At 43.9% G+C, this 282649-nt stretch overlaps 7 protein-coding genes and 1 pseudogene across 12 annotated transcripts; 1 reads left to right on the top strand and 7 right to left on the bottom strand.

Moving 5' to 3' along the window:
* Positions 1 to 41418: 41418 nt before the first annotated feature.
* Positions 41419 to 43613, bottom strand: LOC121532711. 2 transcript variants are annotated; one of them, XM_041838496.2, is made up of 7 exons: positions 43373 to 43613; positions 42849 to 42929; positions 42384 to 42612; positions 42147 to 42292; positions 41861 to 41962; positions 41713 to 41751; positions 41419 to 41557 (listed from the first exon to the last, which is right to left on the bottom strand). In XM_041838496.2, exons 1-6 carry the CDS (start codon positions 43421 to 43423, stop codon positions 41731 to 41733), a joined length of 630 nt encoding a protein of 209 aa, XP_041694430.1. In that variant the 5' UTR covers positions 43424 to 43613; the 3' UTR covers positions 41419 to 41557; positions 41713 to 41730. The 2 variants fall into 2 exon arrangements, with proteins under 2 accessions (XP_041694430.1, XP_041694428.1); XM_041838494.2 differs by having other exon boundaries at positions 41419 to 41535; positions 43373 to 43612.
* Positions 43614 to 52366: 8753 nt separating this feature from the next.
* peak3 (PEAK family member 3) lies at positions 52367 to 56641 on the top strand. Its single transcript, XM_041838493.1, has 4 exons — positions 52367 to 52659; positions 52976 to 53145; positions 53650 to 54194; positions 55195 to 56641. The coding sequence occupies exons 1-4, from the start codon at positions 52580 to 52582 to the stop codon at positions 56317 to 56319; spliced, it is 1920 nt and encodes a 639-aa protein (XP_041694427.1). The 5' UTR covers positions 52367 to 52579; the 3' UTR covers positions 56320 to 56641.
* A 2852-nt stretch (positions 56642 to 59493) lies between these two features.
* Positions 59494 to 65917, bottom strand: LOC121533522 (annotated as a pseudogene).
* A 10222-nt stretch (positions 65918 to 76139) lies between these two features.
* amh (anti-Mullerian hormone) lies at positions 76140 to 79837 on the bottom strand. Its single transcript, XM_041839538.2, has 7 exons — positions 79407 to 79837; positions 78702 to 79031; positions 78430 to 78599; positions 77967 to 78078; positions 77772 to 77880; positions 77232 to 77665; positions 76140 to 77139 (listed from the first exon to the last, which is right to left on the bottom strand). Exons 1-7 carry the CDS (start codon positions 79546 to 79548, stop codon positions 76718 to 76720), a joined length of 1719 nt encoding a protein of 572 aa, XP_041695472.1. The 5' UTR covers positions 79549 to 79837; the 3' UTR covers positions 76140 to 76717.
* A 5656-nt stretch (positions 79838 to 85493) lies between these two features.
* LOC121533519 (histone-lysine N-methyltransferase, H3 lysine-79 specific) lies at positions 85494 to 111706 on the bottom strand. 4 transcript variants are annotated; one of them, XM_041839536.2, is made up of 28 exons: positions 111082 to 111704; positions 103828 to 103871; positions 103632 to 103706; positions 103141 to 103204; positions 102721 to 102949; positions 102495 to 102589; positions 102326 to 102388; positions 102183 to 102238; positions 101941 to 102023; positions 101472 to 101540; positions 97121 to 97227; positions 96207 to 96248; positions 95958 to 96050; positions 95591 to 95813; positions 95341 to 95454; positions 95132 to 95223; positions 94742 to 94843; positions 94488 to 94625; positions 94228 to 94353; positions 93620 to 94047; positions 92264 to 92369; positions 91815 to 91964; positions 91454 to 91496; positions 90778 to 91334; positions 89843 to 90045; positions 89682 to 89755; positions 88861 to 89556; positions 85494 to 87037 (listed from the first exon to the last, which is right to left on the bottom strand). In XM_041839536.2, exons 1-28 carry the CDS (start codon positions 111160 to 111162, stop codon positions 87030 to 87032), a joined length of 4161 nt encoding a protein of 1386 aa, XP_041695470.1. In that variant the 5' UTR covers positions 111163 to 111704; the 3' UTR covers positions 85494 to 87029. The 4 variants fall into 4 exon arrangements, with proteins under 4 accessions (XP_041695470.1, XP_041695467.1, XP_041695469.1 ...); XM_041839533.2 differs by lacking the exon at positions 85494 to 87037 and adding an exon at positions 87491 to 88108 and having other exon boundaries at positions 111082 to 111706; XM_041839535.2 differs by lacking the exon at positions 85494 to 87037 and adding an exon at positions 87491 to 88108 and having other exon boundaries at positions 101941 to 102020; positions 111082 to 111706.
* A 14364-nt stretch (positions 111707 to 126070) lies between these two features.
* Positions 126071 to 167294, bottom strand: LOC121533518 (RNA polymerase II elongation factor ELL). Its single transcript, XM_041839532.2, has 12 exons — positions 167128 to 167294; positions 149880 to 149924; positions 140314 to 140435; positions 139204 to 139367; positions 137704 to 137954; positions 137253 to 137377; positions 135723 to 135840; positions 133761 to 134361; positions 129613 to 129679; positions 129125 to 129296; positions 128915 to 128959; positions 126071 to 128825 (listed from the first exon to the last, which is right to left on the bottom strand). Exons 1-12 carry the CDS (start codon positions 167260 to 167262, stop codon positions 128706 to 128708), a joined length of 1965 nt encoding a protein of 654 aa, XP_041695466.2. The 5' UTR covers positions 167263 to 167294; the 3' UTR covers positions 126071 to 128705.
* Positions 167295 to 168359: 1065 nt separating this feature from the next.
* Positions 168360 to 173951, bottom strand: LOC121533517 (peptidyl-prolyl cis-trans isomerase FKBP8). The gene is made up of 9 exons (XM_041839531.2): positions 173816 to 173951; positions 173010 to 173259; positions 172475 to 172644; positions 172189 to 172277; positions 171612 to 171832; positions 171329 to 171501; positions 171164 to 171241; positions 169576 to 169713; positions 168360 to 169422 (listed from the first exon to the last, which is right to left on the bottom strand). Exons 2-9 carry the CDS (start codon positions 173257 to 173259, stop codon positions 169336 to 169338), a joined length of 1206 nt encoding a protein of 401 aa, XP_041695465.1. The 5' UTR covers positions 173816 to 173951; the 3' UTR covers positions 168360 to 169335.
* Positions 173952 to 174465: 514 nt separating this feature from the next.
* Positions 174466 to 276089, bottom strand: ssbp4 (single stranded DNA binding protein 4). 2 transcript variants are annotated; one of them, XM_041839529.2, is made up of 18 exons: positions 275934 to 276089; positions 268547 to 268619; positions 257131 to 257192; positions 251712 to 251796; positions 196596 to 196685; positions 190491 to 190574; positions 188235 to 188294; positions 188023 to 188089; positions 187836 to 187903; positions 185560 to 185624; positions 185299 to 185341; positions 185113 to 185148; positions 182763 to 182817; positions 180956 to 181026; positions 180753 to 180831; positions 180183 to 180211; positions 179849 to 179950; positions 174466 to 177694 (listed from the first exon to the last, which is right to left on the bottom strand). In XM_041839529.2, the coding sequence occupies exons 1-18, from the start codon at positions 275987 to 275989 to the stop codon at positions 177533 to 177535; spliced, it is 1287 nt and encodes a 428-aa protein (XP_041695463.1). In that variant the 5' UTR covers positions 275990 to 276089; the 3' UTR covers positions 174466 to 177532. The 2 variants fall into 2 exon arrangements, with proteins under 2 accessions (XP_041695463.1, XP_041695464.1); XM_041839530.2 differs by lacking the exon at positions 174466 to 177694 and adding an exon at positions 177732 to 177865 and having other exon boundaries at positions 275934 to 276088.
* Between the last annotated feature and the right edge of the window lie 6560 nt (positions 276090 to 282649).

Here is a 282649-nt window from a genome sequence, read left to right as displayed (position 1 = left end):
AAAGCATTAGTTCTATCACTTAATGCTTCAGTCGTACAAAAGTTATACTTAAATCCGAACTGGTTCTCTAGCAAATTAGTAAGATTGTCTCACCCCATGTTCAAGAATGGCCTTTTTTTCCCTTTATTCAGATTACAACCTCTCACTTTCAGTTATTTGAAAAGGAAATAATCTCCCAAATATCACTATTTCTAAAACAAGCCATAGAAAGTTGGTTGCAACTTCAATTTAATCCTCCAGAAACGAAATAACAAATAATGCAACAAATGTTGTGGTTAAACTCAAATACACTACGTGAGAATGCTATTCATTGACTACAGCTCAGCGTTCAACACCATAGTGCCCTCAAAGCTCATCACTAAGCTAAGGATCCTGGGACTAAACACCTCCCTCTGCAACTGGATCCTGGACTTCCTGACGGGCCGCCCACAGGTGGTAAGGGTAGGTAACAACGTGTCTGCCACGCTGATCCTCAACATGGGGGACCCTCAGGGGTGCGTGCTCAGTCCCCTCCTGTACTCCCTGTTCACCTATGACTGCATGGCCAGGCACGACTCCAACACCATCATTAAGTTTGCCGACGACACAACAGTGGTAGGCCTGATCACCGACAACGATGAGACAGCCTATAGGGAGGAGGTCAGAGACCTGGCCGTGTGGTGCCAGGATAACAACCTCTCCCTCAACGTGATCAAGACAAAGGAGATGATTGTGGACCACAGGAAAAAAAAGAGGCCTGAGCACGCCCCCATTCTCATTGACGGGGCTGTAGTGGAACAGGTTCAGAGCTTCAAGTTCTTTGGTGTCCACATCACCAACGATCTATCATGGTCCAAACACACCAAGACAGTCGTGAAGAGGACACGACAATTCCCCCTCAGGAGACTGAAAATATTTGGCATGGGTCCTCAGATCCTCAAAAAGTTATACAGCTGCACCATCGAGAGCATCCTGACTGGTTGCATCACTGCCTGGTATGGCAACTGCTCGGCCTCCGACCGCAAGGCACCACAGAGGGTAGTGCGTACGGCCCAGTACATCACTGGGGCCAAGCTTCCTGCCATCCAGGACTTCTATACCAGGCTGTGTCAGAGACTATAAATTGTCAAAGACTCAAGCCACCCTAGTCATAGACTGTTCTCTCTGCTACCGCACGGCAAGCGGTACCGGAGCGCCAAGTCTAGGTCCAAATGCTTCTCAACAGCTTCTACCCCCAAGCCATAAGACTCTTGAACAGCTAATCATGGCTACCCGGACTATTTGCACTGCCCCCCCACCCCACCCCATCCCCCTCTTTTACGCTGCTGCTACTCTGTTTATTATTTATGCATAGTCACTTTAACTCTACCCACATGTACATATGACCTCAATTACTTCGACTAGCTGGTGCCCCCACACATTGACTTTGTACCGGTACCCCCCTGTATATACAGTGGGGGAAAAAAGTATTTAGTCAGCCACCAATTGTGCAAGTTCTCCCACTTAAAAAGATGAGAGAGACCTGTAATTTTCATCATAGGTACATGTCAACTATGACAGACAAATTGAGGAAAAAAAATCCAGAAAATCACATTGTAGGATTTTTTATGAATTTATTTGCAAATTATGGTGGAAAATAAGTATTTGGTCACCTATAAACAAGCAAGATTTCTGGCTCTCACAGACCTGTAACTTCTTCTTTAAGAGGCTCCTCTGTCCTCCACTCGTTACCTGTATTAATGGCACCTGTATGAACTTGTTATCAGTATAAAAGACACCTGTCCACAACCTCAAACAGTCACACTCCAAACTCCACTATGGCCAAGACCAAAGAGCTGTCAAAGGACACCAGAAACAAAATTGTAGACCTGCACCAGGCTGGGAAGACTGAATCTGCAATAGGTAAGCAGCTTGGTTTGAAGAAATCAACTGTGGGAGCAATTATTAGGAAATGAAAGACATACAAGACCACTGATAATCTCCCTCGATCTGGGGCTCCACGCAAGATCTCACCCCGTGGGGTCAAAATGATCACAAGAACGGTGAGCAAAAATCCCAGAACCACACGGGGGGACCTAGTGAATGACCTGCAGAGAGCTGGGACCAAAGTAACAAAGCCTACCATCAGTAACACACTACGCCGCCAGGGACTCAAATCCTGCAGTGCCAGACGTGTCCCCCTGCTTAAGCCAGTACATGTCCAGGCCCGTCTGAAGTTTGCTAGAGTGCATTTGGATGATCCAGAAGAGGATTGGGAGAATGTCATATGGTCAGATGAAACCAAAATATAACTTTTTGGTAAAAACTCAACTCGTCGTGTTTGGAGGACATAGAATGCTGAGTTGCATCCAAAGAACACCATACCTACTGTGAAGCATGGGGGTGGAAACATCACGCTTTGGGGCTGTTTTTCTTCAAAGGGACCAGGACGACTGATCCGTGTAAAGGAAAGAATGAATGGGGCCATGTATCGTGAGATTTTGAGTGAAATCCTCCTTCCATCAGCAAGGGCATTGAAGATGAAACGTGGCTGGGTCTTTCAGCATGACAATGATCCCAAACACACCGCCCGGGCAACGAAGTAGTGGCTTCGTAAGAAGCATTTCAAGGTCCTGGAGTGGCCTAGCCAGTCTCCAGATCTCAACCCCATTGAAAATCTTTGGAGGGAGTTGAAAGTCTGTGTTGCCCAGCGACAGCCCCAAAACACCACTGCTCTAGAGGAGATCTGCATGGAGGAATGGGCCAAAATACCAGCAACAGTGTGTGAAAACCTTGTGAAGACTTACAGAAAACGTTTGACCCGTGTCATTGCCAACAAAGGGTATATAACAAAGTATTGAGAAACTTTTGTTATTGACCAAATACTTATTTTCCAACATAATTTGCAAATAAATTCATTAAAAATCCTACAATGTGATTTTCTGGATTTCTTTTTCTCATTTTGTCTGTCATAGTTGACGTGTACCTATGATGAAAATTACAGGCCTCTCTCATCTTTTTAAGTGGGAGAACTTGCACAATTGGTGGCTGACTAAATACTTTTTTTCCCCACTGTAGTTGTAAGTCGCTCTGGATAAGAGCGTCTGCTAAATGACGTAAATGTAAAATATAGCCTCCCTACTGTTCTTTTATTTTACTGCTGCTCTTTAGTTATTTGCTTTTATTTTTATTTAATTAACACTTTTTTTCTTTTACATTTTTCTTTAAAAAACGGCATTGTTGGTTAAGGGCTTGTAAGTAAGCATTTCACTGTAATGTCTACACCTGTTGTATTCGGCGCATGTGGCAAATACAATTTGATTAGATTTTATTGATAAAAAAAATAAAAATAAAAAAATTAATTAAAAAGGTACAATCTTCGTAAATGATATCATAGGTAGGACTGGTGGAGTTATGTCGCACATGCAGCTAACAAAAACATATGGAAATGTCTGCTCTAACCAAAATTACAACCAAATAATTGCAGCATTACCGCAAAAATGGAAGAGGAAAGTGGAAGGGGGGAAAAGTGGGGAACTTGTCTGTCGGCCCTGCATTAAAGACCATCATTGGTTAATGAAAATTGTGATAAATTAAAAGGTATACCAGTTTCATTTAAGGACCGAAGGATTGACAGCCGTCCAATATAGATTGGACAATAGTTGGGAAGAGATTTTTGACGTACCGATTCCATGGCAAATGGTTTATGAACTGATACGATTCAAAATAATTTTTCAATTTCAATTATTATACAAAATTCTTGCTCCCAATAGAATGTTATTTAAATGGGGGATACAATCTTCCCAGCTCTGCAGATTTTGCTGCGAAGAGACAGAAACATTAGATCATTTGTTTTGGTACAGTCCATCTGTAGCTTGTTTTCAGTCACAGGTCCAGGAATGGCTGAAGGATTGCAATATTTACCTGGAGCTAACCCTGCAGATAGCACTACTGGGTGATCTGAAAAGTCATAGTCACTCAATCAATAATATAATAAAACTTTTAGCAAAAAAAATATATTTTCAATTTAAAATCTGTAGAAACAATGAGAAGAGTAGGGTTCAGAACTTTTGTGAAACATCACAGTACAGTTGAAAAATATATGGCAAATAGAAATCCAATATGGATGGTGTTAAGAGATAGATGGGAGGGGTTGAATGGAGCTGAAGGTTGGGACTAATAACAACAAGATAACTAATGTAAAACATACTGTGTCCATAATAAGTATATACTTTTGAAGTCGGAAGTTTACATACACCTTAGCCAAATACATTTAAACTCAGTTTTTCACAATTCCTGACATTTAATCCTAGTAAAAATTCCCTGTCTTAGGTCAGTTAGGATCACCACTTTATTTTAAGAATGTGAAATGTCAGAATAATAGTAGAGAGAATGATTTATTTCAGCTTTTATTTCTTTCATCACATTCTCAGTGGGTCAGAAGTTTACATACATTCAATTAGTATTTGGTAGCATTGCCTTTAAATTGTTTAACTTGGGTCAAACGTTTCGGGTAGCCTTCCACAAGCTTCCCACAATAAGTTGGGTGAATTTTGGCCCATTCCTCCTGACAGAGCTGGTGTAACTAAGTCAGGTTTGTAGGCCTCCTTGCTCGCACACGCTTTTTCAGTTCTGCCCACAAATGTTCTATAGGATTGAGGTCAGGGCTTTGTGATGGCCACTCCAATACCTTGACTTTGTTGTCCTTAAGCCATTTTGCCACAACTTTGGAAGCATGCTTGGGGTCATTGTCCATTTGGAAGACCCATTTGCGACCAAGCTTTAACTTCCTGACTGATGTCTTGAGATGTTGCTTCAATATATCCACATAAGTTTCCTTCCGCATGATGCCATCTATTTTGTGAAGTGCAGCAGTCCCTCCTGCAGCAAAGCACCCCCACAGCATGATGCTGCCACCCCCCGTGCTTCACGGTTGGGATGGTGCTCTTCGGCTTGCATGCCACCCCCTTTTTCCTCCAAACATAACGATGGTCATTATGGCCAAACAGTTATATTTTTGTTTCATCAGACCAGAGGACATTTCTCAAAAAAGTACAATCTTTATCCCCATGTGCAGTTGCAAACCGTAGTCTGGCTTTTTTATGGCGGTTTTGGAGCAGCTTTCTTGCTGAGCGGCCTTTCAGGTTATGTTGATACATTATCTTCACAAGGTCCTTTGCTGTTGTTCTGGGATTGATTTGCACTTTTCGCACCAAAGTACATTCATCTCTAGGAGACAGAATGCATCTCCTTCCTGAGCGGTATGACGGCTGCGTGGTCCCATGGTGTTTATACTTGCGTACTATTGTTTGTACAGATGAACGTGGTACCTTCAGGTGTTTGGAAATTGCTCCCAAGGATGAACCAGACTTGTGGAGGTCTACCAAGGTCTTGGCTGATTTCTTTTGATTTTCCCATGATGTCAAGAAAAGAGGCACTGCGTTTGAAGGTAGGCCTTGAAATACATCCACAGGTACACCTCCAATTGACTCAAATGATGTCAATTAGCCTATCAGAAGCTTCTAAAGCCATGACATCATTTTCTGGAATTTTCCAAGCTGTTTAAAGGCACAGTCAACTTAGTTTATGTGAACTTCTGACCCACTGGAATTGTGATACAGTGAATTACAAGTGAAATAATCTGTCTGTAAACAATTGTTGGAAAAATTACTTGTGTCATGCACAAAGTAGATGTCCTAACCGAGTGGGGAAAACCTGCTCCAGAGCGCTCAGGACCTCAGACTGGGACGAAGGTTCACCTTCCAACAGGACAACGACCCTAAGCACACAGCTAAGACAACACAGGAGTGGATTCGGGACAAGTCTCTGAATGTCCTTGAGTGGCCCAGCCAGAGCCTGGACTTGAACCCAATCAAACATCTCTGGAGAGACCTGAAAATAGCTGTACAGCGAAGCTCCCCATCCAACCTGACAGAGCTTGAGAGGATCTGCAGAGAAGAATGTAAAAAACTCCCCAAATACAGGTGTGCCAAACTTGTAGCGTCATACCAAAGAAGACTCAAGGTTGTAATCGCTGCCAAAGGTGCTTCAACAAAGTACTGAGTAAAGGTTCTGAATACTTATGTAAATGTGATATTTCAATTTGATATTTTTCATAAATTTGCAAACATTTCGAAAAACCTGTTTTTGCTTTGTCATTATGGGGTATTGTGTGTAGATTGATGAGGGAAAAAACAATTTAATCAATTTTAGAATAAGGCTGTAACGTAACAAAATGTGGAAAAAGTCAAAGGGTCTGAATACTTTCTGAATGCACTGTAGGTAATGATTTTGCCAACACATCCAGATATGTAGTCTTGTACCCTTAACGTTTTTTCTACTGACTATCGTATTTGTTGATTAAATCTGACTTTATTAATATGATGAGTAATCCAGGAATGTCACGAGTTAATTGACACGAGAAAACTCGAGAAAATAGCAACTTTACAGATCACAATGACTACAATGAATTGGGTGCTGAGAGAATATTTTCTCCCCACGCTGCTGACGACTATTTTTGTCCACTCATACAGGACTAATAAAGGCCCAGTGCACTAATTTTGTGAAAAATAATGATTAAAATTCTGATTGATCAGGGAGTGCTGCAGCACCCTCAGCACCCCGACTTCCCGCAGTTATGTTGTAGATACATTTATCAACAAAAAAATCCATGGGTGTGTTTGTGTTACAAAGACAACATTTTCTACTGTAAATAGGCTATTATATTGATTTGCTTATAAAGACAGTATGCCTACACTTCACCTAGCAAATTAAAATAACCACAGATAGAACAAGGAACACAAAAATCTTTGGTACAATTTCAGCTGTCCCAGAACTAGCATGGCATTCAATTATATTTCTATGGTCTATTTTAAGGATTTGGCTGTCTAACTACACACGGACATGCACAGCTCTCTGGGTGAGGTTTTGTCTTCCAGTCTCCAGTGTGTGATGAAGTCCCATCTATGTAATGTATTACATGTTATGGACAGGTGCAGTCAGGTGGCAGGAGGGGTGGAGTGCATGACACTCCATCCTGGATATGGCCGAATTTGCCTCAACCCATGGGTCCAGCAGGCAGAGTTCAATAAATACAGGCAGATGTGAGATGCAGGAAGATGGCACTCTTCTCATACCACTCTGAAGCTACTGACCAAGCTTCCTCCAGGAGGAAGCTTTGAATTGGTCAGTAGCCTTCAGAGTAATATGAGAAGAGGGCAATTGCTGAACATGTGCTGATATTCTAAACTATGTGTTTTGTTAACGTTCAAGTGTAACAGTTCCATGTAGAAGAAACTATCCTTCACATAATACTGTAGAAGCAGTGTTCTGCTAATATAACAATGTGCAAAAATGACACTTGTCTTTCATCTTCTATTGTCATTCACAGCCCATACAGATACTGTAGCTATCAGCATTTTGTCTGGTGGTACATGTTAGTCATCATCCCTTCATATGGTGTTCCATACAAGACAGTCTCCCCCTACCATTCAATAATAACAAAAGACGATAAAAAGTAATAGATGTGTCTTGTATAATTGTGCAAGGTCTCTCCCAGTTCAGACATCTGTATCAACCTGTCTTTTAGTCAGGGGACTCCTTGACAAACCATCTCTCCTGTCCTCCATTTGTAGAAAAACAAGGTAGAGTTGATACACACAGCACTGATTACATTATCAATGGTTGTTAGGTGAATTCCAGGACAGACAAGTGATAGTATTTTGACCTATAGGTGAATTTCAACCCAAGATGGCGAAGTAGTGCAGTTGTGTTTTTATCGTCTGTCTGTAAATAGCCTGTAAATACCCTATTTTCGTACATTTTTCGTACATATTTCCCTATCAGACTTTTCATCCTTCTACAAGATATACTTTCCTGCAACCCGCCTCACTCAATGTGGAACGGATTCTATTATTGACTTACCTTTATCTAGAATCTAGAATCTCCAGTTGAAACTAGCTAGCCAGCTAACTAGCTACTTGCTTTTTGCTATTAGCCACAGCTAGCGGTGTTTTCACCCAGAACATTGGATTTTTTTCCGCGGGATTAATTTTAATCACTGGACATTGATCACCGGATATTCGGCCAGTCTGCACAGCGCGTTATCGACCCAGAACATATCAGTTTTTCCCGCGGAATCACTGATTCACTGGAACTTTAACTCCGGATTCATCGCTTCCAGCTGGCTACAACAAAACGGACGCTGTGGTCTGGCTAATCAACCTGAGCTAGGCCCATCTCCCGGCTATCTACCTCTCTATCAACCGGACGGGACCACATAGTATTGACACGGAGCCCCGCCGATCCTACACGACTGGTCTGCCGACGAAATCGTCTGATGTGGTTACGACGTAACCACGAAGATTCCATCCATCTGCTAGCCCTGGCCCGTTAGCACACGCTACTCACTAAACTGAACTAGCTACTGGACTAGCTACTTGCTATTAGCCACAGCTAGCAGTGTTTCACCCAGATCATTTGATTTTTTTCCCGCGGGATTAATTTTAATCACTGGACTTTGATCACCGGATATTCGGCCAGTCAGCACTGCGCGTTATCGACCCAGAACATATCAGTTTTTCCGCCGGAATCACTGGACCTTTAACTCCGGATTCTTCGCTACCAGCTGGCTACAACAAAACGGACGTAGCACACGCTAGCCGTGGCCTCTTACTCACTAGCACTTCACCACCGGACCTTATGATAACCCAGCTATACAGCTGATATCTGCTGGACTGTTCCTTTTTACGGTACTACATCCTGTTTATGTTTAGCCTCAGCCCAAACATGGTTAGTTTATTGTTGTTTCGGTTATTTCTAATTGTACTATATCACTGTAGACCCCCAGCCTAGCTAAACCTGCCTTAGTTAGCTCCTTTGTCCCTCCACCCATACACTCAGAGACCGAATCAATTGATGCCTCTAGAGATACTATCTCTTTCAGTGTTACCCAACGCTTAGGTTTACCTCCACTTTACTCATATCCTTCCATATCCTTGTCTGTACATAATGCCCTGAATCTTTTCTATAACACCCGGAAATCTGCACCCTTTATTCTATGTACCCAACGCACTAGAAGACCAGTTCTTAAAGCCTTTAGCCGTATCCTTATTCTAGTCCTCCTCTGTTCCTCTGGTGATGTAGAGGCTAACCCAGGCCCTGTAGCCCCCAGTATCACTCCTACTCCCCAGGAGCTATCATTTGTTGACTTCTGTAATCGCAAAAGTCTTGGTTTCTTGCACATAAATATCAGAAGTCTACTTCCTAAGTTTGAGTTATTCACTGCGTTAGCACACTCTGCCAACCCTGATGTTCTAGCAGTGTCTGAATCCTGGCTCAGGAAGGCCACCAAAAATTCTGAAATTTCCATCCCCAACTATAACATTTTCCGTCTAGATAGAACTGCCAAAGGGGGTGGAGTTGCAATCTACTGTAGAGATAGCCTGCAGAGCTCTATCATACTATCCAGGTCTGTACCCAAACAGTTTGAGCTTCTACTTCTAAAAATCCACCTTTCCAGAAATAAGTCTCTCACTGTTGCCGCTTGCTACAGACCCCCTCAGCCCCCAGCTGTGCCCTGGACACCATATGTGAATTGATTGCCCCCCATTTATCCTCAGAGTTCGTACTGCTTGGTGACCTAAATTGGGATATGCTTAATACCCCAGCCATCCTACAATCCAAGCTAGATGCCCTCAACCTCACGCAAATTATCAACGAACCTACCAGGTACAACCCTAAATCCTTAAACATGGGTACCCTCATAGATATCATCCTGACTAACATACCCTCTAAATACACCTCAGCTGTCTTCAACCAGGATCTCAGCGATCACTGCCTTATTGCCTGCGTCCGTAACGGGTCCGCGGTCAAACAACCACCCCTCATCACTGTCAAACGCTCCCTAAAACACTTTAGCGAGGAGGCCTTCCTAATTGACCTGGCCCAGGTATCCTGGATGGATATAGATCTCATTCCGTCAGTAGAGGATGCCTGGTTGTTCCTTAAAAGTAATTTCCTCTCAATCTTAAATAAACATGCCCCATTCAAAAAATACAGAACTAAGAACCGATATAGCCCCTGGTTCTCCTCAGACTTGACTGCCCTTGACCAGCACAAAAACATCCTGTGGCGTACAGCATTAGCATCAAATAGCCCCCGCGATATGCAACTTTTCAGGGAAGTTAGGAACCAATATACACAAGCAGTCAGGAAAGCAAAGGCTAACTTTTTCAAACAGAAATTTGCATCCTGTAGCACTAACTCCAAAAAGTTTTGGGACACTGTAAAGTCCATGGAGAATAAGAGCACTTCCTCCCAGCTGCCCACTGCACTGAGGCTAGGAAACACTATCACCACCGATAAATCTACAATAATCGAGAATTTCAACAAGCATTTTGCTACAGCTGGCCATGCTTTCCATCTGGCTACCACTAACCCGGCCACCAACTCTGCACCCTCTGCTGCAACTTGCCCATGCCCCCGCTTCTCCTTCACACAAATTCAGACAGCTGATGTTTTGAAAGCGCTGCAAAATCTGGACCCCCTACAAATCAGCTGGGCTAGACAATCTGGACCCTTTCTTCCTAAAACTAGCCGCCGAAATTGTCGCAACCCCTATTACTAGTCTGTTCAACCTCTCTTTCATAACGTCTGAGATCCCCAGAGATTGGAAAGCTGCCGCGGTCATCCCCCTCTTCAAAGGGGGTGACACTCTAGATCCAAACTGCTACAGACCTATATCCATCCTGCCCTGCCTTTCGAAAGTATTCGAAAGCCAAGTTAATAAACAGATCATCGACCATTTCGAATACCACCGTACCTTCTCCGCTATGCAATCCGGTTTCCGAGCTGGTCACGGGTGCACTTCAGCCACGCTCAAGGTCCTAAACGATATTATAACCGCGATTGATAATAGACAGTACTGTGCAGCCGTCTTCATCGACCTGGCCAAGGCTTTCGACTCTGTCAACCACCGCATTCTTATTGGCAGACTAAATAGCCTTGGTTTCTCAAATGACTGCCTCGCCTGGTTCACCAACTACTTCTCAGATAGAGTTCAGTGTGTCAAATCGGAGGGCCTGTTGTCTGGACCTATGGCAGTCTCTATGGGGGTGCCACAGGGTTCAATTCTTGGGCCGACACTTTTTCTCCGTGTATATCAATGATGTCGCTCTTGCTGCTGGTGACTCTCAGATCCACCTCTACGCAGACGACACCATTTTGTATACATCTGGCCCTTCATTGGACACTGTGTTAACAAACCTCCAAACGAGCTTCAATGCCATACAACAATCCTTCAGTAGCCTTCAACTGCTCTTAAACACTAGTAAAACTAAATGCATGCTTTTCAATCGAACGCTGCTAGCACCCGCCCACCCGACTAGAATCACCACTCTCGACGGGTCTGACCTAGAGTATGTGGACAACTACAAATATCTAGGTGTCTGGTTAGACTGTAAACTCAACTTCCAGACTCACATAAAGAATCTCCAATCCAAAGTTAAATCTAGAATCGGCTTCCTATTTCGCAACAAAGCCTCCTTCACTCATGCTGCCAAACATGCCCTCGTAAAACTGACTATCCTACCGATCCTTGACTTCGGCGATGTCATTTATAAAATAGCCTCCAACACTCTACTCAGCAAATTGGATGTAGTCTATCACAGTGCCATCCGTTTTGTCTCCAAAGCCCCATACACTACCCACCACTGTGACCTGTACGCTCTTGTTGGCTGGTCCTCACTACATGTTCAGTCGTCAAACCCACTGGCTCCAGGCCATCTATAAATCACTGCTAGGCAAATCCCCGCCTTATCTTAGCTCATTGGTCACCATAGCAGCACCCACCCGTAGTCTGCGCTCCAGCAGGTATATCTCACTGGTCATTCCCAAAGCCAACACCTCCTTTGGCCGCCATTCCTTCCAGTTCTCTGCTGCCAATGACTGGAACGAATTGCAAAAATCTCTGAAGCTGGAGACTCTTATCTCCCTCAATAACTTTAAGCATCAGTTGTCAGAGCACCTAACCGATCACTGCACCTGTACACAGCCCATCTGAAATTAGCCCACCCAACTACCTCATCCCTATATTGTTATTTAATTTGCTCTTTTGCACCCCAGTATCTCTATTTGCACATAATCTCTTGCACATCTAGCATTCCAGTGTTAATACTATTGTAATTATTCTGCACTATAGCCTATTTATTGCCTTACCTCCATAACTTGCTACATTTGCACACACTGTATATATATTTTCTGTTGTATTTCTGACTTTATGTTTTTTTTTTTACCCTATATGTAACTCTGTGTTGTTTTTGTTGCACTACTTTGCTTTGTCTTGGCCAGGTCGCAGTTGTAAATGAGAACCTGTTCTCAACTGGCTTACCTGGTTAAATAAAGGTGAAATAAAAAAAATAAAAAAATAAAAATAAAAATTCCAGGACAGACAAGTGATAGTATTTTGACCTATGACCAGATCAAATCCGACCAACCTGAGGTGGGACTGGAGCCTGGCCATGTACTGCCTCAGCCTTCCGCTCCTGATGTGGCAGGGGGGTTGCAACGACACTGCTGAAGAACAAATCCACCAGGGATCGTTAGTAGCCTGTGAATTAAATAAAACATCATCACTCAATAAACATATAGCGAGAAAAATTACTTTTCTCTAGTTCGGAAGTAATTATGCTAATAGAGTTACTGTAAGTACAGAATATATTCAGGCCGGTGAGGCTGATGCCGTTACTATTGCCACGTTCAAAACAACTGGGAACTCAGAACTCTCCGACTTCGGACTTCAGTGCGTTCAAGACAACTGGGAACTCTTAAAATAACATGCTCCGACTGGGGTATTATTTTTTTTGTCATCCAACTCGAAATTCCAAGTCGGAAACTGCCATCTTTTTAGAGCTCCGACTTTACGACCTGAAAATCACGATTTGATTATCACGTCATGATTTGACCTGGTTTTTTTACAAGTTCCCACTTGTCTTGAAAGCACCATATGCAACCAGCTGTGTAATGTTATGTTGCTGAATGCTTGCTGACATTTGTTTTACATTTTAGTCATTTAGCAGACGCTCTTATCCAGAGCGACTTACGGTTAGTGAGTGCATACATTTTCATAATGTTAGCCAAAAAGACTAGTATTCAGGATAGACAAGTGCCACCCTTCATTTATTTTTGCCCTAGAAAATACACAATAGACTTTTATGAGAACAGGCATGATATTTTAGCGCTGGTAGCAGACGAAGCCCCCGAATGCTAGCTAGCGCTAACTAACCTAGCCCTTGATCATGACTCCCAGTTCCATTACAGTAAAGGCAGAATGCCGCCAGGGCCTGAGTTATCGAGAGCAAGTGCTAACCCAAACAACATGCCTGTTCTCATAAAAGTAGCTAGCTACCTAACTTGCAAATCCGGTTTAGTTAACAATATCTTTGAGTTTAAATAATTGGCTAGCTATCATTAGCCAGTTCGACTTGAAACATTATCTATAGCCAGCTGGCTAAAGTGACATACTATCAAACCTTATTGTCAGGTGCAACGTTAGCTATGCAAATCTTCCTCTCAATGACATTACACATTAGGGAGAGGCTATGTATTTAGCTAGTTACATCACAGTATCATAGCTAGCTAGCACCCATACACCAGTCACAGCCATTATGTTGTATGCATTAGAACTTTGCACCAACTTTATGGAAGCCCATTTTCACTCCTATACCGAGCAAGTGTGCGCAGTAGCAGTGCGTAGGTAAAATCACCGGGGAAGCCACTCCAGAAAAACAAACATATTACAACCTATGTGTTGTGATAATTGCGTTGTTTGCTCTATAACCTGTTAGTTCATATGCCTTGACACCGTGATATATAGACCTAAGACCGAGACAATAAGAAGACACAGTGGCAGAATAAATTAAACCACACAATTGTTTCATTACAAAACCGGAGAGCAACATCTGTCCGGTGAAGGCCACAAAACATATTGCCATTGGCAATATTCTATTATTGCATGTAACAAACAGTTACATGATCTACAGCATGGTCAGGGAAGGTAATGTTTCCAACATTTTTGGACCACTAAACAACTATTGATTTAGAACCACGGAGAGTTACCGCAAGTCGCAAAGAAAACAGGCGCTGCCTCCACTATTCCAGCACCATTTCAACATCATCTGATCACCTATGCTTAGTCTAATACAGTGACAACTAAAAGATACCAACAACTATTTTGTCCAATCAATGTAAACTAAATATGATGTTGCTGTTCATGGTACTGATTTTGTGTGTGGTGTGTGTGCGCGTGCATTCAAAATGGGAAAAAACATGTTGACTCACCCTACTTGTAGAGAAACGCTAATGCCATCCTCCTCTTTCATGTTGCCTAAACAGTCTATGACTCTGTCATACAGTACACGCTTTTAGTTTTTGTTGTCCTAGGCTACCTGGCTAAAATACTTGCACGCTAGCCTAACTTCCTTTCATGGGAAACGATGCGCCAGGCCAGCTAGTTAACATCAGCATACCAGATCTAGCTACAGTGCATTCGGAAAGTATTCAGACCCCTTGAAATTTTTCCACATTTTCTTATGTTACAGCCTTATTCTAAAATTGATTAAATTGTTTTTTTCCCCTCATCAATCTACACACAATAACCCATAATGACAAAGCAAAAACACGTTTTTTGAAATGTTTGCAAATGTATTAATTACATTTACATAAGTATTCAGACCCTTTACTCAGTACTTTGTTGAAGCACCTTTGGCAGCGATTACAGCCTCAATTCTTCTTGGGTATGACACTACATGTTTGGCACACCTGTATTTGGGGAGTTTCTTACATTCTTCTCTGCAGATCCTCTCAAGCTCTGTCAGGATGGATGGGGAGCGTCGCTGCACGGCTATTTTCAGGTCTCTCCAGAGATGTTAGATCGGGTTCAAGTCCGGGCTCTGGCTGGGCCACTCAAGGACATTCAGAGACTTGTCCCGAAGCCACTCCTGCGTTGTCTTGGCTGTGTGCTTAGGGTCGTTGTCCTGTAAGAAGGTGAACCTTTGCCCCAGTCTGAGGTCCTGAGCGCTCTGGAGCAGGTTTTCATCAAGGATCTCTCTGTACTTTGCTCTATTCATCTTTCCCTCGATCCTGACTAGTCTCGCAGTCCCTGCCGCTGAAAAACATCCCCACAGCATGATGCTGCCACCACCATGCTTCACCGTAGGGATGGTGCCAGGTTTCCTCCAGACGTGACGCCTGGCATTCAGGCCAAAGAGTTCAATCTTGGTTTCATCAGACCAGAGAATCTTGTTTCTCATGGTCTGAAAGTCCTTTAGGTGCCTTTTGGCAAACTCTAAGCGGGGTGTCATGTGCCTTTTACTGAGGAGTGGCTTCCGTCTTGCCACTCTATCATAAAGGCCTGATTGGTGGAGTGCTGCAGAGATGGTTGTCCTTCTGGAAGGTTCTCCCATCTCCACAGAGGAACTCTGGAGCCCTGTCAGAGTGACCTTTGGGTTCTTGGTCACCTCCCTGACCAAGGCCCTTCTCCCCCATTGCTGAGTTTGGCCGGGCTGCCAGCTCTAGGTAGAGTCTTGGTGGTTCCAAACTTCTTCCATTTAAGAATGATGGAGGCCACTGTGTTCTTGGGGACCTTCAATGCTGCAGACATTTTTTGCCAGCCTTCCCCAGATCTGTGCCTCGACACAATCCTGTCTCGGAGCTCTACTGACAATTCCTTCGACCTCATGGCTTGGTTTTTGCTCTGACATGCACTGTCAACTGTGGGACCTTATATAGACAGGTGTGTGCCTTTCCAAATCATGTCCAATCAATTGAATAGTTAGACAGCCAATTGAATCGACAAACGGAAGCATATGCAGGACAGTACCTCATACCTACGGTAAAATATGGTGGTGCATCTTTGATGTTATGGGGCTATTTTGCTTCCACTGGTCATGTGACCCTTGTTAAGGTCAGTGGTATCATAAACTTTACCAAGTACCATGACATTTTAGCCAAAAACCTGGTTGCCTCTGCCAGGAGGCTGACACTTGGCCACAAGTGGATCTTCCAGCAAGACAATAACCCCAAGCACACATCAAAATCCACAAAGAAATTGTTCATTTACCACAAAATCAACATTTTGCAATGGCCATATCAGTCTACGGACTTGAACCCCATTGAAAACCTGTGGTTTGAATTGAAGAGGGCAGTCCATAAGCGCAGACGAAGGATTTCAAGGAACTGGAAAGATTCTGTATGGAGGAATGGTCTATGATCACTCCCAATGTGTTCTCCAATTTCATAAAACATTTAAGAAAAAAGGCTGTGTGGTTATCCTCGCAATCTTTTTTGCTCATCTTTATCAAGGGTGCCAATAATTATGGACTCCACTGTATGTTGGTACAACATACAAGCACATTTCATCTTGAGTGAAGGTTTCTAATCAATTCAGTCAACAAGCACATACAGATTATTGTGGTATATTCATGCCCACCCACTCATTATTTTGTAATAGTCTATCTATTGGCCTTGAGCAACTTTAAGTACACTCACTCACAAACATCCTCCCACACCAAATACAAAAGACTGAGAGAAAAAGATGAGAGAGAGAGAGACTGGTGTGAGAGGAGTGTTTAATAAACTGAGAAAACTCATGGGACTGCATAAGACAGATAGACATAGTGCACACAAAACATCAGAAATAGCCTAAATGGAAATTCTGCTAACCATACATAGAAAATGGTGGGTATGAACACGGGTGGATTGCACCCAGATGCCCCTGTAATCACAGATGAGTGCACTGGAATTGTTATGTGCCCGTGTGTGCAAGCGTGTGCACATTAGCCAAAGCAGTGTGACTGCTGTGATCATCTGTATGTCTACCCTAGGGAGGGAGCTGCTGTGCTGGGGGGGGAAACAGCTTTTGCGGCCTCAGTGCTCCCTCACTGCAGCTGTGAAAGGGGCTGAGAAATCCTGCTGCTTTCTCACGCCCTGCAGACGACGCCGATCTGCAGTGGCACACAGCAACACACTCACAGGACTGGGGAGCTGGGTGTATGCTGATATCCACTAGTGTTTATGTGATAGTCCAAACACTGCCACATCAGGCAGTGTTGGAGGAGGTGATTCTCACCATGAGAAAGAAGGTCATTATCAGGTCAGAGAAACATATGTCTGATCAAATGTATGCCAAGACAAGCATTCAAATGTTTGGAGCAGAGAGGTGCAGTATCCCACGCCTGTGAATTGCCATTGTCCCCTGCCTCAAGCATAAACTCATATTATACTGAACACATTTGTGTCTGCTCAACCATAAACCTCCCCTGTAGGTCCTCTGGACCTGGTGATGAATGATGATGACTTATGATTAAATGCATTTCTATAGCTCCTTGACTCCGTCTCAATTTCTCCCAGTTCCCACACATCTGTGAGTTCCTCTGCTGCACCTCTGCTGCAGAATACTGCATGATATCACCATGGAGAGTGGTGTGCAGGGTCATGGTGACAAACGTGCCAGTGGAGGGTGAGTGTGTGTGCGTGAGACGGTGGTGGTGTGTGACAGAGAGGGCTCCAGAGCCTCCTGTGCCCCTGGGCCCGGATATGGAGGTGGTGACTCACACTGGCCTGAGCTGACGCTGGAGACCCTGTGGTCTGTGAGGGGGGAGGGGAGAGAGGGGGAGTCAGGAGTGGGTGTACCCTGTAGCCTCCATAGAGACTAGGAGAGAGAGATGATATACGAGGGAAAGCGGGAAAGATGGAAGACGAGGGAAAGAGGAAAATATATGGAGTGTGGGAAGTGGATCGAGAGCTGGATGAAGTGAGGGCTGGAAGAGAGAGAAGATAGAGAGGGTAGTCTGTGGGGAGATAGTGGGGTCTATGCACCCTGCAGCATCCACAGAGACTGGCAGCCTGCAGAGAGAACGGAAGTCTGTGGGTCCTGGAGCCTCCGGAGGGACTGGCAGAGCAGGCAGCGCCGTGGAGGGAGACAGACACGCTAGCTAGATGTACCCGCAGGCCTACACGCTGAAGGAGGGCACTACGTGGGCGGGGGCCATGTTTACTGGTGTAAATACAGATCCCTACTGGGAGACCGTCTCTCTGTGTGTGGATGTGATTACACACACCGTTTACCAACAGCAAAGCCCTATCATTACTGAATAATTACTACTGCAACCGGAGCACAGGGAGGATGAATGGCTGCAGGTTATACTGACTATGCTCATATTCATAATGAGTGTTTGCATGCAATTAGATGCTATTTTGTTGTAACTCGATACGTTTGGAGTTACTATTTTAATTGGAGTTTCAACTTTGTGAAGTCAGTGAGAGCAAAATATACTGTTCAACCCCTCTATACCTTCATAGGCTATTCCTACACAGGCATATAACAAAATCTCTCTGTCAGCAGTCCATATGTAGCAGGTGCAGATCAATACTCCTTCAGTCCTCTAGTCTACGTGTATGACACTGGGATAACGTCTTGCTCTTGTGAGACAGTCCCTAGCCTGGAATTGAGGGTCAAAGGCATGCACAAATGGCCCAACCTTATGACACATGGCACACACATTTTGAATGATGTAAAGTGAGTGTGGAAGAGATGAACAAATTATTGCTGTCTATCAATAATGACAAACCACCTGGTACTGACAACTTGGATGGAAAATTACTGAGGATTGTAGCAGACTATATTGCCACTCCTATTTTCCATCTCTTCAATCTAAGCCTAGAGGAAAGGTGTGTGCCCTCAGGCCTGGAGGGAAGCAAAAGTAATTCCGCTACCCAAGTATAGCAAAGCACCCTTTACTGGTTCAAACAGCCGACCAATCAGCCTGATACTGATCCTTAGTACACTTAGAGATTTTTTGGGGGACCAGACACAATGCTATTTCACAATAAACAAATTAACAACTGACTTCACTGAAGCACGTTTGGTACGCGTTGTACCTACTCCCAAATTAATAGGGAGGTGTAGCAGGTGATTTCGGACGGAGTCAGGCGCAGGAGGGTAAATCACAGAATATATGGTTTATTCAAGAACACAGCGGTACGCAGCACTGCGTAGAACACTCCAGTGCGGTACATACCGCGCACTGGAGAAAACAAGGCACACGGGTGAATATCCTGGCGATACAAAATACAAGGTAGCTCAACCGCGCTAGAGTCACCTCCACAATAACTAAACACACACAAAGACAGGGGGACAGAGGGACCACTTATACAGATACTAATGAGGGGATATGAACCAGGTATGTGTAATGAACAAGACAAAACAAATGGAATGATGAGATGAGGAGCTGCAGTTTCTAGAACGTCCCGGTCAGGCAGCGCACTGTACGGCCGATACCTGGGTGACCAGAGGAGGGGGACGTGTGTGCCCAATAGATAAGACGATCACGGACAAGAGACGGCGCATACCGCAGCCCAGCTGGGCACTGAGGTGGAGATGGCTCTGTGCGTAACGCCTGCTCTATGTCCACGTCCACCTCCCACACTACCGGCGCCACAAAGCAGGAGGCTGGGAGTATGGGGGTGTTATCTATGGGCCTCTCCTCTGTGTCGTACAGCTGTGACAGTGCGTCTGCCTTCACGTTCTTAGTGCCTGGTATGTATGACAGCGTGAAATCAAACCGGGTGAAGAACAAGGCTCACCTGGCCTGGAGAGGGTTCAGTCTCCTCGCTGCCCGGATGTACTCCAGGTTTCGGTGGTCAGTCCAGATGAGGAAAGGGTGTTTCGCCCCCTCAAGCCAGTGCCTCCACACGGTCAGGGCTCTGACAACAGCCAACAGCTCCCGATCACCAACGTCATAGTTCTGCTCCGCCGGGCTGAGCTTCTTCGAGAAGAAGGCACAGGGGCAGAGCTTGGGTGGCGTGCCCGAGAGTTGGGAAAGGACAGCGCCTATCCCTACCTCGGACGCATCCGCCTCCAATACGAATGGTAATAATGGATCGGGATGGGCCAGTACCGGGGCTGAGGTGAACAGAGCCCTCAGGTTACTGAAAGCCCTGTCAGCCTCAGCAGACCAGCGGAGCCAGGATGGCCCACCCTTCAACAGGGAGGTGATGGGAGCTGCGACCTTGCCAAAGCCCCGGATAAACCTCAGATAGTAGTTGGCAAAGCCAATAAAGCGCTGCACCTCTTCTACTGTGGTTGGAGTCGGCCAATTACACACGGCTGAAATGCGCTCTCCCTCCATCTCCACACCTGAGGTGGTGATGTGGTATCTGAGGAAGGAGACGGACTGTTGGAAGAACAGACACTTTTCTGCCTTGGCATATAGGTCATGTTCCAACAGTCGGGCCAGCACTTTGCGAACCAGGGACACATGCTCGGCGCGCGTAGTGGAATACACCAGAATGTCATCGATGTAGACCACTACACCGTGACCAAGCATGTCCCGAAACACCTCGTTCACAAAGGACTGGAAGACGGATGGAGCATTCATCAAACCGTTCGGCATCACCAGGTATTCGTAATGCCTCTTGGTTGTGCTGAATGCTGTCTTCCACTTGTCCCCCTCTCGGACACGCACCAGGCTGTACGCACTCCGGAGATCTAATTTCGTGAAGAAGCGCTCCCCATGCATTGATTCGATAACGGAGGAGATGAGGGGTAGAGCGTCGCTATAGCGAATGGTGGTTTGATTAAGTTCTTGGTAATCAATGCAAGGGCGCAGACCTCCGTCTTTCTTCTTCACAAAAAGAAACTCGAGGAAGTGTGCGAAGTGGAGGGACATATGAACCCCTGGCGCAGGGACTCTGGGATGTATGTCTCCATAGCCTCCGTTTCAGCCTGCAACAGGGGATATACATGACTCCTGGGAGGCACAGCGTCTAACTGGAGGTTTATCGCGCAATCCCCCGCCCGATGGGGTGGTAATTTGGTCGCCTGCGTTTTGGAGAACGTGTGCGCCAAATCGAGGTATTCGGGGGGAATGCGCACGGTGGAGGTAGTGTCTGGACTTCCCACCGTGGTTGCACCAACGGAAACAGCTAGACACCTACCCTGACACTCTCGCGACCACCCCGTGAGAACCCTCTGTGGCTATGAAAAGGTGGGGTCGTGTAGTGCGAGCCAGGGAAGACCCAACACAACGGGGAAATCAGGGGACTCAATAATATAGAAGGTGACTTGCTCCCTATGGGTCTCCTGCATGATCATCGTGACTGGTGCTGTAACTTCCCTAACAAAACCTGACCCTAATGGTAGACTGTCAAGTGCTTTGATGGGCAATGGAATGGGTAGGGGAACCAATGTAAGACTATTAGCTAAAGCTCTGTCCATTAAGTTCCCAGCTGCACCTGAATCGACCAGTGCCTTACACTGGGGAACTACCAGGTAATCAGGGAAGTTGACGTGTATGGTGCAGTGCGCAGCAGAGGGCTCTGAACGAGTGTGGGTTCGCGCTACCTGAGGTGACGCGAGAGTAACCTGCCAGCCGCCTCCAGACCCGGAAGAACCCTGACGACAGCGTGCAGCAAAATGTCCTCTCCTGCCACAAGTGTGACACTGGAGCTGTCGTCCTCCGTTCTCCCGGATCGCTGCACCACCCAGCTCCATCGGAACGTCATCGGGGTTGAAGGGGAGTATAACGGGCAGGCCCCTCCCAGGACGGCCTCTTGAAGCTAGCAGGTTGTCCAACCAGATGGCCATGTCCACCAGCTGGTCGAAAGTCAACGTGGTATCCCGGCAGGCTAGCTCCCTTCAGACGTCCTCTCGCAGGCTGCAATGGAAGCGGTCGACGAGGGCCCGCTTGTTCCACCCGGACCCAACCGCTAGAGTTCGAAACTCCATGGCAAAGTCCTGCGCGGTCCTCGTCCCCTGCCTCAGGTGGGCCAGCCGCTCGCCCACCTCTCTTCCTTCGGGGGGTGATCGAAAACTGCCCGGAAGAGGCAAGCGAACGCCCCGTAGTTGTCCAACGTGTCTCCTCCTTCACTCCAGACCGCGTTGGCCCACTCCAGGGCTTTCCCCGAGAGGCAGGAGACGAGGGCAGATACCTTCTCCCGCTCCGATGGAGCCGGACTGTCGAAAAATAGAGGTCCAGCTGCAGGAGGATTCCCTGGCAACGGACCGCTGTCCTGTCGTACTCCCGTCATACGCCTGGATCCGGTTGCTCGGCTGGTCCCGAAGGGTCGGGTCCTCTCCTCTCCAGGCATTGGACGACCTGAAGAACCCAATCCATAACTTTTCCCAAGCTGGCTAACATGTTGGAGTGCTCCCGGACCCGCTCCACAACTCCATGATATTGGCGTGTGATTCTGTAGCAGGTGATTTCGGACGGAGTCAGGCGCAGGAGGGTAAATCACAGAATATATGGTTTATTTAAGAACACAGCGGTACGCAGCACTGCGTAGAACACTCCAGTGCGGTACATACGGCGCACTGGAGAAAACAAGGCACACGGGTGAATATCCCGCCGATGCAAAATACATGGTAGCTCCACCGAGCTAGAGTCACCTCCACAATAACTAATCACACACAAAGACAGGGGGGCAGAGGGAACACTTATACAGGTACTAATGAGGAGATATGAACCAGGTGTGTGTAATGAACAAGACAAAACAAATGGAATGATGAGATGAGAAGATGAGGAGCGGCAGTGTCTAGAAGGCCGGTGACGATGAACGCCGAAGCCTGCCCGAACAAGGAGAGGAGGCAGCTTCGGAGGAAGACGTGACAGGAGGGTTGTGATTCCCCATTCATGTGTAGATGTAGGCTACCGTATGCCAGTGTTTTCCATTGAGTAAGTGTATTAAAGTCTGATTGGTTGGAAACAGCACAGAGGCACCATGTGGACTCATCAATCATCTCAAAGCTTGATAAGTAAATTATTCCCTCTAATTTGTATTTCTCATTTAGAGATCACATGATTTCCCTGCAAGGGATAATTAAGTAATACCAATTAATTAGGAACTACCCTAACGTCAGTATGATTTGGTAACGAGGGTATGTGTAGACATGCACATACAGTACATACATATATCTGTGATTTATTGTGGAGTAAACAGGGAGAAAGAGCGAGAGAGAGGGAGCGAAAGAGAGAGAAAACAGGGATTTTCCCCGCTTTTCAATTTTGACATGGATATTCTCACTGCAGACAGATACATAATTGAAACAAAATAATATACATAAACCATGACTGCAGCTATACATTCACACGACAGCATGAAACATCCATCACCTACAATTTTAGCGGGAAACGGCTGACCCAGCAAATAAAGGTGGCGGTGAGTATCAGTCAGGAACGCGTGCCCCGATAATGCTGAAGTTTACAGAAAAGGAAGAGGGAGGCGAGGGGCTGGAAGATGAATTGCAGCAAATAATACAAACACACTGAGACCACCATGGGAAATAGCCTTGATACCTGGCTATACCTGTATTCAACAAGGCTGTATCTGTATTCAACAAGGCTACATAGTAACTACCATGCAAGATAACCACTGGCACACAGACCACATGGGAAATAGGTTGCACTGTTTTGGTCTGTGGTTCTCCAGTCCCTGTGGGTGTCAGTAAGAGGGTGGATAGTGGCTGGAGCTTACTGGGTCAGTAACATCATCATCACACACCTGCCCCAGTCAGAAACTGCCTGTCCTTTATCCCTGGCTTAAACACAGCTAAACTTGGCTCTGGTCACTAGGCCAGCAAAGCCCTGTATTAGTAGTGGCTAACCCACAGGATCTCCTGCCCTCCTGCTCTGCTCAACACAGTAGGGACAGATTCAACCGGACAGCCGTGGCATTTAGATGCACTAACGTGGATTCTGTATAATGCCCATGGAGGATACGTAGCCCGTGGAGGATACACAGTTTCTCAACAAAGCCCCAGCTAAGTGAATTATACAAGTGGACAGTGCCTTCAGAAAGTATTCACACCCCTTGACCTTTTCCACATTTTGTTGTGTTACAGCCTGAATTTAAAATTAAGATTTTGTGTCACTGCCCTACACACAATACCCCATAATGTCAAAGTGGAATTTTGTTTTTCGAAATTTTTGCAAATTAATAAAAAATTAAAAGCTGAAATGTCCTGACTCAATAACCCCTTTGTTATGGCAAGCTTAAATAAGTTCAGGAGTAAAAAGTTGCTTAACGAGTCACATAATAAGTTGCATGGACTCACTCTGTGTGCAATAATAGTGTTTAACATGATTTTTGAATGACTACCTCATCTCTGTACGCCACACATACAATTGTCTGTAAGGTCATTCAGTCGAGCAGTGAATTTCAAACACAGATTCAACCACAAAGACAGGGAGATTTCCTTTCGACACCTTGTAGAGTCCATGCCCTGACGAATTTGAGGCCGTTCTGAGGGCAAAAGGTGGGGTGTTAGGAATGTGTTCCTAATGCCTTGTACACTCAGTGTATATAGACTAGAAACACAATAAAGCCATCTTGTCTTGCCCAAGGTTTTAATATGTACAGTGGGGAAAATAAGTATTTAGTCAGCCACCAATTGTGCAAGTTCTCCCACTTAAAAAGATGAGAGAGGCCTGTAATTTTCATCATAGGTACACGTCAACTATGACAGACAAAATGATGAAAAACAATCCAGAAAATCACATTGTAGTATTTTTAATGAATTTATTTGCAAATTATGGTGGAAAATAAGTATTTGGTCAATAACAAAAGTTTCTCAATACTTTGTTATATACCCTTTGTTGGGAATGACACCAGGTCAAACGTTTTCTGTAAGTCTTCACAAGGTTTTCACACACTGTTGCTGGTATTTTGGCCCATTCCTCCATGCAGATCTCCTCTAGAGCAGTGATGTTTTGGGGCTGTCGCTGGGCAACATGGACTTTCAACTCCCTCCAAAGATTTTCTATGGGGTTGAGATCTGGAGACTGGCTAGGCCACTCCAGGACCTTGAAATGCTTCTTACGAAGCCACTCCTTCGTTGCTCGGGCGGTGTGTTTGGGATCATTGTCATGCTGAAAGACCCAGCCACATTTCATCTTCAATGCCCTTGCTGATGGAAGGAGGTTTTCACTCAAAATCTCACGATACATGGCCCCATTCATTCTTTCCTTTACACGGATCAGTCGTCCTGGTCCCTTTGCAGAAAAACAGCCCCAAAGCATGATGTTTCCACCCCCATGCTTCACAGTACGTATGGTGTTCTTTGGATGCAACTCAGCATTCTTTGTCCTCCAAACACGACGAGTTGAGTTTTTACCAAAAAGTTCTATTTTGGTTTCATCTGACCATATGACATTCTCCCAATCCTCTTCTGGATCATGCACTCTAGCAAACTTCAGACGGGCCTGGACATGTACTGGCTTAAGCAGGGGGACACGTCTGGCACTGCAGGATTTGAGTCCCTGGCGGCGTAGTGTGTTACTGATGGTAGGCTTTGTTACTTTGGTCCCAGCTCTCTGCAGGTCATTCACTAAGTCCCCCCGTGTGGTTCTGGGATTTTTGCTCACCGTTCTTGTGATCATTTTGTCCCCACGGGGTGAGATCTTGCGTGGAGCCCCAGATCGAGGGAGATTATCAGTGGTCTTGTATGTCTTCCATTTCCTAATAATTGCTCCCACAGTTGATTTCTTCAAACCAAGCTGCTTACCTATTGCAGATTCAGTCTTCCCAGCCTGGTGCAGGTCTACAATTTTGTTTCTGGTGTCTTTTGACAGCTCTTTGGTCTTGGCCATAGTGGAGTTTGGAGTGTGACTGTTTGAGGTTGTGGACAGGTGTCTTTTATACTGATAACAAGTTCAAACAGGTGCCATTAATACAGGTAACGAGTGGAGGACAGAGGAGCCTCTTAAAGAAGAAGTTACAGGTCTGTGAGAGCCAGAAATCTTGCTTGTTTGTAGGTGACCAAATACTTATTTTCCACCATAATTTGCAAATAAATTCATTAAAAATCCTACAATGTGATTTTCTGGAAAAAAAAATCTCAATTTGTCTGTCATAGTTGATGTGTACCTATGATGAAAATTACAGGCCTCTCTCATCTTTTTAAGTGTGAGAACTTGCACAATTGGTGGCTGACTAAATACTTTTTTCCCCCACTGTATAGCAATGCCCACACTTATACCAAAACAGCCATTGAAAAGTGATTTAGTTGTGCTGTTGAGTGATGTGAGAACAGTTTGGACCTGAGCCAGCAACCCTCTGCTTAACGCTACACCATCTAATCTGTTCTCATGGCTTGGCTGGAACACTAACAGGCTTTAATGACATTGCAAATTAATAAAAAATTAAAAGCTGAAATGTCCTGACTCAATAACCCCTTTGTTATGGCAAGCTTAAATAAGTTCAGGAGTAAAAAGTTCCTTAACGAATCACATAATAAGTTGCATGGACTCACTCTGTGTGCAATAATAGTGTTTAACATGATTTTTGAATGACTACCTCATCTCTGTACGCCACACATACAATTATCTGTAAGGTCATTCAGTCGAGCAGTGAATTTCAAACACAGATTCAACCACAAAGACAGGGAGATTTCCAATGCCTTGCAAAGAAGGGAACCTATTGGTAGATGGGTAAAAATGAAAAAGCAGACATTTAATATCCCTTTGAGCATGGTGCAGTTATAAATAACACTTTGGATGGTGTATCAATACACCCAGTCACTACAAAGATACAGGCGTCCATCCTAACTCAGTTTCCGGAGAGGAAGGAAACCGCTCAGGGATTTCACCATGAGGCCAATGGTGACTTTAAAACAGTTACAGAGTTTAATGGCTGTGATAGGAGATAACTGAGGATGAATCAACAACATTGTAGTTACTCCACAATATTAACCTAAGAGTGAAAAGAAGGAAGCCTGTACAGAATAAAAATATTCAAAACATGCATCCTGTTTGCAACAAGGCACCAAATTAAAACTGCAAAAAAATTGGCAAAGAAAGAAACTTTATGTCCTGAATACAAAGCGTTATGTTTGTGGCAAATCCAACCCAACACATCCATGAGTACCACTCTTCATATTTTCAAGTATGGTGGTGTCTGCATCATGTTATGGGTATACTTGTCATAAAAAGAAATGGAATAGAGCTAAGTACAGGCAAAGTCCTAGAGGAAACCCTAGTTCAGTCTGCTTTCCAACAGACACAGACACAAGGCCAAATATAAGCTGAGTATACAAAACATTAAGAACACATGCTCTTTCCATGACAGACTGACCAGGTGAATCAAGGTGAAAGCTATGATCCCTTATTGATTTCACTTGTTAAATCCACTTCAATCAGTGTAGATGAAGGGTAGGAGACAGGTTAAATAAATATTTATAAGCCTTGAGACATTGATTGTGTATGTGTGCCATTCAGAGGGTGATGGGCAAGACAAAAAATGTAAGTGCCTTTTAACAGGGTATGGTAGTAGGTGCCAGGCATACCAGTTTGTGTCAAGAACTGCAACACTGTTGGGTTTTCATGCTCAACAGTTTCTTGTGTGTATCAAGAAATTTAGCCAACTTCACACAACTGTGGAAAGCATTGGAGTCAACATGGGCCAGCATCCCTGTGGAATGCTTTCGACACCTTGTAGAGTCCATGCCCTGACGAATTTGAGGCCGTTCTGAGGGCAAAAGGGGGGGGTGCAACTCAATATTAGGAATGTGTTCTTAATGTCTTGTACACTCAGTCACATAGCAATAAAACTGTCCTTTTTGAGACTAGTTGAGTATCTGGAGCATCAGCAATTGTGGGTTTGATTACAGGCTCAAAATGGCCAGAAACACAATAAAGCCATCTTGTCTTGCCCAAGGTTTTAATATGTATAGCAATGCCCACACTTATACCAAAACAGCCATTGAAAAGTGATTTAGTTGTGCTGTTGAGTGATGTGAGAACAGTTTGGACCTGAGCCAGCAACCCTCTGCTTAACGCTACACCAGCTAATCTGTTCTCATGGCTTGGCTGGAACACTAACAGGCTTAAATGACATTTTGCAGTGTGAAAGAAAGACTCACAGCTGTAATCCCAGAAAGACTCACAGCTGTAATCACTGCCAAAGGTCATTCTAACATGTATTGACTCAGGGGTGTGGATACCTATGTAAATTTGATATTTCTGTATTTCATTTTCAATACATTTACAAACCTATGTTTTCACTTCGACATTATGGGGTATTTTGTGTAGATGGGTGAGAGAAAAACTCTATTGTATTTAATCAATTTTGAATTCAGGCTGTAACACAACAGAATGTGGAATAAGTCAAGGGGTATGAATACTTTCTGAAGGCACTGTATTTGCCAACTATACACAAAATGTGCAATTGTTGGCAATTCACATTCACACACAGCAATTCTCTATTGAAAAGGACAATAAAAGCTCTGTAGTAAAGACTAGGTGTTGTGGGTAGTGTGCTGGATTTGTAGCAGCGACAAGGAACAATGGCATACAGAAATTGATTATAATTAAATGAGGGAAAAACATTCACCTTTAATTGGTTGTTTGTTTGATATGCAAATGTGCAGCATGTGTATGACAGAATGATTATTGGGCCCCTGGCAGCACAAAACCGCAGCATTATAAAAAATTAAAAAGTTTGACATTCAGTTCTATGGGAACGTTTCACCCCTTTCTCATTCCCCGCAGTTCTGCAACAGCAGTTCATTAAAACCTAATGGGAACAGCAATATCTGGGCAGGCTGGGGAGCACAGGCATGGCGCAGTCAACATGAATTAAACTCCACTTACAATAACATAGGAGAACAGGATGAGGACCTCGCCATAGTTGCCAGGGCCAGGCTTCAACTCCCGCCGCCAACGCATGTTGTGATTGATTTGAGAAAAATCTGTTGGCTGTTTTGTCCTCTTGAACTATACAGCTGCGTTGATTTCTTCGCTGGAATTGTTTTTAAAAATACACTACCGTTCAAAAGTTTGTGGTCACTTAGAAATGTCCTTGTTTTCGAAAGATAAGCAATTTTGTTGTCCATTAAAATAACATCAAATTGATCAGAAATACAGTGTAGACATTGTAAATGGCTATTGTAGCTGGAAACAGCTGATTTTTAATGGAATATCTACATAGGCGTACAGAGGCCCGTTGTGTTTGCTAATCCAAGTTTATCATTTTAAAAGGCTAATTGATCATTAGAAAACCCTTTTGCAATTATGTTAGCACAGCTGAAAACTGTTGTGCTGATTAAAGAAGCAATAAAACTGTCCTTCTTGAGACTAGTTGAGTATCTGGAGCATCAGCAATTGTGGGTTTGATTACAGGCTCAAAATGGCCAGAAACAAAACTTTCTTCTGAAACTCGTCAGTCTATTCTTGTTCGGAGAAATGAAGGCTATTCCATGCGAGAAATTGCCAAGAAACTGAAGATCTCGTACAACGCTGTGTACTACTCCCTTCACAGAACAGCGAAAACACCCCCTGGGTGCACGTAATTTTTTTTGCCCTAGCAATACACAGCTGATTCAAATAATCAAAGCTTGATGATTAGTTGATTATTTGAATCAGCTGTGTAGTGCTAAGGCAAAAACCAAAATGTGCACCCAGGGGGGTCCCAGAGCTGAGTTTGGGAAACCTGTACTATGAGATAGGTGTTAAACCCGCTCATTGTCTCCTCCATGAAATAGGATGCTGTGCTGAATGACCATGCAAATGAATTGTGTAGTATTCCTCTAGCTAGTTATTAGTCCTCATCAGAGGCAGGTGAATCAGGCAGGTTCAGGTAGACTATATATTTTTTACATTTTAGTCATTTGGTTAAGGGCTGTAAGTAAGCATTTCACAGTAATGTCTACACTTGTTGTATTTGGCGCATGTGGCAAATAACATTTGATTTTATTTGATTTAGCAGACGCTCTTATCCAGAGCGACTTACAGTTTAGTGAATGCATACTTTTTTTGTATTTATTTTTTATACTGGCCCCCCGTGGGAATCGAACCCACAACCCTGGCGTTGCAAATGCCATGCTCTACCAACTGAGCTACACGTGAGTGAGGAAGCTCTGATGCAGTCCTGCAGTGTAGAGAGAGAGGGAGGAGAGGATTTCCTCTTGACAGCTGTGCTGCCTGTCTCTGTTTGCAGCCTGTCTCTGTTTGCAGCCTGTCTCTGTTTGCAGCCTGTCTCTGTTTGCAGCCTGTCTCTGTTTGCAGCCTGCCTTAGAGCTGGCCTTGGTGCCACTGGTGCATCTAATGAGCAAAGCCTAGACATTCACGCTGCCCACAACCACATGCCAGAGCAGGCCTCAGGGCCAGCGCTCACACAAACCGTCTGTCACGGCCACCCAGTTGACGCTCCACCAACAGGCCACGGCTGTGTATACATTGTGTCATCCCATTAAGCGAGAGTGAGTGTGTGTGTGTGTGAGTTTAAGCTGTATACACTGGGCTATAGTATAGTATTTGTTCCCATAGACACTTCCTAACTCATGCATTTAACCCAGCGGTTGATGGGGTGAGCCTGGCATAAACGTTTTCTAGACGTTTTCTTCGGAAAACGTCTGAAACCTCTCTTTAACGAGTATCCCCCGAAAAGGCACTGGTCTTCTCATACTAGCACTGACTTCGATGGAAAATGAACTTGATATGATTGTGACGTGTTGTCTCACCTAGCCATCTTAAGATGAATGCACGAATTGTGGGTCACTCTGGATAAGAGCGTCTGCTAAATTACTAAAATGTAAATGTGGTCCGCTGTAGCTCAATTTTACATTTGGCGTTTTTGTCATTTAGCAGACGCTCTTATCCAGAGCGACTTACAAATTATGGTAGAGCATGGCGCTTGTAACGCCAGGGTAGTGGGTTCAATCCCCCGGACCACCCATACGTAAAAATGTATGCACACATGACTGTAAGTCGCTTTGGATAAAAGCGTCTGCTAAATGGCTTATTATTATTATTATAAATCTGCCAACACGACCAGAGATAGAGAGAGATAGAGGACTGGCAGGACAAATGGCCCAGTCAATTCCCAGACACTGGTTCTCTTCCTCTTTACCTGCTGTTAATGACAAGACTGGCTGTAGCCTTCAGAAAGAAAAGTAAACCAGCACAGTGGAGGCGTGTTTCATTCCATTCCATCAACTCCATTCCAGCCATTACTATAAGCCGTCTTACCCTCACCAGCCCCCACCGCACCAGCGGTGACTAATCCACCCCCACTGCTCCACCAACACCGCTGTCCTCCATCTTAACAGATGAAGTGTTCTCCAAAGACAGCGAGAGGGAGAACAGAGAGGCATTGGGGTCAGATATTGATAGAGCCCTCAAGGCACACAGGCAAACAGCCAGGAAGAGAGAATGTGAAAATGTGACTTGGTGTGTTCGGGAAGAGAGCTTAAAGATTGAAGGGGGAATGAGGGATGGTGTGGAAAATGTGATCACAGTTTCAATTTGGAGCTATCAGGAGTAAATAAGGAGTGCATGGGTGGAAGGAGATAGAGAGCGGGATTAGTGAACCCCGCCTTGCCTTCTGAGGCAGCGCATTCCTCCCATTACTATCAAAAGAAGAGAGCCTTAAAACTGCTTGGAACTGGAAAAATAGAGATAAACACAATACAGATTTTAAAGGCAAATATCAAAATGATGGAAACTTATGAGCCAAGTGTGGATTTATAGAAGAAATATATTTAATTCATATATATATATATTTAATTTAATATATTTGCCTTGGCAGCAGCTAATGGGGATCCATAATAAATACAAATAGCATCATGCCTGCAATCACCTTCTCAATTATACCATTCCTCCTCATTCCCAAGAACGTCTGTAGTCTGTAAAGGATCCATAAAATTCTGGTCTAAAATATTCCAGTGTCATATGTGTCATTGAGGATTATACTCAGCAGGAAGGTAAAGTCATACAGGAGCTTAGAGAAGAAGGGAGATAGGCTATTCCCAGCAACAGTTTTCTACAGAGCCTTAAATATATGGCTCTGGTTTTTCCGTAATACAAACTTCCTCTCAGCAACATGTGTATCCTCTATTTGAAAGTGTTAGGTCAATCGTCATACAAACACTGCAGCTACAGTACGAGATGCTACTGGAAGGTAACAACTGCTCATGCTGCCCACTCCTCCGGGGTTTATTTCACTTGTTAATAGGCTTATTGATATTAGCATTCTATGTCAAAAACGAGCAGAAATATGCCCTAAACAGCAACGGCGTCATACTAGCCTCAGCCCATGGCGGTGTGAGTGCCTCACAACATGTAAACAGGAACAACATAAAGCATTGTGCTCAATGTGTTTGGGAAATTAATCATTTGAAATTCCAATGTGCTCTTAGAACAATAGACCACAGGCTATCTATATGTACTGCATCAGATAGGCTAAGGCTATGACATTTGAGGCTAAATATGCATGCATGTTTTCTATTTTGTAAAAGCTGTAATAGAAATGCATACCTGTTTACAGAGTTCTGATGTAGATTTTTTGTTCTCTTCACCTTGATTATGGCTCCGTGTGTGTGTGTGTGTGTGTGAGTGTGTGTGTGAAAATCTACCTGAGAGTAATGTAACGATTCACACGGATCAGCGAGGCCACACAATTGCCACCCACACAGTATGCAGATTGAGGCAGACCCGAGACAAGAGGATGGTGGGTGGATTAGAAAGCATCAGTGAGGTTCTAATTTCTCTGTTTTACAGGAGGATTTCACACGAGGACAGGAATTCTCATGATTTCACAATAGTACTACCAAATGAATGAGGCCGATACAATACAAACCAATCAGATGGACACGAAGAAGACACGCTCTACAATCTGCATTTCCTAGAGAAATGGTATCACCGGGTGTACAGCACTGAAATTGGTTTTTCGATAACATTAAGTAGGCTTCATGAGAATAATAAACCATCTCACTTGCAGAATGATTACTTTCTCTCTATGGATATACGCTGATACACACACCCATGCATATACCGTGCACTTGTCCTCACACACATGCACACGCGCCCATGCACTCATGCACACACACGTGCACTCACACACACACACGTGCACACACACACACAGCTGAAGATCAAGTGCAAGGCATGAATATCCGACTGGCTTTTTTGCTTGTTTGTGAGAGAATGTATACTGTAGAGTGCTGACCACTGCTACATTTCATTTAAGCCTGTTAGTGTTCCAGCCAAGCCATGAGAACAGATTAGCTGGTGTGGCGTTAAGCAGAGGGTTGCTGGCTCAGGTCCACACTGTTCTCACATCACTCAACAGCACAACTAAATCACTTTTCAATGGCTGATTTGGTATTAGTGTGGGCATTGCTATACATATTAAAACCTTGGGCAAGACAAGATGGCTTTATACTTCGGAAAGTATTCAGACCCCTTGACTTTTAAATTTTTTTGTTACGTTACAGCCTTATTCGAAAATTCATTAAATAAATGAAAATCCTCAGCAATCTATACACAATATCCCATTATGAGAATGGGAAAACAGAAATTTTACCAAATGTGTTAAAAATAGAAAACAGAAATACCTTATTTACATAAGTATTCAGACCCTTTGCTATGAGACTCGAAATTGAGCGCAGGTGCATCCTGTTTCCATTGATCATCCTTGAGATGTTTCAACAACTTGACTGGAGTATAAAAAGGTCCCACAGTTGACAGTGCATGTCACAGCAAAAACCAAGCCATGAGGTTGAAGGAATTGTCCGTAGAGCTCCGAGACAGGATTGTGTCGAGGCACAGATCTGGGGAAGGGTACCAAAAATGTCTGCAGCATTGAAAGTCCGCAAGAATACAGTGCCCTCCATCATTCTTAAATTACTCTTCCTAGAGCTGGCCGCACGGCCAAACTGAGCAATCGTGGGAGAAGGTCCTTGATCAGGGAGGTGACTAAGAACCCGATGATCACTCTGATAGAGCTCTAGAGTTCCTCTGTGGAGATGGGAGAACCTTCCAGAAGGACAACCATCTCCGCAGCACTCCACCAATCAGGCCATTATGGTAGAGTGGCCAGATGGAAACCACTCCTCAGTAAAAGGCACATGACAGCCCGCTTGGAGTTTGCCAAAAGGCACCTAAAGTCTCTCAGACCATGAGAAACAAGATTCTCTGGAATGATGAATCCAAGCTTGAACTTTTTGGCCTGAATGCCAAGCGTCACGTCTGGAGGAAACCTGGCACCATTCCTACAGTGAAGCATAGTGGCGGCAGCATCATGCTGTGGGGATGTTTTTCAGCGGCAGGGACTGGGAGACTAGTCAGGATCGAGACAAAGATGTACGGAGCGAAGTACAGAGAGATCCTTGTTGAAAACCTGCTCCAGAGCACTCGGGACCTCAGACAACGACCCTAAATACACAGCTAAGACAACACAGGAGTGGCTTCGGGACAAGTCTCTGAATGTCTTTGAGTGGCCCAGCCAGAGCCTGGACTTGAACCCGATCAAACATCTCTGGGGAGACCTGAAAATAGCTGTGCAACAACGCTCCCCATCCAACCTGACAGAGCTTGAGAGGATCTGCAGAGAAGAATGGGAGAAACTCCCCAAATACAGGTGTGCCAAGCTTGTAGCGTCATACCCAAGAAGACTCAAGGCTGTAGTCGCTGCCAAAAGTGCTTCAACAAAGTACTGAGTAAAGGGTCTGAATACTTATGTAAATGTGATATTTCAAGGTTTTTTAAATTATAAATTAGCAAAAGTTTATGTCTTGTAACGTAACAAAACGTGGAAAAAGTCAAGGGGTCTGAATACTTTCCGAAGGCACTGAGTGTACAAGACATTAAGAACACATTCCTAATATTGAGTTGCACCCCCCCTTTTGCCCTCAGAACAGCCTGAAATTAGTCGGGGCATGGACTCTACAAGATGTCGAAAGCGTTCCACAGGGAGGCTGGCCCATGTTGACGCTAATGCTTACCACGGTTGTGTCAAGTTGGCTGGATGTCCTTTGGGTGGTGGACCATTGTTGATACACACGGGAACCTGATGAGCGTGAAAAACCCAGCAGACTTGCAGTTCTTGACACAAACCGGTGCGCCTGGCACCTACTACCATACCCCTGTTCAAAGGCACTTAAAACTTTTGTCTTGACCATTCACCCTCTGAATGGCACACATACACAATCCATGTCTCAATTGTCTCAAGGCTTAAAAATCCTTCTTTAACCTGTCTCCTCCCCATCATCTACACTGATTGAAGTGGATTTAACAAGTGACATCAATAAGGGATCATAGCTTTCACCTGGATTCACCTGGTCAGTCTGTCATGGAAAGAGCATTACACTGTGTATAGTCTATATCAGCTATTGTATTGTCAGAGCACTGTGCTCTTAATGACACCAACCTCAAAAAACTGTACATTTCATAGAAGAAAAAGAAAACAAACATGAAAATAGCTGCCATTATGAAACCTCTCACTTCCACATTGTTTCCCTTATTTGCAGCTTATGGTTTGTTTTGTTGTGAGGGAAGGTAGTTGGACTCCTTTTCATGACAATAATTTTTTTTTTTTTGTAGTTCAACAGTCCTGCTAAGAGCCCCCTGCCCACGGCTTCTTACGTAAGGACCCTGGCTGCAGTTGCCAAGTTCTGTTAGACTCCGAGCACTATAAAGCCAGTCTGATGCCTCACAAACTCCTCCTCCTGTCTCTCTATGGGCCATTGTGCTTCAAAAACACACTGCTACACTCACCCTGATAGGTCCCTGGCTCTGCAGTCTGTAGTTTTAGTCTTAGTATCCGTCTTAATTTTCCCATTCCAAAACAAATAGCATGACTGGCAGAGCATTAATTATATTCAAGATGACAAATACCAATATTGGGAGCACACAAGCATAGAGGAAACAGATTGTCTTGGCCTTTCAGAGTTTATATCCATCACACGCTTTTAGGGAGCCATAAATTCTCTCTTGGCTGCACAATGAAATAAATAGCTGTTATTATGTCCAATTATCAACTGCTAGCCAAGGCAGGGCAGGATGAAAACCTAATAAACACAAAAGGGCCTTTTTGTGAACAAATTATCAAAGGAGATGTATAAGCTACAAAGCAATAAGGCTGTGGGATATTTTATTTTCCGATGGTATAGGCCTACATCCTTTGAAATGATTGTCAGAAACAGAAGTTGTTTCTGCTCGCTTCACAGAGACACATCCTCACAGAAATCTCACACCATCCAAGTTTAATTTCCTGTTGGCAGACCAATCAGAAATCTCATCTCCAGACCCTAGGGCAGTGAAAATTAGCTCTCGAGGAGGTTATTGAAACATTAATATAACACATCCACTCCTCCACATGCTCTCCCCCAGCTCCATCAGATAAAACTAAGGCGGTGCTCTGATCTCAAACACAAAACTTTGGGCTGTCACTGTGTGTACTGTGTGTACAGGGCCACAGGGGAAATCCATATTTGTAATGAGTTGAATCATTTATCGATTGTCTCTCAGCATCGCTCAGGCAACAGGGAAATGGCCAGTTCTACCTCCTGTGCACAGACAGAACAGGAGTTTGAAGTTTCATTAGTCGTATGTACGGGATACACATGGTATACACCATCTAACGAAATGCTTATTTGCAGGTTCCTTCTCGACAATGCAACAACAATAAGAAATAATAAAAGATAAGAATACGAACATAAAGTAAACGGCTCACTAGAATAGAATAAAGATTTTTGCATAAGCCTAATACAGGAAGGCACAATTTATAGTCCAATATTTATACGTGTTTTGGGGAAGGAGGGACTGGGGGGGCAAGTTTTTAAATTATGCAGTATTTAGCAATCATAATGGGAGTCTGGTAGCAGCAGTTGTGATGTGTGTGTAGCATGAATGTGTGTGTGTGTGTGTGTGTGTGCCTATTGAGAGGGGGTAAGTGAACTGGCATTGTGGTGCCAGGACAACAACCTCGCTCTCAACATCAGCAATACAAAGGAGTTGATTGTTGACTTCAGGAAGACTAAAGGGGGAGGTAAAACACTCACTCTGCATATTACCATCCACGTCACCCAACACTGCATGCCTAGTGTACAGTCCCAGGCTGTGTCAGCCAGAGATCATCTATGAAGGGCTGTAGGGGATGATGAACACAAACACAACCCTCCAACAGAGCCCTATACTGTGGAGGTGCCAAAGCACACCAAAGAAGGCATTAACGATTGTTGTGGTAATTATTCTAATCAAAGGAGAGACTTTTAGATTTCCTCAAAACAATTAAACTTTATTATCGATTAATTACTGCAGAAATTGAGTTAGTCGGTAACCGCCTTGGAGGTGATCACTGAGAACTCAGAAGAGCAGAACTGAGGTTACAGCTCTTTATAGCAAAGATACATCCTTCTGAATGCATGACAAACAGCAGATGTGTGGAATGGGTCAAAAGGTACATTGTGCTCTCATGCAACAGACATCAAGATTTACATGGAGCCAAATATCTGTCTCTAGTTCATTTACTGCTTGTTTATACAGAAATACTAATGTAACCTAGAACACTAGGTCATTCCCTCAAATGATTAAGTCGAGTGTTCATCTTCCATATAGGATAAATAAACTGGAGATTTGGTCTCCCTGGCACCCACACACAGGCACACAGACACTAATCATTGAATGGAATGTTGTCTTATCACCAAGTCATCGCAAATAAACTGTCAGCGGTTAAATCTCAGAGGCTCATCTCAGTTCCACACAGACACAGGAGAGTTCTAAAAACCCTATTATGTTTCCTCGCAGAAGAACAGACAGTGTTAATGTACTAATATATCTAATACATTCTAATATAAAAGTAATGTGATTAACATAATGTTGTAATTCTACGACATGATAAGCAACAAAATAAAGACAGCACTTCTAAAAGCCTATTTCTCACCATAGCCTGCTGAATTTGCAAGATAACTTCTCTTTCATTTTGATTTCGGCACCAATGAAAATGTGGCACAAACTCGCCACTCTGGATTGATGTTTCAGCATTGTCTCAATGAAGAGTTCGGCATTAGACTAGCCACGTGCGACATGCACCGCAGTTATAAGCTTGCTAGTTAGCAGCAGGCAGACGAGCAATGAGCAATATCAACGGTCGTAGTATGGCTGAAGCCTGAGCTGGAATGTGAAGCTAACTGAAGCTGACTAGCTTTAGAAAAACCCTGAGTAGATCGAGCTTCAATCGTAGTATAGCCCTCATTACCTTTGTTTATATTGCATAGACCCCGTAGACTCTGGAATAGGGCACCTCATGACAAATGGTCATAAACTGACACTATACATAAGGCTATCAACATCAGTATCCACCCCATTAATAATGCATTACTAGCGTCCTACACCGGGCTGTCACATTGCACAGCAATTGATCATATTCTACAAAACTTTAAATAGAATAAATACAAATTGCTATTTTCGTGAACTAGGGAAAAAAAGCCTTAGAAGTTAAGGAATGAGATCTTCTGGATGGTGTATCTCTACCCAGCGCTGGCCTCCTTGCCATCCCAGCTCTCCCTTCATCTTTCTGCACTACATTCTGGAGCTACGAGCACCTTCAAAAAACACTAATCCGCAAGCAAGGGGCATATACAGTTTGACATTCTAATCTATTAACTAATTGGACTGCATTGCACTCTCTGTGGTGCTGTGTATGTTAATGACAATCAGTGTAATCACAGGAAAGCCTGTCTAAATGCAGTTGTAAAATTGCTGTAATTGGCGTCAGATTAACAGGAGCTATTTTGGTGTTTGGATCCAGAGGCCAGAAGTTGTAAACTACAAGTAAATGAGGTCTGTACAAGAAGCATCATCATTATTCATGGTGAAAGTTCCAAAAGCATGAAACAGAAAGTGTTGTTTTTAAAGAGGTACTTTTTTACACCAGTTTGAATGTAGGATGGATAGAAATCTGCAAAAACGGCAACTTGTCATAAATTGTCCTCTCAATTATCTTGTAATGAAATCAGCATGATGTAATCAAAGTGACACGTAACTGCAGGTGTTATGGGCATACTGAATCAAAGAGTGTCCTCTAATCAAGCAAATGACAAGAACAGGCCATCTGGCCCTAATTGGGAAATATAGGGACTTAATATGCTGTCTCCTCTCTCAAACTGTGAGCCTCTGAGTGTGTGCTACTGCTCAGCTCTTTCATACACAGACAATTTAGACTTTATCCATGCATTCATACTTCACTCATTAAAACTTGAAAGAATCTCAGTCTGGAATGTATGCAGCAGGTGCACAGTGTCCTCTTATGATCAGTGAGTCAGGCTGAGGGAGAAAGGAGTTACTGACTACATTGGACCAGCTACCTTCAGGACTGAATGTACAGCTAGACCTTTTATTCCTGTACGAAGGTATGATAGACTGAAACACTAGGAGCACGTCGCTAAGCCAAACCCAGACAGTCTAATGGCCTTCAGGGCATTCAGATTCCTTCGTTTTGATTACAACCCAGTTTCTCTAGCTGGAAAAAGGGGAGACTGGGATTAAATCAAGGACAACGCCATCTTTGGTGGCCCGATGATTGTGAGTGACAGGGCCCTTAGGTAACCGTGCTAGTCATCTCTGGAGGGTCCTATCACTCAAGTCAACATTGATGGCCAAAAATGTGAATTCTCTGCATTTGTCTCAGTCCTTTTTACCCAGCCAGTGCCATTCCTAGCCTCTGTTTGCTTTGGGAGGGCTGTCTCTCACAGGTCTGTCCATCTTTACCCGCTCCCATTCACACACATGATGGATGGCTGTTTAAATCCAAGGGGACTACTGGTCATTAGGGGGGAGGTGAAGCACTGTGTTTGTGGTGTGTGAGAGAGGCGTAGGTAGAGAGAAGACCGAAATAGTGAGACGGGGAGAGTGAGTACCAGGGCCTTTTTGTGGCTTGACATTAGAGTTACATTGTAATCCAGCAGATAATAGCCTGCAGGTCAGAGTGCATTGGGAGCAGGCAGCACCTGCTGTCATTCAGTCAAGGTGACAATGAGCCCGTCGGGTGCAGTGTGCCGTGCCGAGTCACAGGGGGCCTGAACAGTGCCTCTACAGTAAGCATCCTATATGGAGGTTAGTGTGGGAATCTGGATTACCTTGACACGTCACACTGTCATTCATTAGGGGACCAAAAAAGCACACTGGAATAATTGCCCACATGCCGTGGTAACCTTGCACAGCTGAAACTATGCATGTATATTTTATTTTCACACATGACCCTTCCCAGTACTGTTTCAGAGCACATTGCAGTTGAAAGGCAGAGTGAGAACGTGCTGGTGGTGTAAAGCCAGGCAGACTCCAGAGCTGAATATAAACAGAGGTGGAGCCTCTCGACTGAGCAGGCTCTCCTTCAAACACCCAGAGAGCCAAGGGAATCCCCAGGGACAATCAACGTCTGCTTTTCGTCCAGCTTGCACTGCTCCCCTCACAGTATCACCACCCGCTATCATCTCTCCCTACCCACATCCAAAAGCAACCAGCTTTTAATTCATTCCAAGTTGCTTTAAAGGTCTTCTCTAGCTCTATTCTGAAGATTACTGGAGAGAAAATGTCTAGGGAAAAGCCTAAGATATAGTAAGGCAATTGAAAAGGTTTCCTGCCAAACCTGTTTAAACTACAGTATACGTTTTTGCTAGTAACTAAGCTTAATACAGATTTGGTTCTCGGTTCCATATGGCATATCAAAAATGTGTCTACTGCAACTATCCTAAGTGTGCACTCACAGCTCATGTTTGATTAGACAGAACATGTAGCGCGAAGACTCGCCCACTATTCAGAGAGCGGTTGGAAATGGGTGAGTATCGGGAATACATTGAAGGGGCTTCAAGGGCTCTCTACCACCTCCCACATTGCGGGCACAGAGTCCTCTTCAGCCTAGAACCTGGCACCCTGGATGGGATGGTGCCCTTTGCTGACCCCCTCTGTATCGCGTCAGACAAGTACCACAGGGCTATGTGGCTTAAATCGGAGCCACACATGAGCCTGTGGGATACTTTGACTCAATTAAACAAGCTTGTATTTTAGCAGGACCACAAAGCAGTTTTGATCCTTCTGTTTTGCATAATGTATATTCATAAGCATATCAGGTGACGGGAGCAGGAATGCAAAGAGTTATGCAGGATGGTAGATTGTCAAAGTAGAGGACAGCATAATGAGTAGATTGTTTAGCAGCCTGTGGGTGTTAGTGGCATCATTACATGCACTGAACCGCTCTGATGACAGCCAACCTAGAAACTACCCACAGGAGTTTACCTTTGAAATTAGATTTCCATTGGCAATCTGAACTGGTTGAGAACAGGCTACAGAAATTCTCCAAGTACAGTAATTAGTTATATGCACGTGCAGTCAAGTGAATGCATCCATAAAAGGACAAAGACTGGATCAAACTGGCCTTACTCTGTGTACGAGTCATTCCTGCAGCGCAACTGGAATGTTACATAACTGAGACATAAGGGTCAAGAAGCAACTCACTCTTTGTACTGGTGTTATGCTTGGAACTCATGTTCCCATACATATGGTGGCAACCAGCAACTGCCCGTTTATCCACTGCTAGATGTTTCAGGCTAAACAAGAATCCGGTACTGCCATCTCCTGGTCAGTTATTACACTGCATGTTTGAAGCTATTAAGTACAATAGACCTGCATGTAAAGATGAATATATTTTATTTAGTGAACAGTTGTACATATCACATTGAACAAAAAAAAAGTGCATACTTGCACTGCAGGAGGCTTACACGTGGCGATAAAACTGGAGGCAGAGCACCTATGAAGAAGGACCAATAAATCTGGACTGATGTCAATTTACAGGATTGGGCCACAGAAGTCATAAATACATCCATATAAACAAAGCAGTCCAAGCATCATACCAGGATTACAAAGAATAGGTTGACCATGTCTCAGTAAAACATTTTTACAGGTTTTATTATCACACCAGATGTACCTGAAATGCCACCTTCCACTATGCCTCTTGTGGAATATCCTGCAACAAGAGAAGGCAAAAAAGACAACTTTACATTCAAAGCCAGTCTCCTAGTCAGAGTACTTGCAGAATGATGAAAGACCATCCCAGCGAGATGCTCACTCTGTACCGTTTTAAGGTCCTCGATCACGCCCTTCTCTGAAACGTCAAGGTCACTTTCTGTGTTATTGTGAGAGTTAAATTCCTCACTGTCAGTATCCACTGCGCTCAGCTGTCAAAAAGTAAAGACATGGATTATTCATGTACAGAAGTGTCAAATCGATTCAAAGTGCCATGGGAAATTAGCGTGACGAAATCGGTTTAATGATGGCATGCATTTTAGAGAAAATATACTACCCATGTGAGAAGAACCAGGGTTAGGCCCAGTCAGAGCAACCCATAACATGAGAACCCACCTCATAGTCAGGATCAACAGAAGGCTCCTCATCCTCTAGTTCCTGAGAGAGGGCCTCAACCCAGGTCTGCTGCTCCTCGTCATCAACGTCATCCTGCTTCCTCTTGTTGCCTTTCCCACAGGGCTTAGTGGGGGAGACACGCACCTCTGAAAAACAACCCAAATTAATAATAGAATTCCCCCCATACCATTTCAAGCACGTCTCAATGCTGTAGATAGAAACCATGGCTATACATGCCTGGGGATACGGCGCAGCCGATGCTGGTGCACACAGGGTATCCCAGGGCGCTCTGCATGCGGCGGGGCAGGATAGCCAACAGTATGCGTGTGGCCCGCCGCAGACGCTTGCGGCCTGTTAGACAATGGCGGGCTGGACTAGAGCGGTCATCCTCTTCTGGAGCAGCGAAAGCCTTCTCATCTGAAGGGGACCAACCAAACAGCCACCAAAACCCACGGAGAGCACGCATCTGCAGACACATAACATAGGTTTAATTACTTTGGCAATTAAAAAAGAGCCATAAATCACATATCCAAGACAGATGCACAGTGATGACAGGTGCTCATGGGATTATTGAAATGGCACATTTATGAGGCCAATTATGGGCACTGAAACTATTGAACCTTAACCATCCCATGTCTAAACATGGAGTCAAATTCAAACCATCCAGTGAAGACAGAAGTGAAGCTAGAAGTGAATGCTTACCGCAAGTCTGACCGGCCAAAACTGTGACAGGCGACAGAGTACAGTGGTTATCGCACTGTCTCTCTTCACCACAACTTTTTCCTGTTAAGGTAAAATGAGTCAGTGCAGTGTTAGTTAATCAAATCTTAAATTCAACTTCTAAACCACCAAGTAGGCATAAAATATCGAGGTGTGCAGCCAGTAGGCTAACTAGCAAGCGCATTGATGAGAAACACTTCACATCAATGCCCTATGAAATTCACTTTCATAGCAAACTAGGAAAATTAAGCTAGGTTAGGAGACGGGTTAAGGTCAGGAAATAGGTTAGCGAAAATGCTGGCCTAAGCTGCTACGAAAGCCACTTCGTGTCGTGAAGTGTCCCAGCGCATTTAGTTAGCGAGCAGTCACTTCTGATGACACATGCAGCAGAAGCTAGCAAGCGTTCAAAGTTTCCCGCCGCAGAGAGTTCATGATGTTGGCAAGTTAACGACAACAAGTTCCACAATAAATACAAGTTGCTGTCAAACATAATTCGCCCACATTACCTCAACACCGTCGTTGTCCTGCTCGATGGTGACGCTACATTCAGAGGTCATACTGATCAGCTTGGCGCTCGATTGGAAGGAAGTTGATGACAGCGGTGTGTGATCGTTGATCTTATGAACCCCGTAATAGCCGTAGATGAGCCAATCACCTCACACAAACAATTAGGCTAACTGTGACCAATTATCGAATCACAAATTATTGAAATAATGACGTAGGGCAGCATCTGTAGAAACGTATGGGCCAACATCAGATGTATGGGCCAACAATAGCCTGTCACATACAGTAGGCAAAATAGGCTGCGTTTATGCCGCGATCACGTGCCAGTCGGAACTAAACTCAGAAATGTACGACTTGCTAACTGGTTGAATGCGGCATGTGTATAACTAGGCAACCAGTTAGCGGCATCTTTCTAGAGTTCAGAGTTTCCGACCTGAAGATCATTGACGTCATGATTTGACGTCGTTTTTCCCCGAATTCCCAGTTGTCTTGAACGCACCAACAGTACTCCAGAGTGGGAGATGAAGAGGGGGTGAGGGGGGAGTCACAGGTATAAAGGCCCACTGTTTTCTCTCCAGACCAATCTAGCCTACCCAAGACACGCACTAATAGCACTGCTGAAAGGGAGAGAGAGACACATAGGCTAGCCTACACACACACACACACACACACACACAATGAACAGAAACATGACAGTGACATGCACCATCAGCATTGGAACTATTAGCAGTAGCGCAAAACCCTTTAATGCCGCAGAAATGTGGTATTTCCCCACCTCGCGCTGAAATGTGGTATTTCCCCACCTAGCGCAGGCACAGTTGCGTGGGGATGCATTCACTTTTGTGGGCCACCTCTAGTGCGTGCTCTCTTGGGAGTTCCGTCGGATCAGACTGCCACACAAGTAAGGACAAAATCTACAGCAATTTACAAACGCCTGGCAGCGTCCCACAGTTTACCATTCCCAGTCTTCACCATTCCCAAAGGGATGATGGAGAGGAGGCAGAGGAAGGCTATGGGGGCCCTGAAGTGGACACCTGCTGTTTATCACTTTCACCATCCTCTTCACTCTCTTCATCAGCGTCATCCTCTAGCTTTGGGTCTTCACCTGAGCTAAAAGCCCACTGGACCATCTCAGACCCCTTCACCCACAAGCGGTCTACCCTCCACAGGCAGAGTTTCTACCATTGCCTCTGCAACTGGATCCTGGACTTCCTGACAGGCCGCCCCCCAGGTGGTAAGGGTAGGTAACAACACATCCGCCACGCTGATCCTCAACACGGGTGCCCCTCAGGGGTGCGTGCTCAGTCCCCTCCTGTACTCCCTGTTCACTCATGACTGCATGGCCAGGCACGACTCCAACACCATCATTAAGTTTGCAGATGACACAACAGTGGTAGGCCTGATCACCGACAACGACGAGACAGCCTATAGGGAGGAGGTCAGAGACCTGGCCGTGTGGTGCCAGGACAACAACCTCTCCCTCAACGTGATCAAGACAAAGGAGATGACTGTGGACTATAGGAAAAAGAAGAGGACCGAGCACGCCCCCATTCTCATCGACGGGGCTGTAGTGGAGCAGGTTGAAAGCTTCAAGTTCCTTGGTGTCCACATCACCAACAAACTAACATGGTCCAAGCACACCAAGACAGTCGTGAAGAGGGCACGACAAAACCTATTCCCCCTAAAGAGACTGAAAATATTTGGCATGGGTCCTCAGATCCTCAAAAGGTTCTACAGCTGCACCATCGAGAGCATCCTGACCGGTTGCATCACTGCCTGGTATGGCAACTGCTCGGCCTCCGACCGCAAGGCACTACAGAGGGTAGTGCGTACGGCCCAGTACATCACTGGGGCCAAGCTTCCAGCCATCCAGGACCTCTATACCCATCTCCTCACTGAAACATTTGTATGAATATGAAAGCTGATCCTGAATTCATCATTTTGTAGAAATGCCTTTCATAAACATTCTCCTCTCAAGACAGGTCAATATCTCATGAAGTCCACAATACTAGCTAGTAAACTATGGCTACGTGCATCTATCTACAATATATCCAATATATTTTCAGAGATTTCCAATTTCCAAGACACATTTGTTGGATCTACATTAACAGTTTTATGAATACACTTCATAAAACTCAAAAATGACTCAAACTGGTGTAGGGCAGGCCATCTCGTGGATTATATAATGATGGTTGTGGGTGTGCATTCCATTGCACTGTCCAGTCTTTACATAACTAATTTATTCCAATCCCACATCACCTTAAGTAAGCACCAGAGTCAGCCCCTTCAGACCTCTATACTGTAGATCCCCACTATGGCTAGCCTTACATCTGTATGTTTTATTTAAGGGGCATATTCTAAGCCTTAATCTTCCCAACTGAATTTAACAGAAATCCTAATCCACCATACACTATCGTTAACAACACATAACAGCTGTATATTTTCAATGGTTTATTACACTCTTCAGATGACAATTTAAAGTTACATATCATAAAAGGGTGATGTATTTCAGCAACTCAATCTGTTCCAGATGAGAGATTGCGTGGGTCACATGTCCAACAGTCTGTAAAGCTGAAGTGCATGTTGTTCAATGTGTGCTGATGCAACATCTGCTGTATGTGAGGTAGGGAGACCCTGTTCTCTGTGGCTCTTAGCATATGAAGGGGCTCTTAAGAGAAAGGACACTAGGGCCTAATGATGTTTACTCTGCAGCCTTCTACTGATACTCATTATGTCTCCTCGCTCATAGAACATTAAGAGGAAGAGTGCCTCAATGTGGAATAAAGACAAAATATGAAACCTTCTAATTCTAAAAACAGATCACAAAACCCCCTTGTCTGAAGAGCACTTGACCTAATATATTTCAATAATATAATGGAGCAAGATATTCATTTTCAGAATAATGCCTACTGCAAAGTAAGAAAGTATGGTAGCAGACAGTCTAGCGGTTAAGAGCATTGGGCCAGTAACTGAAAGGTTGCTGGTTTGAATCCCTGAGCCGACTAGTGACAAATCTGTCGATGTGCCCTTGAGCAAGGCACTTAACCCTAATTGCTCCTGTAAGTCGCTCTGGATAACAGCGTCTACGTAAATGTATGAACTTATAAGCTTAATTGTTTAAATCTATTAATGCTAACCAATAGGCCCACAGTGTGCTATTATTATAGCTGTATGAATTCTAATCCCTCTCTGCAAATACACACACACCGTACACTTTGGACTGATCAGAATTGTATGTAGGCTAATTAACTTGTGAAGCTTATTATGTGAGCTTACTCAGAAACGCTTTAATTTACTACTATAGGTCTTCTATTTATTTATTTTATCTCAGACTTTTATAGCTACTGGACTCATAAAGAGCTACTCTCTCAAGTTATCTTGTTGGGGCGAGTGACTCTTTGAACTTACAATGGCTAGCCCCAAGCCGTTTAATTTTTTTATTGTGCTTTATGCTATTTGCCCCATGACTCATGCATGCTTTGTTGACTATGAACTTGATCATTTACCCAACCATGGGACAGAAAATGTTTTTTCCCACACTCACGACTCTGACTCTCTATTGGTTACATGAACTCTTGGCCTCCCATCCTATTTTAACAATCTCTCGCCGGCTTTGTATTCATGTTACCTGATGAAATTGTTGTACAATATGATCTTGTTGCCATCTGATGCACATTGAAATGTCATAACAAATCAACACTGCAGAGCTCTCCCTGTCCTCTGCCGTGCCCTGATTGTTTGACTTCTGATGATATCTGGAAATGTGCATGTACACCCTGGCCCGTCTACTGTTGCTAGCCTCAATTCTGACTTGTGCTCTGATTTCTTCTTCACTGATTTCTGCTCTCGTAAAAGCCTGGGTTTTCTGCACATTAACACTAGAAGCTTATTACCTAAAATTGATCAATTAAACGTGTGGGTTCACAGCTCCAATCCAGATGTGTTGGTCATTACTGAGACTTGGTTAAGAAAGAGTGTTTTGAACACTGATGTTAACCTTTCTGGTGAGAACTTTTTTTGGCAAGACATCTTCCAAAGGTGGTGGAGTGGCAATCTTTACCAAGGAACACCTTCAGTGCTCTGTGTTTCCACCAAGTCTGTCCCCAAACAATTTGATTTGCTAGTTTTAAGCAATAAGCTTTCAAATAGCTCTTTGTTGACTGTTGCTGGGTGTTATCGTCCACCACCAGCACTGACCTGCACCCTACCTGCCCTAAGCTCTCTCCTGGCCCCTTACACGAAGTCTGAATTTGTCCTGCTAGGTGACCTAAACTGGGACATGCTTAAACCACCTGACCAAGTACTAAAACAATGGGACTCCTTAAATCTCTCTCAGATTATTACCAATCCCACAAGGTATGACTCCAAACACCCAGAAAAGGCTACTCTCCTTAATGTTATCCTCACAAATAATCCTGATAGGTATCAGTCTGGTGTTTTCTGTATAAACTTAGTGATCACTGTTTTACAGCCTGTGTTCGTAATGGCTGCTTAGTTAAACGACCTGTCCTGATTTGTCATAGACACTTGCTAAAAAACTTTAATGAGCAAGCCTTCCTTCATGACCTGGCCTCTGTAAATTGGTTTAGAATCAGCTTGATCCCCTCTGTCGAAGACGCTTGGACCTTCTTTTTTTATATTTTCAGTGGTATTGTTAACAAACACACCCCCATAAAGAAAATGAGAATTAAAAACAGGTTCAGCCCCTGGTTCAACCGTGATCTGACAGAGTTACTCCACCTCAAGAACACCATTTGGCGAAAGGCTTGGCACACAAATACTCAGGCTGACTGGCTGTCATTCAGGCAAATGAGAAATAAGTGCACTCAGGCTATCCGGAAGGCCAAAAACAGGTTTCCCTCAAGAATTTCCCTGTATTTAGCGCCATCCATCATTCCTTCAATTCTGATCAGGTTCCCAGTCCCTGCCGATGAAAAACATCCCCACAGCATGATGCTGCCACCACCATGCTTCACTGTGGGGATGGTGTTCTCGGGGCGATGAGAGGTGTTGGGCTTGCGCCATATATAGCATTTTCCTTGATGGCCAAAAAGCTAAATTTTAGTCTCATCTGACCAGAGTACTTTCCTCTATATGTTTGAAGAGTCTCCCACATGCCTTTTGGCGAACACCAAATGTGTTTGCTTATTTTTTTCTTTAAGCAATGGCTTTTTTCTGGCCACTCTTCCATAATGCCAGCTCTGTGGAGTGTATGGCTTAAAGTGGTCTTATGGACAGATACTCCAATCTCCGCTGTGGAGCTTTGCAGCTCCTTCAGGGTTATCTTTGGTCTCTTTGTTGCCTCTCTGATTAATGCCCTCCTTGCCTGGGCCATGAGTTTTGGTGGGAGGCCCTCTCTTGGCAGGTTTGTTGTGGTGCCATATTATTTTATATTTTTTAATAATGGATCTAATGGTGCTCCGTACAAATTTGTCCCTGACCTGTTTGGAGAGCTCCTTGGTCTTCATGGTGCCGCTTGCTTGGTGGTGCCCCTTGCTTAGTGGTGTTACAGACTTATAATATAATAATAATATGCCATTTAGCAGACGCTTTTTTCCAAAGCGACTTACAGTCATGCGTGCATACATTTTTGTGTATGGGTGGTCCCGGGGATCGAACCCACTACCTTGGCGTTACAAGCGCCGTGCTCTACCAGCTGAGCTACAGAGGACAGAGGGCCTTTCAGAACAGGTGTATATATACTGAGATCATGTGACAGATCATGTGACACTTAGAGTGTACACAGGTGGACTTTAACTAATTATGTGACTTCTGAAGGTAATTGTTTGCACCGGATCTTATTTAGGGGCTTCGTAGCAAAAGGGGTGAATACATATGCACGCACCACTTTTCCGTTATTAATTTTTTAGAATTATTTTGAAACAAGTTATTTTTTTCATTTCCCTTCACCAATTTGGACTATTTTGTGTATGTCCATTACATGAAATCCAAATAAAAATCCATTTAAATTACAGGTTGTAATGCAACAAAATAGGAAAAACGTCAAGGGGGATGAATACTTTTGCAAGGCACTGTATACACTGGGAGTCAAGAAGCAGGTGCAGAAGGTGAGTTTAATGATAAGAATAAGGCAGATTAACAGAACAGGAAAAGCGTACTGAACGTGACCAAAACCAATACTGCCTGATGACTGAGGCTACTAAGGGCTAAATAAAGAGAGAGTAATCAAGGTGATGATGAGGTCCAGGTGTACGTAACAATGGGGAACAGGTGTGCGTAATGATGGTTGCCAGGACCGGCGGTTAGTAGAACGGCGACGTCGAGCGCTGGAGCGGGGTAGAGGGAGTACTGTGACAATCGCTGAGCCTATCTCTCACCTTTTTAACCTGTCTCTCATCTCTGGGGAGGTTCCCAGTGCTTGGAAGGCAGCCACGGTGTGTCCATTATTTAAAGTGGGAACTCAAGCTGATCCTAACTGTTATAGGCCAATTTATTTCTATCTTGCCCTGTTTATCAAAAGAGTTGTCAATAATCAACTGACTGGCTTTCTTGATGTCTACAGTATTCTCTCTGGTATGCAATCTGGTTTCCGCACAGGTTATGGATGTGTCACTGCAACCTTAAAGGTCCTAAATGATGTCACCATTGCCCTTGATTCTAAGCAATGTTGTGCTACTATTTTTATTGACTTGGCTAAAGCTTTTGATACGGTAGACCATTCCATTCTTGTGGGTTCGGCTAAGGAGTATTGGTGTCTCTGAGGGGTCTTTGGCCTGGTTTGCTAACTACCTCTCTTAAAGAGTGCAGTGTATAAAGTCAGAACATCTGCTGTCTCAGCCACTGCCTGTCACCAAGGGAGTACCCCAAGGCTCAATCCTAGGCCCCACACTCTTCTCAATTTACAACATAGCTCAGGCAGTAGGACGCTCTTTCATCCTTTTATATGCAGATGATACAGTCGATACAGTCTTATACTCAGCTAGCCCCTCCCCAGATTTTGTGTTAAACCCTCTACAACAAAACTTTCTTGGTGTTCAACAAGCTTTCTCTGCCCTTAACCTTGTTCTGAACACCTCCAATACAAAGGTAATGTGGTTCGGTAAGAAGAATGCCCCTCTCACCACCGGTGTGATTACTACCTCTGAGGGTTTAGAGCATGAGGTAGTCAACTCATACAAGTACTTGGAAGTATGGCTAGACGGTACACCGTCCTTCTCTCAGCACATATCCAGGCTGCAGGCTAAGGTTAAATCTAGACTTGGTTTCCTCTATCATAATCGCTCCTCTTTCACTCCAGCTGCCAAACGAACCCTGATTCAGATGACCATCCTACCAATGCTAGATTACAGAGACTTAATTTATAGATCGGCAGGTAAGGGTGCTCTCAAGCGGCTAGATGTTCTTTACCATTCCGGCATCAGATATGCCACCAATGCTCCTTATAGGACACATCACTATGCTCTATACTCCTCTGTAAACTGGTCATCTCTGTATACCTGATGCAAGACCCACTGGTTGATGCTTATTTATAAAACCCTCTTAGGCCTCACTCCCCCCTATCTGAGATACCTACTGTTGTATGTGCATCCTCCACATACAACAACCGTTCTGCCAGTCACATTCTGTTAAAGGTCCCCAAAGCACACATCCCTGGGTCGCTCCTCTTTTCAGTTCGCTGCAGCTAGCGACTGGAACGAGCTGCAAAAAACACTCAAACTGGACAGTTTTATCTCCATGTCTACATTCAAAGACTCAATCATGGAAACTTTTACTGACCCTTGTGGCTGCTTCGCGTGATGTATTGTTGTCTCTAACTTTTTCCCTTTGTGCTGTTGTCTGTGCCCAATAATGTTTGTACCGTTTTTGTGCAGCTACCATGTTGTGCTGCTGCCATGTTGTGTCGCTACTGTGTTGTTGTCATGTTGTATTGCTACCATGCTGTGTTGTCATTTGTTGCTGCCATGCTGTGTTGTTGTCTTAGGTCTCTCTTTTGTAGTGTTGTGGTGTCTCTCTTGTCATGATGTGTGTTTTGTCCTACTTTTTTTTATTTTTATCCCAGCCCCCGTCCCCGCAGGAGGCCTTTTGCCTCTTGGTAGGCCGTCATTGTAAATAATAATTTGTTCTTAACTGACTTGCCTAGTTAAATAAAGGTTACATCATTTTTTTATAAAAGTAAAGCCAGATTGCTTCAGTTATGCTCTCCATGATAAATCAAAGAATCTCTGCAACCCTAGATGGACTGTACTGATGTTTGTCAAATTGAATTATGAATAGACCTAAAAGCACCCACAAAATTAGAGTGATCACGATGACAAAGCTGATAAATGGAAAATAATTATATGAAACAATGGGTCTCTGCCATGAGCCTGTGTCTCACTCATTGTATTCATCAGAGAGCGCTACTTCAGGGCTGCTCACTCAGCCTCAAGCATACACTCTGGGCTGCACAACCACGCATAGTGGCCTTGTGCGTATGAGCCTCTACCACAGACCTACGCAGAGGATCACTCACTCATAAACATTATGCATTAAGTGTCTCATGATAATGAACACACACGTTGAATATCAGTGTAATTACAATAAGACAGTTGTAGGGTTGACAAAACATAAACTTCATTATGCAAAGACAATAATAACCTTTACATTTTATGGAAGCACAGTATATACTTGTTTTTTGTTTTTGTGTGTATTTACTGTCCCGTGTCCATTGTTTTTACTATGAGCTGCCTCCCGGGGGTTAAAAAAACTACTCTACAACATGCATTCACACGTGTTTGACCAAGAAGATGCATCACAAAGCAATTGGGGGCTAGCACATTAAATCATAAAAATGTGATTTGAGATCCATAACAGACAAAGTACCAGGGAGGCAGAGACCAAGTGTGTGATGGATCTAACTTAAAAGGAAAGTGAGAGAAAAAAAAGAGTGCGTGAAGTTGGGTGTCTTTTTGGTGTTCTTCCTCATTTTGTAGTTGAGGTTACTGCATAAGTACTGATATACCCTCACACAGACACTACTTTTCCGGTACCTACCTCAGACTGTAAAGATCAGAACAGCAGATAATTACATTCTCATAAGAAAGAGAGAAGGAGAGAGAGAGAGAGAGAGACAGACAGTAAGAGAGAGAGCGAGTGAGGGAGAGGGAGAGAGATTATAAATGTGAACCTGAGCAATAATATTGGAGACCTAGAGTTCCATTAGAGTTTGACAGACTGCTATTCTGAGTGAGAGACACTGTAACCAGGCAATGGATTGTGCAGCAATGGATCTAACTCATGGAGCAGAGAGACAGAGTGGACCCCCAGTGTTGCCTATCAAACAGCGCAGGTGAGGCAAAAACATACAGTACAGAAGTTGCATAGCACTTACATAGACTCTATGCAGTGTCTTGACAGTTTCTCTGAACCTTTAAATGTGAGCTTTATCACAAAACTATCAAGACTGCATAGAGTCTATCTGAGTGCTATGCAGCTTCTGTACTGTATGCACTTATTTTAGGTAATTAGGTCAAAGGACAGCAGATCAATTAATGAATATGATTGTGTGTGTGTGTGTGTGTGTGTGTGGGGGTGTGTGTGTGTGTGTGTGTGTGTGTGTGTGTGTATGTCTGTGTGTGTGCGTGCGTGTGTGCGCGTGTGCTCAGAAGTCTCTACTCGCGAGGCTCTAGTGTGGGTTCCAGTGTGGACCTGGAGTTGGATGGGAGTGTCTCTAGCCCATTGGGACCCCATCAGCACCAGGGCTCTACCTGCACAGATGTGTTCTCTGCAGCCACTGATTGCCATGCACTAAAGTGTCCCATACACCAGCGCTATGGTGAGTACAACACACATCTAACTTTATCAGACACTGTAGTATTATATTATCCAGTTGATTTCAAAGATTAAATATAAGTTCTTTAGACATTTGCTTTTTCCCACCTGAAGTAAAAAATAAAATAAAAATAGAAGGCACTTGTATTTTAGTCTCTCATTTTCCTTCCTTGCCTTGCTTCCTTTTTCTCATGTGAAATGAATGCGAGGAAGTGACACCTGAAACCAGGTCTGTGCTGATAGAAACCGCCATAGCCACAACATTTACGTGTCCACGTCTGTCACAAGCTCAACTAAATACAGTAGCTCCTGTCTACACATCCAACAACAGTTTGAGACAAACATCGGCTGAAATGTTCTTTTTTGTGGAGTTCAGTATTACTCTTCTGTAATTTCTCTTCCTTATTCGGAAGAAGTTCTCGATAATCATAGAGTCAAAGCGTGGAACTAGGCAACGACTTCTCTGGAAAGTTTATTACATGTTTTTTTATTTCCCTTTATTTTTTAGACCCCTCTTACTGTCATCAAGAGAGGTTTTTCTCAGATAGCACCACCCCACCACCAGTGCCCAAGAAGAGGCTGGCTCGGACCCTGTCCCTACCAGGGGCCTATCTGTGTCCCCTTTCCCCACTACCCTGCAGTCACCAAAACTATGACAACCCTCTCTACATGTTGGTCCCCATCACAGGCACTCAGCCCCATGTAGAGAGAAACGAAGAAAGACAAGTCCAGAAAAGCCCTCTCCACTTGCAGCCCCTATCTCAACTGGACTTCGATACACCTGACGAACAGCTTACCTACTTCTTCAGCAGTTTCTACAACCAGGGGGACATTTCTCAAGGCATTCAGCATCGCCACCTACTATTCCTGAGGAGTGTGGCACAGCGCATGGAGGCTGGGGTTCTCCTGATGAGAGAGTCCAGTGAAGGCATTGGTGCATTTCAGCCCCAAGATTTTCTGCTGTGTGAAAACTACCAGTCCAAGCAGATAGCAGGTTCACTGTACTACCGCCTGCATAGCCCAAAGTTTCCAGGGAGGATGCTCGCAGCTAAGGTAAGGTTATGCTCATAATATATGGCCTATTCTCAGGGTATTAGCGACATAGGGGGCCCTCGACCCAAATTATTTTAAATGTTTTTAGGAACTCTGTTGAGAGTTAGAATAGTAGAATACACAACGTGCAATTTCGCAATTTGGTTGTTCAATAGATTGTAAGCTAGTCTAGCCAGCTATCTAAACTTGTAGCTAGTAATCATGGTTGAATTACCGACAGGACATGTGCCCAGGGACCCTGACCTCCAGGGGGCCCCGATTAATTTTGTTAGTCACTCTCACTCAGATATCATAAGCCATGGCAAAATGTGCAGGAATTTCATTTTTAAACTGCTCACATATCTCTACACCCTATGGTAAAATTTGTAGAATTGCAGGAAGTTAGCTGTAAAACTGCTAATTTTGCTCTCCGCCCCATGGCAAAATTGTTAGAATTGCATGAAATGAGTTAGAAAATTGTAAAATCTTCTCTCCACCCCATGGCAAAATGTATAGAATTGCAGGAAATTAACAATAAAAAAATCTCTGCCATCAAGAGGGGGGGCCACTTAAATGTTTTACCCCTACCCCCAAAAGGCAAGGGCCAGCCCTGCCTAATCTATGTGTAAACCAGTTTGTGCATCATGCTCAAGCAGTATTCATACTTGAGTTATGTGCACAATGCAAAAGTCAAGCAGAATACAAACACAGCTGCACCAAATGCGAAAAGCCACGATAAGGCCAAAAGTAAAAGATAAGAGGGCACATTTCTATGCTCTACCTCAAGCAACAGTCGTGTTCTGCACCCTTATATGGCAAGTTTGGCAACCCCCGACTCCAGTGACACACATTTCCTCTGAACTGCCAAAAGGTGTTGAGCAACCCAACAGACTGCAAAGATAACAGCAAACATCCATGGCTTAGAAAGGCTTTATAGCCTTAACTTTAAATGTGACTAAGCCTTGTTTAGGAAAGGAAAGGTTTTTGGATGTTCTAATTTCCTCCCTGGTTTTATTCCCAGGTAAACATTGAACTTGGCCCCTTGTCTCAACCTACCTCAGTGCCGCCCAATGTCAACATCCAGCAGGTCATTGCATCTTTCCCATCATGCCCAGCACAAGAGAAAGAACTTGGAACCAAAAACACAATCACTTCAGACTCCTCACAGTCTGATCAAACAATGACAGAATCACCAGATGGGAGCAGAATTGAGGCAGATAAAAGTCAAGCGGAGTCTGGGGAGAGCAGTGGGCCTACAGTTGTTTCACTATTGCTCAAGGGATATGCAGTGACTATTGAGAGAGACTTACCACAGGCTACTTTGGAAGACTTTGTACAAGAGGGAAGGTTCATGCAGAGCTTTAAACCACTAGTGTATGAGAGGCGACTGAGTATTCTGCTGCTACAGTTAGCCTTTGGGTTACAACACCTGTGCAGTAATGCAGCCACCTGTCCTGTGCTGAAGGCTCAAGGCATCTTACTGGTATGGCCGATGGAGAGGGGGGGGGGGACAGAGGCAGACAAAGCAGAAGAAAGTGGAAGAAGTGAAGAAATTGAGTTATTGGAGAATGAAAAGGAAAAGATAAAGGGAGAGATTCAGGAGCTATGGAGAAAGTGTGGAACCCCTCGTGTGGCATTGACCAATCACCCCAGTCACAGTGACCCCAGTCTCTTTCAACCTGCTCATGCTGCTCCATCCATACAGTCTCAGTTCGGAGCGTTGCTAAAGTACTGCCTGTACCTCCCTGACAATGCTTCCTCTCAACATACAAAGAGTTCAGATGGCGTTATCCAGAGCTCCCCATATCTACCAGGGCTTCTCCAGCTAGCCTCCTGGCTTCAGGATGGGGGTAGTGGGCTACAGATAGCAGACGTAGTGGGGGTCCTGCAGGCTCTGCTCTGGGGTCCACGTGCTGAGCTCTTCAGGGTAAATCCCACTGTGCCTTCCACTCTGCACAACTGGCTGTCAGTCAAGCAGGCCCTCATGTTGCTGAAGCTGGCAGAGAGAGGGCTGATCCAGGACCTGCCCAGTCTGGACTGGGAGCACTGCCTGTGTCTACAGTACCTGTCCTTCACTGACTCTGAGACAGTGATGAGGACCACGGCACTACTAGGCCTCCACAACACAGTGGACTGGAAGTTGTGATTACTCGTGTCTGTTTCATATCTGTTCATTGAAGTCCACTCCCCCCCCCGGTTGCACGTTTTGTTTTTTGCCCTAGCACCACACAGCTGATAAAAATAACTCATCAAGCTTTGATTATTTGAATCAGACGTGGTGCTAGGGCAAAAAACTAAACGTGCACCCAGGTGGGGCCCCAGGACAGAGTTCGGGAAACCCTGCTCTAATCGAATGTACAATGTGGAAGATTTTAAACTTTGTTGACAGAATCTATCTAGAACAGGGGTGTCAAACTCATTTTAGCTCAGGGACCACATGGAGGAAAATCTATTCCCAAGTGGGCCGGACCGGAAAAATCATGGTATATATAACTTAAAAACAACAACTTCAGATTGTTTTCTTTGTTTTAATACGATCAACATACAACATAAAGCTGGAGCCTGAGGACAGTGTGTCCAAAATAGTACAAGCACAACATCACTATTAATCATAAAACACGTCAAGTTTATTTGAAAATTCTAAAGAAAAAGAACACACAAACACACAATGCCTCAGTGATTAACAGAACTGTTTCACAGATCACAGAACTATATCAGGGTGTCATTTCTCAGGCAGAAATGTAGATAAAAATAATGAAATCCTGTTCCCCAAACAAGTGCAAGAACCACAGAGTCAAGAATAGGTTAAATATACAAATAAAATAAAAACATTTAAAAACAATAGCACATCAACATAAAAACATATAAACATAAAGCTGGAGCCTGAGGACAGTGTCCAAAAGCACAACATCACTATTAATCATAAAACACCTCAAGTTATTTGAAAGTTCTGAGGACAAAGAACACACAAACACACAATGCCTCAGTGATTCACAGAAGTATATCATAGAACTATATCAGGGTGTCATTTCTCAGGCAGAAATGTAGATAAAAATAATGAAATCCTGTTCCCCAAACAAGTGCAAGAACCACAGAGTCAAGAATAGGTTAAATATACAAATAAAATAAAATCAATTAAAAACAATAGCACATCAACATAAAAACATTAAAATAAAGCTGGAGCCTGAGGACAGTGTCCAAAAGCACAACATCACTATTAATCATAAAACACCTCAAGTTATTTGAAAGTTCTGAGGACAAAGAACACACAAACACACAATGCCTCAGTGATTCACAGAACTATATCACAGAACTATATCAGGGTGTCATTTCTCAGGCAGAAATGTAGATAAAAATAATGAAATCCTGTTCCCCAAACAAGTGCAAGAACCACAGAGTCAAGAATAGGTTAAATATACAAATAAAATAAAATCAATGAAAAACAATAGCACATCAACATAAAAACATATAAACATAAATCTGAAAGCGTTGCTCAAACTTCCGTAACAGTCCCGTTATTTTATCTTTGAACCGCTTCATGTCTGCCACATGTTGGGTCGCGCACACATTTTTCAGACAGGGGAAGTGAGCTGCATCACCACCGGCAAGTTGCGTCTCCCACAATGACAGCTTCAACTTGAAAGAACGTATGCTGTCATAATACTGCGTGACAACTTTGTTGCGCCCTTGCAGCTGTTTGTTCAAGTTATTCAGGTGCTCTGTAACATCCACCATAAATGCAAGGTCCTGCATCCATTCTGCGGAATGAAATTCTAACACTGGTTTGCCCTTTTCTTCCATGAACTGTTCAATTTCTTCTCGTAAATCAAAGAAACGCCTCAGCACAGCACCTCGGCTTAACCATCTTACCTCAGTGTGGTATGGCAGGCCATAGATGTGGTCTTTCTCTCTGAGAAGGCTGTCAAACTGACGGTGATTCAGGCTTCTGGATCGGATGAAATTAACAGTTTGGATGACCACCTTCATGACGTTATCCATCTTTAATGACTTGCAACACAAAGCCTCCTGGTGCAAAATACAGTGAAAAGTCAAAAAATCACATCCTCCATTTGCAGATTGCACTTTCTCTCTGAACTTTGTCACAACGCCTGCTTTTTTCCCGATCATTGAGGGCGCACCATCTGTAGCCAGGCTGACAGCGCGGGACCAGTCCACTCCGACCCTGTCCAGCGCGCAGACGAGTGCAGTAAAAATATCAGCTGCTGTCGTTGTATCTGTCATCGGCACCAACTCCACGAACTCCTCGGTGACGGTCAATGTGTCATCAACACAAATTCACCCTCACTAAATGGTTTTGAAGCCACTGCGATTTCATTAGCAATGAGGTAGCTAGCTTTCACTGCAGCGTCACTGATGTCTCGGCTATGAGTAAACACAGACTGCTGTTTCTTCAGACCCGCCAACAGTTCATTCACCTTCTCTCATCTCCGCTGTCCTTGAAAGTTGTCATATTTGTCGGCATGAAGACTCACATAGTGGCGACGAAGGTTATATTCTTTCAGCACTGCAACATGCTCTGAACACACCAAACATACAGCTTTCCCATTCAATTCCGTGAATAAATAGGATTACCATTTTTCTTGGAACACTGCACTCTGCGTCCACTTTTCTCTTTTTTGACAGAGACATATTGGGGCAATGAGGGTGCCAAAGCACATAATGTTAAAAGTAGAAGCCGTAATAAATATCGCGGGCAAAACAAAGTAGCTCATTGGCTGCACGTGCTTGACCTACTTGCTCTGCCCCGGTATAAACAGTTTGCTTGCTTAACACAATTGCTATTGCGCCATCCAGTGGACGCAATTGGAACAGCAGTTTATTTTATTGAAAAATTGCAGCGCATTTTTATACTTTACAAAATTATTATTATTAATTTTTTTTCAAAATCATCTCACGGGCCGGATTAAACCCGTTTGCGGGCCTGATCCGGCCCGCACGTTTGACACCCCTGATCTAGAACATCTGGAATTCATAAAAGGTTTGCTTTTTTTGATTAAATGTTTTTCCACAGCATCGCTTTCCAACAAGGATATTGATCAAATGTATACGCACTATGCTCTATCATTAACCTTTCATGGATGCAAAGAGCCACATTAGATCACAGTAATGATTATAAAATATCAACTTACAGTACATTAGGTATAATTCAACATCGGCTGATCAATTTTAAACAGATGCTTCTACAACTCTGGTATATCCCGCTGGTCTGCGTTCCCACAAAAATGCAACTTCTTATAAATCTTTACACATATTTCAAGGCCCTTTCCCCAATCCCGACACGCAAAACCATAAGGCAAAATCCACTTGTTAAGGTGAGCACTTTTATTTGCGCACTTGTTACAACATGCAGATTTCAGTTAAGTGAATCAAAACTAGAAATCAAAGTTCATGCACACATTAAAAGAAAGTCAATATAAAACATGAAAATCAACTTGAAATAGTCAAGAAACATAACTAATTACATGAATATGCAGCATGGACATTTTCACCATAAATATTACATCCTAGTGATGATCATTGTGGTGAATGGGGAAAGAGGAAATCAGCACTAAACATGGAAATTAATACAGCGGTGAGGAAACATTTCCCAGATTTTATAAGGGTACATTCTTGGTTTAACATTACACACTAGTTAAAATGTTGTTGTAATACATCACATCAAAGGAAATAAACAAACTATTTCACAGGAAACCTCAACCTTATTGAGTTTTGATATTTATTTTCCCTAAGTGATTAAGTGGATGGGGAAGGGTAGGTAAATGCTAACATGTGTGTTTGTGGCATGTGTGTGATCCATTATTCATCGTCGAAGGAGCCTCGTTCGATGCTGTAAGCCATGAAGAAAGCATCGGGGCGGGTAGGGACGAGTGGATGACCTGGTCTCACAATCTCAAAGCCCAGGAAGCTGAAGGTACGCAGCAGAGATGCTGGAGAGAGAAAGAGAGAAAAGGACAGTGAGAGAACTGCCTCATAACAAAGCATTAACAGAGGGGTTGACTGGAAGCAGACACACACATAGGGACTTACCTCTGTCGTCTCGGTTCTTGTGGAAGCAGATGAAGACATGGTCAACCTGCAGCTTCTCTTCCGCAAACTCCAGCAGGAGAGCAAAACTGGAGAGATGAAGTCAATGAGTTATGAAGGTAGTGCACTGCAGTCAGCAAGCAATAGAAACAACAATGTCAAACTAGTAGAAAGCGCAATATGTATCTTTGTGCGCGACCTGACCAAATTCACATAGAAATGTGAGTTATAGATCTGTCATTATCATTGTAAGAAAGTCTGATAAGCGATAGATCCATTCTATGTGTGCTATTTCTATGCTTCCCCATCCCAAATTTTCATTTCTTTGCATCTTCTTACTTTTGGTTTTGTACTCCAGCTTCAAACAGCTGGATATACTATATTTTTGGTTATTGAAAATATATTTCACAGCGGTTTAGATGGTACAATGAATCTCCACACTAGTTGTCACCTGAAATTTGACAAACATTTCGAATTTTAGCAACCAGGCAATGGTGGAGTGATTTCTGCATATTGCGCCTTTAAAACAGTCTAAAGTGGAACTAAAGGACAACGAGAGGTTGTACTTGCATTGGATCACTGACCTGTCTTTGCTGCCCTCGGGCAGAACTCCAGGGGGGATCTCGATGTAGATGTTCCCCCCTTTCAGTGCCCCCCTCCAGACACAGTGCTTGCCCTCTGAGCGACGGGGCTCAAAGAGCAGGAAACGTACTCTGCCATTGGCAGGGGGCGGCTCCTCAAGAACCAGCAACCGAGCATCCTGCAGGAGAACGGATAAATTAGCAGGTTTGAAAAGAGGTTTGATACAGGTAGCTTAACACCAGAGGATGTGAAGGACAAAGATAAGAGAGTGGACTCACAGAGTAGAATAGCTTAGCTGAAAGATTGCGATCCCGCTGGTCATCCCCTCGCCCACCTGGGATCTTTAGGGGTGGGTGAGGGGCATCAGGAACACCACAGAGGCCCCGGACACGGGTTACTGCAACAGTGGGAACACCGCCTCGGACTGGAGGTGCTGGAGGACACAGAAGTACGGAGCCATTATTACTCAAGGATTCACTGACTATGAGCTGGCCTAACTGGAGACCAGGGAAAATGTCCCTTTGGATGTTAATGTATCGTCATTCCAGTCCATGTAACTCACATTACTAATATGGTAAAACATTGTCCTGGTTAGGGTATATATTCAAATAACAAAGGGTTGAAGTTCAAACTATTCCGCTGACTAAATCTTTACACGTCTGAATGGAACACTTTGCTCGAGGCAAAATAAGTAACAGGCAGGAGACATTTTATTTCCTTTGTTGGCAACAAAGCGCATTGGGTAACAGGATGTCCCAATGAGTGATGACAAACAAAATGACTGCTTTCACACAGGTTGATTGCTCCCTTTGTGATTGATTCACAGTTGACGTCACACTGATTAGTCAGAGAGAACTGTCACAGTAGGAGTAGCCTATGGGGGAGAGATGACTGCTGCTTGTGGGCAAAAATTTGGCAACAATGTCAATGGAAAAATACTGAGAACATTTTCAGCTACCAGGCAAAAAATTAGGGTGGTAAAAATAGTGTCTCGTTTTTGGCCTAATACAAGTCTGCACTAAGGACAAAAACGCCAACCTCTTACATCACTGAGACGTGCCGGATTACCCACTCTACCGATCAGCCATTTTGCTTAAGCCACAACGTGAGTGTGTGTTCTAGTTTAGATTCAGAATAAGCTTTTGTGTGGGGGTTGCGCTAGCAGAGCAGAGTATGCCTATTCTCAAAGCTCAAAAAGTGAATAACCCCCATTAGGGGTGACGTTACTGCTCACGGACGCTCTCTTACGCAAACACCACTCCAGCTTTATATGTGGAGCAGACATGTGAAAGCAAAGTAAGAAGCATTGTGTCAACCTTGGAGCTCAACCTCAGAGTAACAGTGATATACCTCCTAGCCTCATCACTTATAATTTGTGCGGCATATTGACTGGAATCCCTAATAAGTGGTTCTAGTGAATAAGGTTCCTTTGGAAACTGCATGATCAGATTGCAAATAATATCCAACTAGCATCCTTATGTCAAATCCCTGTCCATTTGCATTCCACCTGCATGTTGTTCCTGCAGATTCAACGGCACTGCTATTCTACGCCATTCACAATACTCCTTAAAATCCCCATACACTCTGCTACACAGTAGGCAATATTCATGAAGAGGCTTAACTTGTGACAGCTGGCTTAGTCAGGTGGGAGATGAGTCTCCACCACTTGCGTAACAGCCTTTAACAGTTGAATGAATCTGATGTGGAAAAATACTGTCTCGCAGAACAATACACTAGATATTAGGCCAAAGGGGAATCATTTTGAGGCATTTATGGACACCTAACCTCTCCTCAAAGCACTTAAATGGTGGGGCCTCTTCCTCTAGTAAACAGACTGCTCCTCAATGCCCCACCAACATAACAGACCATAAATAACACAGCATTGGGCACAGACTTGACCAATACAAAATGTGCAAATAGTGCTGCGTCTGTGTCCCTTCTGATAGAATACTATAACCTTACTACACAAGAATAGTTGTATTCAAGATGATTTGCAACCATTGAGAATAATCAATGAAAGAGACTCCATGGTGAGTCTACTTGTGTTAGGGGAAGTTTTTTAGTGTCGTCTAGGCTTTATTGGTCTACACTTCATTTTACACTGCTCAAAAAAATAAAGGGAACACTTAAACAACACATCCTAGATCTGAATGAAATAATCTTATTAAATACTTTTTTCTTTACATAGTTGAATGTGCTGACAACACAATCACACAAAAATTATCAATGGAAATCAAATGTATCAACCCATGGAGGTCTGGATTTGGAGTCACCCTCAAAATTAAAGTGGAAAACCACACTACAGGCTGATCCAACTTTGATGTAATGTCCTTAAAACAAGTCAAAATGATGCTCAGTAGTGTGTGTGGCCTCCACGTGCCTGTATGACCTCCCTACAACGCCTGGGCATGCTCCTGATGAGGTGGCGGATGGTCTCCTTAGGGATCTCCTCCCAGACCTGGACTAAAGCATCCGCCAACTCCTGGACAGTCTGTGGTGCAACGTGGCGTTGGTGGATGGAGCGAGACATGATGTCCCAGATGTGCTCAATTGGATTCAGGTCTGGGGAATGGGCGAGCCAGTCCATAGCATCAATGCCTTCCTCTTGCAGGAACTGCTGACACCTCCAGCCACATGAGGTCTAGAATTGTCTTGCATTAGGAGGAACCCAGGGCCAACCGCACCAGCATATGGTCTCACAAGGGGTCTGAGGATCTCATCTCGGTACCTAATGGCAGTCAGGCTACCTCTGGCGAGCACATGGAGGGCTGTGTGGCCCCCCCAAAGAAATGCCACCCCACACCATGACTGACCCACCACCAAACCGGTCATGCTGGAGGATGTTGCAGGCAGCAGAACGTTCTCCACGGCGTCTCCAGACTCTGTCACGTCTGTCACGTGCTCAGTGTGAACCTGCTTTCATCTGTGAAGAACACAGGGCGCCAGTGGCGAATTTGCCAATCTTGGTGTTCTCTGGCAAATGCCAAACGTCCTGCACGGTGTTGGGCTGTAAGCACAACCCCCACCTGTGGACGTCGGGCCCTCATACCACCCTCATGGAGTCTGTTTCTGACCGTTTGAGCAGACACATGCACATTTGTGGCCTGCTGGAGGTCATTTTGCAGGGCTCTGGCAGTGCTCCTCCTGCTCCTCCTTGCACAAAGGTGGAGGTAGCGGTCATGCTGCTGGGTTGTTGCCCTCCTACGGCCTCCTCCACGTCTCCTAATGTACTGGCCTGTCTCCTGGTAGCGCCTCCATGCTCTGGACACAGCATACCTTCTTGCCACAGCTCGCATTGATGTGCCATCCTGGATGAGCTGCACTACCTGAGCCACTTGTGTGGGTTGTAGACTCTGTCTCATGCTACCACTAGAGTGAAAGCACCACCAGCATTCAAACGTGACCAAAACATCAACCAGGAAGCATAGGAACTGAGAAGTGGTCTGTAGTCACCACCTGAAGAACCACTTCTTTATTGGGGGTGTCTTGCTAATTGCCTATAAGTTCCACCTGTTGTCTATTCCATTTGCACAACAGCATGTGACATTTATTGTCAATCAGTGTTGCTTCCTAAGTGGACAGTTTGATTTCACAGAAGTGTGATTGACTTGGAGTTACATTGTGTTGTTTAAGTGTTCCCTTTATTTTTTTGAGCAGTGTAATTCCCACAGAGGAGAAGGGATGGGAATTATGATAAGGTTATGTCAAAATATAAGTAAGCCTCAACATGTACACTTCTGTCCCTCTAGCTAGGTTGTTTTTAACTAAATTACCTACTTTTAGAGACTGTACATATCCTGTAGTTTGGTTTTTAGGCACACTAGCTGTCACTCATGTTCTTCTTAAACTAGGATAACAGTCAGTCAAGCCATCAAGGCTTTTAATTGGCAAAACAAATATTGGTTAATAAATCACATTGAGTGAACAGATATGATCTCGATACCTGCAGGTGAGCAGCTAACAAGTGTTTAAGTGTTGAAAGTAAAATATTTGCTGCAATGGCTAGTACCTAGTATCCTTTTCATATACAGACAAAAATCTGTCATTAGTGAGTCCGCCAGATCAGAGGCAATAGGGATGACCTCTTGATAAGTGGGTGAATTGGACAATTTTCCTGTCCTGCTTTCAAAATGTAACTAGTACTTTGGGGTGTCAGAGAAATGTAGTTTAGTAAGTGGTCAAAAATAGAATCAGTCAAGTAAGGTACAGATAACCCAAAAAAGTACTATACACCACTGGTATTTTCAGACCCTGTGACCAAAATACATGTATCTTGTCTGTGTGAATGGTTCTCTGCTTTTTTCCCCAGGTAAATTAATTAACAATTCCATTTTTTAACACCTCCCTCATTTGAAATGTAAACAGCTGACTAAGTAGTTAATAACTAACGTCTCCTAGAACATTCGACGAAATAAAATGTGTCAGTCCATTTATTCCATCATTATTGAGAAACATATTGCAGTAGTTAATTGGTTTCTTAATCTGTCACACATGAAGCAAGTAAACAGTACTTTGACAAAGCTAGTTAACTAGGCAGAGATCTGGCTAGCTAGCATTAGCTAGTAAATTGGCGAGCTAGTGTAAACAGGCTAGCTAGTTAGTTACCTTAGCCAAAAACATCCGCAGAATGCGATATAAACCGCAGCCAACTGTAATAACCAAAATTATACAGACTTCGATTAAAACTAAATATACTTAGTCAACTTTGAGAAAAATAACGAAAAACAGTTTAGCACAATGTTGTTCCACGGACTTGTTAGATACATAGCTAATAACCCCTGTAAAAATAGTAAACAAGTTAGCAAGCTATGCTAACGTTAGCTGCGTAGGCCTCTGTGGCTAACTAATTAGCATAGCCCTTCTGGGGTTAGCTAGCTATAAATTAACTCACCTTTCACTTTCTGTGTTATTACTGGGCAGCAGTTCGATAACTGGCATTGTAGAAATGGTTTTCTCTTTTTCTCTTACAAAACAGTGGCTATTTAATATCGTCTTGCGTTTGGATTTAACCATAAGGCCAACGTCCAAGCCAGCAGATCCCTCTTGCTTCTTTCCTCACCAAATGATTTTAAGTAGGCTCAGGCTGCCAGAGCACAAGCGGAGGGCTGCTCGAGACAGCAGTCCCAAAGGAGAGGGAGTGTCCCAAATCCATGACGTTTGATGAATTAAAGGTCCAATGCAGCCGTTTTTATCTCAATTTCAAATCATTTCTTGGTAACAATTAAGTACCTTACTGTGATTGTTTTCAATTAAAATGGTCAAAAAGAAACAAAACTAGCTTCTTAGCAAAGAGCAATTTCTCAAGCATTAATTTTGCTAGGACTATCTGGGAGTGGACTGAGTGGGGAGGGGAAAACTGAAAACTAGCTGTTATTGGCAGAGAGGTTTGGAACTCTATTTCTTATTTGTCTGTTAAAGGTAGCCTAGGCAGCCGATAGTGCATGGGCGCTAGATCTGCACTATTGTCTAGGCTTGATGTGCATTCCCAGTAATACACCTGTGTCCCCGTGGACCGGCTCGTACATAAAGCATCCTCATTATTTCCCTCCTTAACTAGCTTTAATGGCAAGAAGGAGAAAAGAACGGGGAAAATATGCGTACTTTCTTTATGAGACACCATTTACCATCAGCATATTCACATTTTTTGACAACTAAGGTTCAGAAAGGAAACACCAAGTGTACCTTTAACCATTTATTATAAATGTTACAATGCATTGTTTTGGCGTTAGGGCTCTGCTATTTTAGGGTAGCTCACTGCCAGAGCGAAGCGTCATATAAAGATGATAAAATAACTACAGGCAGTGAGCACGATATTCTATACCAAATCCCCTGAAGGAAGAAACACAGAACCCAGACAGGTGGAAGCTGGGGTGGTGGGATATCAGAAAACAGCAAGCATAGTGAGTAACACCTAGTTAGAGCAGCAACGCAATGGCAGCAAGAGACACCAGCACATGCGTGCACATGATATCAGGCATTGAGGAAGCATGTGTAGAACTGGTCAACTTAAATAGACTACATCAGCATTTCCCAAACTCGGTCCTCAGGACCCCAAGGAGTGCACGTTTTGGTTTTTGCTCTAACACAACACAGCTGATAAAAATGATCAAACCTTGATGATTAGTGTAATATTTCAATATGCTGTGTAGTGCTAGGGCAAAAACCAAAACATGCACTCCTTGGGGTCCTGAGGACTGAGTTTGGGAAACCCTGGACTACATGTAAATAGAGTGAATCGAATTCCTGTTGAACGCAAAATCAGGGAGAGCTCGGTTTGTTGTTTTGGAAAGTTTGTTGTTTTGAAAGTGTATTGAAAAGTTTCTTATTAGCTTGCTAACTTTTACATTTGGATCCCGCAATGCAGTTGGCATCAGTTGCTGGGACTGCTACTCTCTGTTCAGTGATCCTGCCGACCAAGGCCGGGTCTGAGAAGTTATTTGGCGTAGCAGCTAGCCTAGCTGTTAGCTAGCTGCCTATCAAGCTAGCAGGGTTTTCTTGAGGGCTTGAACGCAGCCCGCGACACGGTTAGCCATTGTGGCTGGGACCGCGGATTGTCCCAGGTTTGTGGCTGTCTAGATCTCTTCTGTTTGTTGTTGTTTTCAATCTTCCCTGTGACCTGCCCTGTCTGGAACTGCGAGAAGTAACAGCGTAACCTACGTTGCTAGCTACCATGACAAAGACCAAAGCCGGCGGGTGTAGTTCTACAAGCAGTTGTTACAACAACAAGAAAATAGCTTCAAGTGTCTTTGTCCAAATATTGGTGGCGTCAACTAATAAAAGAATGGACGACCTGATCAGAGAGGTCCAGGACCTGAAGAACAGTTTGCAGTTCTCCCAGGGTCAGCTCGATGAGTTGAAACAGGAGAACGGCAAGATGACAGCAATCTGTAAGTCATTGAGAGAGGACATCAGTTCTGTGTGTGAATCCATGATAACAATGACGGAGAAATCAGATTATCTCGAGCAATCAAGGCGGAACCACATGGTTGTGGATGGAATTGCAGAATCTCCACGAGACCTGGATGGAGTCTGAGGACAAAGTGTGGGGAATGGTATTGGCGAAATTGAAGATGGACCACAGGAAGATTGAGGTGGAGCGTGCCCACAGAACTGTAAAACCCATCACCGGCCCAGGTGACAGGCTCAGGCCGATAGTGGTCAAGTTCTTGAGGTTCAAGGACAAGGTAGCTGCTCTGGAAAGAGCCAAGAACTTGAGAGGAACGTACAGTTGAAGTCAGAAGTTTACATACACTTTGGTTGGAGTCATTCAAACTTGTTTTTCAACCACTCCACACATTTCTTGTTAACAAACTATAGTTTTGGCAAGTTGGTGAGGACATCTACTTTGTGCATGACACAAGTAATTTTTCCAACAATTGTTTACAGACAGATTATTTCACTTATAATTCACTGTATCACAATTCCAGAAGTTTACATACACTAAGTTGACTGTGCCTTTAAACAGCTTGGAAAATTCCAGAAAATGATGTCATGGCTTTAGAAGCTTCTGATAGGCTAATTGACATCATTTGAGTCAATTGAAGGTGTACCTGTGGATGTATTTCAAGGCCTACCTTCAAACGCAGTACCTCTTTGCTTGACATCATGGGAAAATCAAAAGAAATCAGCCAAGACCTCAGAAAAACAATATAGACCTCCACTAGTCTGGTTCATCCTTGGGAGCAATTTCAAACGCTTGAAGGTACCAAGTTCATCTGTACAAACAATAGTACGCAAGTATAAACACCATGGGACCACGCAGCCGTCATACCGCTCAGGAAGGAGACACGTTCTGTCTCCTAGAGATGAATGTACTTTGGTGCGAAAAGAGCAAATCAATCCCAGAACAACAGCAAAGGACCTTGTGAAGATGCTGGAGGAAACAGGTACAAAAGTATCTATATCCATAGTAAAACGAGTCCTATATCGACATAACCTGAAAGGCCGCTCAGCAAGGAAGAAGCTACTGCTCCAAAACCGCCATAAAAAAGCAAGACTACGGTTTGCAACTGCACATGGGGACACAGATCGTACTTTTTGGAGAAATGTCCTCTGGTCTGATGAAATATAACTGTTTGGCCATAATGACCATCGTTATGTTTGGAGGAAAAGGGGGGTCCCTTGCAAGCCGAAGAACACCATCCTAACCGTGAAGCACGGCAGCATCATGCTGTGGGGGTGCTTTGCTGCAGGAGGGACTGCTGCACTTCACAAAATGGATGGCATCATGAGGAAGAAAAATTATGTGGATATATTGAAGCAACATCTCAAGACATCAGTCAGGAAGTTAAAGCTTGGTCGCAAATGGGTCTTCTAAATGGACAATGACCCCAAGCATACTTCCAAAGTTGTGGCAAAATGGCTTAAGGACAACAAAGTCAAGGTATTGGAGTGGCCATCACAAAGCCCTGACCTCAATCCTATAGAAAATGTGTGGGCAGAACTGAAAAGGCGTGTGCGAGCAAGGAGGACTATAAACCTGACTCAGTTACACCAGATCTGTCAGGAGGAATGGGCCAAAAATCACCCAACTTATTGTGGGAAGCTTGTGGAAGGCTACCCGAAACGTTTGACCCAATTTAAAGGCAATGCTACCAAATACTAATTGAGTATATGTACACTTCTGACCCACTGAGAATGTGATGAAATAAATAAAAGCTGAAATAAATCATTCTCTCTACTATTATTCTGACATTTCACATTCTTAAAATAAAGTGGTGATCCTAACTGACCTAAGACAGAGCATTTTTACTAGGATTAAATGTCAGGAATTGTGAAAAATGTATGTATGTAAACTTCTGACTTCAACTGTATATCTTCCTCAACGAGGACTATCCTGAAGCTATGCGCCAGAAGAGGAAAGAACTTATCCCAGCCATGAAAGCTGCCAGAGCATGTGAGGACATTGCTTACATCCGCTATGACAGGCTCATTGTCCACCCTCCCTCCCAGAAGCCTGGATGGGATGAGAGAGCCAAGTCTATGGGTTCGTAGCTTCAACCCTGCAGCACACACACAAACACACACCAATTGATTAATGGACTGCCGAATGTATATATTTTTATCTTGCTTTGTTTGCTCTTTTCCATATTATGCCTATCTCTAATAAGCTACCCAGGAAAGGGCTGAAAATAGATCATATTAACATACAGTGCCTTCGGAAAGTATTCAGACCCCTTGACTTTTTCAAAATGTTGTTACGTTACAGCCTTATTCTAAAATGGATTAAAAATATATATATCCTCAGCAATCTACACACGATACCCCATAATGACAATACATAAGTATTCAGACCCTTTGCTATGAGACTCAAAATTGAGCTCAGGTGCCTTCAGTTTTCATTGATCGTCCTTGAGAAGTTTCTACAACTTGATTGGAGTCCACCTGTGGTAAATTCAATTGATTGGACATGATTTGGAAAGGCACACAACTGTCTATAAAAGGTCCCACAGTTGACAGTGCATGTCACAGCAAAAATCAAGCCATGAGGTCGAAGGAATTGTCCGTAGAGCTCAGAGTCAGGATTGTGTCGAGGCACAGATCTAGGGAAGGGTACCAAAACATTTCTGCAGCATTGAAGGGCCCCAAGAACACAGTGCCCTCCATCATTCTTAAATGGAAGAAGTTTGGAACTACCAAGACTCTTCCTAGAGCTGGCCGTCCAGCCAAACTGAGCAATCGGGGGAGAAGGGTCTTGGTCGGGGAGGTGACCAAGAACCCAATGGTCACTTTGAAGGAGTTCCTCTGTGGAGATAGGAGAACCTTCCAGAAGGACAACTATCTCTGCAGTACTCCATCAATCAGGCCTTTATGGTAGAGTGGCCAGACGAAAGCCACTCCTCAGTAAAAGGCACATGACAGCCCGCTTGGAGTTTGCCAAAAGGCACCTAAAGACTCTCAGATCATGAGAAACAAGATTCTCTGGTCTGATGAAACCAAGATAGAACTCTTTGGCCTGAATGCCAAGTGTCACATCTGGAGGAAACCTGGCACCATCCCTACGGTGAAGCATGGTGGTGGCAGCATCATGCTGTGGGAATTTTCTTCGGTAGCAGGGACTGGGAGACTAGTCAGGATAGAGGCAAAGATGAACGGAGCAAAGTACAGAGAGATCCTTGATGAAAACCTGCTCCAGAGCGCTCAGGACCTCAGACTGGGGCGAAGGTTCACCTTCCAACAGGACAACGACCCTAAGTACACAGCCAAGACAACGCAGGAGTGGCTTCGGGACAAGTCTCTGAATGTCATTGACTGGCCCAGCCAGAGCCCGGACTTGAACCCGATCGAACATCTCTGGAGAGACCTGAAAATAGCTGTGCAGCAACGCTACCCATCCAACCTGACAGAGCTTGAGAGGATCTGCAGAGAAGAATGGGAGAAACTCCCCAAATACAGATGTGCCAAGCTTGTAGCGTCATACCCAAGAAGACTCGAGGCTGTAGTCGATGCCAAAGGTGCTTCAACAAAGTACTGAGTAAAGGGTCTGAATACTTATGTAAATGTGATATAAATTAGCAAAAACCTGTTTTTGCTTTGTCATTATGGGGTATTGTGTGTAGATTGATGAGGGGGAAAAACCAATTTAACAAATTTTAGAATAAGGCTGTAACGTGAGGCAAGTATGAAAATGTATGCACTCACTAACTGTAAGTCGCTCTGGATAAGAGCGTCTGCTAAATGACTAAAATGTAAATGTAAAATGTAACGTAACAAAATGTTGAAAAAGTCAAGGGGTCTGAATACTTTCCGAAGGCACTGTATGTAGCCTTGGAAATAACATCAGATAACATTAATATATTAGCCATTTCTGAGACTCACTTTGATAATTCATTTGATGATACAGCAGTAGCAATACAAGGACATAACATCTATAGAAGAGACATAAATGCTTATGGGGGAGGTGTTGCTGTATATATTCAGAGCCATAACCTGTAATGCTTCGATTAAATCTTATGTCAAGTGTTATTGAAATGTTGTGATTGCAGGTTCACTTGGCACATCTAAAGACTTTACATTTGGGGTGTTGCTGTAGGCCACCAAGTGCTAACAGTCAGTATCTAAATAATATGTGTGAAATGCTTGATAGTGTATGTGATGTAAACAGAGAGGTCTACTTTTTTGGGGACCTGAATATTGACTGCTTTTCATCAAGCTGTCTGCTCAAGAGCTAGCTTCTCACTGTAACCAGTGCCTGTAATCTGGTTCAGGTGAGAAATTATGTGGCTAAACTCAACAAGAAGAAGAGGATGAAGCCAAGATCAATGCTATAAAGAATGATGGAAAAAAACTTGAGTACTTTAAATGAAATTATGGGCAGAAAGACTAATTCAACTCCATCTTTCATCAAATCAGATGTCTTATTCATCACAAAACCTTTTTTCATAGTCATTTAGCAGACGAGCGACTTACAGGAGCAATTAGGGTTAAGTGCCTTGCTTAAGGGCACAGACAGATTTTTCACCTAGTCGGCTCGGGGATTAGAACCAGCGACCTTTCGGTTACTGGCACAACGATCTTACCCACTAAGCTACCTGCCGCCCCATTTGATGTTGCCAATTATTTTAATGATTACTTCATTGACAAAGTGGGCAAACGTAGGCAGGAAATGCCAACAACGTACAGTGAGCCATCGTATTCATGCATAAAAAAAAGAAAGAATGAAAGAAAAGCATTGAAAGTTAGAATTTTGTAAAGTTAGTGTTGGAGAGGTGGAAAAGTTATTGTTATCGATCAATAATGACAAACCTCCTGGCATTGACAACTTAGATGGAAAGCTACTGAGGATGGTAGCTGACTCTATAGCTACTCCTATCTGTCATATCTTTAATCTGAGCTTAGAGGAAAGTCTTTGTCCTCAGGCCTGGAGGGAAGCCAAAGTAATTCCGTTACCCAAGAGTGGTAAAGCGGCCTTTACTGGTTCTAACAGCAGACCTATCAGCTTGCTGCCAGCTCTTAGCAAACTGTTGGAAAAAATTGTGTTTGACCAAATACAATGCTATTTCTCTGTAAACAAATGTGTTATGGCTTTTCAACCTCTGCCATATCGTGGATTCAGAGCTATATATCTAATAGAACTCTAAGGGTTTTCTTGAATGGAAACTTCTCTAATGTCAAACATGTAAAGTGTAGTGTAGCTCTCTACTCTTTTCTATTTTTTACCAATGACCTGCCACTGGCATTAAACAAAGCATGTGTGTCCATGTATGCTGATGATTCAACCATATACGCATCAGCAACCACAGCTAATTAAGTCACCGAAACCCTTAACAAAGAGTTGCAGTCTGTTTTGTAATGTGTGGCCAGTAATACATCTCTAAAACTAAGAGCATTGTATTTGGTACAAATCATTCCCTAAGTTATAGACCTCAGCTGAATCTGGTAATAAATGGTGTGGCTGTTGAACAAGTTGAGGAGACTAAATTACTTGGTGTTACCTTAGATTGTAAACTGTCATGGTCAAAACATAGTCATGGTCAAAACATATAGATTAAATGGTTGTAAAGATGGGGAGAGGTCTGTCCGTACTAAAGAGACGCTCTGATTTTTTGACACCACACTCCAAAAAGCAAGTCCTGCAGGCTCTAGTTTTGTCTTCTTGATTATTGTCCAGTCGTGTGGTCGAGTGCTGCAAGGAAAGACCTAGTTAAGCTGCAGCTGGCCCAGAACAGTGCGCCACGTCTTGCTCTTCATTGTAAATCAGAGGGCTGATATAAATACTATGCATGCTAGTCTCTCTTGGCTAAGAGTTGAGGAGAGACTGACTGCATCACTTCTTCTTTTTATAACAAACATTGTGTTGAAAATACCAAATTGTTTGCATAGTAAACTTACACACAGCTCTGACACACACACTTACCCCACCAGACATGCCACCAGGGGTCTTTTCACAGTCCCCAAATCCAGAACAAATTCAAGAAAGCGTACAGTATTATGTAGAGCCATTATTGCATGGAATTCCGTTCCATCTCATATTGCTCAAATGAACAGCAAATCTGGTTAAAAAAAACAGATAAAGCAACACCTCACGGCACAACGACTCTCCCCTATTTGACCTAGATAGTTTGTGTGTATGTATTGATATGTAGGCTGCATGTGCCTTTAAAAAATGTTTGATGTAGTTCTGTCCTTGAGCTGTTCTTGTCTATTAATGTTCTGTATTATGTCATGTTTTGCCTTTTCAGCCTGAATGGAGGATGCTTTATGTACAAGCCAGTCCACGGTAATGCACATCAAGCCTAGACAGATCTAGCACCCATGCACTACCGGTTGCCTAGGCTATATTAAAGGTAGACTCAGCGATATGACATAGATGCAGAAAGTAAACAGCATGGTGGGTCAATTTCCGCAACTACTAAGAGAGTGTTGAAGCGCGAGGCTCAACTTCTCCGCTGTTTTGGTCCCGTAGCTACCATGCTCTAATAGCGTGAAGTGAACCCATGCGCATAAGCAGATACTGTGTGTGACTGTGTTTGAGCGAAGTCTTGCATCTAGCTCATCTCAATATCTGCGGTACTCATGGCATCGTCATTTCGCTGAGTCTACCTTTAACTAATTTACCGCCTGGTGATGTCACACGGCAGGCCAAAATTCCATCCCACCAAAACAGGCTGACATTTCAGGCACGGTTATTTCCATGCTAACAGACAAATCACAAATCTACAGCCATCAACATATTGTTGTTCTGCACATATAATGTGCTTCCCTGTGTCTATCGTCAGATACTTACATTTATTGTATTTTGTACTATTTTTGTCATTGTAATGATGGTTTGATTACAAAATACCCAGTCTGATAATTCATGCAAGCGACATGTAATGCCCAGTAATGAAAACATAGTTATCACATCTCTGGCATACAAACTGTAGCTATACTGCCTATTTCACCTCACCATAGCCTACAATGACACACTTCAAAGATAGGCAACATATCAAAATGGTATGGGGTTTATGAGGGTGGCCAGGCCATAGCATACAGGGTGTATAGCTGCTATAGTCTGTAGCAGCAATCAACAGTATAAACATCCCTCCAGTGATGTATTTTTATTTTTGTCAAAAGCGCTCAGCTGTGCCTGCCTGTCAGGGACCATGGCAGGCTATAAGACACTCTCCAACACCAGCGAACAGAAATCAATTGCCTTCGAAGGTCAACCCAGGTAAGACTCATTCTGTCATGTATGGGTTTTTAAAGGTTTGCATTATAATCTAGTTTGGGAATAATTTATTTGACAATCTGTATATTACTCTTCCTCTGTTGATACAGCCAGATGTCTATTTCTAGCAATGTTATATTGGTCTATGCCTCATGTGCTTTAAACCGGACTGAACATGTCCACTGCCTCAGCATAAACATGCAATGTAAGCCAATGCATGTGTGTACTCTGCTCTATCCTTGTAGCCTATGTGGTTTTAGAGTTAATTTTCTGTTAAAAACGAGAGATTTAGTCATAAACTTCACTGGGATGTTGAATACACAATGTGTTAGTTTCCTCTTTAAATACCGCACAGTAGCAAAACCTCAATATTACCTAACTTTACAGGACGCAACAGATCCAGAGCATTATCATCTGAGCGCCTCAGCAGTAATACAATCATTTTCCAATATATTTCCATTTCTACATTCAGTAATAGTATTTCTTGTCCCATGTTGACTTACTACTCTCTCTGTTTACTTCTAGTGTCATATGAACGCATTTTGTCCATCCAAAGTTTGAGTGAGGTTGAGAACCCATGGAAAAGCATTACTCTGAACCGTTGCATTGTGTTGGCCATCATCATTGTGCTTGTGAGCTCAGGTGTGAATGAAATACATGGTGAGTGTTGAAACATTGTGAAACATTTGTCAATTTCTCATAACCTCAATGCACACAGACTAGCTCATGCACTATCTGTTATGGTTTAGGTGCTCTTGATGTATTTCTAGAGAATGATCTTACTCAGATGGTACTTGGAGGCACCGGTCTACAACCAGACAGCATAGCTCAGGTACTGGGGCTTATAGCTTATTTTCTTCACATGTCCCTCTTATAACTAACACAGTGAATAACAAATAATTAAGTGCTCGGCTTTGGAAGCTTATGTTGTGACCCTGGGTGTTTCCTGTTCTCTCCCTGCAGCCTGCAGCCTCTCTGTGGGACAGCTTGCTGAGTTGGGGATCAGACGATGGAAGAAAAGGAAATCCAAAGAGAAGAGGGGGAATCTTGAGGATCAGAAATAGAGATGTGTCTGACAAAGGGCTGTTAAAGGAATGATAGAGATAACATTATGGAGAATGGTAAATGAGGGGAAAGAGGTTGAAGGAGGATAGTAAAACAAAATAGGCAGACATTTTCTGAAGGAATAATCAAAGATGTCAGTATGTGTTTATTATATCAAAATATAAGGATATATTGTAGTTGTACAAATTTTACTACAGTAAAAAAAAAGATTGACTAAACATACAGTACATCACAATGATCTTAAATGCACCATACAGTCTTATCTTCAGTCTTATCTGATCATGCATAATCTGTTTGCATAAATGTTTTTCATATTTAAAGGGCATACAGAAATCAATACAAATTAATAAGATTAGCTGGTTCCTATCTCGTATTTGATGATCAATATATTATTTTAGCCTTCAATATGATCATGTGGTGCAAATTGATAATGAACAAATTGTATTTGAAAGATCCAATATGTGCACCATGCCAATGAGTTTTCTATTTATATAGATGAGTGACAAAAAGTGTATTAAATCAGCTAATATTAGGCAGAACATAATTGAGCATATGTGGAGAACTATATGTGATGATGTATTTACAATAAACAAAATAAATGCACTCCATGAGCTAAAACATGCAATTCTACTTGACTTTTTCTGAGTAATAGTGCATCAATGCAGGTGCCCTTTAATACCAATCACTGAACCACATGGAGGAGTCAGCGGCATCCACACTCCTTGGCCACCATGTCTGGTTTGAAGGAGATCTTGGTTCCATGCTCATCCAACTCCACCACCTTGAGGTCCTCATAGTCCACAGGCACACAGCAGGGTGTGCGCTCCAGGGCCAGGCCACTCTGGACCTGGCTGTTAAGCAGGAAGGCATGGTTATTACCGTTGGTCAGGGGAAAGCTGCAGACTCCCTGGCAGTTGTAGATGGTGGCCTCAGGAGGAGACAGCAGGTATTTCTCCAGGGACACAGTGAGTGTGTGCAGCCGACAAAGGTGCCCGTTCCCTGGGCCCTCCTGGCCTGCTCTGGTGGCCCGCTGCCCCCTCTCCACATCCCAGGCTCCCACCACGGTCTGCAGGGCCTTCAGCAGAAGCAGGGCTCGGTACTGCATCTCACTGGGACTCCCAACACCTACATGAGTGAAAGAAAAAAAGGTTTAAATGACTTAACAATTAACTTAATGCACAGACATTTATCATGAATTTACATTGAGGCCTGCTCACCTGCTGGTGGTTCCTCGCCCTCTTTGGGAAGGACACTGAGTTCCTGGAGTCTCCTCAGTCTGTCCATCCCTGCTCTGCCCACCTCCTCTGCCCTCATCTGGACCACAACCTCCTCCAGTCTCTGCCTGAGCACCTCCAGTAGGGCAGGCTGCAGGGACAGCTCCCCTTGATGCCCCTGGAGCACAGAGCCCTGTGTGGGGAAGGAGAACAGGGTGGGAGCTGAGGAGTTGAGCAGCCTGGCAAGGAGGGTCTCACTGGACGACACCCCAAGGGACAGGGGGGGAAGAGAGTGCAGAGAGTACAGCGGGACCGAAGCAGCCCATAGTTGTGACTGCGTCGGTGGTGGCAGGATGTCACTGAGGAACTTCTGCAGCTCACACAGAAAAGTGTAGGTCCCAGAGGGCGCAGGGGAGGGACTCTGATTTTCTGTCACTCTGAGGAAGACAATTACACTCATTTAAGAATCTCTATGGCTTCAATCATTTAAAGAAAAAGAACAGTAATAGATGCCGCATTTGAAGAAAGACAAAGCTAACTGACCTTTCATCAGTTCCTCTATCCATTGAGAAAAGCACCAGGGGAATGACACTGACATCACTTCTTGTTCCTTCACCAATCAGGATACCTCGTAGCTCAGACAGCTTTTGTCCTGCGAAAGGTGGATAAGCTTGATACATGCTGATGGAAGGAAAGCATATTAACTTGAACACGATAAGCTGTACAAGATGTTCTTACCTGTATCTGGTGTTTTTGTGTCAACATTGAATCTCCATTTCAGGTGACTTTCGCCCTCTGATTGCTTTCCTGTTAGGATGAGGAACTGGGTTCCCTCTGAAATACATACTGTCTGAGAGAAGTGGGAAAAGGTGGGAGTCAGATAATAGCAGAACATCAAAAACCAAAGAAGCAAAGTGTCACCAGCCACATTATCATGATGAGAAATACATCATGATGACGATGTGGCCGGTGACACTTTGCTTCTTGAAAGCACAATATCTTGAAAACTTGACTGCTGACATACAAAACAGGTTGGGACTGTATCAACAGTGGACTAATGAAAAAAATACCAAAAGACCGTTTTTGAGTAGAGTTTTCCTTTAATGGTCTATAAACATCATGGTAAGACAAGACTTGTAAAAAGTGAAAGACAAGTAAGACGTTCAGGAATGTTGTTCTTGAGCAGGTAATGAGTTCAAACCTGTTTGTAAGGCTGCAGAGAGTGACTGGTGAAAGTGATGGCACCGAGCGCTCCTGTTCTGGGGTTTCTAAAGGCAAGGAGCAGTATGGGCTTGATCTTGGAGAGGGGAGGCCGGGGGAGGTGGAGGGTCAACACCAGACCCCCTCCCTCCACTTCACCCTCCATGAGCTCTGATAGACAAGACATAACATCCCATTTCAGTATATTCAGAATCAGATCCATATCTGCGCCATACTTTCAAAGCTGAAATCTGGAAAGAGACAAAAGTGTACCTTTGGTTGGGTGCCAAACATGTAGCCCATGTTTCTCTTTGTTGGCTTCTTCAGCTAGTGTGGATAAGGCAGGTATTGGAGCACCATCAGAGTGTGAGCAAACGCCAAACCGAGTCAAATCCTCCTTTCTCAGCTCGCTTTCCTGGCCCCAACCTTCAAGAAGTGCTGAAAACATATCCTCAATAACCTCTCCATGAGACAGTGTCCTTCCGAAACATGGAGTGTCCCCAGGTAGGTGATGAGGAGCGGTGGGATTGGAGTTTATGGTCCCATTCACTGTTAAGGCATTCTCTCCCAAACCTTTTCCAACCTCCATTGAACTGTTGTCTCCTTGGATGAAAGAACAGATTAAATGTAGTCACAGAAGGCTGTATTCCCATAACCATTTTTTGACTAATTTATAATTTGATGGCCGAAAGAAGATGACCTAATTCAGAGATTATATTGCATCATTCAGAATTTGCAAAATAAAGTTACAGAAAATTCTAGTAAGGAGTTAGTTAATGTAATTAACAAATAGAGCATAAAGTAAGCACTGTGCATTACAATGCATACAATATTTTCTTGCAAATGCTAATGAATAGATTGCATCCATGTTTGGTGAAAGCTATGGCCAGGTCCCAGGCATACACATTCATATCAATACAACAAGTTACAAACAGCAGTACTGACAGTGTAATTGGGATGGTGAATAGTGTGACTGACCTGGCCCTGTTCCTGGGTGGTCTGGCGTGGGGTCCTCCTGACTCCGGCCAAGCAGGCTGTCACTCAGTGTGCCCTGGTGTGGCAAAGTGACCACAGTGCTGGGCAGCAGCAGTATCAAGCAGAATATGCACCACAGCCTCATGGCGACCCGGTCTGTCCAGTCACGTCTGGATCGAATACTTGTTTTGGGTCAGGTCAGCGAGGGAGATGGGTTTTATGTAGTACACCGCCCCTCTCTCAGCTAAGGGGGACAGGCTGCCAAATACGCAGCTCATACTATGTGATGTGTCCTTGGGAAACTATCCTATCCTATGTTGTAAGATGTGGAGGAACAGTGAATGCTGTGAATACTACGGTGGGTTGAGATAAGGCTAGGGAAAGGAAGCGCAAGACAGACAACGGAGGGTTTTGTGTGTGGCAGACAGACACCTGCCCTCCCTGTGGGTGAGAAAATACTGGTGATTGAAGCACCTCAAAAAGGAAGGGAGGATGCTTGAAGGAGACAGAAAAACCATGCATGTAATGACATTTCTATAAAGGCCTTTCATAGGTAACGTCTGGTCTACTACAGTATATCAACACTTATATTATTGCTTCTGTCTCTTGCCATTTGTTATATACAGTCTTCTACATCAGGGATAATCGACTACAATCAGCAGCGAGACAATTTTTTTTGTTGAGCGGATGGTCAGGGGGCCGGAACATACACTAATTACAAATAACTTGACTGCAAATTACCCACAGAAGCCCAAACAGATATATTTGACTAAAACATAATTTCAAACTTTCCGTGGGAATACTTTACAGATTTCCAAAATAATCAATAAAATAAATTGCTTATGAAACTTGGGGGGCCAAATGAAATCACATGCTCGCCAAATTGGGCCCACCAGTTGGGGAACCCTGTTCTACATTGTCTTTTTTCTTCCACACAAACACTTATTGGAATGTTCCTCATAAAAGTAGCCATTTGTGATGCAATTCTAAGGATGCGATTGCAAATTGACGATTGATTCCCGACACATTGACTTTAGAAAGTCCTCTTAGCAGTTATTGGACTAAAGACAGTCGGTGGAGTATGGATATGCTGCATGCCAGATAGATAAGACAGATACAGAAGAAGTGTCGGCTAAATAAGAGCTCTTGACGGATTTAAGGATCTATGGACAGGCTATGAGATGCTGCTGTTGAGACCTCTCGGGTTGAGAAGTGCCTCACGGCCCTGGTTTCATGGAGAAATCCAACAGCTGCAGCCTTGTTTTGCAGACGATCAAGGTCGTTCAGTTCAGTCTGTCCTGCTTGGTGGACAACAGTGCCAAGTGATAAAGTCAAGGTTCCTTTACTAATTCCTGCAAGGATTCACAAATTATCCACTAAAAATTACAATCATTGTTTATCATTTCTAATGGCTTGAAAACATGCACGTAACATTGCAAAACACTATTTCAGAGAGTATTCATAGAAGAGGACATTGAATGTTGAATTATTTCCCAATGGTGGACATTTTGGACTGTAATGTGCATTCCCCACTACAGACAGAACTGAAGAACAATTCTCAAAACACTACTGTCCATCTTTGGTCAAAACCATGATAAGCTTTTGTACAGAATGTACCAAAAATACTCTAATGATAGTATAAAATGGTACTCATCCCACCCCTACATAGTATCATTGTCTGACTCCTTCACTGAAAACAAACTAATAACTAAAATATCATACACCATAAACAAAGCCATTTTTTTTTGTTGTTGAATAAAAGTATAAATAAAATCACAGTTTCAACATGCAAAATATCACCAATAAGCAGAGATGCAAATGAAATACTTTATAAAAAACAATTTTATTAATAATTATCATAAAAGGCAAAAAAAAAAGTAAATTTGTCATTCATCATATTTAAGATAATAGCACCAACACCAAACAGCAAGAGTTCCCATGACAACCCAGGGCGTTTTGGAAAGTAGGTTTGCCGTTATTGCACCTCAAACCCGCCCTTAGCTTTACTGATCAACATACGGAGTTAAAATTCAGTCCAACTACACAGCATTCCCCCTATGTAGGGATCACAACACTGAACAAAGGACATGATTTCCTTTTCAGAGAGAGAGGGAGTGAGCGAGATTGAGACGAGGCATTTGTGAGAGTAGGAAGATGATTTTCCATGACATCCTCAGACTAGTCAAACACAAAACTGCAATCTTTTGCTGGAGTGGCTGGATGTGTGCGACAGTGAGAAATTCAGACAAACATACATCTCTGAGGAAGTTTGTCAACTCAAAGCACCAATATGAATGTTCAAGTTACATCAAAATATAAGAGAGGTCCCTGGTCCTGAGTTAGGGAAAACAATTATAAAGTCACAGTTTATAGATAAGTGTGACGTGTACAGTAGTTTAAGTGCTATATCATTTCAAGATATCTGATAGGTTCCTGAGTAAGACCTTTGGCAAGATTCGGAGTCTTATGTGAAACAGTCTTAACTGTCAAGTAAATAGAGCAGTATACTGCACTGCGGTGTTAAATATGTATCCAAATTTGCCAGAGATCATATATGTGTACTTCTTCAGGGGACATATTTTAAAATGGGGTACATTGAACTGTTCAAACCTGAAGTAACAATATTATTCTCTCTCCCACACACATTGCCACTCCAGCCAACTAGAAAGTATATTTTCAGATGGGACATTAATAAGTCAACAAGTGAGCTTGTGTTGAAGTTTATTAAATATTTTCCCTCCTCTAGCACAACAGGAGAGGAAGTGTATTAATCAATAGCTGCATTTTCCTTGTTTTAAGTGTAGGAGAGCACCATACTGTCTAAGAGTATTCCAACTTGATCTGAATCTTATGTCATAATAAAATAATCATTGATACCAACTGCAATTATATCAAACAAGAAAAAAAACAATGAAAACATCAACAACAGTAGTTACAAAATACCTGTCAGTACTGGTAACAGGGGACTAGCTTCTCTGGTCATGTCCGACATGAGCAAATCATTGTCCTCATTCCTGGTTACAAAGCACTGTTGTCTACTGGACAGCATTGTAACTATAAAGCTGTGATGTCTTATTTCTCCTTAAGGACACAGATGAAACAAACAAAACAATTAAGATAACTTAATGTCCTGCTTCACGTCCTCAATTAGTAAGGACTGCCAAATGACAATCAGATCAAAAGGAAGCCTGGTTGTTGCAAACCCACGTAACACATACTAGTTATTCTACTACCAGTTATATTGGAACAATTAACTTGTAATTACAACAGATGTATTATGTTCATACTATGGGAAGGAGGCGGCTTTAAGACATATCCCAGGACAGGCAGTTGAAGTGAAAGATGAGATTTGGCTTTTGGATGCACCCAGAACATTTTCTGAAATAAGTTTGTATGGTTGAAACAGCACCTTTTCTTTTCTAGTTTAAAACCTTTTTTACAATGACTGAAAGGCATGGTGTTTCACAGAGTAGAAGTTTCTCTTTAAAAAGCATGAAGTAAATCTGATACAATCCAGAACAAAATCTCTCCATCTATATGTGTTAACCACATAATAGTTCAAGCATTGAGTTTCTGTCTGTGTATATCAGAGGAGACGATGCCATGTGACTGGCATGCCCTCATTGACACTGAACAGTCATGGTGTTTCACTCACTCTATTAAGGCCCTGGCTTAACAACTCTCTGTACTGCCGTTTCCCTTGGGTCAAAGCCCAACCTGTTTGACAGGCTGTAGATGCGAGTCACACTTCAGCACCAACATAAAACAACAAAAACAAATATATATATATATAATACCCCAAATCATTCTAGGCATTTCTTATTCACCTACACACCATTCTTAACACAAACGTATCTGTACAAAACAGTGTCACATGCATTTACAAATAGTCCTGAACAACTTGCAAGTTTCTGAAAGCAAATGGGTGTTTCGCAGTATGCCAAAAACACTGTGTGAAATCACATCTAATGAGAGCGTTACCGGTTTTCTTAACTCTGAGTCAGCCGCATGTTGAAGATAGCTTCATCAAATCGTGCAGTGTCTACAGTTGTACACTAGGCTTAAAACAATTCAATTGGATAATTACATTTTAAATACGAGAAAGAATGCCAGAAAATTGCATTAAAATGTCCCTGGGTACAAGAAGCACCAAGTATTGACAGTTATTGATGTTCTTAATATTGTATAAATAATATTAGGCACAGTCCAGAGTTATAGAAATTGTAGCACCATTGTTTTCAGACTGTGAGTCAAGTACACACAAACCTATTGCATTCTACACTTTTACACGTTTCAGGAGAACAAAAACTAAACTTTACAAATGGAGAAACTGGACAGCATAAATATAATAATCTACATTATACACAATTATACAGTCAGAGAATGTCTCCTATTCACAGTACAATATTGTTTACAAAAAGGATATACAAAATGAAATCAAAAGATGTGAAAACAGCCCAGTAGTTTTTGTTGTTATTCATGCATTTCCCAGTGTGTGAGCGATGTTTGTACAGTGCCTTGCAAAAGTATTCATCCCCCTTGGCGTTTTTCCTATTTTGTTGCATTACAACCTGTAATTTAAATTGATTTTTTATTTGGATTTCATGTAATGGACATACAAATTACTCCAAATTGGTGAAGTGAAAAAAATAACTTGTTTAAAAAACGTCTAAAAACTTAACGGAAAAGTGGTGCGTGGTCACCCCATTTGCTATGAAGCCTCTAAATAAGATCTTGTGCAACCAATTACCTTCAGAAGTCACATAATTAGTTAAATAAAGTCCACCTGTGTGGAATCTAAGTGTCACATGATCTGTCATATGATCTCAGTATATATATATATATATATATATATATATATATATATATACACACACACACCTGTTCTGAAAGGCCCCAGAGTCTGCAACACCACTAAGCAAGGGGCACCACCAAGCAAGCGGCACCATGAAGACCAAGGAGCTCTCCAAACAGGTCAGGGACAAAGTTGTGGAGAAGTACAGATCAGGGTAGGCTTATAAAAAAATATCAGAAACTTTTAACATCCCATGGAGCACCATGAAATCCATTATTAAAAAATGGAAAGAATATGGCACCACAACAAACCTACCAAGAGAGGGCCGCCCACCAAAACTCACAGACCAGGCAAGGAGGGCATTAATCAGAGGCAACAAAGAGACCAAAGATAACCCTGAAGGAGCTGCAAAGCTCCACAGCGGAGATTGGAGTATCTGTCCATAGGACCACTTTAAGCCGTACACTCCACAGAGCTGGGCTTTATGGAAGAGTAGCCAGAAGAAAGACATTGCTTAAAGAAAAAAAATACAAACAGGTTTGGTGTTAGCTAAAAGGCATGTGGGAGACTCCCCAAACATATGGAAGGTGGTACTCTGGTCAGATGAGACTAAAATTGAGCTTTTTGGCCATCAAGGAAAACGCTATGTCTGGTGCAAACCCAACACCTCTCATCACCCCGAGAACACCATCCCCACAGTGAAGCTTGGTGGTGGCAGCGTCATGCTGTGGGGATGTTTTTCATCGGCAGGGACTGGGAAACTGGTCAGAATTGAAGGAATGATGGATGGCGCTAAATACAGGGAAATTCTTGAGGGAAACCTGTTTCAGTCTTCCAGAGATTTGAGACTGGGACGGAGGTTCCTTCCAGCAGGACAATGACCCTAAGCATACTGCTAAAGCAACACTTGAGTGGTTTAAGGGGAAACATTTAAATGTCTTGGAATGGCCTAGTCAAAGCCCAGACCTCAATCCAATTGAGAATCTGTGGTATGACTTAAAGATTGCTGTACACCAGCGGAACCCATCCAACTTGAAGGAGCTAGAGCAGTTTTGCCTTGAAGAATGGGCAAAAATCCCAATGGCTAGATGTGCCAAGCTTATAGAGATACCCCAAGAGACTTGCCGCTGTAATTGCTGCAAAAGGTGGCTCTACAAAACAGAACGCTCAAGTTCTGTTTTTTTTGTCTTATTTCTTGTTTGTTTCACAATCAAAAATATTTTGCATTTTCAAAGTGGTAGGCATGTTGTGTAAATCAAATGATACAAACCCCCCAAAAATCCATTTTAATTCCAGGTTGTAATGCAACAAAATAGGAAAAATGCCAAGGGGGGTGAATACTTTCGCAAGCCACTGTATATCAGTGTGTGCAGGTTGAAGTGGCTGCAGAAAGTGCCACTACAGTGTTAGTGGACAAAAGGTGACACGTACAGACAGCATTTCTACCCAACCCTGTGAACTCAGTGAGATATGATTCCAGAGACTTGCCGGAATACAACACAAACAACATTTGAGTCCCAAAATTACACCTGCATTTTCATCATATCAGTGTTTCGGAAGGGAGATAAAACATAACAAAGAAGCTTAGGTTAAGAGTAGTTGAGATTCCTACTTGTGAAGAATGAACATTGCGTTGCAGGTCCCTACGCCCTAACACTCTCGCTGGCTCGATAAGTAGTGATTATAAACGGACTGTCTCACTAACTGAATCCTGTTTCCGCTTTATATCCTCCAGTCTTTCTGCTGTTCACATCCATACGTGTTGACGCACAGCTCAGCTGGCAGCACTTAAGTGAATGAGACAACACCCTCGAGGCGTACTATTTCATTTCCAGACACTTTCGTTATTCACAAATGATACTTTGACTTGACACGGACCATGATTACACCAATATAACTAATCACTTTTTACTCTGGGCTGACAGCTTACTATAGTGCTGTCCCTGCACCAGGGATATTGTCACAGGGTACACATATGTTACCCAGTGTGTTTGAACCAACAACTTCCCCCGTTTTATACTGTAGCCAAAAGCTAATGTAGTCAAATCATATTTCATTCACTGAACAAATGATCAGGGTTCAAGGTTTGGTATCAGAGTGCTAGAGATGCAGTGAGGCACAGCTGCATGGTCCCTAGTCCTGATCAGAGCTGGGTTAGACTGGTCTAGCGTGTGTGTGATGGTGTGTGGGGGGATGAGGTCTAACATAGCACCTGGTGGTCAGATAATGACAGAACAAAGAGGAGAGTGCTGTCTACTGGGATGATAGACCCACACGAATCTCCCACTATACACACTGTCTGCCTTTACTAATATAATGGCATCAGTGAGATGTAAAACTACACTGCTAACTGCGACGTCTTCTGTAGTCAAATGTGTGAATTGAGTCTTTAACAAATAACTATCTATATTGAATAAGTCTTATTAGCACCACGTTACATTGTGACAGTGATGTACCTATACAAGTTACTGCCATGGAAACAGTGCGTTTCATGTGTCACTATAATCTTGAGAGCAGGCAGCATACCAATTCATTAAGGATGAGATGTACACAACCCAGTGAATACCTTCAGCCTCATCCCATGACACATACACCCCCGTGACCGCTCAACTCTGCTCAGGACGCCGCTGTGAGTGTGTGTCAGCGTGAGTGGCCGAAGCAGTGTGTGTGTGTGTGTTTGTGATCAGCTCTGTGTGTGTGTGTGTGTGTGTGTGTTTTGAGTCCCAGTGCAGTGGCGGTTTAGCAGGCTTGGGAGCACCAGTGAGATAGTAGAGTTCATTGGTCCACACCTTTCCATTTGCATAGTTACGTTGGGTTGAGGTAGATATTCTTCAGTTACCTGCCAGGGAGAGGAAAGAGCCAGGGTCAGAAAAACAGAGAAAATTCAACCAAAACAAAATGCTGTCAATTAGCATATATAAAAGCATGACATGAGACTGCTCCTGAAGAGTGGATTTGTCAGAGTTAAAAAAGTTCTGCATCAAAAACATGTAGATTTTAACAGGTTTCCTTAGGATTTATTCACAAACCTACAATTATAATAATAATAATAAATGCCATTTAGCAGACGCTTTTATCCAAAGCCAATTCTCTCCAAAGCATGCATACATTTTTCGTATGGGTGGCCCCAGCAGGAACGAGGAGTATAACTTACCTTGTTAGAACTGAATATCAGCTTTGAAAGCACAGGAAAACCAGGTTGCCTGTGTGTGTCTCTCCCTACGAGTCTCTCCCCCTTATCCCTCTGATTGACCCACACCCGCTCTACCCCATCCCCCACCCGCCCCTCACCCCATGCCCTATCTAGGCCGGGAGCCGGGGTGCTGAGAGGACGACGTGTAGGAAGCAGGCAATCCCAGAGTCCTCCACATGCTGACCCCACCTCCTGAGCTACTGGCCTGGGTTGGAGGGGGCAGGTGAGGGGGGTAGTGCACTGTGAAGCTACGAGAGGAAGAAGAGAGGGAGACAGAAGCAGCAGCAGACACATAAGCAGAGGAGGAGGAGACCGTGAGAGCGGAGGAGGAGGAGGACTGTGCTCTCTGGTGCTGGAGGGAAGAGGGGACCAGTCGGGAGGAGAGGAAGGCCTCAGAGCGAGACGAGGGACTGGGGTCAGAGGACGAGGAGGGGACTGAGGAGGAGACATTGAGTAATGGTGGTGGAGGGGGCAGGGAGAGCGTGAGGGGTGGTTGGGTGTGCAGCACTGTCTGGGTGCGGCTGTGCTGGGCCTGGGAGAGGGGCAGCGGGAGGGAGGAGGATATGGAGGCAAGGAAAGAGGAGCCTGACTGGGGGGCAGTGTGTTGGTGCTGCTTGGAGGAGGAGAGACTGAGCAGAGAGCTGAGGCCTCCTGAGGCTGGCAGCGCAGCCCCAAACTGATGGGAGGATACTGAGGGCACCACATGGTGAAAAATACCTGTGGATTAAACAGCAAGAGACAGAGAGGTGGGGGAGGACACAGAGAGAGAGAGCGAGCGAGAGAGAGAGAGAGAGACAGAGAAACTCAGCCAGGATTTGCATAGCGCCAAGCGAGTCTTACAGACAGGCACACAGAAAGCAGACAAAGACATTTCACTATAAAAGGGTAGACTGAATCAGCTGTTATAGACTAAAGGCCATTCCTCTGAAATTAACTAATAGTTTTGTGCAAATAAAACAAGTCTAATCATAGTGAAATGTCTCTGAATTACACACAAGACCAGCAGCAGTAACACCAACACCCAAAGAAAATGCTGATCAAGTTTCTTTGATTAATTACTAATCACAGTAATTTCTCAACGTTTCAGAGATTTACAGTATAGCTAACCAACACAGAAAACAGTAGGCTATATCACAGTATACAGATTGAAGGGCATTGTCCATGCGCGTGGCCATGATTGCATTGACCAAGTACATAATTCTTAGGATCTGCTCTCTTCAAAATGTTAGGCATTTTCCAAGGGTGTCCAACTCAGCTTCTGTACAGCCAGTCCATGGCAAAGCAAAGCAGCGAGGGAGTTCAGACAGGCAGCAGGACAGGGCTCCCACTTACCTGTGTCCATCAGTAGGCCTCTCCCATTGACTTCCTCTGTACCACTGTCTAACACTCCCAATCTACCCCAACCCATACCCAATGGTGGTGCTGAATGGAAGGAGACTGTTTAGAGTGTGTGTGTCAGTGGGCCTCACCTCCAGCTGCTCCACCTGCCAGCCCAGCGCTGGAGAAGCTCCCCAGGGAAGAGTGTCCATTGACCAGGCGCGGGGCCCCGCTCACCGAAGTTCCGGGAGACTGGGCTCCGAACAGGGACTGGAGGACAGAGGCCCCCCCAAGGGGGAACTGGGACCCCATGTACTGTCCCACAGAGGCCCCTGAGGCTGAAGATACAGGGCTGCCCCCCACCTTGCCGCTCAGGATACCCCCGCTGGCGGCAGCAGAGATGAAGAGGTTCTGGCTGTTGCCCATGCTGCTGGATGTCTTAAGCTCCCGCTCACCCCGGGGCTTCTGTTTGGGCATGGCCTGCCTCTCAGAGCTGCTTCCTCCCTGGGCCCCTGCCCCCGGCCGTCCCCCAGACTCCTGGCTGAGGAAAAGGTTAAGGGGGATGTCCTGAAACCCTGAGGGCTCACCCCCGGCCCCCTCACTCCCCCTCCTCTGCTGCTGCGGTTTGTGATCAGAGTCTGAGTCCGTACCCGTGCCCAGGCCCCGCGGCTCTCTCCCCGTGCCGAAGGGGGAGCCCCCCTGCCTCAGCTCGGGCAGGGGCTGCTTGAGGTCTGAGATGGGGGAGAAGGTGGATTTCCACTTGCTGTTGGATGAGGAGGATGAGGAGGAAGATGAAGAGGAGACCTCACTTCCTGTGCTGTTACCGCTGCTGCCTCCTGACTTCCTTCCTGTTAACCCAATAGAGAAAAAGTGAGATAGAAAACAAAAACAGAGCGAAGGAAAAAGCACAGTAGATAGCTGACAGTGATATCATGTTAATTATGCAGCTTCAGCATTTTTGGACGTTCCTTACCGCGCTCCCTGTCCCCTGATCTGCCTGGTCCATCTCGGCTCTCCAGGGAAATAGTGGCAATCTTCCTTTCAATTCTAAAACAAGACAAATTAAAGAAAATGTACTCTGCTGTAGAAATGAGTCAGCAGCCACATGGCTTTTCGCTTCACCGTTTACTATACCTTGAGCTGGAGCTGTCAGCAGGGTAGCCAGAGTCGTCGTCAGAGCTGGGTGCGGAGGAGTAGCGTCCTGAGCCATTCATCTCCAGAGGGCGTTCTCTCTTCAGTACAGGGGGCTGGTCCATATCTGGACCACAGGAGCTACGGCCAGACTGCTCCGGGGAAGAGATGGCAGCGATCTCCAGAGGCTGGTTAATGTTGTTCACCTGACACGACAAACACAGAAAACAGGGTTAGCCCTAACCATGGGTTTCCCTAACTCGGTCCTCGGGACCCCAAGGGGTGCACGTTTTGGTTTTTGCCCTAGCACTACACAGCTGATTCAAATAATGAACTAATCATCAAGCTTTGATCATTTGAATCAGCTGTGTAGTGTTAGGGCAAAAACCAAAACCTGCACCACTTGGGGTCTAACCCTAAAGCTACAATATGTCACTTTTGGGGCGGCCTGACAAAATTCACATGGAAATATGAGTTATAGATATGTAATTCTCATTGAAAGCAAGTCTAAGAAGCTGTAGATCTGTTCTATGTGCGCTACTTCTATGCTTCCTGTTTTGAAGTTTAGTTTTTTGCGTCTTTTACTTTCGGTTTTGTACACCAGCTTCAAAAATTTGAAAATACAATATTTTTGGTTATGGAAAATATATTTCACAGCGGTTTAGATGGTACAATGATTGTCTAACTCTATACTTGCTTGTTTTGTCACAAACTGAAATTAGGCAAACTATTAGAATTCTAGAAACCAGGAAATGGCGGAGTGATTTCTGCATAGTGCATCTTAAGCCAACAGTTAAAATATGTATTCAGTAGGGCCTAGATATAGAAGGAATCAAACATACAACTCTTGTAGCAAGTACTGCGCTGCAACCAAGCCATTGTAGCCGTGTACTACGTTTTAACGAACACGGAAGTAACCTGAATGTGGCTTGACTCACCATGGAGTTGATGTTGAGTGGGGATCCAGAGGGGTGATTGGTGGAGCTAAGCCCAGGAAAGGACCTCCTCTTTGGGGAGCCGCTGGCAGGTTGAGCCCCCGTTGAGCTGCGCTTCCTCCTCCCACGCTTGCGTTCCTCCTGAGACCCATGACTGTGAGAGTTTGTATGCTGGGAGCCCGGCGAGCGGTTGTGGTGGTGATTGTTGTGGTTACTGTGGCTCCCGTGGTGATGCTGGCTCTGTCTGGCCGAGCAGAGGTGGAGGCGAGACGCGGCGCCCCCAGAGGAGGAGGAAGACGACAAAGAGAAGAACATGCGGCGTCTGGACTCGCTGTCCTGGGGCTCCGAGTCAGACTCGCCCTGCCGCTCGGTCGCGTCCCCAGGGAGGATTCTGGGGGGGCCGTCAGCATACTGGAGGACCCCTCCGGTGCTGAGGGGGGGGCTGTGGCCTCGTGTTGGTCCCATAGGAGGGGCACCGTGAGAGGGAGGGGAGGGGGCAGCCCCATCCTGGTCCTCAGAGTGAGAGCCTCCATTCATCAGCCCTGAGCTAGAGGAGTACCCTGAGGAAGGACAGAGGGGGTTGGACACTGGCCAGTCATGATATGTTTCAACACATTGAGGATTCACTGGATAAGATCAATATGGTATACAAGGTAATAGTGTTTTGGGAGCTGCTTACCGTTGGTCTGGCCTGTCTGGGACACAGGACTTGGTGTGCTCCTCTACAATAACAAACACAGAGCGTTTGAGTCAACACAGTGGTTTATTACAGCACACATGACCTTACTACCCAGTCGGAAATCAACCTGTAGCCATTCTCTAAGCCAGTGGTTCCCAAACTCAGACGGGCTTTCAACCTAATCTTGAAAGTTGTAATAGTAGAATGCACAAGGTGCAACTTCGAAATTGGATAGTGAATCAACCGTTTTCCTCATCATGTCATTTATAACTTGTCAGAAATATCCAGATCAACTGTCCAGAGTGAAAATGTTTGGGAACCACTGCTCTAAGCCAGAGTTATATGAGCCATATGTACCCACCAGTCTCTCTGCTCGGCTGGGCAGCACCACACTGGCCAGGGGGATGCTAACGGGGAGCTTGCTGGGGTGCACTGTGCTGAGGGGGATACTGATGGGCAGGCTGGTGATGGCGTCACCCTGACTCCCTGCTGGACTCTTCTCCTTACCCCCCTGGACATCACACACACACAGACAGAGACAGGAGGGCAGTTAGGGAGGACCAGTCAGACAGACTGAGTACATACTGTGTGTGAGTCAGCAGGGTAGGCTATGTGTCATTGTTTGGGGATGTAGCTCAGTTGGTTGAGCATGGCGTTTGCAACGCCAGGGTTGTGGGTTCGATTCCCACGGGGGGCCAGTATATAAAAATACAATAATGTATGCACTCACTAACTGTAAGTCGCTCTGGATAAGAGCGTCTGCTAAATGACTAAAATGTAAAAATGTAAAATGTTTGGACAGACAGTTACCCTCTCAGCACTCCTGGGTGTGTTGTTCTGCTGACTGTCTGATGAGTTGGGAGACAGGCAGCTCAGTTTAGCACCTAATGGAGAGGTGATGGCACCCATATCCCCCCTGCAGGAATAGAAAAACACAGTCAGGAATACAGTACTCAACAAACATGTAACAAATCTCCATGTTTTCAGGACAATCTACTATGTCAGTCTGTTGATAACTAACCTGAGACTAGAGTCCTGCATCGGGTCGGATACCCACGGTTCCTCGCGGATGACCCGCAAAAAAAATCAGCTGGCGGGTGGAATGAAAACATTCTTTCAACCCGCGGGTCGGCTCGCGGTTCAGAACAATGATATTGCGTTTAACGTTTTAAATCAAGATCATATTTTTTAGGAGCTTGTTGTGTTGAATTGTGTTGCGAATTCAATTAGGCTATGTGAGCGGTGAGGCAGACATAGCCTAGGCTACCAGCCACGCAGCGAGAGTGGAGCAGGGAACTGTCCATTTCTTGTGTGGTGCTGAAACATTCCTAATTTGTCCACGTGCAGAGCTTATGTTCCCTTCCGCCACACAACAATACATTGGCAAGTTTATTTTCCCTGACTCATGGGAAAATGGCTAACGTAACAGGAGAAATAAAAAGGTTATGATGAATACACCATCGTGGAAACAGGTGCTGCACGAGTGAAATCCCCAGTTTTGGAAGGCTTTTGGAGTCAGTGTGGACAAGGAGGACAACAACCCAGTAGATGGATACACAGCCTGCAAAAGTGCAAGCAGGTATTTGTTTACAATAATTCAGTTAATTATTACATTAATTCAGGCTTTCGTGCATTTAGACCATACGCAGGCAATATAAAGTTCACACCTGTGCGGCTGGTAAAAGTTTGAGTAGCCAATAGCCTATTAGATTCTGGGAAATTTGTATTTAAGTTTCAATTACGGTAAACTATTTGATTATTGAAACAATATTGAATGTAAAGGTATTGTTTTGTTATGTCGGCTATAGGCTTTCATTTGTTAAGGAGGTTAATTAGAAGGCTTTTTTTCAAAGCGATTTGAGTTGTCAATGTGCCGCATCGCATTGCGCATGGTTTCCTTTTATCAACATTTTTAATAGACATAAATAGACAAATTAATTCATGCAGGGAATGGGAATACCCTACTACTCTGGAGTCATAAAAACTATTAAATAAATGGATGTTATTTGGCGGGTCACGGATCGATTCTCGGAACAATTCTATGCGGGTGGGTCGGGTTGCAGAGAAAAATCTGTCCTGATGTCGGATATCGGGTGGGGCTCCGAATTGATGTGGCCAGCGCGGGGCGGTTGCGGCTCCAAAAAACGGACCCGTGCAGGACTCTACCTGAGACCAGTGAAGCCCAAGCCTCTGAAGTGTGCAGTGCTAGAGTCCTGGTTCAGGTGTCTGCGCAGGGCGATCTTGGCCGGGGAGAAGCGGGTGTAGTCAGGGAGGGGGTGACCCAGCTGCCTGTGCCGGATGTCCGGGGTGGGGGGCACGATCTCGTGGTCAGGCGAGATGGGCAGGTAGCGGGAGAGGAGCTCTCCCTTGGTGCCCCCCCTGTCGAAGCAGGGCGAGGCGGTGCCGTTGATGGACAGCTCTGGGCTGAGGCCGGCCACGGCCAGGCTCAGTTTGGGGGTGTCGAGGTCCAGGCGAGGGAGGCCTTCCAGGCCGGGGAGGCCCTTGCGGTAGGGGGAGCCCTCACAGGGACTGTAGGACTTGAGCTGGAGCAGCTCCTGTTGCCTCTGACTCTTCTCCAGCTCCACGATGCTGATCTGAGAACCAACACCAGGGGGAGTCGTTACACAAGGTAAGGAATAGGAACATCACTTTGCTAACAAAAACCTGTCACAAAGTGCTTCACAATAACAGTAATGACCGATTCCTCCACTATTTCTAAGTTTGTAGGTAGAGATAGGGGGAAGAGAGAGAAAGGTGCACAGAGAGGTGTGTACCTGTAGCTCGAGACAGCGGCGCTGTTTTTCGGAGATCTGTCTGCGCAGGGCCTGCTTCTCCTTCAGCAGGCTCTCAAGACACAGAGAGCTCCAATCCAGCTTTAGCTCTTCACACCGAGACTTCAACTGAGACAGACCGTTATAGTTAGTTAGTTACAGGTCACTGGCCTATATGTCTGACAGAATGCCCAACATGCAGATCAAGCCCAATGTGAAAAAGGCCAGAGAGATGGCACCCAGGAGTAGCAAGGTTGTCTCACCAGGAGCAGGCTGTGGTCCCTCAGCTCGGCCATGTCTCTCTCCAGCTGCTTGGTCTGCTCCTTCAGCTGATGGTTGTGGGCTGAGATCTCCTTCTGGGCCTGCAGTAGGTCCTCCACAGTCAGGGCCTTCACTCCCAGCTGAGGGGAACACAGACATAGCGTAAGACGTTTGGGGATCGAGTACTCCCCACCACTTGCTTCTCATTACCAACTGGTTTCATTAGACATTCACCACGTTACCACTGTCTGCCTACCTCATCAAGTTTGGTGTGGAAGAGCCCTTTGATCTTCTCTTTGTGGGTCTGACACACAGTCTGCAGCTGCTCCGCCTGCCCAGAAAGCTCTCGGTGTTTGAGCTGCAGAGGTGGAGGAGAGACAGGGAGAGACGGAAGGAGGAACACAAGAGAAAAGGGAAAGGTTTAGAGGTCGAAGCTAAATCAGAGGCAACATTCCCAGGGGGTTAGTCTCCTTCAACATGACTGATAAAGGGAGGGTTGAGAGTGGAAGTATGAGCCTAAGGGAGTGAATCTGAATGCAGTAATTTATGAGATCATCTATTACTCTTTAAGGAGGTGGCAATAATGTTGTCAAATGGATTATTAGCTTTTACAAGATGGATTGAGTGATTTGGACATTATATTTACCTTCTCCTGCTCCAGGACTTGCTGCAAGTGAATGCGGTACTGAGGTGTCTTCATGTAGGCCATGAACTGGAGGTACTGGACTTTAATGTTGTCTGTGGGTGGAGAGACCGAGAGGACGGTTATCAGGACTGGCCTTCAGCTCTGCTGGCTGTGACTGACAGACAGGTCTTTGTGATATCTAAGGGTGGGGTCAGGGTAGCGGGGCTCACCTAGAAGCTGTTGCAGGCCTGGAGGAGTGGGGCCCAGAAGCAGTTGCCCAGACGCATAGTGCTGAACTTTAGGAGGTAGCTGGTAGAAGGGACTTTGAGGTGACCTGTATGCATCTGTAGAAACAACCCAGAAAGTCAACTAAAAACATGGACCAAAATGTGTAGTTTAGGGCTAAATAAAACACAAATGCACAAGGGTATATGGACACAGCCCTCGGTAGGAATGTGTGTGCGTGAGCAGGTGGCTCACCCTGAGGGGGTGCTGCAGAGAGGGTCTTGGCGTGCAGCAGCTCCAGGGCACTCTGGCTCTTCTTGCTCTTGCGTTCGGCTGCGGTCACGGCAGCCTTCTTGGGACGCCCGCGCTTCCGAGCACTCAGCTTGCGGCCCTTGCTGAGGAGTTTGGCGCGGCGTGGTTTGGGTGACGCCTTCACGGCTGCCAATAGCCCCGGTTGCTCATCCTCCCCGCAGGAATCCTGAGACACACACAGGGAGAGGCCAGAGTGAGAGCGAAAACAAACCAAGATAGAGAGGTGATCTCATAGGGAAAAAGAACTGAGCATAGAGACGTGAAAGACGGTGTAGGGATAGCAAGGCCACTCGTGGACAAAGGGACTTACCTTGTGCTCCTTTGCCTTGGTTGGGGTGGTGGTGTTGCTTTTACTGTCTTTACTGTTCTTTTCTTGTCGACGCCTAGCTGCTTCTTGCTCCTCCTAAAACAGATAGGAACATCTTAGTGTTGTTTACCATATGAATAGTTCAGCAGGGCATATAAACTGGGTGCAACTGCAAAGTGACTAAGATTGTCATTACTCGTACTCTGCGGGCAACATAAAATATAGTGACCAAGGGAACATAATGGAGCTTACCCTGAGTTTAGGATTTTTGAGACTATGAAAATAGTTTTCAAGCTGAAAAAGAAAAGAAGGTATCAAGTATTGCACAAGGACACAGAGGCATAGATAGCACACTTCACTCTCCCCTCTCTCTCTCTCTCTCTCTCTCTCTCCTTAGTGCAGTCACCTTGTGTGACACTGTCCATAAGCCCTCCAACATGTGCATGTGAGTGAGGAGATACAGAAACAATGCAGCGATGACCTCACCGTTTCCACTGCCTCAAGTGAATGGATAGGGAAAAAAATAACTTAGCCAGTTGTTTCACTTGCGCTTGACTCAGTGCTTGAATGCGCAAGTGAAACAACTGGCTAAGTTTTTAAGCAGACTGTTACGGACCGGTATAGACAAGGATCAAGACAAAACATAACCAAAGAGAGAATATTCAAGGTTCTATTGGCAAAATATGCCCCCCACAACTGACAGGCAGAAAGGTTAAGATTTTCTGCTTGCAGTTAGGCTAACTGTTTGCAAAAAAGTACTAAGTCTCGTTTTCAGTGTTTCTAAACTAGTTGAAAACACTCATGGTACAACATGTAGTAGTAATGCTGGTTGCTCCATCACCTGTCGCTGTACCACATCTCCTCTGTCCACTGCAGGGCTATACCAGCAGTTGCAGTTGTTTCCTGCAGGGATATGTCCGACTAAACATGTTCTGAGTACTGCTACCGTACGCATTTTCAGAAAATATCACGTGGGTGTGTTATTTACCATGGTATTGGATACACATATAGAAAAAGGACAGATGAACTGATGGAGACCTTTGAAGCGTGGGCCATTCAATTCAGTTCAAGGTTACCCTTCATTAAATGGAGAAACTGCCATTGCAACATTGTGTGTTGGACAGAGAAGATGTTTTGAGAGTATAAAAGAGGAAAGCAGGACTCACTATGGTGCGGTCTATCGTATGCAGGTAGTAGGAAACTGGCTTCCCTGTCCAGGACACTGAACCCCTCAATGGAGACAGCTCAACGACTCTCATTATTGTTCCAATGTCTAAAGGGAGAAACAAATGTTTTAGTTCATTGAAATACACTCTAGGATATGTAGCCCAAGGGCCACCCACCAAAAGATTTCTCAGAAAAGGTGTTTTGTGACCCAGGTAGAAGCGGAAATGCTAAATGTCAGCATCATTTGTTAACAGTTTATTTGGATAGTCCATCTGTAGACACACTACATCTTCAGACTATCAGTAGCCTCTCCAGAGTCCCCAACATCCGGATGTTCTGGCTTTCAGGGGAAATGGAAAGAGACGTTAACAAGGCGACACTCCATCTTAACTCCTCCACATTTACTGAATTGGTTGAACGGTGCAGAAGAGAACCTCCCCAGACAGTATTTTCTTCTTATCGTCAAGACCAGTAGGTAGGGGATCTACACTGAACAAAAATATAAACGCAACATGCAACAATTTCAAAGGTTTTACTGAGTTACAGTTCATAAAGAAATCAGTCAATTGAAATACAATCATTAGGACCTAATCTATGGATTTCACATGACTGGGAATACAGATATGCATCTGTTGGTCACAGATACCTTTTTTTAAAAGGTAGGCGCGAGGATCAGAAAACCAGTCAGTATCTGGTGTGACCACCATTTTCCTCATGCAGCCCGACAGAGTTGATCAGGCTGTTGACTGTGGCATGTGGAATGTTGTCCAACTCCTATTCAATGGCTGTGAGAAGTTGCTGGATATTGGCGGGAACTGGAACATGCTGTTGTACACGTCGATCCAGAGCACCCCTAACATGCTCAATGGGTGACATGTCTGGTCAGTATGCAGGCCATTTTCAGCTTCCAGGAATTGTGTACAGATCTTTGCGACATGGGGCCGTGCATTACTATGCTGAAACGTGAGGTGATGGCGGTGGATGATTGGCATGACAATGGGCTCAGGATCTTGTCACGGTATCTTTGTGCATTCAAAATGGCCATTGATAAAATGCAATTTTGTTTGTTGTCTGTAGGTTATGCCAGCCCATACCATAACCCCACCGCCACCATTGGGCACTTCATTCACAACGTGGACATCAGCAAACCGCTCGCCCACACGACACCATACACGCCGTCTGCCATCTGCCCGGTACAGTTGAAACAGGGATTAATCGTGAAGAGCACACTTCTCCAGCGTGCCAGTGGCCATCGAAGGGGAACATTTACCAACTGAAGTCGGTTACAACGCCGAACTGCAGTCAGGTCAAGAACCTGTTGAGGAAGACGAGCACGCAGATGAGCTTCCCTAAGACGGTTTCTGAGTTTGTGCAGAAATTCTTTGGTTTTGCAAACCCACAGTTTCATCAGCTGTCTGGGTGGCTGGTCTCAGATGATCCCGCAGGTGAAGAAGCCGGATGTGGAGTTCCTGGGCTGGAGTGGTTACACGTGGTCTGCAGTTACAAGGCCGGCTGGACGTACTGCCAAATTCTCTAAAACTATGTTATGGTAGAGAAATTAACATTACATTCTCTGGCAACAGCTCTGGTGGACATTCCTGCAGTCAGTATGCAGGCTCTGTCGCCTGCAGTCATTATCCAGGCTCTGTCGCCGCCGGCCGCGACCGGGAGACTCATGGGCGGCGCACAATTGGCCCAGCGTCATCCAGGGTAGGGGAGGGAATGGCCGGCAGGGATGTAGCTCAGTTGATAGAGCATGGCGTTTGCAACGCCAGGGTTGTGGGTTCGATTCCCACGGGGGGGCAGTATAAAAAAAAAAAAATGTATTCACTAACTGTAAGTCGCTCTGGATAAGAGCGTCTGCTAAATGACTAAAATGTAAATGTAAATATGTATGCCAATTGCACGCTCCCTAAAAACTTCAGACATCTGTGGCATTGTGTGACAAAACTGCACATTTTAGAATGGCCTTTTGTCCCCAGCACAAGGTGCACCTGTGTAATGATCATGCTGTTTAAAAATCAGCCACACGTCAGGTGGGTGGATTATCTTGGCAAATGAGGAACGCTCACTAACAGGGATGTTAACAAATTTGTACACAAAATTAGAAATAAATAAGCTTTTTGTGCATATGGAACATTTCTGGGATCAACACTTTACATGTTGCGTTTATATTTTTGTTCAGTATAGTTTCAAGCATTTATTTTATGCCTGCTACATTAGGATAGAATATCAGTAACATTTCAACTAACTATGTACTACCCTTAACCCTTATTCTAACCCTAACAAGCAGTTGCTTATCAACAGATAATTTGTTAATAGTATGACCATCTGTAGAGAAAGTGTGACCCATCATTTTCTAAATAATGTTTTGTGTTCTACAACTTAAAGGTGCACATTAATTAAATATTATAAATCAAAAAAAGGTACAATTTTGAAATAATAGCACATTTTGGGTAATTTGGGTAAACCTCAACATTATGGAGGTTGCCATGTTATATCTTGGTTACAATTGTTACTTCTGTTGTCCATGCTTGCAGAAAGCAACACATGTACCGGACGAATTCCAAAATAATATAAGATAAGAAGCTGTTGAAACATGCTAAATTGATTTTTCTCAGGTGCCAGAACAGTGCTTTATTTAGTTGTCAAGACCTTGATTGTTTTGAGAGCTGTGCTAGCTAGCAAACGTTGTGCGGTCTGTAGTTTGGCTAGCAGGCAAAAGCAATGATGGCCCTTGTGGGCTAAATAAAGCTGCGAAAACATCTTCTATTAACTGAGAAAACCACTATACATGGTTAAAACATACACTATACATTCAAAATATGTGGACACCCCTTCAAATGAGTGGATTCGGCTATTTCAGCCACACCCGTTGCTGACAGGTGTATAAAATCGAGCACCCCGCCATGCAATCTCCATAGACAAACATTGGCAGTACAATGGCCTTACTGAAGAGCTCAGTGGCTTTCAACGTGGCACCTTCATAGGATGCCACCTTTCCAACAAGTCAGCTCGTCAAATTTCTGCCCTGTTAGAGCTGCCCCGGTCAATTTTAAGTGCTGTTATTGTGATGTGGAAACGTCTAGGAGCAACAACGGCTCAGCCACAAAGTGGTAGGCCATACAAGCTCACAGAACGGGACAGCCGAGTGCTGAAGCGCGTACATAACGTCTGTCCTCAGTTGCAACACTCACTACTGAGTTCCAAACTGCCTCTGGAAGCAACGTCAGCACAAGAACTGTTCGTTGGGAGCTTAATGAAATGGGTTTCCATGGCCGAGCAGCCGCACACATGCCTAAGATCACCATGCGCAATGCCAGCGTCGGCTGGAGTGGTGTAAAGCTCGCCGTCATTGGACTCTGGAGCAGTGGAAACGTGTTCTCTGGAGTGAAGAATCACGCTTCACCATCTGGCAGTCAGACGGACGAATCTGGGATTGCCGGATGCCAGGAGAACGCTACCTGCCCCAATGCATAGTGCCAACTGTAAAGTTTGGTGGCAGAGGAATAATGGTCTGGGGCTTATTTTCATGGTTCGGGCTAGGCCTCTTAGTTCCAGTGAAGAGAAATCTTAATTCTACAGCATTCAATTACATTCTAGACGATTCTGTGCTTCCAACTTTGTGGCAACAGTTTGGAGAAGGCCCTTTCCTGTTTCAGCATGACAATGCGCCCGTGCACAAAGCAAGGTCCATACAGAAATGGTTTGTCGAAATCGTGTGGAAGAACTTGACTGGCCTGCACAGAGCCCTGACCTCAACCCCATCGAACACCTTTGGGATGAATTGGAACACCGACCGCAAGCCAGGCCTAATCGCCCAACATCATTGCCCGACCTCACTAATGCTCGTGGCTGAATGGAAGCAACTCCCCGCAGCAATGTTCCAACATCTAGTGGACAGCCTTCCCAGAAGAGTGGAGGCTGTTAAATCAGCAAAGGGGCGACCAACTCCATATTAATGCCCATGATTTTGGAATGAGATATTCGATGAGCAGGTGTCCACATACTTTTGGTCATGTAGTGTATTTCCTCGTTTCGGGGTTCATCTGGATCAGTGAAGGTAACATGTTATTTGAGCTGGTGCAACGACGAACACCGAACGCCAGTTTGCAACAAAAGTAACCAAGGTTAAACATAGCAACGTTGCAAGGGAAATGACCCAAGATGCGCTGTGATTGATGCTAAATATCGCAACGTTGATGAAAGAGAAAACATTTATGTGCAACTTTTACAAGTTTTGAATCAGACAGTGTTCATGTTAATAACATTATCTACATAAGGCTGTTGACATTTCTGTAGTTCCGTTTCCGGGGTCTGCCCAGAACATGCTCCATGATGAAGACTTACCACTCAAGTTTCGACTGTTGATTCTAAAATGTAGAGGTGCAAAAGGTTTTGACGATACAATTTTCGCACCTAAAAGAGAGAAACAAAGATGACCTTTTCATGAAGGCACACAGATTAAAACTAAACAATACAAACACTGATCTATAATCAGTCCCAGATCAAACCATTGATCTATGTGTGTGTCTGCTATACATTATCAATGGTAGCATAGATCATCCTCTCATGTCTGTCTTTTAAAAGACGGGGTCATGTGGAGGAAAGGTCACACAGCTGAGGGGTCAGAGGTCAAGTGTGTGGTGTTGACACAGCTGCCATTAGCTACAGCATGCTACCCTCTCTCTTGTTTTTACTAATGAAAGCAGCTGAATCAATAACCTAATGAAATGATCACAGGTTCTTAATGTTCTGTAACAACAATATGGCAGGGTGTCCTTGACACTGGGTAACAAAAGGGCCATTTGCTACCTACCTTCCTTCATGTTAGCAAAGCGCTCCTTCAGCTGGTGATCCACCTCTGGACCAAAGGCAAAGTTGTTCACAAAAATAACACTGCTAGACAAACGGTGAACAGGAGAAAAGAGGGAAGAGGGTAAAAAAAGATTTAGACTTGAAGATGTGCAGATGTTTCTCCTCATGTGTTCAGACGTGTGTAAATACAAAGTGACATCTCAGTGAGAGTGGAAGCGTCCAGTCTATATAGAGGTACTGCACCTTGTGTTGGCTATCCTGTCCTTCCACACTTCAGACAGGAAATCCCCCCTCTCCAGCTTTAAAATAAAGAGGAACACGAGTTGCACATCGCTGACTCACGGACAATTTCTGAGTGACACGTCTGTCATTACAATACCACATACCGTGTACTCCCCGTGTTTCTTCCCATACCACTTCATCCATCTCTTAAATTCTTCATCCATGGACTTAAAGGAAAACAACATACATTAGTAATTCTAAAATATGTTCCTTCTTTGTTGACTGACAACCATCAAGATTACCAAGACCCTTAAGCTAGATGTGGGAACTTACCTCAGCATAAGTGGCTGGAATGTCTGCCTTCTCCACACCAAAGTAGTGTTTACAGTTTGTTGCTGCGGCGACCTGCAGCACCACTTGTCCCACTCCTGCAATTACAGATGATTACGAGTCAAAAATAGCACCAACCTGCTCATTTAGACACATCAACACAGAGATTCACATTGAGACTGCTTATCTCATTCAAAAGTAAACATTGACGTCATAAACAAACACAGACCGCTGCCGAGGTCTACAAAGGTGTCGTCCTCCATCATCTCCATCTCGTTGATGATCTGCGCCACCAGGTCGAAAGAGGTCTCGCCGTACACCTCGGGGGAGAAGGGCTCATAGTTGTTGAGCTTCTCGGGGTCCGTGACCGAGTGGTTGTACACCTGCTGCAGGATGTGTCTGAGCAGCCCATTGGACGGCCGCTTGTTCAGCTTCAGGGGCGGTGTTGTGCCTTTCCACTGTGACACACACAGAACAGGAGGTTTAGAATGAGTACATTACATAGCTAGGATATAAACATATTGCTGGGCTCAAGTGAGCTAGGTTTTACCCATGGTGGCAAAACATCTACAAGAAAGAAGTCTGTTTGAATTAATTGTGCGCACAAATAAGCTTTCGACGCAACTCCTCTGGAGATATTCCAACTCACCAGCTGGTGGATGCTGTCGATGGCTCTGTTGTATTTGTCACAAAGTCTCTGCATACTCTCGAAGCTGTAACAAAAACACACATAGAAATAAAGAAACAACATGGCTGGGGATGACTTCTATCAACATCTTATGACAAGAAACATGGACAAGGAAACCAACAGCCCATGACTTCGTTTGTGCTGATGTTTGTGAGTTTGTCCAGCACCGTGGACACAGGAATGCTAATTGCATATCAGTTTTACTCCCCTCTACAAGACTCCTTCTCATCTCTTTTGGGCTGCTGCCACAGGAAACAAAAATATTTCTAAATGAGCATCGCTGCCATTAATATCTTTATTACCTTCTGGGAATAATTATCCTTCAAATGTAAAACTGGATGTCTAAGTGTTATGTTATTATGGTATTTGACTGTGACTACAGGTGCTCTGGTAGACTGTGCTTCAGAGCAGCATCATAGTCCTTGTTCCTCATTGTCTGACCCTCAGCTCACCTCTTGGTGTCGTAGTCGATGAGGACATAGTTCTCCATGGCCAGTTTAAGGTCTGGGATCTCCTCACACACCCACCTGAGAACAATGGTCAATACAGTGTGAGTTTACTTAGATCTAGCCTAACTCAGTCAAGAAGTGCAGTCACTCACTGCACAATGCTTTTGAGATTGATAGGAGAAAGTTGGTAGTTACTTACCGAATGGTCTCAATGATTTCATGAGCAGCATCATGGTGTTTATCCTGGAGACAGAAAGTGAACACAGGAGAGAAGAGAGATTGAGTAAACTCTCAGTACGATTTGTTTATGCAAAAAGCATTTATTGACAGGCAATAAAAAGACCATAGACTTATTACTACAGTATATAACAGACTGGCAGTAACCAAAAGCTAAATACGGATATCCGAATAATGTACACAAATATGCTAACAGCTACCAACACGAGTTCAGACAGCCGGGTCAGATAAGGCCAGCTGCACTCAATGACTTAATAATCCACACACAGTGCAAACCATAGTAGTTAGTGTGACACACTCAGTATGACTGCCAGCATAACAATTCAGGAGACACCACTGTGAGTGTATCACTTTTATCAAGCTAACATTCTCTAACTGGATGCGGTCTGGGAGACCATGTGCATGTGAAGCTCTCTGTCACTTAGGTTAGCTGGGTTTTGTCAGGGCACTGCTGCTACTGCTGCAGCATGGGAAGAACTGCAGGATTTCAGTCACACTGGCTGCTGACCCAGTGACCCACTTTCTGTGTCCTGCTCCAGCGCGGGGCCTGGGAGGGGCTCGGAGAGAGGGAAGGAGGGCGGGAGTGAGGGAGGAAGGTAGAGAACGAGCTCCAGCCAGCCAGGCCCAGCTGCTTTCAGCTGGACTGGCTTTGGCACAGTAGCAGCCTCCAGTTACTAGGCTCAGCTCTTCCCGCTCAATAGCACCACAACTCCCGCCATGGCGCCGCTGCCAGTAATACCAGGTCTGAGATTATAGCACCACATGAAATATGTATGAAATAAAATCTCCCGCCACAAGGGAAGCAAAGCGTTTCACAAGAGGAGCAAATGCTGCTATGAATAGCCTAGTAATACAACAACCACCAAATAAATGCAGCCAAAAGGAGGGCCCCAAGAAGCTTACTGTGCTACAATTGTGTAAAGGGTTAACGCGCTAGTCCCAGACAGACAGCAGTGTGTGCACATACAATCAGCCTCTTCACAGTGCGTGCGTGTGTGTGTGTGTGCGGAGGCGGTGGGAGGGGGGGTGTTCCTGCCGCTCACAGACGGCACGCAGCAACAACCACGCTGGTGCTAAAAATAAACTCTGGCTGAGAGAAAGAGAGCGTGTGGCACGTGAGAGAGGAGCTCTCAGCCAACCCCTGCGCTCTCTTCTCCTCCGCTCCTCCTGACCCCCTGCTGTGGGCACAGTGACTGAACTGACGCACCCACCCACTCTCTCCTTCCATCTCACCTCTCTTTCACACTGTCTTCACCTCACCATGACGCACGGCCGGGGCATAACGTCCGCTCCACTACGTATTACTAATGGCCAATAAAGGAATAACTAACCGAGTGCAACAGTGATCTCATTACCACAGAGAAAAATAACTGACTCCATCAAACCCCTTTTCATCAAAGCGCTGCCTGTCCTAGAACATGGTGACAGGCTTCTATAGCTGTTGGACTATGGTTCAGTGACTTATTGTCCTTATCAGTATCCGTTTTCACCCACATGTTTTTCAGTAGGTGAGGGAGGCGGGTGGAACTGCCTTATGCATAAATGTCAGCTTTATCTTCTTCACTGATAACAACACAGGTCACGTTTGTCCAATGAGTGCTTCTCAAGACATTGATGAATGGTTATTGGCTTGTTACAAAGTTGAAATTGAAACACACTTGAGAAGAAAAAAGGAACACCATTAGCTAGGCTATCGACAACACAAACTAGGCAAGAAGACATTGAATCAAATAGTGTCTTGTTTAAAGGCATTCTGGCTTTAGTTAAAGCAACAAGAGAAAAAAATTCACAAAAGCCTCTGCAGCAGAAGAGGTATACTTCATATGGAAGCAGTTACAGATGATTTAAATACGCAGATGGTGACTGTGTGTGTGAGAGAGAGTATTCAAGCATGTGGTGGTAACAGCTTCGGCGTGGGGAGACATGCAGGCGGCATATATTACAACTCTGTTGTTGTTCACTGCACAACATAAGAGAACAGTGTGCGTTGTTTCTCTGTGGGTGAATGGAGCGATTTGGGTTGCACTTCGGGAGTCAGAAGTATTGGAATATGTGTGATGTATCTTTGGTGGTGGAGAGCAGTGGGCAGCATTATTAATGACAATGAGCAAACAAAATACAACTCAATCTGAATAGTGACATATTGCACAGTAACACTCATGGAAATGAAGTTGTCTGCTCAAGAGTTATTACAGTCAGACAGTCCTCTTCAATAGATCAAACTGTGCAAAAATAGCCACAATGAAACATCCCAAGGGCATGTGATTTGCAGACTCAAGTAGAATCAAGTGCTTTTTAATCCTAGTCTTATTTTATGCCCCTCCCTGTCCTCAAAGTGCATATAGAGGAAAAGTGTAGGAGGTCTTTATTGAAAACAGGGCTAGGACTCCACACACACAGATAATGAGCACTGGCTGCCTCTTTACTCAGTGCAGGACATGCCTATGATATTTAAGTCTATATTTATGATATCAAGACACCAACTTCTCAACAGAATAACTGGAGGCACCAGCAGCTCTAAACAGTTTGCAAATGCCTTTGCAAAAGCCAGTCTCTGGCGTAATGGAGTGAAGTCAGCCAAGTCCAACTGTAGAGGATTGCGTCAGCAGCAGCACTACCTAGTTCCTGTACTCTGACGTAAAGGAGCATTACCCAATGTGACATAACACTCCACCGTTCAGTTCTGAGAAATTTCGTTTCAGTTTTTTTTGCACAGTCTCACCACAATTGACTATAAAATGAGAAATACACCTGAAACACACTTCAAGCCACCAGAGAAACCGCAACCATTTCATCTGCTTCCATTTCTGTTCCCCCTTGAACAACCATCTGCTAAACTTGAGCATTCAGCTAAAGGATATCTTCAAGGTATGCTGCACATTCAAGGACTAAACACAGTCAGCTCTGCCAGCAAATGTATTGTTGGAGTTGCACTAGGGCCCAAACTAGGACAAATATTTTCAACATATGTCTAGTAAGTTCCACATAGGTTAAAATATTACAGCAGCATGTTGTGCATGCAAAAAAAAAAATTGTTGATGCAAAATCTAAAGAGGCTTGGTCATGGTCCTAGAGCTGGGTGATATGGCCAAATGATGGTATTTCACGGTATTTTATGTTTTTGAATAATAAATGTTCTACATTTGCTTTATGAGTAGTGCGTGACCCTAGGGTGGCAACACATACATTCTAAGTGATTTCAATGGGTCTTTCTCCATTCTGATTGTTTTATACTGTTCAATTTAACATCAACCAAATATTTTGTTTTATACTGTTCAATTTAACGTCAACCAAATATAATTGTCAGTATTTTCTGAAATGTTACTTGCGATTTAGAGCAAAAAACTTGGGTTTGAGTTTGAGTTTATTTTTACAGGGACAGTGCACATTAATCAACGTTTCAGTAAAAGTGCCGGTTTTAGCCAGCCGGCTAATTTTCAACCGCAGTCCCTGGGCAGGTTATTAAAAACAATTACAATATGGACAATAACAACATAGAACAAGACATAGCATACAGACATAGCAACATAGGACAAGCAAGACGTAGCATACAGACCGAGCAACATAGAACAAAAAGCAGCAAGACAAAATTCATAAAAGCAACAAAATGTTTCCACACCTCACAAGTTACAGACAACAGACATGGAAAGCGGCAACACACAGCTAGGGACCATGTTCACAAATCTGATTGACCTTTAGCCATGTCTTCAAGCATTTTGTGAAAGTGTGATATGTGGTGCAGTTGTGTGTGTCTGATGGCAGTGTATTCCAGACATGGGAAGCTCTCACAGAAAAAGCAGATTTACTAAAGGTGCTTTTCCTTAGGGGAACTACACAGTCACCTCTCATGGCAGACCTTGTGGATCTGCTGCCATATGTTTGGGTTTTCTGTTTAACAAAAATACTGAGTGGAGGGGGAGCCAAGCCATTTAGGATCTTGAATACAAGACATGCATCGGTGTATTGCACAAGATTTTCCCAACTCAGGAGCTCATGCTTTCTAAGGATGTGACAGTGATGATGGCTATTGGGCTTCCTATCAAGCACTTTGAGAGCCTGTTTGTAGACAGACTGAATAGGTCTTACTGTTGTACAGCAAGCTTGGGCCCAACTAGTCAAGCAGTATGTTAAGTGGGGGAGTATCATAGATTTGAAGTACAGTTTTGCTACCTCTGTTGTCAAACAATTTCGTATAAATCGGAAATTAGCTAGGTTGAATTTGGTTATTTGAATTACCTTTTTCACATGCTTTTTAAAAGAGAGGTTGGAATCAAGTATGATGCCAAGGTACTTAAAATCAGATACCCCCTGGAGCTTCTCCCCTGACACATAGACTTCTGGCTCAGTAGCATCTGTTGCCCTCTTTGTGAAGAACATGCAAACAGTTTTTTTCACATTGAGATGCAAACACGAGTCACTGAGCCACTTTGTAACCTGGACCATTACAGTAGTGAGTTCTTGTGCAGCTTGTTGTTTGCTCTTTGCATGCACATATATCACTGTATCATCTGCATACATTTGAACTTCAGACCCAGTACAGACAGAAGGCAGATCATTAATGTACAGGCTGAACAGGAGGGGCCCCAGTATTGACCCTTGGGGCACACCCACATCATAGCTAAGAGTGGGCGATAGCTCATTGCTCACTCTGACACACTGAGTTCTGCCTTCAAGGTATGATTTCATCCATCTCAAGGCATCGGGGGAAAAGTTGAACTTGGACAATTTTGTGATGAGAATCTCATGGTTAACAGTATCAAAAGCCTTCCTTAGGTCCAGAAACACAGCCCCAACAACGCCCCCTTTGTCCATCTTGGACTTCACATTTTCCAGAAAAAAGCAGTTGGCCATTTCTGTGGAGTGTTTTGCTCTGAAGCCAAACTGCATGGAATGTAATGTGAAGGGGCTGTTGTTGAGGTGGGCAATCAGTTGTTCTGCTACACACTTTTCAACAACCTTTGAACTGTTGGAATCATGGAAATATGATTATTCTAATTCTATAGTTAGAATATAATAGTGGGCACTTTGAATACAGTGTTGTTTGACATGACAACGAATGAAAATGCTAGGGAGGAGTTATTGTGACAGGGTAGGAACCAAAGTGTTGATAAGTGTTTCCTAGGGGACCCTATAATATTTGGCTACATTTAATGTTCTCGCTTAGCTACTTCATGTAGCTAACATTCATGCTTAATGTATTCCTCTATGATTAAGAAGATACTGTTGCACAAACAAAATGCTGATTTAGGTTTACACCATCACTGGTATTATCAGGCGTGGAAAAAGTACCCTAATAGAAGATACCTTAACAGAAAATGACTCAAGTAAACGTGAAAGTCACCCAGTAAAATACTACTTGAGTAAAAGTCTAAAAGTATTTGATTTAAAATATACTTAAGTATCAAAAGTTAATGTAATTTCAAAAATATGCCTAAGTATCAATCATTTCAAATTCCTTATATTAGGCAAACTAGACGGCACAATTTTCTGTTTTTATTTTATTTATGGATAGTCAGGGGCACACTCCAACATAATTTACAAATGAAGCATTTGTATTTAGTGAGTCCGCTAAATCAGAAGCAGTAGGGATGAGCAGGGATGTTCTCTTGAGAAGTGCGTGAATTGGACCATTTTCCTGTCCTGTTAAGCATTCAAAATGTAATGAGTACTTTTGGGTGTCAGGGGAAAAAATATGGAGTAAAAAGTACATTATTTTCTTTAGGAATGTAACGTTAGTGGAGTAAAAGTTATCAAAAATATAAATAGTAAAGTACAGATACGCAAAAAAACTATTTAAGTAGTACTTTGAAGTATTTTTACTTAAGTACTTTAACGTTACACCACAGGGGGTCTCGCTAAAACCATCCCACTGGGTCTGACCCACACGTTAAAAAAAGATTCCTTGCTAGCTAGCTAACATAGATACATGGCTAGTAGTTAGCAAAGAAACTTAATGGTAACTAACCCATTTTTATGTATGCGCTAGTAAGTAGGTCAGGTGCTAAAGTTAGCGAGCTAGCTAACGTCAGTAAAATTGTTTTGCGTAAGACAGAATTATAACGCGAGTCAAATAAAACTGTTAAAGCTAGCGTAACTAGCTAACTTAATGACCTAACAAAAACCAAAAATTGGAGTATTAGCTAACGAGTAACCGATGTAGTTAGCTAAGTGTGCAATGTTTATCGTGTGATTTGTCAAATCATCCTATCTAACGATGTCTACAGTAACGTTAGCTAGCCTTGGTTTTAGGTTCACAGTAGGCTGGACACAACATTTTTAATCATGAGAATCTCCTCTTTGTAGTTATAGAAGTCTGGGCAGCGAGCTCGGTTGTCATCAAATGCTAGGCCAAGAATAATCTTTGCCCTTGGAACCCTGAACTCCGCCCATTGTTTTCCTATGGAGAAGCATGCCGGTCTATTTGGCCAAATATCTCTCAATGTGTATATTTTGATTTTTTCAAGTCGGACACCATTTTTATCAGAAGAATCTCCTCTTTGTATTTATGTAAGTCTGGGCAGCGAGCTCGGTTGTCATCGATCACTAGACCAGAAATAGTCCGAAGTTTTTATTTTTTCCCTACCTCCTCATAAGCACAGTTGACACCATCGAGGTGCAGATGTTTACTTTCTACACGAGTTTTTTCTTCTTCTTCAATTTCGTCCTAAGAACAGATTGTAGGGGTAATATGAAAAGTGATTTTTTTAAATGGTGCCATTTGGGTGAAATGGAATTCTAAGCATAATTCCAGTCAAAATAGGCTCTGCGAACGTTTGATTCAAGTCATTTGCTATGGGCTCGCGCTAGTGTTCCAGTTTAGCCAACGTTCTATTGCAGTTTTTCAACCTTGGGTGAATTTTGACTCGTTCTATTGTCCAGCCTATTCACAGTCAGTGTGGCCACATGAAGTGTCTATCCCACTTAGTTGATGGATATACTGTAATGCAATATCCACTTTATCACTTCACATCTGTCGCTTCTGGATAGCTCCGAAAATGAATTATCTATAATCTATATGCTAGCTCAGTGGTGGTGCACTGGTGGGCGGTCTGACTTGCATGGCTTGCCTTAGTAAGTAACCTTTGCTAGCAAGCGCATATTTAGCTAGTAGCTACCGTTAGCTAGCTACATTACACAGATTAATACATCCAGTACTGACTTGCTTGGCCAAGTTATACGTTATCTGGCAAATTGTTTGGTGTGATTAAATACTTACGTATACTGGTAATGGCCACGGATAACCAGCCGCTTCGGCTCCAACCGGCGACTTCAGCTTGAGTTCTAGCTTCTCTCCCATTCTACACTTTCTCCGGCGTTTGCTACGGTGGTCGGCTAGCTAGCTACTACATTGTGATCATTTTGTCCGAAAAAAATGCTTAACACAATAGAGAAAATGATATGTCGATTAATGTAATGGAGTGAGAAGTAGTGCACGCCCCTTGTAGTCCGATGTTCAAATATTTCCGTTTGATTTTAATCAATTTATTTCAAAAATAAATGTTCATGCCGAGCGGCTGCTACACCTCGTCCTCGGCAGTACAGCCGCCATCTTGCTCCGCTCGGCGTGAAAAAGATGCAAAGCGGCCTCTACTAAAGTGACAAAAACGTCAGGGAGGAGGGACTCAGAACATGGGAAGTATACGGTTACCGGGAGTGTACAACCGGATTGTTACATTTCGAACGATGACCATGACGAAAACAATGAGTCATTATCTTCTGTAAGACAGTTTGAATTGGAATTTCCCGGGAGCAATAACGGCCAACTGGCGGGAGATACAATTTTACTCGATAACTAAAGTAATGTTTTTGTTGTTATGGAGCGGAGGGGCAGACCTCGAAGTAGTTTGCGTTCCTTCTTATTTCACGTTCAGAGGTGGTGATGAATCTTGTACAAGGGACACACTCTCAATGGGGTGCCATCCCACTTCTAACACCAGTGTAACAAATTCGGGGCGGGTGGTGGGGAGGGCTCAACCATGGTCTCTGTCACAAAAGATTATACTGTATCTGTGCTGAAACTGCAAATTATGCCTAGAGGTCCAAACCTCTTGATGATGTCGCTTGACTTTAGGCGTTGTAAGGTACTACACAAATGCCTATGCAGTTTGCAGTTTTATTGCTGCCGTTTACCACCATTGCTATTTTATTTTATTTAACCTTTATTTTAACAGGGATTCAAAACTGAGACCAAGGTCTCTTTTCAATATGAGCCATGTATAGCACAGACAAAATACACATCAATATACAATAAACACATTAAACTACACATTAAAATACACGTTATTATACAATACACGAAAAGCAAAACACAATCATTAAAAAACACATTTTTCAGTAAAAAGGTCCCCTAACAACCATCTGAAATGCCCTAGAGGCACCAATTTCTCCAATTTTAAAGTGCATTGTAGATCATTCCACAAATAAGGCGCAAGGACACCAAAGGCTGATCTACCTAACTCTCTAGACACCAAAGGAGTCTCCAGAGTTAACCAACCCTGTGAACGAGTTTGATAACTTGTCATTTTAAATATTAACAGTAATGTTAGGTAAGTCAGAGGTTTGTGGAGCAGGGCTTTGTAAACAAAAATAGCGTAATGATGTGATCTACGTGACTTCAAAGAGGTGCAGCCAACCTTTTGGTAAAGAATACAGTGATGAGTAATAAAACTGTCTCCTATGATAAAATGAAGGGCGCTATGAAAAACGGCATCCAGGGGTTTAGGAGTAGAGACATCTGCACTTTAATAAATAGTATCACCATAATCAACAACAGGTAGAAAGATTGACTGCACAATCTGCTTCCTGCTGACTAGAGAGAGACAAGATCTGTTTCTGTAAAAAAAAAGGCCACTTTAAATCTTAGTTTCTTAACAAGCCAAGTTATTGTATGCTCAGACTCGTTCAATTTTAGAACCATCTGATAGTGAAGATGTAATCCATCTGAGACAGTCTTATGAGAACTTGAAAACAACATGTATTTACACTGAACAAAAGTATAAATGCAACATGTAAAGTGTTTCATGAGCTGAAATAAAAGATCCCAGAAATTTTCCTTACGGACAAATTGCTTATTTCTCTCAAATTTTGTGGACAAATTTGTTTACATCCCTGATAGTGAGCATTTCTCTAGCTATAAAAAGTGATTGAGTAGACTGTATAGATTTCATGACTAGAAGCTCAAAGGACAAAAACAGTCATTTTCTTTTTTGCAAAATGAAATTTGCTGTCGTAAATGTTAGCAACACCTCCGCCTTTGCGGGATGTGCGGGGGATATGGTCACTGGTGTAACCAGGAGGAGAGGCCTCATTTAACACAGTAAATTCATCAGGCTTGAGCCATGTTTCAGTCAGGCCAATCACATCAAGATTATGATCAGTGATTAGTTCATTGACTATGACTGCCTTGGAAGTGAGGGATCTAACATCAAGTAGCCCTATTTTGAGATGTGAGATATCACAATCTCTTTCAATAACGACAGGAATGGAGGTCTTTATTCCATTGAGATTACTAAAGCGACCACCGCCATGTTTAGTTTTGCCCAACCTAGATCGAGGCATAGACACGGTCTCAATGGGGAAAGCTGAGCTGACTACACTGACTGTGCTAGTTGGAGACTCCACTAAGCTGGCAGGCTGGCTAACAGCCTGCTGCCTGGCCTGCACCTTATCTCATTGTGGAGCTAGAGGAGTTAGAGCCCTGTCTATGTTGATAGATAAGATGGATGGAGTCCGTCACTCCTCAGTAGACCAAGCTTGGTCCTGTTTGTGGGTGAGTCCCAGAAAGAGGGCCAGTTATCTACACATTCTATATTTTGGGAGGGGCAGAAAACAGTTTTCAACAAGCGATTGTGTTGTGAGACTCTACTGTAGAGCTCATCACTCCCCCTAACTGGGAGTGGGGCAGAGACAATTACTCGATGCCGACACCTTTCTAGCTAATTTACACGCTCAAGCTACACTACCGGTGAAAAGTTTTAGAACACCTACTCATTCAAGCGTTTTTCTTTATTTAATTTTTTTTTTTACATTGTAGAATAATAGTGAAGACTTCAAAACGATGAAATAACACATATGGAATCATGTAGTAACCCAAAAAGTGTTAAACAAATCAAAATATATTTTATATTTGAGATTCTTCAAATAGCCACCCTTTGCTTTGATGACAGCTTTGCACACGCTTGGCATTCTCTCAACCAGCTTCATGAGATACTCACCTGGAATGCATTTCAATTAACAGGTATGCCTTCTTAAAAGGTAATTTGTGGAATTTCTTTCCTTCTTAACGCGTTTGAGCCAATCAGTTGTTTTGTGACACGGTAGGGGGGGTATACAGAAGACAGCCCTATTTGGTAAAATACCAAGTCCATATTATGGCAAGAACAGCTCAAATAAGCAAAGAGAAACGACAGTCCACCATTAACTTAAGACATGAAGGTCAGTCAATACGGAAAATGTCACGAACTTTGAACATTTCTTTGAGTGCAGTCGCAAAAACCATCAAGAGCTATGATGAAACTGGCTCTCATGAGGACCGCCACAGGAATGGAAGTCCCAGAGTTACCTCTGCTGCAGAGGATTCGTTCATTAGAGTTACCAGCCTCAGAAATTGCAGCCCAAATAAATGCTTCACAGAGTTCAAGTAACAGACACATCTCAACAGCAACTGTTCAGAGGAGACTGTGTGAATCAGTCCTTCATGGTCGAATTGCTGCAAAGAAACCACTACTAAAGGACACCAATTAGAAGAAGAGACTTGCTTGGTCCAAGAAACAATAGCAATGGACATTAGACCGGTGGAAATGTGTCCTTTGGTCTGGAGTCCAATTGGAAATGTTTGGTTCCAACCGCCGTGTCTTTGTGAGACGTGGTGTGGGTGAACGGATGATCTCCACATGTGTATTTCCCACCGTAAAGCATGGAGGACGAGGTGTGAAAGTGTGGGGGTTCTTTGCTGGTGACACGGTCTGTGATTTATTTAGAATTCAAGGCACACTTAACCAGCATGGCAGCATGGTTTGGGATGAGTCGGACCGCAGAGTGAAGGAAAAGCAGCCAACAAGTGCTCAGCATATGTATAAACTCCTTCAAGACTGTTGGAAAAGCATTCCAGATGAACGTGGTACCTTCAGGCGTTTGGAAATTGCTCCCAAGGATGAACCAGACTTGTGGAGGTCTACATTGTTTTTTCTGAGGTCTTGGCTGATTTCTTTTGATTTTCCCATGATGTCAAGCAAAGAGGCACTGAGTTTGAAGGTAGGCCTTGAAATACATCAACAGGTACACCTCCAATTGACTCCAAATAAATTCATTAAAAATCCTACAATGTGATTTTCTGGAATTTTTTTTCTCATTTTGTCTGTCATAGTTGACGTGTACCTATGATGAAAATTACAGGCCTCTCTCATCTTTTTAAGTGGGAGAACTTGCACAATTGGTGGCTGACTAAATACTTTTTTCCCCCACTGTATATCCACAGTAAAACGAGTCCTATAGCGACATAACCTGAAAGGCCGCTCAGCAAGGAAGAAGCCACTGCTCCAAAACCGCCATTAAAAAGCCAGACTACGGTTTGCAACTGCACATGGGGACAAAGATCATGCTTTTTGGAGAAATGTCCTCTGGTCTGATGAAACAAAAATAGAACTGCTTGGCCATAATGACCATTGTTATGTTTGGAGGAAAAAGAGGGTTGCTTGCAAGCCGAAGAACATCATCCCAACCGTGAACCACGGGGGTGGCAGCATCATAGCTGTGGGGGTGCTTTGCTACAGAAGGGACTGGTGCACTTCACAAAATAGATGGCATCATGAGGAAGGAAAATTATGTGGATATATTGAAGCAACATCTCAAGACATCAGTCAGGAAGTTAAAGCTTGGTCGCAAATGGGTTTTCCAAATGGACAATGACCCCAAGCATACTTCCAAAGTTGTGGCAAAATGGCTGAAGGACAACAAAGTCAAGGTATTGGAGTGGCCATCACAAAGCCCTGATCTCAATCCTATAGAAAGTTTGTGGGCAGAACTGAAAAGCGTGTGAGCAAGGAGGCCTACAAACCTGACTCAGTTACACCAGCTCTGTCAGGAGGAATGGGCCAAAATTCACCCAACTTATTGTGGGAAGCTTGTGGAAGGCTACCTGAAACGTTTGACCCAAGTTAAAAATTTTAAAGGCAATGCTACCAAATACTAATTGAGTGTATGTAAACTTCTGACCCACTGGGAATGTGATTAAATAAATAAATACTCTCTCTCTACTATTATTCTGACATTTCACATTCTTAAAATAAAGTGGTGATCCTAACTGACCTAAGACAGGACATTTCTACTAGGATTAAATGTCAGGAATTGTTAAAAACTGAGTTTAAATGTATTTGGCTAAGGTGTAAATTGACCAATTCGGATAATGTGGGAAAACTCCTGGCAGACTTGATACAAAATATTGTGTAGTAATGTAATTCTTGACTGAATCAGTCTGAAACGTTGCACACACAATGCTTCCATCTTGTGGACAAAATTTAAATTACACCTAGATTCCTACATCACTGTCTGGCCTTTCTCTTGGATTTCAAAGATGATGCAAAAAAAATAGGAAGAAAACGCATGTTTTTTTGTTTGTATTATCTTTTACCAGATCTAATGTGTTATATTCTCCTACAATAATTTCACATTTCCACAAATTTCAAAGTGTTTCCTTTAAAATGGTACCAAGAATATGCATATCCTTGCTTCAGATCCTGAGCTACAGGCAGTTAGATTTGGGTATGTCATTTTAGGTGAAAATTGAAAAAATGGATCTGTCAGAGCTAATGGTGGGAGGCTTCGGCGGGTCAGACCCCGTAGCGGGTGGAGGAGAGACCTGAGAAGGCTCGGCCTCTGACTCCGAATCGTTGCTTAATGGGGAGAACCGGTTGAAAGTTTCTGTCAGCTGAATGAGCGACACCGGTTGAGCATGCTGACAGCATTTATTTCCAGAAGCCTTGAGAAAATTGTCCAGCTGTGGGGACTATGCAGGGGGATTTATATTACTATTTGTACTTACTGGTGGCACAGATGCTGTTTCATCCTTTCCTACACTTAAATTGCCCATGCCTAACGATTGCATCTGAAGGTCACTCTAAAATGTGCAGTTTTGTTACACAACACAATGCTACAGATGTGTCAAATTTTGAGGGAGCGTGCAATTGGCATGCTGACTACAGGAAAGTCCACCAGATCTGTTGCCAGGGAATTCATTGTTAATTTAGTTGTTTTAGAGAATTTGGCAGTATGTCCAACCAGCCTCACAACCGCAGATCACGTGTAACCACGCCAGCCCAGGACCTCCACATCCGGCTTCTTCACTCGTGGGACCAGCCACCCGTACAGCTGATGAAACTGTGGGTTTGCACAACCAAAGAATTTCTGCAAAAAACTGTCAGAAACCATCTCAGGGAAGTTCATCTGTGTGCTTGTCGTCCTTACCAGGATCTTGACCTGACTGCAGTTTGGCATCGTAACTGACTTCAGTGAGCAAATGCTCACCTTCGATGGCCGCTGGAGAAGTGTGCTCTTCACGAATGAATCCCGGTTTCAACTATACCGGGCAGGTGGTAGACAGCATGTATGGCGTTGTGTGGGCGAGCGGTTTGCTGATGTCAATGTTGTGAACAGAGTGCCCTATGGTGGTGGTGGGGTTACGGTATGGGCAGGCATAAGCTATGGACAACAAACACAATTGCATTTTATCGATGGCAATTTGAATGCACAGAGATACCGTGACAAGATCCTGAGGCCCATTGTCATGCCATTCATCCGCCGCCATCACCACATGTTTCAGCATGAAAATGCACAGCCCTATGTCGCAAGAATCTGTACACAATTCCTGAAAATGTCCCAGTTCTTCCATGGCCTGCATGCTCAACAGACATGTCACCCATTGAACATGTTTGGGATGCTCTCGATCAACGTGTACGACAGCGTGTTCCAGTTCTCGACAATATCCAGCAACTTCACACAGCCATTGAAGAGGAGTGGGACAGCATTCCACAGGCCACAATCAACAGCCTAAACAAACCTTATGCAAAGGAGATGTGTCACGCTGCATGAGGCAAATGGTGGTCACACCAGATACTGACTGGTTTTCTGATCCACGCCCCTACCTTCTTTTAAAGCTATCTGATCATCAGATGCATATCTATATTCCCAGTCATGTGAAATCCATAGATTAGGGCCTAAGGAATTTATTTTAATTGACTGATGTCCTTATATGAACTATATCTCTGAAAAATCTTTGAAATTGTTGCGTTTATATTTTTGTTCAGTGTAGTTTTGCCCGTATTAAGTACAAGTTTTAAATCAGTAAGGGCTTCCTGCACAACTGCAAAATCGGACTGTAGTCTTGTCACAGCCAGGTCAGCAGTCGGGGCATTTGAGTACATAATAGTATGATACGCATATAAATGAAAAAATATATTTTTTAAACAGATTGACCAATAGCATTTATATAAATAATGAAAAGAGCAGGTCCTAGTATCGACCCCTGCGGAACACCTTTATGTACTTCAAGAAATTCTGACTTAAACCCATCAATCACGATGGTCTGAGTTCTGTCACTAAGATAATCATGAAACCATGAACAGGTGTCAGAGCTCAGGCCTATCGAGGACAATTTATAAATGTATGAAAAAATGTATGCACTCACTAACTGTAAGTCGCTCTGTATAAGAGCGTCTGCTAAATGACTAAAATGTCAAATGTAAAAATAAAATGGCATGATCAACAGTATCAAAAACGTCACAATCAATATTTTTCACATTAAGAATTTCTGGGTCCCAGGTGTAGGCCTACAGTATTCTCCATGGGACCATTTCTTCTTTCAACCTTTTTGACAGCCTCTGCATAAAATACTCTCTGAACTGCCCTTACTTTGGCAACCTTTCACCCTTACCTTCTTAAGGATTTTGTTTCATGTTCTCTGCCACAGTTACAACACTTTGCTCCTACAGTTACAACACTTTGCTCCTTGTCTATTCTCTTCTGCTAAACAGTCTCCATCATAGTGATCTTTCCCACATATCCCACAGCTTGGCTTCGCCTGTGTGCAGACACTCGCTACATGTCCAAACATTTTACAGCGGTTACATTGTAAAGGCCTGGATATAAAGGCTCTCACAGGATAGTACACATATCCCAGCTCCACTCGGGTAGGGAGACACTCGGGTAGGGAGGCCATTTACCACATGATTCATCCTTCGTGCATCAACAACTCCAGGAACGTTCTTCAGTAGAGCAATGTTGACTTCTTCCTAGACTCCAGAAATTACTCCTTTGACAGATGCCCTGCTCTGTAGATCAAAGCAAGACAAGTAAAATTCATCAATTCGGGTGAGACCCAACACGCGCCTTTTCTGATCCGAAATGACAACAAGGCCACTTCTCGTGATCTTCACCGATTTCCCTTCACCCAAAGCATTCTCCACCATTTTAGATGCTTCAAACGGATTCACCAAGTCTGGCATACATTGATTTTCCAAAAACCGCACTCCTACCAGATATGATGGTGTATGATCAGAACTTGACATATTTTCCACAGCAATTTGGCTCCTTTTCCCATCATTTTGGACAAAAGTCGACCCATCCTTTTCCCACCGCCATCCGATTAAAGTTCCACATCTGCTTCCGCCATCCCATCCTACCCATTGCTCCTTGCTTGCAATTAGGCTCCATTTAACTTCTTGTTCACAGTCACAACACACAGAATCAGGGTCTGAGTGTCAAGGCCAGGGTAGCTGGGTGTCCAGGGCTCTAATCCTGACTCCAATTTTACTGCTCAGGTTTTACTGTGAGCCTCACTGTAATTTCAATCAAGTACAGGCTTAATTGATGGAAAAAAGACGGAATGCAATATGACATTTTATTAAATAGTTTTGGGAATGGCGTCATTTCCGAGGGAAGATCCTCAGAGCCAGATGATGTGATGGTAGGTATCCATCCCTATGCGGGGCTGCTGGCATCGAAACTGCCCTGCTGGGTGAAAGGTGTTCTAATGACAGGCCTTAAGGTTATAGCTGGTGGTGGTGGGGTTGTCTAAAACTGTTGCTGATAATCAGCAAGTGAGAGAACAAGGGTAAATTGACATATAAATACATCCCAAGATTTACTCCTATTGGTTAAGAGTGAGGAAGGTGATAATTGCCAGAGTGAGCCCATAGGTTAAACAGCAAGCGTGAGGAAGGAGCATTATTGTGCCGTGCTTATAGGCTATAAGGTAAAAAGGTGACATTCCACACATAGCTAACAGGAAAGAGGAGAAGAAACAAGATGCTATGCTGATGATGATACGTTTGTATTCATTCCCACTATGCCCGTAGAATAGGAAACAAAGTGAATTATGATATGCTTACTGGATTAAGTTAAGCGAGCTTTCAGACTTCCTTATTGAACTTCCATAAACTACATTACATTTTACATTGTAGTTCAGTGTATAGCCATCTATGTCTACATTGGGACTTAACAGTTCTCAATCACTGTTGAGTTGTTATATCACAGCATTTCATCATGGGAGAGCCAACAGAGATACCATGACCCAGTGCTTTTTGACCCTCAAGGTATACTTGTCATAGGAAAGAGAAGGATATTAACACCCAATGACAGTGACAGGTTAGTTATTTGCAATATAATAATTCATTTTAAACAGAAAAAACAATTACATAGTTTAGAGCTGCTATACAAGTGCTCCCAGTGTCACAAGCGCTTCATCCGAAATTCTGACCTCATCAAGCACAGACTGGTCCACTCTGACCAACGACTATACTCCTGCCCCATCTGTGGCAAAAGCTTCAAGTTGATGTTAACAAGCATCAGGTGGTGCATGAAGACATTCTTCCCTTCGTCTGTGCCCAGTGTGATAAAGGCTTCAAGCAGGCAGCCTGCCTGACAAAGCATCAGAAAGTCCACTCCACAGAATATCCCTTCAGGTGCACCATTTGTGTGTGCAACTTTAAATGGGAGGTGTCACTAAGGGACCGTGTGCAGGTCCACAAGGAAGGGTTGAGCTTTATCTGCCCAGAGGAGGGCTGTGGAGGGAGCTTCACCCATCGTTCAACCTACCTGCAGCACTGTCGCACACACAAGAAGTATGAGGAGTACTCCTGTCAGTTCTGCAGCCGCGTCTGTAGTGCTGAAGCATGAACGCACATACACTCGCAACAGCACAGGGGCGAAATCTAGTCTGGCTGATACCAAACTTGAATTCTTCCTGACTTCAGAGTCTGGAAAGGCTCCTTGATGTTGTAGGCACAATGCGTCGATAATGAAGAGGGTTGTGCTTTTTTACTGATTGGTTCACATGTTCTCTTCTGTGTCTTTTTCTCTCAAGCACCCACATGGACAGCCACACACAGCCTCCGAGCATCGCATCCTTCTAATACAACTGTTGGACGTTCAAATCCAGACAAGAGGTCTCTCAAACCCCCAGAAAAAAACACAGCAAAGAACCAATCAAAGCTCTACCAATTTTTGCTAAAATATTGTACTAACAAAATGACTCCTGTCCAGACCAGTGTGTCACAGCTCTCCCTCGCTGTGTACCACGAGTCGTGTCAGCCAGGCTAGGTGAAACCTGCAACTGAGACACATTCTAGAACAACATAGGACATGACTGTGTTCTTGATATTTTATTGTATGGAATATGACATTGTATAACAAACTATCAGGGACTTTTTGTTAGTGGAAATTGTCTTTACAGGGCCAATTATTTGAATTAATTTAGTTTGTTTAGCTTTTGTAAGACAGTCTACATTGTAAATTAATGTATATATCTCAGCAATGATTTATTAGATAATTTTTCTTTGGTAATCTAAGAGGCTTTAAAATTATTTGTTGGTCATTTTTGGATGGCAATTGGGAGTCTATATGGTATGACGATGCCAATTAAAAAGGCCTGATAGTTGTTTATGAGAAAAAACTTGTTATACTATCTTGCACTCACTGTAAATTATGTATTATTATGCACAATGTAAATAGTACAAATCATATACAAGATGCAACCCTTTACATTTAATATCCAGCAAAAATCATGTTTTCTGTCAAATTCCAACTCCCCAAAATCAGGTAGGCACATTCCTTCATATGATGTGGAAACGCACTGTGAGGTTTTTTACATGACACCTTTGTCGTGTATGAAGATTATGACTATTCTAGAGGGACAAAGGAAAGATGTTTATCTTAGTTCAAAAGTAGCCAGTGGTAGGGTGACGCTCCAGGGGGGATAGGTGATTGGACGGAAGAGGGAGCAACCCATATTTTGGCATTGTTTATAAGTATGAGCTAGACAAAGAGGGGGTCAGAAGCATTCAGATTATTTTGGGACAGTGCTTCTCCAGACACTGCGGGTCTGTAAACTTATGCTGTAAACTTGTGATATGAATAAAACTTCTAATCAAGGTGCAGCCTAAGCGGACTCTTTGTTTGACAGCAATAACCACCAGCAGCCGACGCGACACGACACCTTGCAGTTAAATGCTTCTGGGACAAAGTTACAAAATAAATGTTGAAGTGCACAAATGTAAATATTCAATGCGTCGCGTCTACATATGTTAGTTAACAATAAAAGCGAATTGAATCTCTCAATCAGAAACAATTACTTCTGGCAGGCAGCACTGCCGCAAAAATGGTGTTGGCTCTTAAATGGCAATCACCTCACTCTCTCCCAATTCGCCAATGGATACAGTTAGACGTTATAACATTAGAATTATGGACAGAGAAATTGAGACCTGGACATTCAGAAAGTATTCAGACCCCTTCACTTTTTCCACATTTTGTTACGTTACAGCCTTATTCTAAAATCGATTAAATCGTTTTTTCCCTCATCAATCTCATCAAGTATTCAGACCATTTACTCAGTACTTTGTTGAAGCACCTTTGGCAGCGATTACAGCCTCAAGTATTCTTGGGTATTTTTTAAAAATGTTTAGTCATTTAGCAGACGCTCTTATCCAGAGCGACTTACAGTTAGTGAGTGCATACATTACAATTTTTTCATACTGGCCCCCCGTGGGAATCGAACCCACAACCCTGGCGTTGCAAACGCCATGCTCTACCAATTGAGCTACATCCCTGCCGGCCATTCCCTCCCCTACCCTGGACGACGCTGGGCCAATTGTGCGCCGCCCCATGGGTCTCCCGTTCGCGGCCGGCTACGACAGAGCCTGGATTCGAACCAGGATCTCTAGTGGCACAGCTAGCACTGTGATGCAGTGCCTTAGACCACTGTGCCACTCGGGAGACTTGGTATGACGCTACAAGCTTGGCACACCTGTATTTGGGGAGTTTCTCCCATTCTTCTCTGCAGATCCTCTCAAGCTCTGTCAGGTTGGATGGGGAGCGTCGCTGCACAGCTATTTTCAGGTCTCTCCAGAAATGTTAGATCGGGTTCAAGTCCGGGCTCTGGCTGGGCCACTCAAGGACATTCAGAGACTTGTCCTGAAGCTACTTCTGCGTTGTCTTGGCTGTGGTCTTTGTCCTGTTGGAAGGTGAACCTTCGCCCCAGTCTGAGGTCCTGAGCACTCTGGAGCAGGTTTTCATCAAGGATCTCTCTGTACTTTGCTCCGTTCATCTTTCCCTCGATCCTGACTAGTCACACCTACTCATTCAAGGGTTTGTAGAACAATAGTGAAGACATCAAAACTATGAAATAACACATATGGAATCATGTAGTAACCAAAAAAGTGTTAAACAAATCATAATATATTTTATATTTGAGATTCTTCAAAGTAGCCACCCTTTGCCTTGATGACAGCTTTGCACACTCTTGGCATTCTCTTCACCTGGAATGCTTTTCCAACAGTCTTGAAGGAGTTCCCACATATGCTGAGTACTTGTTGGCTGCTTTTCCTTCACTCTGTGGTCCAACTCATCCCAAACCATCTCAATTGGGTTGAGGTCGGGGGATTGTGGAGGCCAGGTCATCTGATGCAGCACTCCATCACTTTCCTTCTTGGTCAAATAGCCCTTACACAGCCTGGAGGTGTGTTGGGTCATTGTCCTGTTGAAAAACAAATGATAGTCCCACTAAGCCCAAACCAGATGGGATGGCGTATCGCTGCAGAATGCTTTGGGAGCCATGCTGGTTAACTGTGCCTTGAATTCTAAATAAATCACAGACCGTGTTACCAGCAAAGCACCCTCACACCATCACACCTACTCCTCCATGCTTCACGGTGGGAACCACTTGAAGCATTTATTTGAGCTGCAATCTGAGGTGCAGTTAACTCTAATGAATTTATCCTCTGCAGCAGAGGTAACTTTGGGTCTTCCTTTCCTGTGGTGGTCCTCATGAGAGCCAGTTTCATCATAGCGCTTGATGGTTTTTGCGACTGCACTTGAAGAAACATTCAACGTTTGTGAAATTTTCCGGATTGACTGACCTTTATGTCTTAAAGTATTGATGGACCGTCGTTTCTCTTTGCTTATTTGAGCTGTTCTTGCCATAATATGGACTTGGTCTTTTACCAAATAGGGCTAACTTCTGTATACCTTGTCACAACACAACTGATTGGCTCAAACGCATTAAGGAAAGAAATTCCACAAAATAACTTTTAACAAGGCACACCCGTGGCAGCCCACATAATTTGTATATGGTATCTGTAACCCCTCCCCCAACAAAGAAAATGACTAAATGAAAAGAATTGGTCAGAAAAAATATTCTGCCTCTGTGGTTCCTGGTTCCTTATGCTGTAAAATTTAAATCAACGCGGTACCTGTTGCTAGGTAAGCACTGCTATTATTTTGTCCTGATGGGTTGTGTACTGCCATGGATGCTGTTGTCAGGGGAAGTCAGGCATCCATTCTGCACCTCTTTCTTAAAATGGCCTGATAAACCATCCTTTCGCAGCAGCATTTCTATTGAATAATCAAACAGTGTTGAGTCTGTGCATATGCATGGGCCTGTTGTGTAATGATGATCAAATATGGAGGTGTATAGAGGTAATTTTAATCAGCCAGTTACACTCAACCATGACCTACTTTCCCAAATTAGGGTGGTGATCCGTGCTTCAAGTCTACAGAATCTCTCAGCCCTATCTTTAGGACTGAGACAAATGAGAGGATTGTGCCTTATTGGCAGACCCATCAACAGGCAAAGCCCTTAATCTCTGGTGTGGTTGTAAACATGTCAGAGGCTCTGTGGAGAGGCTGAATAGTGTGTGGTGGTGTTGTATGTTGAGAGGAGGGAGGGGGCAAGCCTGGAGTCCACCAGGAGCAGATGGCAAGCTGCCAAACTGAACTCGCTGACACCCCTCCAGCTCCCTGAGCTGAGGCCAACATTCGGACGGGAGCCAAAGGCAGCTTAGCCTGGCCAACTGGAACAATGTATGGATTTCTGAAATCTTTCACACAGTGCGTCAGATTGCTGCCCTTCTGTTAGCCACACAGAGCAGTCTTCTGCCCACACAGCCATGCCAATGCCTTTTTTGGAGCCAGATTTCAAGTGTGGCAGGCAGGAAAACAGTAAACATTCCTGTGGGATATAATGAAGCTCAACAGAACCATAAATACACAGCATACATACAGCCTATGGAATGGTATTCTGATAAGTACATGATTGTGCTTTCCTGGGCTTCGCCGACCCCTGATATTGAACAGATTGAGATTGTGGTATTTTGTATAATGGAACCTCTCACACTAATGTAGCCTCAGTGTTCGCTCCAAGGCCGAATATTCTTGATGCTGCACATAGAAGCTTTCTCCTGGTTGACAAAGTCATGGACACAAACTGCAATCTATAAATAAAGTACTACTGCCCCCTAGAGGATTCTGAGGCAAGACATCTGGTTTCACTGTTGACATCAAGATCTACAATTTCTCATCAATGTCTACAGGGCTAAATATAGGCTTCCCGGCAGATTATCATGGGGAAATCATATTTAGAAATGGGGCAGGAAATACATTACAGTTACCAGTAAAACAAATGATGACCCTGGGCAATTAAAGTACCAGGAAGGAGGAAACATTTAGAACAGCTATAGAAAGTGACCTTTGTTTTCTGTATTCAGTAAAATCTCAGGGTAAGGAAAATCATGATCACTAATGTTTGGGATTTGACGGTTGTAATATTTATCAAATCATCCCTCAAACTCAATTCCTATTAATTAATGTGTGTGGTTTGTGTGTTTCAAATGCTATACAATAACAAAAGTGCAACAACTGCCTCAGAACATGACCCAAAATAAGGATTTGAAATAATTTTATTCAAATAAAGATCAATTTCAGTCCTAATCCCTTACGGTTTCAAAAAGCGTGCTTTGGGTTTAAGCGCCAACATCGCAGAGTCTCCTCCAAAGCCATCTCTTTGCTAAAACAGCACCATTTGTAGTCATATGAAAACCTATACAACAGGTCATTTGGCACATTCAACTCATACCATGGGGTTCTGTACTGGCAATTCATACTTAAACACAACTTAGCTCCATATCTGAGCCAATAAATGCCTTTACCATCTTTATTGATGAAGAGAATGGCATCAACATAGATTTGACCGCAAGAGAAATGTATACAGTAATCCTATCAGAATGTCTCTATAAAACAACTCACTCAGAGACCAGTGAAAAGTGACTTATTTAAAGGGTTCCACAGTAATGGGTGATGCTGAGAATTGATTCTGGTCACAAAACATTCATAAGACCGCAACGTCCTCTTTCCAGATGCAATCTCAAATCAGCCCCAATAATCAGCATTGTGATAAATGAATCTCTGAACGCTGGCCATGTTGTGTAGTGTTTGGATTTTAGGAAGTGATGATACAGTAAACATACATTACATTGAAACATCTGAGCAGAAGCATGGAGAGCCCATTTGAAGTGAATATGAGCCCCGCTCACGTCGTAACCAAAGACTAGATTAAATTTCGTAGGGCAAATACGGATTAAAATTACAGTATTTTCCAACTAAATCAACAATTCTTTATCACCAATGGTAAGTAGAAAATACTCAAATCATTTTGCCATTTGCTCAATTCCTGGGAGAGCATTTTGTTTTGGTATTAATGCTAGTCAGAAAGTTTCCATATTGAGGTCTGATCAGGCCTTTGCTTGGATTTGTATATCCTTAGGCAGCAGTTTTACGTAAAGATACAAATACAGGTCATAAAGCATGCACTCTGATGGACAAAGGGAAACGTCTCATTTAGACAAAACCCAGGTAAGAGTAACAGTAAGATTTGCTGAAAAAAAGTGCAGATTTCTCATATTTCACATAGAAAGGTTAATATCAGAAATGCATTAGTTGACTAGAACAAACTTGACTGAACAGTGATTTCGGGAGAGCTCAGTGACAAAGTTTACAAAAACATTATAGCGTTACTGATCATTTCAGGGGTTCAGGACACGTTGAGGCGCTGGAATACTTTAGCTTGGCAGATATACAAAGATAATAGTCATCCACTCCACTTGGAAGATCGGGGAGGCTGGTCTTGGGTTAACAGTCGTCTTAACAATCATGTTGATGAACAAAACACTAGATGTAGGAAATAAAACACTTGTTTAAGAGCAAATTGTTTGCATGAATTAGAAGGAAATGATCCTACCAATATATTCCAGTACACTTTAAACAGTTGCAAAGAGAAAAGTTACAATGGTAAAAGCTGCTGCATGGGATATACGAATACTGTATCTTCCAACTTGTGATTAAACAGACTACATTATGTCAAAGCGCTGATTACCTCATCTTCCCTGTATGCATTAGGTGATACAATACAATGATCCAAATTTGCCTGGTGTGTACATGAGGACAGTGAGTCTGACACCATAGTGAACTGGTTCTGGATAAGAGCGTCTGCTAAATGACGTAAATGTAAATGTTTAACAACTGCGTAGGGAAAACAACCTTGCCCCATAGCACACAAGCATAGCCAAGTACCATCACTGTAACCATACGAAAAACAATCAGAGCTTGCCACGACATTGTGAAAAATAGTTTCCCAGCTTGTGTTAACCCTTAAAAATTCAGTAAGCGCCTATCACCAGAGGCTGCGGCTGCTCTTACATGATGTCCTTCTGGTTAAGACATTTGAACAATATGTAAGAAAAGCCAAGCAGAGGCACCTATGCCTGACTGGAATTTTTATAGCATAGTCTTTATTTAAATCGATGGGGATAGGTGTATCTCTTTAAAAGGAAAAAAAAGTATGAATCGCAACAGATGGACAATATGATTGCCAAGGCAGTTTTTGCATAAAATACTGGTTGACATTCAAGATGTGAAGACAAAAACAAGAGACACTGCTTTGTAGTACTGATATTGAGGAGTGTAAAATTACAACAGAACTTGTTACTCCTATGGATGTCCAAAAATAAAACAATAAATAAAAGAAACAGTAAAATAGAGTTCAACATCAGAACCTTACATTTCAATATATGGGGAAAATGTGATACCATATATTTCATTACATTTTATCTGTTCTCAAACAAACTATTTGCATTTGGCATAATATCTGCCGACTCCATTTCAGTGTCACCACCACCGCCCAGTCTACAAACCAGGAAAGGCTGTTTGGAGATCTCCAAAGAATGTGGATTTTCCATTTCTACTCTTCGAGAGATCTCTGTGCACTTAGTGGGACTGGGAGTATGAGAAACGCCACGCAAAGCTTTTCTGGAAGCAGTGTAGCTACACAGAGATCTGGCCAAACATGCCACATCTTCAAAAAATATATAAAATAATATGTGGTCTGCTTTGTCCTCGCTAGTGCTTTTGGCCCCAATGAGGGGAATACTCCCTCCCTTCATGGCATCTTTAATAAGTACTTTTAGAGCAAACAGAATCCAGAGTTTCTCTGTCTGGTTTGCAGAGAGAAAAGAGAAAATGTCAACCAGTCCAGTTTTGAAGTTGCTGTTGATCATACTTAGCTATAAGTTTCTTTATATGTGCCAGTTTGCTGTGTAGATATTCACAGCGGTTCTTCTCTTGGCTATAGTTGGGATTCGTCTGTGAGGGAAAGTAAAACAATCAGTATTTGTTGAAAAATTACCTGAGCAGCTTTACGAGAAACAAATAGTCACAGATGCAAAGATCACCTTTTTTATTTTACGATACTCTTGGAGTATCTGATTGTGAATTGTCTGTAAAAGAAAAGACAAAATAACAAAACAATTAATGAGTCAGAACATTTACTACACCTGAATCCTGAAGTTGAACATTGGAACAATAACAACACAGGACAGCACCATATTGCAGCTTAGGTAGAACCGTAGACAGTATGCGCCAGTGGGCTAAAGGGGTCATACCTTGTACTTGTCTGTGCCTTGTTGGAGCTGCTTAAGCTCAGTGTCGAGCACAGTGAACTGCCGGGTGATGCCCTCTATCCGAGCGTGGAGGCCCCGGTACTCACTATACTCAGTATTAAAGTCATTCTTGTATGTTTGACGCTGCTCGGAAGAGCCAATCACGGTATACTCCCTGTTCAGAATGAGGAAACAGAATGAATAACTAAGAGTGGAGTACTTCAATGAAATTCCTTCGAATTGTCGTCAGAATCTGTTGCGGGAAACAAAATGGTGGTCCTCTGTAGCTCAGCTGGTAGAGCACGGTGCTTGTAACGCCAAGGTAGTGGGTTCGATCCCCGGGACCACCCATACACAAAAATGTATGCATGCATGACTGTAAGTCGCTTTGGATAAAAGCGTCTGCTAAATTGCATATTATATTATATTATTTAAAATGGTCATTTCATAATAAATGTATTGTGGTTTTATAAGAGGTAGGAAGTCCTTACGATAAATAGTCTGTCATCTCAGTTGATGATGAAGGAACACTGGTGTTGTTGCACATTCCATTGAGATCTGAAAGGAAGCACAAGGTTACTTTGTAAGATAAGTTTAACACTTTCTTCTAGGGATGGTGGGGGGAGTGATTCTTTAGAGTATTGCGATATATTTTTTTACGATATATCGATTCTATGACCCCCAAGTATCAATTTTTTTGCTAGGTACAGTGAGGGAAAAAAGTATTTGATCCCCTGCTGATTTTGTACGTTTGCCCACTGACAAAGAAATGATCAGTCTATAATTTTAATGTTAGGTTTATTTGAAGTGAGAGAATAACAAATAAATCCAGAAAAACGCATGTCAAAAATAATAAATATAAATTGATTTGCATTTTAATGAGGGAAATAAGTATATGACCCCCTCTCAATCAGAAAGATTTCTGGCTCCCAGGTGTATTTTATACAGGTAACGAGCTGAGATTAGGAGCACACTCTTAAAGGGAGTGCTCCTAATCTCAGTTTGTTACCTGTATAAAAGACACCTGTCCACAGAAGCAATCAGATTCCAAACTCTCCACCATGGCCAAGACCAAAGAGCTCTCCAAGGATGTCAGGGACAAGATTATAGACCTACACAAGGCTGGAATGGGCTACAAGACCATCGGCAAGCAGTTTGGTGAGAAGGTGACAACAATGGAAGAAACACAAAAGAACTGTCAATCTCCCTCGGCCTGGGGCTCCATGCAAGATCTCACCTCGTGGAGTTGCAATGATCATGAGAACGGTGAGGAATCAGCCCAGAACTACACGGGAGGATCTTGTCAATGATCTCAAGGAAGCTGGGACCATAGTCACCAAGAAAACAATTGGTAACACACTACGCCGTGAAGGACTGAAATCCTGCAGCGCCCGCAAGGTCCCCCTGCTCAAGAAAGCACATATACAGGCCCGTCTGAAGTTTGCCAATGAACATCTGAATGATTCAGAGGACGGCAGGTAGCTTAGTGGTTAAGAGCGTTGTGCCAGTAACCGAACGGTCGCTGGATCTAATCCCCGAGCCGACTAGGTGAAAAATCTGTCGATGTGCCCTTGAGCAAGGCACTTAACCCTAATTGCTCCTGTAAGTCGCTCTGGATAAGAGCGTCTGCTAAATGACAAAAATAAAATAAAAAAACTGGGTGAAAGTGTTGTGGTCAGATGAGACCAAAATGGAGCTCTTTGGCATCAACTCAACTCGCCGTGTTTGGAGGAGGAGGAATGCTGCCCATGACCCCAAGAACACCATCACCCACCGTCAAACAGAGGTGGAAACATTATGCTTTGTGGGTGTTTTTCTGCTAAGGGGACAGGACAACATCACCGCATCAAAGGGACGATGGACGGGGCCATGTACCGTCAAATCTTGGGTGAGAACCTTCTTCCCTCAGCCAGAGCATTGAAAATGGGTCGTGGATGGGTATTCCAGCATGACAATGACCCAAAACAAATGGCCAAGGCAACAAAGGAGTGGCTCAAGAAGAAGCACATTAAGGTCCTGGAGTGGCCTTGCCAGTCTCCAGACCTTAATCCCATAGAAAATCTGTGGAGGGAGCTGAAGGTTCGAGTTGCCAAACGTCAGGCTCGAAACCTTAATGACTTGGAGAAGATCTGCAAAGAGGAGTGGGACAAAATCCCTCCTGAGATGTGTGCAAACCTGGTGGCCAACTACAAGAAACGTCTGACCTCTGATTGCCAAGAAGGGTTTTGCCACCAAGTACTAAGTCATGTTTTGCAGAGGGGTCAAATACTTATTTCCCTCATTAAAATACAAATCAATTCATAACTTTATAAACTTTTGACATGCATTTTTCTGGATTTTGTTGTTGTTATTCTGTCTCTCACTGTTCAAATAAATATACCATTAAAATTATAGACTGATCATGTCTTTGTCAGTGAGTAAACGTACAAAATCAGCAGGGGATCAAATACTTTTTTCCCCTCACTGTAGTTAACATTAGCTAGAGCTAGTCTACTGTACCTGCGGCAAAGCTTAGGTATTTCTCCTCAAAGCTTGTCCTCAAATCTTTTTAAAATGGTGAGCCAACATGTTTTCAATACTTTTATTTCCACTGATCAAAACTTTTATTATGTCGCTCTTGTCCCTCTGCAGCCAACATATAGTTAGCAAGATTTGAGGAACACCAAATCCTTATAGAATTGCAGAATTGAATTGAAATGCATATAGAATCGTGATACATATCGTATCTGCTCCTAAGTATCATGATAATATAATATCGTGAGGTCCCGGGCAATTCCAGGCCCTACTTTCTCAATTGTAATGCAGATTGCAGTAATATACAGTGGGGAGAACAAGTATTTGATATACTGCCGATTTTGCAGGTTTTCCTACTTACAAAGCATGTAGAGGTCTGTAATTTTTTATCATAGGTACATTTCAACTGTGAGAGACGGAATCTAAAACAAAAATCCAGAAAATCACATTGTATGATTTTTAAGTAATTAATTTGCATTTCATTGCAAGACATAAGTATTTGATCACCTACCAACCAGTAAGAATTCCAGCTCTCACAGACCTGTTAGTTTTTCTTTAAGAAGCCCTCCTGTTCTCCACTCATTACCTGTATAAAAGACACCTGTCCACACACACTCAAACAGACTCCAACCTCTCCACAATGGCCAAGACCAGAGAGCTGTGTAAGGACATCAGGGATAAAATTGTAGACCTGCACAAGGCTGGGATGGGCTACAGGACAATAGGCAAGCAGCTTGGTGAGAAGGCAACAACTGTTGGCGCAATTATTAGAAAATGGAGTTCAAGATGACGGTCAATCACCCTCGGTCTGGGGCTCCATGCAAGATCTCACCTCGTGGGGCATGAATGATCATAAGGAAGGTGAGGGATCAGCCCAGAACTACACAGCAGGACCTGGTCAATGACCTGAAGAGAGCTGGGACCACAGTCTCAAAGAAAACCATTAGTAACACACTACGCCGTCATGGATAAAAATCCTGCAGCGCACGCAAGGTCACCCTGCTCAAGCCAGCGCATGTCTAGGCCCGTCTGAAGTTTGCCAATGACCATCTGGATGATCCAGAGGAGGAATGGGAGAAGGTCATGTGGTCTGATGAGACAAAAATATAGCTTTTTGGTCTAAACGCCACTCACCGTGTTTGGAGGAAGAAGAAGGATGAGTACAACCCCAAGAACACCATCCCAACCGTGAAGCATGGAGGTGGAAACATCATTCTTTGGGGATGCTTTTCTGCAAAGGGGACAGGACGACTGCACCGTATTGAGGGGAGGATGGATGGGGCCCATGTATTGCGAGATCTTGGCCAACAACCTCCTTCCCTCAGTAAGAGCATTGAAGATGGGTCGAAGATGGGTCTTCCAGCATGACAACGACCCGAAACACACAGCCAGGGCAACTAAGGAGTGGCTCCGTAAGAAGCATCTCAAGGTCCTGGAGTGGCCTAGCCAGTCTCCAGACCTGAACCCAATAGAACATCTTTGGAGGGAGCTGAAAGTCCGTATTGCCCAGCGACAGCCCCGAAACCTGAAGGATCTGGAGAAGGTCTGTATGGACGAGTGGGCCAAAATCCCTGCTGCAGTGTGTGCAAACCTGGTCAAGACCTACAGGAAACATATGATCTCTGTAATTGCAAACAAAGGTTTCTGTACCAAATATTAAGTTCTGCTTTTCTGATGTATCAAATACTTATGTCATGCAATAAAATGCAAATTAATTACTTAAAAATCATACAATGTGATTTTCTGGATTTTTGTTTTAGATTCCGTCTCTCACAGTTGAAGTGTACCTATGATAAAAATTACAGACCTCTACATGCTTTGTAAGTAGGAAAACCTGCAAAATCGGCAGTGTATCAAATACTTGTTCTCCCCACTATAGGTATATGATTAATTCATCCATTTTATCAATTTATTTAAAATTGGGACGGATATGTTGAGTACATAATGTCATCTTTCCATTTAGCAAAATGTCTGATTAATCACCAAGGTTGAAATTCATGAGATGGAATCATGCTTAACATTTCTCCCTTATGCCAATCATTCATCTAATTTTACAATGACACAGGTTTTATCTGTACATTTCTAGAGGGGTTGAGATCCACACCATAACTTGGACACGTCTCACCTGTGCTGCTGTGTGGAATACTACTGCTCTTCAGGTTTTCAGGGCTGGAGGGGATGTCACAGGCTTTTCTTGGCTCAGGAACAGGCTCCTCTGCTCCTTTCCTCTCCTTTTCCCTCACTCTCCCCCGTTCCCTCTCTTTGGACTTTTCCTTGTCTTTGTGTTTTTTGGACTTCTTCTTGGACTTGCCGTGCAGGGAGGGCGAGGTGCTCTTGCCCCGGGGCCCATCTAGGCCAGTGTGTCCAGGGGACGTGGGGCCCAGGGTTGGTACGGACAGCGCTGCGGGCCCAGAGAAGACTGGTGGCTGGCTCAGTCTCTCAGCCACGGCGGCCTCCTGGCCCTCACAGTCCCGGCCATTGTGGCTGGAATCGTTACTGACGTCGGAGAGTGGGTCGAAGGGCCGGTGGATGTCCAGTAAGGGGAGCTGGGAGCTGGACATCACGCCTTCTCCCATCGCTGGCACGGCGACCATGGCCCCACTCACCTCCTTTCCATTGGAGGAACTCTGCTTGCCATTTATTGGCACCGCTGCCTTGTTGGCCATGTGTGATATCCTGGGCTTTTTGTTGGCCAGAGGATCGATGAAATCCGCAGCAGGCCGTTTCTGGCAGAAACAGAGTTTTAGAGGCAGAAAATTACAACGGAAATATGGACTAATTTCACCTCTAAGGAGTCAGAGAAATAATTAGCAGATATCTATTACTGACATATTAAGATGAAATCCTGAGAATTAACTAACCTCCTGTGCTGTGTTGGTGTGAAGCAAAGAAGGTCAGAGTGAAAGGGATCTCTCAGCCACATTGGGAGTATTATGTCTAGGGATGGGCATTTTACTTTTTCACTATTCAAATAATATAATTACTTTTTCTTCAGATATCCGGATAGTCCCCTCCAAACAAATGCTTGTCTCTTGACCAATCAGAATTACACAAATGCACATGGTAGAGGTAAACAGCAGACAGGCTGCTTTTCTCCTAAACTTTTCGCTAAAAGCAACAGTGAAAGAGAAGTCTGATTTTAACCATGATAGAACTGATTCTGTCACAAAAAGGTGTTTTGCATTGATCTGTGTCAGGTCTTGTGGAAACTGTTAGGTGTGTGCCTGTAATTACCATCTGAAGTGGGGAAAATGGCATACCAATGTCAGGGCAGACTGGACTAGAGGGCTGTGAGCCCATTTATAAAAACTACATTCAAAAGTTGTTTTATTATATTAAGTATTTCAAATTTCATGGTTTATAACAAAGTTTTTGCATTGTCAAAATAGGCCTAAAAACTAAAATTCAACAAAAATGAACACTCACTCAAGTAATAGAATACTAACGTCCATTCGGAAACCTGGATATCCGGATAACGGTGCCCATCCCCAAGGATAACCATCCCCTTTCCACACAACGCATGGTATTGTATTACTAACAGACTACATTTGACCCAACCTACACTAACAATTCTGGAAGTGGCTGACCTAATCACAGTGGAGCAGGAAGTCCATGGTTCTGAAATAACACTGAGCAAAGTTTGGAGCCCTGTGGACCGTCACGGCTCCATAACCTGTTTAGTTTGGTAGAACTCCTCAAACGTCTTTCACCAAACCCAGACTGGCCACATAAACCCACCAAGGAGCAGTTGTGTATGTTTACAGTGTTCCAAAACGCCCTCTTTTCAACGAACACCCAAACCAACTGTGTGTGTATGTTGTGTGTACGGAGGAGGGGGAGACTGGAGTGTGTATGTGCTAATGCGTAAGAAGGGAGGGAACGGAAGGGAAAGGACATGAGGCGTCTCAGGAAAACTCAGAGGGGAAGTAATAAAATCTAGAGTAACTCCTCTTAAATGGGACCCAGTGGAATGCCCTATGAGGATGCTCTGTAATGAGTGGGAAGGAAGTGGCTAAGAAAGAAGAGGAGGAGAAGGGGAGGAAGAGCAGGAGAATGGAGATGAGGAGAAGTGGAAGAAAAGGCTCACCTGCGACGGGGAGCTGCTAGCCAGCTCTTTGGGAGGGCTCACTGGGAGTGGGACCTCAGCTGGAGGAGCCACTGTGGTGGCAGTGCTCGGAGTCTGACTCTGGGCCTGACACATTTTCCTAAAACAAAACAAGTCAGAAGCTGAGTCACCACATAGTCAGACATAAATAATACATCGCTGTGAGCCCAATTCAGACATTAATTATTTTGGAGAAAACTTCCTGAGTTCAGGTTAAATCTAGTGCACAAGTACATTGAGTTGGCAAGTCTGCCATGTAACTAGTGCTGGGTGGGTGTGTTAATTCATAGCACCAACTCGACTCCCAGTTCCTGGGACCTGTGACATATTGGCACATGACCGTATTATGGTGGCCTTTCTCCACATTCTGTTATTTTCCTCGTCTCAATGCCACTCAGTCTCAGACAGAAATACAAATAAAACTGACCTGGTTAAACCCAAGTCAGACATCATAAACAGATCTCTGGCAAAGCCTTGGGAGAGATGCTAAGTTACAGCTGCTAAATAAAAACAGTATACAGAGGTTGTGTAATGTGTACATAAACAGAATACTATTTGTGCATGTTGGTAGAGTGTTGACAGTAGGGGGCAGTGGGATACAGTGGGGAATTCTCCAAGCCCCACCCCTACAGAGAGGGAGAAAGTGGTGGGGAGGAGAACAAAAAAGCAAAAGAGTAAGAAAATAGTGAGTGAGAGAGGAACACTAGAGGGGTGGGGAGAACAGTCTAGGGAAGAGGCTGGCTGCTGTGCAGTGGTCCTGTCACAGCTGAAGCCTAAGGAGCCTAGGCTCAAGCACAGAGCCTGGACCTTGAACCAGTGCCATCTCACACATGGCTCAGCATGTGCTGGAACAGGGTTGCATCACAGGCCTTCCAATCATTTTGCTGCACTACTCTTGCGTGACCACGGCTGGTGTTCAAACATTGTGGGAGGGTGTTCAGCTGATAAGCTAGCCAAGGCTCAAAGTGCAGTCCAAAAAGACATACGGTAGAAATCTCTTGCTTTCAGATGAGTTCCACAGAAACATTTAAAATCACTGAGAAAGTGAAATATTCCCTACTATATTGAGTCCAACAATTTTGGGTCGACTCAGTAAACCCAGCTTAGCACGCTGCAATGCCGGTTCGAAATTTAGCTGGGAGCTTCATTTCCTTACTGCCCCAGATCTTGAGAAACCAGATTTCTTCCCTGGTCGCACCAGTAAAAAAGGCAGTTAGGTCTGTCAAGAGCACAGGGCAGAGAGAAAACCACACAGAGTGAGCAGTGCCTGGCTTCAGACTTGAGTCTGTACTGTTCCTGAGGATATCTGGAACTATAGCATTTGGAATCATATGGAAGTTTGTTTAAACTAACACACAAAGCAGAGGTGATAAAGTACAGAAACCTAACTGAGGAGGATTCCATTATTGCTGGTTTATGCCACTGACAGTTAATGACATGTGGAACTGCACACAAAAGCATTGGTTGTAATATGGCATGCGATATAGTAATATAGCACCACCTAGCACATACCGAACAAGGATCCTCTTCAGAAGTTGCTGGTCTCCCTCAGTGTAGCCTGGCCAGTCCTTCTGAATGTCCTTGAATAAAGAGTCCTTCAATGTGAAGGTGTTGTCTCTCACATTTAGGTTAGCCACCTATAGACAGCAATCAATACATTACATTAATGCCATGATGCAGTATTCTGGAGGAATGCATTTTCTAAACCTATCCTCAAGAAATGCACCATTAATACCCTGCACCACTGGCAGTGACTGACTTGTTTGCAGTGGGCTGGAGGGCTGGCCTGTAACCACAGGCTAAGCCCCTGGCTCTAAGGGATTAATAGTAGGTGGTTTGGGCCCTGTGACTAACTTATCTGTTGAGGACACTGAGCTCAGAAGGGCCCTGGGTCTGCCAAGGCCCAGTATAACTAACCTGTTGTGAGAGGCACTGTACCCTATGAGTGTGTGACTTAACTAACCTGTTGCAGAAGGCTGTCCAGAGAGTCCTTGTCAAAGGGCAAGAGGCCATCCTTCTGCAGGCGCAGGATGAGCTCAGGCTTCCTGTAGGGCTTGAGGGCCAGCAGGTGGGTGAGGCGCTCCCTCAGGGGCCTCTGCTGCACCGTGCTCTTCTTCACCACACTGCTGGAGATGATGACCGGCCGCGACGTCCGCCGCGATGGAGCGATGTCAGACAGCCCAGGTGCTGGTTTCCGGATCTGCACCTTCTTACCTGATTAGAACAGAGACATGGCTATGGGTCAGAAAGGTTGGGCCTTTGTGACATAACCATGAGAGGTTGGGGTTGTAATGAGAAGTTGTACTTAAGGTTGATCCCGAACGTCTTCAAAAAGGCACTTGACAGCCATCAAAACGTTCTTGTCAACAGAGAGACGTACACATCTAGCAGTACCTGTTATAATATCAGGGTGAGCTTTATGAAAATGAACCCAACTAGTCTATAAAGTCAACAGTACAAATCTTTCTGGGAAAACAGCTACATTAAATCAGACATCTGTGAACCTATGATGGCGTTTCTGTGGCGACTGGGCAGTTAGTTCGGCATTTGGTTTGGTGCCAAGTCACAGGCGTGACGGTGTGAAGCTCTGAGCTCCTAACCATCCTGCCCAGTCAGCCCCTTGGGGCCCACACAGGGAACCATGAGCCTGCAATTATCCATACACTGTGAGCTCGGCCACTTTTCACCAGAATTAAGGTCATGTGGAGATAGTGAGACTAAGACAGCTTGGGACTCAACAGAAATGACACCACACCGTTCTAACTTCCTCTCCAACAAGTAAATTGCAGTGTATTCTAAAAGCTTAATCAAAAACAGCAATGCATAATAGCGATTATGCGGTTTGATTTCTAGGTACATTTCTTTGTTTCTATTCAGGGCTGCTATGGCCTTTCTTTACTGAACTGCAGCAGAACCAGTTTCAGTATGCAGCTCTCCTGAGACTAGTAAAAAGCCCACACAGTATGTTTGATGTTCACTTGAAGCAGCCCTGCCTGTGTGTGTTTTCAGTGTGGAAATGGCATCTCTACCCTGGAGGAGGCTGGATAAGAGGCTAAATCTCTCCCACTGGACAGGGCCACACTAGGAGGTTGGAGGGCTTGACTGATGTGGAAATAACCCACATCATCTTCAATAAGAGCGTGGCTGATGACCCTGGTACTGCTCAGACACCCTGGCGTGCGCCGCAAACCCAAACACACCCTGATATGAGACAGCTCACTGCGGGAGCAGCATTTTAATGAAAATGTCCCTCCTACTGAGTCAGCATTCACTCACCCTGGATGTAAACCGACATGAGGGGAAATTTCCCCTATAAAGACCTGCAAAACTTATTTCTAATAAGATTGAAAAACATAAATCCTGTATGCATCCATCCTAGACTAGGGCTAAATTAGCAGCCCATGTTCTGTTTGACTTGGTTGTGACCACAGCTCTCAGTGTAGACAATGTCTAAGGGTCTTACCCACGTATCTCCCGCCAGGCTTGATGACGATAGCACCCCTGCTGCGGGTCTCCTCCTCTGCCTGAGCCATGCTTTGCCTGGCCTTCTGGTAAGAGTCGTCCGTGGCACACACTGTGATCTTGTCTTGGATCCCACCCAGGCAGTCCAGCTGAATGCTCCCCTCACTGAGACAACACAGAGGAGAAAGGGTTAAACAGACACCAACAAGCCCAACTGGTCAACTAAGTGGTTGACCCCCCTACCCTTGCCACCACCTGCAGGAAAAAAAAAGATTAGGTGAAACACTGTACCGCCTATAAAGACTAGTGAGGAAGTACATTCGGTAAACATTTCATGCCCAACGCTCCTAGCCGGGCTAATATTCATGACATACCACTGCCTTGAGGGCATTATAACTTGATTCTCTATTTAACTGTGGATTCCCACATTAATGAACCAACGTTGCATTAAATCCTAATCTTTCCTGGTTTTGACTGCCTTTGATTCATGCTCACTTTGATGATGGTTTGGCAGGGGATGAAATAGAGTTGGCAACCCTCAGTGGCTCTGCCTCTGGTTTATATTGGAATTAGGGGCTCATAATCATCCAGGGTGATGGGTGAACTCCAGCCAAACATCTCTCATTAGAAATGGTTGAAGACATGGTTGGTGTTAAAACGCTAGACAGTCAGAGCCGGGACTTAGTTCCTCTCCTTACACCTCAATAAGCAGACATCTGACCCAGTTCAATACATTTGCTCAACATTAGTCTTCGATCAGACTCCTGAGGCAAATAGGCCAAAGAGAGCAGATGGCACTCTCCTAAAAACATCTTTCAGAACTCTCCTAATCCAGTTCAGCTCTTAACCATGTTAATTCCTCCGTATGCAAACCGTCACTCTTATCAATTTCATTTATCAAGGCCAGTCCAAATAGACACTAACACACTGACAAAGTGTGGCCATGGTACAGAAGCTTGAATCCAAAACAGAATAACTCTTCAAATAAACAGTGCGAAGGGTGTTTGCATGCATATTATGTGCGAATGTGAGTGATGAATTTCTGCGAGTGAATGTGTCATGTCAGAGGGGATGAGGCCAGCCTATGTCCAGTTCCTCTGTGGTCACTCACCTGGTGATGTACTGCTGGATGCAGTCAAAGCTGCCCTGTGGGTTGTCTCTACCAACATTGGACAAGTAGAAAGTAAATGTTCGCAGCTCATTCGGATTTTCCGACCGTGGTATTGAGATTTTCTGTGGACAGATAAAATAATAAATCAATGGCTGACATTCTTCCCCGAGAGTGCATTTAATGATAAATATAGGAAAGGTCATCCATAATCTGTTCCAATCAATACGTCCACCAGATGATGTGACAGGTTTAGAGAATACATCTTACAACATTGTTTGCTGAACGTCTCACTGCCCTCCAGATGGTTTGGAGTACAGTAGGTCTCCATCAAGAGGGAACCATGTCAGCTTTAGAAATTAAACTACAAATATCTGCAATGCTCTAAACGCTAGTTGAACCACTAAGCATGCCCCAGGCCCATCTGGTGTTCTGACATTTCAGTGAATAAAGTCAGAGCATTACTTGCCCCACTGGGTGACCCTTTCAGATACAGTAAACCCACTAACCACCCTGTTACATATGAGCAACATATAGGTAACTGCCTAAATAAAGGGACCTCTTTCCATGACAGACTGACCAGGTGAATCCAGGTGAAAGCTATGACCCCTTAGATGTCACCTGTTAAATCGAAGGCTGTCCCTGACTAAAACAAATATATTGTTCGACCAAGAGTAGTCAGTTCTTTCAACCAATTGACAGGTTGAAATTTTAAAACCTGTATTTTTCCAAAACCTGTATTTTTCCATCAGACGAGCTTGTCTGATATTTTAAGCATTAAATAATTAAGACACAAATGACTCAAGAGTGAGCCAGAGATCAAGAAGAACCAGAAAAAAAAGAGGTGGAAAAAAGGAGAGAAAAAAAAACTGTTCCCAAACTGTTCCCATCCCGCTTCTGGTCTTCGCAGATTCTGCCATTACGCTCCCGAAGTTGCCGGTAATAGGCTACACCAGGGTTCGGCAATCTTTTCCATTAGGAGTGCTAATTTATCTTACCATTTCTACCGACCTGCGTAACAATTATGATTTTCATATGTGCATTGTCATGGAAGAGTTTAATTTATTTTATAATAAAATCATGCCAACTCAAAAGCATTGTCATGTGATTAATAAAAATTATATCTAAATGAAAATTATACAAATCTAAAAGTAACTTCTATTGCCATGGCCTTGCCATCACATTGGCTACGCATGGCCTGTCTGCTAGGAACTTTAAACATTGTATCGACTGCCAACTTGGTCCAGCTTGAAGCTTGCCTTAAACTTGCAACATTGTATAAAATATTCTGGAACCTCAGAGTTTCCCTTGCCAGTGAGCTCCGTACACAGACAGACAGCTGTAGGCTATTTGCACACGGGATAAGAAGTAAATCAGGTAGGCCTATTTTATGACGTTTCCACTGGATCAGAGCATGACAGTTTCCCTTTCACACAGTGGTTAACGAAAGGGAGAGAGGTGGAAAGATTTTTCAAATAGGCTCATTGAGGAACTATTGTCATTCTCAAAGGATGTAAAAACTGACTTTGTTTACTTGCTGTTTGAGGTGAAGAAAAAAGCTCCACAACTCAGTGGTGGTGAGTTAAGACACTCAGTAATACTATCAGATCCCCAAATGGGCACACATAAGCCTACATTTGCACGCAGACCAGGTAGTCTAGTCTAGGAATAAGGGCATAAAATTAACTTCTTGGTCCACCAGCTACTGTGGCAGGTAGATATAAAAATCTTTTTTAACAGCCAAAATATTTGTTTTCCGCCAAAATGACACCAAAAGAAATACACGGATGAGCATGCTTTGTAATGCTTCTAAAACCATAAATGTATTACCAGTAAGAAGTAATGTGGTATATTGTTTAATTTCATTTAACCAAAATATCACAGATGAGACAAACATTTTCACCTGCCCCTTTAAGGGCGAGAGGTTAGTCATGTTTGTGCCTGCTGTGAGATTGAGTCTGTCTAGTAGAAGCGCGCGTGTGTGTGTGTGTGTGTGTGTGTGTGTGTGTGTGTGTGTGTGTGTGTGAGAGAGAGAGCGCGTCTTAGTCACCAGTTCACAACCCAATTGAACACTTATGGGGATACATTGGAGCGGCGCCTGAGACAGCGTTTTCCGCTACCATCAACAAAACACAATTATAATATTTCTCATGGAAGAATGGTGATGTATCCCTCCAACAAGTTCCAGACACTTGTAGAACCTGTGCCATTGAAGCTGTTCTGTTATTTTGGAAGTTGCCTGTATGTGTACTACACAAACAAATGTACAGTATAGGTATGTGTGTCATTCATGCCTGCATGGTGGCGGTGTGGGATGATGAGTAACAGGGTGAGTCTTCAAGCTAATACAGGGGTGCATAGCCGAGCTAGGTTAGCCCACAACTCCCCACTGTTCTGTGCTGTAACATTCTGCCTGTTTAACTAGGTATGTTAGTAAATGCAAATACACAGCCAGCTAGACGCTACCCATAGGTATTTCTGAAGTAGTCCCCCATCATGACAGGGGCTGCAGCTGGCCCACACAGACTTTCTGTTTTTTAAAGAGGGAAAATAATTTGTAAAATGCAAGCAGTAACAAGAAAATTCCAATATCCATATAGACTGGTGTTGAGCTGTCAGAGTTCAGTATCTCGGACACAAACATGCCGTAATCTTCTTAGAGAAACAGTGAGTAGGCTAAACTGGCATTACCCTAGAGTCGATGTCTGCGCCCCTGTGGAAATCTAATTATCATAAACAAATGTCTGTTTAAGCTAGAGATATGTTTTTTGCATGGGCTGAGTCTCAATTGCTGCATCCGCCGATGTCGGCCTTCCGTATCTGCGGTGGAAGGTGGCAGAGCTACAGTGGTATGTCAGACCAGGAGACATCCCGAAAATCGGGTCTTCTCACGAAAACGTCTGTATCGTCTTAACGGTTTGGCCGACAAACTAATATGACAGCAAGATGACTCAAACTCTACAAGCGTCACGCGACTCGTCTGAAGTTGGTACCACCAATCAGCCAACTTCTGTCTGCAGCTTCCGAACAGTTTGGGCTACACACTGATATGACGCCGCCATCGAAAGGTAAGATTCTCACGAACACGTACAGTACATGTCCGTTGTTTTTCTCTAGGACGCCCACAAGCCTCGTCTGAAGGTAGCCCGGTACCAGTTAAAAAATATACAGTGGGGAGAACAAGTATTGATTTTTAAGTAATTAATTTGCATTTTATTGTTCTGTGCTCCTAATCTCAGCTTGTTACCTGTATAAAAGACACCTGGCCATAGAAGCAATCAATCAATCAGGATGTCAGGGACAAGATTGTAGACCTACACAAGGCTGGAATGGGCTACAAGACCATCGCCAAGCAGCTTGGTGAGAAGGTGGCAACAGTTGGTGCGATTATTTGCAAATGGAAGAAACACAAAAGACCTGTCAATCTCCCTCGGCCTGGGGCTCCATGCAAGATCTCACCTCGTGGAGTTGCAATGATCATGAGAACGGTGAGGAATCAGCCCAGAACTACACGGGATGATCTTGTCAATGATCTCAAGGCAGCTGGGACCATAGTCACCAAGAAAACAATTGGTAACACACTACGCTGTGAAGGACTGAAATCCTGCAGCGCACGCAAAGTCCCCCTGCTCAAGAAAGCACATATACATGCCCGTCTGAAGTTTGCCAATGAACATCTGAATGATTCAGAGGAGAACTGGGTGAAAGTGTGGTCAGATGAGACCAAAATGGAGCTCTTTGGCATCAACTCAACTCGTCATGTTTGGAGGAAGAATGCTGCCTATGACCCCAAGAACACCATCCCCACCGTCAAACATGGAGGTGGAAACATTATGCTTTGGGGGTGTTTTTCTGCTAAGGGGACAGGACAACTTCACCGCATCAAAGTGACGATGGATGGGGCCATGTACCGTCAAATCTTGGGTGAGAACCTCCTTCCCTCAGCCAGGGCATTGAAAATGGGTCGTGGATGGGTATTCCAGCATAACAATGACCCAAAACACACGGCCAAGGCAACAAAGGAGTGGCTCAAGAAGAAGCAAATTAAGGTCCTGGCGTGGCCTTGCCAGTCTCCAGACCTTAATCCCATAGAAAATCTGTGGAGGGAGCTGAAGGTTCGAGTTGCCAAACATCAGCCTCGAAACCTTAATGTCTTGGAGAAGACATTGTGGGACAAAATCCCTCCTGAGATGTGTGCAAACCTGGTAGCCAACTACAAGAAACGTCTGACCTCTGTGATTGCCAACAAGGGTTTTGCCACCAAGTACTAAGTCATGTTTTGCAGAGGGGTCAAATACGTATTTCCCTTATTAAAATGCAAATCAATTTATAACATTTTTGACATGCGTTTTTCTGGATTTTTTTGTTATTCTGTCTCTCACTGTTTAAATAAACCTACCATTAAAATTATAGACTGATCATTTTTGTCAAATGGGCAAACGTACAAAATCAGCAGGGGATCAAATACTTTTTTCCCCCCTCACTGTATATAGAAGAATATATGGGTAAAAAAATAACTGATCTCTCAGATATAGGACCGACCCTTCAAAACATACTTCCTTTTTATAGATTTGACGATTTGTTTTGCCATGTATGAATATGCTCTTCAATGCTTTTCTATGGACTAATAGCAGTAATGCCAAATTCAATCAAATCATTTTTATACTAAAATTCTAAATCAAATAGCTAAATGATCCTTGGTATGACCATCTTAAAACAACTCCATATGTTAGCTTAGGGTGTGTTCGTGAATTCAATCTGGAGTGCCAGTGCGCTCTGGTCGTTCGTAAATTCAGAGCGTTTCACTCTCGGAGCGTTTAGTGCACACACAGGACGCTCTGGCCGAGGAGTCGGGTTGATCCGAGCTTTTTGACCTCACAAACGGCAGTCAAGCACACAAGCTAACTGGCTAACATTGACTAACTTGCTAGCTACTTCCAGACAAACGAGAGAACACCTCACTGACCATTTTACTCGCCCTAGCAGAGCTGGTTAGGCTGTTTTCACCAATTCATGTTATTGGTGACCAACTGTGCTGCTGAAAATTTAATTACGCTTTTTTGCCGACATTTACTGACACCGGCCATATTCAACGGGTGTTGAGCGTTCGTAAATTCATCAGTTATTCTGCGCTCTGGCACACAGACGAGAGTGCTCTTAAATCGGAGTAGATGGAGCGAATCTACAAACACACCCTTAGTAGAAACCCAGCCCTGGGCCCTTAGACCTTAGGTGTAAATGGACATAAGCATCCCTACTACATTGGAAATAAATCAACTAATTTCCAGAATTTGATTATGGACCTATACCTGCTGGGGTAGAGGGTAGCTGGGTATGTGAGCTAGTCTGTCTCGTCTAACAGGAGAGGAGTGAGGCAGGGCAAGGGGAGAGGGCTGTGTTGGGGTTGTTGGCTGGCTGACCGACCCCTGGTGGCTCCCTGCAGTGTTGGAGAGTCGTGACTCACTGCTCTGTTTACCCAAGGTCCCAACACATGTGAAGCCTGCAGGTGGCCAACTATAAATAAACACTGTGTCCCCGCCTTTCTGGGAGCCAAGGGCTCTCTGTTACGTGAGATGCTCAGCCTCAGCTCCAGTACAACCCTGCCTTACATGCTCCACATGAAGAGTTCTAGCCTTTCACAGTGCAGAGTTATCAACGGATTGCCTTGTATGTTTATATGAAACTCTGAATGGGATTAGCCCCATTTTCTTAATGTCCAATTGAGGTAGCCTGGATATTACATGAATCTTACTTTACAAGAACAAAACAAATACAAGAAAATAGTCATGCTTCCTCACTCAAAAAGGTTCCGCTGAATATTATCAACATTCACCGCTTCCTGATAACTGAGGTGACTCTGCAGGTGTGCACATACCACAGACACTTACGTAGAAATCCTCTTCAGCTGTAGGAGTATGTTAACCTCACACACACACACAATGCATAATGAAAGTGTGTGTATGTGTTACCCGAGATGACTAAGAGGCAGCAGAACTCACTGGAAGGCAGAGGGGTGAGTCAGTCTGACACAGTACAGGATGACAGAGCCGGGCCTGGCCGTGACTGTAGGATGACTGAGACTTCACATAACAGATGCCCTGATCCCATTGCAGGCAGGGGCCAACCAAAAGTACTGCTGCAGTAATGGGCTACTGCCTGAGCCTACAGGCAGTTATCTACAGTGAGGGAAAAAAGTATTTGATCCCCTGCTGATTTTGTACGTTTGCCCACTGACAAAGAAATTATCAGTCTATCATTTTAATGGTAGGTTTATTTGAACAGTGAGAGACAGAATAACAACAAAAAAATCCAGAAAAACGCATGTCAAAAATGTTATAAATTGATTAGCATTTTAATGAGGGAAATAAGTATTTGACCCCTCTGCAAAACATGACTTAGTACTTGGTGGCAAAACCCTTGTTGGTAATCACAGAGGTCAGACGTTTCTTGTAGTTGGCCACCAGGTTTGCTGGTGAAGTTTTACATTTTACATTACATTTACGTCATTTAGCAGACGCTCTTATCCAGAGCGACTTACAGTTAGTGAATGCATACATTTTTTCCTACCCCCTGTGGGAATCGAACCCACAACCCTGGCGTTACAAACGCCATGCTCCATCAACTGAGCTACATCCCTGCCGGACATTCCCTCCCCTACCCTGGACGACGCTGGGCCAATTGTGCGCCGCCCCATGGGTCTCCTGGTCGCGCCGGCTACGACAGAGCCTGGATTCGAACCAGGATCTCTAGTGGCACAGCTAGCACTGCGCTGCAGTGCCTTAGACCACTGCGCCACTCGGGCGCAGAAAAACACCCCCAAAGCATAATGTTTCCACCTCCATGTTTGACGGTGGGGATGGTGTTCTTGGGGTCATAGGCAGCATTCCTCCTCCTCCAAACACGGCGAGTTGAGTTGATGCCAAAGAGCTCCATTTGTCTCATCTGACCACAACACATTCACCCAGTTCTCCTCTGAATCATTCAGATGTTCATTGGCAAACTTTAGGCGGGCATGTTTATGTGCTTTCTTGAGCAGGGGGACCTTGCGGGCGCTGCAGGATTTCAGTCCTTCACGGCGTAGTGTTTTACCAATTGTTTTCTTGGTGACTATGGTCCCAGCTGTCTTGAGATCATTGACAAGATCCTCCCATGTAGTTCTGGGGTGATTCCTCACCGTTCTCATGATCATTGCAACTCCACGAGGTGAGATCTTGCATGGAGCCCCAGGGCGAGGGAGATTGACAGGTCTTTTGTGTTTCTTCCATTTGCGAATAATCGCACCAACTTGTCACCTTCTCACCAAGCTGCTTGGCGATGGTCTTGTAGACCATTCCAGCCTTGTATAGGTCTACAATGTTGTCCCTGACATCCTTGGAGAGCTCTTTGGTCTTGGCCATGGTGGAGAGTTTGGAATCTGATTGATTGCTTCTGTGGACAGGTGTCTTTTATACAGGTAACAAGCTGAGATTAGGAGCACTCCCTTTAAGAGTGTGCTGCTAATCTCAGCTCGTTACCTGTATAAAAAGACACCTGGGAGCCAGAAATCTTTCTGATTGAGAGGGGGTCAAATACTTATTTCCCTAATTAAAATGCAAATCAATTTATAACATTTTTGACATGCGTTTTTCAGGATTTTTTTGGTTGTTATTCTGTCTCTCACTGTTCAAATAAACCTAGCATTAAAATTATAGACTGAATTTCTTTGTCAGTGGGCAAACGTACAAAATCAGCAGGGGATGAAATACTTTTTTTCCCCCTCACTGTATGTACACTGGAACTTCACGTAGACATGTTACTATCAGGTGGTGACTGACAACCCTCTTTAAAACCTTGTTAATCCACAAAAACCAGTGCACCTCCATAAAACCACTGCACTGCGTCTAGCCATAACCAGACAGTCTGGAAGCAGCGTTCTCCCAGAGGAAATGCTAAGACAAAATTATGCATTTTACTACTAAAACATGGAGCAAGCATTCAAATGAGAAAAAGGGAGCATGGAAAAAGGTAAGTTTATCCTTAACAAAAAGCTGAATGAACAACACACTCCAGTGCACCCTCTGCCCCAGACAGACACGGTTCCCCACCCTACCCCCTCTACCATTTGAAAAGCAAGTGGATTTTAAACAGCCATTTCCAACCCCCTTCTCCCTCCAGCTCCTCTCATTTTGCACGGTGTCCAGCAAACAAAGGCTCTTTTCAGGCCGGTGGGACTCGGGAGGACTGGCCCTTCACAGCAGCTCCTCTGGTCTCATCCTCAGCACTATAATTAATGAAACTGCAGAGGGAGAGGCCGTGTAAAGCAGGGGGCCATCATCGCTGGCACATACCTGTCCTCGCCAAATACAGCCAGATACACAGCCTGAGGAACACTGACACAAACAAGCAGTATGTTCTTTGAGCTGGTTCTATTATGCAACCTTGACCCTGGAAGTGGCTGTGAATGAAAGCTCTGCCAATATGAATGAATGTTAATGCTATGGGTCTTACGGAGCAGCCGACATCATTTAGCAGCTTTCCCCCTCATTCATTAGCATTCCAGTGAACTCAGGAAAAAGGTTCACACCCAGCCCAGCCATGATTCAGCCATTAATCATAATTCAGCATGTAAAAACACCATATTTTCTAACCATCTGATCTCTCAAGTTGATAGGAGCAATTACTGATCCCTCCCCTCCCACTATAAGCATCTGAAATGAGAATAGTCAGGGAGGAAAGACGCAGGCATCTGATGGAGATATACGGCCATATGAAGAACGCAGCAGCTCCTTTAATACTCTCTAGCATGATCAAATATTACAGACTGAGGGTTATCCAAACAATATAAATTAGACACGTTAGCAAGATCTGTGGCACCGCTCCAGTTTAAGTTCTGACCTCTGACATGATAACAAATACATGAATCTAATCTACACAGTAAACACTACAGGGTAAAAGGCAAGACGTGAAAACTGTTTGAAAAGTGTTATCTTGTGTGATTCTGAAAATGGGGCCGCTCCACTGTGACCCAGTGAGCTTCGTTTGGTGGAGAAACAGACAAGCAGCGCTAAGTGTCTGGAACGCATACAGTGCTGCTCTTAATGAGAATGCAACAACACTCGCTTTAGAAAAAAAACTATTTTAATGCTACTGTAGAATGTATGGGTGAATTGTACAGGCTGATGCTGCTAGAACTGGAAGAGCATGTGATGGGTCTGGTCTGGGTCCTTGTCTCTCAGATAGGAGAGCTGTCTGTCCACCCTGGGAGGGGAACCTCTACTTGAGGGCTGCGAGTACAGCCGTGCTCATCCTGCTCAGTGCAGATGTAATTGTAGTCATGCTAAAATTACAGGAAAATCTTATCCTGCCAGTCACCCGCAGACAACAAATACAGCTCACTGCAGCTACAGAGGCAGTTTAGTCAGTGCCTGGTTATACGCACAGGACCCAGTCACTGAGTTAATCATTCTTTACTGATAGGAAAATGTAGTCTGTGGTGCAAACTAAACATATAATTTACTGACAGTGATCACAATTGTACTCGGGATAGATACAAATTTAAAAAGGTTTATAAAAACTACGAATGCACTTACCCCTTGGCTTCCAGTAAATCGGATCAGCGGTTGTGAAGACAGTCCCTGAGAGAAATGGACGAGGACAAATTAACACAGTCACATTGAAAAATTTGATAATACTGAACAAGTGGATTTAGTGGGTCAAAATTCATAGATCCTGCTTGGTGGGGTAACGTAGTGGAATGTTCAGTAAAGCCCACTCAAGGTGACAGGCACACTGAACAAAGCACTGCAATACTAGAGAAATCGAACCATATCAAAATTACCCTTGTTATGCATCTTCAAATAGTCTAGGCATACAAAAAAAGTGAGTAATCTTGATAATCTAGCTAATGTCCTTTGAACATTATGGGACTAATCGGTCAAGCAGCTTCCCCTTTCCCACAGTAGTAACAGGTGAGGAAGCAACCCCTTTCTTTCCCATGTGCATACTAACTCAGTGGGATCACTGTTAGCATGGAGCTTTTTAAAATGTCATTTTTGGATGAGGGGTAACGACCTTCTTCTGTATTTCACATCAACCACTCAAATTACGAGTTTATTCTGGACCTGCCCCTGTGCAGTGGAAATTGCCTCGCAATCCGCTCCAACTCTCTAAATGTTGAGGCCTTGCTATCGCTTAACCCATTAAACCATCCCTTTAGAGGGTGACAGGATTGAAATGCAAAGCAAACAGCAGGCAATCAACTTCAATCAGCTTAGCTTCCTTCCCCGTTTTCATGTTTGTGTTCGCCTACATAGACACATGAGCTGACAGATACACAGGCATATCCAGCAGAAAATCGGTACGCATAAAAAGCAGCATGCCAGTTGCTGGGCAGTAAATTGTGGTGTCCTCATTTGTTTTTCATCACAGGCTATTCATTGCAACAGCCAGCCAATCAGAATGGTGTTCCTGGTGATAACATTTTCTTTTTTTCTTTTCTTTTTAAGCTGTTAGCAGCCCCCAGATGAGGCTCATAAATATGAAGTTACGGGGTACAAACACTCAAAATCGGTGAATATGAATATTTGTAGCTACTTTAAGTAAATACCTGCAGTCAATTTGTGCAATACGTTAGGAGATAAACATTGCATTCTTCATTTCATCCGTCATATTATGTACAGTAGCTTACGGTAGTCCTCAGTCACGTAGTGTTTGTTTACAAGCACACAACGACAAGAGACCGGAGCCTTGTGAGCCACTCACTGTTGTGCAGCATGCGCCAGGTGATCTAATTACAGTATGGAATTCACAGCTAAATGTTTGCCAGCTAGTTATCTTATAAATATTAAGTTAACGGTCTAAAATGTGCTAAATGCTCTGCAGTTGTGCATTTGGTTTGCTAATTTAGTAGCTAGTTATCTAGCTAAGTGGTTAGCTTCTTCCAAAATCAAGTATTCGCTTGGTAACAGCAGAGAATCCCCTCCTGGATCAAGAGCCTTGCTGGCTAATATTTGTTTTGTGCATGCAGCAAACTAAGTAGCATTTTTTAGTTACTTTTATAGTTTAGGTCAGAAACAGTACAAAATGTTCGCAATGCGCTCGTTAGCATTTAGTTAGCGTTGTCTGAGGATTCCTTAGTACTTGTTAGCATTTTGTTAGCATTCTGGTAAGTGACGTTTTTTGGGCTTTGAATATGAATCCTTTTAAAATAAATACCTGCAGTCAACTTGTGCACTACGTAACAGATAATGCAGATCACGTTCATCATTTCACCCACTAGATAATTTTTCATTATGAAGCCTACAGGTACTAGTTTCCCAAAAAACTGCAGTTTGAGCCAGTCACGTGTTTGTTTACAAAGAAGCAAAATGGGAGCATCTTGAGCGGAGTCACTCCTGCAGCGGAACTTAAGTGAGGTGATCAAGTTACACTTGTGTGAATTTCAATACTCCATTTTTGCCAGCTATATATATATATATATCTTATAACTATTACATTAACTCTAAGATGTGCCAAATAAATTTTCTCCAGCTAGGTTTTGCTAACGTTAGCTTGCAAGATAAAGCTTCTTGCTAACAGCAGTAGAGACAATCCCCTCCTGGATTAAGATCCTTGCTGTCTAATATTTGTTTTGTGTGTGCTGCAAACTCCGTTTTGAGATACTTGCATAACTTTATGAGCTGGGTTGTCTGTCCTCGTAGTAAATGTTCGCATGTGCTCGTTAGCATTTACCTAGCATCCGCTATGAGAATTCCTTAGTACTTGTTAGCATTCTGGTAAGTGATGTTCTGTGAGCTTTTTTTACGTTAATTTTTTATTTATTTATTTTAATACGTCCCTTGTGTGCACTACCGGTAATACCATATATATATCCCGGGATGGCATAGGCACGGTATGAAGGTATGGATTTCTGGATACCACCCAACCCTAGATCACAATGTACCCAACAGCACAGCCAATTCATATCAAATGCATCATGACATAAGAAGACAAAAGAAAACTAAATCAGTTGTGTGAATAGCCATGAGAATTACTTCATCAAAAGCCTAATAGAACAATAAACAAAAAAAGTTGTGATCAAATCCTTTTTCAATGTTGTGAGCAAAATAACTTTGGTAAACAAGTTGTACACACACTTCCATCCATAGCACATGAGGTTCTGGAGCGCCATCACAGTGTAATCATCCTTTCAACCTACAACAAAGCCTGACCGTGTCCGAATGTGTGGAAGAAAAATAAGATGGTTTAAGAAGAGACGCTGGTGTTTAACTCAAACAAGTGCCCCCTTTCGCCTTAGGTAAAGCTTTAAACCTATTACACAATGGTGTACACTGCTAAAGAAGCCATGGTAGCAGCACAGCAGGGCACGTCAGTGAATAGCCTACTCTATCCAAGTCAAGCAGACCTAGCCATAAACATACCACTACTGAGGAAACTTTTGGTTGCATGATAGGAGACTTGACAAGAGCATAACATGACATTCTTGATAGGAGACAACGCACAAAAGCTTCAATAAGTTAGCCTAGCCTGCCCATCACACATTAATGTAATGAATAAAAGGAACAATATTGAGGGAAAATGCTTGACAACTCTGCCAAGCAAGAGGAAGTCCCTCTAGTTTCCTTCCTCATTGACACGTCTGGAGATAACATGTGAACCATAAAGCGAGGCTAGCCTGCCCAGAACACAGAAGGGCCTTTGGAAAGAGCAGGGTCCCACTGCCACTGAGGGAATGCTGGCACTGCAGAACACCCAACCACTGACTACTGACACTGAACGAGGGCCCTATAAAATGTGCTTTATTTTGTGTCTGAGAGATGCAAGAGAGATCAGGAAACTTGATTTTATTTTTTTTACATGTATTTATCCCCTTATTTTAGGCACTAAATCTTTATATATACAGTCATGGTCAAAACTTTTGAGAATGACACAAGTATTGCTTTTCAAAGTTTGCTGCTTCAGTGTATTTAGATATTTTTGTCAGATGTTACTGTGGGATACTGAAGTATAATTACAAACATTCCATAAGTGTCAAAGGCTTTTATTGACAATTACATTAAGTTTATGCAAAGAGTCAATATTTGCAGTGTTGACCCTTCTTTTTCAAGACCTCTGCAATCCGCCCTGGCATGCTGTCAATTAACTTCTGGGCTACATCCTGACTGATGGCAGCCCATTCTTGCATAATCAATGCTTGGAGTTTGTCAGAATTTGTGGGGTTTTGTTTGTCCACCCGCCTCTTGAGGATCGACCACAAGTTCTCAATGGGATTAAGGTCTGGGGAGTTTCCTGGCCATGGACCCAAAATGTCGATGTTTTGTTCCCCGAGCCACTTAGTTCTCACTTTTGCCTTATGGCAAGGTGCTCCATCATGTGGAAAAGGCATTGTTCGTCACCAGACTGTTCTTGGATGGTTGGGAGAAGTTGCTCTCGGAGGATGTGTTGGTACCATTCTTTATTCATGGCTGTGTTCTTAGGCAAAATTGTGAGTGCGCCCACTCCCTTGGCTGAGAAGCAACCCCACACATGAATGGTCTCAGGATGCTTCACTGTTGGCATGACACAGGACTGATGGTAGCGCTCACCTGGTCTTCTCCGGACAAGCTTTTTTCCGGATGCCCCAAACAATCGGAAAGGGGTTTCAGAGAAAATGACTTTACCCCAGTCCTCAGCAGTCCAATCCCTGTACTTTTTTCAGAATATCAGTCTGTCCCTGATGTTTTTCCTGGAGAGAAGTGGCTTCTTTGCTGCCCTTCTTACATTTACATTAACGTCATTTAGCAGACGCTCTTATCCAGAGCGACTTACACACCAGGCCATCCTCCAAAAGTATTCGCCTCACTGTGCATGCAGATGCACTCACACCTGCCTGCTGCCATTCCTGTGCAAGCGCTGCACTGGTGGTGCCCCGATCCCACAGCTGAATCAACTTTAGGAGACGGTCCTGGCGCTTGCTGGACTTTCTAGGGCGCCCTGAAGCCTTCTTCACAACAATTGAATCTCTCCTTGAAGTTCTTCTTGATCCGATAAATGGTTGATTTAGGTGCAATCTTACTAGCAGCAATATCCTTGCCTGTGAAGCCCTTTTTGTGCAAAGCAATGATGACGGCATGTGTTTCCTTGCAGGTAACCATAGTTAGAGGAAGAACAATGATTTCAAGCACCACCCTCCTTTTAAAGCTTCAGTCTGTTATTCTAACTCAAATCAGCATGAGAGTGATCTCCAGCATTGTCCTCGTCAACACTCACCTGTGTTAACGAGAGAATCACTGACATGTCAGCTGGTCCTTTTGTGACAGGGCTGAAATGCAGTGGAAATGTTTTTTTGGGGGGATTAAGTTCATTTTCAATTAATTGCAATTAATCTGATCACTCTTCATAACATTCTGGAGTATATGCAAATTGCAATCATAAAAACTGAGGCAGCAGACTTTGTGAAAATTAATATTTGTGTCATTCTCAAAACTTTTGACCACAACTGTACACACTTCCATTATTTTTTTTAAACTGGTACCGGGGACCTTCAGACGAGTCGTGAGGCTTGTGGAGGTCCTAGAGCAAAATGGAGGACACCATCGTGTTCGTGAGAATCTCATCTTTCAATAGTGTAGTTTGTAGGCCAAACTGTTTGGACACTACATACGATTATGTGAGAAGACCGATTTTCAGGATGTCTCATGGTCTGACAAACACCGCTCTAGCTCTGCCACCTTTCACCGTAGATGCGGAAGGTCGATATCGGTGGATGTGGTGGATTGACACACAACCCATGTAGCTTAGACGGATTTTGATGGGGATTTTTTGATTATGTTAATTCGATTTCCGCAGGGGTGTGACCATTGTAGGCTAAGGGTTAATGCAAGTGAGCACTAGCAAGAGACCATTACTAGAGATCCTGGTTCGAATCCAGGCTCTGTCGTAGCCGGCTGCGACCGGGAGACCCATGGGGCGGCGCACAATTGGCCCAGCGTCGTCCAGGGTAGGGGAGGGAATGGCTGGCAGGGATGTAGCTCAGTTGGTAGAGCATGGCGTTTGCAACGCCGATTCCCACGGGGGGCCAGTATGAAAAAATTAAAGAAAAAGAAAAATAATGACTAACTGTAAGTCGCTCTGGATAAGAGCGCCTGCTAAATGACTAAAATGTAAATGTACATTATTTTATATTGTCGAATTCCATTTTAAATGTCTGGATTCCACGTTCTCCGCGATGCAGATTTTATAGGGCCCTACTGAACACAGCCACAGAGCTCACACTGGCAGCTGAGGACATAGCACTTTGAACAGGGTAGCCCCTGGCCTGCATACTTTCCCATTACTCATAATGTGAAATACAAGTTATAGCTATGTTTTTGTGTTCTCAAATCAAGGGTGACTTTTCTTGACACACATCAAAAATGTAATATGTACGTGTTCAGGTTCCTCCTTTGCCACATCCTTCTGAGAATGAGGTGGTAACTTGAACACACTGTGGTGAATGTAGATTCAGTGCAATTGGGCATAAAGACAATACACAATACATTTATTAAAACCAACAACCGTCGTCAGATTTGAATGACAATACAACCCCTCCCTTTCCTGGGAAGAGATCCACTCTGGTTTTACCTAGACATGTGCTCAGTCCAACCAGCCAGCCAGACCTTTAATGGAGCCTGCACATTTAGTCCCCCACACTACTGCAATGTAAAACAGAGCACCGAATTTAGCTCCCCCATCCCCCTCCACCACTCTACTGACAGAGTGCAACACTCAGCCTGTTCATTTGAATGGGCTGCTGACATGTCACTATTCTCTGGGACTGGAGCACAGAATGTTCTACAGAGCTAACCTTAGGAGAGAATGTGGCTCCTGACTAGGTCCGGGATGATACCAGTATTGCGATACTAGTTAGTGTCGCGGCAAGAAAACAAAACACGAAGCAGATTTAACTTCTTTAGGAAAACAGCCCTAATGTTGGAAACAAAGATCACGTAATCGAGTCACATTTATTTACTATCCAAGCTATAGCACACAATATTATACATACAGTAGGTTTTTAAAGGACCAAAGAGTTGTCTGCTTTGTGTTTAAATTTTGCCCTACTTCTGACCGTGACTCAATGACAGGGCGATGGAAGTTCACACAACACCGTGACTCAATGACAGGACGATGGAAGTTCACACAACACCGTGACTCAATGACAGGGCCATGGAAGTTCACACAACACAGTGACAGGGCCATGGAAGTTCACACAACACCGTGACTCAGTGACAGGGCCATGGAAGTTCACAACACCGTGACTCAATGACAGGGCCATGGAAGTTCACACAACACCATGACTCAATGACAGGGCCATGGAAGTTCACACAACACCGTGACTCAATGACAGGGCCATGGAAGTTCACACAACACTGGAGAATGGCCAAATGCTGGTGTCATGCAACAAAGTAAGAGACATCTGATCGAGTCTAGGCCCAAGATTTCTCCTCTCTGGGGAGTACCTTTGTAAGACAAAGACTGATAAGACGAGGCTAGAATAGAGAGTTGAGCGATGGTGATCCTTCAACATTCACCTGTTGGCAATTTAATGAGTGGTTTGAACACTGGGATGTTATTGACCTGCAGACTAGTTGGCAAAGAGTCAGCTGTCTGACAGGTTATCTGCATGCGAAGAGAAGGCAGATATGCACAGATCCATTCCTGCCAAAGCAAAAGCACAGCACAATGGTTTTCACTGGTGCTTTCCCCTTTTAACGTTAGGCTACATTCTATTTGGATTACAGACCTGCAACAGAAGAGACAAGAATAGTTAGTCCTAATCCCCATCCACATGAACCTGCCAGTAACCAGACTAACCTATGACTAGAATGTCATGTGTCAGGGTCAGTAGGAGGGCTACTCCTAAAACACTGAAGGCCTCAATGTTCACTGTGCATTTTGCACCAAATCAACATCCCTATAGATAATTTCAACAGTGCCGTGGTGTTTCCCTCATCTCTCTGGGGAGATATTTGCACTATTATAAAACACTGGTTGAAAGTTTAAACACAATGTAACATAAACGCTCACAAATCAATGAGGGTCATTGTGTTGGCTTATTTGGAATCACGTCAAAGGGGTCTCAACAGTTCTTTGAAACAAATTAATTAAATAAAGTCAAAGAACTGCTAAACGTAATAAACCACATAGGCCTAAAACAACTTAAAATGAATGATTCACAGAAGAGGCTCAGTTTTCACATGGATTTTGAAAACTGTGACGACGTAGCACCATTGTTCCACTCTTTTGAAAACTAAATCAATACACTACATGAGTTTAGGCTAGTTTGCAACAGCCGTCTTTGTAGAGGAACGGAGCAATCAAATTGACATTTCTAAGAAGCTTCTACAAACAGCAGAAATTGGAACTTGAAATCAACGACGCCTATCAGCGTTCAACAACTCATCGTTCAACACAAGTCAAATCCAAGCGCGTCACCAAGCTCGGGACCCTGGGACTGAACACCATTCCTCTGCAACTGGATCCTAGACTTCCTGACAGGTCGCCCCCAGGTGGTGAGGGTAGGCAACAACACTTCCGCAACGCTGACCGTCAACACGGGCGCCCCTCAGGGGTGTGTGCTTATATCAGCGCATGTCAAATCACCCACATAATACCATCCTACTATGGGACATTAGCTAACCTATGACACAGGAACTAAGAGTAAGGACATATGCCGTTATGAGGATCAGGATCCTCCTGAATTTTCCAGGACTCATCTGTGGAGGTCATCAGAGGGCAGTGGAACAGAGCAACTACCCGCGTGGGCCAATGGCCTCGGACATGGTGTTAAGATCCAACAGCTCATTTCCACACGCAGTGGTGGCACCAGACCAGCTCTCAGAAGGACAGGACTGGACATTGTCTGGGGGCAGCTACCAACGCTTGACTACTGGGTCATGTTTACATGGACTCTTTTATAGTGCAATGACTAGACAAGAGACCTAGCAAGAATGCAAGTTAGGTCTGCTCTGTACACATTGACACCAGGCCGTCCGGTGTGACTAGCCCACGGGAGTCATATATGGCTGTGGTTATGGTCTCGCTAATGCCCCATTTGTTCTGTTCAAACTGGGGAGTCAACGTTCCTTAAATATCCATGGCACCAGGGCTGGCTGACCAGCATGAAGCAACAAAATCTGGACCAGTCGCTGTTACTTCCCACAGGGTCGGAAACCTGCCCTGTATCATCCCAGATAGCATGATACAAAAACTTCCAAAGTGTGTTCTGTGTCAAATAAGAAAATGACATGAGTTTCAGATAACTGGACTACTGTTTAACAAATGGGCAACAAGTGGAAAGAATGTACATTCTATTTTGGCTTATTTCAACTGTTGGATTGAGCGATTGGGTGGAAATGGTGTGTTCCATCCTCATAAAGACACGTTTCCAGTGACAGCCAATCGAAGGCCTTCACCTGGAGAGGCAACAAAAGTGCATACTAAATAGGATAGAGGACAGCTCATTAAAGCTCAATCAGTCCCTTGTCTCTGGTGTCAAGGGGAAAAAGTAAACCCAGAGCACTCCTGGTGCCCGCCAGAAAACTCAAAGGGTTTAGCCAAGACTGAAAAGGCTCTCCAAAGACAGGATACGAGGCATCTCCTTTGCTAGTTTGTGAAGCTACTTGTATCAAGTATCTCTGTAAGCCTACTAGCAAGACTGGCTCACATGTGAGAAAGAAAACAAAATTAAAATATAAAATGGTAAAATGTTTTGGCTTAGCTTATCAATTGAAAACTGGTTTGAAATTAGAAACACTTCTCTTCACCCTTTTATCATAGATAGAGCTCAATGCTCTGGTATGCTGGAGGCTTTAGGGGTGATGTAGGCCTACTGCGTAAGGAACTTACTGTAAAAATTCACACTGCCTGCACAGAAGCCTAGAATAACCTGGCCATTACCTCACCCATTGAAACCAAAAGGCTTTGGGCCAAAACATCATTGTCAATGATCCCAGAGGGACACCAAAAGTTCAACTATCTATTTGGCTGAAATATTGTAGGTGCCATCTTGAAGGTATTGACAGGATTTCATTCACTGGATACTTTTCTAAAAAAGGTTACTGCTGAAGTAACTGGAGGCATCTGGCGGCAAAATATACATCTCGATGAAAACCAGCAGCCGGTTGAATAAACACTACCTATCAAAAAACAACAGAAGATGGTACAGCAATAGAATGTTGTTCTGAAAAGTTATTGGACGGTATTAAATTCTTTACAACCTGCGCTTGTCTGACAATTGGGGGATATGTAGGGTAGAGGACGACTGCTTCATCATAAAAAAGGCCACGTTTGAACACTTTGCGGTAGATTTACATCAAAGCTTCAAAGGATAAAATATCACATTAGGCCTTATATTTCCTCGTGTGTGTTAGTCTCCAGATTGGCAATCCCCAGAATGGAGCTCCAGTTCACTCTGTGCTTCCGCTCAGATGTGCAAGCAGAGGAACTGGCTGACGTTGGCACTGCTCAAGTCAGACATGGATAACAGTCTGTCTGCCATGCTACCTGAGGACTATTGCATAATAAACTTAGACAGCACAAAGCTCTAAATGCTGTATAATAGGCTTGGGAGGTATAAAGTATACCCGGGTTATTTGGAGACAGCCACAGGATGGTTCTTCAATATCGTCAAAACTGTTTAAACTATTTATTTGCTTTTTTTAAATTATAAAATTGAGTATTTGTATCTACTTTAAGTAAATAACTGCAGTCAACTTGTGCAATACGTTAGGAGATAAAGATCACATTCCTCAATTCATCAGTCACAATTTTTCTTTATGAAGCTTGCCGGTAGCCCCGAGTCACGTGGTGTTTGTTTACAAGCACACAACGACGAGACCGGAGCCTTATAAGTCACTCACTGTTGTGCAGCACACGCCAGGTGATCTAGTTACAGTATGGAATTCAAAACAAAATATCTGCCAGCTATGTACCTTATCACTATTAAGTTAACGGTCTAAAATGTGCTGCATTTGTGCTTTCGGTTTGCTAATTTAGTAGCTAGTTAGCCATCTTGCTAAGTGGTTTGCTTATCCAAAATCCGGCTTCGCTTGGTAACAGCAGAGAATCCTCTCCTAGATCAAGAGCCTTGCTGTATAATGTGTTTTGAGCGTGTAGCAAACTGAGTAGCATTTAAGTTACTTGTACAGTTTAGGTCAGAGACTGTACAAAATGTTAGCAATGCGCTCGTTCGCATTCTCTATGCGATTTTACATGTACTTGTTAGCGTTGCTAACTTCCAGATTACAGAACCTCAGTGGAGTTTGAAAACAGTGCCCCTTGTTAGGCTTGGGCGGTATAGCGTATTTGGAAATAGCCACGGGATTGTTTTTCAATAACGTTGATACCGTTTAAACTATTCCTTTGAAGTTGTTCAATACATTTTAATATTTGTAGCTACATTATAGTCATTTAGCAGACGCTCTTATTCAGAGCGACTTACAGGCGCAATTAGGGTTAAGTGCCTTGCTCAAGGGCACAGAGATTTTTCACCTAGTCGGCTCTGGGATTAGAACCAGCGACCTTTCGGTTACTGGCACAACGCTCTTAACCACTAAGCTACTTTTAAGTAAATACCTGCAGTCAACTTACAATACGTTAGGAGATTAAGAACGCGATCTGCTTTATTTCACCAGTCACATTATTTAACATTACAAAGCTTACCGTAGTTCCCCAGAACAGTTGAGCCAGTCACTCGACTTTGTCTCGGGCCTAACACCCGTGCCAATATATCCTCCAAACACCGGCTTCTCGGGCATTATCACTTAAACAGCACAACGGGAGAAAGTGGGAGCAGGTGAGTCCAGCTGTGTATTGACAGGGGTCCCATTTTATATTGAAAGCCAACAGTGTTTTTTGCTTCAATAGAGTGATCAGGGATATGCAACTATAGTTTTCCTTCACAGAAAATACATTAGTGCAACACATTCAGCAGAAAATCGCTTAATTTTCATCAGATGACAGAAGTGCAACGCTATTTGGCTGGTAGCCACAAGTAAATGAGCTTACTATAAAAAGCAAAAACGCTGCATAGCCATCATATTTGTAATGTTTATTATAGAAAGAATGTGTTGCTTAAAGTTAATCTAGCATTTTACTGGAGAAAAGTAGCTACACACGTCAGAGTGCGGTCTGCTGATAGAATGCCATTCTGGAATTCTCATCTGAGTGGAGAATTGTAACTGAAGCGCGAAATTAGTCTGACGACGAGCAGAAATTACAATAAGAAGCATTTTACATCTGCGTTTACAAAATGCAGCAAGATATCTTACGCATTCTCTTTTTATCCCTGCGTGAAAAATGCAGAATTCTGCATTAACACAACCCCTAAGTTTAACTTGCAAGTTAATCTAAGTACGTGGCTGAATTAATAAGGTGACGGGGGCATCATAGTGTGTTCACTTTCTGCCGTGTTTGAGAAGCTAAAGCCCACTGGATGAGTTATTTGAACAGCTGCCACTATCTTGATTTCCTTAGGTTTTTTTTCTCCTCTCCGTTCTCGGCCTGTCTTCTCCGAGCAGAGCAGGCCCGTTGCCCTAGCGACGCCAGACTCCATACAGACACTGCGTGTAGCCTACACATTCTGTTCCAGAGCCAGTACTGTTCTTCCTTCAGACAAGCATGCACCAAAACTGTTAATTTGCACAATGTTTCTCGTTCACATTCGCTTGTAAATGTCCAAACTCACCAAAAATTACATTTGGTTGCTCCTACCTACACATGTAGAACTTTATGAGCTGGATTGCCTGTCTTTGCACTTCGTTTATTTTCGTTTGCGCTCGTTAGCATATTTAGCTAGCAGCCTCCATTGAAAATTCGCTAATACTTGTGCTAATTTTGTTAGCATTCTGGTCGTAGACACCCGTTTTTTGGCACCCCCTTGTGTACTAAGCCGGTAACACCGTATATCCTGTTATGAGAGATAGATGGTATGACGATTTGAAAATCTGATTACCACCCAACCCTACCCCTTGTTTTCTGTGCCGGTGTTTCGAATATCCTTGTATGGCACAAGGTCGGTATGAAGGTATGACAATCTGGATACCGCCCAAGCCTACTGTATAATACCATTCTCTGAGGAGGACTTGACCTAGACAAAAAGAATGAATCATTGGAAGGTAAAATAGGATGTGTTAAAACAATACTTTTTATATACCATATATTATAAGTTTTCCTCCAGGTCAACATGAGGCCAGAGGTCTAAGTGAACTGGCAGTGCTTAACTCTGTATTCCATCTACAACGATCGTTTAATTTCACAAAGAAAGGAGCAATAAAATATGTCATTATACTGTGTGTTTGGAATAGACAGAACTCCCCAGACAGGGAACTCACTTCACAGCTGTTTATCCTGGGCACAGATATCAAAACTGGAGCACAAGGCATTGTTTGTCATCTTAACTTTCCTCCCTTCTTTGCGGTGTCTGAGCTTTTTCAAGACGGATCTTATTTTGTCTGTCTGTGGCCAGCTGGCTACAGGACTGAGGGAAAACACCCCCTTAATGATGCAGGATTTACCTCTTACCCATCCCAGATTCAGCTTCCAAACCACTGTGCTCCATACCCAGAGGGGTCAAAAGGGGGTCAACGGCGCCCTCTAAGACGTAAACGCTGTCTAGCTAGGCCAACCTGTGACTTAAGGCATCAGCATGCTTCAGTTCGGCTAGCAGAACATGGCTAGGCGAACGAGGGTGCTCACATACTCCCTTAAAAAGACCTTCGCTAGAAAAACAAAGAGAAAAAACAGCAATAGTATCGTTTGTCCATTTTGAGACGAAAATATATGTTATATTGGAGATTCATTAAATAGCCACTCTTTGCTTGAGGACAGCTTTGCACACTCTTGGCATTCTCTCAAACAGCTTCATGTGGTAGTCACCTGGAATGCATTTCAATTAACAGGTGTGCCTTGTTAAAAGTTAATTTGTGTAATTTCTTTCCTTCTTAATGCGTTTGAGACAATCAGTTGTGTTGTGACAAGGTAGGGGTGGTATACAGAATAGTCCTATTTGGTAAAAGACAAAGTCCATATTATGGCAAGAACAGCTCAAATAAGCAAAGAGAAACGACAGTCCATCATTTCTTTAAGACATCAAGGTCAGTCAATCCGGAACATTTCAAGAACTTTTAAAGTTTCTTCAAGTGCAGTCGCAAAAACCATCAAGCGCTACGATGAAATTGGCTCTCATGAGGACCGCCACAGGAATGGGAGACCGAGTTACCTCTGCTGCAGAGGATAAGTTCATTGGAGTTACCAGCCTCAGAAATTGCAGCCCAAATAAATGCTTCACAGAGTTCAAGTAACAGACATCTCAACATCAACTGTTCAGAGGAGACTGCGTGAAATCAGACATTCATGGTTGAATTGCTGCAAAGAAACCACTACTAAGGGACACCAATAAGAAGAAGAGACTTGCTTGGGTCAAGAAACACGAGCAATTGACATTAGACCGGTGGAAATCTGTCCTTTGGTCTGATGAGTCCAAATTGGAGATTTTTGGTTCCAACTGCTGTGTCTTTGTGAGACGCAGAGTAGGTGAAAGGATGATCTCTGCATGTGTGGTTCCCACCTTGAAGCATGGAGGAGGTGGTGTGATGGTGTGGGGATGCTTTGCTGGTGAATCTGTCTGTGATTTATTTAGAATTCAAGGCACACTTAACCAGCATGCCTACCACAGCCTTCTGCAGCGATACGCCATGCCATCCCATCTGGTTTGCGCTTAGTGGGACTATCATTTGTTTTTCAACAGGACAATGACCCAACACACATCCAGGCTGTGTAAAGGCTATTTGACCAAGAAGGAGAGTGATGTAGTGCTGCATTAGATGAACTGGCCTCCACAATCACCTGACCTCAACCCAATTTAGATGGTTTGGGATGAGTTGGACCGCAGAGTGAAGGAAAAGCAGCCAACAAGTGCTCAGCATATGTGGGAACTCCTTCAAGACTGTTGGAAAAGCATTCCAGGTGAAGCTGGTTGAGAGAACGGCAAGAGTGTGCAAAGCTGTCATCAAGGCAAAGGGTGGTTATTTGAAGAATCTCAAATATAAAATATTTTGATTTGTTTTACTTTTTTGGTTACTACATGATTCCATGTGTTATTTCATAGTGTTGACATCTTCACTATTATTCTACAATGTAGAAAATAGTAAAAATAAAGAAAAACCCTTGAATGAGTAGGTGTTCCGATAGTGTATATGCACAAACTCTTCCGAACTGTTTCAGCTGGGAAGCATGAGGACACCTTTAGGGTGTATTCTTAAAAATCAGTGAATATAGGACAAGGTTTATACTATGACATACTGACATAGCTTAAAAGGATAGTTCACCCAAATTACATATGACAGCAATCCATGCTTTGGTTTCCCTGGCATCTTTTCCAAATGCATTTGCACAAATCCCATTTAATATTTATAGCACAAATCCTATTCAAGTCATGACACCGATTTTAGCATTTCTCGCACATCATGTTCAAATCTATAAGTGACTGTTGCGCTTCAATCAATTTTAGATACTTTCAGATGATTTGGACATAATGCTAATATCGGTCCCATGATTTGAATTGGATTTGTGACAAATGCTAAAATGTTAGCATTTGGAATCAGTGCAAGGGAAATAAAACCAAAGCATGGATTGCTGTCATACCTTGTCCATAGACTGATTACAGGGTACGGAAATCAATATGTAATTGTGTAAATTCGGTGAATATCACTTTAAGGGCTTACTCGGCATGTCTGTACGGGAGGACTTGTAAGTGCCTTGCTCAAGGGCACAGACAGATTTTTCACCTAGACGGCTTGGGGATTCGAACCAGCAACCTTTCGGTTACTGGCCTAACGCTCTTAACCTCCAGGAGATACATAAAAAAAAAAAAAAACGTAATTCCCTCAGCAATTATGAAAATGTCCTAGTAAGGGGCTGTATCTTTAACCATGTGTGCATTTAGCGCAGCAACAAAAAAGCCAGATTCCCACAATTTGGCAATTAGACAACAGTACACAATGGAGCCTGGGGATGAAAGGCATAAAAAGTGCCACTATTCATCAACTACAAGGCTCCGTAATGTCCGCATCCTCTGAAATCAGTGACAAGCTTGGGCAGGGCAATAAAAGAGAAAAGCTATCCTGCATTGCCACAGATCACAGCGGTCCAATCCCTCCAGCTGAACTATCGCACATTTCATGTGTCATTCAACAGAATTGGCCAGTTCTCCACAAAATAATTTGTCAAACAAATTCCATACAGATTCCTGTAATTTCAAACACTTAAATTGACAATATTGGTGTGTCCAACATCAACTGTACTCCTAACAATGTAGCCTTTAAATCAATGTTTGTTTAGTGGGCAAGAATATGCAACAGCATTATGATACTAATAGGCAATACGCTTCAAAGACAAGCACAGCAGGATATCATCTATGTTCTTATTACCTACATCAAGGACACTGTTTAGTGTTACCAGGGTAGGTAGCTAATGTTAGTTTTCTTTGTGTGTCAAAGCTCACTGGCTATGTTGGGCACTTCCTCTTCCCTAACTCAATTTAAATACAAATCATAAAACTACTTGCCATACTAACTATAAAACTAGTTTGTTATACTGTAGCTAGCTGTGCATGACCAGGCTTTTCTCCGTCAAATATATTATGACACAGCCTGCCAGCCAGCTCCCCAAGTAGAATCAAGGTAGGCAGGGGACCTTTTAGATCGCTAGCAAGCAATTCAAAACAACTCTCAAAGTCCGTAACTGACTAACATCACCACAATAACATTGTTATTTACTAGCTGCCATTTTTATTTTTTTACCAGTCATCGAAATCGCTGTGAATGGGAGATGGTTAAACTGACAAAAAATAACTGCAAGCTCGAGCAGGCAATTTGGGCTACTGATGGCTAGCCTCCAAGATAGCTCACTTTTCAAGACTGCCAGAAGCAAAACAGCGTAACCTAAGGGTTTTGATTGCACTTTACTTGTGGATTACAATTCATACATAGCTGGCTAGGTAGCTAGCTGATAATGTTGAACAAACGACATTGCTCGCCAGAGTTTACTGTAAGTTCAGCAAACTTAGTTAGCTACTAAACTTTGCCAAATATAATCGATTGGCCAAGTTGATAGTTCAACACCACTAGCTAGCTGTCTAGTTAACGTAGCTAACTATGTTTTTAGCTATTTACACACTATATGGTTGGTTGTTATGCGCCCCTAGCTCCATTACTGACCGTGAATCAAAGGTTTAACATCAAAGCTAGGTAACTAGTTGGTTAGTTAATGTTAGCTAGTTAGCTTACTTTGTTACCTAGCTAATGTTAGTTAATCAAGTTGACCGTTAGCTAATCGATTCCGACTAGTGGTGGTAATGGCAAAACTAGATAACTGAATTCCTACTAACTTATGCTGACAAACACACTTGTTATGAGAGTTAGCGAGCCTAGTTCGGGATAAAGCTAGTCGGCGTTTTATCTTGAAACGCATTGGCAGCTAACGTTACCAGCTTCATTTGCGACTACGTTCAGGTTTAAAAAATATAACTAAACTGGAAGAAAAAAAGAGGAAAAAAAGAAATGATAGCTAGCTAACGTTACCTAGCTTAAAAGGACGAAATTACCTGAGAGTAATGAGTTACCATCTAACTCATGTAAATAAATTAGTAGCTAACGTTGGCTAAGTGGCTATCGAGCCAATTAAGCTTGCTGGCTAGTGGAGCTGGTCAACCATGGCATGGCTTGTCAGCGAAGTACTAGCCACTTGCTAGCTCTGTCAGCCAACCAACAAAATAGACCCACTTTGTAGTTAAATAACAATTTACTTGAGTTCTTCACTTACCTTGTTGCTTTGATAACCTTCAAATGCTCTCAAGGCGCTGTCAGTGAGTTTTACGTGAAAGACGGAGACATTACTACCATTGCTCACTCGTCCACAGGACAATCCGTAGCACTGCTCCTCCTTCAACGCCGCCATCTTGCTACCATTTCCTCCACGCTCACGCACGAATTGCACTCCGTGGTAAACGCACAAAAACTACCATTAGCTTTACAATGAATATTCATATTACGTGCATTGCGTGATGAAGTCACAATTTAATACATTGAAACACGCTAAATAAAATAAAAACATGTACACGCGACATAAGGGCGTCACATTATCAGGAGGATTAATCATAAACTGCTTATTTACTTCAATATAATGAGGCTTTGAGAATAGAATATGAATCATTCAAAACATGAGACATGTGGGTTCGATCCCCGGGACCACCCATACACAAAAATGTATGCACGCATGACTGTAAGTCGCTTTGGATAAAAGCGTCTGCTAAATGGCATATTATTATTATTATTATTACATGTCTGGCCAGTGGCTACCAGGGTAAAGCAGATACACAACAGAGATGTGAGTAGGAAGAGGGAAACATTAGGTCACTGGACTACCTCAACAAGAAGTCAATGTCTGACTGAATCCATCAGTTGGGAATGTCCAGTCAATAACAAATTGGTAGAAAACAAATAGGACATGAGAGGAAATGTTCTAGGTTGCTAGCTGTCAGCAAACTAGCAAAATAGACCCAAACTCATTCCACAGAGGGCAGAGTGTCTGCAGGTTTTATCGCTCCTCCCTTGTACTTGATTGATGAATTAAGGTCACTGATTAATTAGGAACTCCCCTCACCTGGCTGTATAGCTCTTAATTGGACACAAATTGAAAGGAGAAATCAAAAACCAACACAGCACTCAATGGAATGAGTTCGACACCCCTGCTCTAAGCAAATTAGTACTTGTCTTCAGATACAGTTTATATAGCAAGGAGCCGAGTGTCAAATACGAAATAATCAGTGTTTTCTACCTCCTGTAGTACTATAAATCCATTTACTTTCTTTGTCAGTAACAGTGGCAAGCTCTCATTTGACCCAAATGTGTAGGCGTGGAGTCTATGTACTGTAACAACAGAGGTAAAGAAGTGCTCCCAACCTGTCAAACAGAGATTGATAGTTGTACGGGTGACAAGACAACTTCAAGATTAGATTCCAGAAGGTTGATAATAGAAAAGGTTGTGGCTCATAGTAACAGAATTGACAAACTTTTATTGAAATAAATACAAAATTAACAAATGAGGGAATGTGAGAAACTCAAAAGCAACCAATGTCCGCAACATTTGACTGTCTTTTTACATATGGTCTATTGTAGAGAAAACATGATATTTCTAATTTCATGACAAAATTATAGAAAATCAAATAAGCAAGCCTCACAACATAGAAACATCATTCACATTTAATGGTTGTCAAAAAAAAGACAGTTAAACTGACCAAACCTAAAATTGGTATTAGAAGGTTCAACCTTCAAGTTTGGTCTCAGAATTATCAAAAGTGAGGTATACTCCATTGACTTAGAGAATAAAATAAACTATACATTAAAGCGTGGGTTTCTTCTTTCTGCCATTCAAAGGAATGTGACAGTTTCCATTGACCAAGACTGTGTGAGTGTGGATCACAAGGCCAAATAATACAGCATCTAGATTAATCTCATACCCCTCATCGGCTCTATCCCAATAAAAGAGCAAGAGCAGAATACAAAGAAAAATAATTCAGCAATTAAATAATTGCACAATCATATGCTTTCAAAATATAGGACCATATCACATTAGCTCATTTTAAATAACTTTGACGGATCATTCATAGAATTCTCATTTCAGAGTGCTCAATCAATCCATTTATATTTAGAATCACTACCATAGAGCTCAAGACATTGGCAGCAATTAACAATTAGTGTCTGGCAATAAATAGACATACACACATTTAAAAAGTGGTAAGTACTTTTCATATATAAATGTTTATTGTATAGTATTTGTCACATAATTCTCCCAAGCAGTGACAGAACAGTGAGAAACTTATGGACAATCACACTAAAGAGGTGGCCGATAAAGCCATTTCTGTCACCTTTTTTTACCAGTTCCAAAAGGCGCTGCCAGATGTCCAGTTGCTTTTTGTGGGGTCCCACTTTGGAAGGTGCAGGCAATCACCAGAAAAAGTATTGGTCTCATCTAATTTCTGGCAGCTATGACAACTGACAAGGCGACACCTCCGATGGCTACAGCCGTGGCACCGAACAGCCATTTCCAGCTGACACCCTGGGAACAAAAGAAAACAAAATGAGGCTTTCTGTTGACTTGAAGACTGTTTCATCACTTTGACATACATTCAAAAGATAAGACATCCATGTACACCTCCGAAACATACATTGCTGATCCCTAGCTGGGTTAAAATAAAACATGTTGTCTCACCCATGACGACTTGGCCTGGTGTTGTTTCAGCATGCCACCGCTTCCTGGGTTGCCTAGCATCTTCTTGTACATGGCCTGCTCGGAGCCTTTCTGCTCCGAGTGCTTCTTCACCAGCTTGGAGAGTTCTGCATGGATGGTCTACCCCAGGAGACCGCAAAGTGTGAGAATAAGCTGCAGGCATACTACTCTACCCCCTTCCCACAATCACATAGCCTGTGTATATAAAACACATTCACTGATAACAACAAAACTTTCCCAATGGCTCATGGCATCATTTATGCACAATAATAGTCAGGTGTTCTGTTAACTGCAGGTGGCTTGATTATTGCCGATTGATGCTACTGTGAAATGAATATTCTTGCCAATAAAAATGGGGTAGTAAGTTAACGGCTTCCCTGCACGAGCAAACCCCTTCATATCAAGTCTCTGAGTCATTCGTCTGAAGGGTTTGTCAGTGGGCAATTTAGGACATTTTCACAGTATTGGCCAAAATGTCCATTACAGCTTCCAAGGAGCCACTTACAGGCACTGTGTTGTAGACAGAGGAGAGAGTTTGGGTAAGTCTCTGCTCTTTGGGTCTCCTCTCCCACTGCTGCTAAGATTAAATGGGGGCTTCACAATATCAGGTTTCTACAGGGCCCCCTTGGCATTCCCATGTTGAAATCAGCCAATACTTCTGGTCATGCACACAACAGTAATGTTTAAGGCCAGAAATTACATAACTGCTGCTGTTCTAGTCATCTTTCCCCATTTTACAAAAACATTTGTATTGAGAAGATAAAGGCAAATTGTGTTAATTAAATGAATGTATTCTGACAAGAAAACAATAACATCCATCAAAAATTAAAAGTAGGGAATGGACCACAATTTTAGCATCTAAATATGCAATGTTCTAATCTAGACCATTGAGATTCTATTTGTAATGGTTTCCTGCTCCTAATCTAAAACACTTCAGCAAAAACACCACCATAACCATTCCCAGGCAGCCACACTTGAGAGATTATGTAACCAACTCTCAGTGGTGCATGCTGCAGCCCAGTTCAGAAGGCAAGAGCTTGTCCAATGCTAATAGAAAATGTCAACATATGAACCACTGCCAGCCCAACACACTCGTGCACTACATTAGTGCCCAAGAAGAAGAAAAAACTGTAAGGGACAATTGCACAAGGCATTCTGTCAGAGCACGACTTCACATGTTGGTGTGTGGGACTGAAAAAAGACAGAGGCGGCAGGAGTGAATTTGGGGGGTTGGGCAAGAGTGCTAAGTATTAACATGCAGCTGGTCCAAGAAGCCAACGCGCGGTGGTGCGCTCTGTCAGATTGCCCTGTGCAGGGAGCCACATGTCTAAGCAATGCCTTAGATATCACCTGGGCACCGATAAACCAACCTATTTACAGCCTCAACACGAAATCAGATCCACCAAAATTATGAGTCTGCAGTCCACCTGGTTTCCCTCATCACCAATATTAGAGAATGTGGTACCACCTGGTGGATGTCAGAAAGAACTGCAACAACATGTGGTCCTGAGAATTTGTTTTCATTCTACATCTTTCTAAATAATGATTTTGTAAATGTTGAGTGCAGTACCTTGTTGCTTGGTTCCAGCTTCAGGGCCATCTTCAAATTCCTTATAGCGTCAGCATATTCTCCTTGCAAGGCCAATACCTACAGATACAGAAGTCCATGGTGATGCTTTCAGACATGCACACTCACAAATACACACATACACAGATTCAGTTGTGCGAGACCTACCTTGCCTTTGCGGAATAGGGCTTTGATGTTGTCTGGCTGGTGGGCCAGTACTAAAACACAGGACCGTAGTGCTGCTTCGTAGTGATCCAACTTGAGCTGGGAAGCAGCCATGTTGTTTAGACACTTCACCTTAATGTCCATCAGCTCCTCCTCTTCCTCTGGGCTAATGTCCACTGAAACAACAGTCACACACACCATCAGTAAACTACAGGGAGTCTTGTGCCCAGTCCCATCCAAAAACAGTGCTTTCACAAATAACACAAAAATCTGTCACCACGGTCACCTTTAGAGCTGGACTCAGTGATCTGCAGGGCGATGCCATAAGAGTTTACAGCGAAGGCGTAGTCCCCTCTCTGGTAGTAGACATTACCCCTCTCCCTCTTCTGCCCAGCCAGGGTGACCCTCTCCTGTGGGGACAGGAGCTCAAGGTCGGGGGCCTCAGTGGCATCCAGCAGCTGTACCTCCAGGGCCAGCTCAGCACTGGGAAGCACCTCAGGGGCAAGACTGCCAGTGGAGACAGTGGTGAAGGCCAGGGCAGGGAGCACACAATCAGAGAGCAAAGTCAGGCCGTGTACTATAAGCAGTGAGCTCAAGACAGCACCATTCCACTCACTGCTCTTTTTAAAAAGGGAAGAGTGCTGAGGAGTTTAGCTTTGCTCCCATTAAGAGGAGCACTTTCGAAGAATCCTATCAGGCAAAAGTTAACGATATGTACTCTGACGTCATGAAGCATAGCGAGCATTTCAGAGTTATCTTTATAGGTAATTACAATCTCAGAATAGATATCTTGTTTGGGTAACAACAACAAGACATGCCAGTGAAACCACAAAGAACCAGCAAGATTAAGAAACCCTCCATACCTCCCCAGGGCACCATATGCATATTTAGCATCGGCTTGGACGAGGGCCTTCTCCCCCATTTCCATGAGCTGCACCGTGAGATCCAGAGCCTGCGAGAGAGCACACCCGAGTTAAAGCCTGATAGTTACACTTCTCCTTATCCTAGATCAAAGTTGTAGGCATTGCAGGTGGATAAAATCAACACTGAACTTGAAACATACATTTCTCGTATCTACTAACATCACTACATTGTATGGAATCCGATAGATCGGATTTGCCTTCACTTAAAAGACTAAGTAGAATGTACCTGGATGACATCACCATCTCCCAGAGTGAAAGACAGCTCAGGTTGCTCTTCTATAAGAGTCCCATCAGCCAGTGAAGTCTTCAGGTGAATCACAACATTCTGGCCTTTTGTGGGCCTGCTGTCTGGCCCATTCCCTGCCCACAGAACTTTCTTCTTTAGCTGGCCATTACCTGCAAATAGATAAGTGAGAATAAGCTTAACCAAATGGTGATGACTGTCAGTAAGTGATCATTGTAATTATTTTGTAATTATTTTGCACTATGGCCTATCTATTGCCTTACCTCCATAACTTACTACATTTGCACACACTGTATATAGATTTTCTATTGTGTTATTGACTGTACATTTTGTTTTTGTTTATTCCATATGTAACTGTGTTGTTGTTGTTTTTAAATCGCACTGCTTTGCTTTATCTTGGCCAGGTCACAGTTGTAAATGAGAACTTGTTCTCAACTGGCTTACCTGGTTAAATAAAGAAATTAAAAAATTGTCCTTTCTCTTCGACCTAAAGTAAATATAAGGGTAATTTTGTTACCTAGTATATCCATCCACTCATCTACTGGAGCTGAATGGCTAGTATCTTGGTCCGCTGCAGGCTTCTCTGTTTTAGTCTTCTTCCCACCCCCAGCATCTTCCAAAGGAGGAGGGTCATCATCAATTTCATCATCGTCTAACATCTCAAAGTCTTCACCACTGTCCAGCAGCGAGGCTTTCCCTGACTTCTTCCCTGTTAGAATCGTCTCTGGGTTATCACCTGCACCAGTCACCTCCTCTTTGTCAGTCATCTGTTGAAATGCCATCAATGTGCTTTAGAAATACAGAGGAGAATAGACAGGCATGTTTTTGTAAACAGCATTACCTGTGCCTTTCAAATAAATGGGGTGTTATTGGCTACACTGGAATTATACAGTGCATCTTGTTTGGAAAGAATGGGTTGCTGTAGTTTGACCAGATTCATCCATGATTCTGGATCTGGTAACGTTAGCTAGTTACGATAACAGTGAAGACGCATTGCGTTTCTTAGAGATAAACGTTAGAAAAGAGCCAGTTAGCTAGCTTGCTACAGTAGCTAGTTTAGTTAGTTCGCAAGCAATGTAGCTAGCTGGCATTGTGCATAACTATAGCCAGTTCGCTAGCTAGCTAACCATTTTGGTGATAAGAATGTTCAGGATTTCAGTGGGTGTTTCGAGAACTTTCTGAGAAGTTTGTTGTTGTGAGTTAGCTAGCTAGCTTGCCTGCTAGAAGGCTAACTAGCTAGCTAGTTGCTATCTTATACAAAATTACCCCTCTGTAATTGTGTCCTTCATATTTATTTGAACGATGCTACAGTGAGTACCTTACCTTACAATATGCTTGGTAAAAGGACAGAATGCCCGATTGAGGAAGAGTTTGTGATGATAGCTAGGTTTGCTTGATGCTTCTCTCATCCGATGGCAGGCTCTTCCTGAGTTCACCTTGGGCCTAAACCAATAACCTAACATAGCAGGCGTAGAAAGACTGCCTGACATCTTTTCTGTATTTCTATTGGCTCATCCTCTGTAAGCGATCACGCGATTGGTAGATCCCGATGACAGTCAAACAGACGAAGTGGCTGTTCAAACCAATGATGTATGTAAACCCTGGATTGCTGATGCTATGCATTGGCCAATGAGAGGTCAAACAGGGAAATGGTTCCATTCATTTTTCCCCATAGGGGATTTTTTAAAACACTTAAAATAAGGGCTGTGTTTCATGTAGGCTTACCCTGGCGTGACGTTTTGATAACCATGTAAATCTCTTTCGGACAAGGTGACTTTTATCAATATATTCGGCTCTATTTAATCTGATTCGAAAATGTTAATTAGCGTCAAAGTAGACATCATGCAAAACTACAAATCCCTGCAAGCTCCTACATGTCAAGACATCAGGCTATGTGTGAGGTGTCAATTAATAAAATAAATATACACACTGAAGATCAGAGGTGCACAGAAAAAAAGACTCAAACAACGAGGAAAAATCAAATTACATTTATTATTGATGCAGTTGTTTCTTTTTTGATAAGCAAATTATCAGTTTTTCTTTCAGTCTAAAGAAACTTTACAATATAAAGAAACATACAAAGGACATATTTATTACCTACACAAGACACCTAACTCCCTAAGACAAGATCTGAACTATCCTACCATGAAATACAAAGCAAACCCAAGGGACAGACTGCTTCATATAGAATACTGCCATGTCATCAGAAAGGACAATGAACGGTACAGGAGAATATTTATATCCCCTCCCCTTGACCCCTGCCCCACACAACCACCCCATCACCCCCAAATCTTCCTAATGTTACAGTATTATACATCACAATAGAAGTACAGAGATGGCCAACAATTGTTATACACAGAGGACTGAGAGAGGATCAGTGAGAATCAATATATACAACGCTATTTCATCAGGAGTGAATAGCAAGGACACAGTTTTTCTGCATAAGCATTACTTTTGATCTATTCTTTAATTTAAAATGACGTTCTAAGTATTTTTTCCTTTTTAATGTTTTCTTAAATTGATAAAAATCCTTCATATTAAAACTGTAATTATGTGGTCACATGTTTTAATGAGACGATGGCCTTTGAGTAGACAACCATTCTTAGAAACCATTTGAGATTATTTCTATTGGTAACAGAAGACAAGGACAGAGTGAGGGCGCTCCAATTGCAAGAATAAACTGTATCATTGACATCATACATCCCCTTCACCGCCCTCTCTGTCCTTACAAGATAATAAATTGACGCCTCAAACCCAGCTAAATGGATGACAGTTTATTTTCACATATGTATCCTGACCAGAAATAAGAGTGTTTTTTAGGGTGCAGTTACTGAATGTTAAAGTAAATGTACATGCATATTTCATTTTTACCACAATTTTGTTTTGGCCAACTTAGATCAAATGTCAAGCACATCGTCTCTTTATTATGAAAACATGGACAGTTCATTTATAATTTACTTTCAGCTGTATTCATTGGTAGTGACTGACATATCAAAACATGTCAATGATATCAAAATGCATTATACAGTATTTACAAAAAGGAAATTAAAGGAAAGGAGGGCTCAAGAGTGTGAGGATGGGGCTGTAGGGGGTGGGTGGGTGGGGGACAGAGGGCTGTGTGCCAGTCAGTCTGCTAGAGGAACACTGGAGCTAGTCGTTCCTCAAGACAACCTACCCAGAAGATGTCCCTGTTTAGCTCAATCTGTGTAGCTCTGAATCCAAGCTACTCCATACCGTATCTGCCAACACTATAGCAAGGTCACTGGGAAAAGACCAATCACAGAGGCCAGAATGATATTAAATAAGAACAACAATATGTAGCTTGTTGAAAAAGGACTTTTTGAAATAAACATATCTGTCGCTTAACTGTTCAGAGAAGCACAACACATAAGCAATTCATATGATAGTTTGAGGAACAGCCTTAGGTCAATTCATTCCTTAGGTGTACAGATTCTATGGCCTTTTTTGCACACAATTCCTTGAATACACTTCATAGAAATAAAAAAAAACTCAAGATAAAGAAATAGTTTGACTCACAATTAAGTCCAACCAGGTGGAATTCTCTAATTTCTCAAAGGACGTATTCAAGTGTGAGTAGGTGGACTAAAAGCTACTCTCTGTTCTATAGAGCACTCCTTTCTTGTAGCGGGAGAGTGAGTTAAGCCCCACCGTGCAGTCACTCCAGTCATTTCACACTCCCATCACCAGTGGTGCTACAGCCACCCCATACCCAGGATCTAGCAGCCCATGGACAGGCCCAGACCCACAGAGGGAACAGGTGGATGGGAGCTCTGTGGAGTTCGCCCCTCTCTAAACTATGGTTGCATGTGAGAGGGGTCAGACACCGGATCATAAGGATCTGTGAGGTCAACCCTAACTGGAAGGAAGCAGGTAGAGGTTTGTACACCAATGACATGGAAACCAATAGCAAGTGGCCTGTATGATGTAATCAGTAAATAAAGATTGAGCCTCGAGTTTGTATGCAGGGTAACAGTGAAAGCAATGCAGGAGGAGAAGGATCCATTTTCAGGATTCACAGACAAGTTGTATATCAAAACAACAAATAAACAACTACAATACAAGCTAAATATGTTGTATTTACAGGCAAGACCAAATCCATAGAAGAGCATAGAGGGTCTGTAAAACCCTTTCTGTCTTTACTGAATAGGAAGGACACAGGTTGCAAGACAGAATAATACATGTTCAAAGCCACCTGAACTGAAAGTAGAATTAGGAGCCATCAGTCCATCTTTGCACAGTAATGCAACAAGCCTGAATAAACACTTATATACACTGACTCAACATTTTGGGAGGGGTGCGTGTGACCAGACATGTAGAAGACTGACAGACTATTGAGTACCAAAAGACAAAGAAGTTTCTGAGATCGCCTCCATTTTCACATTCACGTTTTGGGGAACTCCAGTGCTAACATGGATGGCATGGATGAGAGTCTTAGGAAGGATCATTCCTAGATGAGTGATTTCAAGCAGGTGAACAGCTCTTCTTGTATTCCTATCACACTCTGCTTGAGTGTTTACATTTTGGTGCCATGATTTTCTGGTAGTAAAGACATTGGCTACAAGTTCTACGAAGAACAGAGAGGTATGCGTAGGGCGTTGAGACAAACAAAACAAACAAGAAACATCAAATACCTAAAATCATGTAAACAGAAGTATCATTGTGCATTTTCTGAGTGTGTGCTTATTCTGTTGTCGATGTTGTTGAGATACAATGTGCCCTTAACAGGAAATCATAACTACATCATTATAACAATATCAATTATGAAAATTATAACAAAATTATTATTATTAATAAAATACAAACATATAATGAAAACTGTTCTTGCCCTAATACATCATGAGTTAAGCTTTTCATTTCAAAACAAGGACACATTAATTGAATGAAGGTGAGCCTGTTTTTGCTGCATTTCAATAAAATAAGAATAACATGATAAAGTAGAGTGGAGCCACCAGCCTTGATGCTGAGAGGACTGTTGCTGAGGAGGGTTCCTGCAGACGAGACAGCCAGAGTCCCCCACTCTCACTGTCCTGGGCCTGTGAGGAAGCCAGGCAGACAGGGGGAGTCACTGAGCTGGCTCTTCCTGTGGCTCTGAGACTGTTTCCTGATCTGAAGCCCCACTTTGCACACACTGGGATGGGTGATCTTGATGGGAGTCCTGCGCTCCAGTGACATCCCAGGGGGCTGCAAAACACAGCACGCCATCCGGGAGGAGGGGGGGGGGGAAGAGAGGGCAATGCAAGATGCAGCGGGGTGGGAGGGTAAGGGGGAGAGATAAAAAAAGAAATAAAATAAAATAGAATAAAAGATAAAATAAAAAAGAAATCACACACTCATCGTCATGTTGGGTGAATACTGCAAAGAGAGAAGAAGGGAAGGGGGGAAATAGATGAGCCAATGCTATATTACACTGTTCATATGATGCTAATTCAACATGCAAGCAATAAGCAACTTCACTCAATGTAATTGTGATTTTGTCAACGTAAAAGTTTGTTATCAAGCATAACAAGCAGACTGCTTTATGAGATAGCCAGGTAAGAATTATGAATATTTTCTACGTTGACATTATAAAACAAATCTAATTTCGACAAAGTGAGGTAAAGACCGAAGGGAAAGTGTTTAGGATATACAGTGAGGGGAAAAAGTATTTGATCCCCTGCTGATTTTGTACGTTTGCCCACTGACAAAGAAATGATCAGTCTATAATTTTAATGGTAGGTTAATTTGAACAGTGAGAGACAGAATAACAACAACAAAAATCCAGAAAAACACATGTCAAAAATGTTATAAATTGATTTGCATTTTAATGAGGGAAGTAAGTATTTGACCCCCTCTCAATCAGAAAGATTTCTGGCTCCCAGGTGTCTTTTATACAGGTAACGAGCTGAGATTAGGAGCACACTCTTAAAGGGAGTGCTCCTAATCTCAGCTTGTTACCTGTATAAAAGACACCTATCCACAGAAGCAATGAATCAATCAGATTCCAAACTCTCCACCATGGCCAAGACCAAAGAGCTCTCCAAGGATGTCAGGGACAAGATTGTAGACCTACACAAGGCTGGAATGGGCTACAAGACCATCGCCAAGCAGCTTGGTGAGAAGGTGACAACAGTTGGTGTGATTATTCGCAAATGGAAGAAACACAAAATAACTGTCAATCTCCCTCGGCCTGGGGCTCCATGCAAGATCTCACCTCGTGGAGTTGCAATGATCATGAGAACAGTAAGGAATCAGCCCAGAACTACACGGGAGGATCTTGTCAATGATCTCAAGGCAGCTGGGACCATAGTCACCAAGAAAACAATTGGTAACACACTACGCCGTGAAGGACTGAAATCCTGCAGTGCCCGCAAGGTCCCCCTACTCAAGAAAGCACATATACAGGGCCATCTGAAGTTTGCCAATGAACATCTGAATGATTCAGAGGATAATTGGGTGAAAGTGTTGTGGTCAAATGAGACCAAAATCGAGCTCTTTGGCATCAACTCAACTCACCGTGTTTGGAGGAGGAGGAATGCTGCCTATGACCCCAAGAACACCATCCCCACCGTCAAACATGGAGGTGGAAACATTATGCTTTGGGGGTGCTTTTCTGCTAAGGGGACAGGACAACTTCACCGCATCAAAGGGACGATGGACAGGGCCATGTACCGTCAAATCTTGGGTGAGAACCTCCTTCCTTCAGCCAGGGCATTGAAAATGGGTTGTGGATGGGTATTCCAGCATGACAGTGACCCAAAACACATGGCCAAGGCAACAATGGAGTGGCTCAAGAAGAAGCACATTAAGGTCCTGGAGTGGCCTAGCCAGTCTCCAGACCTTAATCCCATAGAAAATCTGTGGAGGGAGCTGAAGGTTCGAGTTGCCAAACGTCAGCCTCAAAACCTTAATGACTTGGAGAAGATCTGCAAAGAGGAGTGGGACAGAATCCCTCTTGAGATGTGTGCAAACCTGGTAGCCAACTACAAGAAACGTCTTACCTCTGATTTCCAACAAGGGTTTTGCCACCAAGTACTAAGTCATGTTTTGCAGAGGGGTCAAATATTTATTTCCCTCATTAAAATGCAAATCAATTTATAACATTTTTGACATGCGTTTTTCTGGATGTATTTGTTGTTATTCTGTCTCTCACTGTTCAAATAAACCTACCATTAAAATTATAGACTGATAATTTCTTTGTCAGTGGGCAAACGTACAAAATCAGCAGGGGATCAAATACTTTTTTCCCTCACTGTAGGAATAAAGTCAGCAGTGAGATGAGAATTTCTTCACAGAAGCACACTGCCTGATGGTTGCAGGTTAGGGAAGAGAAGGACTGTAGCGCTGTAGAGTACTCACACTTTCACTTTGGAATGGGTTTAAAAAGTTGCCTGCCATCTCCCCATCATCCCGCGGAGTTCCCGGGGGGTTGTTCATGCCTGCCATGTTGTTGGGAGAATTCTACACAAAAGAAAGAAACATCTAGATTTAGCAAGACAGGCCTTCCCACTCTCATCAGCCATTTCTAGTGACTGGATGTCATCATAAAGTGTCATTACTGAATTTCTGGCAGCTTTGGGTACAAACCAAATCATCAGTATTATAAGCGCCTTGGATCAACTTTAGCTGATGGGTGTGCATTGAAATGAATGCAAGACAAGTCTATCTAATATGGAGTCTTTTATAGTCTCACCTTTGGCAACCCATCCATGTCACCAGAGCCTGAAAACAACAAGAGAGAGATTGACATGAGTGAAAAGCTCATCACTGTAAAGCTATGATCAACAGCTCTGGCTGGGGATCACATTCAACACTTAACACAGGTAATGTGCTTTAATTAAGCTATTTGTTTCAAATACAGATGAGACCCAACTTCATTGGCTTCATCGATCATGTCTCACCTGTCTACAGAATCAATGTGCCCGCTTGCTGCCCACATAATCTGTTTCCACTTCAATCAATACTACTATGAAGGGAGCATTACCTCTACCGTCCACAAGAGGGTATTGTCACACTAGGAAAGTGCTACCGGATTTCAACAATTTAAACTAGATGATCACATCAATATTCTACGGTAGTTCTAAATTACTGCCTAATATTGATACGCAATTTTCGGACATTTCAAATTTCCTGTTCATCTCAATGGTTAAATAAATTCCCAGCAACCATGGTTAAATAAATTCCTGGCAACCAGTTCTACATGCTGACAGATGAGAAGAATTGTATAATTACTGATCAGCTGATAGCTGCTGTTAAAACTCACCTAGCGATCCGTTCATATGGTGTGGCTCCATGCTTCCCATTCCACCCATTGGGCCATCAGGGCCCGGACCCATTGGGAACTGTAAAAAATAAATAAAAAAATTACAACTTACTGATCGTTTTTATTATCATATTAAATGGCATAATCATTGCCTCTATCGATTTGAAAACAGGAACCCCATGAAAAACAAAGAGCCAGCTTACATTAGGTCTGTTACCACCAGGGCCAATAGGATTCATCATTGTGTAGATGTTTTCACTGGAATTTGTGGAGTCTGGTGAGAAAAAAACAACAGTTAGTCCAGCCTACAGTAACTACAGGCAATTCAGCTGCGGGATCGGGGCACCACCAGTGCAGAGCTTGCTCAGGAATGGCAGCAGGCAGGTGTGAGTGCATCTGCACGCACAGTGAGGTGAAGACTTTTGGAGGATGGCCTGGTGTCAAGAAGGGCAGCAAAGAAGCCACTTCTCTCCAGGAAAAACATCAGGGACAGACTGATATTCTGAAAAAGGTACAGGGATTGGACTGCTGAGGACTGGGGTAAAGTCATTTTCTCTGATGAATCCCCTTTCCGATTGTTTGGGGCATCCGGAAAACACCTTGTCCGGAGAAGACAAGGTGAGCGCTACCATCAGTCCTGTGTCATGCCAACAGTAAAGCATCCTGAGATCATTCATGTGTGGGGTTGCTTCTCAGCCAAGGGAGTAGGCTCACTCACATTTTTTCCTAAGAACACAGCCATGAATAAAGAATGGTACCAACACATCCGCCGAGAGCAACTTCTCCCAACCATCCAAGAACAGTTTGGTGACGACCAATGCCTTTTCCACATGATGGAGCACCTTGCCATAAGGCAAAAGTGAGAACTAAGTGGCTCGGGGAACAAAACATCGACATTTTGGGTCCATGGCCAGGAAACTCCCCAGACCTTAATCCCATTGAGAACTTGTGGTCGATCCTCAAGAGGCGGGTGGACAAACAAAACCCCACAAATTCTGACAAACTCCAAGCATTGATTATGCAAGAATGGGCTGCCATCAGTCAGGATGTAGCCCAGAAGTTAATTGACAGCATGCCAGGCGGGTTGCAGAGGTCTTGAAAAAGAAGGGTCAACACTGCAAATATTGACTCTTTGCATAAACTTAATGTAATTGTCATTAAAAGCCTTTGACACTTATGGAATGCTTGTAATTATACTTCAGTATACCACAGTAACATCTGACAAAAATATCTCATAACACTGAAGCAGCGAACTTTGTGAAGACCAATAATTGTGTCATTCTCAAAACTTTTGACCACGACTGTCGAGGTGACCTTGATCCGACATTGCAGTGTGGTGAGAGTAGGAGATACATGTATATAACAAATGAAGGGATAGAGAGAGAGAGAGAATGAGTGAAAGAGAGAGGGAAGAAGAGGGAGAGAGAATGGGGGCAAGAGAAAAAAAGAAAGAGAGTGTGGGGTTTGGCGCCTGTTTGTGGCCCTGGGTGTAGATTGTGCAGCCGTGACTGAGGGTGTGGCAGGGTGGGGGGGGGTCTTGGCGACTGCAGTGTAAAAATGTGTTCCAGCTCTACGTGTAAGGAGCGCTGTGCACAGGTTGCCCAGGCAACGCATCACAATAGAGGTATGTATATAAATAATAAATAGTGGACACAGAAAGAAACTGCTCCACCCTAACAAAAACTGCACATCCACAGGATGTTAGTCCAGAGCAGTTTGTTCTGTCTGTGCTGTCCTCAACAGGAACATCAGACTGATGCAGCATCGCTGAGAACATCAGATGATCACAGCTCAATACTCTGCCAATTTACACAAGTCCACTGGTCCAGTATAGACGACACATAACTAGCTAAGGTTGTTTAACATACAAATCACTCAAAATGTCAGTGTGACTGTGCCCACAAAGTAAATGAGCACTGGGAGTCATAAGCAGAACCATGAATGAAACAAACAGCTTAAATAGAGTGGGCTGAGTGAGGAGTGACATGGAGACAAATAAGTGTGACCTACCTCCTGGGCTAGGCATGATGGGAGTTCCTGGTGGGCCTCCACCCCCTGGAGGACCCTGGGATAAAGACGAGAGGAGGAGAGAGAGATTTAGAGGATTGATATTCCCAAAACATCTAGACATACAGTTGAAGTCAGATGTTTACATACACTTAGGTTGGAGTCATTAAAACTCGTTTTTCAACCACTTCACACATTTCTTGTTAACAAACTATAGTTTTGGCAAATCGGTTAGGACATCTACTTTGTGCATGACACAAGTCATTTTTCCAACAATTGTTTACAGACAGATTATTTCACTTATAATTCACTGTATCACAATTCCAGTGGGTCAGAAGTTTACATACACTAAGTTGACTGTGCCTTTAAACAGCTTGGATAATTCCAGAAAATGAGAACATAAGCTTCTGATAGGCTAATTGACATCATTGGAGTCAATTGGAGGTGTACCTGTGGATGTATTTCAAGGCCTACCTTCAAACTCAGTGCCTCTTTGCTTGACATCATGGGAAAATCAAAAGAAATCAGTCAAGACCTCAGAAAAATTATTCTAGACCTCCACAAGTCTGGTTCATCCTTGGGAGCAACTTCCAAACGCCTGAAGGTACCACGTTCATCTGTACAAACAATAGTACGCAAGTATAAACACCATGGGACCACGCAGCCGTCATACCACTCAGGAAGGAGACGCGTTCTGTCTCCTAGAGATGAACGTACCTTGGTTCGAAAAGTGCAAATAAATCCCAGAACAACAGCAAAGGACCTTGTGAAGATGCTGGAGGAAACAGGTACAAAAGTATCTATATCCACAGTAAAACAAGTCCTATATTGACATAACCTGAAAGGCCGCTCAGCATGGAAGAAGCCACTGCTCCAAAATCGCCATAAAAAAGCCAGACTACGGTTTGCAACTGCACATGGGGACAAAGATCGTACTTTTTGGAGAAATGTCCTCTGGTCTGATGAAACAAAAATAGAACTGTTTGGCCATAATGACCATCGTTATGTTTGGAGGAAAAAGGGGGACACTTGCAAGCCGGAGAACACCATCCCAACCATGAAGCAAGGGGGTGGCAGCATCATGCTGTGGGGGTGCTTTGCTGCAGGAGGGACTGGTGCACTTCACAAAATAGATGGCATCATGAGGGAGGAAAATTATGTGGATATATTGAAGCAACATCTCAAGACATCAGTCAGGAAGTTAAAGCTTGGTCGCAAATGGGTCTTCCAAATGGACAATGACCCCAAGCATACTTCCAAAGTTGTGGCAAAATGGCTGAAGGACAACAAAGTCAAGGTATTGGAGTGGCCATCACAAAGCACTGACCTCAATCCTATAGAAAATTTGTGGGCAGAACTGAAAAAGCGTGTGCGAGCAAGGAGGCCTACAAACCTGACTCAGTTACACCAGCTCTGTCAGGAGGAATGGGCCAAAATACTTATTGTGGGAAGCTTGTGGAAGGTTACCCAAAACGTTTGACCCAAGTTAAACAATTTAAAGGCAATGCTACCAAATACTAATTTAGTGTATGTAAACTTCTGACCCACTGGGAATGTGATTAAATAAATAAAAGCTGAAATAAATCATTCTCTCTACTATTATTCTGACATTTCACATTCTTAAAATAAAGTGGTGATCCTAACTGACCTAAAACAGGGAATTTTGACTAGGATTAAATGTCAGGAATTGTGAAAAACTGAGTTTAAATGTATTTGGCTAAGGTGTATGTAAACTTCCGACTTCAACTGTATATACTTATTATTACATGTTACATTTTAGTCATTTAGCGGACGCTCTTATCCAGAGCGACTTACAGTTAGTGAGTGCATACATTTTCATACTGGCCCCCCGTGGGAATCGAACCCACAACCCTGGCGTTGCAAACACCATGCTCTACCAACTGAGCTACACGGGGCCTTATTATGGACACAGTATGCTTACATTATTAGTTATCTTGTTGTTATTAGTTGTTGTTAGTTGTTATTAGTCCCATCCTTCAACTCCATTCAACACCACCCATCTATCTCTTAACACCATCCATATTGGATTTCTATTTGCCATATATTTTTCAACTGTACTGTGATGTTTTACAAAAGTTCTGAACCTTTCTATATTCATTGTTTCTACAGATTATAAATTGAAAATAAACATTTTTGCTAAAAGTATTATTATATTATTGATCGATTGACTATGACTTTTCAGATCACCCAGTAGTGCTATCTGCAGGGTTAGCTCCAGGTAAATATTGCAATCCTTTAGCCATTCCTAGACCTGTGTCCAAAAACAAGCTACAAATGGACAGTACCAAAACAAATGATCTAATGATTCTGTCTTTCTAGGCTTGAGACTTACCACATAGTTGCCAGGAGATGAGGAGGAATAGGCTATCTATAGAGAGAACACAAAGGGGACAGAATCAGTAAACGTGTGACTTTCACAACAAAGAAATGCCTCTAAAATCAATGAGGCATTAGAGTGAGTGAGGTGGTGAGTGATTAAGAAGGTGAGTGATTGAGAAGGTGAGTGAACAGGACTTACTGAGTTTGCGTTGGGATTGGGCCAACCTCGACCTCCGGGACCCCTGAGACAGAGGGGAGGAGAAGAGGTTGTGTGAGAGAGGCTCACTGCAGAACAAATTAGAGCTTGTATTCCCTCAAATTGTTGCTTGTCAAATATTCTTACATCCCATCAGTGCTATTAATAGCAAATGTAATAGTAATTCAGATATTTGGACAAAATAAAACATCATAGTAAGTGCATGGAGGTGATTAAATGCCTTTGGAGAATGACTGTACTCACATGTTCATTCCTGGCATTCCTGGCCCCATCGAGTTGGGAGGAGGCCTCATTCCACCGCCATAGTTCTACACAGAGAGAGGAACACACAGCGTCAACCTTTCGTACTACCGAGGAGAATACATGCCAGGGATCACACTCTCATTTGTTCTGTTTAAGCCAGGTGCTGAGATTTTAATGACTGGATCCTGATTAGTAATGTAGGTGTATAATGATAACAGGGGCGGACGTGTGTGTGTCGGCATTGTGATGTGATGACTGCACAGTGGGGGCTTGGCAGGACGGCAGCGTGGGGCAGGACACAGAGCAGCTCCACTCAGAGGTAGAGTTTTGTTCAGCAGACGATTACACTTGTCGAGCAGATGCCGTACCAGCTGCTGAATTGTTGACTGCCAAAGTCACACAGTAAGGGAGGCAGGGAGAAGGGCAGGGAAGCACAGGGGGCCATGATGCTCAAACTGACTGACTTGGTGATTGGAAACTAGACTGTGGAATTATACTCAACGAGGAGAGAGTGCTACTTGAGAGGTATTATGTCAGGCTTGCTTTGAGACTGATAGAAGTACAGTGAGGGAAAAAAGTATTTGATCGCCTGCTGATTTTGTACGTTTGCCCACTGACAAAGAAATGATCAGTCTATCATTTTAATGGTAGGTTTATTTGAACAGTGAGAGACAGAATAACAACAAAAAAATCCAGAAAAACACGTCAAAAATGTTATAAATTGATTTGCATTTTAATGAGGGAAATAAGTATTTGACCCCCTCTCAATCAGAAAGATTTCTGGCTCCCAGGTGTCTTTTATACAGGTAACGAGCTGAGATTAGGAGCACACTCTTAAAGGGAGTGCTCCTAATCTCAGCTTGTTACCTGTATAAAAGACACCTGTCCACAGAAGCAATCAATCAATCAGATTCCAAACTCTCCACCATGGCCAAGACCAAAGAGCTCTCCAAGGATGTCAGGGACAAGATTGTAGACCTACACAAGGCTGGAATGGGCTACAAGACCATCGCCAAGCAGCTTGGTGAGAAGGTGACAACAGTTGGTGCGATTATTCGCAAATGGAAGAAACACAAAAGAACTGTCAATCTCCCTCGGCCTGGGGCTCCATGCAAGATCTCACCTCGTGGAGTTGCAATGATCATGAGAACGGTGAGGAATCAGCCCAGAACTACACGGGAGGATCTTGTCAATGATCTCAAGGCAGCTGGGACCATAGTCACCAAGAAAACAATTGGTAACACACTACGCCGTGAAGGACTGAAATCCTGCAGCGCCCGCTCAAGAAAGCACATATACAGGCCCGTCTGAAGTTTGCCAATGAACATCTGAATGATTCAGAGTAGAACTGGGTGAAGGTGTTGTGGTCAGATGAGACCAAAATCGAGCTCTTTGGCATCAACTCAACTCGCCGTGTTTGGAGGAGGAGGAATGCTGCCTATGACCCCAAGAACACCATCCCCACCGTCAAACATGGAGGTGGAAACATTATACTTTGGGGGTGTTTTTCTGCTAAGGGGACAGGACAACTTCACCGCATCAAAGGGACGATGGACGGGGCCATGTACCGTCAAATCTTGGATGAGAACCTCCTTCCCTCAGCCAGAGCATTGAAAATGGGTCGTGGATGGGTATTCCAGCATGACAATGACCCAAAACACACGGCCAAGGCAACAAAGGAGTGGCTCAAGAAGAAGCACATTAAGGTCCTGGAGTGGCCTAGCCAGTCTCCAGACCTTAATCCCATAGAAAATCTGTGGAGGGAGCTGAAGGTTCGAGTTGCCAAACGTCAGCCTCGAAACCTTAATGACTTGGAGAAGATCTGCAAAGAGGAGTGGGCCAAAATCCCTCTTGAGATGTGTGCAAACCTGGTGGCCAACTACAAGAAACGTCTGACCTCTGTGATTGCCAAGAAGGGTTTTGCCACCAAGTACTAAGTCATGTTTTGCAGAGGGGTCAAATACTTATTTCTCTCATTAAAATGCAAATCAATTTATAAACATTTTTGACATGCGTTTTTCTGGATTTTGTTGTTGTTATTCTGTCTCTCACTGTTCAAATAAACCTACCATGTCTTTGTCAGTGGGCAAACGTATAAAATCAGCAGGGGATCAAATACTTTTTTCCCCTCACTGTAGGTTGAGACTGAATTTAAGGAATAAAGTAGTGATGTATAAAACCTTGTTCAGTGTGTTGTGCTGTAAAGGGACATGGGGCTCATGGATAGAGGGGTGGAGCAGCAGAGTTTAGGGGAGAGTGATGGTGTCCGTCTGTACCTGTGGGCCCATGCCGCCCATCCCTCTGGGGGGGTTCATCCGCATTGGGCCACCCATGTTTGGATGTCCTGGAGGAGGGATGATTGAGAGGAAGTTGTCAGCATGGGACAATTTCAGACCAAATACATATCCTTAAGTTATTAGGATGTTGCATGTTACAAAATGAATAGAAATGTGAGGTGCATACCCTGTGGTCTGGTGGGGTCCAGGCTGTTTGGCAGGAGTGGCTGTGACCCTGGGACTCCCACAGGTGGCTGAAGGAGGAAGAGAGAGAGAGAGAGAGAAACATTAGCACAGAGCATTCAACTCCCTGAAAATGTATGCCTCACATGTAAGACACAGACTTATATTAGAGGTCACCTTTTATTTGTGTGTGGGGTGAGGGGAGAGATACCTTACCTGATTTGGCATGCGAAGTGAGGGGCGAGGTCCACCTGGGTACCGTGGGGACATGAAAGGCTGTGGGGAGGAGGACAGATATTAACGTTAGTCCTATCCATCATGCTACTGTGTTACCTGCAGCTGTCAGCAGGGGGAGCTATTGTGCTGGAGAAAATGCTCAGCGTTTGAAGGAGCTTTGTTGCCATTCTACACAAGGCAAAGGTTGTGTCAGAGTTCTGAAGACCAGTCCTCAGATGCTGAAGACAAACAGAACAAAGAGAGAGAGAGAGAGAGAGAGAGAGAGTGCGAGAGAGAGTGCGAGAGCGAAAGGTATAGCTGCGGGTGAACATGGTTGTGGGTGACGCAGCATGTTGAATGAGGGAACAGTTACGGATGAGGGTACAGATGGGTGGTGGATGTGGCTGGGAGGGTAGTTGAAGAATACACACACCTACATCTGTTTTTCCATATGCATCCACACACACACACACACACACTGTACTGACCAACGTACCACAGAGAGCTACAATAACATTTCTACAACATTTCTACAGTGTGATGCAACCACAGAAAATAGCTCAACGTATCTAACGAAACAAAAATAATTACTCTCAAAATACTTTAATCCATCAAGGGACAACAAACTTAAATATATCTAATCATCAAGAGTGCATTACACACACATTATCACGCTTACAGGCAGGCGAAACATGACGCCATGACTACAATGAAACAGGCTTTCAGAGACAATTAAACACAAGCTACTAGTTGGGCGAGGGGAAACGAGGCCAGCTGGAGGACAGCTTATATAATGACCAGGCCCTGGAGGGAAAGACTGCTGTTTCCCCTCCACTCTCTCTTCCCCTCGCTCTCTCTCCCCCTAAGTCCCTCCCTGTCTCTCTCCCCCTATGTCCCTCCCTGTCTCTCTCCCCCTAAGTCCCTCCCTGTCTCTCTCCCCCTAAGTCCCTCCCTGTCTCTCTCCCCCTAAGTCCCTCCCTGTCTCTCTCCCTCTATGTCCCTCCCTGTCTCTCTCCCCCTATGTCCCTCCCTGTCTCTCTCTCCCCCTAAGTCCCTCCCTGTCTCTCTCCCCTATGTCCCTCCCTGTCTCTCTCCCCCTAAGTCCCTCCCTGTCTCTCTCCCTCTATGTCCCTCCCTGTCTCTCTCCCCCTATGTCCCTCCCTGTCTCTCTCCCCCTATGTCCCTCCCTGTCTCTCTCCCCCTAAGTCCCTCCCTGTCTCTCTCCCTCTATGTCCCTCCCTGTCTCTCTCCCCCTATGTCCCTCCCTGTCTCTCTCCCCCTATGTCCCTCCCTGTCTCTCTCCCCCTATGTCCCTCCCTGTCTCTCTCCCCCTATGTCCCTCCCTGTCTCTCTCCCCCTATGTCCCTCCCTGTCTCTCTCCCTCTATGTCCCTCCCTGTCTCTCTCCCCCAAATCCCCATCTCCTCTCCCTCAGCCTTTGTATTAGCCAAGTTGTGGCGAGTTTGTGTGCGAGCGCTCCACAGTCCCAGGCACTGCTGCAATATTAATGGGATATTGATGGGAGATGGGATAGTGAGTGCTGGGCTTAGGAAGAGGAGAGAGCCGGCCTGCTCCTCCCCTCCTCTCCTCCTCCTCTCATCCCTACAGCTGGGCCAACACAGCTGAATTATTTATCCCATCTACAGCATCATGGCCACTGTCTGTCTGTCTGTCCACAACTAGGGAGCAGGGCAGTTTGTATAGACATATGTTGTGGGGGGTGGGAGCCAGGTGGTGTGGGTAAGTGAGTGAATGAGTGAGTGAGTGATTGAGTGAGTGAAACAAAGAGAGAGAGACAGATAAGGAGTGAGTGGGTGTAGAAGAGGAAGTGACAGGGGGAGGAAGAGAGACAGAGGGAGGAAGAGAGACAGAGGGAGGAAGAGAGACAGAGGCCTCTCAGTGTGAGTGGATAGGCAGAGAGAGATAGTGAATGAGTGAGAAAGTGGAAGAGGGACTGCCTGCCTGTGTGAGAAACACTCTTCTCACACCACTTAAATACAGCTACGACCGGAAGTTCCTTTTTTGTAGCAGGTTAGGAGAATTTACGCAGCAGATAGGGAAAATGAATGTAGCAGGTTAGGATAATTAGATTAGGGTTAGGAAAGGGTTTAGGGTTAGCGAAAATGCTCTCCTAACCTGCTAAGAAAATCACTTTCCGGCATAGCTGTATCGATGTGGCGTGAAAAGAGTGTATCCCTGCCTGTGCAGCAAGAGGCGAGGGAGAGGGGGCAGAGCAGAGTGTGTGAGTGTCTCTTACCTGGCCGTGAGGTCCCATCATGGGGTTGTTGGGGTTGTGTGGGGGTGGCTGTGCGTGGGGTGACGGCTGGGAGCCGGGAGGTCCCTTTAAGAGAGAAGAGGGAGGGAGATGAGTGATACAGTGAGGCTCGGAGGACCATGGACTGGAGGTGACCTAGCTGTAGCTGCTCCCTCTAACACACACAATAACAGCAGCAGTACAATACACCACACTACACCACTATGGCTAACTGTTCATAATGTCTGTACCATTTCACTGTGCTGTGCCCATAGATCACCATCACAACACATATGCATGTATGGATGGCCAATACAGTTATTTAAATGCATCATACATCTTTGTGTTGAATAATATGTCAGATGAAATATAATTCACACAATGAATCTCTTAAACTTAGTTTATAACCAACAGAAAGTCTCTCTCAGTGTAAAAAAAGATGAATGAGGGATGCCAAAAGAGCTGATCATATACAGGAACTTTGTAAATATATTACATATGGAACAACTGATACCTAACCTCCGATAACCCATTAAGCAACCACCTTCAAACCAGGACCTGTTCAAACTTGAACAAGCCGTATGTAAACCCAGAGTCATACAGTGTACAGAGACGGGACCACACGTGTTCACAGCCACGTGTTATCAGCCAGTCTGTCAGAGCCTCCATGAGACCTGAAGCGCTCAGGTAACCATGCGGCCGCAGCAACGCACGCACACAACCCTTGAAGCCTTCAGGTAATGTTGCAGACTGGTAATCCTGCCCTTTCAAATCAGCAATACCAGACACACACCTGTATGAGTACCAAGTCCTTCCACACACACACACACACGTCCCCATTTCACCTGAATGTCTTTCCACGGGAGCAGGGAGACACTGATCTTTTGCAGTTCTCTGCACCTGGCCAGGAGACAATTCCACTATTTAACGTCATCTCACTAGGAAGATCCGACCTGTCTGATGAAACCTAATTCCCATTAAATCAAACAAGCTCTCTTCAGTTCCAACAGACCAAGCAGCAGCAGCTGCACAGATACCAGCAGCATCTTCTCTTCTCATCCTCACCCACCATGAGAATCTCTGGCACAGGGGAGATGGTGGTGCGCTGACAGAGAGGAGAGCAATGAAAACCTGTGGGCACTGCTTGAGCAGAATAAACAAAGGAATAAAAGTCTAATGCATTCAAATGTTATTTTATGAAGATTCATTACAGATGCAGTACAGAAACGCTTCAGCCTGAGAAGTCAAGCAGCAAGCCAAACCTGGGTGTTGAGAGGTGTACAGTGTAAGTGGGGTATGCAGTCAGCCATTGTCCTCCTTAGCCCCCTCATGTATAGCCTTCTCCATGTGAGAGCCGTGTTGATAAAGGCACCTAGCTGTGGATCTATGAGGAGCTCTTGAGATGAAGTGTTTGCAGCGTGGTGTATTGAATCCACATAAATTGTTGCCCAATAGTCTTCACATGTGTGTTTTGTATATAAAACCCACTTACTATAGTGGCCTTGTGCTTTGATTCACAATTCTTACCAATATTGAGTAGAGACAAATAATTTCTGTTTAAACTGTAACAAATGTGACTGCAGCTATAGAGTGGTAGATCTGACATAAGTGTTATAGAAATGACTGAGGTGTCACGGTCGTGACAGTGCTGTGTTACGGACATGACAGTAGCGTTACGACTATGACTGAGCATGGTCCTGAGCAGCGTTTTGGGTGGTGGTTAACACCAGCTGCGCTAGCTGGCCTCAGCAGGTTAGCGTGGAGTGGTTGTGCCATCCTTCCGTCAGACCCCAGAGTTATTATTGTTGGGGTGTCTGTCGTAGCAGTGTGTCTAACAAGCCACCCCTGCTCCTCCTCTCTCTACCTGCCCCTCTATAATACCTTATAAAGGAGCTCCACTCGCTACTCTGGCCTTCCTCTGTCTCCATGCTATTAGGACTGAATGGGGAAGCATATGGCATTTATGAGGTTTGCGGTCCCTTCGATGTATGCCTGCAGAGAGAGAAAGGGACTAGGCCAATTCGCGTATGAAAAACAACACGGCAGGACTGCGTGTGGGTGTCTGTGCGAGTGCTTGTAAGAGTGTGTGTGTGTGTGTGAGAGAGAGGGAGAGGGGGAGCGAGGGAATGGGAGGGGGGGGTTAAATGAAGCAATTAATAAAATCATTTTCTACCCAGCTAAGGAGATAACAGCTTGGCAGCGTACCACAAACCCATCAACACAAACCCCTCCGACGTACTCTCAGACTCCCCCTCCCCAGATCTGCATTAGGAAGAACACAACACAACAGCTCTGCTGCTATCCCTGAAGGGGTAGTAACACTGAACACAGAACAGAACGGATGGCTATACTGAGCCAGTGACGTGTGTATGTACCGTATATACAGTACCGTCCACCACCACAAGAGGGCAGTGTGGAACTACCAATAGAAGCAGGCAGAGCACAAAGCCAAACTGAAACACAACAAACAAAGCCTGGACAACAACAGCACAATGCACACTCATTGTCATTCCTTTCTTCCATTCCAGCGGCAGCAGCTCTACAGGCTCATGGTATGGCATGGCAACATGTCAGCTCGGTGGGGAGAGCCTGCCACAAGTGTTTTCTCCCCGAGGAGACTGGAGAACAGTGCGCTGATAGTCGTTTAGCATGTTACTGTGAGTCGCTGCCCTGTATATATAATTCCTACCTCAGCGGTCAGGAATGTCAGTCGATATGCTACTTCCAGACTAGGCTACAGACAGACAGTTGACAGAGTGAACAACAGAGTGGTTGGTAGTGGAGAGACAGAGAGAAAGGGTTGGCCCAGGAATGCCAACATTCCTTCTCCATTGGTCCCATTCAATCATCACTTCTTCTTCTACAAGGCATTTTCAAACTTTGACCTCTAGGATCCAGTCTAACCTTCTACCATAGAGACCAAGCCATCTCCAAACACAATGGGTAGTCCATCAACTCAACAGAGTTCAGCAACTGATTCTCAACAAGAGAGTAGCTACTATACCTAAACTAGACAAGTCTACCTATCGGTACCTCGACTCAGACACTTTTAACTGACCCCAAACTCAGTTAGTCTTGATTTAGAGTTTACACCCGGGCTACAGAACTACGATACGTTCCAACTGTGATCCAATTTCAATGACAGTTACCTGGCCATCTTGTTGACTATGGAGAGACATTCCTGTAACAGTACAAATAGATTAGAAACCAGCTCGGTTCCATTTATGACCACTGTTTACTCTTTCAGGATTTGTAAAAACAATGGATTGACATTGTTTTCTTCTATCCCCACTGGGCCAACATGCTGTTAGTGTGTGCCGGCAGTTTCTCCTTGTCCTCCCCTCTCCTCTCCTAGTGTGAGTTGGGCCTGCCCTCCCCAGAGGGGCTGCTGCAGTGGAGTTTTGGCGTGAGGATTATTAAGCGGGCTGACCCCTGCTATACCAGGGAGAATCGCAGATCCGGGCCAGACGCCAACACGCAGGCTTTGTGGTCCTCCTTCCACAAACGCTCCCTCCCTCCCTCCCTCCACACTCCTCTCTCTCCTCCCTCCCCTCTCCTTTGCTGCAGGAGCCTGATCTGAGTCCTGGCCTGCAAGGTACAGATTAGGGGAGTCTTGAGGCTGCGGGGGGCTCCCTCTACCCCCAGCCCAGTCCTCGCTCTCTGGGCTGCTGCTCTGCTACCACGGCAGTGCTGGGGTCACCTATGTTAATTACCTCTCTCCTCTGTATCTGGGAGGGATGCTAGAAAACACACTGCCTGCTACTACTGTACACACACACACACACACAGCCATGCACAAGCATACTGTTTGAAGTACTGTACACCCTAGCAAGCACATACAGAAATGCTCTGATTTATGCACTACTTTTGAATACTTTTCATGTACTTTCTTCCCTAACAGAAAGAGACAGTCAGACAGGTCAGGAGACATGAGGAGAGAGGAGAGAGAGAGAGAAGCAGGATGTGGAAGATTGATGAATGATGGGTAATGGTGAAAAAAGAGAGGAAGGTAGCTGAATCCTGCAAAAAGGAGAGATTAGCAGAAGCAAGAGGGGGCAGAGACAGGAGTCACTGAGTTTGTGTGTGTGTGCGCTCGAGAAAGAGAGAGAGAGAGAGAGAGAGAGAGAGAGAGAGAGAGAGAGCAAAAGAGAGAGAGCAAAAGAGAGAGATAGCAGGCACATGAAGGAGGGGGGAGAGGAGGAAGGTCATTAGTAGAGAGAAGACAGAGCTTGTCCATAACAGTGAAATGTTTATCATTTTTCACCGAGAGCTTTCAGAACACACGACTCCTCTACAGATGTCTAAGCTTGGATAATAAATACAGTAGTACAAACAGAAGAGGCACATGATTAGCAAGATCTTACTGTGCATAGACAACAACAACATTAGACTACATGACTGGGAGGGGCAGTCTGTCAGAGAGCTCTGTGTGTGTGTGTGTGTGTGTGTGTGTGTGTGTGTGTGTGTGTGTGTGTGTGTTGTACACAGTACACCAGTGTAAAACAATGCCAAGGGAATAACTGGTGTCATCTTTGCTCCATACTATACTACTACACACTTATCCACAGCTTTGTTCCGGCCTCAGTGTCCACTTGCTGGGGGAATTTGATAGCACACATATGAAGCTCTGGAGGGAGCAGTGTGTGTGTGTGTTCTGCAGGCTCTCGTTTCACACGCCTTCCCTCCTCTCTCTTTTGCCTGACTGGCCGCTGAGCAGGGAGGGAATTGCTGCAGTGGAGAACACTGGAGCAAGACTTCCTCTCCCTCCCTCCCTCCCAGCCTCCCTCCCAGCCTCCTCTCTCTTCTCTCTCCTCTCTGTCCCTCTACCTCTTCTCTCTCTGTCTGTTCCTCTCTCTCTTTCAGTCCCTCTCTCTCTGTCCCTCTCTGCCTCCTCTCTCCACCCCCCCCCCCCATCTCTCTCTGTCCCTCTCTCCTTCGCTCTCCCTCCAATGCACGCAGCAGACTATTTATGGCAAGCAATGTCACTCACGCAACACCATCAGATAGCAGCTCCCTGCTCTGATCACTCCACATACATCATTAACATTGCCTACGACCCCAGCACGCACACACACTGTCCTGTCCTGTGTTGGTCCTGTTAGCACACACACACACACACTCTCTCTCATGGCTAACAGGACCAACACATGACAGTACAACAGTCAGCTCTGCAAAAACCCACACACCGAGACAACCTGGAAACCATATTTGCTTCATGACATTTACAAGAGTATATTTTCAGGATATTTTTTGCTATGGTGTGTGTGTGTGTGTGTGTGTTCGTGTGCGTATGCGCAGTCAGATAGGGTGTGTGGACCCATCATCAGGTGATCTCCCTAGCCTCCCAGACAGTCATCAGAGAGCAGTGATGACAGGAGGAATTAGCAGAGCAACACAACCCAGAGAAAAATCTCCCTCCCATCCCAACCTCCCTGTCCCTGGCCAGACAGACAGACAGACCTACTGATGGAGGGAGTATGGGAAAGAAAGCAAGACAGAGACAGAGAGACAGAGACAGCGAGAGCGAGATAGAGAGACAGCGAGAAAGAGAGAGCGAAACAGAGGCGAGGCAGAGAGAGCGAGACAGCGAGAGAGAGAGACAGCGAGAGCGAGATAGAGAGAGAGACAGAGAGAGAGAGAGACAGCAAGAAAGAGAGAGCGAGACAGAGAGGCGAGGCAGAGAGAGCGAGACAGCGAGAGCGAGATAGAGAGACAGCGAGAGCGAGATAGAGACAGCGAGACAGAAAAACAGAGAAACAGAGAGCGAGAGAGACAGAGAGACAGAGACAGAGAGAGAGCGAGACAGAGAGACAGAGACAGAGAGAGAGCGAGACAGAGAGACAGAGACAGAGAGAGAGCGAGCGAGACAGAGAGACAGAGACAGAGAGAGAGTGAGACAGAGACAGAGACAGAGAGAGAGCGAGACAGAGAGAGAGACAGAGAGAGAGCGAGACAGAGACAGAGACAGAGAGAGAGCGAGACAGAGAGACATCTGGACAGGGATTAGGTCAGCTAAAGAGACTAAAAAAAAGGAGGCGGAGCGAGGGATAGGCTTAGCATGTTGTGGGTTTGAGGGGAAGGACAAAGAGAGAGAAATAGAGGTCTTACTTGAAAGAAGCCCGGGGGCATGGGTCCGCCAGGCATGCCATCGTTGGGGGGCATGTTGCCCATCACCGGACTGGGGGCAGCGGCTGCACTCTGTAAAACACAAAGGAAACAAACACACTTAGTACTCTGAAACACAAACACACACACACACACACTCTACTCAGAAACACAGATACAAACTCTGTATTCACACAAGTCAAACCCACTCACTACTCCGAACAACACATACGTCATACTACACAAAGGCATTTATAGAAGTCTAGGCTTTCACCTCAAGAGTCTGATGTGGCCTAGTCTCCACTGCCTGGATTTTCATTCAAAATGAGGAAAGACATTAGCAAGCCATTGATTGTTTTGGGTGGTTTTGGCGTTTTCAGACAGTGGGAGGAATCGGCGGAGAATAACGACGCAGTTACAGCGTAACGTTTATCTGGAACATGAATGTCTGGCTCAGATTGCTTCTCCGTCACCGCATTAAGACGATATTAAAAAAGACAAGCAGCTGTCCGTCTATGAATCTGTAAACATTTATGCTTAGTAGAAATTAAAATACAGGGCATGGATGGAGTGTGTGTGTGTCTGGCTAGCTCTGGTGAAATCTCTCCTAAGCAGTTAAATGGGGTTTGGGTTTGGAGCCCCCTCCCCCAATGTATGTACTGTATGTAAGGCAGTGGCTGGGTCTGTTGTGCGTTTCCCAGGCTGTCTATTCACCAGGCAGCACCCAGTGAAGGGGATTACACAGCTGCCCAGCGCCCACCTTCTCTCCTCCCCCCTCCCCTACTGTAACCAGATCCTCCCCCCAGCCAGCCGCAGTGCAAACAGCCCCTCCATCCCTGACCCCCTCTGCCCAGAAACTCACTAACGGGTCCTGGGACCACAGGGTAGAGCGCATGCACAAGCACACACACACACAATGGCTGCTACCCCTGGTGTGAGGGTGTGAAGCTGTAAGCCCCACAGGCACCGTCAGGGACTGAGAGCAGAACACACCCAGAGGGGACAATGACACACAAACAGCTTCTCCTCCTTAGCGTATAAAAAAGGCTTGTGATGAGAGTGCAAGATAATGGTAGTGAGAAGCAAGTGTTTTCATTACATACAGTTGAACCAGGTGCCAGGGAACAGAGGCTATATACTTCCTGCTTTATTCAGCAGGCAAAGAAAATAGTGACATTATAAATGGTAGATTAAAATCATCTCTGCAGCTTCAAGAAAAAAAAAGAGAAGAGAGGAAGAGAGGAGAGAGAGGGGGTAGAGGGGACGGGAGTGAGTGACCGGAGGTGGTTAACTGGGTTTGTCAGCACGTATTTACTCAATGGCAGCAGTTAGTCCAGTACAGTGGAGCCATCATGTTGGCTGATTGGCCTTGTGTGCCATTTACACACTACTGCCATCGTGTTAAGGCTAGAAAACCATCAGAAACACACACGGCAGCACTCAGCATGTTAAACATGTCAGGGCCGAGCCACTGGAAGACGAATGGAGAGACAGACTGGACAAAACCAAAAAGAGGTATGATGGAGGCACATGGGAACTGCCATTGCAGACTAATGTCTCATCCAGACTACAGGTAGGTCTATGTCACTTAGTGCTGTGACGGTCATTACATTTTGGATGACGGTTATCGTTCAACCAAAACATGTACAGGTCACTGCGCAAGAAAGTTGCAAAGAAAAAGCCATATCTCAGACTGGCCAATAAAAAAAAAAGATTACGATGGGCAGTCTGAGATATGGCTTTTTCTTTGCAACTCTGCCTAGAAGGTCAGCATCCCGGAGTCGCCTCTTCACTGTTGACGTTGAGACTGGTGTTTTGCGGGTACTATTTAATGAAGCCGCCAGTTGAGGACCTGTGAGGCGCCTGTTACTCAAACTAGACATTCTAATGTATTTGTCCTCTTGCTCAGTTGAACACCGGGGCCTCCCACTCCTCTTTCTATTCTGGTTAGAGCCAGTTTGCCCTGTTCTGTGAAGAGAGTATTACACAGCGTTGTACGAGATCTTCAGTTTCTTGGCAATTTCTCGCATGGAATAGCCTTCATTTCTCAGAACAAGAATAGACTGACGAGTTTCAGAATAAATGTATTTGTTTCTGGCCATTTTGAGCCTGTAATTGGACCCACATTTGCTGATGCTCCAGATACTCAACTAGTCTCAAGAAGGCCAGTTGTATTGCTTCTTTAAATCAGCACAACAGTTTTCAGCTGTGCTAAAATAATTGCAAAAGGGTTTTCTAATGATCAATTGGCCTTTTAAAATTATAAACTTGGATTAGCAAACACAACGTGCCATTGGAACACAGGACTGATGGTTGCTGATAATGGGCCTCTGTACGCCTATGTAGATATTCCATTTTTTTTTTTTAATCAGCCGTTTCAAGCTACAATAGCCATTTACAACATTAACAGTGTCTAAACTGTATTTCTGATCAATTTGATGTTATTCTAATGGACAAAAAATGATTTTCTTTCGAAAACAAGGACATTTCTAAGTGACCCGAAACTTTTGAACGGTAGTATATATATATATACACTGCTCAAAAAAATAAAGGGAACACTAAAATAACACATCCTAGATCTGAATGAATGAAATAATCTTATTAAATACTTTTTTCTTTACATAGTTGAATGTGCTGACAAAATCACACAAAAATGGAAATCAAATTTAATCAACCCATGGAGGTCTGGATTTGGAGTCACACTCAAAATTAAAGTGGAAAACCACACTACAGGCTGATCCAACTTTGATGTAATGTCCTTAAAACAAGTCAAAATGAGGCTCAGTAGTGTGTGTGGCCTCCACGTGCCTGTATGACCTCCCTACAATGCCTGGGCATGCTCCTGATGAGGTGGTGGATGGTCTCCTGAGGGATCTCCTCCCAGACCTGGACTAAAGCATCCGCCAACTCCTGGACAGTCTGTGGTGCAACGTGGCGTTGGTGGATGGAGCGAGACATTATGTCCCAGATGTGCTCAATTGGATTCAGGTCTGGGGAACGGGTGGGCCAGTCCATAGCATCAATGCCTTCCTCTTGCAGGAACTGCTGACACACTCCAGCCACATGAGGTCTAGCATTGTCTTGCATTAGGAGGAACCCAGGGCCAACCGCACCAGCATATGGTCTCACAAGGGGTCTGAGGATCTCATCTCGGTACCTAATGGCAGTCAGGCTACCTCTGGCGAGCACATGGAGGGCTGTGCGGCCCCCCAAAGAAATGCCACCCCACACCATGACTGACCCACCGCTAAACCGGTCATGCTGGAGGATGTTGCAGGCAGCAGAACGTTCTCCACGGCGTCTCCAGACTCTGTCACGTCTGTCACATGTGCTCAGTGTGAACCTGCTTTCATCTGTGAAGAGCACAGGGCGCCAGTGGCGAATTTGCCAATCTTGGTGTTCTCTGGCAAATGCCAAACGTCCTGCACGGTGTTGGGCTGTAAGCACAACCCCCACCTGTGGACGTCAGGCCCTCATACCACCCTCATGGAGTCTGTTTCTGACCGATTGAGCAGACATATGCACATTTGTGGCCTGCTGGAGGTCATTTAGCAGGGCTCTGGCAGTGCTCCTCCTGTTCCTCCTTGCACAAAGGCGGAGGTAGCGGTCCTGCTGCTGGGTTGTTGCCCTCCTACGGCCTCCTCCAAGTCTCCTGATGTACTGCCCTGTCTCCTGGTAGCGCCTCCATGCTCTGGACACTACGCTGACAGACACAGCAAACCTTCTTGCCCCTGGATGAGCTGTACTACCTGAGCCACTTGTGTGGGTTGTAGACTCCGTCTCATGCTACCACTAGAGTGAAAGCACCGCCAGCATTCAAATGTGACCAAAACATCAGCCAGGAAGCATAGGAACTGAGAAGTGGTCTGTGGTCACCACCTGCAGAACCACTCCTTTATTGGGGGTGTCTTGCTAATTGCCTATAATTTCCACCTGTTGTCTATTCCATTTGCACAACAGCATGTGAAATTTATTGTCAATCAGTGTTGCTTCCTAAGTGGACAGTTTGATTTCACAGAAGTGTGATTGACTTGGAGTTACATTGTGTTGTTCAAGTGTTCCCTTTATTTTTTTGAGCAGTGTGTATATATATATATATATATATATATATATATATATATATATATATATATATATATATATATATATATATATATATATATATATATATATATATATATATATAGGTCCTCTGTAGCTCAATTGGTAGAGCATGGCGCTTGTAACGCCAGGGTAGTGGGTCTGATCCCCGGGACCACCCATACGTAAAAATGTATGCATGCATGACTAAGTCGCTTTGGATAAAAGCATCTGCTAAATGGCATATTATTATTATATTATATTATATATAACTCAGCAAAAAAAGAAACGTCCTCTCACTGTCAACTGCGTTTATTTTCAGCAAACTTAACATGTGTAAATATTTGAATGAACATAACAAGATTCAACAAATGAGACAAACTGAACAAGTTCCACAGACATGTGACTAACAGAAATGGAATAATGTGTCCCTGAACAAAGGGGGGGGTCAAAATCAAAAGTAACAGTAACAGTCAGTATCTGGTGTGGCCACCAGTTGCATTAAGTACTGAAGTGCATCTCCTGCTCATGGACTGCACCGGATTTGCCAGTTCTTGCTGTGAGATGTTACCCCACTCTTCCACCAAGGCACAAGTTCCTGGACATTTCTGGGGGGAATGGCCCTAGCCCTCACCCTCCGATCCAACAGGTCCCAGATGTGCTCAATGGGATTGAGATCCGGGCTCTTCGCTGGCCATGGCAGAACACTGACATTCCTGTCTTGCAGGAAATCACGCACAGAACGAGCAGTATGGCTGGTGGCATTGTCATGCTGGAGGGTCATGTCAGGATGAGCCTGCAGGAAGGGTACCACATGAGGGAGGAGGACATCTTCCCTGTAATGCACAGCGTTGAGATTGCCCGCATTGACAACAAGCTCAGTCCGATGATGCTGTGACACACCACCCCAGACCATGACGGACCTTCCACCTCCAAATAGATCCCGCTCCAGAGTACAGGCCTCGGTGTAATGCTCATTCCTTCAACGATAAACGCGAATCCGACCATCACCCCTGGTGAGACAAAACCGCGACTCGTCAGTGAAGAGCACCTTTTGCCAGTGCTGTCCGGTCCAGCGACGGTGGGTTTGTGCCCATAGGCCTACAAGCCCTCAGTCCAGCCTCTCTCAGCCTATTGCTGACAGTCTGAGCACTGATGGAGGGATTGTGCGTTCCTGGTGTAACTCGGGCAGTTGTTGTTGCCATCATGTACCTGTCCCGCAGGTGTGATGTTTGGATGTACTGATCCTGTGCAGGTGTTACAGGTGGTCTGCCACTGCGAGGACGATCAGCTGTCCGTCCTGTCTCCCTGTAGCGCTGTCTTAGGCGTCTCACAGTATGGACATTGCAATTTATTGCCCTGGCCACATCTGCAGTCCTCATGCCTCCTTGCAGAATGCCTAAAGCACATTCACGCAGATGAGCAGGGACCCTGCGCATCTTTCTTTTGGTGTTTTTCAGAGTCAGTAGAAAGGCCTCTTTAGTGTCCTAAGTTTTCATAACTGTGACCTTAATTGCCTACCGTCTGTAAGCTGTTAGTCTCTTAACGACCGTTCCACAGGTGCATGTTCATTAATTGTTTATGGTTCATTAAACAAGCATGGGTAACAGTGTTTCAACCCTTTACAATGAAGATCTGTGAAGTTATTTGGATTTTTACGAATTATCTTTGAAAAGACAGAGTCCTGAAAAAGGGACGTTTACTTTTTTGCTGATATATATATATATATATATATATATATAAATAAACAAACACACACAAAACATTAGGAACATGTTCCTAATACTGAGCTGCCCGCTCCCCTCCCCTCCCTCTCCCCCCTCCCCGTGCCCTCAGAACAGTCCCAATTTGTCGGGGCATGGGGATGCTGGCCCATGTTGACTCCAATGCTTCCCACAGTTGTGTGAAGTTGGCTGGATGTCCTTTGGGTGGTGGACAATTCTTGATACACACAGGAAACTGTTTAGCGTGAAAAACCAAGCAGTGTTGTAGTTCTTGACACACTCAAACCCCATTCAAAGGCACTTAAATATTTTGTCTTGTCCATTCACCCTCTGAATGGCACACATACACAATCCTTCTTTAACCTGTCTTCTCCCCTTCATCTACACTGATTGAAGTGGATTTAACAGGTGACATAAATAAGGGATCATAGCGTTCACCTGGATTCATCTGGTCAGTCTATGTCTTGGAAAGAGCAGGTGCTCCTAATGTTACACTATATTACATTTGAGTCATTTAGCAGACGCTCTTATCCAGAGCGACTTACAGTTAGTGAGTGCATATACAAATTAGTGGATTCGGCTATTTCAGCCACACCCGTTGCTGACAGGTGTATAAAATTGCGCACAAAGTCATGCAATCTCCATAGACAAATATTGGCAGTAGAATGGCCTTACTTAAGAGCTCAGTGACTTTCGAAATGGCACCGTCACAGGATGCCACCTTTCCAACAAGTCAGTTCGTCAAATTTCTGCCCTGCTAGAGCTGCCCCTGTGAACTGTAAGTGCTGTTATTATGAAGTGGAAACGTCTAGGAGCAACAACGGCTCAGCCGCGAAGTGGTAGGCCACACAAGCTCACAGAACTGAACTGCTGAGTGCTGAAGCGCGTAAAAATCTGTCCTCGGTTGCAACACTCACCACAGAGATCCAAACTGCTGCTGGAAGCGACGTCAGCACAATAACTGTTCGCAGGGAACTTCATGAAATGGGTTTCCATGGCCGAGCAGCCGCACACAAGCCTAAGATCACCATGCCCAATGCTAAGCGTCAGCTGGAGTGGTGTAATGCTCGCTGCCATTGGACTATGGAGCAGCGGAAATGCAATCTCTGGAGTGATTAAAAAACGCTTCACCATCTGGCAGTCCGATAGACAAATCTAGGTTCGGCGGATGTCAGGAGAACGCTACCTGCCCGAATGCATAGTGCCAACTGTAAAGTCTGGTGGAGGTGGAATAATGGTCTGGGGCTATTTTTTTAATGGTTCGGGCTAGGCCTCTTAGTTCCAGTGAAGGGAAATCTTAACGCTACAGCATGCAATGACATTCTAGACAATTCTGTGCTTCCAACTTTGTGGCAACAGTTTGGGGAAGGCCCTTTTCTGTTTCAACATGACAATGCCCCCATGCACAAAGCGAGGTCCCTACAGAAATGGTTTGTCGAGATCGGTGTGGAAGAACTTGACTGGCCTGCATAGAGCCCTGACCTCAACCCCATCGAACACCTTTGGGATGAATTGGAACGCCGACTGTGAGCCAGGCCTAATCGCCCAACATCAGTACCCAACCTCACTAATGCTAGTGGTTGAATGGAAGCAAGTCCCCGCAGCGATGTTCCAACATCTAGTGGAAAGCCTTCCCAGAAGAGTGGAGGCTGTTATAGAAGCAAAGGGGGGGACAAACTCCATATTAATGCCCATAATTTTGGAATGAGATGTTCGACGAGCAGCTGTCCACATACTTTTGACCATATATAGAGATACAGTGCCTTACAAAGGTATTCATCCCCTTTGCCGTTTTTCCTATTTTGTTGCATTACAACAATAAGCAAACACATTTGGTGTTCGCCAAAAGGCATGTGGGAGACTCCCCAAACATATGGAAGAAGGTACTCTGGTCAGATGAGACTAAAATTGAGGTTTTTGGCCATTAAGTAAAAAGCTATGTCTGGCGCAAACCCCACACCTCTTATCACCCTGAGAACACCATCGGCAGGGACTGGGAAACTGGTCAGAATTGAAGGAATGATGGATGGCGCTAAATTCAGGGAAATTCTTGAGGGAAACCTGTTTCAGTCTTCCAGAGATTTGAGACTGGGACGGAGGTTCACCTTCCAGCAGGACAATGACCCTAAGCATAATGCTAAAGCAACACTTGAGTGGTTTAAGGGGAAACATTTAAATGTCTTGGAATAGCCTAGTCAAAGCCCAGACCTCATTCCAATTGAGAATCTGTGGTATGACTTAAAGATTGCTGTACACCAGCGGAACTCATCCAACTTGAAGGAGCTGGAGTAGTTTTGCCTTGAAGAATGGGCAAAAATCCCAGTGGCTAGATGTGCCAAGCTTATAGAGACATACCCCAAGAGACTTGCAGCTGTAATTGCTATAAAAGGTGGCTCTACAAAGTATTGACTTCGTGGGGGTGAAGAGTTATGCACGCTCAAGTTCTGTTTTAATGTCTTATTTCTTGTTTGTTTCACAAGAACAAATATTTTGCATATTCAAAGTGGTAGGCATGTTGTGTAAATCAAATTATACAAACCCCCTAAAAATCAAATTTTAATTCCAGGTTGTAAGGCAACAAAATAGGAAAAATGCCAACTCATTTAAGGGTTTTTCTTTATTTTTAAAATTTTTTACATTGTAGAATAATAGTGAAGACATCAAAACTATGAAATAACACATATGGAATCATGTAGTAACCAAAAAAGTGTTAAACAAATCAAAATATATTTGAGATTTGAGATTTTTCAAATAGCCACCCTTTGCCTTGATGACAGCTTTGCACACTCTTGGCATTCTCTCAACCAGCTTCATGGGGTAGTCACCTGGAATGCATTTCAATTAACAGGTGTGCCTTCTTAAAAGTTAATTTGTGGAATTTATTTCCGTCTTAATGCATTTGAGCCAACCAGTTGGGTTGTGACAAGGTAGGGGGTGGTATACAGAAGATAGCCCTATTTGGTAAAAGACCAAGTCCATTTTATGGCAAGAACAGCTCAAATAAGCATAGAGAAACGACAGTCCATCATTACTTTAAGACATGAAGGTCAGTCAACATGGAAATTGTCAAGAACTTTGAACGTTTTTTCAAGTGCAGTCGCAAAAACCATCAAGCGCTATGATGAAACTGGCTCTCATGCGGACCGCCACAGGAATGGAAGAGAGAGTTACCTCTGCTGCAGAGGATAAGTTCATTAGAGTTACCAGCCTCAGAAATTGCAGCCCAAATAAAGTAACAGACACATCTCAACATCAACTGTTCAGAGGGGACTGTGTGAATCAGGCCTTCATGGACGAATTGCTGCAAAGAAACCACTACTAAAGGACACCAATTTGAAGAAGAGATCTGCTTGGGCCAAGCAATGGACATTAGACCGGTGGAAATGTGTCCTTTTTTGGTTCCAACCGCCGTGTCTTTGTGAGACGCGGTGTGGGTGAACGGATGATCTCCGCATGTATAGTTCCCACCGTAAAGCATGGAGGAGGTGTTATGGTGTGGGGGTGCTTTGCTGGTGACACTGTCTGTGATTTATTTAGAATTCAAGGCACACTTAACCAGCATGGCTACCACAGCATTCTGCAGTAATATGCCATCCCATCTGGTTTGGGCTTAGTGGGACTATCATTTGTTTTTCAACAGGACAATGACCCAACACACCTCCAGGCTGTGTAAGGGCTATTTTACCAAGAAGGAGAGTGATGGAGTGCTGCAACAGATGACCTGGCCTCCACAATCCCCTGACCTCAACCAAATTGAGAGGGTTTGGGATGAGTCGGACCGCAGAGTGAAGGAAAAGCAACCAACAAGAGCTCAGCATATGTCGGAACTCCTTCAAGACTGCTGGAAAAGCTTTCCAGGTGAAGCTGGTTGAGAGAATGCCAAGAGTGTGCAAAGCTGTCATCAAGGCAAAGGGTGGCTATTTGAAGAATCTCAAATATAAAATATATTTTGATTTGTGTAACACTTTTTTGGTTACTACATGATTCCATATGTGTTATTTCATAGTTGATGTCTTCACTATTATTCTACAATGTAGAAAATAGTAAAAATAAAGAAAAACCCTTGAATGAGTAGGTGTGTCCAAACTTTTGACTGGTACTGTATATATATATATATATATATATATATATATATATATATAAAATCTCACAGACACACACAGATGGAGAGACAGACAGTGGTCTGTATGAACAGAGATAATTACAGGTGGCCTTATCTGCATTATCTGCAGTGTGATCAGAGGCATGCTGGGTAGCTGAGCCGAGCGCAGGCGACCGGTTGGTCAGTAGAAGCTGACATGGACGGCAGGCTGGGCTGCTCAGGGTGGGGAGGAGAGAGGAGGGGGGAGAGGGGGTTGGAGTGAGGAGGGGGGAGAGGAGGAGGGGAGACTGTTTCTGAAGCACACAGCCAGCTAGTCAGCCAGCCAGCCAGCGAGGCTCCACTGCACTCTCAGGTAATGCAGCGAAAGGCCTGTTCTCCTTGTTGCCATGACAACCCCGACCTCAGCTCTTGCTCTCCAATGCCCATTAAAACCCTCAGGCCGTCAATCATCAGCCTGGCCAGGGAGCAAGAAAGAGAGGGAGAGGGAGGGAAAGCGAGGGAAAGAGAGAGAGAGAGAGAAGCAGAGATAGAGAGTGAGAGAGAGAGAGAAGCAGAGAGAGAGATGGAGTTTAAAGGAGCCTGTGGCTTTTGATAGCTGGCCTGTTTGCCACCGCTAGCTCCCGCTCTCTCATGCACACAAACACATGCGCAGATACACAATACCCCCACAGTATTTAACCTTTTACACATCATTGTCTCTGCTCCTTCTCTCTCTCCTGTATTTCTGCAGCAGCACTGCGTCCTGCTTACTCTCCCTTCCCTCCCCTCTATCCATAAATAATACAGTTAATGATGGTTCCTTCCAGTGGGTCTGTATTTATATCTCCTCCTAAGAAGAACACACACACAACCAACCCAAACCCATTGATTGTTCTGTGAGCACTCTGAAGTAATTAGCTACCGCTGTTTTAATTATCAGTATCCATCCTGCTGCCTAGCTGGACATGAGGCAGTGAGTGAGAGTTGCAATCTGCCCCATTGATCTGGACCTGGGTTCCAGGGGGTAATAGATCCAGTCTTATCTGCTCCGAGACAAGCAGGGAAACACAGATCACTTGCTGGCTGGCTGGCTGGCCACAACACAAACACACACACAGAGACCGCTCGACTCCTGCAGACACTACTGCTATAAACGCAGTCCAGGAGTGGATTTAGCCACTCTGTTAAACCTACATTATTCACCAATGCTACGGCTGTTCTCTTTCTGCTACAGGAACAATAAATATGAATATTAGAGCTGGAGATTAACAGCAGGCTGGCTGAGTTCATTAATGGTAAGACTAAGAAGTCCTGGTTTAGGTTTTTGGAAGATGGGAGGATTTAGAAGAAAGAAATCTGGGGTTGATGAGTAGGTGTGAGAGGATCCAGACAGGTTGGAATAAAATAATTTCAGATAGAGGGTGCTTCGTGTGTGTGTGTGTGTGTGTGTGTGTGTCGTGGTGCCAGTGGTGAGACCATAGTAGCAGTCAGTAGAGCAGAGTGGAGCTGGCAGATAGACTGCTTGGCTGTGCATCTGCATGGGCTTGGACTGGAAGAACTGGAAAGCCTCAGTCGATCTCCATGACCAACCACTGAATTCATCGCCACGCGACTGCTGCTTGTCATCACCGCCCCCTCCCTCTCCCCTCTCCTAGCACCTCTCCAACTCTCCTCCTCTCTTCAGACCCAGCTTCAACTGCTCCAATAATTCTGTCACTGAAGTCAACTCCTTAAAGATTAACTGGAGAGGCTGCTGGCTGACAGATGTGCCTTTTAATCAATGGGAGAGAGAGAGCAGCGTGGTGCAGGAACTCAGGAACCTGACTCCAAACATGGCTACACGGGAAAGCCCTCCATGACAAGTGGAGAGAGGAGGCCGGCTCAGCACACAGCTTGCTTTCCTCCCACTGCTCCAGCAGCTGTTGTGTCAATCAGGTAAATTAATTACCAGTAAACAAATCTGCCAGGGAGGGAAGAGGGAACCCCCTCGCCCCGTCGTCCAACCCAATCCCCAGACCCCTCCCCCACACCCACACCTCTGCCTCGTCAGCATCCCACATCAGGGCCCCTGGAGCCTGGAGCCTCTAGCTGCCTCCCAGGCAGCCCTGTGAGCGGTCAGCCCAGGAGGAGGCCTCTCGGCTGGGGAAATGTCTCCACTCTACATCCATCCTGCCCTGGAGCACCTGCTTTGGCTCCTGCTGCTTTGCAGTCTCCCCATCACAGCCACACTGACGCAGATATAATAACTGGCTGACACTTTTGTTGAGAGCAGACAAACACATACAGTAACCATTAATGTGCTAGCGTGCATCTGTCCGTGTCTGGCTAATTTATGCGCGATAGTGGTAGAGCAGCCCAACTGGCAGTTAGTAATACATGAGGTGGTAGTGTGTGTGAATGTTCTTGGTAGGGGTGACGTGTGACAGACTCTCTTGGGATGTGTGTGTGTGGCACATTACAGGTGTAAAAACAACAAACACACCTCTCTCCAGTCTCCCTGCATTGGCGTTTAGAGAGCAAGGAGCAGCTACCTCCCCCAGCCTGTGTGTGTGTCAGGGTTAAATTACACCTAAGTGAAACTGACACAAACACGCGTGAGTAGGGTGCAACACGTGTCCGGATTCTGCTGTTGGCCTTGACATGCACACACACAGGGCCGTGGAGGCCTTTATTGGCAGTGTCAGATGTTAATGACCAGCGGTGAGGATGCCCTGCTGTTCATTCCACTGACCCCCTTCCGCGAGTCCCCCCGCTGGCCCTGCTCTTTAATTACTAAGGGGAGAGGACAGCAAACCCTGCCGCCCACCATAGTGTGAAGAACGGTGACCACCCCTCCTCTTCCTTCCTCATTAGGCCAGTGTCAGCCACTAGAGGAAGGTGCCATGATGGAGCTCCAGTCTAAACAAGGACAAGGCTCCTCTCTTCTGACTGCCACCAGCCACACACACACACGACTAATTGAAGATTATTAATGCCACTAATTAGGGAATTGCATGGCTGGCGCTAGGAGACTCCACTGTGTGTGTATTATACAGGAGCTCAGCGAGTGTGTGATGTTGATCTCCACCTCTCCTTCAAGTTCTTTACAGCTGCTTTCACACAGGTGTCACCACCGATCCGGTCTGCTCTGCTCTGATGGAGACTCTATAAATACACTGAGTATTGACTGAGCGACAGACAGACAGACAGACTTCAGTCAATGGTAGTATATGGTTTGAATGGTAAGTGTATGGTTTTTCTAAAGTATCTTTCGAAATGAAGGCATGATGCAATTCGGAGTCCCGGCATTGAATACCACACACACAGACAAACACATCAGTTAGTGTAGCCTGAATGAACTGTATAATCCCTGTCTGTCAATGAGATCATCACGGCAGTTCTGATGCACTGTTTCTTACCTGCAGGCTGCCTGATCAAAGAGCTCATTTTGTAGGCCTCACTCAGACATACTGCCTCTCTCTCCAACACTTAAAGGGCCAGCGTAGCTCCAAATCGGGATCCCAGTACCCCAACTTGGCCAGAAGGTTTTTATAAATATAATACACTTTATGGGCAAGACCTCCTATGGGACTTATTAAAAATGAAAAGAGTTTCTGGCAGCTTGGTTACCAATACCCCCCCCCCACTCTCTATTTTTCTCTTACTTTCCCTGTACAACTGGATTTGATTTTTGCAGGAGGGAGAGAAGGCTTAGACAGTGGGAGAATGAGGGAAACAAAGAGGAAGAAAGAGCAGGGAAGTTAGAGCGAGAGGTACACACATTCCACAACGCCAAAGGCGACATGGTTGGACCTTAAAAGCCTAAACGAGACGTCTATTGCTCGCAACAATAAAATAATTACCATATATTATTCCTACTAATGTGGTAATATAGTCAAATGAGTTTTTTAAATATAGAGTACAGAGAGACGTAAGGGGGAAGAGGCGAGAGCCACAGCAGTCCTCTCAACCGTGCGGTTTCTGAGAGTTACTTTCGGGGGCGGCGGTGCCAGTATCACTTGCATGTTGTGGCCATTTTCAGCAACTCGGGCCTGTTGGCTGTGCTATCTGAGAAATGCTAATACAGTACTACAGAACTCATCTCCAACTGCACAACGCCACACACACACACACAAATTGGGTGGGAGATAGATGGGGGTTGAGGGGCGTGTTGAAAGCTGAGACATTTAAAAAAGGTCCCAGTCAGTCCAGTCTGATCCAGTTCCAATCTAGCCACCCTATTTCAGATGGGGAGCGTTACAGGCCTGGCTGGCAGGAAGGGCATTCCCAGGGGAGCAGGCCACCGCTCCAAATCCAGAGGGGGGCAGGGCGCAGGGGGCCAACCTTTCACTCAGCAGCACCACTGCCGCCCACCCCCGACCCTCCCAACGGAGGCACCAGTCCTTTGTTGACTAACCCTCAGCTCATATACATAATAGTATACCATGTGAGGACTATGTGTGAGTACGTGGGCTGTTGTTGACTGTCTCATGTCAGTGTTGCTATGACATCTTGGTAAGTACACACTAGGGATGCACTTTAGAGTCTTCCACCTTTACAAAGTGATTTTAGAAAGCTATTGTCCCAAGTGGAAATCACCTAGTAGATTTTTTTTAAGGACCAAAGGAGCTAGAGGGAACAGGATTGAGACAAGGAGTTCACGGGCCATGAGAAAAAGGCAAATGTGCGACCTGCTAATAAACAGCATGTGTCTTTTTAGCGTACTAAGACAAAGGTTGCAGCGCCAACATTTCCCCATGTACACCCCCCCCCTCCCCCCCACACACACACAGACCTCCCTCTCCTCTCCAGGACTCTGTGCTGTTTCTCAGGTCAGAGTCAGTAACCTAGTGGCCATCGGGACCCAGGAGCACAGAAGAGCACAGCACCCCGAGCTCCTGCTGGAGAGGGGGGAGGAGAGGGGGGGGGGGGAGACAGCAACCGCATTCCCAAGACAATGGAGGGTCTGTGGAGCTGCCTGAACCTTTGCGGGCCTGGGGCAAAGAGAGAAAGAACGAGGGAGGAGGGAGAGAAAGAGAAAGATATAGAAGAGAGAGAAAGAGGAAGCAGAGAGGGAGAGAGAAAAAGAGCGAAGAGAGCTAGAGAACAGAGAGGGAGTGAGAGAGAAAGAACGACTGCAGGAGAGTGTGGACACAGAGGAGGAGGTGTAAGAGTGAGGGAATGCTGGCACGGCTGTAGTATGGAACTGATAAGGATAAGATGGGATAAAGAGAGAGAGGAGGGTAAAAAAGGAGGGAACTCGTTTTCAGGAATACAGGGGGAGGAGAGCTGAGAAACAGAACAGCTCTCTCCCTCTCTTTCTGTCACGTCGCCTGCCTGTGCAGCCATTACAGAACTCGAGGAATTCAAACTGTTGTGTGCTGCACCACCAGGCACACACACACACGGTCATATGAAATGTCTCTGTCACGAGCTGCCACAGAGCACTACTTGAGTAAAAGGCAGGAGTTATTTGTGTATGGTAGGAGAGGCTGAGATTGGTCATAAACCACGTCTCTGTCCACCCACCCTGGCCCACATCCCCCGGACCACAGGCTGAGAGAGACAAACAGCCGGCAGCATACTCACTCTACCTAGCAGAAATCACTGGGCTGGTGGTGGGGCTGGTGGTGGGGCTGGACTGGAATACACAACACAGAGACAGGCAGGCAGGGAAACACACACACACACACACACAGGTCAAACAGCCAGCACCCCGACACTTCCTGGGCCTGACCAACTGCCGTTTGGACACTATTGGGTAAATATTTACTTTGCAGGATGATCGTCATGGAGGGGGGAGGAGAGAGGGGGCAGTGGTAAGGTTTCCAGTAGTAAGGTTTCTCACTTTCTCTTAACATGAGCGTGCATGTAAGCGGGCTAACTCGCACCAGCATCACCATAAATAAATAAATACATCCTGACAGAAATATATTTACTAGCCTCAACCCGCATAGAGCATACCACTATCATGCTCCCTCAGAGAAAGAGAGAGATGGAGTCAGATCACACTCCTTTTGTTGTGAGAGGGGCTCCAGTAGTTGGCTAAGAAGCCCAATAGACTCCTTAGCGGAGAGGATGAATTGCAGGAGTGAAACATGCTTACGGTTCACTCCTGTTTGGTTGTTCTCTGAGCTGTTTCCTCAGTGTTTTACCCCCTCTACCAGCACCCCTCCCCCAGTCAGGCACCCTCCCTCCCCTGGGCCTCCCCACCCCCCACAGCCTGTGCTGTAGCAGTGCTGCGACCCCCTCTCTGTGCCTCCTCTTCTCCGTCACTGCGCCTTTTTTTTTTCAACTTCTGGTTTTGATTCAGTATCAACCGCCCTTTTGCCCCCTCTTCTCTTCCCCCACTCACTCACTCCATCTCTCTATGTGACACTGTGCATTGCTGCCTACTGGAAACGGATATGTTAACACGTGTGCATGCACAGCTAAAGATGTTTATTCCTTCTAGTGTGTATGGACAAACACACAAAGACATGAGCCCACACACACAAAGAGATCAACACAACACCCGGGATCATATTCATGGAGACATACTCCCCCTCCTCGATTAATAGTCTAAATATGTCAGTGATCACAGAGAGGCAGCCCATCCTGATCAGTCGATGAGACCCTCCCCCTCTCCTCCAGTCTCTCCCTCACTCTTTTCTGAGTCCCTCTTCCCCTCCCCCTTCCTCTCCCTCCGCCTCACCCTGCCTCTTCGCCACTCCTCTCTCTCCACTTCCTCACTCTCCTCTCCTTCTCCCTCCCCCTCCTCTTCTCTCTCACTCTCCTCAACTCCTTTCTTCTCTCCACCTATATCTCTCTTCTCCCCCTCTCTCATACACAGAGTTTTCATTAGCTATGTTCACTTAGAGCCGAGGCGGCAGCCTGTCAAACTACACATAAACATGGTGCATTGCATATCACAGCCTTTCTGCAGGTAATGCAAACACTGGAAAGATTTCAGCCACATCAGCGAGCACTGTATAGATGGGTTGGCTGGCAGCGTCATGAAAATGATGTGCGCGCACCGATGGGGCAGGAAGCCGTGCTTTGTTATGATTCTGAACGGTCAGACACTGTGCCTTCAGAAAGTACTCATACCCCTTGACTTATTCCACATTTTGTTGTGTTCCAGCCTGAATTCAAAATGGATTAAATATTTTTTATAAATCTCACCCATCTACACACAATACCCCATAATGACAAAGTGAAAACATGTTTTTAGAAATATTTGCAAATGTATTGAAAATGAAATACATTAATATCTAATTTACATAAGTATTCACACCCCTGAGTCAATACATGTTAGAATCACTTGGTAGCGATTACAGCTGTGAGTCTTTCTGGGTAAGTCTCTAAGAGCTTTGCACACCTGGATTGTACAATATTTGCTAATTATTCTTTTAAAAATTATTCAAGAGCTGTCAAGTTTAAGTCTTGCCATAGATTTTCCAGCCAATTTAAGTCAAAACTGTAACTAGGCCACTCAGGAACATTCAGTGTCGTTTTGGTAAGCTACTCCAGTGTATATTTGGCCAAGTGTTTTAGGTTGTTGTCCTGCTGAACGGTGAATTCATCTCCCAGTGTCTGGTGGAAAGCAGACTAAACCAGGTTTTCCTCTAGGATTTTGCCTGTGTTTAACTCCATTCCGTTTATTTTTATCCTAAAAAACTCCCTAGTCCTTGCCGATGACAACCATACCCATAACATGATGCAGCCACCACCATGCTTGACAATATGAAGCGTGGTGCTCAGTGGATTTGCCCCAAACATAACGCTTTGTATTCAGGACATAAAGATAATTTCTTTGCCACATATTTTGTTTTACTTAAGTACGTTATTGCAAACAGGATGCATGTTTTGGAATATTTTTTATTCTGTACAGGCTTCCTTCTTTTTACTCTGTCATTTATGTTAATATTGTGGAGTAACTACAGTGTTGATTCATCCTCAGTTTTCTCCTATCACAGCCATTAAACTCCGTAACTGTTTTAAAGTCATCATTGGCCTCATGGTGAAATCCCTGAGTGGTTTCTTCCTCTCCGGCAACTGAGTTAGGAAGGACGCCTGTATCTTTGTAGTGACTGGGTGTATTGATACACCATCCAAAGTGTAATTAATAACTTCAACATGCTCACTGGGATATTCAATATCTGCTTTTAAAATGTTTACCCATGTATCAATAGGTGCCCTTATTTGCGAGGCATTGGAAAACCTCCTTGGTTTTTGTGGTTGAATCGGTGTTTGAAATTCACTGCTCGACTGAGGGACCTTACAGATAATTGTAGGTGTGGGGTACAGCGATGAGGTAGTCGTTCAAAAACCATGTTAAACACTATTATTGCACACAGAGTGAGTCCATACAACTTTATTATGTGACTTGTTAAGCAAATTTTTTACTCCAGAACCTATTTAGGCTTGTCATAACAAAGGGGTTGAATACTTATTGACTCAAGACATTTCAGCAGTTAATTTTTTCTATTAATTTGTAAAAACACAATTCCACTTTCACATTATGGGGTATTGTGTGTAGACCAGTGAAACGCAATCTCAATTTAATCCATTTTAAATTAAGGCTGTAACACAACAAAATGTGGTAAAAGTCAAGCGGTGTGAATACTTTCTGAAGGCACTGTAGCTAGCAACAATGACAAGAAGCTGCCATGTGGGAAATCGTAGGTGGCTCGTTTCAGCTAGTCTTATCTTGTTCTTGACACCATGCCTTGTTTTGAAGTGTTTTGACTGATTTCATGTCAATGCTAATGTGCCAAAGATTTGCTAGCTAGCTAACCAACAACTGTGGATTTGAGAGATAACCAGTGCTCATTGTGCAAATGTGTTTATCTTTTCAATAAACATTTGGAGAGGAAATATAGTTTACATGTTGTCAACAATCTAAGCTAACCCTGTCTGTTTTGCCCCATAGTTACGCACGTGTCGGTTTTGTTGCTAAACAACCAACCCATCTATATCATTTGGAACCATTGCCGCTGTGTGCTTTCAGATTTAATCTTGTTAGATCAATTAGAATGTTTTCATGAACATGTGAGTTCATTTATAGCACAAAATAATATAATTGAAAATAAGTGTTAATTTCTAGATCAAATTCAAACTGTGAAATGTAAAACTAGGGCTGGGCGGTAAACCGTAAAAAAGCTATACAGTGTATTCGGAAAGTATTCAGACCCCTCCACATTTTGTTACGTTACAGCCTTATTCTAAACTGGATTAAATTGTTTTCTTCCCTCATCGATCTACATACAATATCCCATAATGACAAAGCAAAAACACGTTTTTAGAAATGTTAGCAAATGTATTAAAAATAAAAACTGAAATATAACATTTACATAAGTATTCAGACCCTTTACTCAGTACTTTGTTGAAGCACCTTTGGCAGCGATTACAGCCTTGATTCTTCTTGGGTATGATGCTACAAGCTTGGCACACCTGTACTTGGGGAGTTTCTCCCATCCTTCTCTACAGATCCTCTCAAACTCTGTTAGGTTGGATGGTGAGTGTCGCTGCCCAGCTATTTTCAGGTCTCTCCAGAGATGTTCGATTGGATTCAAGTCCGGGCTGGGCCACTCAAGGAAATTCTGAGACTTGTCCCGAAGCCACTCCTGCGTTGTCTTGGTTGTGTGCTTAGGATCGTTGTCCTGTTGTTAGGTGAACCGTCGCCCCAGTCTGAGGTCCTGAGTGCTCTGGAGCAGGTTTTCATCAAGGATATCCCTGTACTTTGCTCCATTCATCTTTCCCTCGATCCTGACTAGTCTCTCTGCCACTGAAAAACATCCTTACAGCATGATGCTGCCACCACCATGCTTCACCATAGGGATGGTGCCAGGTTTACTCCAGACGTGACGCTTGGCATTCAAGCCAAAGAGTTCAATCTTAGTTTCATCAGACCAGAGAATCATGTTTCTCATGGTCTGAGTCCTTTAGGTGCCAAGCGGGTTGTCATGTGCCTTTTACTGAGGAGTGGCTTCCGTCTGGTGGAGTGCTGCAGAGATGGTTGTCCTTCTGGAAGGTTCTCCCATCTCCACAGAGGAACTCTGGAGCTCTGTCAGAGTGACAATCGGATTCTTGGTCACCTCCCTGACCAAGGCCCTTCTTCCACGATTGCTCAGTTTGGCCGGGCGGCCAGCTCTAGGAAGAGTCTTGGTGGTTCCAAACTTCCTCCATTTAAGAATGATGGAGGCCACTGTGTTCTTGGGGACCTTCAATGCTGCAGACATTATTTGGTACGGTTCCCCAGATCTGTGCCTCGACACAATCCTGTCTCGGAGCTCTACGGACCTTTGACCTCATGGCTTGGTTTTTGCTCTGACTTGCACTGTCAACTGTGGGACCTTACATAGTAAGGTGTGTGCCTTTCCAAATGATGTCCATTCAATTGAATTTACCACAGGTGGACTCCAACCAAGTTGTAGAAACATCTTAAAGATGATCAATGGAAACAGGATGCACCTGAGCTCAATTTCGAGTCTCATAGCAAAGGTTCTGAATACTTATGTAAATAAAGTATCTGTTTTTTATTTTTAATACATTTGCAAAAATGTCTAAAAACTTGTTTTCACTTTGTCATTATGGTGGATTGTGTGTAGATTGATGAGGAAAAAATATAATTTAATCAATTTTAGAATAAGGCTGTAACGTAACAAAATGTGGAAAAGGGGAAGGGGTCTGAATACTTTCCAAATGCACTGGTATTCATTCATGGACCAGTTGTGATTTTTACTTTACCTTCTATAACAGTATTTTAAATGTTTGATTTGTTACATTAAATAATTCAGTAATGACTCAAAAAAATGATGGCAACCTGTTTTTATCGCCAGTAAAAAACTGTAAACAGCTGAGAACTGCTAGCTAACTAGATAGCACAACAAGTTAACAACTTCGAGAGGGCAATCCTGCCAAATAGAGACCGCCAGAAATTGGCAGACTACCCCTAGTGGTGAAAATAGGAAGCCGAAAATGCACAGTCAAAGAAGAAAATAATTATTCTGTCAAGGAAAATATTTTTGGGACAAAATAAAGTGACACCGTGTGTAGATGATAAAAAATTAGTGCAGGAAATAAAGAAATTGATTAAAATGCTGGAAATTAATGCTGGAATTAAACAATTAACAATGCAAATGGAAACCATTGGTCAAATACCAGAGTTAGAGGCTACAAAATAGGATTTTGATTCCTATGCAATGTTCTATAAATAGGACTACTTCACTGTCAAGTTTGGTTAATAAGTATGAAGCAATGGAGAAAGCCCATTAAAACCACTTAGAATGTATTTGTTGCCATCCTAGGGACATGCACTACCCATAAAGCATATTTAGAACTTTTATTATTCAGAAACATCAAATACCGTTGAATACCGTCAAAAATGAAAAAAATACTGTGATATGACATTTTGGTCATATCGCCCTGATGGAAACATAAATCGTAATGATTTTAATTCAGGAATGCCCACATTCAATGGCTACAGAAGTTTGTTTACTATAAACTCTCATATAGAACCAGAGACATTCCTTGGTTTATGGCCACTTGTCACGTCAAAACTATGGTGATGTTTCAGAAGTCAAGGCTTCCATCTTTTCTTAATCAATGAAAGTGAGATCTTTGAATTGGCAGGCGCAGCACATTTAACCAAGGTAACAAAACCTTCACCCAGAACATTGGGTTTTTTACTTTGAAAAGGAAGAGACAGTAAAGCATGAAACACACAGAGAATCTCACTGCCGATAGGTACTTATCACAGTGGGAGGCCGTTCCTTCCCTTGCTAAAACAAAAGCGGTACCTGCTGCGTGGCGACCCAGTAGCGACAAACCTGCCGTTTCTACTTGTAGAATCGCAATGCTCGTCAGTGGCCAACAACTTGGCTTGGAGCCAATCAGAGAGCACAAACCACCACGTGGGGGAGCCAACAGGAGTGACAACAAAAATGAAAATAATAGGGCATTTTCTCCGTACATCCACGGTTAAATGTCATGAGCCAGTCACACTTCATATGCAATGTAGGCTATGGGATGGTAGCCAGCTGAGTGTGCAGAAGCAATGCACACAACACTAAATACTTCCTCCAAGCTTGCTAACCACTGTAGCTAGTATTGACATGATTATTAAATCACAATGGAGTAGTTTCTATGAAACAGCTGCCTGTGTTAGCTAACAGTGTCCTTAGCTAGCTAGCTATGTTGTGCTAGATAGCGAATATGCTAAAGTTAGGTAGATAGCTAAACATTTGGCTATGGGCTGGCACTGGCAGTATGGGATTATGGAGAGTGAATTAAATTTTCTTCATCATCTTGCTAGTTAGTTATCTAGCTGTGGCCATCTGTATCAGTATCAATAAGGGCTTTCTACAAAATAGCAACATTAGCGCAGCTAGTTAACATCAGAATCTAGACCATAAACTAAGCAACACATGAGGACATGCATTGCCAAACAACACTACTGCCACCTTCTTGATTGGAGTATTTTAACAAGGCTGAGTGGCTGACGGCTTCAAAGTCTTTGCGGTGTGAAAACGAAAGAGATTGACTGCCAACACTGTTCAGAGGTGTACTGTCGGCAGGCAAACATTCGACAATCCTACCAGTGTGTCTAAACTACAACAGTGTGTGATGCGTAATCCAGTAAATGTAGATCTGATTCCAGATGCTTCTCCAAAACGGGTGTGTGAGAGGGATGATGAGGAGGGCTGATCTGAGAGACTAGAGCAGGTAGTTTTGCATGGTATACCGAAACTTCAGTACTTTTCGATACTAGAATATGAAAAATGGTTTGGTACTAGAATTTGTGTTACTTTCGGTACTTCTATCAAATGTGTCTCACGTCGTATACTGATTGAGAGAGGATCAAGTCTGTCCATCAGCGCAGCCGTTGTCCCCTTATTGCGCGAGCGCACCGTGCATTTCTCTTGCCTGCTCCACTTACTCATTGCTAGAGCTAGCTCTCTAGCCTGTTCTGATGAGGAACCACTTGCACTGGGAGTCTGGGCTGCATCATGTTAGCGCCCACTCAAGCTGCACAGAAGTTAACACACTTGAATAATAAAACACGGCATGTAGACATTTTGAAACTGTTAATTACTGTTCGCAAAACAATGTCCATAAAAGCTAGAACACTTCACAATGCAAGAAGATACAGGTAGTGTCCAGCTTTGTAGGCTACTTTCCTTGCTAGCTTACAGCTGAAACTAACATCAATTTACAACGCTAGTACTTTGTTTGTGACCATAATGCAAAATATGCTGATTTTCACAACTTTATTCATTCACTTAATCGTCTCCCTCACGCAGAGATACTTCAGAAAAGCATCTCTGCCTAATGTCCCGTGTGGCTCAGGTGGTAGAGCATGGCGCTTGCAACGACAGTGTTGTGGGTTCGATTCCCACGGGGGACCAGTACGAAAAAATTTAAGTCACTCTGGATAAGAGCGTCTGCTAAATGACAATTTTTAAAAATGTAAACGTCTCCTCCTTCACTGAAACAACTGACTCTGTGTGCAACGCTTGTGAATGACGTCATTACTGGGTTAGAGACAGCGCGCACTTTTATAAAAGAAGAGATTGCTACTTCTGTACAATAAAATAAGTCCCAAATGTAAGGGAAACAGATTGTTTGTCATCTGTTGCCCCATGAAATCAATCAAAACAAGCTCAATAACTCAATGCGTGCACACACTCCTATTGAATATACATTCACCTGTATTGTGAACAGGCCTAGGCTACATCTTGATTTACCCAGTTTATCAAGAGATGTACCATTCAAATAAATGATTACCATTATGTTTTTATGTAGTTAGATTGGTAAAAACAAAGTAAAATTGATTGTATGATTGTATAATTGATTCATTAATGAATACATGATGTCTCAAATATTTACAAAAAATGTCAAATGTAATGATATTGAACTCAAAAGATGCCCAACAATTGAACAGCAGTAGCTGAGTATATCTGTCTGGATCAAGTGCCATTCTGTGACTTTGGCCCCCAAATTTTTTTTGCTGCGGTATTGTTTTGATATCGAGTATCGTAATGGTATCGAGTATTTTGATACTAAACCTAGTATTGGTACTGAAGTAAAAATTCTGGTATCGTGACAGCACTAAGAGAAGGGCACGCTCCCCCATTCACAAGCTATTGTTGTGGAAACATATACTGGCCAACTAATGCTGTGGAGAACGCTTGTTTTACAGTCGGTGGGGGTCAGATAGTGAACAAACACAAGCGGGAGTTGGACGCACAAGCATGCACATACATACAGAGAACTGTTTGTGTTTACAAGGCACTGAGAGTACCATTTTACAGTATAGTGAAACTGATGTATGATTCACTATGCCTACATGAAATGACAACATATCATAAGTTTTAAAATGACACTGCAGGCTTCTGGGGTTCAGTCTGGCCAAGAACAGGCATGGGCACTAGGACCCAGGGGAGATCCCTTATGCATGTGCCCCCACACCCTTTAACACACAGTGCCCTGGCTGCCTCCTGTTCTCCCTCCTCCTCCCCCTCTCTCTTTATGCTAATTTTGCATGTGAACATGAGCAGGCCGCAGAGTCCCTGGAGGAGAAATAGAGTCCCTGGAGGAGAAATAGGGTCCTCTGCCTCCGCTCTTTTCCCTCTCCCTCCTCCTGGCTCCTCCTCCTCCCCCCCGCTCCCTCCCCCCAACACCCCTCAGCCAATAGAGTCTGGGTGTCAGGCAGCTCACAGAAGCCGTTGTCATGGTGACAGGTCCTGTCTGTGCTCTGTCCCTGAGGCATCTCAGATCGAGAAAGCATCGTGTTTATGAGAGAGAGGAGAGAGAGAGAGAAGAGGAGAGAGAATATGTGAGCGCTGGAGAGAGCGAGAGAGAGGAGGGGGGGGTAGAGATGAGGGCAGACAGAGAGAGAGAAAAACAGAGCTAGAGATAGACGTGAGGGACTGAAAGGGGGAGAAGGAGGGATAAAACTGGCCTACTTTGACCAGCTATTGTTCTGCTTATGTGGGGTTGGGGATGGCGGAGCACAGTGGGTGGTGAGGGCGGTGTGTGGGCCAGGTCGGGCAGGCCTCCCTGCTGCGGGGCTCACATGGCCTGCAGACACCCAGGCATCTCACACCCCTATTCCTGGAACCTCCACCCAATCTCTGACCTTTCCTCAACTCCAGCAGACAGACAGGGCTGACTCAGTCACAGGGCCAGTCCCACTTTTATTCCTCCCTCTCCAAGGGCCGCACATGGACCCCTCTGCAGATTCGCTCCGGATCATGTAACAAGCCAGAAACACCCTGCACCTGGTGTTGCCTAAAATAAGGTACCCAGCCGCTGATCCGTGGCATGACAACGACGACGGGGCCATGGCTCCATCAGTCCTCCTCACCCACAGACTGACACCATGGAACTTCACAGACACACAGACAGAGACAGCACCAGGAAGAGGAATACAACACACAGCACTAACATATGGCAGCAACACCATAGCCTAACCATGCCAAAGCCATCATAGAACATCTAGCCAAGCCAGATATGAACTAATAGCTGCTTGGCCATTCTCCTGGTTTCTCTATTATTGTAAGCTATGGTAATAGTGATATTATTGCACAGGTGACAGGGAATATGGCTTCAACATACAGTGAAACCAGGGAACATTATTTCCAAGAAATTCACACTGCTTATTATTCATCCACTGCTACAGTATCGCTGCCATCGTTATATAGTAAGAGCATATGAGGAACACAGAGCAGGCGATTGCACCAGTGTCGACATTTCAACAACAGATACCCAGTGATCTGGCCATCAGTGTGGACACCATTGCCAGAGAGCAGGTGGTGGGGATGGGGCGAGCCATGCTACCCCTCCCCATAGGACTCAACATAGTCACCACCCTCTCTGTGTTACTACTATAGTCTACCTTTTGCAATAGGCGACGTAACCTAACATTTTAAAACTGAAGTGAGAGTAATGCATATTGTGTACACTTGACTCTCCTTGGCGAGGTCTTTCCAAGGCATTAATTTCAAGGTAAACAATTGGAGAGGCACATTACTCCCACAGGAGCCTCTTCTGAGGCTGGAGGTTAGTTAAGCCCCTTTTCATCAAATCAGAACAGAACAAGTACCAGTTGGAAGCTAATCCCGTTTGGCGACCGGACCCCTCCACTGACACGGCACAGCAGGATGTGCTGATGAAAGAGGGAGTGATATGAGGCACATGAAAGGCTGAAGAGGCTGGGGCGCAGCCGCCGTTTAGCCAGCATTGTGTTGCGCCACTGTACAATAAGCTAGTTAGATCTTTAAATGGTAAAATATGGTTCAAGTCATTTAGTTATTCAGAGAAGGGCAGCCGTCCAACACATCCCTGGATACGAGGCTCTGCTGTGAATGTTTAAAGCCACCTGATGCAGCTATTAAGACAGACCTCTCTCTATAGGAACCAATGTTCTTCTACTGCTGTTCATTGTTGTTGCCACCGAAATGTCCAAAATAAATAGTTCCAACCTTGATTCACGTCATTATAAATTATTTGGAAAAACAACAAATAAAAAACATGTTTGACAGATGTGGAATTGGAATGATTCTGACAAGCCAACAATTGTTGATATTGACGTATATATATCTAATGGACTATTTAAAAACTGGGGTAGGTTTTCATATCTATCAAATCAAAGTTTATTGGCCACGTACACAGATTTGCAGATGCTATCGCAGGTTCAGCGAAACGCTTGTGTTTCTAGCTCCAAAAGGGCAGTAGTACCTAGCAAAAAATATATAATAATAATAATAATACACAATCCTCAAATTTCTAAATTAAGAAATTAAGAAATATCAGAACAAGCAATGTCAGAGACCGGAATATAAATATATATACTGTATGTATATAAATATTTATAAACTGGGTGGTTCAAGCCCTGAATGCTGATTGGCTGACAGCTGTGGTATGTCAGACCGTATACCACGGGTATGACAAATCATTTATTTTTACTGCTCTAACTACGTTGGTAACCAGTTTATAATAGCAATAAGGCACCTCGGGGGTTTGCGCTATATGGCCAATATACCACGGCTAAGGGCTGTGTCCAGGCACTCTGCGTTGCGTCGTGCATAAGAACAGCCCTTAGCCATGGTATATTGGCCATATACCACACCTAATTGGGCCTTATTGCTTAAATATACACTGAACAAAAATATTAATGCAACATGGAACAATTTCAAAAATTTGACTGAGTTACAGTTCATTTAAGAAAATCTGTCAATTGAAATACATTAATTAGGCCCTAATCTATGGATTTCACATGACTGGGCAGGGTGCAGCCATAGGTAGGTCTTTATTACAGACAGAAATACCCCCCCCCCTGCAAAATTATCTAAAACTACGATGGATGCTTATGGTAGAGAAATTAACATTCATTTCTTTGGCAACAGCGCTGGTGGACATTCCTGCAGTCAGCATGCCAATTGCACGCTCCATCAAAACTTAACACATCTGTGGTATTGTGTTGTGTGACAAAACTGCACATTTTAGAGTGGCCTTTTAATTGTCCCCAGCACAAGGTGCTGTAATCAGCTTCTTCAGTTAAACAGTTGATGTTGAGATGTGTCTGTTACTTGAACTCTGAAGCATTTATTTGGGCTGCAATTTCTGAGGCTGGTAAGTCTAATGAACTTATCCTCTGCAGCAGAGGTAACTCTCAGTCTCCATTCCTGTGGCGGTCTTCATGAGAGCCAGTTTCATCACAGCGCTTGATGGTTTTTGCGACTGCACTTGAAGAAACTGTCAAAGTTCTTGACATTTTCCGGATTGACTGACTTTCATGTCTTAAAGTAATGATGGACTGTCGTTTCTCTTTGCTTATTTGAGCTGTTCTTGCCATAATATGGCCTTGGTCTTTTACCAAAAGGGCTATCTTCTGTATACCCCCCCTACCTTGTCACAACACAACTGATTGGCTCAAACGCATTAAGAAGGAAAGAAATTCCACAAATTAACTTTTAAGAAAGCACACCTGTTAATTGAAATCCAGGTGACTACCTCATGAAGCTGGTTGAGAGAATGCCAAGAGTGCGCAAAGCTGTCATCAAGGCAAAGGGTGGCTATTTGAAGAATCTCAAATATAAAATATATTTTGATTTGTTTCACACTGTTTTGGTTACTACATGATTCCATATGTGTTATTTCATAGTTTTGATGTCTTCATTATTATTCTACAATGTAAAAAATAGTAAAAAGAAAGAAAAACCCTTGAATGAGTAGGTGTGTCCAAACCTTTGACTGGTAGTGCACACACACACACACACACACTGAGTGTACAAAACATTAGGAACACCTTTCCATTACATAGACTGACCAGGTTAATCCAGGTAAAAGCTATGATCCCTTATTGATGTCACTTGTTAAATCCACTTCAAATCAGTGTAGATGAACGGGAGAAGCCAGGTTAAAGAAAAATTTCTAAGCCTTGAGACAATTAAGACATGGATTGTGTGTGTGCCATTCAGGGGGTGAATGATCAAGACAAAATATTTAAGTGTCTTTGAACGGGATATGGTAGTAGGTGCCAGGCGCACCGGTTTGAGTGTGTCAAGAACTGCAATGCTGCAGGGTTTTTCATGCTCAACAGTTTCCCATGTGTATCAAGAATGGTCCACCACCCAAAGGACATCCAGCCAACTTGACACAACTGTGGGAAGCATTGGAGTCAACATGGTTTCGACACCTTGTAGAGTCCATGCCCAGACGAATTGAGGCTGTTCTGAGGGCAAAAGGGGGTGCAACTCAATATTAGGAAGGTTTTCCTAATGTTTGTACACTCAGTATATATAAGTGTATATAAACAGTACGGACAGTGTGTGAATAGAAAAAGTGTGTTCAGCAGTAGTTATATAGGATGAGCCATGACTAGAATACAGTATATAAAGTGGGTAAAACAGCATGTAAACATTTGAAATGCTGTGATTTTTAATTACGGCTTTAATTATGGGTGTTGTTGTAATAGCTGAGCAACGTAGAACCACAGACGGAACGTAGAACCACAGACGGAAGACAAGTTGATAACAGATGGATATCTTAACCCCTCCACCCCAACACCCACCACTCCCCCAGCTCGCCAGCCTGCCTGCCTCCGACCCCCATCCCTCCCTGGCCCGTCCCGGTGTGTGTTGCGGCGCTCCGCCTGGCCTAAACAGGAAGAACACTCCAAACACAGCCCCTTCCCCCAGTAGCCCTACAGCCTCACAGGAAAGTAGAAAGAAATCCCTTGGTGGGTCGGCCAGATTAAACTGCCACTGTAATCCGCTTGGCTTTCACCTCCTTGTCCTCAACCGAAGAGAGAGAGAGAGGGATGGAGGGAGAGAGAGGGAGGAGGAGGAGGAGGGGGCAGAGAGAAAGAGCAGGAGGAAAAGGGAAGAGAGGGGGAGGGATGGAGGAAGAAAAAGAGGATGAGACAAGGAAGGGGGAAGTAAATGACAACGGCACACAGAGAAAAACAGATGCTAAAAAATACAGAGGGCAAAATTAAGAGAATTGAAGAGGACTGGTTAAAATACTGAATGCTATATAAAAGAGATATGAAGGACAGAGAAATGTAGTAGAGAAGAAGCAAGACGAATGCTGGAAACGGAGGATACATAACAGTTGTGGACCATGTAACAGAGTGTCCAAGCATCCAAGAGAGAAATACTGTCTCTCCATGGCAGGGTTGAAAACTGACGTCCGTCCTTGTCAAGGAGTATATAGATTGATACAGCACTGGTTACAATAAAACGCTGTAACTAGTACCAGTCAATAAACAGTCTATTCTAGCCCCTCTCAACCAGCCATGTTCACTGTCATAATTTACAACAATGATGAACTGCATAGATGGGCCCAGGTGGAACAAAAATAGACCTTCAATAGAAACTAGAGAACTAAGGCAGCTCCTTCCTACTAGCGTAGCCCAGACATCTCACCCAGACATCCTCTGTGTGTGGGAGCGTGTCCGCAGGGTATTTGGGAAGAGTGCTAAAGTGTGGAGAAGAAATAGAGTTAACAGGTATTCCCCTCAGCCCCCACCCCTCCATACCTCTATCCCGCCTTGGCTGAACAAGAGAGTGGAGGGGGGAGGGGATAGGGGGAGAGAAAGGAGAGAGAAAGGAGAGGGAGAGGAGAGAGAAAAAGAGAGCACTGGGAGAGTCAGACAGGAAGTAGGAGGATATCCTGTGAGAAAAAGGTCTGTGATATACGAGCAGGGCCGCTTCAAACAGGCAGAGGGAGGGGGATGCTCCTTCTTTACACCAATAAAACCAGGGGTGGTGGAGCTAGGAGAGGAGGAGAAGAGGCCAGGGAGCTAGAGATGAACAAGAGTTAATGTTTCTAGGGAGGAAGGGATGGTCCCCTATAGCACGCTATAAAAATGCCACTTTGGAAAAGCCACTCAAAGTACAGCTGTTTGTATAGGAGGGGGCACCTATAGAACGAGGTCAACGGGGTGCCTTTTATGTTGAAATGAGGCAAGTCAGGTTCCGCCAACAGTGCTGGAAACACACCACAGCACATTAAGACACACAAACAGATGTGCAGGGCAGCTTCTCCTGTTTAGTGGATAAGGACTGGTGTGTTGATGGGTTCTCTTCCCCCCCTGCTAGGCTGTAGAGCACACACACACACACACACACACACACACGTGTCAGTGATTGATGGGTTCAGGAAAGGGCTCTTCAGCTCAGGAAGTCCAGTCTGGGTCTGTCACAGTTCACAGAGCCCAGCCGCGGCATGGGCACCATCTGCACGTACTCAGAGGGCCTCTACCTCATCCACACACGCATACTCTCCAGCACTTAAGAGACTCAAGACACACACACACCACTTTTTTTATATGTTAAACTACTTTCATATAGTACATTTCCACCAGAAAGCATACATTCATCATTCCGTGACTTAACATATTCAAATATGCACACACAGGCTGACACACACACTGACACACGTCAGTAAAGCGGTAACAGGCAGGCATTATTGGTCGATACATGTATAAGGAAAGGGGTGAGGAGGCATAAGGAGAGGGTGAGGAGGGGTGCACACAGCACACACATTCCAGTTTGGGGAAGGAGGGTGTGTCTGTCTCAGGGCTGCACGAGGCCGTTTCTGACGGAAGCCATTACTGTGAATAATTGACTGACAAATGAAGACAAATTATATGATAGCACTGCGAGCACAGTAGTCAATCCCCTATCTTGGAGGTTCCCATTCAAACGCATTGATCAGCTTTGAAGCCTAAGTAGCTGGCCAGGAAACTAAATGGTGGCGATCAATGCCATTTAACAGATTATTGACTGTTGACTGGTTCTTCCAGGGATCAAAATAAAAAGGAATGAGAGAAATAAGCAAATAAAATAATGAAATAAACAAATGAAATTGGAATCTGTTCCTTTGGATCGCTGATGATGAATGGGATAGGAAAACACTGAGGCAGGACAGAAAATAACTAAGTGTCTGTCTGCGTGCGTGCACCCTGTGCCTGTGTGTGTGTGTGTGTGTGTGTGTGTGTGTGTGTGTGTGTGTGTGTGTGTGTGTGTGTGTGTGTGTGTGTGTGTATGTATGTGTGTGTGTGACCCCAAATTTTGCAGGTTTACAAATACCAATTGGATTAGAAGTTCAGTCCTGCCCTTGAATCAGCATCTACATACTATAGTGCATGTGGAGCGATAGAGAACTAGTGTGCTGGTTCAATACTGTTTAAAGACTCTTACTAACCACAATATAGCTGATGTAGATAGGGAGTCCAATAATGAAGACCACCTTGCCAACACAGCTTTATACCTCCTGGGATCTCATACTGACACATACTGTACACTAACATACAGCCTCAGCGGCTCTGGATCATATCAACTCCTTATCATAGGGGCATTGCTTAGAAAGGTTCCAAAACACAAAGGAGCACTAGCAGAGAGAAGGGGGAGAGAGGGGGAGAAGAGAGGCTGCTGAGGAATGAGAGGGGTGTGTGTGTGTGTGTGTGTGTGTGTAAGGGGGGTTAACACCCTCCACTGATCCCAAAGCACTGTAGTGTTTTACATACCCAGCACAGTGTTACCATGGTGACTAGGCCCAGTTCTGGAGCCTGACCCATGAGGCAGTGCCTGCCTGTGTGCATGTATGTTACTGTGATCTGAGCCTGTGCATGTATACTAGTCAGTACTCTCAGAGACTCGGCAAATGTAGGAATCATCATTAGGCAATGCAGGGGTTCTATGTGAACGTATTAGTCTTCAGGTTTACTACAACCCATCTATACACATGTGTATATGTGTGTGATTGATATTCTTTCTCCAATTTTGTATGCAATGTGTATATTTACTAACTTTTGGAGAAATAATATATGTGAATATAAATTGTATTGAGCATTCAAGCATCAGTAAGAGTCTGTTTGCATGTGCATATGGGAATGTGGATTTGGATATGTAGGAGATTGCATGTACGTGCGCACATACTGGTCTTTAAATGCTGTGTGTGTGTGTGTGTGTGTGTGTGTGTGTGTGTGTGTGTGTGTGTGCTTGCCATTTCTCAGTTCAGCAGAACCTCATTAATTCAGAAATTGAAATAATTTCTGCATGAAGTGCACAGGAGACGAGAGATGGAGAGGAAGGGTGCACAAGAGAGAGAGAGAGAGAGAGAGAGGGGGGTTGATAGAAGGTGGTGTAATCAATTCACATTTTTGTATAATATAAAAGTATTGGGTGAAAATATATTTACAAGATAGAGTATAGGATACAGTGAGGGAAAAAAGTATTTGATCCCCTGCTGATTTTGTACGTTTGCCCATTGACAAAAACATGATCAGTCTATAATTTTAAATGGTAGGTTTATTTGAACAGTGAGAGGCAGAATAACAACCAAAAAATCCAGAAAAACGCATGTCAAAAATGTTATAAATTGATTTGCATTTTAATTAGGGAAATAAGTATTTGACCCCTCTGCAAAATATGACTTAGTACTTGGTGGCAAAACCCTTGTTGACAATCACAGAGGTCAGACGTTTCTTGTAGTTGGCCACCAGGTTTGCACACATCTCAGGAGGGATTTTGTCCCACTCCTCTTTGCAGATCTTCTCCAAGTCATTAAGGTTTCGAGCCTGCCGTTTGGCAACTCAAACCTTCAGCTCCCTCCACAGATTTTCTATGGGATTAAGGTCTGGAGACTGGCTAGGCCACTCCAGGACCTTAATGTGCTTCTTCTTGAGCCACTACTTTGTTGCCTTGGCCATGTGTTTTGGGTCATTGTCATGATGGAATACCCATCCACAACCCATTTTCAATGCCCTGGCTGAGGGAAGGAGGTTCTCACCCAAGATTTGACGGTACATGGCCCCGTCCATCGTCCCTTTGATGCGGTGATGTTGTCCTGTCCCCTTAGCAGAAAAACACCCCAAAGCATAATGTTTCCACCTCCATGTTTGACAGTGGGGATGGTGTTCTTGGGGTCATAGACAGCATTCCTCCTCCTCCAAACACGGCGAGTTGAGTTGATGCCAAAGAGCTCCATTTTGGTCTCATCTGACCACAACACTTTCACCCAGTTCTCCTCTGAATCATTCAGATGTTCATTGGCAAACTTCAGACGGGCATGTATATGTGCTTTCTTGAGCAGGGGGACCTTGCGGGCGCTGCAGGATTTCAGTCCTTCACGGCGTAGTGTGTTACCAATTGTTTTCTTGGTGACTATGGTCCCAGCTGCCTTGAGATCATTGACAAGATCCTCCCGTGTAGTTCTGGGCTGATTCCTCACTGTTCTCATGATCATTGCAACTCCACGAGGTGAGATCTTGCATGGAGCCCCAGGCCGAGGGAGATTGACAGTTCTTTTGCGTTTCTTCCATTTGCGAATAATCGCACCAACTGTTGTCACCTTCTCACCAAGCTGCTTGGCGATGGTCTTGTAGCCCATTCCAGCCTTGTGTAGGTCTACAATCTTGTCCCTGACATCCTTGGAGAGCTCTTTGGTCTTGGCCATGGTGGAGAGTTTGGAATCTGATTGATTGATTGCTTCTGTGGACAGGTGTCTTTTATACAGGTAACAAGCTGAGATTAGGAGCACTCCCTTTAAGAGTGTGCTCCTAATCTCAGCTCATTACCTGTATAAAAGACACCTGGGAGCCAGAAATCTTTCTGATTGAGAGGGGGTCAAATACTTATTTCCCTCATTAAAATGCAAATCAATTTATAACATTTTTGACATGCGTTTTTCAGGATTTGTTGTTGTTATTATGTCTCTCACTGTTCAAGTAAACCTACCATTAAAATTATAGACTGATCATTTTTTTGTCAGTGGGCAAACGTACAAAATCAGCAGGGGATCAAATACTTTTTTCCCCCTCACTGTATATTACCAATTCGTATGCCAATTTCTGGAAGGACTTTAGATTGCATTTTGATTACTATCGTCATTAAAATGGTCATATTCTAAAAACTAAGCAATTAATTATTCCGTTATTCAGAGGTTACAGACGTATGAACATCCAACCTCAAGAGTGAGGTTTGAATGACTTTCACATGCCTAGTATGACACATATTGTACATCAACATAGGTATAATCGTGGCCATAAAAATACAGTATCACCGTTGTCATTGAAATGTACAGATGTGAATGTTTTACTGTTGCTTCATTAGTGTACCAGTCACAGTCGGTTAATAGCTACACGTTAACAGTGTTTATGTTTGGATGAACCTTCAATCACCATCCCACTTACTTTACATCCACTACTATTGATTGGCGCAAACGATGGCGAAAGTCAAGGCAATATTCAATGTCACGGAAACACTGAATATGGGACCAGGGGGTAACCTAAATTGTCCAACTATAGGCTATATAACCTATATGATTTTTTTGAATATTTGATGTGAAGTCAACATGTGCATTAGGGTTGGGCGGTATCCACATTTTCATATCGTCATACCGTCCTTCACTCGCGCCAACATTTACGATATTACAGGTTTAGTACACAAGGGGGCGCCAAAAAACGAAGAAAAATAAACATTGGGTGTCTATTACCAGAATGCTAACAGAATTACCACAATAGCGAATTTTGATGGAGGCTGCTAGCTAAATATGCAAACGAAAATAAATTAATTGCAAAGACAGGTGATCCAGCTCATAAAGTTATACATATATTAGGTAGGAGCTACCGAATGTCATTTTTGGTGAGTTTGCATATTTACAAGAGAGATGAAAATGGACAAAGTTTATAACAACAGTACTGGCTCTGGAGCAGCATGTGTACACGCTGTGTCTGTGTGGAGTCTGGAGTCGCTAGGGCAAAAAACGCAAGGAACTCAAGATCCAGATAACTCATCCAAAAGGACTTTGACTTCTCAAACATGGCAGAAAGCTAACACAATATGACGCCCCGTCACCTTATTAATTAAGCCACTTACATAAATAACTAGCAAGTTAAACTTAGGGGTTGTGTTAACGCATCAGACAAATTTTGTGATTCAGTTGCACTTCTCCACTCGGATGAGAATTCACAAACGGCCATTTTATCAGCAGACAGTGCTCTGACTGAAATGTGGCTTCTTTTCTCAGTGTAGCCAGCCTACTTTTCTCCAGTAAAATGCAAGATGAACTTAAGCAAAACATTAGCAAATGTAGCTAGCTACATTCTTTCTATACTGAACTAAAATAAACACAACATGCAACAATTTCAATGATTTGACTGAGTTATAGTTCATATGAGGAAATCCGTCATTTGAAATAAATTCATTAGGCCCTTCACGACTGGAAATACAGATATGCATTTGTTGGTCACAGATACAGTGGGGAAAAAAAGTATTTAGTCAGCCACCAATTGTGCAAGTTCTCCCACTTAAAAAGATGAGAGAGGCCTGTAATTTTCATCATAGGTACACGTCAACTATGACAGACAAAATGAGAAAAAATAATCCAGAAAATCACATTGTAGGATTTTTTATGAATTTATTTGCAAATTATGGTGGAAAATAAGTATTTGGTCAATAACAAAAGTTTCTCAATACTTTGTTATATACCCTTTGTTGGCAATGACACAGGTCAAACGTTTTCTGTAAGTCTTCACAAGGTTTTCACACAGTGTTGCTGGTATTTTGGCCCATTCCTCCATGCAGATCTCCTCTAGAGCAGTGATGTTTTGGGGCTGTCGCTGGGCAACACGGACTTTCAACTCCCTCCAAAGATTTTCTATGGGGTTGAAATCTGGAGACTGGCTAGGCCACTCCAGGACCTTGAAATGCTTCTTACGAAGCCACTCCTTCGTTGCCCGGGCGGTGTGTTTGGGATCATTGTCATGCTGAAAGACCCAGCCACGTTTCATCTTCAATGCCCTTGCTGATGGAAGGAGGTTTTCACTCAAAATCTCACGATACATGGCCCCATTCATTCTTTCCTTTACACGGATCAGTCGTCCTGGTCCCTTTGCAGAAAAACAGCCCCAAAGCATGATGTTTCCACCCCCATGCTTCACAGTAGGTCAATCAATCAATCAATTTTATTTTATATAGCCCTTCTTACATCAGCTAATATCTCGAAGTGCTGTACAGAAACCCATCCTAAAACCCCAAACAGCTAGTAATGCAGGTGTAAAAGCACGGTGGCTAGGAAAAACTCCCTAGAAAGGCGAAAACCTAGGAAGAAACCTAGAGAGGAACCAGGCTATGAGGGGTGGCCAGTCCTCTTCTGGCTGTGCCGGGTGAAGATTATAACAGAACCATGCCAAGATGTTCAAAAATGTTCATAAGTGACAAAAATTGGTCAAATAATAATCAGGAATAAATCTCAGTTGGCTTTTCATAGCCGATCATTAAGAGTTGAAAACAGCAGGTCTGGGACAGGTAGGGGTTCCATAACCGCAGGCAGAACAGTTGAAACTGGAATAGCAGCAAGGCCAGGCGGACTGGGGACAGCAAGGAGTCACCACGGCCGGTAGTCCCGACGTATGGTCCTAGGGCTCAGGTCTCTCAGTTGGCTTTTCATAGCCGATCATTAAGAGTTGAAAACAGCAGGTCTGGGACAGGTAGGGGTTTCGTAACCGCAGGCAGAACAGTTGAAACTGGAATAGCAGCAAGGCCAGGCGGACTGGGGACAGCAAGGTGTCATCATGCCCGGTAGTCCTGACGTATGGTCCTAGGGCTCAGGTTCTCAGAGAGAAAGAGAGAACGAGAGAATTAGAGAGAGCATACTTAAATTCACACAGGACACTAGATAAGACAGGAGAAGTACTCCAGGTATAACCAACTAACCCCAGCCCCCCCGACACAAACTACTGCAGCATAAATACTGGAGGCTGAGACAGGAGCGGTCCGGAGACACTGTGGCCCCATCCGAAGAAACCCCGGACAGGGCCAAACAGGAAGGATATAACCCCACCCACTCTGCCAAAGCACAGCCCCCGCACCACTAGAGGGATATCCTCAACCACCAACTTACAATCCTGAGACAAGGCCGAGTATAGCCCACAGAGGTCTCCACCACAGCACAAACCAAGGGGGGGGGGGGCGCCAACCCAGACAGGAAGATCACGTCAGTAACTCAACCCACTCAAGTGACGCACCCCTCCCAGGGACGCACCCCTCCCAGGGACGGCATGAAAGAGCACCAGCAAGCCAGTGACTCAGCCCCTGCAACAGGGTTAGAGGCAGAGAACCCCAGTGGAGAGGGGAACCGGCCCGGCAGAGACAGGTATGGTGTTCTTTGGATGCAACTCAGCATTCTTTGTCCTCCAAACACGACGAGTTGTTTTTACCAAAAAGTTCTATTTTGGTTTCATCTGACCATATGACATTCTCCCAATCCTCTTCTGGATCATCCAAATGCACTCTAGCAAACTTCAGACGGGCCTGGACATGTACTGGCTTAAGCAAGGGGACACGTCTGGCACTGCAGGATTTGAGTCCCTGGCGGCGTAGTGTGTTACTGATGGTAGGCTTTGTTACTTTGGTCCCAGCTCTCTGCAGGTCATTCACTAGGTCCCCCGTGTGGTTCTGGGATTTTTGCTCACCGTTCTTGTGATCATTTTGACCCCACGGGTGAGATCTTGCGTGGAGCCCCAGATCGAGGGAGATTATCAGTGGTCTTGTATGTCTTCTATTTCCTAATAATTGCTCCCACAGTTGATTTCTTCAAACCAAGCTGCTTACCTATTGCAGATTCAGTTTTCCCAGCCTGGTGCAGGTCTACAATTTTGTTTCTGGTGTCCTTTGACAGCTCTTTGATCTTGGCCATAGTGGAGTTTGGAGTGTGACTGTTTGAGGTTGTGGACAGGTGTCTTTTATACTGATAACAAGTTCAAACAGGTGCCATTAATACAGGTAACGAGTGGAGGACAGAGGAGCCTCTTAAAGAAGAAGTTACAGGTCTGTGAGAGCCAGAAATCTTGCTTGTTTGTAGGTGACCAAATACTTATTTTCCACCATAATTTGCAAATAAATTCATTAAAAATCCTACAATGTGATTTTCTGGATTTTTTCTCCTCAATTTGTCTGTCATAGTTGACGTGTACCTATGATGAAAATTACAGGCCTCTCTCATCTTTTTAAGTGGGAGAACTTGCACAATTGGTGGCTGACTAAATACTTTTTTTCCCCACTGTACCTTTTTAAAAAATGGGCCTCACAATGGTCCTCAGGATCTCGTCATAGTATTTTTGTGCATTCAAATTTCCATCGATAAAATGCAATTGTGTTCGTTGTCCGTAGCTTATGCCTAACCATACCATAACCCCAACGCCACCATGGGGCACTCCGTTCACAACGTTGACATCAGCAAACCACTTGCCCACACAACGCCATACACATGGTCTGTGGTTGTGAGGCCGGTTGGACGTACTGCCAAATTCTCTAAAACGGCGTTGGAGGCCGCATATGGTAGAGAAATGAACATTCAATTCTCTGGCAACAGCTCTGGTGGACATTCCTGCAGTCAGCATGCCAATTGCATGCTCCCTCAAAACTTGAGACATCTATGGCATTGTGTTGTGTGACAAAACTGCACATTTTAGAGTGGCCTTTTATTGTCCAGCACAAGGTGCACCTGTGTAATTATCATGCTGTTTAATCAGCTTCTTGATATGCCACACCTGTCAGGTGGATGGATTATCTTGGCAAAGGAGAAATGCTCACTAACAGGGATGTAAACAAATTTGGGCTCAACATTCTAGAGAAATAAGCTTTTTGTGCATATGGAACATTTCTGGGATCTTTTATTTCAGCTGAAACATGGGACCAACACTTTACATGTTGTGTTTATATTTTTGTTCAGTGTATGATAAACATTAGAGATATGATGGCCATGCATTGTTTTTGCAAAAAAGACCTTGTTTATTCATTGTAAGCTCATTTACTTGTGGCTACCAGCCAAATAGCGTTGCACTTCTGTCATCTGATGAAAATTAAGCTATTGTCTGCTGAATGTGTTGCACTAATGTATTTTCTGTGCAGGAAAACTATAGTTGCATATCCCTGATCACTCTATTGAAGCAAAAAACACTGTTGGCGTTCAATATAAAATGGGACCCCTGTCAATACACAGCTGGACTCACCTGCTCCCACTTTCTCCCGTTGTGCTATTTACAAACAAACACGTGACTGGCTCAACTGTTCTGGGGAACTGCGGTAAGCTTCATTATGAGCATTCAAGCATCAGTACGAGTCTGTTTGCATGTGCATATGGAAATGTGGATTTGGATATGTAGGAGATTGCATAATGTGACAGGTGAAATGAAGAACATGATCTGCTTTATCTCCTAATGTATTGCACAAGTTGACTGCAGGTAAAAAAGTAGCAGCAAATATTAAAATGTACTGAAAAACTTCTAAGAAATAGTTAACGGTATTGACGGTATTGAAAAAAACATCCCTTGGTTATTTCCAAATACCCCAGTATACGGTATATATGGTATACTGCCCAAGCCTAATGTGCATAAATAAACAAACAAATAAAGCAGGATAAATAAATAAAGAGCCATCTTCCCTTGTGGAAGGCAGATCCGTGCTGAGCCTTTTAGCGCAGCCTCCTCCCGCCCCCAGACAATATGGAGCAGAAAGTAATCTGGCCATGCACTGAGGGGATTAGAGCCTCCACAGCGCAGCACAGCAGTGTAGCACAGCACAGAGTAGAACAGTACAGTGCAGCCCCGCACAGAAGCCCCCAAACCAGGCAAGACCAGCCTGGCCTAGTCTGGACAAACCTAGTTCAGTCTAGCCCAGCTAAGAACAGCACAACAGTCCCCAAACCAGGTCAGGCTGGTCCCAGCATAGCACAGAGACGGATAGATCAGCATCAGTCCGACAGGCCATAACACACGCAAAGCTTAGTCATGCAAAGGCTCAGTCAATAACATGCAAGAATGCCATGTCCTCAGGACTCTAAATTAACATATTTCATTTGTAGCACTGGTGCTCCCAGCTTATAAAAAAGTTAGGAGCACCAGAAATATGTTTTAATTGATTGAGATACAGCCTACATTGGGCCTATATGAATTCTAGCTACCTTTGAAGCACATGTTGTCCCCTAGAAACTAATATCTAACACTGTAAAGACTATTTATTATAAACGCTAAAATGTTTATACAAATACCTGTCATTGAAATTACAAAGTCATTTGTGGAATATTAGGTTTCTACATTGTGTAAAAGTACTATTTTCCTATTGAGATGCATTACATTGAAAATGGTATACTGTCAGGTTTGTGATGATGACATGCAAGAGATCTGTCATTCATTCATTGCTATGATCATAGATCTCTTGAAAAAGCTTTTCCTTTCTTTCTGTGCCCCCAAATGTTTGGATATACTGGTAAAGTTACCAGGTGGTTAGCTAGCTAGCCAATGAGGTAACATGGCGGAACAAAGTGTAAACAAATGGTTAACGACGCACAAGTTGTTTAAAAACGGCCCACGACATGGCTTATGAATGTAAAATGCGGTCCTGGCGATCCGCTATATAGGAAGATAGAAATGTTGCGCCGGTAATATGGGTCAGGGCCGGTTTCCCACAATGAACTTAGCCTTAAGATCGGGCCCAGATCTTTTGACCTGGTTGGGCTAGAAGCAAGCTGTTTTTCGCTGTAGTAATGGTGCAACCATGACACTAATGAATCTGCACTCGCTTTGTTCTCTAGGGCACTCGGAAACAACGGTATAGTGAAGCCTTATCATTACAACAGTTATTATCTGGCAGATTCTTTTCCTAGATGCACATGGTGCTCACAAATGTGAATTCCAGGTCGCACAGCAACATATTTTAGGAGCATTTTCGACCAAAGTGGTCGCACTTTAGAGACCTGCATGTCCTACTGTATACAGGCATCATCCTATACACAGTATAAAGAACATTATCTAATCTAAAGCTTTCGCAACTGCATAAAGTTCAGGCAATGTACCACCGAGGACATGGCAGAGTTAAAGCAATGAGTGATTTGGATTCCAGTCCTTTCAGAATTTGAATAATTAAGATTAACAACGGGACAGCTCTGGTCTGACCCCTAGATAACCCCTGGCCTGCCTGCCTGCCTGACGACACAACAGAACAGAACAGCAGTCAACGCCACATGAAACGCACACACTGGGACTGACTGCACTGAATGACAGATGACTCTTTACACAATGCAACAGTGCTATGGAAGTACTTCAGTACAGTATGCACTCTCATAAACACCACCATGTGAGATAAACAACACTGATAGTTTTGTATTAATAATACTACTGTATATCTAGTAAAAATCTGCCATGGTTTGTTTGATATCTAATCAATCTTCTATCACACAGAATGTCACTGAAGAAAGAGAGCAAGTGAAAGAGATATGTCTGAGCTGTGTTGTGCTGTGCCACCGGGAGATGGTCTGAGCTGTGTTGTGCTGTGCCACCGGGAGATGGTCTGAGCTGTGTTGTGCTGTGCCACCGGGAGATGGTCTGAGCTGTGTTGTGCTGTGCCACCGGGAGATGGTCTGAGCTGTGTTGTGCTGTGCCACCGGGAGATGGTCTGAGCTGTGTTGTGCTGTGCCACCGGGAGATGGTCTGAGCTGTGTTGTGCTGTGCCACCGGGAGATGGTCTGAGCTGTGTTGTGCTGTGCCACCGGGAGATGGTCTGAGCTGTGTTGTGCTGTGCCACCGGGAGATGAGGCAGCCTGCTATCTGTAGTCAGCAGCATTTGAACACAGTGGATGGCTTTACAGGGAACGGTACACAGTGCTTTTAGCACAGAAGGCGAGGACAAATAAGTACCATGCTGGTGAGAGACTGTTGAGGTAGTGCTCTCACTCGGTGTGTGTGTGCTCATGTGCTTGTGTGTGTGTGCTCACGCATATATATATATATATATATATGTGTGTGTGTGTGTGTGTGTGTGTGTGTGTGTGTGTGTGTGTGTGTGTGTGTGTGTGTGTGTGTGTGTGTGTGTGTGTGTGTGTCCTGCCAGTCTCACATAAGCCCAGCCCATAGAGAGATTCTATGTGATCTGTAGTCTGGGGGGAGAGGAGTGATGGGCGGCCATGACAGAGACCCGGAGAGAGACTCTCTGTGCTGTGTCAGATGTGTCCCCCTCTCATCTCCTACACATCGGTACAGGCTCCATGTCACACCACACAGATGAAAACACACTGTTATGTGGGTAATGAGTACCGGTTCTTACTGAACAAGGGGATTTAATAAAGAAAATAAAAACATTGCATGTTTTTGTGCTATTTTGGCATGAATTGGAGCCAAAGCTCCTCAAAAGGTGCTTGCTCAAAACACCCACTCTTGAGAGTACACAAACACCACACACACACACACACACACACACACACACACACACACAAACCCAGCCCAGTGACTCCCACAGGCTGTGTGTCTGCGTAGGGACAAGGTACTGTGCTGTTGGAAGCTCTGCCCCGGCACACGTGTTCCTTTACTGCTATCCTGGGCATATTTACAGACAGTGACTTTAATGCACAATAATGATTATTTTTATACCATGTACTTCCCCAGCCTTTCACTGAGAGTGTAACGGCTTCCCACTGACCCAGTGATTACTTCTGTGGCTGCCAAAGCACCTGGCTCCCCCTGGCTTCCTCTTTACCTACTGGAGAGACGCCTCGCCAACAACCCCAGGTTCTCCTTAAGGCTGTGTGTGTGCGTGTGTGTGTGCACTAGCATTTTTGGTGAATGGTGTGTGATGCTGTAAACATGAGTGATGAGGTGCTCCCATCCTGATTCTTTACATTCTTTCCATCATTTTGACAAAACCCTTTAACAAGGAAAACGGTGTTTTCCAAATATAGAAAAACCTAAAAGCACAACCGTTATCCACGATAACTTCTAAATGTTAATCAAGCTAAAAGACATCCAGACAGAGACTTGAATTGGATCTTCCTGCGTTTATTCTGCCTGTAAAGAAAAAAAAAAATGGGGGATTAATTCTGCATTTAGGGAGAATTTAAATTGCAAATAAGACTAGAATTGTTTTTGTCTTTAATCCTAGCAGGGAGGGCGTCAGTGTAATGCAAAGTTGAGACAGTTGCACGTCTCAGCCATTCATTCTCAGAAGGAGTGGGTTTGTCTCGCCACTTGACTCAATGAGACTTAATAAGCATGATGTCCAACTGACACACACACACACACACACGCCCACATATACACACCCGACACAGACGCATTGATATTAAAAGAGGCAGGTTTATTTTCATTACGAGTTGGGGTGCCCAGCTGGTACTTGAGACTGGTACAATGGCAGGCCTTGGGTGACAGAGCCCGGCCAACGCAGGCAGCACTAGCAGCAGAGCAGACACGCAGTCTGCCAGCAGCACAGCCTGCCAGCCCAGGCTGCCAGCTACATGGCTGCCCACTGACTCCTCTCAGAGAGAGAGAAGGAGAGAGGGAGAGAAAGAAGAGAAGAGAACAATGAACACAGTGAAGTTGAAACAGAAAAAAAAACAAAAGGATGCCGAGGTCAGAATGGGAAAATTGGGTGAGTCAAAAAGCTAACATCAAAGACGCTTGTTAGCTCATTTACCATCAGCAGCAAACCACTACTTCATACACCTTCATATTCCCCTGCTCATCATTTGAAAACACACACCTAGCTGGATTGTGATGTGTACTCTTGGACCAGTAAAAGCCCAAGCAATCAAACTTGTGTTATATTAACCGTGGCAGTAGCTCAAACGTGAGTAGATTCGATTGGGGATTTGTGTAGGAGAAAATAAGGCCTCCCTCTACAACTCCCAACAGCATTAACAAATGTGTACGTTTGGAGATCCATTTCAGTCCCGTGGAATTAACTGACAAGCCATATCACCATCAGTGTTAGCTCTCTAATGAGCCTCGCTGTAAGAGGAGAAACAAGCTCTACAGGTGTTGGAGTGACTATATGACAGGTTGACCATGGGTCTTCTAAGAGCTGGGGTACACTCACCACTATCCTAAAACAGCTCGCCCTCTCTTCCCATCTCCCTCCTCAGCGAGGGGGGGAAAAGTGCACTGTAATAAAAACAGCCGGCCTGGGTCGGAACGTCGCCTAGGGAAATGTGAGGCTTCCCAAAAGCAGACGCAGCAGCATTATTTGTGTAATGTCAGTAATTTATGCCAATTTCTGCAGGCAGGGTATTTTTTCAGAATGTTGTGTGTGGACGTGGTTGGAGTGTGGCCAGCCCTCGGACTTCAAAGCATTGTGTGACTGTAGATCAAACAGTGCCAGGAGAGGAGCGGAGCTGTGATTGGGCTGCTCCAGACAGGATGGCACGGATACATGCACACCTCTGACTCAGGGGCAAACTTGGACCTCGCCAACCTGTGCCCTCCACTCCCCTTCCCCCCTCACAGGGGACTGTGGGAGCTTCCTCATATAGGATCAACTCCACACCATATCAACCGTCCCACAGAAACTTCACACAATTTCGCTACTATACTTACAACAGCATGTCCACAGACAGTTTGAGTAACACTACTAAACTCCTCCAAAATGGGACACCAATCATTTAGGGATGCATCTGTGCAGCTTCTTAGAGGACTATTGAGACCAAGCTGATAATGACCCAAATAAGTCATTGTGTGGCATGTATTAAAATGTGTAATCTGCAGAGTGAAAACCTAATTTAGCACCTCGCCACCTACACCCCTACCTCCTAGAACTATTGAGATGAAATACCACCAACCAACCGCATGGTTAAGCGTGCCCAGAATCATCCTGCAAGGAGGCAAATGATAAACAAAAGGGAGCCATAATTCTGTCACTTCCAGACCCACAGTTGACCATACAGCTTGGGGGCAGAGATTTCAACCCTTTGTTCTGAGGTTCAGCTAGGAAACGTCTACACAGAGATACATAGAGAGACACGAGATGTGGACTGGCCCTTTCATTCCAGGCAGAGAGAAGAGAGGATGGGAGACAACAGTAAACACGGAGCAGAAAGACAGCCCCGCTCAGTCACGGGTGTCAGCCCGCAGCCAAGAGACACAAACGGTCTGATAGCTAGAGAAAACAGTGGAGAGGAGGAGAGGAGGAAACCTGCCAGAGAGAGGGAATGAGAGGGAGAGAGAGAGATGGAGGGAATGCGTAAGAGAGCAAGAGAGGGACAGAGCTGGCAGGAGGGAGAGAGAGAGTAAGAGAGAGATGGGGCATGCCATTACAGTGTGTACATATCACCATAATATGAATAAGATATGGCGGTGCCAATCCTGCCTCCATTACACCTCATCTCTGCCTGTCCCCTTCCCCCTCTCCTCTCTCCATCCATACATACATCGTCTCCCTATATGGTATTATTATTCCTCCATGTCGTCATTCCGCCCCCGCTTGTCTCCTTCCCCTGAGCGGAGCGGGCACCGCTGGCACACAGCCAGATTACCCAATCAATCTCCTCTGAGAGAGAAGGAGGGAGACGAGAGGAGAGGGGGAGGAATAAGAAAAGAGGGGGCAGAGACGAGGAGGAGAGAGGAGGGGAGGGGGTGTTCGAGTGAGACGAGGACTGTGCACCAGACCTAAGAGAAATCGAGGCAAGAGATAGGCGTAGGATGAGATGGAGATCTTTTTTTAAAGGACAGAAGGTGAGACGAAGGGAACGGTTTATTGAACTGACTCATTGAAATTGGGAAAGTGAACACCTGTTCTAGATGACAGAAACGCACACAGTTAGACAAAGTACACACAAAGGATGGCTTCTCAATGCTTGTTGTTTACAAAGAAACGCTCCAGCCCCGTGCCACCTGTTTCAGCCCTGCTGGACACTCCAGTCTGCCACAGTTTGGCTACATCTCAAATGACACCCTATTCCCTCTCGAGTGCACTTCTGACGACCCGCTATAAAAGGGAATAGAAGAGTGTCATTCGAGACACATCCCACACCATTTCACTGTCCTGACACAAGGCAACCCCTACATTATACCATCAGCTCTATTCACTGCCTCTATTCGTCTGACAAGAGGTTATGACACTTAAGTATTCAAGTCAGCGCAGGTGTCAAAGTGACATTTTACAATAGAACATCATGTCACACAGACCAACATCCTGAATGTCATTATACCTGATGCAATAGGACCTTTGAGGCTCACAGCAAACAAAGGAGAGTTCTGGAGTTCTTTGTGTAGCTGGGAAGGAGTTCTGGTCATTACCAAAAGGTCCAGGGAGAGGCCAAATCAATGCTTAAAAATGTAAATGGTTATTCATAAGCAGACAGGCCAGTTCAGTTCAATGATCAGCAGTTGCTATTTTTCATAACATGTTGAAAATGATCAGAGACAAAACAAGAACTTTACTTTTAGACGATCATCTGCCTTTACGTGTCCCCACTTCCATTGACAGGAGAGTCTCCATCATAGCTGTCTGAATGATCATAGTCAATCCAGACAAATCATATAGACAAGCATGGAGCTCATCCAGAGAGGAGTATTAAGACACTGCTTTGTGAATGACGCACTTCTGTCACTAAATCAGTGACACTCGAGGCGCTGATGTCACAGTGGCAAGAATCGCAGATGTGTGGGGTCACGACCTCTAGCTTGTGCAAAGAACAAAGTCTACATCGATGGAGCATTATTATTTCCTGAAAGTGTTGGTTTGTGTATGTGCGGTGTGTATGCAGCAGCGTCATGCCCGTAGGGGGCACGTGCCCCCCCAGATTTGTCCTGTAATTTTAAAAAAATGGTATGTTACATTTTTGCTGTTGTTTCTCTATAAAAATAATATAATATGCCATTTAGCAGACGCTTTTATCCAAAGCTAACTCTGACGACCCCACTACCTTGACGTTACAAGCGCCGTGCTCTACCAGCTGAGCTACAGAGGACCACATAATACTACTAGCCACCAAGCAATTTTGTGAAATTCATAAGTAGCTATCTCATAACTAGCTACCAAGAAGCCATTGCAGTCTATCAATCAAGTTAGAGTAGCTAGCTTATCTATCTTATCTGGTATGCCTGCTGGCAAGTTTGGTAGCAATTACTAAATGTACTGAACAACCACCAGTTAGGTACAGACAGCTCAAGGGGTATGAGATATGCAGAAAAATAAACATATATTTTTTACATAGAATTAAGCAGAATGATTATGGCTCTAGATTGCAGGAAAAAGCTATTTCAGGTGTTAGAAAAATGCTAAATTCTCAAACTTCATCCTCACATACTTTGTGCCCCCTAAGACTTTTGGGGTGATTTACGCCCCTGTAAGTGTGTGTGTGTGTGTTTCTGACTTACTTAATCATTCATGCTGCTATTCCTTTCATAATTAATTCTGAATTACCAAAAGAAGTCCCATGTTTAAATAAATAAAAGCATTTCCTCACTAAACACTCCTCTTTTGAGGAACATTCAATTCAAGTAGGAAAGAGAATTATGAATGTGGATTTCTCTCAGTAAGTAAACTTGATTTGAAGACAAAATAGGAATCAATTAAACAGTTTCAACAATAAGGAATAAAGGAAAATACCACTTAAACACATTGATAAAAGGCTGTGTTTTTTCTGTTCCATGCATCTCCAGTGTGGTGTGTTTCAGGTGTGTGTTTATGAAGGTTTGTACCATGTTGGATCTACCATCCAGGGGTGCAGAGTCTTTCAGTTCCAGGAGCACAGCCAGAGTCACAATCCCACCTAAATCCAGGGATTAGTCATGAACCATCCCCCAGATTTGAAGATTAGCACATTATATTCCCCAATCTGGAGGGCCTATAAAGTCTTCCTCCCAGGCCCCAGGAGAAGGAAACAGGAGAGGGTTTGGGTCATGGTGGATCCTTTCAAACCCAGCCAGGGCCACCATCATGTCCTTGGACAGTGGACACAGTACCCAACAAAACACTGAACCAGTCAGTCGGAGATCATCTAAATGTGTGGACCCATACAAACCCAGAGTCTTTCACCAGAGACAGAGTCTACTGTTCCCCCTGGGAGTGTGACTCATGGGAGTCGTGTTGTTTTTCTCCCTGTGATCCTGGGAGACACGGCGGGGGATTAAGGCTGTTATCAGTCGGGCCACGATAGCGACTTGATCGGGCCACTAGTCCACAGGGATCGGAGGGACTGGAGTTAATCAGACAGACAGGTCCGGGGGATTCACGCCTCCACCCCCACCCTGGTCCCCCCGCCACAGCCCAAGGTAAGGTTCTTCACACAACATTAACCCTGTGTCCTGTGTCTGTCGGTAACCCCAAACACACACAGACACGCCGGGTCCACCAGCAACACAGACAGAGTTATGGAAATGAACATGACTGAGGGATGGGAAAGATTTGACTATAGACAAACTTAATGAAAAGCATGCATTTTCATACAGTTCAACCAACCTGCTCAATCCATCCAGTAGAAATATAAAGATAAACGTTAAAATGATAACATACTCTCATGCCACCAACAACAATTTATTGTCAAATGATATTGGTGATCAGCAATATCGATGTACTTCTTGTGAGGAAGACACACGGCCACTTCACAAAGCCCCTTCTCACACACAGAGCCCCCCCGATCCCTAAACCTGGATGTCGCCAAATGAGTGGATACACTTTGACCCTTTGAACTTCAGCCAGGTCAGGGGTCAAGGGAAACTGGACATTAATCCTTGAACTAGAACAAAAAAGAGCAGGACATCTGAGCCCCCGTGGCAGTCCCCAGAGCCCCACAGCGTCCACACTGAGTGACCACACTGAGTGACCACACTGGGCTGACCACTGGGTAGGACAGATCCCCTGAGAGGACCTTGAACTGGAGCTCCACAATGTGTCTTTAGGTGTGTGGGTCGTGTGGGTTAGGTGCCTTACGAAGACCATGTCGGATTTGAAACGTTGTGTGTGCGCGCGTCACTAAACGCTTCTGAGCAGACATTGCTTTATTTCTTTGTTCAGCTCCTATGTCACGTTTAGATGTAGGTAAGAACTCTTTTCTAGGAAGTCCTAACCACCAGTCCAGCCATCAACTCAGTGAATGGGTCGTCAGAGTTAGCGTGGAGGGTAGCTGACGGTTGAGACTAGCTAGCTACCTCAGGAGTAGTGCTGAGGGATTAACCAAAATGTCTGTTCTTTTTTGTTGTTGTATTTTACCCCCTTTTTCTCCCCAATTACGTGATATCCAATTGCGATCTTGTCTCATCGCTGCAACTCCCCAACGGGCTCGGGAGAAGGGAAGGTCGAGTCATGCGTCCTCCGAAACATGACCCGCCAAACCACGCTTCTTAACACCCACCCGTTTAACCCGGAAGCCAGCTGCAAACACTGTTCAATTGATGACCGAAGTCAGCCTGCAGGCGCCCGGCCCGCCACAAGGAGTCGCTAGAGCGCGATGAGCCAAGTAAAGCCCCCCCGGCCAAACCCTCCCCTAAACCGGACGACGCTGGGCCAATTGCGCGCTGCCCTATGGGACTCCCGGTCACGGCCAGTTGTGACACAGCCTGGGATCGAACCTGGGTCTGTAGTGACGCCTCAAGCACTGTGATGCAGTGCCTTAGACCCGCTGCGCCACTAGGGAGGCTATTTTTCGTTTTTTAAACAACTACTTTACCTACTTCAATTATTTGAATTACATTTCGTTCAGTTTTTTTATGAGCTCAATGCGCACATTGCAGTTTCTCTAGAGATAAATCAGATCCAGTCAGAACTGTGTGATGTAGTAGGAAGTTGTAGTTTCCAACAGGCCAATATTCTACATAGTTTAGTGCATAAATAAAAAGATAATTAACTACAATGACCATAATCCATTGTACATCTACTTGTCCGGTCGGTGTTTCTTTTACACCTGCTACGGAATAGACAGAAGAATTAGTGATGGGAAGTTCGGATCTTTTTACTGACTGATTTTCTTGACTCGTTCATTCAAAATAAATCATTTGACTCATTTCGTTCATTTGAATCAGTAATGCCCTGACCACGCAGGACCCACTACTGGCGAACGATTAACTAAAAACGATAAATAATCATGATTCTACAAGCATTTCGTTCACCCGTAATTTGTGATTGCTAAGGTATCGTTCACGAACTGCAGCAGCCACCCAAACGATTTGTTCCCGAGTTCGAGTGTTGAGCAGCAGAGGCAGGCTATGCATGTTTTTGATCTACAAAGTGGTGTCCATCAATAACATTCAATAATCAATTGATTGCATTCATTCTTGTGCCATGCTATCATTTATCAGTTCTAAACATGTATTTTCCTTCTCTATGCTACCTGCAGCATGATCTATCTTTCTGCGCACACAAGACTGTTGGAGCACGTCTCCGGAGCCGCCGGAGCGCATATTAATCCTGCTGTAGAATTCATTGCGGCCAGCAGGTCAAACGAAAAACGAAAATAAATGAATCACTCTGAAAAACTAATCCTGACTCTCGAGTCATTAAAAAGAGTAGTTCAAAAAGAACGAATCTTTCACGAACTGCACATCACTAAGAAGAATGCGCGATCGTGAGGGGATATAGAGAGCAGCTGTTGCTTCGCAAGGTATCTCTACCTGAAAATACATGATCTAAGTGATTGATAGTTGGTATTCAGCAGTCATAAAAGTACGCCTTATTTACTTTGAAAAACTACAAAATAGTGATTTTGTCAGACAGCATAGGCATCAGCTCTATAGAGATGAGATGATGACTTGGAATGAAATAATAAATTCATCAAATAAAACAAACGTAATATACACAACCAAAATATTTTATGTGAATAAATGGCTAATAAGTGATAAGCAGTAATGGGCAGTCACTACCACCATTGGACTTTTATTAATTGTTTTATTCTGTGTTTTTACAGCATTCAACCGACATAATGCATATTGCATTTCATGTAAAAAAAAAAATATAGAAATAAAGAAATGTGATTAAAATAAATAATGAACCCAAACCGAACCGACCTCAAAAAGCACTAATCGCTCAGCACAACCTCGGGAGATAAGTGTTTGGAATTATTAAGCATATACACTGAGTGTACAAAACAATAGGAACACCTGCTCTTTCCATGACAGACTGACCAGGTGAAAGCTATGATCCCTTATTGATGTCACTTGTTAAATCCACTTCAATCAGTGTAGATGAAGGGGAGGAGACAGGTTAAATAAGGATTCTTAAACCTTGAGACATGGATTGTGTATGTGTGCCATTCAGAGGGTGAATGGGCAACACAAAAGTTTTAAGTGCCTTTGAACGGTGTATGGTAGTAGGTGCAAGGCGCACCAGTTTGTGTCAAGAACCGCAACGCTGCTGGGTTTGTCACGCTCAACATTTTCCTGTGTGTATCAAGAATTGTCCACCACCCAAAGGACATCCAGCCAACTTGACACAACTGTGGGAAACATTGGAGTCAATATGGGACAGCTTTCGACACCTTGTAGAGTCAACTTTAGGAAGGTGTCCTTAATATTTTGTACACTCAGTGTGGATTAATTGGGGACACTTGTCAGCTTTAATTAAGCATGGGGTTTAATTAACCATGTAATTAACCCTTTAGACCCCAATAGAATTCTAGAATGCTGCTGTACATTACTGAGAATTTTCAAGATAAAGCTCATTTTCTCACATTTCAAACAAACAGACATAGCTCAAAAACAAAGAACAAATGACAATTACAAGTTAACTTAGTTTTAAAGAGCACAACCTCTTCTTTAATATGACACCACATTCATGTCAATAGGAATACCACTCATTCTGTCCTCCATTGTGTAAAGACACTATCAAAAAACGAGTAACACTCAACACAACAAAAAAACCTAGAGTATTTAAATTGTAGTAAATTTGACTAAATTACTCACTCAAAATGTACCAAGTATAATATATTATACTTATAAATATTATTTACACAGAAATAAAATATCCTAAATGTGACCAGAGGACAATTTCAAAAACCCACACAAAGTAGGCTATTTGATTGACAACGATTCATACTTCTGTAACAATGTAAAAATGCAAACAACTATTCAGAGACCATTTCAAAATGTATGTAACCTCTCTCAATAAGATTTAGTACAGACCAGGCCTGACACAAAATGTAGAAATAGTAGCCTACTTTGACAACAATTCAGTGAATGCAACAAGTATTAGATAGAGACAGATAAAGAGAGAAGATACAAACACAACAACTGTTCAGAGACAAAAGATTTATAAGACAAATTTCACACTGTCACTTTAGTGTTTGCATTTAGCCTACAACATGTCATGGAACTTCTGGAAGCACGGTCCCATCCTGCAAAGTGGCACAGAACACGAAGAACAACCAAAGGGGGTTTCTACGCATCTCCCACTCTTTGCCCTGTGTCCACTCCATATGCACACAATACACCCTCTCGTGTCCTTCAAACTTCACCTGCTTTCAAATGAGTTACAACTAGGTCCACACGCCCTGGTGCCACACTCTTGGCTCCCCTCTTCCTGCCACATCACAAAGTGAATGCACAAGCTGCATTCTGCTTCGTCATCTCCCTCCTCCTCTTCCTTTCCCTCCTCCATGTTCCTCTCCCTCCACTCTCCTCTCCCCCCTCTTCACTTTCCTCTTCCGCTCTCCCTCCACATCTCTATCCTTCCAATCATCTCTAACTCCACTTCCTCCCTGCCTTTTGCTGCTGAGCCCTGACTCTCCACATCACTTCCTTTGCTTTCACTGACCTAGAGGAACATAGTAACAGAGGAAGAGGAGCAACAAATAGGATACAACTGTAGTCAGGAACATCTCTTTCTTCCCATCTTTCTTTTTCTCAACCATACACACACTCTTCCTAATAAGGGGTTTCCATAATAAATTGTGTGATACAGTTACACGCCTCCCATTCCACACACACACACCCTCTCTCTCTCTCCTCCAATCAAATCTTGCTTTCTTGCCTGACAGACTAACTACAGAGTCCGCCAATGTTAGATGATTAGTTACGAAGCTGGGACAGTTTCCAAATAAATTGCATAGGTAGAAACAGGACAGAACAAGCAACTTGTTAGCTGGTTATGTAAACAAATATCCAACTCATCATATGAGGCCCACTGCGCAGGTATCTACTACCCTAACACGACAGCTAAGCTGTCAAATAATAGGAAAACGAGGCAATGCATAGCCTATGAATATCTGCACCTAGCAAACATGACAAACCATAACCTAAGTCCAACAGATAAACACAAATTACTCTAGCCTTAATTTCGGTGGCTAGTTAGCTGGTTGTCTGTATGGCTAGCTAGTGAAAGCTGAGGTTGACGCTTTGTGAGCGCAGCCGAAATGTACCGCTACACACAACTTTTCTTGCCTGACAGACTAACTAGTTAGCTATAGCAAGCAGCTTGGGCCGTTTCCATATGAATTACATCGGTAGAAACATGATAAAACAACCAACTAGTTAGCTGACTATATACAGCTAAACACTGCAGCTATTTCCACGAGACAGAGAGCAATCATTTAAGCTCCACCGCTGATGTGCTCGCCTGTACCGACCAAGTTATCATGACTTGCTAATCTGTGAGCTATTCCAAGTTTCACAGCATCAAACATCGACAACACCAAACATATATCTGCTGTTTACTTATTTCACTCACCTCGACATCATCGCTTTTCAAAGTGCAAGGACGTGTGCGAATCCTTATCACCAACCATCGGCACTGTCATTTTGAGTCAACTTTGAAAAGTCGAAAGACAGCATACCCTGTTTCCGGTTGGTGACAACAGCCACGCGTATACGACAACAGGCAGTTAGCAAGTTCTTTTTGCGATATTGACAAAGAAACTATTGTTAGTAGAACAAGGCCGTTCACGGCCGCTGTAGTAATTTAAAGAAAGGCAGTCAACGGCCACTATGGGTTCTAAAGGGTTTTAATCTTATGCTTGTGTAATACACACTCACAACAAATGAGTCTGTTCTGATGAGGTCTGGTCTGTTCATACTTGTCCGACTACATGGGAGTACGGAACTTAAATGTCTACTGCAGGAATAGAATCATTATAATCCAGCTCCAGAGCTCCTTTCCTAACTGCCCAGGTGAATGACAAGCAAGTAGTAATACAGTCTGACAAACATATCCTATTAGCCGCATAAGCCTTACTTTAAAACATTTGAAAGGGTATGTAATACCACTATTTAGCATAGCCAAAACATGGACGAAAATGAGAATTGGTATGGCGGTGATAACAAATAAAAGGCATTTGCCTTGAGTGAGGCTGATGAAGTCCGAGGGGACTGCAGCTTAACCTTCAAATGATTCAGGTCCAGCCAATGAGCTAGAGGTCACAATCAGTGGGCACATTAACATGGTCATTTGCAGTCCGAGATCGGCGTCAACAAAGAGCCTCCTTTTATAGGCCGGCCACTCGGAGGCCCTCCACACATGTTTAGGCAGCACATCAATGCCAGTGTCAGGGAACATCCAGCTCTTCTGCAGATGAGAGGGTCAGGGAGGGCAAGCCCATGACCCCTAGGCCACCCCAATTGGCCCCCATGCATCGGCCCCAGCACTGCACTTAATCTAGACCAACAGCTCACCCAGTTGCTTTATTTGCTCCCACCTTTATTGAAACCATGAGAAGGCCAATAAAAACCTTACAGCGGCCTGACATTTCACCTTCAGCAGACAGTTTAGGTAAGGCTCTGAGGTCAGGGTTCACAGGGAGGAAGCAATAGAGGGAACCAGGACACTCTGTTTAACTAAGCTTAGGAGGATAGAACATATTGCAGTAAGAGTCGCTACGGAGACCAAGCAACACTACATTCATATCGTGACCAAAACAATCATGTACGCAAATGTCTCAATTTGATGTTGCAAAATTAACATAGATAACAGTTAGACATTCAGTAGCCCACACACACACACACACACACACACCACGTGACGACGGCCACTGTGCCTCTGACACAACACCAGTGACAGGTTGACTCACATAGTCATGGAAAGCCTTGGCCTCGCTGGAATGTTCGCATGTCTCCCTCCGGTCCGGAGCAGCGCAGTACAGATCCCAGAATACACTGTGGGGAGAGAGAACATGGTTGGGCATAGACATCAGAGCACAGCAAACATGCAGATAGTTTCAGTTTACACAACACTAACAACAGCCGGGCATGGTTCACATGACCGAGTTGGTTGGAGCATGGTGCTGGCAACATCATGCAGTTGTGGGTTTGATTCCCTCATGGGACACATGCATGAATGTATATACAGTATGTGCATCTGTGTACCGTAAGGCTACATTACCATCTATCCATGGAGACCACATCTATGACAAAGTGAAACTTGATCAAGCTGAAGTTAAACAGTTGCCCGAAGTGTCTTAATTCGAACCCTGGTTATAAAAGGGTATAAGTCTTTCCAGTTTATTTTCCTAAACTATTCCAATCCAACCCGCTGCTCCGAGCTACAGCAAAGCAGTGTCATCGAATCATCTCATGTAGCGCTCATTCTGCTGGGCCAGAACTGCTGGTTACTGATCAATCAGGTATGATATTTGTTAATTAAGGCAAATCCAGCCCTTAAGGGCTGCAGAGGGCATCAGGTTCCAATCCAAATTCTCTCTTAATTACTTAATTGAAATGAAGTACCTGTTTAACTGGTCCCCATTAAATTGTTCTTGCGCCTAAGATATTGATTTAATGGATAGCACATAAAAGCTACTGATCTGACTGGGGCTCAAGAGTAACATTACACTTTTTCCAAAACATTCAAAGCCGAATACTCCACAATATGCATTCTTTCTGCTGAAGCGGCAAAACCAGACTTCTAACAATGTGTGAAACGCCTGATACTTGATATGACAGACTGCAAAATGGAGCAGAAAATATTAGCTGATCACCCATAACTGTGCGTGTATCAGATAATCATTCATTGCCTCAGTTTGGTAACATATATTGTACAGTAAAATACAATATTTACCGTACAAGGTAGGTACATTCATATGTACTGTCTTATTACTGTGTAAGCACAGTGAAGTATAGCAAAGATATATTTTTATATAATAACAAAGCACATCTGCTAAAGAAATGTTTCTTTCTACAAGCCCCTGGCCTCTGATCTCAGGTGTGCACTGTCTGGGTCAGCTGGACAGGCTGATGCACAGCACAGAGAAACAAAGTAGAGAGAGCTGGAGAACAGAGAAGGGTGTATGCGTGTGTGTGTTCATGCGTGTGGCTCTATGCATGTGTGCGCGTGTTTATGCGAGAGTGTGTGTGTGTGTGTGTTGAGGGGGCCATGAAGCCTGCCCCTCAGTCACTTGACAATAAAGCCAGGAGCATTATCATATCTATCAGCTGCCGTTAAAGAGATTGCAGCTTGGTCAGAGCCGCTCTTGCCGAAGGGAGACAGAGGGACCATCGCAAATCCAATCAGCTCTCTGGGAAATGAAATAAGACGCGTGTTACAGTTTGTTACTGAAAATCTGCAACTAGGTGCAAACCAGGGGATGGGGACAGGGGAGCAGGGTTATCATAACCTGACACCCTCCAAAGTTTCAAATAGTAAAGTCGATTTGTCTCAGTGAGACTGCACATGCAACACTGGAGCATGTCTCAAGGTACGACAAGACTAGTTTAAACTAGCTAGCTATAGGATGAAAAAATCAAGACCTTTTTGTCAACTGGACATTTTTCATACTGTGGATGCACGCTCTCCTCAGACTGTGGATGCACGCTCTCCTTTAAAGATGCACTGTTGAACTTTTGTATAATTTCAGTCAGTTGTTTTTGAATGTAGCGCTCACAAGAATGGTCTCCCACCCAAAGGACATCCAGTCAACTTGACACAACTGCATTGGAGTCAACATGGGCCAGCATCCCTGTGAAACGAGTCCATGCCTCGATGAATTGAGGCTATTATGAGGGCAAAACGGGGTGCAACTCAATATTAGGAAGGTGTACACTCGGTGTATTACATTTACGTCATTTAGCAGACGCTCTTATGCAAGTGCATACATTATTTATTTATTTTATTTTTTCATACTGGCCCGCGTGGGAATCGAACCCCACAACCCTGGCGTTGCAAACCAACTGAGCTTCATCCCTGCCGGCCATTCCCTCCCCTACCCTGGACGACGCTGGGCCAATTGTGCGCCACCCCATGGGTCTCCCGGTCATGGCAGGCTACGACAGAGTCTGGATTCGAACCAGGATCTCTAGTGGCACAGCTAGCACTGAGATGCAGTGCCTTAGACCACTGCGCCACTCGGGAGACAATGTGCAGATATGTGTGTATGTGCAGATATGTGCACCACGTCATTGCTCTCTCTCTCACTCTGCTCTGTCCACCGAGATGTTGGGCCCGCCCTGCAACCTCATTCGATAACGCTGGGCAGGCCTTTTGCTAGCTGTCACTCAAATAGCGACGGGCCGAAGCTCATTGGCTAAAACTCGAATTACTAGGGGGCTGGCACACATGGGGGAAAATGTAGGGATAATGGTGTTGCACAGCTTCCAGAAAACAGTTGCTTTTAAACTACGGATTTCGTGGCTAATTGAGGTAAGACCGTAATTCTGCTCATAGATTACATGCATGTATGAACTACATACACAGACACATCCAGCCCAAAGCGGGAGGTTTAAACTAGTCGCCAAAGTACCGTTCAATCTTTAAATAAATTAACTTGGCTGTGTGGAATCCCTAAGATTAGTCTGGGTGTGAGATTCATACTCCAGCTTAGAGGGCATGCAAATTCTGCCATATCTAAAATTAAAATGCCAGTCGAAACAATGTGGAAATGTGGACTGGCAGCATAAACAGGCCACACACACACACACACTTTCCACAGCATCAACATTCACAAGACAATTACAAAAATTAAATGGCATTGTGATAACTATTGCAATTAACTGTGTTCTAACAAAGCCTGGTGGTAACAATGTGCCTTCTGCCATAATGGGCAGAGTAAACACAGACAAGTGGTTGTAAGGGCCTGGGCATTCATCAACAGTGATGTGGCTGGAGTGAGTTCCTGTCCGGCCACAGAGCAGCCAGGCTAAGGAGAGGAGAGGAGGGGATTGGACAGGAGAAGAGAGGAGCCATGTTGACTATGGCTGCTACTACTCTTATTATAGAGCTGAGCTGCTCTTAAATGGGACAAAACCCTGCAATCAGAAGAAGAAAGGCAGAAGAAAACAAAACCGTTCAGTCTTTATTACCCCACTGAAGTTTTCTATTCCCCTGGTACCAATGTGATGCCACAAGAGAAACAGGCACTCCCCATCTCTTAAAAAAACACGCCATGTAAATCATCTGTTCTATAATTCCACAGGAACGCTCCCCTCGGACTTCACAAATAAATTCAACATCTGAAAAGGGGCAAAGAAAGAGAATAAAAAGGAAGTTGATTTGTGCTTATTGTTACAAATGAGACAGAGGAACAGATGACTCCTTTATTTATCTAACAAGAGGAGGCTCAGGCCAGATGATCTAGTGTCTATCTCTGTCAGGTATAGTAGCTCTACTCTGCCTGACACAGACGGGCTGAAAGGAACCACAAAGCCCCAGCTTCCTGCCTGATACCTGCTTTTATAAAGAATAACCAGAAGCTTTAGGATGGGGCAAGTCTATTTTGCTGGAGTGTTTTCTTTGCCCCTCACAAGGAGGAATTTCAGCTGGAAGCAATTTGAGGGATGATCCGTGTACATAGTATTGTGGTGAGGCTCTCAGAGGATGATAGAGTGGATGTCCAGTGAAAACTGGCTAAAACAATTGATTTGGCCGACCAATGAAGAGGGCTAATGACACAATCAACACCTGCACCCCTCTCGGAGCCCTGGCTTTATCTCTGCGTCCATAACAACAGATGTGGATGACTGACCGCCTCCCTCAACCCATTCAGCCCTGCGCGGCCCAACAGGAAACTGTTTGAGACAGAAGCAGGGAAGAAAACCCAGGGTGGGGGATTTGGCTGTTTAACACAAAGGAGACTGGAATGTAAGGAGTTAATCCGTTTGGGGTCTCTTCCGCAAACAAAGGACAGGCCTCTAGACAAAGGTTGAGGGAGGGGGAGGGGTTGGCTTTCCCTTACCATCTGGACCTTTTGTTTGGGGGAGGGGGTTGACGTGGGGGGGGGGGGGGGTGCCCCCCCAGTGAGCCTTCCTGTCCACGTGCTGCAGCCCCAGACAGACACTCCTCCGCTGGGTCACACCACACTGGGGCCCTGTTCGGCTAATAATCTTACTCCTCTGCAACTGCACACACACACACACGGGGCTCCCTCAAACCGTGCCTCAGCACATCAACAAACTCAGACTTTAAAACTTCTCTTGAGGGTTAGGCAACGTGAAAGTACATTTTGTCCAAAAACTGTATGTTTGTGTATGTCAATCTGTCTACACTTCTGGTAGCTTTTCAAGTGAAATCTGTCAGACGGAGGGAACACCGGCTCTCTTAAGGGCCATTATGAGCTGTGTAAACATGACTCACAATTAAAACATGTTGGTGATTCAGGGGGAAGAATGCAGAAAAAAGGCCCCTGTTCAGCGGTGGAGGGTAGAGGGGCTTTTCAGGATGAGCAGCGCAGGACAGAGCGTAAACAAAAACTGCCTGTGAACTCACTCCCTCCCTCCCTCTTCCTCTCTCCCTGTCTCTCTCTTTCCTTCCATCTCTCGCTCTCTCACTTCCTTGCTCTCTCCATCTCTCGCTCTCTCCATCTGTCAGCTGGAGGGGAACCCAGGCATGGGCGTTTCCTTCTCATCCAGTGAGACAGAGACAAATACATGTCAGCCTGTCAGTTCAGAGGCGACTGCATCCAGATAGCGAATATACTGAAGTATTTATCTGGTATTAAACACGTCTGACAGGACCGCTACAACAAGAGGAAGGATACAACAGTAGCTGGTTCTACGAATACCATAGATAGAGACCATAATAGGTTAGGTGTTTTTATCTCTACAGCCGGAAACTCTAAAACCTATTTACAGTACCAGGTACACTTAGCTTAACTTTTAAAGAAATACCGACTCTGTTCAAATTTGAGGTAAAAAAAAAGAAATTGATTTGGGTGAAATGTTACTACAGACATTTGACATTTTAGTCATTTAGCAGACACTTATCCAGAGCGGCTTACAGTAGTAGTAAGTACATACATTTGTTCTACTTTTTCGTACTGGTCCCCAGTGGGAATCAAACCCACAACCCTGGCGTTGCAAGCGCCATGCACTACCAACTGAGCCACACAGGATCAGGACAAGTGTAGTTCATCATCCAGTGAAGAGAGTACAGTGTACACACACACACACACAGCACTGACATCAGAAGACGTTGTACCTGGCGTTTCCAGCAATTACCTCCCCCACTCCTACACATTCATGTTGTGAATGGCGAATCTACATAGAAGACAATGTACGTACCACCACCATGAGTGTAGGAATCCAGGGGGCTCCCCCAGTGTAATGTTCTTCTCCCATCGGATCTGAGAGAGAGACAGAGACACAGAGAGAGAGAGAGAGAGGAGTTAGATTCTGTCGCATGTGCATCCATAATACATACACACCACGTCTCACTCCACTTCCACCTCAGACAGACACGCTGTAAGAATGGAGTGCAGAGTGTGGATCTGACACTACAAACATCTCAGGAGCAGCTCCTCACACTTCATACACCTCTACTCCCCATATCTGGCCACTGAGATAAGATCAACCCAGAGATAGCTGGCTACCACACTCTGCCCTTTTAGTGCTGACTCCTACTGCCCCCGTCAGTGGCCGCTGTGTGAGCTACAGTACAGGTAATGTATATAGCCTCGCTTGAATGCCAAAGTTTCTGGAATTCTCCTGTTATGAGTAGGACCCAGGGTTTTGACTGTGAGTTGACCAGGAACAATTATGTAACTAGGGCCAGGACTTTTTCCTGGTCAGGTCACATGGTCAAGGAACAACTCCTGGCCCTACAGGTGAGCCTTGAAACGTGGCATGTAATGGAGGCTAAATGCAAAGCATTGTAGTTCTAAGGCACATTGCTGGTGATCAGGACTATATTGTTGGTGTGCCTGTTTCCAGTTTTATAGGCTCTCCTACCCACGGCTGATGGATGAGACTAAGTTACATGTGGGACAGTGGAGGCTGTTCAAGTGTTCTGCTGTGCATGGGAGCAGGGAGTGACTGTGCCCACACAGGAGATGGGCGCGTTTGCAGGGGGAGGACGAGGGGTTAATTGAGAGGCAGAGGCAGGAGGAGAGGCCAGGTGATAGCTCTCTCATTAGGTGGCATTGAGCAGGTGTGTTTTGCTTCAGCGTATCTGTGGGGACTGAATTCCCTTATCTGCGCAGGTGGGAGACGGGAGGGAAGGAGGGGAAGGAGGAAGGGGAGGACTGGAATGGGACGAACATGCTTTGGAGAGGTCCTGAGATTGACAAGCTTATATTAGCGTAGTAATTATATTGGAGTGATGTGGCTGACTGTAGAACTGTTGACATTTATATGTGATGAAGAGACACAACCATGAACAGAGAAACTTTTAAGACCCTGGTGGCTGTAGTTAGGAGTATTGTTGAGAGTAAGGGAGCTATAAAGGCATTTTATTTTGAATATTGTGTACTTACTCTGCTATCATAAAATATGAAGGGCAAGCAGAGAGTACCAGAAAGCAGGAAATAATGGTTTGAAAACATCACTGATCAGCATCTCTGCATTATACTGTGTATGAGATTTCATATATTCAAAACACAACTAAAGTACAAGCAAATTACCTGGAAAAGGGCCTCTGCATGCCTCATGGAAATAGACTGTGTGAGGAGCAGAGAATCTCCCTCCTGTTGCCTGTAACCCATAACTTAACCTCTATCCAGCAGCACACAAATAACACTCCATCTCAGGGAGGAGATTCACCCAGGAGGGTTCTGCAATCAGCAAGCCTCACTTCAGCCTCGCTACTTAATCTCTCCGAGCTGGTCCCAGATCTGTGCATAATATTTTAGTCCAATTCTGTGCCTTGGTGGCAGTTAGTCGAACACTGCTGCCTGCACTGAACCATTTAGGGCAGAGGGAGGGAAAAGCTTTTGGGTAGGTTAGGTGATTGATTAATGGATTTATCAGCATTGTAATAGACTACCTGGACAGGTTGTGGCTTGATTTAGCCTCCCAAACACCCTGAGATAGAATATAAACAGAAGACATTGTATAGCCTGATATCCACCCTTTTAAATGATCATTTACATGAGTGACAGATTATTTCAGTCCCATTAAAAGGCTGCTCTCTCATTACAGGTTAGTTATATTTCGATAACACTTCCACATACAATGCATTCGGAAAGTATTCAGACCCCTTGACTTTTTCCACATTGTTACGTTACAGCCTTATTCTAAAATGGATCCAATAAAAATAAAAATAAACTCATCAATCAACACACAATACTCCATAATGACAAAGCAAAAACAGGTTTTTAGAAATATTTGCAAATGTACACTACTGTTCAAAAGTTTGGGGTCTCTTTGAAATGTCCTTGCTTTCCATGAAAACATATATGAAATGAGTTTGAATAGGAAATATAGCAAAATGAATAGGAAATGTAGTCATTGACAAGGTTAGAAATAATGATTTTTTAATTGAAATAATTTGTGTCCTTCAAACTTTGCTTTCGTCAAAGAATCCTCCATTTGCAGCAATTACAGCCTTGCAGACCCTTGCATTCTAGCTGTCAATTTGTTGAGGTAATCTGAAGAGATTTCACCCCATTCTTCGGTCAAGCTGCACCCACAACAGCTCAATAGGGTTGAGATCCAATGACTGTGCTGGCCACTCCATTATAGACAGAATACCAGCTGACTGCTTCTTCCCTAAATAGTTATTGCATAGTTTGGAGATGTGCTTTGGGTCATTGTCCTGTTGTAGGAGGAAATTGGCTCCAATCAAGCGCTGTCCACAGGGTTGCAAAATGGAGTGATCGCCTTCCTTCCTCAAGATCCCTTTTACCCTGTACATATCTCCCACTTTACCACCACCAAAGCACCCACAAACCATCACATTGCCTCCAGAACAAGAATAGACTGATGAGTTTCAGAAGAAAGTCCTTTATTTCTGGCCATTTTGAGCCTGTAATCGAACCCACAATTGCTGATGCTCCAGATACTCAACTAGTTTCAAGAAGGCCAGTTTTATTGCTTCTTTAAATCAGCACAACCGTTTTCAGCTGAGCTAACATAATTGCAAAAGGGATTTCTAATTATCAATTAGCCTTTTAAAATGATAAACTTGGATTAGCAAACACAACGTGCCATTGGAACACAGGACTGATGGTTGCTGATAATGGGCCTCTGTACACCTATGTAGATATTCCATTAAAAATCAACCATTTCAAGCTACAATAGCCATTTACAACATTAACAATGTCTACACTGTATTTCTGATCAATTTGATGTTATTTTAAATGGACAAAAAAATGCTTTTCATTCGAAAACAAGGATATTTCTAAGTGACCCCATACTTTTGAACGGTAGTGTATATAAAAAAACTTAAACAGAAAAAACTTATTACAGAAGTATTCAGACCCTTTGCTATGAGACTCGAAATTGAGCTCAGGTGCATCCTGTTTCCATTGATCATCCTTGAGATGTTTCTACAACTTGATTTGTGTACACCTGTGGTAAATTCAATTGATTGGACATGATTTGGAAAGGCACACACCTGTCTATATAAGGTACCACAGTTGACACTGCATGTCAGAGCATAAAACAAGGCATGTGGTCGAAGGAATTGTCCGTAGAGCTTCTAGACAGTATTGTGTAGAGGCACAGATCTGGGGAAGGGTACCAAAAAAAATTCTGCAGCATTGAAGGTCCCCAAGAACACAGTGGCCTCCATTCTTAAATGGAAGAAATGTGGAACTACAAAGACTTCCTAGAGCTGGCAGCCAGGCCAAACTGAGCAATCGGGGGAGAAGGGCCTTGGTCAGGGAGGTGACCAAGAACCCAATGGTCACTCTGACAGAGCTCCAGAGTTCCTCTGTGGAGATGGGAGAACCTTCCAGAAGGACAACCATCTCTGCAGCACTCCACCATTCAGGCCTTTATGGTAGAGTGGCCAGACGGAAGCCACTCCTCAGTAAAAGGCACATGACAGTCCGCTTGGAGTTTGCCAAAAGGCACCTAAAAGGACTCAGACCATGAGAAACAAGATTCTCTGGTCTGATGAAACCAAGATTGAACTCTTTGGCCTGAATGCCAAGCGTCACATCTGGAGGAAACCTGGCACCATCCCTACGGTGAAGCATGGTGGTGGCAGCATCATGCTGTGGGCATGTTTTTCAGTGGCAGGGACTGGGAGACTAGTCAGGATCGAGGGAAAGGTGAACGGAGCAAAGTACAGAGAGATACAGGATGAAAACCTGCTCCAGAGCGCTCAGGACCTCAGACTGGGGCGAAGGTTCACCTTCCAACAGGACAACAACCCTAAGCACACAGCCAAGACAACGCAGGAGTGGCTTCGGGACAAGTCTCTGAATGTCCTTGAGTGGCCCAGCCAGAGCCCAGACTTGAACCTGATCAAACATCTCTGGAGAGACCTGAAAATAACTGTGCAGCGACACTCCCCATCCAATCAGACAGAGCTTGAGAGGATCTGCAGAGAATAAATGGGAGAAATTCCCCAAATACAGGTGTGCCAAGCTTATAGCATCATACCCAAGAAGTCTCAAGGCTGTAATCGCTGCCAAAGATGCTTCAACAAAGTACTGAGTAAAGGGTCTGAATACTTATGTAAATGTGATTTAAATGTTCTAAATAAAATCTAAAAAACAGTTTTTGCTTTGTCATTATGTGGTATTGTGTGTAGATTGATGAGGGGAAAAAACAATGTAATCCATTTTAGAATAAGGCTGTAACGTAACAAAATGTGGAAAAAGTCAAGGGGTCTGAATACTTTCCGAATGCACTGTAAATGGCAGAGAACATATGGAATGTATGATTCATTGTGAAAGATAAAGAGCAACAATTTAAGTTTAAGGCTCAGGGGAAAATACATATAGCCTGTGTATAATAGTATGCTGTTTATTCCAGGTCATGACTGTATCTAAGGAAATTAGGCTGTTTTAGAAACTCCTGTGTGGTTGATAAGGGACACCCAGCTGAGGCAAAAAAAATTGTGCCTGTATCTTTCAAAATATACCATATATAATAATATACCAATAATAATATACACAATATACCAAGGCCTGGGCCATGTGCCAGACATGTACTTCAAAGCATTTCTGAACGTTGTGACACACAGGTACAGTCATGAACAGTGGTGGAACATCAATGCTGTAATACATGATAACAGCTGAACAGATTATAATACAGGAGGGAAAATGTGGAAATGTAAGCTGGGTGAATCACACCACTGAAATAGTTCTGTGCTTGAACACGGGCCAGAGTTTTTTTATATGAAATAAATAATGAGAAAAATCACAACCTTTCATTGCACTTGAAAAGGATCACTTTAGCAGGTCCAGGGGTTAAGAACACTATTATTAACCAATTGTACACATTCACCCATCTAACTGAACATATTAAATCTGACTTCTAACACATGGGAGTGTTTAAGAGCAGTTATGAACCAAATGAGCATATACACCACTCCAAAGGTGTAAGTAGAGCTCTCACTGCTGGCTAAATGAATGGTAAAGAATATAGGAGCTAAATAGACTAGTATAAGCATCCAGGGTATCACTGAGAAAGGATATTGGAGTTTAACCTCACTTTTTCAGAAGGCACATAGAGCACTATAAGTAGGGCCAGGAATTTGTCCTGAAGAAGTAACCTGGGAAGGAAAATCTCATGGCCCTAGTTATGGTTTACTGCACAGGTTAAGTGGTCAGGAAAAACTCCTGCCCCTAGGGAAAGGGCACAGCTGACACATAATAGAAATATGTTTGTTTTTAACAATTGTCTTTATCATTATAGTCCACCATTATTTGCATGCCACAGCCATACTGGTACAGTATTAAGTGAGCAGTTTAAAAGGGGTCTACACACACTAAAGAGACAGTAGATACGGAGCGTAGCGTAGTAGTTGCAATGTCGTTTTTAATCACAAAAGGGGCGGGTCCTTGTAATACGCTCCGGCATTCTACGCACTTTTGTGCAACCTGAAAATTGAGACGCGCCATATCATTCCTTACGGCGCCGTGAGGGCAGTGTTGTCGCTTGGTTCCTTGAAGAAGGATGGCGCCGAAGAAGATGGCAGCCGTTTTACAGCCCTCTAACCAATTGTACTATTATGTGTGTTTTTTCACTTTATTTGTAATTTATTCAGTACATAATGTTTCTGCCACCGTCTCTTATAACCAAAAAGAGCTTCTGGATATCAGGACAGCGATTACTCACCTCGTATTTGACGAATATTTTTTATTCAACGAGTCGGATGCGAAGGATATCCTACAGACACCTGACAAGGCCCAAATCCCTGTCATTCGCATGAGAAAGAGAAGGAGATATCGTGGAAGTAGGTCGGGCTGCCTTGTAAGGATACGACGACGAGCAAGTAAACTGCCTCTTCCATCAATCCTATTAGCCAATGTTCAATCATTTGAAAATAAATGAGACAACCTAAGATTACAGTTATCCTACCAACGGGACATTAAAAACTACGACATGGAAAACATATATGGTACATCGGCAGGATAGAACGGCTGACTCCGGTAAGAGAAGGGGTGGCGGTCTATGTATATTTGTAAACAACAGCTGGTGCATAAAATCTAATACTCAGGAAGTCTCGAGGTTTTGCTCACCTGAGGTAGAGTATCTCATGATAAGCTGTAGACCACACTATTTACGAAGACAGTTTGTCTATATTTTTCATAGCTGTCTATTTACCATCACAAACCGATGCAGGAACTAAGATTGCACTCAATGAGCTGTATAAGGCCATAAGTAAATAGGAAAACGCTCATCCAGAGGCAGCCCTCCTAGTGGCCGGGGACTTTAATGCAGGGAAACTTAAATCCGTCCTACCTAATTTCTACCAGCATGTTAAATGTGCAACCAGAGGGGAAAAAAAACTCTAGACCACCTTTACTCCACACACAGAGATGCGTACAAAGCTCTCCATTTGGCAAATCTGACCATAACTCTATCCTCCTGATTCCTGCTTATAAGCAAAAACTAAAGCAGGAAGCACCAGTGACTCTGTAAATAAGGAAGTGGTCAGATGACGCAGATGCTAAGCTACAGGACTGTTTTGCTAGCACAGACTGGAATATGTTCCGGGATTCTTCCGGTAGCATTGAGGAGTACAGCACATCAGTCACTGGCTTCATCAATAAGTGCATCGATGAGGTCGTCCCCACAGTGACCATACGTACAGTTGAAGTCTGAAGTTTACATACACTTAGGTTGGAGTCATTAAAACTTGTTTTTCAACCACTCCACAAATTTATTGTTAACAAACTATAGTTTTGGCAAGTCGGTTAGGACATCTACTTTGTGCATGACAAGTAATTTTTCCAACAATTGTTTACAGACTGATTATTTCACTGTATCACAATTCCAGTGGGTCAGAAGTTTACATACACTAAGTTGACTGTGGCTTTAAACAGCTTGGAAAATTCCAGAAAATGATGTCATGGCTTTAGAAGCTTCTGATAGGCTAATTTACATCATTTGAGTCAATTGGAGGTGTACCTGTGGATGTATTTCAAGGCCTACCTTCAAACTCAGTGCCTCTTTGCTTGACATCATGGGAAAATCAAAAGAAATCAGCCAAGACCTCAGAAAAAGAATTGTAGACCTCCACAAGTCTGGTTCATCATTGGGAGCAATTTCCAAATGCCTGAAGGTACCACGTTCATCTGTACAAACAATAGTACGCAAGTAGAAACACCATGGGACCACGCAGCCGTCATACCGCTCAGGAAGGAGACGCTTTCTGCCTCCTAGAGATGAACGTACCATGGTGCGAAAAGTGCAAATCAATCCCAGAACAACTGCAAAGGACCTTGAAGATGCTGGAGGAAACAGGTACAAAAGTATCTATATCCACAGTAAAACGAGTCCTATATCGACATAACCTGAATGGCCGCTCAGCAAGGAAGAAGCCACTGCTCCAAAACCGCCATAAAAAAGCTGGACTGCGGTTTGCAACTGCACATGGGGACGAAGATCGTACTTTTTGGAGAAATGTCCTCTGGTCTGATGAAACAAAAATAGAACTGTTTGGCCATAATGACCATCGTTATGTTTGGAGGAAAAAGAGGGTGCTTGCAAGCCAAAGAACACCATCCCAACCGTGAAGCATGGGGGTGGCAGCATCATGCTGTGGGGGTGCTTTGCTGCAGGAGGGACTGGTGCACTTCACAAAATAGATGGCATCATGAAGAAGGAAAATTATGTGGATAGATTGAAGTAACATCTCAAGACATCAGTCAGGAAGTTAAAGCTTGGTCGCAAATGGGTCTTCCAAATGGACAATGACCCCAAGCATACTTCCAAAGTTGTGCCAAAATGGCTTAAGGACAACAAAGTCAAGGTATTGGAGTGGCCATCACAAAGCCCTGACCTCAATTCTATAGAAAATGTGTGGCCAGAACTGAAAACGCGTGTGCGAGCAAGTAGGCCTACAAACCTAACTCAGTTACACCAGCTCTGTCAGGAGGAATGGGCCAACATTCACCCAACTTATTGTGGGAAGCTTGTGGAAGGCTACCTGAAATGTTTCACCCAAGTTAAACAACTTAAAGGCAATGTTACCAAATACTAATTGAGTGTATGCAAACGTCTGACCCACTGGGAATGTGATGAAAGAAATAAAAGCTGAAATAAATCATTCTCTACTATTATTCTGACATTTCACATTCTTAAAATAAAAGTGGTGATCGTAACTGACTTAAGACAGGGAATTTTTACTAGGATTAAATGTCAGGAATTGTGAAAAACTGAGTTTAAATGTATTTGGCTAAGTTGTATGTAAACTTCCGACTTCAACTGTACGTACCCCAACCAGAAGCCATGGATTACAGGCAACATCCGCACTGAGCTAAAGGGTAGAGCTGCCGCTTTCAAGGAGCGGGACTCTAACCCGGACGCTTATAAGAAATCCCGCTATGCCCTCCGACGAACCATCAAACAGGCAAAGAGTCAATACAGGACTAAGATTGAATCGTACTACACCGGCTCTGACGCTCGTCGGATGTGGCAGGGCTTGAAAACTATTACGGACTACAAAAGGAAGCACAGCCACGAGCTGCCCAGTGACACGAGCCTACCAGACGAGCTAAATCACTTCTATGCTCGCTTCGAGGCAAGCAACACTGAAGCATGCATGAGAGCATCAGCTGTTCTAGATGACTATGTGATCAAGCTCTCTGTAGCCGATGTGAGTAAGACTTTTAAGCAGGTCAACATCCACAGACGGATTACCAGGACGTGTACTCCGAGCATGCGCTGTCCAACTGGCAAGTATCTTCACTGACATTTTCAACATGTCCCTGACTGAGTCTGTTATACCAACATATTTCTAGCAGACCACCATAGTCCCCAAGAACATTAAGATAACCTGCCTAAATGACTACCGACCCGTAGCACTCACGTCTGTAGCCATGAAGTGCTTTGAAAAGCTGGTCATGGCTCACATCAACACCATTTTCCCAGAAACCCTAGACCCACTCCAATTTGCATACCGCCCCAACAGATCCACAGATGATGCAATCTCTATTGCACTCCACACTGCCCTTTCCCACCTTGACAAGAGGAACACCTACGTGAGAATGCTATTAATTGACTACAGCTCAGCGTTCAACAACATAGTGCCCTCAAAGCTCATCACTAAGCTAAGGATCCTGGGATTAAACAACTCCCTCTGCTACTGGATCCTGGACTTCCTGACGGGCCGCCCCCAGGTGGTAAGGGTAGGTAACAACACATCTGCCACGCTGATCCTCAACACGGGGGCCCCTCAGGGGTGCGTGCTCAGTCCCCTCCTGTACTCCCTGTTCACCCATGACTGCATGGCCAGGCACAACTCCAACACCATCATTAAGTTTGCCGACGACACAACAGTGGTAGGCCTGATCACCGACAATGATGAGACAGCCTATAGGGAGGAGGTCAGACCTGGCCGTGTGGTGCCAGGATAACAACCTCTCCCTCAACGTGATCAAGACAAAGGAGATGATAGTGGACTACAGGATTTAAAAAAAAGAGGACTCTCATCGACGGGGCTGTAGTGGAACAGGTTTAGAGCTTCAAGTTCTTTGGTGTCCACATCACCAACAAATTATCATGGTCCAAACACACCAAGACAGTCGTGAAGAGGGCACGACAAAGCCTATTCCCCCTCAGGAGACTGAAAAGATTTGACATGGGTCCTCAGATCCTCAAAAAGTTCTACAGCTGCACCATCGAAAGAATCCTGACTGGTTGTATCACCGCCTGGTATGGCAACTGCTCGGCCTCTGACCGCAAGGCACTACAGAAGGTAGTGCGTACGGCTCAGTACAACACTGGGGCCAAGCTTCCTGCCATCCAGGACCTCTATACCAGGCAGTGTCAGAGGAAGGCCCTAAAAATTATCAAAGAATCCAGCCACCCTAATTATAGACTGTTCTCTCTGCTACCGCACGGCAAGTGGTACCGGAGCACCAAGTCTAGGTCCAAAAGGTTTCTTAACAGGTCCTCTGTAGCTCAGCTGGTAGAGCACGGCGCTTGTAACCTGCATTGTTGGTTAAGGGCTTGTAAGTAAGCATTTCACTGTAATGTCTACACCTGTTGTATTTGGTGCATGTGGCAAATAAAATTGGATTTGATCTGATCTATAGGCTATGCATCAAATTAGCATATTCTGCATAGATAACCAAATATAGACCCAAAAAGGTATTTTGTTGAGAAGTAATAACTACTTCTAGACAGTAAAAACAGCTGGTAGCCATATGCCTTTTCTCTGTGATATGACGACTTATTTTTTTGCTGATATGGGAGCGAATACATTGAAGCAGCATATCAAATTGGGATAATGTTGTAGGTTACACTGGTGAGTAGGCTATAAGAATATTTGCCAGGGCAAATTATTTATAAATTGTATTATTTCACATGGGGGAAGATGTGGGAAGCTAGGTTACTGCTAGCGGAGTAACCTACAGCCTACTGGCAGGCACAAAACGAGGTAATGTAAATCAAACCTAAACTTTCATAACGTGTAGGCCTAGCTATTAATTAAACGTGTAGTTGGTTTTCTTTCAAATTAGCTTACAGTGGTGATGAAGTTCAACACGATTTTTCTTTGGCTATCTCAAAGGGGAAGACAACAGAAAAATCTCTGTTATTGCCCCCTTATTAACGTTGCTATTTGGGAGTCTAGAAATGCATGGACTGGCATGTAGATATATATGCAAGTGAAGCTGGTAGCAAGCTTAAGGCGTGAAGGTGTTAGAGAGGGGAAGGCCTGAATACTAGGCCATTTTGAGGAAGGATGTCCATTAAGGAAGAGGATGCAACATATTAGAAGGGCTTTACCTCATTGACAGTTCAGGGGCTATCAGACTAATAGAGGCAGGAGCGTGGCCTAGGTGTTGATATGGAACGCCAATAGAACGGCCAACATTTTGTATTGTCCTTATAGAAATCTTAAGACTAATACTGCTGTTTTTCATCAATTTATAGCTTAGTCTTGGCCCATTACATTCATATCATTGTATACAAAACTTTGGGATCCAATTACTTGTGTTACAAAGCAGAGATGACCAAATTGGTTCTTGACCCCAGGGCTACCGCTAATGTAAATTCCATCCCTCGCTATACAATGGAGAGGAATCCCATTCATCCGTTCACCTCAGGAAGTTCTTCTAAAGCCATTTCTTACCTCTGACAGGAAGGTCTGTGCTGATTTCTGTGCGCCGACGTGCAGCAAATACTCGTACACATATAAAGCTAACCTGGAAAACAAAGAGAAAAAGGTCAATGTTGAGGCTCCATCTCGCACCTCCTCCATCCCCTCCTCCACGCTCTGGAGAATCTGTCCCCCTCTCCCAGACTAACAGGCAGCCTATCCAACTGGTGCTCAGGTGCAGTTGTACTGAATCTCTCCTTACAGACCAGTGGGGTTAAACAGGAGAAAGCAGGCTTTGTCGTAATCAAAAACACAATTGTATTTTAGGTCAGACCTGTTGTACGTACACAGTATTGACATTTACAGTAGGAGCCAGAGACTGTTTCACTATGAGGATAGCCAGATAACATGCTGACTCTAAGGAGAAGCCATTGGGAGGCTCTAGAAAATAAAAAGAGCATTTGTGGCACAATGCCACATCTGTGGTTTAAGTAGCTCCTCCTTTAACATGGAGGCTGATGAAAACAAGAGGAAAGCAGCGACAGCCAAGCGTGGGTCGGTGTCACACTATCTGACAAGCCCACACTGCCTCATGCATTTTTGTCATTGTTGGTATCCATTATGACTGTCATTTAGCCGCCTGTGCTGGCAATTACTGTGCTCCTGGACTAGTGCTGAACCCACACTCTACTAAGAGGGGAAAACATCCTCTGTTCTCCACAGCTAGGCTGAACAGAGGGACAACCAGGGAGCTCAGTAACAGTGTGGTTTTAGAGAGGACAGGGAGCTCTGTCAGTCTGGTCACATCCAGTTAAGTCTACTGTGGGGAGCAGAGTCTCAGAAACACTTGGGCTGATGTTGAATTGATGTTGAACCAAGCACCAAGGATATCGTCTCGAAGTAATCATTCATTTCGATATGCCCGCATTATACAAGGGATACATTTCTTCCACCGACTGCCAAAAGCCAGTTCTGACTAACGTTAGACATTAGTAAAAGGGGGCACCTATCTTCTTAATTATTTCTCAGTGTTACATCAGACGTATTCATTTCACCGCTAATTTCAGTAATCTAGTGTAAACAAATGGTTCTGGAAGCAACGAACAATCATGGCCACAGTGTTTCATCTGGTCTGTCTCTGTTTTATGGCTGTGTATTTGTTATGCTGGAGTGACTGCTTAGAGCAGGGGTTCTTATATCAGGGGTGTCGAGGTCTGGAGGGTCGCACATAATGTACATTTCCTCGCTGTCAAAATGGGCAAAAAAAAAGTCCTCGATCCATCACTTTTGTAATTTTCTTTTACACTTGATTTGTAAAGTCTGGATAGTCCATCTGTAGAAGCTCTACAGATGGTCATACTATCAACAAACTATCTGTTGATAAGCAACTGCTTGCTAAGGTTACGGTTAGGGTTAGAGTAAGGGTTAGGGTACGGGTTAAGGTTAGGGCAAAGGTTAAGTTTAGGGTTAGTAGATAGTTGAAATGTTACCGATAGTCTGTGTAGAGCATCGGATCCGGCCCGCATGTTTGACACCCCTGGCTTAGAGGGTAGGTCAAGGGAGATGGTAGAAGAGAAGGATGGGCAGAGCAATGGGTTATGGGTAATGGCATGATATACAAATGAATGACACGGTGGAGTAAACCGCTGGCGGCAATATTTTCATACTCATCTCATGAGAAGGGAGTGTGTCACACTACACTACCTGGTAACACTGAAAATGTTTGGTGGTGTTTGTAATCAGATCTCACCTGAGTTTAATTCAAACCAGCCAGTGAGAACTGAGTGCTGGGAATGTACTCTGAATGAGCTTAATGCAACCAGTCAAAAAAGGCGGCGCTCCTTTAACCAGGAAGTACCTGTGCTCTCCCTGTCTGAAAACTCCCCAGGTTCCTGGTACAGAGGGGAGGTGGCTGGTGTAAAATGTAAGAAAACTACCTCTTGGCTGTGTGTAATACCCAGCGGCATGCGTCGACTTATATAAGCTTGTCCACGCTGAACTGGATCGAACAGAGATTCCCATGAGTGCCCTGATGAAATTTTCATGGCTACATTGGTATGATCTGAGGGGTTCTGTGCCCTGGTGATGGGCACCTGCCCCTGCTCTAATGCATTATTTAAAAACACTCATTCAATCCTGGCTTCGGGGGACACCTTTTGTTGCACTGTCAGTAGCACTGAGTGTAACTCCGCCAAGGGAAGAGGGTTGTGGAGACTCTCCCTGGTAGAGATGGCGTCAGCAGAGGAGAGGGAAGGAGATCGAGAGAGAGGGAACATGCTAGGCGTTAAGACAACTGTGTGATGGTGTGATGAGAGAAGGGAGATCTACAGGCTAATGACCATAGTGGAGACCACAGGGCCACAGATGACAGGAGACAGACAGAGCACTGACACCAAGCACAAGGCATACGTTCATACAATAAGCTTCTCTGAAACTAGACTCCGTCTGACACACACACACACCATGTCCTCTGACCTCCCAAAGGGAACATCTTCATAAGAATAGATTTACAACCCCTGAGTATCAAGAGTGGTGCTGGTTCATCTCCTCTGTCATTTTTAGTGTCGTCTCAGCTGCCTAGAAAATCATCTCAACATCCTAATCCATTGCACTGCTGGTCCAGTCCACCCCTCTAACCCACTGCTCTCTGCCGTGCCAGACTCCAGGTAAAGAGCTCAGAGGCCACTGAATCCCCATCATCATGGATAATGGTCATACAAATGACACGCTGTGGAAAGGTTAGGAGACCAGAAGACTTCTCTCAGTTAGAGAACTACTGTTGAGTGGGTGGTTGAGTTTGATCCTCTCTGTAGTGACTAACGTTAGAGGCAGGGCCGGCGAGCCAGGCAGCAGCCCCCGGCTCCACAGTCAGTCCGGTGTTTTGCACCGTGTCCACACTTCAAGGGGAGATCTTCCACCTCATCCAAGGTACACTCCTGACATCCCACCCCAGGCTATCAGACTACACTCCCGCAAGACATGAAAGCACCTCTGCCAAGTTTAGCCAGCTAAAGCACAGACAGTTAGCAAATTAACTTTCCTGTCTTGATTTAAATAATTCAGCAGCGAGAGCATGGGCTAGGTTAGATAAGGTATGCATGAGAAGTGATGGAGATGGGAATTGCGGTAAATGCAAGATAGTAATTGTATCAGTTTTCATATGTCCTTTTAGTTTTTTCTTGTTTCACAAAAGCCTAGGACTACAGGAATTAAGATCGTATTCGCAAGTTGATGAGTACTGACATGTCTTGTAAGTAAAGGAGGATGCATAGATTAAAAGGACACCTCTGGAAGCATTTAATTATCCAAGTGTTAGGCTACCTGTGTATGGGATGAAAGATTAAATGACATTTTCATTGCACTGCTGGCCATTTTCTGTCGTCACAAAACAGTGACAAAAGGCTGTACACACGCATGGCTTAAACCAGCCATGGGTTAATCCACACACACACACACACACACACACACACACACACACTCTTCAGCTTAATAAACTCAAAAATGGATTCCCATTTCCAAAGTAATCTCTGACTCTTTACCAGGAGCTAGCCTCGAGCTAAATTGACTCCACAATTATGGACATGCTCCGCTTGAAAGGACGCCATTGTATTCTAACCTGAGAGTCTTCGTTTTGGAGAAATTGATCCATTTCAACAAAGTTTGATTCTATGAGAGAGATAGAATCCCATCAGGATACCAAGCAAACATGGTTTACAAATGGAATAAGCAGCTAATAGGTATTGTTATCAGTTAATAATAAATATGTACTACTAGTGTGCTGAAATAACAGTAATTTGGACTTCTCCACACTGTCTATACATAATAATAAATTAGCTACATAAGACTTAAAAAGGTATCATGTCGCTATAACATTTATATAATGTGTGGGCTAGTGTAATCAACAGCATACAGTTAAACTTCATGAGTTTGTCTGTGCTGTGACCAACATGAATACTGACTTCATGCACGTAGCCTCAATATTTATACTGTCTCACTTATTTAAAAAGTGAGAAAACTAACAAATATGTGCGGATGCACCAATGCACCAAATTAACTCTGACACCTCTGAATATGAGCATATTCATCCAAAGCAAACGAGAGAAAATCTGGAGGTTCTTTACGAAATAGTGGCATGTTTTTGCATACGTGAGTATGTGGTTCTTATAATGTCTTTCTCAAAAGGCCAAAATGCATATGGCAGTACCATATGTGTGACATCAAAACCGTGCATTCAGACCTCAAGAACTCTATTAAACTCCATGGGAATATAGGGAAGGGTGTGGATGTAAAGAAACACATTCAAATCAAACTGATTAACCATCAAACTTGAGACACTTTATTCAAGATATTCAATTACCCTCTGAATATTATAGAAATGTCTTATAGGCTTAACCTATATGTATAGAGTATGCACTGCCTTAAATGTAAAGACTACAACATGTGTGACAGGGTCAAGCACTACCAACTACTGTATCATGATGAAAAACAACATATTCAATTTGATGAATTCCATGGAAGGGCCCTGTGATAGCGATAGCGGATTCCTCAGCACATTCAAATGAAGTTGTAATTAACAAACAATAAGGTCATATTAATGTTGGAGCCTCTATTTCAACCCCGTTGAAATCAAATTAAATCAATGCAGAAAGAGTGAGTGTGATGTAATTAATTCCTCTCGTCACAAGGGCATGAGTTCTTGTTCTAAATTTTTTCCACAGGCATCTGACGCTTCTCCTCAAGGACAGGTAAACAAACAAAAACGAACAAACATCTCTTCCATTCTATACCTCTCTTCTCTACGTCGCTCTTGAACTCTAGGTCAAGCACTTCCTCGAATGACACCCTCATCAGCCATCAGATTAAAAATCAGTGATTTTGTAGAATTTTGTATTTATTTCTAAGGTACCAAGCTCAGGTTCAGCCTTTCTTCTCCTAGATTCCTCCAAGGCTTTGATAAGCCATTATACCCTCCCCATCCTTGGTACACTTTTTATAACTTCCATCTCCTCTCTTAGTGGTTCTGTACTAGACACCTTTACTCTACGGTCTCCCCTCTGCTGTACCAAATCCAGCAAGTACTCTAAACATGTTGGTGAGAAATGGACTACCTCCACCTGCACAGAGAGAGACCATATAGGTATTTCATTTCAATTTCCAAATTAAGTAGGAGTTAATCTAACAAGCCTTCAGACAACATGGGCAGCGTCCTGACTAACCATAGCATAAAGAGAAACATCAGTTTGCCTCATGGTGCATGGCAGAGTCATTAGTTAGGTGAGAAGGTAAGTGCCTCCTCACTCTGGCCATCACCTGCTTACCTGACTGAGAACACACACAGAGACAGAACACACACATGCAGAGGTGTGTGCCAGAGGGTTCACTGCTTAAACTGATGCCAATCAATCAAATAAATTAATTTCTCTTGTGAGGGAAACTTCTTGTGTGGAATGGTACATACAAGACAAAGGACATACGGGACAACTGTATCTTAATTTCATTTTACATCAAGGTAAAACTTTAAGGGATGGGGTGGAGGGAATATTGTTCTACTGTCACTGCATGTCTCTGTAAGTGAGAAAATATTCTGTAAACACTACATTTTAAGAGCACTTGTGTCGAATGGATCTGCTTTCGATTGTAAACAAATAAGATGAGTATGTAGGAATCCACACGTTTGTAAAAGGATTCCATAGAGAATAAAATCAGGGAATATCTGGGCATCACATGCCCATTCAAAATGCATTATTCTTGCTGTATTTGTACATGAGCCACATGGAATTGTTTTCAGTTAGGATTCATACTCCCTCAGCACACAATACTGCCTCAGTTTATCAATACACAGGAAATATTTTCTCTAACAGAGAGAATATGCCATTTACTTCATACATTCAAATTTGGGTGAAATTAAGACATGGAACTGAAGCCTACAAGTAATACTCATCATCATGATCCCCACACAGTCAGCAATAGGATGAAGGAAACTTTGGCAAGCAAGTTGAAATATTTTTTAATTAACACTAACTACATAATATAATTCAAACATCTGGCTGAGCATCAAACGCAAAAAAAGTTTGAAAATTGGTTATTTTAAATAAGTATTTATTCATACATGAGAAAAAAGCAACATGCACAGCTATCCATGTGCCTGGATCTAATAGTCTCCATAGTATTCTTTGTGATCTTGGGACAAGAAACTCTGTTCATAGTTGTGTCAGTCATCGGTTACACCATGTGTGAAGGGTAAATATGGAACAGTGTTTTTCATATCACAACCTCCTTGGAATCATGCTGTACCATGAAGGAAATGGTGCTACTCTTATCAGAATCCCAACACAATAGTTTGTGTAGCATTGAAAGCAACAAAGTACATAAGATGTTGCCTTCTTGTAAAGCACTGGTTTAAATCTGTCTCTCCACTTATGATCAAAATCGTTCATTTGACACTTTAAAAAGTTGTGGCAGTTTCTCTGCTTTCCACCAAAGAGGATACAGGATTAGTCTGAACTGATATAGCAGTTATTAATATTCAAATCATCATCAATGAGATACTCTGATATTTGGACAAATTATTTCATCAAAAGGATTGAGATCATTTGTTAGTCCAAGGTTTTTAACATGTATCAATTCGATATAATCCAAAAATTTTACAGTAAATGTTGAAGTAACACTCCAACATAGATGATACGTCGCTTATACCATACTTAAAAGTTTATGTAGGTATAAACTTCCTTCACCGTGGAGTTTAGTCCGCTAATGTAGGTATAACTAAAGACAAGTACAAGCTTAATTTAACAGACAAGACAAAGTCCTCTTCATTTGCTCATGTGGGATGTCCTTAACAAATCCTTAATAAACACGAATAAGGTAAGAAAACATTTATCATAGACGTCTAGAAAATATCTAGTAGACCTTCTGTATGGGTCGATTGCATTTTGAAAAGCCCCTTGTAACACGTCTCAAAACTGTACACATTCAAACAATGAGAGAGTCAGCGTCCATGCAACTCCATCTAGAAAGACATCAGACATATTCCATATTTTAAAATAGAATTTCAAGCAGTAAATCGTTTTTCGCAGTAGCAATTCTGTAACTTGCATGCGCGCTACATTGGATCTTTAAATTCCAGAAAGCGATACATTTGTAACCCCAAATGAAACATAGCTTCAAAAGACTGAACAACTCTTCCGTGCGTTGCGTTCACAGCGTGCGAGAATTTTGTAATAAATATCCTCTAAAAAGAACGAGAAAGTGCTTACTAACATGAAAAAAAGTTAAAGAGACGTGCCACCGCAGGAGCAAACAACACTCAGGAGAGCGAGCGAGTACTGTACACACCTTTAAATAATGGTAGCTATAGTTTAGAAAGTTGGAGTTTCCTTTTAACCATGTAAAACTCTTAAATGGTGCATAATTCACTTACTTTTCTCTCGCTTGACTATCGGAAGGGACGACAGCTCCTTTACCTTTGGCGTACATGCTGGATTCTGTTTTAAGACTTTTACCCCACTCAACACCTGTCAAAGAAAGCAGCCAGGAAAACGTTCTATCTCCATAGCTACCCCTTTAGTGTTTTTCCTCCCCCCCTCCTTTTTTTTTTTTTTTTTTTACATCTCCAACATTGGCCACAAATCAGGCACAGTTTCTATTGGGGGGACTTGAAACAGACCGCTGGTGGATTTTTTTTCCCCTCTTAACCGCTGTTCGAGAATGTATTCTTACTCCCTCTGCTATGGAATGGTGGGGGCTTCTTAAAGGGGAACGCACACTCTTCTTGTTTACTGACCTCGGAAACATGTAAAAGATTGAGATACGAAAAACAGGCTAACTGAAGCCCTCAGCTTAAGGCCTTCGTACTTGTTTGAATATAAATGTTAAAACTTGCAATTTCGTCTGATCATGATACAAAAAGTATTTACTTTATAGATGTTTCTTTTTTCTACCAGGTTGCAATGAATGGACTCAACTGAATAATGTACCCATTAGAGAGCTCTCAGCAATACAATTCTGACTGGGAAAAAAGGAGACTACCATGGGTAACATACATAAGACATCATCATAATCAATACAAATAAATGGCTAGGTTTCGCAATGAATAACTACAATTCAGAAGAGGTGGCAGGTAGCTTAGTGGTTAAGAGCGTTGTGCCAGTAACCGAAAGGTTGCTGGTTCTAATCCCTGAGCTGACTAGGTGAAAAATCTGTCGATGTGCCCTTGAGCAAGGCACTAAACCCTAATTGCTCCTGTAAGTCGCTCTGGATAAGAGCGTCTGCTAAATGACTAATAATACAAGTAAAAAAAAGAACATGTCTAAGAAAACTGGGTAGGCTATAGCAAACTTTATTTTGAGAGGCCACTAACTCAGACCTATACAGATTTCATAATTTTCCAGTCCCGGAAAGAGAAACATATGGATTGTGCTCACTAACTGCGAGAGTACATGAGCTTTATGTATTACATTTCACTGTCAGCTGATGGTTTACATTTCTCAAATCATACATTCAAAAGGGCTCTACTGGATTGACCAAAGGCTCAAACCCAATTTCGCTGCACTCCAACATAATGGAGCAGTCTGAGCAGTCCTAAGGAGATGAGGGGCTGGACAAATATATTTCACGGTAGCTAATTGAATTACACAAATAGCCAAACTGACCATTGTGTGAAAGGCTACTACCTGCATGAAAACATATCAAAATAATGAGTCACAGTCTCCCCAAAATGTATCAGTTTAAGTGTTGTGCTTCACAACTGAGTCACAGATTTGTATATTTTTTTTGCTTAGTGTTCTAGCAGTTGTTTAGCAATTCATAGGTTCACATAATGAGGAACCTTCAAACCTTCAAAACAATCATCATCTCCGAACCGAAAGCTAGTTGGAGTGGTGAGCCTTAACAGCCAGAGCGTAAACCAGTCAGTTACATTGGTGCCTGACCTGTATCAAAGAGATGAGGTCTGGTTCTAAATTAACATGTTTCATTGGTAGCACTGGTGCTCCCAATTTATAAAAGTTAGGAGCACAACATAAAATTTAGGAGCACCAGATTTCTTTTTTAATCAATTGAGATATAACCTATATTGGACCTATATGCATTCTAGCTACTTCTGAAGCACATGCTGTGCCCTAGTAACTAATATGTGACCCTGCAAATACATTTGTTTATTATAAAAAGCTAAAATTTTACAAATTCCTGTCATTGAAATTACAAAGAGATTTGTGGAATATTAGGTTTCTACATTGTGTAAAAGCATTATTTTCCTATTGAGATGCTTTACATTGAAAATTGTACACTGTCCCTTTAAGAACATCACGTTTGTGTGTGATGACATGCAAGAGATCAGTCATTCATTAATTGCTATGATCATTGCTCTCCTGAAGAAGCTATTTCTTTTCCTTTCTTTCTGTGCCCCCAAATGTTCAGATATAGCCTACTAGCAAAGATTGTATAGTATGAAGATGCCTAGAAATTGCTTCTCCAAAAGATATCCCTGATCACACTTGTAGGTGATGTCATGGCGACATTAGCTAGCTAAGCTCATGCACAGAAACATGTCATCGGGTCTAACGGTCGTCTCGCGCCGAACTGCGCATGTGTAGGCGTCAAATCAAAGGCACTTCTTCTATATAAGGTTGCTTTTGATGAAAATGAAAACGTGTCAGTTTGGTACTTTCACTAAGTTGGAGTAATAACATGTACAGCTACTTAAGGCATTGACTCAAATCTAGGTGTGCCTTTAGATCTCGAGAAAATGAACAACTAAGGAATATTTTTTCACTTCTCCCATTGATTTACCAAACCCCTGTCTGGTCTGTCAAGTCTGCTTCGAGAAGAATTTGAGATGTTGGTCCTCTGGGTTTAGAAACTCTATACTACTAGTAAAGTTACTAGGTTGTTAGCTAGCTAGCTAATTAGGTAACATGACTGAACAATAAGTAAATAAATGGCACGCAAGTTGTTTTAGAACAGCCCTTTTAAACAGGTTAATACTCGCAAGGCCGCATGACCAGACAGAATATCCAGGCGCATCCTCAGAGCATGTACAGACCAGCTGGCAAGCATCTTCACTGACATTTTCAACCTCTCCTTGTTCCAGTGTGCAATCACAACTTGTTTCAAGCTGACCACACTTGTTCCTGTTCCCAAGAATTCTAAAGTAACCTGCCTAAATGACAATAGCCCTGTAGCACCCACAGCTGAAATTATGAAGTGCTTTGAACATCTGGTCATGGCACGCATCAACAACATCATCCCAGATATCCTGGACCCACTATAATTTGCATACTGCCTTGCATAGGAACCCTGGGACTGAACATCTCCCTCTACAACTGGATCCTGAACTTCCTAACGGGCCGACCCCAGGTGGTGAGAGTAGGCAACAACACCTCTGCCACGCTGACCCTCAACAAGGGGCCCGCCCCAGGGGTGTGTGCTAAGCCACCTCCTGTACTACCTGTTCACCCATGACTGCGTGGCCACGCACGACTCCAACACCATCAAGTTTGCTGACGACACAACGGTGGTAGGCCTGATCCCCGACAGCGACGAGACAGCATACAGGGAGGAGGCCAGAGATCTGGCAGTGTGGTGCCAGGACAACAATCTCTTCCTCAACATCAGCAAGACCAAGGAACTGATCGTGGACTTGACCCCATCCACATCTACAGGGCTGTGGTGCGAATGGCCCAGTGCATCATTGAAGCCGAGTTCCCAGCCGTCCAGGACATTCATACCAGGCGGTGTCTGAGGAAGGCCCGTAAAATTGCCAAAGACTTCAGCCACCCCAGCCATGAACTGTTCTCTCCCCTACCATCTGGCAAGTGGTACCGGAGCATCAAGTCTCGCACCAACAGGCTCTGAGACAGCTTCTATCTCCAAGCAATAACACTGTTGAACAGCTAACTCCTGCTCAGTGCTCACCCTCATCCACGGACTATCTGCACTGACTTCATCTGCACTGACTCTATGCACACTCTCAGGTCTCGATCCACAAATCTTGGGTGAGAACCTCCTTCCCTCAGTCGTGGATGGGTATTCCAGCATGACAATGACCCAAAACACACGGCCAAGGCAACAAAGGAGTGGCTCAAGGAGAAGCACATTAAGGTCCTGGAGTGACCTAGCCAGTCTCCAGACCTTAATCCCATAGAAAATCTGTGGAGGGAGCTGAAGGTTCGAGTTGCCAAACGTTAGCCTCGAAACCTTAATGACTTGGAGAAGATCTGCAAAGAGGAGTGGAACAAAATCCCTCCTGAGATGTGTGCAAACCTACAAGAAACGTCTGACCTCTGTGATTGCCAACAAGGGTTTTGCCACCAAGTACTAAATCATGTTTTGCAAAGGGGTCAAATACTTATTTCCCTCATTAAAATGCAAATCAATTTATAACATTTTTGACATGCGTTTTTCAGGATTTTTGTTGTTGTTATTCTGTCTCTCACTGTTCAAATAAACCTACCATTAAAATGATAGACTGATCATTTCTTTGTCAGTGGGCAAACGTACAAAATCAGCAGGGTACTTAATCTACCACAGTATGAGTTATAATGCCCATAAAACCTAGCGGTCAAGCACGGAAATGGTTCCAATTGTTTTTCCACCATTCATTTTATCCATTGTGGATTTTAGAGACTCTTCAAATAAGGGCTTTGTTTCGTGTAGGCTTACCCTTGAGTGACGTTTTGATAACCGTGTAAATCTCTCTCGGACAAGGTGACTTTTATCAATATATTTACCTGTATTTACCCCCCCCAAAATGAAATGCTAATTAGCTGCTAATGTGGCTATCATACAGAACTACAAATGCCTGTCTCAAGCTTCACGTCACTCACAAGAGCCATGATGATCTGGACGAGACAGCCGAATCGAAGCAAAGGTAAGAATCTCTGGATTAACTATCTAATGTTAGCTAAATTTAGTAATGAATAATCGCAGTACTAGCTGTGCCACTAGAGATCCTGGTTCGAATCCAGGCTCTGTCGTAGCCGGCCGCGACCGGGAGACCCATGGGGCGGCACACAATTGGCCCAGCGTCGTCCAGGGTAGGGGAGGGAATGGCCGGCAGGGATGTAGCTCAGTTGGTAGAGCATGGCGTTTGCAACGCCAGGGTTGTGGGTTCGATTCCCACGGGAGGCCAGTATTAAAAAATTAAAATGTATGCACTAACTAATTGTAAGTCGCTCTGGATAAGAGCGTCTGCTAAATGACTCAAATGTAAATGTAATAATTTGGCAAAAGTTGTTTAAATTGACAATTCTGTGAACTTTCTTTGGAAAGTTTTAAATTGAAAAGGCTTGTTATCTAGCTAGCTAGCTAGCTAGCTCATGTCTAGCTAGTTAGCAACATTAGCCTAGCTAGATGGCTACATTAGCCGTCTACTTGTCTAGCCATTTAAATGCATGAGAAATTCATAAAAATTTGTTTAGCTTTCTTTGGCTTTTATAAAGCAACAGTCTAGCTTGCTAGTTAACTAGCTAGCTAACTTAGATGGTGAAGCTAGGGCTAGGTGTTCTTGATAATGTTTGTTTGTGTCTGTGGGTGAGGGGTGGGTAGCCTACTTCAAGTACTACTTGACATGTAGCTACCCTAGCTAGTTGTATTATTTTAGTCTGACTTTTTAAGAGGTTTCAGAATGGACTGATTATCATCCTCTCTTGAGTCAACAGTGTGCTTATTTGATATGTTAGCTGTTACCCTCTGGACAGCAGATCATTTGTAGAGCTAGTAGGCAATGTTATGTAACCTTATTTAGTCTTACCTGCTATGGTGGGTGTTAAATTAATTGCTATTCACACGTTTGTTTTTGAGGTAGAATTGAGGGGGTATTGATAAATAACGCATGCTCCACTGTCAAGTTGATGTTTAACTTGTTGACTGATGCCAAGGCGGCGGCTGCTAAGAAGAAGGGAGCAGCTGCGAACCAGAAGACTGCAGCCAAGGCAGCACCAGTCCACACCTGCCCTGTGTCGGGTGAGTAGTATTGCTTAGGTGCTGAATGTGCCTTTAGGTTCCTCTCCATGTGTAGGCTATTGGACTGGCCTGTGTGGTACAGTCTTTCATACTGTATGTGTAGTAGTTTGTTGCATCGTATTGCTTAGTTTATCATTTGTGTCAACTTTGAATTCAATCTAAGCCACAGATTGCTAACTTCCTCCATTTTGTACTTGACCTTTATAGATGCAGACCCGAAGACATTCAAGCAGCACTTTGATGGCAAGCATCCCAAGTCTCCAATGGTCCCAGTACTGGTTGATGTGCAGGCCTAAGTAACCACACACACTCAAATGGACCTACAGCTGGGGTAAGATTCTTCCATCATTCACACACAGTAGACATGGTGTAAACCACCATTTTGTAAACAGAATGCTGTCCTCAATGCTTAAATTGTATTGTCTATGGCTCAATTTGTGGAAATGCTGTCTTTAATGTTGTGATTCACAGACACACTATGACCACGATTTGAATGCTGCAACTGAGACGGAATGACGTCGAGGGACACACGCTGAGACCCCGAGTATGACTGGACATGGACCGGATATTTGTGACAACGACCTAAAAGGGGTGCAGAAGCACACCAGCACCCCATTTTATTTTATTCCATGGCCAACCATCTCTCTAGCTACCCCTTATTCCACACTATTCCTTTTATGGTCCCTCAACTTCGGACACTTTGGAACTCTCCATCTTATCTCTATAAACCCACCCAATTTCCCTATGCTGCTTCCTTCACCTGTTATCAAATCACGAGAAGAACATCTAGACTCAGTAACATGTTTAAAAGTGTTGTTGCTACCTTTGTTTCACCTGCGTAATGCTGTCCTCCTCCAGCTTATTCTGGGGCTTAGACCGAATGCAGTGGTAAATGTGCTGCTCACAATTGACAGCAGAAATATGGACCTACATGAACCTAAATTGACAAGAAGGATGTTGATATAGCTGCATTTAGGCATGGCTTCCTTGTTTTGAGTCTGTTAAGTGTGTTTCTCATTCTGCTGGAGTTGACCTAGTATTCTATATTAAACCTACCTTACGCATTCAGTTTTGCCATTTATAACTCACCCACCAAAATCACAATATGCTGTTTTACATGTTGTGTTATTTGTGCTGGTCTAATTCCTAAAATGGAAAAGCAGAAGAACGTGT

The sequence above is a fragment of the Coregonus clupeaformis genome, chromosome 20, assembly GCF_020615455.1.
Source record: "Coregonus clupeaformis isolate EN_2021a chromosome 20, ASM2061545v1, whole genome shotgun sequence".
Lineage (NCBI taxonomy): Eukaryota > Metazoa > Chordata > Actinopteri > Salmoniformes > Salmonidae > Coregonus > Coregonus clupeaformis.
This window is presented reverse-complemented; position numbering and strand designations above follow the sequence as displayed.

Bases quoted from the DNA above. Each gene is read 5' to 3' on its own strand.
- LOC121532711 (XM_041838496.2), bottom strand. From the start codon at position 43,423: ATGACCTCTGAATGTAGCGTCACCATCGAGCAGGACAACGACGGTGTT. The intron at 42,293-42,383 runs GCATGTATAGCC...GTTGTTTTTCAG, and splicing joins CGGCTGCGCCGTATCCCCAG to AGGTGCGTGTCTCCCCCACT. The intron at 41,752-41,860 runs GTACAGAGTGAG...CTCTTGTTGCAG, and splicing joins TGATCGAGGACCTTAAAACG to GATATTCCACAAGAGGCATA.
- peak3 (XM_041838493.1), top strand. From the start codon at position 52,580: ATGGATTGTGCAGCAATGGATCTAACTCATGGAGCAGAGAGACAGAGT. The intron at 53,146-53,649 runs GTGAGTACAACA...TTTATTTTTTAG, and splicing joins TCCCATACACCAGCGCTATG to ACCCCTCTTACTGTCATCAA. The intron at 54,195-55,194 runs GTAAGGTTATGC...TTTTATTCCCAG, and splicing joins GGAGGATGCTCGCAGCTAAG to GTAAACATTGAACTTGGCCC.
- amh (XM_041839538.2), bottom strand. From the start codon at position 79,548: ATGAGGCTGTGGTGCATATTCTGCTTGATACTGCTGCTGCCCAGCACT. The intron at 78,600-78,701 runs GTACACTTTTGT...CTTGTCTATCAG, and splicing joins TGTTTGGCACCCAACCAAAG to AGCTCATGGAGGGTGAAGTG. The intron at 78,079-78,429 runs GTTTGAACTCAT...CACTTCTCTCAG, and splicing joins CTCTGCAGCCTTACAAACAG to ACAGTATGTATTTCAGAGGG.
- LOC121533519 (XM_041839533.2), bottom strand. From the start codon at position 111,162: ATGGGAGAGAAGCTAGAACTCAAGCTGAAGTCGCCGGTTGGAGCCGAA. The intron at 103,872-111,081 runs GTAAGTATTTAA...TTCTGTCTCCAG, and splicing joins CGTGGCCATTACCAGTATAC to GATAAACACCATGATGCTGC. The intron at 92,370-93,619 runs GTAGAGTCCTGC...CTATTCCTGCAG, and splicing joins TTGGGCTTCACTGGTCTCAG to GGGGGATATGGGTGCCATCA.
- LOC121533518 (XM_041839532.2), bottom strand. From the start codon at position 167,262: ATGGCGGCGTTGAAGGAGGAGCAGTGCTACGGATTGTCCTGTGGACGA. The intron at 149,925-167,127 runs GTAAGTGAAGAA...CATTTCTCTCAG, and splicing joins AAGGTTATCAAAGCAACAAG to GGACTGTCTTCACAACCGCT. The intron at 137,955-139,203 runs GTAAGACCCTTA...TGTTCTAATCAG, and splicing joins GCCTGGCGGGAGATACGTGG to GTAAGAAGGTGCAGATCCGG.
- LOC121533517 (XM_041839531.2), bottom strand. From the start codon at position 173,259: ATGACTGACAAAGAGGAGGTGACTGGTGCAGGTGATAACCCAGAGACG. The intron at 172,645-173,009 runs GTAACAAAATTA...ATCTATTTGCAG, and splicing joins TGAGTGGATGGATATACTAG to GTAATGGCCAGCTAAAGAAG. The intron at 172,278-172,474 runs GTACATTCTACT...GCTCTCTCGCAG, and splicing joins GAGATGGTGATGTCATCCAG to GCTCTGGATCTCACGGTGCA.
- ssbp4 (XM_041839529.2), bottom strand. From the start codon at position 275,989: ATGTACGCCAAAGGTAAAGGAGCTGTCGTCCCTTCCGATAGTCAAGCG. The intron at 179,951-180,182 runs GTGAGACTATAA...TCTTTTGTGTAG, and splicing joins ACATGGATGGGTTGCCAAAG to AATTCTCCCAACAACATGGC. The intron at 177,695-179,848 runs GTGAGTACTCTA...TGTGTTTTGCAG, and splicing joins ACCCATTCCAAAGTGAAAGT to CCCCCTGGGATGTCACTGGA.